The sequence below is a fragment of the Nycticebus coucang genome, chromosome 6, assembly GCF_027406575.1.
Source record: "Nycticebus coucang isolate mNycCou1 chromosome 6, mNycCou1.pri, whole genome shotgun sequence".
NCBI classification, from domain to species: domain Eukaryota; kingdom Metazoa; phylum Chordata; class Mammalia; order Primates; family Lorisidae; genus Nycticebus; species Nycticebus coucang.
Window position 1 is genome coordinate 127,058,157 of NC_069785.1, and position 256,806 is coordinate 127,314,962.

The 256,806-nt window shown below is 44.2% G+C and overlaps 2 protein-coding genes across 3 annotated transcripts; both read left to right on the plus strand.

The window, feature by feature from the left end:
- The first annotated feature begins 44,445 nt into the window (after positions 1–44,445).
- On the plus strand, positions 44,446–186,575 carry UBASH3B (ubiquitin associated and SH3 domain containing B). Of its 2 annotated transcripts, none has more exons than XM_053594708.1 (14): positions 44,446–44,927; positions 157,676–157,729; positions 158,493–158,679; positions 160,424–160,622; positions 164,077–164,246; positions 169,038–169,246; positions 174,498–174,630; positions 176,013–176,133; positions 176,736–176,858; positions 178,471–178,563; positions 179,503–179,647; positions 183,232–183,338; positions 185,039–185,148; positions 186,424–186,575. In XM_053594708.1, exons 1-14 carry the CDS (start codon positions 44,767–44,769, stop codon positions 186,559–186,561), a joined length of 1,950 nt encoding a protein of 649 aa, XP_053450683.1. In that variant the 5' UTR covers positions 44,446–44,766; the 3' UTR covers positions 186,562–186,575. The 2 variants fall into 2 exon arrangements, with proteins under 2 accessions (XP_053450683.1, XP_053450684.1); XM_053594709.1 differs by having other exon boundaries at positions 44,876–44,927; positions 157,676–157,733.
- Positions 186,576–209,579: 23,004 nt separating this feature from the next.
- Positions 209,580–243,592, plus strand: CRTAM (cytotoxic and regulatory T cell molecule). Its single transcript, XM_053594710.1, has 10 exons — positions 209,580–209,644; positions 225,980–226,126; positions 228,244–228,396; positions 229,544–229,684; positions 230,630–230,791; positions 235,665–235,745; positions 237,711–237,785; positions 239,601–239,747; positions 241,623–241,709; positions 243,347–243,592. The coding sequence occupies exons 1-10, from the start codon at positions 209,599–209,601 to the stop codon at positions 243,475–243,477; spliced, it is 1,170 nt and encodes a 389-aa protein (XP_053450685.1). The 5' UTR covers positions 209,580–209,598; the 3' UTR covers positions 243,478–243,592.
- The last annotated feature ends 13,214 nt before the right edge of the window (positions 243,593–256,806 follow it).

The window sequence follows — 256,806 nt, forward strand, 5'->3', positions numbered from 1 at the left end:
AGGATTTGTTTGCAGGCCGATGAGTAGAAATTTCCAGAACTTGTTTCTTGCCCCAACCTAAATAATTGTCTGTTCCTAATGGTTATGAGTTAACTGTTAAGTATTCAAATAGGTGAATATCCATCAGAAATGTCATAGACCTTGTCCTTTAAGATCCTCGCATTCCTTTACAACTCCTGTGATCTTATGACTATGAATTTTAATAGCAATAATGAGCCATGAGAACGCGACACCCTCGTCTACCAGGTGAAGTTCATCATTCCCCCTCCCTCCACATGCACATTAGTAACACTTAAGTTATCAAATGTTAATAAAGAATAAGCTACTGCCCTTAAGTAGAGTTCCAGGTAACTGGAGTTCCATCTGGGGTGAAGATGTATTTATCTTTAAGCACCCTTTGCTTTTTCAAACTCAACCATAAAAAATTATTTGTAAAGCCAAAAGGGCATAGCTGCTATCAAAAGCAAGATTAATTTGGTGTATTCATTCATTAAATATCTATTTAGCATTACCATGTGCAAGAGGCTGAAGCCACAGGCCTCTGACTCCTGGTCCAGAAATGGGAGAGGTGGCTGTGAGTCCTCACTGGTGTACAAAAGCAAGAGAGGGGGCCAAACCCAGGCTCAGCAGGAAAGGGGGAGCTAGAAAAGCTCTGCCTGCAACCTAAGGCTCCAGTTTATGTAAAGGGCACCTGTGGTCAGGCCAGAGGAAAAAGCAGAGAGGCTGAGAGAGAGGCACACATGCATCCCAGGCAAGGCATCGCTGGGTCCAAGATACTAACAAATCATCACCAGTGGGGAGAAGCCCTCAGCTGAGAAGATAGGACCCAACAGCTAAACCAGAGATTCCAGGGCCAGGCACAGCAGTTCACACCTGTAATCCTAGGACTCTGAGAAGCCGAGGCAGGTGGATTGCTTGAGCTCATGAGTTCAAGACCAGCCTGAGCAAGAGCAAGACCTCATCTCTAAAACTAGCCAGGCATTGTGGCAGGCAGCTGTAGTCCCAGCTACTCAGGAGATGGAGGCAAGAGGATCACTTGAGCCCAAGAATTTGGAGTTGCCATGAGCTATGATGCCACAGGACTCAACCCAGGGTGACAGAATGAGAGTCTCAAAAACAAACCAAAAAACACGCACAAAATATGGGCGGCGCCTGTGGCTCAGTGAGTAGGATGCCGGCCTCATATACTGAAGGCGGTGAGTTCAAACCCATCCCGGCCAAACTGCAACAAAAAAATAGCCAGGCGCTGTGGCAGACACCTGTAGTCCCAGCTACTTGGGAGGCTGAGACAAGAGAATCAGCTAAGCCCAAGAGCTGGAGGTTGCTGTGAGCTGTGACGCCATAGCACTCTACTGAGGGTGACAAAGTGAGACTCCATCTCTAAAAAGAAAAAAAAAACCACACACACACAAAAAAAATAAAAATGAAAACAACAAACCAGAGGTTCCAAGGTACCAGTTGGAGCTCAACACAAAACTACCAGGTGGGGACAAATGACAGCACAAAGATGAATCAAACTTTCCCTCGGAAACCTGCATTTCAAATCGCTCTAAGACGGCGCTGTTACATGCACTTGGTAGAAAGTGAATTCAGGTTCCACGTATTGATTTTGGGGGACTGTTTTTCAAAGCACATGAGGAAAATTAACAGGAAGAAGAAAGGGCCAAGAAAATCAATCCTAATAAAATTCAAAAGATAGAACAATCCCAACGTGATTTTCAAGCAAGTATACTTAAAGCTTCAAAAAGACAATAGAAAGAATAATATTACTTCCAAAGGAAAAACAAGAAATTATGAAACAAAACCAGAAATGAAGTTTGTCCCTTTGTAGTAGAGGGAGGAAGAGATACAGCTTGTGTGTTTTTCCTGGGTGTTTGCTCCCCTTACTGAGGTCTGGGCTCAGTTCAGTGTATTTCTATCTTTTTAGAAGGATCTTACCCAGCAGATCCATTAGCTATTATAATGCCAAGTAGGAGAAAGTAAATAAAGGAGGTGAGAAGAATGAGATTCAGGTAGGGCCAAAGCGGGGGGGTAGAAGAAGAAAGGGTTGGGAGCCTGTCTAAGGTCAACTGTGAGGAGTTAGAGGACATTTCCCTACAATCCCCATAGTTATTCTCATGTAAGATAAAATGCTTTGATTATTTTAAAACGATTTTACTTGCCTCAGTGTATCTTTCAATCACACAGCTTCCCTGATAACTAGACCACAAAGATTATGGCATCACAGGCATACACATGTATAACTTAGTTATTTTTAAAATCATTCGGTGGAAATCTTTTTTAAATGGATTACATATGTTTCTATTTTCTTAAACTAAATAAGCAATAATTTAGGCCATGCACAGTGGCTTACACCTATGATCCTCCCACTCTGGGAGGCCCAGGTGGCAGGATCCCTTCAGCTCAGGAGTTCGAGACTGGTGTGAGCAAGAGCGAGATCCCATCTCTGCTAAAATACAGAAAAATTAGGCAGGCATGATAGTAAAAGCCTGCAGTCCCAGATACTTGGGAGGCTGAGGAAGGAGGATCACTTGAACCTGGGAGTTTGAGGTTGTTGTGAGGTAGACTGAGGCCATGGCACTCTAGCCTAAGCAACTGTCCCAAAAAATAAAGAAGGAAGGAAGGGAGGGAGGGAAGGGAGAGAGGGAGGGAAGGAGAGAGGGAGAGGGAAAGAGAGAGAGAAAGGAGGGAAGGAGGGAGGGAGGGAGAGAGAGAGAGAGAGAGAGGGAGGGAAGGATTGATTTAACTTCTCTTTGTGATTAGGATTACATCAGAAGGGTTTGCCCATAAACAAAAGAATCCCTCTTACTGTTGGGGATTTCACCATTGCTCCTGTCCCTTCAGAGGGTGCGGCTGAGAACACCTCAGGCCCTCCCCACGGGCAGTCTTCTCTGCAGGGCACCAGACCACCCAGGTGATTCACTTAGGTTTCAAATGAAATGTTGGGATCAACAGGCCTAAAGTTGGTTCCATACTCTGCTGAAGGAGAAAGGAAAAGATAGAATCTTTGTGTAATCTATCTTCTGGCTCTTTTCCAGGGCTTCCTTCTGCATTCACAGCTTTGCTACAAATACTTGAGAATGCTGGAAGTCAAAATTGGAGGAGGGAGACCTTCCTGTGGACCTGAGCATGATGTCGTGGAACCATGGAGTCAAGGAGAACAAACAGCAGGACTCTGCCCTGCCCCCACCTTCTTTTATCTTATCTCCCTCACAAAACTTCAATTTATTGACACTTACTATGTGCTCGTCATTTGAAAAACAAACAAACCAAAAAGACCTTTCTCTCAAGGTGCCCTCGGTTGAGTGGGGGAAGACAGAGAAATAAGCAGACAACTAAAGAATAAGGCAGGCGAAAGCACCAGCAGAGAGAAACGACTAATGTTTACAGAGGCCCCGAAGAGGAGTCTCACAGAGGACACTGCATTGGAGCTTGATCCTGAGACAGGAGAAAGGTTTTGATTCCGAGTAAAGGGAATGGCAGGAGCAGAAGCCCAGGGGTGTGACCCCGAGGGCATTTGTGATAGTCATCTGTGGGCTGCAATCTGGGGTGGACTGTGGCACGGCACACTCCTGAGGAGCCTGGATTTGGACCTGAGGAATTTGGAATGACTCTGCAGACAACAGTATGCACGGCCAGCCTTGATGGAGGAGAGATGTATGCTCGGTTACAGGGGCCAAGACTGGGGTTGTCTGGGGTTATCTGAGAGCCCTACCGTGTGGACTGCACTCACCGGAGGGCAGGGGCTGGAGTTGTGTGCATACATACAAGGAGATCGGTTCAGAGACCCTCACAAGAGGAAATGTATAAAATACCCCAAACTTCCCTCTACCTTTCTGGCAAAAAAAAAAAAAAAACCGCTCTTGAAAGCGCCATCCCCCTGAATAGAAAGGATAAGCTGTGGTCTTGGCAAAGACCGACCCAGGTCCACTTGCCCGTGTTAGACTTTGTTCTGTTAATCCCAGGCCCCTCACTATCCAGAAAGGAGTTTGTCCCTCTCCGCCTTGACCGACTCTCTTGACCTCTGCTGATCATCTCCCTGTATGGCCAGCATTCAGAACAGCGTCTGACCCCTAACCAGTGCAACATAAAGAAATGTTGTGTCTGGCCGTGCTCTGGGTCTGCTGTCCCACCTGTTAGAGCTGTGTGTGAGAGTCGGTCCTCGGCTGCAGGCCCCAACATTCCAGCAAACTCCCAGCCTAAGCCAACCAGACTCCATTCTGGGCCAAGAGTTCCAACCTGACTAGCTGATTTAGGCTCCAGAGCCCCCAGTGGCTGGTGTTTCTCATATTAAAATAGGTTTTCAGGCCAGGCACGGTGGCTCATGCCTGTAATCCTAGCACTCTGGGAGGCCAAGGTGGGGAGATCACTTAAGCTCATGAGTTCAAGATCAGCCTGAACAAGAGTGAGACCCCCATCTCTAAAAATAGTCTGGCTTTGTGGCAGGTGCCTGTAGTCCCAGCTACTTGGGAATCTGAGGCAAGAGGATCTCCTGAGCCCAAGAGTTTAAGGTTGCTGTGAACTATCATGCCATGGCACCCTCCCAAGGGTGACAAAGTGAGACTCCGTTTAAAAAAAAATAAATAAAACTAAAACTAAAATAAAATAAGTTTTCAGTGACCCATAGATACAGCCACTCTGAGGGCAGCTCTGCAGTACATAAAGGATTGTCAAGTCAGAAAGAGCCGACAGGTTACCCGAGTCATTTCTAGAGCCTCTTGGCTCAAGAGCTCAGCATTTTTCCCCACTTGACCAGGTCTCTCTGTCTTCATTTGCCACCTAGAGTGGTTTTTTAAAGTACAGATGCCTCCATGATTTCTGTATTAGCTATAATTTTTGTGTTATAAACAACCTAAGAACAGAAGATAATAATAACCTATTATTGTTATTTCTTAGGGAGCTGGAGTTTGGCTGGGATCAGCCGGGCAGTTCTTCTGCAGGGTCTCACCGTGGGTGCAGTCAGACAGGACATGAGGCTGGGGTTACCTGACGCCTCCCCCACATCCATGACTGGGACCCAGACTCAAACAGCGGGAGCTCCTCAGGCAGCTCTCTCTTTAAGTGCCCCCTACTCACGCCCCTCCTGCATGGCAGCTTTGAGGCAGCCAGACTTCTTACAGAGTGGCTCAGAGCTCCCAAGGGAAGAGACAGCCCCAGTAGACAGCTAGTTGGAAGGTATATTGCCTTTTCTAGCCTGGCCTCAAAAGTCCTTTAATGTCATTTCCACCACTGTCATAGAAGTGAGTCACTAAATCCAGCCCATATTCAAGTGGAAGAGAATTATCCTTCACCTTTTGCAAGACAGTATTTCATAGACTTGGCAGATACCTTTCAAAACCATGACACCATCCCTTTGCCAAACATCCTTCTATTGTATCCTTTGCCTTCAGGATGAAATTCAGGCCCCTCTGTGGGCTTTCAAAGTCCTTTCTGATCAGGGCTCAGCCTGGCCATCTGGATATCAGGCTTGTCCATCAGCCCACACCCCTCCTCCTTGACACCTCGTATCTAAGCCTCAGTCACATCAAGGGTCTCCAAAACTTCTGCCATGGCACCTAGAATTCAGGCTTACAACTGTATGTTCATCCCTATATATGGAAAAATCTTTCTGGAAGCTGCTTAGACACCTTAATATGTCTATAGTAGTAGTGAGACTGGGTTCCCTGGAAAATAGAGCCTGGTACTTTATTTGTAAGGTGTAAATCTAGGGTAGAAAAATGAAAAGAGAGGAAAATGAGACAAAGATTTAGGGCAATGTGTTACTATTCTGGCTGTAGCTCAAGATCAGTTGTCAAGGGCTGCAGCCGATCTCTGCAGGCGCATCTGTTTCAGACATAGAAGAGCTTCAGAAGCCCCCAGAGAGAAGAGGGCAAGGGAGTGGGTCTGCCCTATTCCCTCCCACTGTCTGCTTCCCACTGGGGGAAGTTCACTTCTCGGGGAGCTAATGCCCCCCTCACTTTTAAGTTGCATCCTATAATCCTGTGGTAGCCATCAGGTTACCCAACCCTGTCCCCTGTGGTGTGGTATTTCTTTCAAGTCCAGAAGTGCAGAGAAGAGGTGGACATTCTGGCCAAAAAGGGTGGAGTAGGTGTCGGGGGACAGCGTCCCAAGGAAGAATCTGAATGGCCTCCAGTCATCACACCCAGAGGGCGGGCAGGACAGAATGGGAATCAGGAGGTGGTAAAGGAATCAGGAAAGATGCCCAAAGTGCATGTCCTGTGCATTTACAGGGTAAAACAAATTGTGCCATCAAACAGCATTCCTCAAACTGGAGAAAGGGCCGATTTAAAAATTTCTTTCCAGTCTATCACACTGATACTTTTGTAACATACAATAAAAATGAATTATTTGAAAAATGAAATTTTTGAAAACTGACAAAATGCGTTCTGAGTAACACAACTACAGAACATATGAGTCACTCTTGGTGGGGGCGGGCGGATGTTTTATGGCCAAATGAATTTGAAAAACAGTAACCTCCTCTCCAAGAGTCTCTGTCTGCCCTAGGTTCTGAGATATTCTTCAGTGAAGAAATCCGTTCCCTTGTTTAAGTCAGAGTTCACAAAACATATTTAATCATAGAACACAGTTCTGACCAAACAAAAATTCCATTAAATGTACAGGTTTCAGGCTCAACACCCTGGTAAAATAGAGATACTTATTTGTCAGGTACAATTAAGGAGTCAGTTCAATCAACATACACGTCGGGTACATGGTGCCCCATACTGCTAACCACGGTGGTCACTACAGTCTAATTAGAGAAATAAGAGAATTACCTATGCAACATTTTAACTAGTACAAGATGACATGGAGCCAAGGACTAAGGCAAATAGCACAGGGCTTAGTGCCTTAAAGGGATTTAAAAGACAATAGGAAAAACTGAAAATTATATCAAAGATCTTGTCTAAAAAGCACAGTGTTGGTGAGGTCAGTGGAAAAACTAAACTCTGTAAAATATTTTATCGAGGTTCGTTCTGCACCAATGTGAGTGATGATGACCCAAGAAAAACACGACCCTGAGAAGCCTTGAGCAAACGATCACTAAGTGGTCAGATTATAGTTTGGTTTTATACATTGTAGGGAAGCAGGAGGTATAGGCGATATCATAGACCCACACATGGACAGCATATATTGGTTTGCCCTAGATATCTTGAAGTAGGGACTTACATGTCATAGGTGCATTCAAAGATTCCTTTTTTTTTTTGAGACAGAGTCTTACTTTGTTGCCCTTGGTAGAGTGCCATGGTTTCATAGCTCACAGCAACCTTGAACTCCTGGGCTCAAGCAATTCTCCTTCCTCCGCCTCCCAAGTAGCTAGGACTACCAGGGCTCACCATAACACCTGGCTATTTTTATTTTTATTTTTGAGACAGAGTCTCACTTGTCATCCTCAATAGAGTTCCGTGGCGTCACAGCTCACATCACAGCCTGCCCCACCAAGAGTGACTTATATGTTCTGTAGTTGTGTTACTCAGAATGTATTTTGTCAGTTTTCAAAATTGCTTAAGTGATTTTCTTGCCTCAGCTTCCCAAGTAGCTGGGACTACAGGTGCCCACCACAATGCCTGGCTATTTTTAGAGATGAGGTCTCGCTCTGGCTCAGGCTAGTCTCAAACCTGTGAGCTCAAGCAATCCACCTGCCTTGGCCTCCCAGAGTGCTGGGATTACAGGTGTGAGCCACTGCACCCAAATATTTTGGTAATTATAAATAAACTGCCTATATTTTACCAAAATCCAATGTCAAACTTAGTGGTGAAGTGCTGTAAACAGTTTAATTACATTCAGAAACCAGACGGGTGTTTTTGTTTTTTTTTAATTATCATTACTTTGACTTAACATATTTCTGGAGGTACTGACAAAATAAATACATACATTGGTAAGGAAGAAGGAAAATTATTTTTTGCAAGTAAAATGATTATGGAGGCAACTAGGAAACTATTAGAAGCAATAAGAGAATTTGGTGAAAAGAGTATGTAACAAAATGTAGACTTTTTAATCATAATAAATGGCTTAAAATAGACTCTTTATATAACAAGAATAGCTTCATTATACATCAATGACGTATTTTTGCCTACTAAATAAAAATAATATTTTGCCTACACAACTAAAAATTTGCTCTGCCACATTTTCATGGATGCTGGCAGAAGACTTGAGACTCCCGAGTTCCAGACAAAGGACGCACAACAGTAATCGCAGTAATCTGACCATTAGCATCTCCTTATGACAGTTCCCGGAGCTCTAATTTCCACAGGGCAAAAGTCGGCCAAGAAACACCTGCATGTACTGTAGGTGGCATTACTGGAAAAAAAACCTGAGTTTAGGGAATCTGAATATTTTATACTAGACATTAAGCATACGTGCCCTTGACACCAGAGGAAGACACTGTCTCTGTCTTTTGAGACAGTTTGCTATACAAACATACTTGAAAAAATTATGCAGAAGAGGCTGGGTTCAGTGGTTCATACCTGTAATCTCAGCACTCTGGAGGCCCAGGTGAGAGCATCCCTTGAATTCAGGTGTTGGAGACCAGGCTAAGCAAGAGTAAGACCCTGTTGCTACCAATAATAGAACAATTAGTCAGGCATGACGAATAGAAAGATGAGTCAGCTGGTGTAGTCCCAGCTACTCAGGAGGCTGAGGCAGAAGCATGACTTGAACCCAGGAGTTTGAGGTTGCTGTGAGCTGGGCTGAGGCCACTGAACTCTAGCCTCAGGCAACAAAATAAGACTCTCTCAAATAAAAAAAAAAATGTCTAGAAAAGAAGCAGAAGCACAAGATAAACAGAAACGTGAGTGATCCCTGGAAACTTGGCTCCCCAAACTACTTGTAGAAAACTTCACATTCTACTTAGGGATATAAACAAAAATTACATAAATTGAAAGATCTACCCTCTTCTTGGATAATTCCACTAAAAATAATGAAAAGTCAAATTGGGCTTGGTGCCCGTAGCATAGTAGTTATGGTGCCAGCCACATACACTGAGGCTGGTGGGTTTGAACCCTGCCCGGGCCAGCTAAAACGACAATGACAAATTGCAACAAAAAATAGCCGGGTGTTGCGGTGGGCGCCTGTAGTCCCAGCTACTTGGGAGGCTGAGGCAAGAGAATCGCTTAAGCTCAAGAGTTGGAGGTTGCTGTGAGCTGTGACACCATGGCACTCTACCGAAGGTGACATAGTGAGACTCTGTCTCAAAAAAAAAAAAAAAAAAGGAAAGAAACGTCAAATTACCCTTAATCTGTAAATTTAATGGTCTCCCAATTAGAACACCAACAGTGGAGCAACAGACACTCTTTCCTTCATTGCTGGTAGAAATAGAAAATGGTACAGCTACTTTGGAAATAAGTTTGGCAGTTTCTTAGAAACCTAAACATAGTTTTACCATATGATCCAATAAGCATGCTCCTAGGTATTTACCCAAATGAGCTGAAAACGTATGTTCACACAAAAGCCTGAGCACAAATATTTATAGGCACTTTATTTATAATTGCCAAAAATTGGAAGCAACAAAGATGTTCTTCAGTGGATGAATGGAGACGTATACTGTGGTACATTCATTTAATGGAATATTATTCAGCAATAAAAAGAAATGAGCTGTCAAGCCACAAAAAAGACAGAAAACTTGAGTATGAATTGCCAAGTGAAGCAAGTCAGTATGAAAAGGCTATGTACTGTGTGATTCCAACTCTACAGCGTTCTAGAAAAGGCAAAACTATATAGTAATAAGATCAGCCGTTGCCAGGGGTTCAGTGAATGGCCAGGGAGAGGTAGATAAACAGGGGAAGCATACGGAATTTGGGGTCAGGGAAACTATGCATTCTGTACGCCATTGTCATGGTGCGCACGTGACCTTATGCACTTGTCAAAACACATAGCCCGGGCCGGGTGTGGTGGCTTGTTCCTGTAATCCTAGGATGAGGCAGGAGGATTACTTGAGCCCAGGAGTTCAAGACCAGCCTGAGCAAAAGTGAAACCCTGTCTCTACTAAAAACAAAAATTCGGCTCAATGCTTATAGCTCAGTGAGTAGGGAGCTGGCCATATACACCAAGGTTGGCAGGTCCGAGCCCAGCCCGGGCCAGCTAAACAACGACAACTGCAACCAAAAAACAGCTGGGCGTTGTGGTGGGTGCCTGTAGTCCCAGTTACTTGGGAGGCTGAGGCAAGAAAATCGCTTAAGCCCAAGAATTGGAGGTTGCTGTGAGCTGTGAAGCCACAGCACTCTACCAAGGGAGACATAATAAGACTCTGTCTCAAAAATAAAAAATAAATAAATAAAAATAGAAAAATTAGCCAGGCATGGTGGCACATGCCTGTAATCCTAGCTACTCAGGAGGCTGAGGCAGGAAAACTGCCTGAGCCCAGGAGTTTGAGGTTACTATGAGCTAAGCTGAGGCCATGGTACTCCAGCCTGAGGCATAAAGGGAAACTCTTTCTTTTTAAAAAAAAAAAAAAAAAAAGATTTTTCAAAAGGACAGGATGAGAGGATGTTTTCAGGCAGGCAGCCTGCTGAGCCTCTGCAAGCTAGTCCTATAATACCTAGCTCTCTCCAGGAAAATGATCATGGAGGGCCTATCTTCCTGCTTAGAACAAAGAAAGTAAAATTACTACCTCAATATATAATCCTGCCACACCCACAAGGGGCACACCCTAAATTGGTGGAGAATTATCCTCTCCCTAGAACAGAGGCCCTGGGTTCACAGAGATAAACAGAGATCAGGGTCTTCTCTCTTAGAATCATAGCTGGCCCTGAGCTAGGGATCTCAAATCTAAATAGTCCAAGTTGGTTCAGGTCTTCTAAGAAGTAGATGCCAAGACAGGATTGAACGTGCAGAGAGTTTTTTTGTTTTCTTTAGGGGAAATACTTGTGAATATTATGAGGAGGGAGCTGGAGAAGGCTGAGAGCAATGCCAGACCATGATTTAAGAAAGACAGAGGGATTAAAGGTTGGGTAGAAACATCCTCGGCTGCCAAGCAGTTAATGGAAGCTTCAGCAAGACCATCTGGAGACCTTGAGCTAATCGGCAGATAAAAGAACCGCAGGTTCTTAGGACCAGATCCGCCTTAGTTAACACTCACAGTCAGTGTGGGAGCAGCCCCAACAGATATGGTGATGGAATGTCAAGGGCAGCCCTGCAGCCTTGGGTCCCTTACACTGCTCTCTGGGGTGGGGTCTCTAGGTACCTACCTGTGCCCACCCAGACTACACATGAGCGCAGGACAGAGCAGAGGGGAGAGACGGCTTTCTCTCTCTATGTGTCTCATTAAATAGGAAAATAAAAATGATATGGGTTTTAAGGGTTATTTTAAAAGGCAGTTTAGGGTGATGGAAAGATCACTGATTGGGCAATTGACAGAAGCTTCTGGGACGGGACTTGACAATGCCATGCTAAACTGAGAAATGTCCTTTCATCAAGACCCAGGGTTCCAAGACCCTTATGATAAACTGTTCTTTCCATGTTGCCTCCCCTGAGGTCTTGTCTTCCCAGCCCATCCTCTCCTGGAATATGAATTCAAGGGGTAGAGTGGAGACAGTGGGAGTGGCAGCCTTCCTCTCTGTCTGCCTGCCACCTTCCCCCTCAGAAGTGAAGCTTTCTCAGCCTGTCATGCAAACCAGCCACATGTCAGAATGCTAGGCCAGCTGCACGTGGGTCGACTAAGTGCCTTCCGCTAATTCCCTCCACCAATATCCCAATCTCTTCCAAAGCTGTCTCCTCTGCTTAAGAAACCTTTCATCTGGCTCGTTGCCTGTGGCTCAAGTGGCTAAGGCGCCAGCCACATACACCTGAGCTGGCGGGTTCGAATCCAGCCCAGGCCTGCCAAGCAATAATGATGGCTGCAATCAAAAAATAGCCAGGTGTTGTGGCGGGCACCTGTAGTCCCAGCTACTTGGGAGGCGGAGGCAGAAGAATTGCTTGAGCCTAGGAGTTGGAGGTTGCTGTGAGCTGTGATGCTACGGCACTCTACCCAGGGCAACAGCTTGAGGCTCTGTCTCAAAAAAAGAAACCGTTCATCTAAAGTAAGAGATGGAAGTTGGGCAAGGTGACTCACACCTGTAATCCCAGCAGTATTATAGGGAGGCCAAGGTGGATGGATTGCCTGAGCTCAGGAAGTCGAGACCAGCCTGAGCAAGAGCCCCCGTCTCTAAAAATAGCCAGGCATAATGGTGGGTCCCTGTAGTCCCAGCCACTGGGGAGGCTGAGGCAAGAGGATTGCTCGAGCCCAAGAGTTTGAGGTTGCTGTGACCTATAATGCCATGGCACTCTACTGAGGGTGACAAAGTGAGACTCTGTCAATAAATAAATAAATAACTAGATAGATGGGCAGTCTTACCCAGAGTCCTCTGTGTCAATTCAGCGGACCCTGACCACAGGAGTGCTAACTCCCACATGCTGTAGAGTGCTGAGTGGAAACTGTGGCTCCTTCCCCCAGCACCCTAGTGCGGCAGCACACAGTAATCTTGATAAAGATCATGTTCCTTTTCTTTTCTTTCTTTTTTTTTTTTTGAGACAGTCTCACCCTGTTGCCCAGGCTAGCGGGCTATGGCCTCAGCCTAACTCACTGCAACCTCAGACTCCTGAGCTCAAGCAATACTCCTGCCTGAGCCTCCCAAGTAGGTGGGACTACAGGCGCCCACCAACATGCCCAGCTAATTTTTCTATTTTTAGTAGAGACAGGGTCTTGCTCATGCTCAGAAAGGACTCCCTGAGCTCAAAGGATCCTCCTGCCTCCACCTTCTATAGCGCTAAGATTATAGGAATGAGGACACAATTACAAGAGGGACTTTATCTAACAAATGCAATCAGTGTAACCTAACTCTTTGTACCCTCAATGAGTCCCAAACAATAAAAAAAAAAATTTTTTTAAAGATTATAGCATGAGCCACAGTGCCCAGGTGATAAAAGGTCATTTTTCTGAGTTCTACCCATTTCCACCTCAAGCATGAAAGTGCTTCTGTTGGTCTCTTCCTGACTCTGGAGAACTTCCTAGTTGACTCTGTGGCCTGAAGGCTGATATCTGATTGGCTGATAGCTGAAGGCTGATAGTTGATAGGCTGGTAATCTGCAGGTAGTTTGGCTCAAGATCAATAGTTGGAGCCTTCTACTCTTGCCAAGTAGGCAGGCTTCTCATCAGATTCCAGCACTAGCTAGGGCCCTCCTCGGTGGGAAGATTGGAAGTCAGTTGGGCCCCAACATACACTGCCAGTCATCACACCCAATTTCCTCCTCTTCCTAGAACGAGCAGTGTTGGGCAGACTCAAGTTCACTGTCCATCTGTCCTAAGCCCAGAGTAGCACAGAGATTGCAGGACTCAGGAAGAAGCCAAGGAGTTAACCCTCCTTCCTCTAGAATGAAGTGAACTTTCCCTAATGGATCTTAGGACAGTGGCTTTTAAAGTCCTGTATATATCAACTGGTTCTAATCCTGGGCACAAGGACAGAACACAGTGCCAGGATTCATACAGAACCCAAACATAATACCAATATTTGTTTTCTAAATTCAGTAAGGGGCCAGCCAGGAAAACCAGGGCCCAGTAAAATATCTCTAACTTTTCTGCATTGCCTAACACAGTCCTTTGAATAAAATAGGTAGGCACTAAACATTTGCTATGCATTTAAGCTAAATAGCTTCCACTGTCACTGAGCATTAATTTATCTGGTTCTATCCTTAGATTTCTCAATTAAAAGTGCTAAAAAAAAAAAACCTGTTTGAAAACGTAAACATTATTAAAAATTCATCCTTTTCAACTCCTTGAGGTCAACAGTGCCAGTATTTTTCATCTTCTGCTCAAGTACAAATTAGCTCTTAGATCAGAAGGCTGTTGGAGCCTTGTGCTCTTCTTTTCCTAAATAATCATTTCACTGTGATTGGAATCAGCACAGCGGCTGTGGGAAGGGGAGGGAGGCAGGGAAAGCTGTGAGAAGGCTCTGTGGGTTGGCAGATGCTATGGTTTTCCCCTCTGTGCAGCAGTTGTGTTGAGCTATATGTTTTGCAGAGACACATTCCTTTGGCAAACGGACTGTTCTTTTTGATTTACACTTTCAACAGACTGGGAGCATTATGTGTAGGCAGGGAGAGGTGTGTTTCTCCAAGGCTGACTGTTCTCATCAGAGCCAGCCCCTAGGGATGCAGGCCCCAGGGGAAACCACAAAGGGTCACTTCTAAGGGCAGGCAAAATCTGGTTTAAGAGACAAAAGTACCATGGACAGTGTGTGGGCTAGAGAGCAGCTAGGGATCGTGGCTGGAGTTGCAAAAAGGAGAGACTACTTGTAAACTGACTAAGCCACTTCAGCCTCGCACAACTCCTTGGTCCCTTCTAAAGCTTAACGAAGCTGAAACTTAGCTGCTCCCTGGCAACTTTGCTACCAGATCAAAATAAGAATAAGCCTCAAGTCAACTACACACAAAGGACCCAGTATGGTGGTTCATGCCTGTTGCAGTCTCAGCACTTTGGGAGGCTGAGGCAGAAGGATTGCTTAAGGCCAGAAGTTCAAGACCAGCCTGGGCAATATGGCAGGAACCCATCTCTACAAAAAATAAATAGAATTAGCTGGGCATGGTGGTGTGTGTCTGTATTTCCAGCTACTCAGAGGCCTAAGGCAGGAGTATTACTTAAGCCTAAGAGTTCAAGGCTGCAGGGAGCTATGATCATACCACTACACACCATCCTAGTGTAACTACACCAGGCTAAAAAAAAAAAAAATAATACCACTACACACCAGCCTGGGTGGGTGACAGAGCAAGACCCTACCTCTAAAAAATACATAAATAAATACATGTAACTAATACATGCAAAAAGTTCCTAAGCAGTTACATGTATTAGTGAACTGGCAGAGAATAGTTCCTGTCACTTGTTCTGTAACTACAATGAACTCCAAGATCTCCAAATATTCTGCAAGGGAGGCAGGCACAACATTCCAAGGGAAGGGTTCTTATCATCCTATCAGTCAAGATTAGGTAACCAGACATCTTCCTAGACCAATGGCTGCACACAGGTCCACAAAACTGTCTTGGACCTTCTAGCTTAGCTGAGCTTCCCCAACACACAAGGAGCAGACACAGCCAACCCGTCCTAGCCCTGCCCACATTTCAGAATTGGGAGCAAATAAATCATTATTGTTTCCACCTACTTCATTTAGGGGTGGTTTATGACATAGCCATAGATAACTGAACATATCCCTTTCCAGCTGCCACAGCACAAAGGCAGTCATATATATAGGATTAGCACAACGATGGCCTAAGGTCAGATATCACCTCTTCCAAGAAGCCTCTCTTAATCTCTCCAGATTGTGATACCCCTTCCTTATAATAAGCTAATGTCCTATATTTTGCTATATTCTGACTCTTCCAACATTGTATTAGAACAGCATGATACATGTACTGTGTGCCTGCGTATCCCCCATCCATTGGTCTTAAGGGCAGGAAGCCTGCTACATGCATGTTTGTATCCCAATACCTTAACTGTTTACCAAAGGAGTAATTGAGTAAATAAATGGAAAGCAAGATATAGGTCAGAGTGAAGATGCCCCTGATAGAACAATCTCACATAACTTTAACCTTGTAAACCAACAACATCATCACGAACCATTAAAGTCCAGAGGCAATCCAAGCCAATGATATCATTCCCCATTCCCTAATCAAGGGATATTTGAGTTTCTGTCTGCTCTCTCAGGGTCCCTCTGGAGAGGCAGCTAAAAAGCTGGAAAAGGCCAAGATGCAACTGTCAAGGAAGAAGTGACCCAGGGCATGAACTGTGCAAACGTGGGGCAGCCAACAGCCAGGAGCTGTCACCCATGCAGACAGAAGTGATAACAGGGTCACAGTTGAGACTAGTGGGAATCACCACTGTTTGGTGGCCCAGATGATGTCACTAGAACACACCTCTCTGAGGGACTGGCAGTGGGAAAGGTTTCCAGATCACTTCCTGGTGTGAGCCAGCCACCAGGAGAAGGACATTGCTCTAAATCCTTTTTTCGCATCCCTACTCCCACCCTGTGAGTGTGCGTGCACACTCACACACATACACATACACACACTCCCTGGGCACGTTCAATGACCTCAATCCCCAGGCCTCCCTAAGATGATGGTTTCCACTGGTTGGGACCTGGAGCAAAGGGAAAGGCTGCAAGGCCAGGCCAGGAGTCCAGCACTTTGCACCTGGCTCCATGATGCTGAATCTGTCATCTTTCATTTGTTTATGTGCTATACACTCAAACTGAGGGCTTGCTCATTTGTTTATTTATGAGCTAGTCAGACAATTGGGAATCCGATGGTATCCCTTAGATGTCCTAATACCCAATTGTCACCCAGTAAAAGAGAAGGCCATTGTATCTACTCTGGAATATTTGGAAATAGTTCATTATTGAGGGCATCCGAAGCACCTGGAACTTGCCAGGTTGACATAATCAACTCCAGGTGATTCTTCAGATACTGTGCTGGTTTGATGCTATGTCAACTTAGCTAAGCTTTAACTATGTTTCCCAGAACCCTCTTCCCTGTAAGGTTCTGAGGTAGGGTTGGGCTCCAGGGAAATGAGCATGGGATCTGGCAGGTAGAAGGAAAGCCGGAGTGGTTACTGGGTGTGAGACTTCAGGCCAGGCACCGGCTGGCAGGCGTTCTGCTCCCTCAGCTGCTGGCTTCATCATCAGGGCAGTGGCAGGACAGTGAGAAGGCTGGAGTTCCCCCAAGTCCTTCTGTATCACCCCCTCAGGCCTTCGAGTCCTGTGCTAGGCATGTCCGCAATTCCACGGTGAAGGGCACCAGACTCTTCCCACACTATTAGGATTAGATGTTGTAGGAGGGGGTGTGGTTACACTTGTCTCTACGAATAGGTTCCAATTTGTCCTCATGGGCTCCAGTTTATTTCCGTGGGTTCCTGTTAGTCCTTACTTTGCACCACCCAGCTTTTCTTTTCTACTGTCTGCCCAGCTCACTTGTGCCCACCACAGAGGCAGGGCCTTCCTAGGCATCTTCGCCTATGGTGCAAGGGCCAACCCATACTATAAATTCCTACTCCAGGTCACTCACAGTAGTTTTGCTTACCTGGTGGAACCCCAACTATTAATACTTATGTCAGTATTTTTCTGCCTCAAAAATGTGGTCTTAGAAGGGAATGAATAAATAAATGTGGTATATCCATTCAATGGAACATTATTCAGTCTTTAAAAGAGAAAAAAATGGCCAGATGTGGCGGCACACCCCGGTAATCCTAGCACTCTGTGAGGCCAAGGTAGGAGGATTGCTTGAGTCCAGGAATTCAAGACCAGCCTGAGCAAAAGCAAGACCCTGTCTCTAGAAAATACCCAGGTGTTATGATACACACCTATGGTCCCAACTACTTAGGGGGCTGAGGCAAGAGGATTGCTTGAGCCCAAGAGTTTGAGGTTGCTGTGAGTTATGACGCCATGGCACTTTACCCAGGGCAACAGAGTGAGACTCTGTCTAAAACAATAATAATAAATAAAAGGAAAAAAAATTTTGACACATGGATGAACCTAGAAGAGATTATGCTAAGTCAAGTGAGCCACACACACAAATAAAGATTTATTTCACTTATCTGAGATACCTAGAAAAGTGCAATTCTTAAAGACAGACAACAGAATGGTGGTTGACTGGGGGTAGGGAAGTGGGGAGTTAGTCTTTAATGTTAATGTATACAGAGGTTCAATGAGGGAAAATGAAAAAGTCCTAGAGATGAATGGTATTGATGGTCACATAACAACGTGAATATAAGGCTGGCCTTGGTGGCTCACACCTGTAATCCTAGCACTCTGGGAGGCCGAGGAGGGTGGATTTCCAGAGCTCACGAGTTTGAGATCAGACTGAGCCAGAGTGAGACCCCTGTCTCTAAAAATAGCCAGACATTATGGTGGGTGCCTGTAATCTCAGCTACTTGGGAGGCTGAGGCAAGAGGATCGCTTGAAGTTGCTGTGAGCTGTGATGCCACAACACCCAACCAGGGACAACAAAGTGAGACTCTGACTCTGTCTCAATAAAAAAAGAAAAGAAAACCAACGTGAATGTGCTTAATGCCACAGAACTGTACATTCAAAAATGACCAAAACAGAAAATTTCACGTTATTTATATTTTAATCACAATTTAAGATGTGGCACTTATTTGATAGATGAGAAAATGCCCCCTCTCCTTTCTCCTATTATCCTACACCTCATCTCAACTTCTGTGTTAAATTTGAACATTTGCCACATATATGGCACCTGGAACACTAGATGTAGGTCAAAGATGTCACTATTTAAAAAGCAAGAAAGAGAAAAGCTGACTGCCCCACAGTGTTTTCAAGGTAGAATCCCAGGGACAAATTTTCTAGACACTATACTTCCCAGTAGAGAAATCACGGAGGTCAGAAGGACGCTGGCACATAGCACACTGTCCCTGCCAAGTGAATGGTTGGGTTTAAAACTTTAAGTATTTGAGCAGGTATTTCAGAACAGCTGTAGAAGGGGGAGAAAAATCTATAACTAAAAATAGGTCAAAAATAAAAATTAAAAAAGCACTGGTCCCCCTACTTCTATTTGGACTTTTCTGGTGCCTTTAGACCATCAGATTGATTCTAAGCCTCCACCTCTGCCCTAAATATATTTTATCTTCATTCCCAGGCTCTTTCCCGGACTTCTCACTATGACCATTGTATACCCCAATGCCAATCTTACTGAATTTGGACGTTAGGTCTTGTTTTCTCACCTCCCCACTGGATAATCACACTGGCATCACATGTGTGGCTTTGGTGTGGCTTTGGTTTGGGTTGGGTTTTGCCTTGTTAACCACAACTTGGCCACTATGGCCTGGGCTTTGCTTTTCTAGCTAGGACCCCCATAGCCCAGTGGATTCCCCCAGCCCTGCAGACACTTGGCTTATTTCTTTGGCCATAACAATTCTTGCCATATTCCCCCCTCCTTACACGAAGGCTTAATCAAGTGGTGGGTGTTAGGGATGTGAAATGAACAAGGTATGACCTTATGAAGCTTACATCCCAGTCAGAGAGAAAGAAGGACTATAGATACCTGATGACACTTAAGGTAGAGACGGTGGGGTAGGGGGAAGTCCTGCACCATGGATGGGAAGGATCCTGGTAACATCTATTTTTATATCAACAGAATCAAAAATCAAGAAGACCCCTCCAAAAAGGTGATATTTGAGCGGAGGCTTGAAAAGGAAGAACCTGCTTTGACAAGATCTAAGCAAAGAGTATTCTAGGCGGAGTGAAAAATAAATACATCTCCAGGCAGGAGCTAGCTGGTCGTGTGAGGAATATTAAGAACATATCAGGGACTTTATATCTTTTGTATTAACCTGGGTGAAAGTGGCACACATTATTCTTAGCAAAGCATCACAAGAATGGAGAAGCAAGAATCCTATGTATTCAGTTCCGATATGAGACAATTAACGGCCTAGTACACAGTGTGGGGAGGATGGGGAGAGCAGAGAGAGGGAAGGAGGGAGGGGTGGGGGGTCACAGGGGTGGTGGTGGTACACCTTCTGGGGGTGGAACACTATTATGGGAGGGTCTTTATCTGACACAAGCAATCAATGTAACCTGGTTCTTTGTACCCTCAATGAATCCCCAACAATAAATAAAAAAAGAAAAACATACATATATATGGGAGAGGAGATAAGTTTAGGGACAGAAAAGGTCGTGTCAAGGACCCTGTGTTCTAGGAGGCCATTGGCAGGTTGTGAATGGGGAAGGACACCTGGATTAACCTTTCTGAAGGATCCCTCTGGTGACTGTAAAGAAAATAGAACGGGAGCGGGAGAGCAGAATGAAGGCAGAGAGATTTATTAACAGGCTAATGCCGACGACCAGGTAAAAGATAACCGTGACCTGGCCTGTGAGAGAAAAGCTGAGAATGAAGGAAATGACAACAACTGGTCAGATCAGGGGCTTGTTTCAAAGAAAGAGATGACAGGACCTGCTGATAAACTGAGACCAGGAGGCTGAGAACAGAAGGAAATGAAGAATCCTAAGACAGTTTGGCCTGAGCAACTGGTAATCAGTGGCTGGGTGGGGAGGTCTGGAGGAGGAGCAGGTGTGGGCAGAAAAATTAAAAACTCTGCTGTGGGCATGCAAAGTTTATGAAGCGCAGGAGGCATCTCGGTAGGAAGGTGAGGCCGACAGTTGGATATGAGTCTGGGGATGAGGAGAGAAGTCCGAATCAATGGTGTAAATGCAGGAGTCACAGACAGAGAGGAAGCAGGTAAAGCCAGGAGATGGCACAGATCACCTGAGCGCAGATGACAAGGACAGAAAAGGCAGCCGGAAGGAATCTGGAAGACTGATGGGGTGGCGGGAAGGACACCAAGGGGGCGGGCTGTCCTTGAGGCCAAGTAACGGAAAAGGACAAATTAGAGCCCCAAGTGGAGGAAATTGTAACCCCCTCCTCCCACTCACAGCCTCTATTTATGAAGCAGATAGGAAGTTTTGCCAGAGTTTTCAGTCTCCAAACCACCTGTGAATTTACCAGAACACCTCAGATATGAGAACAGCAAGTCTCAAGAAAAAGAAGACTTCCCACACAAATCACTGGTGTTCATATGATCTCAGATCCAGAAATCGAAATGCAAACTGTGTCAAATTCACCAGTATAAAGCCATTGTCCCATCACTTTGGGGTCAGCCTTTCTAGGAATTTCAGAGTAGTTACTTTAAAGTATAGAACCAACATAATCTACAGATAACAAATAGTTCATGAGCAAAGCAGCAAAGTATTCTTTGCTTTTCTTTTTTTTAAAACAAGTCATATAATTTGCCTGGGTATGTAGAAGAATATATATTTTTATCTTTTATTATTTTTTATTTGTTTCTTTATTTTCTTTTATTTTTTGTCCCTCGTAGGAGAATTTTTTGTTTGGGGAATGAAAGTCCATACTCCAACAAAAAAATCGTTTTCTTTTATATCTAATATTCTTTAAATTTTAATTTAGATCCCTTAAAGCAATCGTTCTCAACCTTCCTAAGGCCGCAACTCTTTGATAGAGTTCCTATGGGTCTAGACCCACAGGTTGAGAACCGCTGCCTTAAAGACATTTTGCCTAAGGTTTCAATCTGGGTCCTGCATGCAGTGACTTTTAAGAGGAGGCCCTGGAGCCAGGGGGCAGCTCAGGAGCAGAAGATACCTATGTCCTATTTCCTTCTGTTCTTATCTCCAGATACTGAGGGCATCTTCAGCCTGCCAAGGTCACTGGCCATGGTCAAAAAAAAGAGAAAGTCTTGGAAAGTAGATTTATTTCTAAAACTTAAAGCTGTATGATTGCCTTAAGTATAAGAGAACTTGTTAAAATACAACTTGCCCAAAGGTTTGATTTGGGGGAGGAAAACATTCTACAGCAGCAAATAAAATTTTCAATGGAGTCTAAGGAGAATATTTCGGAGAACACAGTCTATTTCCTGTGTTGCCAAGGTGACTGGAATATCACCCCACCAGTCTTAAGTACACACCTGTGGAACAAAAACAGGACACTTTGCCCACAGACATGTTTCCTATCAGGTGCGCCAAGGGGCAGTGACTGTAACAGGTGAGGTGTGTCTGGAAGTGACTTTGACAAATTAGACATTCATCATGCAATGCTGAAAACAGACTTTTTTTTTAAGCTAAAGAACACAGAGGAAATGGCCTTAGACCATAAGAAATAAGATGAATGTCTAGAAGGGATAAAACTTAGTCTATATAAGGAGGTGAGCAGACTTCTTTAACTACAAATGAGGGAGGGGAGATGGAAATTGGGAAAGACGGGCAAAAAGAATCCAGTCCATAAGACAAACCAACTTACGAAACACATTCTTCTTAGTAAAGCATCACAAGAAGGGAGAAGCAAGAATCCAATGTACTCAATTCTGATACGAGGACAACTGATGTTAGTACATGAGGGATGGGGGAGGGAGAAGTGAAAGAGGGAGGGAATGAGGGGTCACCGTGTGTGACTGGGGGGGACACAGTTATAAGAAGGACTTTACCAGGCGGCGCCTGTGGCTCAGTGAGCAGGGCGCCGGCCACATATACCGAGGGTGGCGGGTTCAAACCCAGCCCCGGCCAAACTGCAACAAAAAAATAGCCGGGCATTGTGGCAGGCGCCTGTAGTCCCAGCTACTCGGGAGGCTGAGGCAGGAGAATTGCCTAAGCCCAGGAGTTGGAAGTTGCTGTGAGCTGTGTGACACCACAGCACTCTACCAAGGGCAATAAAGTGAAACTCTGTCTCTACAAAAAAAAAAAAAAGAAGGACTTTACCTAACAAATGCAAGCAATGTAACCTGGTTCTTTGTACCCTCAATGAGTCTCCAACAATAAAAAACAGAGAGAGAGACGAACCAACTCAGATCTGAGTAAATGAGATAATTTAACTTAGGTAGGCAGCATAGTACAGTGTGTATGGGCCTGGATGGACCTGGGAATCAGACGCTGTTGGATTCCAAACCCAGCTCTGCTGTTCACTGTTTAGGCAAGTTGTCAATCTTCACTAACACTCAGTTTGCTCACCTGTGGTGATAACACCCACTTCACCATGTGTTTGAGAGAGAATTGCTATGGACACAGCAAATTCTCAACCAATGAAAATAATCAAATAATCATAATTATAGCTAGTCTCAAGTGCGTCACCAAGCAAAAACTCAGTAAAAAAGGCCTACAAGGGCAGCCCTGTGGCTCAGTGGGTAAGTCACCTGCTCCATATGGGTGGTGGGTTTGAACCCAGCCCTAGCCAAACTGCAACAAAAAATAGCTGGGCATTGTGGTGGGCACCTGTAGTCCCAGCTACTCGGGAGGCTGAGGCAAGAGAATCATCTAAGCCCAAGAGTTGGAGGTTGCTGTGAGCTGTGACGCCAAGGCACTCTACCTAGGGCAACAAAGTGAGACTTTATCTCTAAAAAAAAAAAAAAAAAGAAAGAAAGAAAGACCTAGAAGATAAAGTGATTAAAATTATATCATATAATGAACCAAAGCTTTTTTCATGGAAAAATAAAAGATTCAAGAACTATCTTTTTAAAAAAAAAATACAGGAGGCCAGGTGCGCGGTGGCTTGCACCTATAATCCTAGCACTCTGGGAGGCCAAGGCAATTGGATTGCTTGAGTTCAGGAGTTCTCTATCAACCTGACCCAGAGTGAGACCCCGTCTCTAAAACTAGCCGGGCCTTGTGGCAGGCACCTGTAGTCCTAGCTACTTGGGAGGCTGAGGCAAGAAAATCGCTGAGTCCAAGAGCTGAAGATTGCTGTGAGCTATGACACCATAGCGCTCTACCGAGGGTGACAAAGTGAGACTTTATCTCAAAAAAAAGAAAAAAGTACAGGGTCTAGCCTGATTGCAAAGGCTGGCATGCAGTGGCCATTCACAGGTGCAATCATGGATCACAGCAGCCTCAAGCTCCTGGGCTCAAGGGATCCTCCTGCCTCAGCCTCCTGAGTAGCTGGGATGACTGCAGGAAACCACAAAACCCAGCTCTAAAGCTACCTTGTAACTCTGATAGGCTTGAATCTGCTGTCACATGGAAAGCAAGTTTCAAACTGTTTTGTATTCCTCCAGCAGACAGACTTTAGATCAAAGGTGAAATCTAACAAGAGAGAAATTGCAGCCCTATACAAGGAAGATTTTCTGTCTGAAACGGCTGCCTTGATAAGCACCCCATTCCCCAGGTCCACAGTTGCTCTGGCTGAGGGGGAATGACCTTTTCCAAGGTTGTTGTCAGGGATTTCAGGCCAGAGCTGGATCCTTGCAAAGCTTCCTTGCAGTGTTAAAATCTGGTCGGCTTTGTTCTATTGCTTACTGTGAATATTATCAAATCTTTATTGATCATCTCCTCAGCATGAGGGAGGGGTCAGAAGAGAGAAAAGGGGAGACAGAGAAGCAGAGAACAAAGTCCTGTTCTTTAAAATGTTTCCAGTACTCTTACGCAACCAAGCTGCTCAGTTCAGCTTAATTCAATAAATATTTATTAAAGCCGACTTTATGGTAAAGCCTCAGCTTGTGGGTAGGAATTCAAAGAGGATATATATATTTCCTTAGAGAATTGTTCCCCCATGTCCCCTATGCACATTCAGCCCTTTTGCCCTGAGACAGACAAAGAAAAAAGGAAAGGGTTCTAAGATTCGGAATCAAAATCCCTAGCGCTTATGAGCTATAAATCAATCTGTTAGGCCTCACAAACTGAAATCTATAGAATGGGAATAATAGGAGTGGGTTACATTCTGGAAGGGCCAAGTGGAATCACAGATGTCAAGTGACTCTATAAACTGCAAAGCCTTTGTTCAAGTGCTCAGGAAGTCGTCATTATTCCTTCCTTTCCTCTTCTCTCTGTTTGCATAGCCCAAGCGCAAGGGAAAGGACAAGAGTTAAAGAAAAGAAAGCACTGGGAGTCCTGGGGCAATTTGTGTTGAGACAATGTGTCTGGGAAAGGTGTTTGAGTGAGCAGAGCAGAGGCTGAAGTCAGGCCACGTGGGAAGAAAACCAGCTCTTGGCCTTTGACCCTTCTTTTCTCCCTCCCAACTTCCTTTCTCCCTCCCTCCTGTTTAGCCTCTCCTGAAGAAAGATATCAAAAGACTGAGGATCGCTTGGCTCTTCCTCCCAGCTTTCAGGTGACAGAGGACAGAAGAGGGACAACCTAGTGGAGACCCTGGTGTCCACTAAGTTGGAAGTGACTGAAAAGTGCAAGGGGACTGCAGGGGACAGGGACAGTGTGGTGGACCTGTTGGGTGTGCTATCCCACCATAGAGTCCCTTCTAGGAAATTCCAAGAATAGCTTTTGTGTGAGCACACTGCAGGTGACAAGGCATGTCACTTATTTTCAATAGCTTTATGCTCTAAGTAGTATCTTTGTTTTAAAGGTGAAGAAGCTGGGGCCCAGTGATTAAGTCATGTGCACAAAAAATACAAACAAACCCAATCACTAAACCAAGTGATCGCAACAGGTCGCTAAACCTTAAACACTGATCTGAAATCCTTGGACTTGCAAAGGAGGAAGCTGGCCTGATGGGAGGAGAAGATAGTCGTATTTATTCTACCACTCCCTCAGCTCTTTCTCCCCATCCTCCTGTCCCCTGCTAGTTCTCTTGGAAGTATCCATCCACCCACACCACCCCCACCAGCTGCACTTCTTCTTATGACCACAAAACACTTCCCAATTCCCGTCTTTCCACAGACCTACAAGTGCAAGAGCCCCCACCACAACAGGAAGCAGTTAAGGAGCCCATCCCTCTCTCCTCTCCTCTCCTCTCTCCCCCTTCCCCTCCACAACCCCTCCTCAGCCCTGGCCTTTGACCACAGGGAGCCTTTATTTTTTCCCTTTCTGATTATTTTTATTGAAAAATCGTCTCCAGAAAATGGGAGAAATATAAAACGCAAGGAAAATGCAAGAGAGAGAAAACAGGCACTATACAGGTTAAAAATAAGTATGGTACATGTACGGGCAAGCCTTTCGAACCTCTTCAGACTCACAGCAAGGACAACTACTAGGGGGCTTCTTGAACGGCTCCTCTTCCCTCTGCGGCCCAGGAGATTTGCAGCTGCCAGGCAGTTCAAGATATTTCCTTATTTTCATTCCTTACAGATCATTTCTGCAAAACCAGCTTCAGCTTCTCATTTTGTAGTTGTTACCCCAGGGAGATTAGTAATAGGCAAAGAGCCATCCTCCCCAGGTTTTAATGAGTAGAAGCAGGAAAACTCCGGAATCTGGAGGTGGATGAGCCTGAACTCTGTTTTAACCCTGATCTGTTTTGTTTCCCTGTTTCCTGTCCTTCCTAATCCCAGTATTATGGACAGTCAGCAAGTGAGCTAGACCCAAGCCCATTGTGAAGGCTGCCACGTGCTCATTAGCGTCTGACCTTAAATATCGTGTCCTATTGTCAGGTCATGTGAGCTGACGCCAGGTTCAGAAAATACAGTCACCTCCTTTGTAGATGGTCACGGTACCTTCCCCAGGGGCGGAGCAAGGTCTGTTTCCTACCAGGTATTTCCTTTTTTCTTTTTTTTTTTTTTTAATTAAATCATAGCTGTGTACGTTAATTCAATCGTGGGATACAATGTGCTGGTTTTATATACAATTTGAAATATTTGCATCAAACTGGTTAACATAGACTTCCTGGCATTTTCTTAGTTATTGTGTTAAGACATTTATATTCTACACCTAGTAAGTTTCACATGTACCCTTGTAAGATGCACGGTAGGTGTGGTCCCACCAATTGTCCTCCCTCCACCCAGCCTCCACCCTCCCCTCCCTCTCCCCTTTTCCCTTCTTCTTGGGCTATAATTGGGTTATAGCTTTTGTTAAGAAAGCTATAAATTAGTTTCATAGTAGGGCTGAGTACATTGGATACTTTTTCTTCCATTCTTGAGATACTTTGCTAAGAAGAATATGTTCTAGCTCCATCCATGTAAACATGAAAGAGGTAAAGTCTCCATCTTTCTTTAAGGTTGCATAATATTCCATGGTGTACATATACCACAATTTATTAATCCATTCGTGGGTCGATGGGCACTTGGGCTTCTTCCATGACTTAGCAATTATGAATTGGGCTGCAATAAACATTCTGGTACAGACATCTGTGTTATAATGTGATTTTTGGTCTTCTGGATATAAGACCTACCAGGTATTTCTTGAGGAGGAAAGCCAGCTTGGCTGTGTCCATCTTTGTCTTCAGTTTTGTCCTGGGTACCTAGACCCCCTGCGAGTTTATAGGAACTTTACTGATGAGGACTGGCTGAGAAGAAAAACCCCTAAGCAAACATCCACAGTCAGCACCTTACTGAGGATATTCTTGCCCTCAAGGTGTTTTCACCTGGCAGTGGAGACAGGCAATGACCTTGAATGTAGATGTTGTCATTTTCAGCACAGCCATTAAAGGTAATTCCCAATTTCCTCATCTATAAAATGGCAACAGTCCTGCCACCCTCCCAGGACTATGATAAGTCAGTTAATGTGATAACGAGGAAGCCCCCCACACACAACTGAGAGTTATTCCAGGTCATCAACGCTGCGTAACCAATGAGGAAATAAAGAGATGTGTGCATGAGCGAATGGAAAAATGAAAGCAACCGTTTATTTTCAGTATGAATGAAGGATTTTATGGTCTGAAAGGTACTTTTATATACTACCTCATTTTAATGCTCACATCCCTTTACTTAACGTATTTTTAATTTTTTTATTAAATCATAGCTGTGTACATTAATGCAATCATGGGGTACAATATGCTGGTTTTATATACAATTTGAAATATTTTCATCAAACTGGTTAACATAGCCTTCATGGCATTTTCTTAGTTATTGTGTTAAAACATTTATATTCTATGTTTAGTAAATTTCACATGTGCCCTTGTAAGATGCACCATAGGTTTGGTCCCACCAATTACCCTCTCTCCACCCATCCTCACCCCTCCCCTCCCCTCTCTTTCCCCCTATTCTTGGGCTATAATTGGGTTATAGCTTTCATATGAAAGCTATAAATTAGTTTCATAGTAGGGCTGAGTACATTGGATACTTTTTCTTCCATTCTTGAGATACTTTGCTAAGAAGAATATGTTCCAGCTCCATCCATGTAAACATGAAAGAGGTAAAGTCTCCATCTTTCTTTAAGGCTGCATAATATTCCATGGTGTACATGTACCACAATTTATTAATCCATTCGTGGATTGATTGGCACTTGGGCTTCTTCCATGACTTAGCAATTCCTTTACCTAACATTTTTAATCTTTTTGTGACCAGGAATATGAGATGCAGAATTGCTTGAAGTGAACCAGGTCAGAAGTAGCAGAATTGGAAGATGAACTCAGGTCTTCTCCAGCTAAGCCCGACACCACCATCATTTCCACCTGGCGTGCCCACCTCTTGCTAAACATTCAGGCTGAAACCTCACCTCCTTGCTGCCAGCTTTTCCTGTCCACTTTAGCTGACTAAAGTGCTTTCTTTCTTTCACCATCTTTCCTATTCATCTGTTTTATCTTCTTCACCTCACTTATTGCTACCACGATTTGACATCATCTTACTTGTATTTAAGTCTGTAAGCTATTCCATGTGCCAAGCTCTGTGCTGAATTTGACCTCCAATCGGCCTTATAAAGATAGCATCATTCTTTTCTCTATTTTTATCTAGATAGAAACTCAAGTTCGTGGAGTTTTAGTTACCCTCCAGGGTTAAACAGCAGTAGCAGAGTTACTCTAAGCAGAACAGTTCAGATACTTCACTGCAGTGGCCACATTTTAAAATACTGTGCTGGAGGGCAGAGCCTGTGGCTCAAAGGAGTAGGGCACCGGCTCTGTATGCCGGAGGTGGAGGGTTCAAACCCAGCCCTGGCCAAAAAAAAAAGAATACTGTGCTGGTCTCCTGAAGTGCTGGATGATTACTTTTCAGGTTAGGGACTATTTTATTTTATTTTATTTTTTCAGAATTAATGTATATGTCTGGGGGTGGTGGCTCATGCCTGTAATTCTAGCAGTCTGGAAGACCGAGGCAAGTGGATTGCTTAAGCTCACAAGTTTGAGACCAGCCTGAGCAAAAGCGAGACCCCCATCTCTACTCAAAATAGAATACCTGAGGGAAGAGGATCGCTTGAGCCCGAGTTGGAGCTTGCTGTGAGCCCGAGTTGGAGCTTGCTGTGAGCTCTACCCAGGGTGACAGCTTGAGACTTTGTCTCAAAAAAAAAAAAAAGAATTAATGTACAACATTTACAGCATCTCTTTGGAAAATTAGCAGCATCCTGGTACCTACCAATTTTAGGACTGAGAACTACTGAAATCAATGATATATTTGATGGGTACAATGAAGGAATGATTCAGGTTTATTTTTCAGACTAATGCAGATGAACAATGGTATGGGCCTCATTAATATCTGGCTCAAAAATGTGTGTTCTTAACTCTTCCCAACAGATTTTATGGAAAACCATTTTGCCAAGAGTATCTGCTACCTGGTCAGGAAGAGATAGCCCAGATGTGTATTTGGAGATGACAAGAAATTCACGACTTAAAGCAGCTAGTGGTCACCTGTAGAGATAGGTATTGACTATAATTTACTGGTGACAGGCCAGCATGGTGGCTCACACCTGTAATGCTAGCACTCTGGGATGCCGGGGCAGGTGGATTGCCTGATCTCACAGGTTCAAGACCAGCCAGAGCCAGAGTGAGACCTCATCTCTAAAAATAGCCAGGTGTTGTGGCAGGTGCCTGTCGTCCCAGCTACTTGGGAGACTGAGGCAAGAGAATTGCTTAAGCCCAACAGTTTGAGCTTGCTGTGAGCTGTGACTCCACAGCATTCTACCAAGGGTGACAAAATGAAACTTGGTCTCATTAAAAAAAAAAAGAAAAATTAAATAAATAAATAAATTACTGGTATAGGAGACAATTGTGGAAAGGTCACTGATTTCAGCTTCTGGTACTTACTAACAGTGTGTTTGGGATAAGTCTGGACTCCTTGAGCCTTGCTTTTGTTATCCGTAAAATGAGGAAAATAAAACCTTATTTCCATGGATGTCATAGGATGAAATGAAGCAATTCATGTGAACTACCCACTGTGTAGTTGGTCATTAATTGACTTCCGTCTCTTTCACTATGTCTTGTTCATACTGTCCCTAGATGAGATGTGATTATGAAATGAATGAGATTGATATCATAAATAAACATACTAAAATACGTGCCACCCCCAGCACAGCATACCTCCTGGGAAGCTACCCACTTGCCTTAACTCCACCGTGTTTGCCGAAAACATTCTTGGAATGCTTCTACCTACCAGTCAGACCCCCATGCAGAAGGCATTTGCAGGAAATGAAATCAAGGATTTGTTATTCATTCGCCACAGACTGTTACTCATCCTGAACAACTGAATGAGTGATTATTTTCAAAACCAACAGATGAGAGCAGGCCACACACCAGCACTACTTTAAACAGTGGCCATTCATCCCTTAGCTTCTTGAGTGTCCCTTGACTTCTAGAACTTTCCCAGATATGCTCAGAGAAGCACTTGTGGGCAACTTCGCCAGGAATCCCTTTCTAAATGGGGAAGTGGCTTGGCTAGGAGGAACATAGTGGATTAGTCACAAGAGACACGAGTGATGGTGACATTCCTGAAAACGGAGGGGACCAGAAATAGAATGACAAACATCTAGGGCACTCTTTTCTCTAGAAAAAAGTTTGAAAATACTAGCTCTAAGGAGGGGTGGAGAAGCGGGTGATATGTAACAAAGCTAATGTGGGAGAGAGATAAACGCGTTTCAGCAAAAAAGTGCTGCCCTGGAGATAATCTCAAGAGGCTTTATTTACAGAAAAAATTTCTTTGACCGTGAGTATCCTTAAGAAGATCCACTTTACTTAGATTTCAAAGGCCACCTGTGCTGGTGCTCTTAACTTGTCAGTGCTTGCTGGCTCTGTGGGTTTACGAGTAGCCTGTGTGATGATATGAAAGAGGAAAAGCACAAGAACCAGAAGCCAAGCAGCGTGGAAGGTTCTGGGGCATTGAGACTCCGCGGCCTGTGTGACGGACTCTCTCCTAGAAATAAGACCATCCCCTCTTCAAGTCTGGCAACTTTGCTGCAAATGCATCCCCACTACTGGAGAGAAACACAAGGTCCTTTGTAACTTGAAAGGCCTAACTGCAATTTCTTAATTTAAAAAAATGTTTTAAAATATTTTTAAACCCACAGAAAAATTGAAACAAGTTCTTGTTCTATACCCACCTTACTTTACTCTCCCTCTATTTACAGACACTTCTCTCTCACGTTTTTTTAAAGACAGTCTTACTATGTCACCCTCGGTAGAGTGCTGTGGCATCACAGCTCACAGCAACCTCCAACTCTTGGGCTTAAATGATTCTTTTGCCTCAGCCTCCCAAGTAGCTGGGACTACAGATGCCTGCCACAGTGCCCAGCTATTTTTTCTTTGTAGTTGTCATTGTTGTTTAGCTGGCCCGGGCAGGGTTTGAACCCATCAGCCCTGTGTATGTGGCTGGTACCCTAACCACTGAGCTATGGGCACCGAGCCTACACACACTTCTCTTAAACTAAACAATCCAAAAGTAGGCTTCCCTACTTTTACTTATCTATTAATTACAAAGGGGAAAGTACATCCTTACGATGGAGAACTCTGATGATCTCCACCTTAATTTTGAGCTCAAACTTGGCATTGCCAATTGTGGGTTGGCTTGTAATGTTACCCCTGAGATGAGACACAGGAGAAGGCCCACGTCATGGCCTATGTGGGGACATGACATTTCACCCTAAACACTTGAGCCTGCATCTCCCAAGGACAAAAACATTCATAATCTCAGCACCATTACCACATATAAGGAAATCAAAATTAGTACAGTAACAGCATTCAACACCAAGTGCATATTCAAACTTCCCAAACTGTCCCCCAAATGTCCCACTCGCAGCTGATTTTTTCGGATCCAAGATCCAGTCAAGGTTTAAGCCAAGTAGCTGCTTGGCTTTGGCTATTGTCTGTCTGAGTTTTCCCCAGTATAGAACACTCCACCATCTCTTTCTGATATTCATGACATTGAGCCCTTTAGGGACTCACAGCTAGTCATCCTGCAGCTTGTCCCACATTCTGGATAAATGACTATGTCCTCAGAGTTAGATGCAAGTAACATTTCTTTTTTTACTTTTTTTTTTTTTTCCTTTTGAGACAGAGTCTTGTTCTGTTGCCCAAGATGGAGTGCAGTGGCATCATCATAGCTCACAGAAATCCCTAACTCCTGGGCTCAATCAATTCTCCTGCCTTCGCCTCTTGAGTAGCTGGGATTACAGGTACCTGCTACAATGCCCAGCTAACTTTTTTATTTTTGGTAGAGACCGCGTCTCACTTTACGCAGGCAGGTCTTGAACTCCTGACCTCAAGTGATCCTCTTGCCTTGGCCTCCCAGAGTGATAGGATTGCAGACTTGAGCCACCTCACCTGGCCCAGATAACATTTCTGACAAGAACACCACATAGCCCATGATGTGGACCTTCTCCTTTGTCTCATCTCAGGGGTCACATTACAAGCCAACCCACAATTGGCAATGCCAAGTTTGAGCTCAAAATTAAGGTGGAGATCATCAGAGCTCTCCGTTGTGAAGACATATTTTCCCCTCTGTAATTAATAGATAATATGTGGGGTAATACTTTGGAACAATGTAAATATCCTATTCCCCAGCTGTCCTCTCATCTACAGGCTTTAATATCTACTTGTGATTTTTAACTGAACACTGAATCTGTTATGTTGATGGCTACAAAATGATGACTTTCTTAATTCTATCGGTTTCTATGCTTATTTGTTTGTACTCTTTTGTAAAACCAGTTTTCCCTTTTCTTTACTCCTTTTATCCTCTTTTTATTTTATCTTTTTTTTTGAGACAAGGTCTTGATCTGTCACCCAGGCTTGAGTACCATGGCATCATCATAACTCACTACAGCTTCCAACTCCTGACAAAGTGATTCTCTTGCCTTAGCCTCCCCAGTAGCTGGGACTATGGGTATGCACCACCATGCCAAGCTAATTTTTAAAAATTTTTGTAGAGATGGGTTCTTAATATGTTGCCCAGGCTGGTCTTGAACTCCTGGCCTCAAGTGATCCTCCAGTCTCAGCCTCCTAAAGTGCTAGGATTACAGGCATATGTCACCACATCCAACTTCCTCTTTTTATCTTTTAAATTTGTCACTATGGATTTATGGATATTTTATTTCATTTAATCCATTATAACCCAATAAAATCATTTGGCCACAGGGCAGTTGTCAGGAAGGACTGTTCAAATTGGATTTGGCTATGGGAACTCCTTCAAGCTAGCTCTCATGACCTTTTGATATAATACCACTAGTCTTCGGGCAATTGTCTACTTTCTGGCCCAACAAGATATTCTAAGCCAATCTTGTGCTTTACCTGCCTCTGACCTGGAATCGGCAGCTCTCCACAGAATCCAACCCTTCCCTTCCTTCACCTTCCCTTTCTCTCTCTCTCTCTCTCTCTCTCTCTCTCTCTCTCTCTGAAGATAAGGCAAGGAACATTCCTTTTAGTAGGAAATGATACTTCAAAACCAAATTCTAGGTGCTAAATATGTTCTCACTGCAATTTTTTTATTTAGACAGAGTCTCAAGCTGTCGCCCTGAATAGAGTGCTGTGGCGTCACAGCTCACAGCAACTTCCAACTCTTGGGCTTAAGTGATTCTCTTGCCTCAGCCTCCCAAGTAGCTGGGACTACAGACACCTGACACAACGCCCGGCTATTTTTTGGTTATAGTCGTCATTGTTGTTTGGCAGGCCTGGGACTGGATTCAAACCTGCCAGCTCTAGGGTATATGGCTGGCACCTTAGCCGCTTGAGTTATAGGTGCCGAACTCTCACTGCAATTTTTAAATGTGCTTTTTTTTGTTTTTGAAACAATGTCTAACTCTGTTGCCAAGATTAGAGTGCCATGGCATCAGCCTAGCTCACAGCGACCTTGGACTCCTGTGTTCAAGCGATCCTTCTGCCTCAGCCTTCCTGAGTACCTGAGACTACAGGTGCCCATCACAAACCCCAGCTAATTTTTTTCTATTTTTAATAGTAATGAGACCTTGCCTTTGCTCAGAATGGTCGCAAACTTCTGAGCTCAAGGGACCCTTCCACCCTGGCCTCCAGAGTGCTGAGATTACAGGTGTGAGCCATCTCTCCAAGCCTAAATGCAACTTTAAATCAATACATTTCTAGGTCTCTGTCTCTCGTCCCTCCATTACTGAGCCGTGACGAGGGTTACTAGCAATATCACACAACTCCAGAGCACAGGTAAACCTTGGTTCTGAGAGGGTCCCCACTTTAGATGTCTTTCAGAAGCTGAGGGACTGAGCCAAGCCTTTACTTGCCCTCCCCCGAGAGACTTCTCTACCCTGTTTTAAGGAACTTGCCCTACCCTCATAAAAAATATGAAGTTAGGCAGCACCTGTGGCTCAAAGGAGTAGGGCGCTGGCCCATATGCTGGAGGTGGTGGTTCACACCCAGCCCCGGCCAAAAACTGCTTTGAGTCAACTCAACAGAAATTTATTAAGCCCCTACCAGGGCACAGCTACAGATCAGGTATGTAGAGCTTACAGAGCTCCTGCTTTACCCTGGAAATGAGCATTTAAGTAAATGAAACCCCTCTCATTGTGCTTGGTGCTGTGACAAGGGAGGCACAGAAGACAAGAGGGGTGTAGATTCCATCCATGCAACGTGGGGAAAGAAGGGTGGCAAGGTCAGGCAAGGCCTCTTAAAGGAGGCCCGGGGAGGGCGGCGCCTGTGGCTCAGTGAGCAGGGCGCCGGCCCCATATGCCGAGGGTGGCGGGTTCAAACCCAGCCCCTGCCAAACTGCAACAAAAAATAGCCGGGTGTCGTGGCGAGCGCCTGTAGTCCCAGCTGCTCGGGAGGCTGAGGCAGGAGAATCGCTTCAGCCCAGGAGCTGGAGGTTGCTGTGAGCTGTGTGAGGCCACGGCACTCTACCAAGGGCCATAAAGTGAGACTCTGTCTCTACAAAAAAAACAAAAAGGAGGCCTGGGGAAGGACGAGTTCCGGGCAGAAGAAGAAGCACAGATTGAGGAGAGTGGCATTTTCTGAAAGGGCTGAAAAGTATGATTTACTTACTCACTTCTTCCCCGTACTGTCTCCTCCTCTGAACCTTGAAGTCCATCCATCCTCCAAATTAACTGCTCTAGAGAATATTAGCATAGTAGGCCAAATAATGGCCAGCTGGAGATAGCAAGTCTTAAACTCTGGGACTTGTGTTACCTTACAAGGAAAATAGGGTTTCTGATGACATAATGAAATTTAAGATACTGAGATGGAGAGAGTATTCTGGACAATCTGCCTGAGCCTTAAATGTAATCACAAGTGTCCTTATAAGGAAGAGACAAGGCCAGGTGAAGTGGCTCATGCCTGTAATCCCAGCATTCTGAGAGCCCGAGGTGGGTGGATTGCTTGAGCTCAAGAGTTCAAGACCAGCCTGAGCAAAAGCGAGACCCCCTCCCCTACTAAAAACAGAAAAACTGAGGCAAGAGGATCGCTGGAGCCTGAGTTGGAGGTTAGTTTGCTGTGAGCTATGATGCCATGGCACTCTACCCAGGGGGGGACTCTGTCCCCCCACCAAAAAAAAAAAAAGAAATAAGGAAGGGACAAAAGGAGATTTCAGAGAGATACATACAGAAAACAAGTGATGTGAAGACAGTGCAGATAAAGGCTTGAAGATGCTACTTTAAAGATTGGAGGGATGTGGCAACAACCAAGGAATTCCAGAACCTGAAAGAGGCAAGGAATAGATTCCCCGTCAGAGCCTCCAGAAGCAGCTCAGCCCTGTTTACACCTGATTTCAACCTAGTGATACGGATTTAGGGCCTCTGGCCTCCAGAACTGCGAAAGAGTAAGTTTTTGTTACAGCAGCTATAGGAAACTAATACAATCGGAGTCCTCCAGAGAGCAAGCATCTCTTTTTCCCAGCGGTCTTTTGGAAGGAGGGAGAGGAGAGAGAAAGAGGATGATCTGTTAACTTGCATATTAATTTTGCTTTGATTTTTTGGTGATAGTCCCTCAATAGTGGGGATACAGGCCAACGCTGTGAGTCTCTACTCCAGAGAGTCACACTGTGTAAAGACTTGTCCTGGGTTTCTGAACACAGGTAGGTTGACTTTGTCATCTCCTTTTCTGGGCTTTTACACACTATTTCCACGAAGAACACACATTTTTAAGTAAACTTATTAATGCATTACTGACAAGCTGGGGCTGATAATCCATTCAGTACTCTTTCCATCACTGACAAATGTTTTAGGGACTCACATGGGAGGTAAAAATAATATAAGGGTAGTGCATTGATTCCCACTTACAAAAAATTTAGAATTAACTTGTCTAGGCCAGACCATTGATCTTCAATTTTACTAAAGAAGGATGGAAGAAAACGTGTTAAAATATTACCATTCATCACCTTTATTTGAAGCAATTATTTTTCCTTCTTTCTTTTTGGACATTAACTTTGTGATAAAAATACTTTCTGTATTTTTACTGTATTCTCTAATTACATCTATAATTGAAAGCCATTTAAAATTTTAAGAAGAGATAATGAAAATGTAAAGGGAAAATACAAGGCAGTATATTCGATGAGATTTTATAATTTAAAAAGTGCTCTCAGAGCTCTTAGTAGCTGGGGTTCTGGGAAGGCCGCCTCGGAAATTCAGGCCGTTTTTAGACCTTGACGAATGAGCAGCATCTTGAGATGCAACTCTGATTTGCTATCGTATCTAAAGTGGTTTGGGATCGCTGACCCAATTTTGGGGTAGTGATGCATTTCTCAGTAATAAGGCAAAGCTGGGAAATATTACCAGTGAAGAAGCTGGTTCTACGGTAACCCAAATTCCGCAGCACTGTGTCAGTTGCCCATATTCAGCTCTTCTCCATTCCCCAAGCTCTCATGGTTCGGCCATGTGAGTCTTCGGAGGTGACTCTGCTGCTCCAATGTCTGGCCTTTGCATGTTTCCCCTGCCTGGAGGGGGAATCCTTTCTTTCTTCCCTTCTCCTTCTACTCAGTCTTGCCCTCTCCCTACTATCCCATTCCTCATCTAATTAATTTCTACTCATCTTGCCGGGTGTAGCTGAGACATCACCCTCTCTAGAGAAGCTTTTCCAGCTGTCCTTCCACCATTCTGCCCCTGTGGCAAGTTAGGCAAATGTCTGTGTCTCTGGGTCATCTTGTTCTATCATGGTCTGGTCATTTCCATCTCCTGCTAGACTTTGGTTCTATTTATTTGTTTGTTTATTTATTTATTTTAGAGACAGAGTCTCACTTTGTCGCCCTCAGTAGAGTGCCATGGCATCACAGCTCACAGCAACCTCCAGCTAGTGGGCTAGGGCAATTCTCTTGCCTCAGCCTCCCTAGTTGCTGGGACTACAGGCGCCCACCACAATGCCCAGTTATGTTTATTTATTTATTTATTTTTTATTATTTCATTTTTATGTTTTTGAGACAGAGTCTTACTTTGTCGCCCTCTGCCATAGAGCGCTGTGGTGTCACAGCTCGCAGCAACCTCAAACTCTTGGGCTTAAAGCGAGTCTCTTGCCTCAGCCTCCCAAGTAGCTGGGACTATGGGTGCCCACTATAACAGCTGATTATTTTTAGAGACGAAGTCTCTCTCTGGCTCAGGCTGGTTTGGAACTCATGAGCTCAGGCGATCCACTATCCTCTGCCTCCCAGAGTGCTAGGATTACAGGTGTGAGCCACCAGGCCTGGCCTATTTTTGTTAATTTTTTTAGAGACAAGTTCTTGCTACGTTGCCCAGGCTGCAGTGGAATGGCTATTCATAGGTGCAATCATAGCATAGTACAACCTCAAACTCCTGGGCTCAAGCAATCCTCACACCTCAGCCTCCTGAGTAGCTGAGACTGCAGGTTCACGTCCCTGCCTGGCTTCCTGCTAGACTTGGACTCTTTGACATCATCCCTATCTTTGAGCCCAATACCCAGGTACAGTAGGTATCCAGTTGCTGAAAAAGGAAAGAGAGAGGAATGAGCAATTTTATCTGTTATTTACTTGTTATACCTGGAGGACTTAATTTATTTTTTAATTAAAAAAAATTTTTTTTTAGAGACAGCATCTCACTTTGTTGCCCAGACAGGTCTCACTCCTGGCCTCAAGTGATCCTCCCACCTTCCGCCTCCCAAATTGCTGGGATTATAGGCATGAGTCCCCAGACCTAGTGGTGATGGGTCTAAAAGGGTTACTTTGGCTGGGAGCATTTGCTCACACCTGTAATCTTAGTACTCTGAGAGGCCAAGGCAGGAGGATAACTTCGGTTCAGGAGTTTGAGACCAACCTAAGCAAAAGTGAGACCCTGTCTCCACTAAAAAATATAAACAGTAATTAAAAAATTAGCCAGATATTGCAGCAGGCACCTATAGTCCCAGCTACTTGGGAGGCTGAGACAGGAGGATCTCTTGAGCCCAGGAGTTTGAGGTTGCTGTGAGCTAGGCTCCTGCCATGCCACTCAAAAACAAACAAACAAACAAATATAAATAGGTTACTTCAATGCCTGATTTGCTGTAATCTCCCTCTTTCACTCACGTATCTTCACAAAACAGTCTTGCCCTGTGGGTTCAAGCAGCTCTATAGTTCATTTAATAGCACTTTTAAACACATCATTTGCTGAAATGAGTTGCTATTAAAATATTTTAATTGATATTAATTAATTAAAGTTAATTATAACATGCCCTGAACTTGATTCAGATATTTTAGTTTTCAATGCCAATTCCACTGAGTAGCAGCTGAGTGGCCTCAGGCAAGTTTACACCACCTCTCTGTGTGAACCGCAGGTCTGTCAACTGTTCATATAGCTATCTGCCTGACAGTGTTGCTGAGGGCGGGAATAATTGTATGTGCAAGTCCTCGTGTGTAGTGGCCACACAACATATTCTTTTTTCTCCCAGGATCACTACGAACAGATTGTTGTCGGGTAGGAAAGCTATGGGAGGAATATGAAAACAGGAGCAGGGATCACCCTTTAATCACTGAGCAGTTATCCTGTGTGCTGTGCCTTTCGGGTGGACACCAACTCCAAATTCTTTCAGCAGCTCTTTGGTGTTAGATGCTGAGAGATTAAGTAATTCTGTCTCACTTTCTTCTACGTGTGTTCAGAGGTGTGCGCCCCCGTTGCCATCTCCTCTTGCAACTCTCCAGGCCAGAAAGAAGCCCTAGGGAAGCGTTGGCTGGTGTCCACGATGTAAATATTCCTACCATAACTAATTTCAAGCGGGTATTCCTGGAAAATTTAACAATGGGCTCTCTCACCAACTTTTTGAACTGGCTCTAGACATCCACCCACTGCCTGTCTTAATTCTCCTTCACTCAGGGTGCTTCAGCTTCACTCTTTTGTTCTTTTTTTTTCTTTTGAAACAGAGTCTCATCTTGTCACTCTCGGTGGAGTGTTGTGGCATCACAGCTCACAGCAACCTCAAACTCTTGGGCTTAAGCAATTCTCTCTTGCCTCAGCCTCCCAGTAGCTGGGACTACGGGCACCCACCACAACACGCAGCTATTTTGTTGTTGTTGTTGTTTGGCAGGCCTTGGTGGCTTCGAACCCACCAGCCCTGGTGTATGTGGCCAGTGCCCTAACCACTGAGCAACGGGCACGGAGCCAACTCTTTTGTTCTTTTGAACATTGTCATCTTAGAATCTTTGCATTTTCTGCACCCTCTACCTAAAATTCTCTCCTGCATATCTTCATTTGGCTTTATATTGTCCAGATCTTAGCTGTCGTATGTAATATTACTTAGGGACCTCCCCTATCTTATTTAGCTAAAGTAGCTTTCCACCCTCATCAGCCTGTTTTCCTTTCTTTGTAGCACTTACTGTATGAAATTCATATTTACTCATTTATAGTCTATCTCTCCTTACTAGAATGTAGGGGCCTTAAGAGCAAGGACTTTATCTTATTTATTTCTGTGTTCCCAGCATGTGGTGTATAATCATTGAATAATCATTGAGTGAATGGATGAGCTTGTTCAAGTTCATTCCCATTCTTTTGTTCTAGAGGTGAAGAGTTTGTTAATACTTATTGTATTATTCAAAATGAACTGAATAAATAACTTGTGAAATAACTAAAGTGAGCCATGTACAATGAACCTAATTCTGTGGCCCCAAGGTCTAATTTAACAAAGAAACTTGCACCAATGTTAGGAGAATGGGAAGGTGAGTGGTGCATAGAGAAAAAAACAAACATCATAGGCAGAGTGTGATGGTTCACTCCCATAATCCTAGGGCTTTGCGAGACTGATGCAAGGGGGATTGCTTGAGCTCAGGAGTTCAAGACCAGCCTGAGCAAGAGTGAGACTCCCATTTCTACTAAAAAAACAAGTAGAAATATTAGCCAGGCATGGTGGGGCATGCTTGTAGTCCCAGCTACTCAGGAGGCTGAGGCAAGAGGATCACTTAATCCCAAGAGTTTGAGGTTGCTGTGAGCTATAATGATCCCATGGCACTGTACTCAAGGTGACAGTTTGAGACTGTCACACACACAAAAACAATTTAATTAAAAAAAAAAAAAAGATGGGTGGCACCTATGGCTCAAAGGAGTAGGGTGTCGGCCCCATATGCCGAAGGTGGCAGGTTCAAACTCAGCCCCTGCCAAAAGCTGCAAAAAAAAAAAAAAAAAAAAGATGGGTGGCGCCTATGGCTCAAGGAGTAGGGCACCGGCTCCATATGCCAGAGGTGGTGGGTTCAAACCCAGCCCCGGCCAAAAACCACAAAAAAAAAAAAAAAAAAGATGAGGAAATTGAGGTAAATTATTTTGCTTACTTTTGTAAACCTATAACCCATTCCCATAATTATAAAGGAATACCAAACACTCTTTAGGGGTTTGGGGGGTTGGGGGTAGGAATGGAACAGACAGTGGTGAGGGATATGGGGTAATTGACACTTTTAATTTCTTAATTTACAGGATGAAGATGGAAGAAATACCACTACTAGAGTACTTGAAAATTCTGCCTGTGGCTTGGCAAAAAGGAATTCTTCCAACTTGTACTTTCATAGATCTTAAGTTATTTATGTTTACATCATGTACATGCATGAATAAGAAAACTGTATCTAACAATGATACCTACAATTCCATTGAGGTTCATTAAAATGCATTTTATAGACTTTTAAAGTAAACTTATGTTTAGATTTTGTAACCCCTGATACCGCTTTAAATTTTAAAATAGTAAAAAATTATTTTATAATTATCTCAGTCAAGGACTATTATTTTGAGTGTTTGTTTTTTCTTTTTTAATTAATTAATTAATTAATGTGACAAAGTTTTGCTCTGTTGTCCTGGCTAGAGTATAGTCATCAGAGCTCACAGGAGCCTCAAACTCCTGGGCTCAAGGAGTCCTCCTGCCTCTGCCTCCTGAGTAGCTGGGGCTACAGGCATGCGCCACCACGCCCAGTTAATTTTTCTATTTCCTAAGTAGAGACAGGGTCTCCATCTTGCTTAGGCTGGTCTCGAACTCCTGAGCTCAAGTGATCCTCCTTCCTCAACCTCCCAGAGGGCTAGGATCACAGGCCTAAATCACCACACACAGCTTGTTTCGAGTTTTTTTTTAATTAAGAGTTTTTTTTTTCTTGTTGCATACCTAGTTTATTATGCTGCCTGTACATTTCCTTTTGTATGCAACAAGAAAAGAAAAAAATCCTTTCTTCTTATAGTTTGTACTGTTTATTTCACAACAAGTCTACTGTTACGTAGCAAATCAGAGACTTAGACCCTGAGGCACTGGGGATGAGGCCTTTACAGGGAGGAAGTCAGGACAATGGAGTGTGTCCTAGGAGCTTTCCAGAATAGACAAACTGGGATGTTTTGGCAGAGATAGGCAAAAAGCAATCAAAGTAGCCTATTCCTCTCTCTTTTCTTTGTTTTCAATATGTGAGAAAAATATAAGCTTCTGTTGGTCAGAGGGATGTCCCAAGCTCCTTTCAGCCTTGGCCTTCCCTACTTTGTAACTTGGCTTCACAGAATAAATAACCAATCAACAACCATTGCTCCTGCAATATGCCCAGCCCTGTGCTGAGTCCCAGGGTCAAATTTAAGACTATGAATAGTCCCCAGTTTTCAGTTCCTTAGATCTGGGATAGTTGTGCTTGGGGACAGTGGTCCGAAGATAAATGAGTGCTGATGCTACACTCAAAAAAGGTGGAGAAGACAAGTTGGGGCTTCAGTAACAGTGCCCCAGACAAAATAGTTCACACTAAAGTGATAGTGCTTTATCCAGGCTACTTAAAACTATTTTTCTTTTCTTTCTTTATTTTATTATTTTTTTTTGAGACAGAGTCTCAGTTTGTCACCCTTGGTAGAGTGCTGTAGCGTCATAGCTCACAGCAACCTCAGACTCCTGGGATTAAGCGATTCTCTTGCCTCAGCCTCCTAAGTAGCTGGGACTACAGGTGCCCACCACAACACCGGGCTATTTTTAGAGACAAGATCTCGCTCTGGCTCAGGCTAGTCTGTGAGCTCGGCAGTCCACCTGCCTCAGTCTCCCAAGTGCTGGGATTACAGGTGTGAGCCATCGCACCCGGCCAAAAATGATTTTTTGGAGACAGGGTCACCCTGGCTAGCGTCTAGTGGCATCATCATAGCTCACTGCAACCTCAAACTGCTGGGCTCTAGCTGTCTCAGCCTCTCAAGTAGCCAGGACTACAGGTGCCCACCACAAGGCCCAGATAGTTTTTCTATTTTCAGTAAATGGGGTCCCGCTCTTGCTCGGCAGGTCTCGAACTCCTGAGCCCAAGAGATCCTCTTGACTCAGCCTTCCAGAGTGGTAGGATTACTGACATAAGCCACGATGCCCTGCCATCCTAAAACTATTTTTATATCCATCATTTCCTCTGTATCACTATTTGCCTAGAGGCAGGGAAAAGACAATTCATTCCATTTTTATTTGGAAACAGACATCCAACAATTCTATGTCAAGGAGCAGAGGCAGAGTCAAAATGCTATCTTAAAGGCTAGCAAGCTTTTATCATCAGAACAATGAAGGTAAGTGGTGGTCATTTGGCCAATCCCAGCTCTGCCACCCTGGACAGATACTTGACCTCTGGCTGCATCACCATCTTTATTTGTCAAGTGGCTGATAATATGGTAGTACCTACTTGATAGCCGTGTCAAGGAATTAAATGAGTTACATGTGTTAGAAGCTAAGAATAGCACCAGCATATAGTAAGTACTCAATAAATGTGAGTTTTTATTTGTGTAGTGCTTGGTGGTTTATGAAGCACAGACATGATTACCTCTTGGCTAGGATCCAAACCACTTGACTCTCAGCCCAGGCATTTGGAAAATAGTCAGAATACTGGGTAAGGTACAGAATGCTTTACTGAACACGCCCAAGAGGCTAGTCTACTGGGGAATGGTGTTTCCGGGCCATTTTTGTTCCATGCCCTGGAAAAGCATTCTGCAAGGTCTCCAGGACACCCCTCTCTGCTCCCACCTAGCAGGCATAAGCTTTCTTTCATCCTTCACAGGGCAGGAGGCAGAATCATGCTCAGTGGTGCTTAAGCTGGAGCTGTCTTATCTCCTTACTTCCAAACACCACTGGATATTCTTTAGAAAGGCAATTTTGGGCTTAGGGAATTACGCTGTATCATTTCCCCTGATTAAATCTTTAGATGTCTTATAAAGCAACATTAAAAGCTACCCTGTGGGTGCTGGTCACCACCCTCCCCCACCACTCACAGCAGAGAAAGGGTAGGGGCCGACATTTCGGAAGTGCCCAGCGTGTATAAGGCTAGGTTACCAGGATCAGACCCCCCACAAACGAGGAAATGGGGCTGTAGAGGGAAGGAGTAACTTCTCCAAGACACAGGGGCAGATAAAAGCTCCCGCTATGAATTTACCAGCTTGTAATCTTCCTCAACTTCTCTGAGATGAGTTTTCTCATTTATAAAACTAGGATAATGATCGTACACATCCCACAGAGTTATTGTAAAAACTCAGTGAGTTCATTCATTCATTGTACTTAGCGCAATGACTGGTAAGTACAATAGCTCAATACATGCAAGGTTTTATCACTATCTCCCCAAAGACAGGAACAGCTAGGGTCCACCCTGTGCCTCCTCCATTAGGCCACGTGGGGCCCTGGTCTCTCACGGAGGACAATGACTTTGTGTGCAAATGAGACAGAGCTTTAACGTCCTCCAGCCTCACAGTGTGGGGCATAGATAGGACTTCCACCTTCTCTGCAGGGGGAGTTGTTTTGTCCAACTTAGGATGCAATTCATTTATCATTACTGTGCAGTGGTGAGTCAGTCTTTCTTTGAATCCTTTTATTGAGAGGATCCTCACTCCCTCATGAAAAATCAACCTATTGCATTTCAAACACCTCTTACAATCAGTCAGGAAGCGTTCTTTCTCTGCTCCTCTCCTCTCCTAGCCCTGCCTTCCTTCTCTGCTCCTTCCTCCTTTCTTTTCCCCTTCCCTCTTCTCCTTCCCTCTGTCTGGTCCTTCTCCCTCCGGCCCCTCCCCTCCCAGTTCCTGGCCATTCCGAGAACCTGAGGTCTTGCCTTTTCCCCTAGGGACACTGTCCAGTGGCCCACCAGGCAAGAGACCTTGGTAGAGCGTCAGCGTGTCACCTGGCGGGCTGCTGGGAACTCAGCTCCCAGTGGTCCTAACAACACTCTAGAAGCAAAACCTTTTACCTGGGCCCTACGGTTTGGCCTTCTGGTCCATTATTGCCATTCACTTGATTTCCATTATTAACTCCATGTTCAACCACATGAAACTTGAACTGAGCTGATCTGGCGTCCTGAGCCCCAGCTGGGGTGACATGCAAGCTAAGGAGAGGGCTGGGGCACTGGAGAAGCCGAAGCACACAGGCTGCCATCCCCGATCGAGATCCTTAGCCCAAAGCAGCCCGACTGCCCCTCGCGCCCGGCCGCGAGCAGCCCGGGGCAGCACTGCCTCTTTAAGAGAGGGGCGGGGCCCGGGAGCTGGCAAGGCAGGGCCAGCCCACAAGGCTCCTTTTCCTTTTTGATCCATTCAAAAATTACTCATTGCAAATTCCCCGACCGCTAGAAGCGGAGAAGGAGGGGGGCGGAGGAGTGAGGGCTACCGCGGGCGCAGTGCTGGGGACACCCGGGGCCTGCGTGGCTGACCGCCCGTCCCGCAGGAGCTGCTCGCCGGCGCGGTGGCTCCGGTGGCCTCACCAGGAAGCGTCAGTCTCGGCACTGGGGAAGCTCGCAGCGCCGCCTCCGCCGCCGCCTCCCGCCCGGCGCTCGGTCCCCGGGCCCCCTCCCCTGCCCCCGTCCGACTCCCTCCTCCTCGGGCGCCTTCCTCAGCGATGGCTGGCCGCTGAGCCATGGCTCAGTACGGCAACCCCAGCCCGCTCAGCATGGCTGCGAGAGAGGAGCTGTACAGCAAAGTCACCCCCCGGAGGAACCGCCAGCAGCGCCCCGGCACCATCAAGCATGGATCGGCCCTGGACGTGCTTCTCTCCATGGGGTTCCCCAGAGCCCGCGCGTAAGTGTCCGGGCTTGCAGCCGCGGCGACCCCTCCCGCCCTGCGCCGCCGGCCCTCGGCTTCGCTCCGGCTCGCCTCCGGGCGCCTGCCTCCCGGGCGGCGCGCTCCCCGCTGTCCACGACCAACAGGGGGCGGGATGGGCGCGTTGGCAGCCCGGGACTCGTCTCGGGGTGTGCAGGAGAAGACACGGCGCGGGAGCGTTGGCCTGGGGCTTTGCCTCGGGATGCCTAAAGCTGGGGGCGAGAGCACTAGATTCGAGTCCCGGGTACCGTGCGCGGCTCCAGGCTCCGGCGGGTGGAGCTAAGCTGTTCCCTCGCGCGCTCCGCCAGGGCTCCCGCGCCGAGCCCCTGGGGAGGCGGGGCCGCACAGAGGACTCCGGAACCCTCTCCATCCCGAACGCAGGACTGGCTTGGGATCATCTAGGGGTTGGGAAACGGCAAGGGACTGCAGGGCAGGGAGGCCGGCGCCCAGTGCAGCTGCTTCCAGCTCCGGAGGTCTCTCTCTGGACTAGGAGGAGCGCGGGCGTGGGTGTTGCTGCGTGTTCACTGATAGGGAGATGGAACCAGAAGGGGGAACGATCCTTCCAGGGGACCTGGGTTCTCATCAGTGGTGACGGCAGCGCAGAAATCTGTGGGTGCCCGGGAGTACGGAGGAGGAGCTGTCCTCCATCCTTCCTCTCGGAGAGTGGGATAGGGAAGGGCAGAGAGAGCACAGGTGGCTGCCCCTGCAGCCTGCCCGGGAGAGGCCTGGTTGCCAGCATGGGCAACAGCGGTAGGAGTCTCCTTAAGCTGATCAACTCAAGTCTAAGGGGCTGGAACTGTGCCTAAGGGAAGTCAAGGCCAGTGGCCAGGCCTCCCTCCCTGGTTAATCTCTGGCTGCAGATTTCTTAGGTGGGGACACCAGGCCTGGGAGCTTTTGGGGCACAGCTTCTTTCCCCCTTTGAATTACATCACCTGAATAGGAGAAGTGGGCAAACTTTATCTGGAAGGGCCAAGTACATAAAAGTTCTTTTATTTCCTCCCCAATTTTCCAGGTGATAACTTTAGGTCTCCCTTCTCCTGTCCCAGGGCAAACCTTGGGTGTTCTTCACTAACTTGGTTGTAACCTCTTAATCAAAGCAGACTTTGAATGTATCCTTATCCTGCTGAGACAGGAAACGACCTTGGAAAGCTGCAAAAAGGTCTGAGGTTTGTGCCTCCTGGTGACTTGGGAAGACTAGGGCTCCAGGTCCTGATATCAGAGTTTCAGGGAGGCGTCCTTAGCTCCTCAAAGGTGTATGAGGTGTGGATGCTGCAGGTTAGGGCCTTGTGTGGATGATCAGTATGCAATGCTCTCCTTAAACACTGGAGGTGGGAGCCAGGAAGTCCACTGGGAAATGATGAAGAATTAGCATTGTCCCAGGAATGAGGCCAACGGGAAAGACCTAAATTGCTGAATTAAGGGAAGAAATACTTAACTCCTCAGACTATCAAATTCGCTGCTCAAACTGGCTTTAAGGGGACATCTTTCCTCCTGCACTGAGTCTTGGAGGTCTCATCTGGGTCCTGACAGATTAGTATGTCAGTCTAATTTTGGCTAAACCCTGACATCTCATATTAGCTAGCATGGATTGAGTGCTATGTACATAGCACTCAATGTTCTTCTTTTAAAGACAGATAATTAGAACATAAACTGTATTGTTCTAAGTACCTTACCTCTATTACCTATTTTATCCTCCCAGTAATTCAATGAAGAAGGTACTACAGGCCCATTTTATAAACTGGAAAACTGAGGTTTAGAAAGGTTACATAATTTGCTTAAAGTCACAACAGTAAGCTGAGATTCTGACTGAGGCATTGTGTCTGTATAGCCCAGGCCTCCCATCACCTAGGGCCAGGATGGAAAGGATTTAATGTGGGTAAAATGCTTAGAACAGTTGCTGGCACATAGCTGGCACATAGTAGCTAAAACTTAATGATGTGGGAAATCATTTAAGTTTTAGCTACTATATTACTTTCCTGTGGCTGCTGTGACAAATGACCACAAACTGGATGGCTTAAAAGACAGAAATTTATGCTTACAACTCTAGAGACCAGAAGTCCCAAATCAGCATCACCGGGCCTGGAATCAAGGTGGTAACAGGCCACTGCTCCCCTCTATATGCTTTTGGGAAGAATCTGTTCACTGCCTCTTCCAGCTTCTGGTGGGGGCCAGGATTCTTTGACTTGTGATTGTATTATTTTCTTCTCTGCCTGGTCATGTTGTCTTTCCCTCTCTGTGTCAAATGTCCAGCCACACGTCTCTTGTAAGGATACATATGATCATATACACGTGTGTTGGGGAGAATGTAACATTATCTCCCCAGCTCAAGGCTCCTAATTTAATCATATCTGCAAAGTCTTTTTTTTTTTTCTAGCTAAGGTAGCATTTATAGGTTCTAGAGATAAGGACATGGATATTCCTTGGGGAATCATTATTTAGCTTATCACAGGTATTATTAGTAGTAGTAGTAGTACAACCTCTCTTTACCAAGTTGGTAACAAAGAGTAGGCCTGGAGGGAGGGAGGTTGGGTGTGCTGCTCTGCCTTTTTTAAACTCTCTGCCTTGAAGGGGGCAGAGGCCTTCTGGTTGTCTGATCTAGTTGTAATCCCTGGCCTGCTGTGCTTCCTTCGCCCACCTCAACCCAGACAGGCTGCTGTGCTTGGCCTTTCCCTTAATACAGGCCAGTAGAAGAGGGGCCATCAGAGATTTGAGAGAGCAGGATTTTAACTTCATCTTGGAGAGCTGAGAAGAAAGAGAGCCAGGGCATCAGGCTTAGTTTATGAGAAGCCTCTTTTCTTGAGCCTTAGCCTGGAGGGCGGAGCATAATAAAAATCCAAAGCAGGAAAGAGCAATCATGGTCTCTTGGGTTCAGGAAGACTTAGATGTGGTGCCTCAAGAGGGAATGCGACAGTTGTTTCAAATGTGGCCCTTTCAAAGAGTGACAGTAGCTAGGGCTGTCAGCTCTGACTTCCCTGGTGGGTTTAACTGGATCTGTGTTACTCAGCAGCAAGAAGGGACCCTCCGGAGGAAACGCTGGGTAGGCCAGTAGAGTGGGCCAAGGCCAGCGAGACAGGTCCCATTCCAACCCCTGCTGTGCTGTGCTCTGGTCTCAGAAGTCACTTACCCTCTACAGGGCCTTGCTGCTCCCTCTGGGGAAACATCATTAATAACTGCATTTTTGTTAGGTAACAGAGCTAAGAGGAGACAGGGCTGCAGGAATGGCTCAAGAAGGGTGCTCTCAGGGTGTGCTCCCTCCAGCTCCTTTCTCCCCCCAGGCTAGGCTGGGTTTTTTCCATCCCACTATATGAACTTTGGTCCACCTTAGACACTGCCGTAGGAGAACCTGCCACATGGGTGGAGAAGTGGTGATTTCAATGTTTGTGTGTGTGCACGTGCAAATATAAGGAAAAAGAGGTGTTAGGAAGGCATCAGGAAGGAAACTTTCAAGGGGCCAAAATGGCCTATCCCCTCCTTTTCTTTCTATGTCTACTTACACTTCTTTGTTCCAACAGTTCTGAAAATAAAGGTCCAACTTCTTCTAGGCACGTTAGGTCGGCTAGAGGGAAAATGAAGAGTGTGTGTCAAGCAAAGGCCTGGGGAAGAAGAGGCCTCAGAGGTGGGGGGAGGCCGAGCTTAACACTGTAGAAGGCAGGCCAGGCCTCTGATAAGAGCTGTCACTTTGCACAACCTGATTTGCACACTGCGGTCTCTGGGGAGAGAGCCTCTCATCTTTTCTGCAACTTGGGGCCAACTCTGGGGCTTGGAGCAAGCTTATGAATAATTGAATCTGAGGAGTCCTTGTTGATACAACCCTGACGCCCCCCCCCCACATTTTTTTTTTTTTTAATTTTTAAATTCAAAAGCTACCCGTGGCTAGAACTTTCTTTGTCTACAGCAAATGGCTTTCAATGTTTCCTAACAGTTGAGAGAGGACAATCTTGGGAAGGATGCTGCATCAGTGGTCAGAGGTCCTGAGCTCTGGGCCAGCTTCTGACTAATAGATGAAGCTTTCGCGTCTTTCATTTAACTCTTTCTCCTCAATATTCTGATCAGCTTCTGTATATGGCAGTATCTGTTATGAGTCATGGGGCTTTGTGAAGATAAAATGAGATGATGGACAGGGAAGGACTTGGGAAAGTTAAAAATAGAATCTGGAGGGTGGCGCCTGTGGCTCAAAGGAATAGGGCGCCAGCCACATATGGCAGAGGTAGTGGGTTCAAACCCAGCCCCGGCCAGAAACTGCAAAAAAAAAAAAAAAGAAATAGAATCTGGACACAAGATGGTGTCATGGCATTGTTGGGTTGGGTTGGAAGAACAGAGAGGAGGGGAGATGGTGGTTGAGGTGTCTGGCAAGCAATTACATGTACTGTTGAAATACATGTACTTTGTTTCTACTGAGAATATTTGAACACTACCTAGTTAAAGATCAGGACAGTGGCAGAAGAAAAGAGCTGAAAGGAATGCCTTCCACTTGGCTTTAGACAGTCAGCTGTATTAGCTGTGCCTCACTGCCCAAAGACAAAAGCAGCTCAAAGTTGGCTGCACCAGGAGTTGAGAAGCATCATTTGGAGCCCATGAATTAAAGGATCTGGTTTCTCTGCCTTTCTTCAGCTTACCTGTTACTTGACATTGGATCTTCTTTTTTTTTTTTTTTTTTTTGTGGTTTTTTTTTTTTTTTTGGCCGGGGCTGGGTTTGAACCCGCCACCTCCGGCATATGGGACTGGCGCCCTACTCACTGAGCCACAAGTGCCACCCTAAAGTTTTTTTTTTTTTGTAGAGACAGAGTCTCACTGTACCACCCTCGGGTAGAGTGCCGTGGCGTCACACGGCTCACAGCAACCTCTAACTCTTGGGCTTACGCGATTCTCCTGCCTCAGCCTCCCGAGCAGCTGGGACTACAGGCTCCCGCCACAACGCCCGGCTATTTTTTTGTTGCAGTTTGGCTGGGGCTGGGTTTGAACCCAACACCCTCGGCATATGGGGCGGGCGCCCTACTCACTGAGCCACAGGCGCCGCCCTGACATTGGATCTTCTGAAAGCACTTGGCCAACTCAGCCTCTCTGAAATGTAACTGACTCCAGGGCGGGGGCTGTGGGGCCTACCTTGCAGCTAATGGGCTCTTATATGTGGGCAGGACAAGGAAGTCTCTATTCTACCTGCCGTGACCACACACCCACGCAACGTTCCTGTACATTTGCGTGTTATTGCACAGTTTAAAATTGCTGTCACATGCATTAAATACCCCACACTAGGCCCCACAATGTGTGTCTCCCTTTGAAGATGAGGAAACTTGAGGCTCAGGGAGCTCAGGGACCTGCTGAAGGTTAGTCACACAGTGGGTGCATGGGGGTTCTGTTGCCATAACAGCCTCAGGCCAAGACTGCATGTCTAGTGAACTTTCTAGGCTACATAGATGTCCTGATCAAAATAAGAAAGCCTTGACATGTTTTATGTTTGAACTTTGTTGAAGTATAAGTTATGACAATAAACTAAACCAATTTAAAGGCTGATGCATTTTGATAGATGAATGTACCTGTGTACCTGTAGTTAGTCCTTCCTCTAGCCCTAGCCCTGGGTGACCACCAGTCTGCTTTCTGTTACTACACTCTAGCCTTTTGTAGACTTGCTTGCAAGTGGAATCGTGTGAGGCATGCTAGGTACCTGGCTTCTTTCCTTCAGAATAATACTTCTGAGACCCAAACTACATGTAGTTTTTCTCTTTTTATTGCTGAGTAGACCTGGAGGCATTTGGATAGCAGGGTAAGTATAACCCTTTGCACACTGCTTCTATGAACATTCCCTCTTAGGCCCTAATTTCTAATAATACTGTGGGTTTTTAGACATTTTAGAGCTTACAAAGCGATTCATATAGTAATCACTAGCAAGTCTCAGGCCCTGATAAGATGATAAGAAACTCGAGATTCAGAAGATTAAATGGCGCAGAGATTGAAAAGCATCCTGCCTTATGGCTCTACCCTGTGGTTTTTGTCACTACCCTGCCTTCCGCCACTTCAAACTCCAGCTGCCTTTCAGTGAGGGACAGTAATTCTCAGAGGTACAGGCTTTGTTTTTCAGAGACACAGCAAAACTAGGGAATCATGTCTCCCCCTAACTTTGCAAAATCCAGCTGATGATGTGGCGGTGGTGCCATCAATACCGCCCTGCTCCCAGCAGGATCCATGTGTGTTCAGGGGGCGTCCCGTTACTTGGCAGCCAGAAACTGGAGAGATCCCATTTTATCTGCCCCATCCCTCCTGCCTTGATAGACAGAAGTCTGAATGGGCGGCAGCTGTTCAGACAGCCTGGGTTTGAATCCCATCTCTGCCCCTTACCAGCTGGGTCACCTTGGCTTAGCTGAACACACTAAGCCTCGGTTTTCCTGTCCGTAAAATGCTAACAGTGACAATCCTTACCTTGAAAGACCATTGTGAGGGTTAAAGGTGCCAATGCAGGCAAACGGCTGGACAGAGTCTGGCATTCGCAGGTGGGCATTATTGCCGCTCAAGTGGTGATGTTATTCCACACGGCTCCCTCTGTTGTCGGGTTCCTTGGGTGCCCTCCACTTTCACGTTTCTCACTGAGCTGTGGCCATCAAGTAGTGAGTGGGTTAGAGGCCGGCTGATGCTTTCTGTCGCCATCCCACATTCTGTTCCTGGGCTTCTCATTTGCTCGAGTGTCTGCAGGGGTGCCAGGCCTACGTGGCAGCAAACCCAGAGCAGAGCTAGTGCTGCCCAACTGCTGACTGTAATAAATGGCAAGGGCTCAAGATTTGAAGGGGTGCCATATGGTTGCCTTCTGACTCCTCTCAAATGGAATCAGACTTGAGCCCCGGGGAGAGAGAGAGAAAGAGAAATGCTCAAGAACAGATCCTGTCTGCGCTGGGATGGGCACAGCCCCAAGCAGGATGCAGAGTCAAGGCCAGGAGAATGAGAAGCCTGCAGTCCTCATCAGACTGAACACTCTGGTCTTCTTCATCGGAGGATTCTCCCACGGTGCACTGGATGTCTACCCAAAGGCTTATGGGGAGAATCTCTGGCTTTTCTCTAGAAAATAAGTGGGGCGCTCTGGACCCTTGCCAGCATCTCAGGGTATGTGATAGGCAATCTCTTTCTTGTTCCACCTCGCTCACATCCCCATTGTCCTGACTCTTGGCCGTCATGCTCTTTGCCACCTACTGATGTTGAAGTCGATGATGTCTAAGGTGAGGTGTCTAGGTGAACTTGAAGAAATGGAGTTCTCGTCATGGGTACAGCATCCTCCTACATTCTGTGCAGTCCTGGGGAGGAAAAACAAAAGTCAGGTTTTACCACCTGGCTCTCTGAATTAGCCAGTCTCTTAAGCTGGCCGCATATCGTGCATAGGGACCCTCGGAGTAGCAAGTCTGTCTTTTCTAGGCCTGGCCGAACACAGCCTTACAGATGTTCCAAGGGCTCTGGATTCAGCGCCCAGCCCTCAGGTGATACGACACCACAAAAGCAAACTAGGTCTACCTTTCTTTCAAATCCTGGCTTTGTGCTCTCACTTCCCTCTCACCTATTAGCTACTCAGCCTCACAATTCATCCCTTTCCTTCTCAGGCCTCAGTGGTCTCAGCTGTAAAAGGGGTTGAAGTCGACCACCTCTTTGGTCCCTTGCAATTCTGGTGACTTCAGGGTGACATGGACAAGGCTTTTCAAACAGCACAAGGGAACTCTCACTGCCTTGTGTGTGCTTCTCTGTTCCCCAACATTTGGCCTTCCTGTTTCTGTTTTCGTTTTGTTTTTCCCAGTGCTTTATTGTCAAATTCTTCTTCTCTCCCTTTAAAGACAACTGTTCAGGATCGTTGATATCCGCATTCGCTGGCACTCTCTAGATTCTACTCTCTAGAATAGAATAGAATCTAGAGAGTAAATAAACAGAAAGGAAGAAAGATAGGAGGCACTTACCACGGTGGGGAGTCATTTAACTAGTGTGTATTAGTATAATTTTCAAATTGGTACATAATGTGCTTTCTTGCAAAATACAACCAAAGTGCTAGTTAAATAAGAAAGGCGGTTAGTATCTTGGCACCTGGAGTAAACGTGGACACTTCATGAATGTGCTTATCATCTGGGGTAAATAAACTGCTCACGGGCATCTTTTTAATTAAAGGGACATCTTCCCTTCTGCACAGTCACCAGCTGTTTGTGTGACACCTCCAATTGTGTTCCCTTGCCCCCGAGGAAGCATAAACATTCTTGTACATAAAAGCTACTGTGGTAGTGAACTCCACCAGGCCCAGGGCTGCTCCCACACAGAGTGGGAAGCTCAGTGGCAGCTCGCTGTGGTCCGGAAAATGCCAAAGGGAAGCTGACAGCACAGATGGCCAGAGGCAGCCAAATGTTTCCAATTTCTTTCAGGTTTGTTTTTTTTTGGGGGGGGGGATGATCCTTCTCTGTGTTATTAGGTAGCAGGATTGTTTACAATCCTAGTTCCATGTTGACTGTGCCCCATTCAAAAATATTTACTGAAAGTACTCATCCTCTAAATGTTTATTCTTTTAAGTTGGGTAGAAAGCACTTAGAGAGTAGGAAAGGAATCTGCCTGAGTGGCTGCTGTTGTGTACAGTCAGTTCAAACACACACAAACGCGCGTGCAGTGTTGCTGGGGCTCTCAGCCAGAGGCCTCTACACTGTCATTTCTGAATCCATCTCTCCTTTTTTTTTTTTTTGAGACAGAGTCTTACTTTGTTGCCCTCAGTATAGTGCCATGGTGTCACAGCTCACAGCATCCTCAAACACTTGGGCTCAAGTGATTCTCTCTTTTTTTTTGAGACAGAGCCTCAAGCTGCCGCCATGGGTAGAGTGCTGTGGCATCACAGCTCACAGCAACCTCCAACTCCTGGGCTCAAGCGATTCTCTTGCCTCTACCTCCCAAGTAGGTGGGACTACAGGTGCCCGCCACAATGCCCGGCTATTTTTTGGTTGCAGCTGTCATTGTTGTTTGGCTGGATTCGAACCCGCCAGTTCAGGTGTATGTGGCTGGCACTTCAGTGGCTTGAGCCCCTTAGCCCCTTGAGCCCCAGGCACCGAGCCTCAAGTGATTCTCTTGTCTCAGCCTCCCAAGTAGCTGGGACTACAGGTACTGGCCACAGCGCCCAGCTATTTTTAGAGACAAGGTCTCCCTCTTGCTTAGAGACAAGGTCTCACTCTTGCTCAGGCTGGTCTTGAACTCCTGAGCTCAGGCAATGCACCGGCCTCGGCCTCCCAGAGTGCTAGGATTACAGGTGTGAGCCACTGCACCCGGCTGAATCCACCTCTCCTTAAACCGCCTGTCCATCCCTTCCCCTCTTTTTGCCTAATCAGTCTTTACTTGTCCTGGAGAACTAGCGCAACCTTGACCCATCTGGCTTCCCTTCCTTCCCTGTCTTCTCCTTTTCTCTTCTCTTCTCCTCTCCTTTAAGACATATGAAGCTTTACCCTGTGACACAAACAAAGCATAGGAGATTATTTCCAAATGACCTGGGAAGAGACAAAGTGATCTTCCCAAGATCCTCAACCACGCTCACCAGTTCCCTGTGTAATGCTGTCTTTTTTTTCTTTAATGTACTGTGTAGACACTTCAGCCTGCATTTATGGCAACTATTATATCCTATCATAATTGGAGTCCAAGTACAAAAATAATGAGGTCAAAAATAATTAGCTATAATCTCCACCCTCAAGGAACCAGCAATCCCATGTAGAAGATAGAAAATGACGATAAAGTGTGGTAAACGCGGTGGGAGAGACGGGGAGGCATCCGCAGGAGAGGAGGAATGTAACGTCGCCAGACAGGGAGCGCTGGATTCAATGCCAAGCACAACTGAAACGAGAACAAAACTTGCCTTCAGTCTGGGAGGGAGGGATTGGGGATGGCCAGGAGGTAGTGCAAATCATTTCATATTATGTCCCAATAATTTCATATTATGCCCTGTTTGGAAAAAACCTCCAGAGGTTGACTCTCAGAAATAGACAGCTGGAATTGCTATGTAGAACTTGTCTCTTCCAATACTCACTTTTGATTTTTTTTTTTTTTTGCAGTTTTTTTTTTTTTGGCCAAGGCTGGGTTTGAACCCACCACCTCTGGCATATGGGGCTAGCGCCCTACTCCTTTGAGCTACAGGCACCACCCAATACAGTATAGTGGTGAGCATAGATGCCTTCCAATACTCATTTTTGTATGACTTTTTTATTTTTTTATTTTATTTATTTATTATTTTTTATTTTTTTGAAATTTCTGGCCAGGGCTGGGTTTGAACCCACCACCTCCGGCATATGGGACCGGTGCCCTACTCCTTTGAACCATAGGCACCGCCCTATTTTTTTATTTTTTTTTTTGAGACAGAGCCTCAAGCTGTCACCCCGGGTAGACTCTGCTGGCATCATAGCTCACAGCAATCTCAAACTCTTGGGCTCAAGCAATCCTCTTGCCTCAGTTTTTCTATTTTTAGTAGAGATGTGTCTCACTTTTGCTCAGGCTGGTCTTGAACTCCTGAGCTTAAGAAATCCACCCACCTTGGCCTCCCAGAGTTCTAGGAGGAGCGTGAACCACCGCGCCTGGCCTGCATGACTGTTCTAAGATCCACCAGCTGGTCTGTGACAGAAGCAGGGCTCGAGTCGGCTGACCCCAGTCTGGACCACGATTTCTTTTTTCCACATTAAGCTATTTCCCTGACTTCAGGCTCGAGGGAAACAGCTTTCGCACAAAGTTTTGACTCTGGGCTTTTTTTTCCCTGAGACAGTGTGTCATTGTCACCCTGGATAGAGGGCCCTGGCGTCATCATAGTTTACAGCAACCTCAAACTCCTGGGCTTGAGGATCCTCCTGCCTCAGCCTCCTGAGTAGCTGAGACTATAGGCACCCAATACTACACCTGGCTAGTTTTTTTTTTTTTCTATTTTTAGTAAAGACAGGGTCTTGCTCTTGCTTAGGCTGGTCTCAAACTCCTGAGCTCAAAGTGATCCTCCCGCCTCAGCCTCCCAGAGTGCTGGGATTATAGGCAAAACTGCTGCCCAGTTTTGACTCTTGTCTGCAGGAACGGGCTGACCGCTTGTTCGCATTAACCCTTTCATATTGTGTGTCTTGTCTTTTCCTCTCACTCCTCTCTGATTGTTCACCAGCTGTTTGCATCTCAGCTGATAGAAAATGAAGCTAAGTCACCTCTGAGGAGGAGGGTGGGATGGTTGGTGAGAAAGGGCCACTCACACCAGGCAGAGATGCTGGGAGGGATCCGTGGTTGTCTCACTCACCACCCAGGAAGGTAAGGATAAGCTAGCTAGATCTTGCAGAAGGAACATTAGTTCTAGAGACAAAAGACTGGGTTCAAGTTCTGGATCTTTCACTCTCTGAGGATGTGGTTTTGAACAAGTTATTTCTATAGGTTGGTTGAAATCAGAATGAGGCGATGGATATAAAAATAATGAAAACCACAAAAACTCATGCAGATGTAAAAACGATACTATTATCTGTTATCAACCGTTGGGCCCTGGTACTTTGAGGCTCTCCCAGAAAGTCCATGAACTGTTGATTTTGCGTGGTGTGTGGCAGGCTGTTCTAGTCCTCCCCCCTCGCCAAGTTCCGTTGTTTCAGAGAGGAATACGAGGGGCCACTGGAGAAACCACTTCCACCCCAGTGAACACTTCCTTCTGGGAGCTTAAATTTACACTTCATCTCTTTTGGAAGGTAGGGACATGAGTCATAATGAGTTAGCAAGTGGCTTTTGTGAAATACAAGAGGGTTTGTGAAACACAGTAAATATAGCCAAAGGCATGTATAGTAGCTTTCTATTTTGCTATAAAAAAAATTTACTATAAACGCAGTGGCTTAAAAAAAACACAAGTTCAGTCCCTTGCAGTTCGGAGGTCACAAGTCTGAGATGAGTACTGGAGGGTAAGATCAAAGGCCATGGGGCTGTGTTCTTTCTGGAGGCTCCAGGAAGGAATCTGTGCCCTTGACTTGTCTTCTGGGGTCTGTCTGCATCCCTTGGCTAGCAGCCCTTCCCTCTCTATTCAAAGTTCATTGCTCCAATCTCTGCTTCTCTTATCACATCGCTATCTCTGACTCTCCTGCCTCACTCTTTCCTTATGATTGCATCTCCCCAACTCAAGATCCTTAGCTGAGTCCCATCTGTACAGTCCCTTTTGCCACGTGAAGTCACATATTTATAGGTTCTGGGGATGAGAACGTGGACAGCTTTCAGAGCTGCTCTTCTGTCAACCACAGCTTGCGAGTGTAGAAGCACCTGGTCTGCCTTTCTCCTTAGTTCATGACCTTTCTCACAGTTGCTAACTCCTTAATTGTCTCTTTGCCCTACCTGCTATGTGGCAGACAATATTTTAAACACTTACATGTGTGTTATTTCTGTTTATTTCTTGTAACAACTCCATGAGAGGCTAGGTGCGGTGGCTCATGCCTGTAATCCTAGCACTCAGGGAGGCCGAGGCAGGTGGATCACTTGAGTTCACAGGTTTGAGACCAGCTTGAACAAGAGTGAGACCTTGTAGCTGGGCGTTGTGGCGGGCGCCTGTAGTCCCAGCTACTCGGGAGGCTGAGGCAAGAGAATCGCTTAAGCCCAGGAGTTGGAGGTTGCTGTGAGCTGTGTGAGGCCACGGCACTCTACCGAGGGCCATAAAGTGAGACTCTGTCTCTACAAAAAAAAAAAAGTGAGACTTTGGGCGGCGCCTGTGGCTCAGTGCGTAGGGCACCAGCCCCATATGCCAAGGGTGGCAGGTTCAAACCCAGCCCTGGCCAAACTGCAACAAAAAGAAAAAATAGCTGGATATTGTGGCCGGCGCCTGTAGTCCCAACTGCTCGGGAGGCTGAGGCAAGAGAATCACGTAAGCCCAAGAGTTAGAGGTTGCTGTGAGCGGTGTGACGCCACAGCACTCTACCCGAGGGTGGTACAGTGAGACTCTGTCTCTACAAAAAAAAAAAAAAAGAAAGAGTGAGACCTTGTCTCTACTAAAAATGAAAAACTGAGGCAAGAGTTGGAAGTTGCTGTGAGCTATGATGAGCCCAAGAGTTGGAAGTTGCTGTGAGCTATGATGCCATAGCACTCTACCAAGGGCGACAAAGTGAGACTGTCTCAAAAAAAAAAAAAACAACTTCATGACATGGGAACTATTATTATACCCATTTACAGATGGGAAAACTGAAGCACAGAGATTTGAACTTGCCCAACATCCCATAGCTGGTAAATGGTAGAACCAGGATGCAAACCCCAGGCTGTCTGACTCCCGAGTCAGAGTCCTTAGCCACCACCCACAGTACTGATCTATAACTGGTATTTGGTAAAGTTTGATAAATAGCAAAAGGAAGGAAACTTGAGGTCCACATTAGTGATGTGATGTTCCTAGATTACACAGAACCGGGGTCAAGAGAGCAACCTGAATTGCCCATTGGTTTGGTCTGTTACTGGGCCCCAGCTAATTGCAGTGTGGTTAGCTGTCTGGTGATGTGATCTGGAGTTGCAATGATGTTATTACCCTTTCTGGAAGTTTGTGTGTGCGTGTGTGTGAGTATCTGCATTTCAGTGTGTATGTGTACAGGCAGTTGTCAAGTTACAAACATCTGACTTATGTACATCTCGCATTTATGAACAGAGGCTATTAGAGATAATAGGTTAATGTACCCGTTCCAACTTACATACAAATTCAACTTAAGAACAAACCTGCAAGTCAGGTGTGGTGGCCAAGGCAGTAGACTGTCTGAGCTCAGGAGTTTGAGACTAACCTGAGCAAGAGCCAGAATCCATCTCTACTAAAAATAGAAAGAAAAAAAAAAACTAACTGTGAATAGTGGCAGGCGCCTGTAGTCTCAGTTACTTGGAAGACTGAGACAAGAGGATCGCTTGAGCCCAAGAGTTTGAGGTTGCTGTGAGCTATAATGCCACAGCGCTTTACTGAGGGCAACCAAGTGAGACTCTGTCTCAAAAAAAAAAAAAAAAAAGAAGCACCTACAGACCCTGTCTCATTCATACCCCAGGGACCACCTGTATGTGTACACTACCCATCTCAGCTCCCAGCTATGAAAAGCTGGGCACAGGGTTGTACTAAGGAGGCACAGGACTCCAAGTCCCTGCCAACCACCTATTCCGGCCTCCTACTGCTGTAAACGAACCTCCATGGTAGAAATCGGAAGTTTATTCCTATTCCTATGACCTCAGCAGGAGCTCCTCAGGCAGAGCTCATAGTGGTTTGTCTGGTCCTTGAGTTTGCGGTGAAACTAACATACCTTCAAATTCCTACTCCACTTTCATCAAGTTACTAAACCCCTCTAAGCCTCAGTGTTGTCATCTGTGAAGGAAGCTGAGAATATCTGCCTCAAGTCACTGTCATGATGATTAAATGAGATGATACATACAAAAGTGGCCAGTGCTGAGCCTGACCCTCAAGTGCATGATAAACGATGGGCCTGGTGGTTAAGGTCACTATCTTTAGAATCACAGCGTTGAGTGGGTTGCATCTAAGTTAATAAGCCATTCTAAGGTTTCTAATTTCTCTCCCCAACCTCTTCAAGACCTCCCAGCTAGTTTTTTTCTATTTTTAGTAGAGATGGGGTCTCGCTCTTGCTCAGGTTGGTCTCAAACTCCTGAGCTCAGACAATCTACTGCCTTTGCCTTCCAAAGTGGTCAGCCACCACACCTGACCTGCAGGTTTGTTCTTCAGTCTTGTCTGGAAGAGATTGGGGAGGGAAATTAGAAATTAGGCCTAGGGATAATTTTAATAGTGTTCAGTGGGTCTGCTCTAGGGAGGGGCAAAGAGGTGGGGGAGCTGGTCTAGGAGCGTGGATGGCTCTGTTCCTCAATGCACAAAGGGAGGCATACCCCTCCGGCCTTCTGCCTGGCCTCACAAGTGGACAGAGCTGCTGTCGTCCTTGTCAGAGGAATCCATGACACACCAGCAGTGTGGTGATAATGGAGCCCTGTGGGAGCCAGCTTCTAAGTAGGTCTTGAAAATCGATTGAAATGAGCCTCCTGGGGACCTCAGGGCTCAGGGCTCAGGCCTGCAGCAACTTTTCTGCATCAGGAGGGAGGAGAATGCCTGAAGTTCTTACCTTCCTCTGAATGTATGAGCACAGGCTTGCCAATGGAATACTGAACAGTCAGCCCTGCCCCCTTGCTGTCTGGCCACCCCAGGCACCGCAGATCTCCCGGTATCACCTCATCCATTGGGCCTCTGCAGGGAGGTGGTGCATAGGGCTGTCCTGTGGAGGAAAGGGAGCTGGACACCAGGAAAACCTCCTCAGTGAGGTAGCATGTGCCCTGGGTGACTAGTGAAGCTTTCCAAATGGGCTGACCCTGGGGAACCTTGAGTAAACAGAAGGTTGCTGTCTGCCAGGCAGCTGGCTCTGAAGCTTGTGGATGATGGAACGTCAGCATTTAAAGGTTTTTGCGTTGTTTTGTTTGGGGTTGCTTAGTTTTTGTAATTTCCCCTTTCCATCTTCTGCAGGCTGAGGCCCCAGCACTGCCTTTCTGAGTTGTCCTGGGAAACAGGTCGTGTGGGGCCTCAGACGTTTAGTCTGGAGGAGACACCAGGAGACAGGGAAGATGTTGAGGCTGGGCAGAAAGAGTGTCCCCTGAATTCAACAAGTTTACTGAGTAGTGACTTTATGCCAGGGGAGTTGTCTAAGTTCTGGAGGAGCAAATATGAAGAAGACCCAGTCCCTGACCGTGGGAGTGCCTGACCTTGGGGAAGATAGACTCAGGCAGATGACTTTGATATAATGTGATATGACAGGGAGGGAGGGAGGCTGTCATTCGAAAAGGGGATGCTTATTTTGTGAACTTTAATGGGTGGTTATAATGGCTGGGGAAAGGATCAGATTTCAGTTCACAAGATAAAAAGCAACTTCTGGAACCCAGCGGCCCCACTACAGATGCTTTGCCTCTCGCTGGTTCAATCCAGTGCAGCTGTGCTTCCTGATCAGCCTCCTTGGAAGGACCTAAGGATTCTGTGTTGGAGTTGGGAACATCTCTGAGGTCCCTGACGCACCAGGCGGGGCTGGACTGGGGTCTGGACTGTGGGGTGGGGGACAGGGCAGCTGAGGGTGTCCTATACAGATCAGCTTCTGGGTCACTGCTTTCACGTGCAGGATTCCCAGGATTGGTCAGGAATGGACTATCCACACTCGAGGGCTGAGCGATATGTAGTGCCGAACTGATGGGGCTTGAGCAAGGGCCTCCGAAGAGGCAAACCTCAAGCTTGCGCTTGTTGGGCAAGCACTCACCTTGTTTTCTAGGCATTGACTGGTCTCAGGGCACTTCACAGTGAGCTAGGACCAGTGTTTGGGGGAGGGGGTAGTGCTCAGGCTGCAGCAAAGGAGGTGGCAAGCAAGATCAGTGTAACCAAGCCAGGGCAGAACAGAACTGGAGGAGGAAGAAAGGAGCTAGTAAGTTGCAGAGGGCGGGAATGCAGGCACTTGAGACTCCTGGGGGATGGCTTTGAACTTGTGACAGACAGAATGCTGAAATTGTCATCAGGAAGAGGAATAGAATAGCCCTAGGGCAGCCTTGAACTCCTTATGGTAGAAAACTGCAGAAGGGCTGGTATTCTTTTTTTTTTTTTTTTTGGCAGGGGCTGGGTTTGAACCCACCACCTCCAGCATATGGGACCGGCGCCCTACTCCTTGAGCCACAGGCGTCGCCCAGAAGGGCTGGTATTCTTTCTGCCGTCACTACCATTTCTCATGAGGGAGAGAAGGCATAGTGCAGGGAGTGCTCTTTGCGCTAAAGCATCCCAGGCTATTTCCTTGTTTGGTTCTCTTTGCGCTGCAATTACTGTTTCTACAGAGTGAGTTTTCAGCTTTAAAAAAGAAAATAAAGATGATGGTGAAGAAGGAAGTATTCTCATGTTTCTTCAGCCTCTCTCAGCTTACTGCTGGGCTCCTGCCAAAATACAGACTAGGGTGTCATTTTATTTTATTTTATTTATAATTTTTAGAGACAGGGTCTTGCTTTGTCCTCCAGGCTGGAGTGTGGTAGCCTATTGACAGCTCACTGCAACCTGTAACTCCTGGGTTCCAGCCATCCTCCAACCTCAGCCTCCCACTTAGCTGGGACTACAGGCATGTGCCACCACGCCCTGCTAAGTTTTAAATTTTTTGCAAAGCTGAGGTCTCACTGTGTTACCTTGGCTGGTCTTGAACACCTGGCCTTAAGCTATCCTCCCACTTTGGCTTCCCAAAGTGCTGAAATTACAGACATGAGCTACCGTACCTGGCCAGAGTATCATTTTAGATATTCAAGAGTTCGAGATGCCTCTTTTTTTTCCCTTCACTAATTTCTTATTCATAAGGCTTTTTTGGTTTTTGTTTTTTTAAACACATGTTTATTAAGTCTGTCCTGTGCCAGGATCAAAAGAAACAACTGTGACTAAAGAATGGTCTCTGCTACCTTGGAGCTTTGAGTCTAGTGGGGAAAACAAAAAAAAAAAAATTAAAGCTGGGCCAGGGCATAAGGTCCAGACCAGGAAAAGCGTTCCAAACAGAATGTGAAGTTCACCAAGAAGCCAACAGGAGCCAGAAGGTCAGCACCGCATTTTGGTGCTGGGAAGTTGTTTTCTGGCACTGCAGAAGAACTGAAGGAAGGAAGAGACTGTCTACGTGCACAGCTGATGTCAGCATTTACACAGGAGGGCCCAGGCTGGAGGTCAGCTTCAGGGACTATTGCTACGGACACGGGGAGGCTCTGTTTGCAGCAGTGACAGAGGCCACTGGTTGGGAACCCAGGCAACTTTTTTGGAGTTCTAGTAATGATCCCAAGGTAGAGGCCAAATATGACATCTCATATCATATGCGTAGTTCATAAGAACACACCAGATTTTCTCTCAAAGCATGTGGGTCTAAGCCTGTTGTAATTCTGCCAACAAAATGGACAGTTAAATGAGATGAGGAAATTTGCAAATGAGGAGCCAAAAAGGATTCAAAGTGGCCCTTGGTATTAACCAAGAAAAGTGAACTGAAGAATTTGGGTCACTATTCATGTGATTCACATAATAAATTCATTTTGTCTGTCTTGAAAAAAAAAATTAAAATTAAATTAAAGTTAAAAAAATAGAGGAGTGAATAAATAAGTATTTAGCATTCTTCTAAATGCTCAGAAATGGAGATGTAAATGGTGCTATGGAATCTCACAGAAGCTAGTAAATTATTCCTCTTGGGGGTCCTTAGTTCCTCCAAAGAGCTGGATGTTGTCATGCGAATTTGTATTAGGTCTTTAAAGGTGTTAGAGGTAAACATCGTTCAAACACCTTTTATGTGCCAGTCACTGCCCTCAGTACCTTCCTCTTCGTGCAAACCTACGCAAATAGTATTAATAAACCCATTTTACAGAACAGGAAATTGAGGCTCAAAAAGGTTATTAAACATGCATCTGGTCAAGGGACAGAGCTGGGTGCCTAACCCAAGTTTTCTAAACTCCAAAGGACTTCCGTTAGACTCATGTTTACAGTGTCTCGTTTATGCTTTGCTGGCTTATTTTGTTCCCGGATCACAGCTTTACACTCACACGCGGTGCTTTTCGCACCCTGACTGGGGAACAGGCAGCACCGGCATCGCAGCCAGCTGCCGTTTCCTGTGTTTGGAGACCACACTGTAGGAAAGTGTTTTCAGAGTTGTTCTGAGCATCGATTCTGCTCCTCGTGTGAAAGTGTAGCTGATGCTTCTAAGAAAGAGGAACGCGACAGTGGGTGCTCAGTGTTCCGGGGCAGTTTCCATGTGGTGGGGATTTGGAGAGGAACTCGTGTTGCTGGATGAGATCGGAGTCTTTGTTTGGTCTGAGACCACATGGCTCCTGAAATCAATGGACTGTGAGGTCAAAATTCTAGAACTGGCCCTGCCGCTGGGTCGTCCCTGTGTGTTTGGCAGAGAGATGGTTTATGTCTGCCTTGTTCATCAGCACCATTTAGCTCTCCAAAGTTGCAGGAAGCACCTGGGATGAGCCAAGCACTGTGTAGGCCATGGGCCCTGGGGATAAATGAATCCCTGAGACTGGGAAGAAGACAGACCTGTAGATAGCAGATAATCACCCAACAAGGAGGAATATGCTGAATCCCTGAGACTGGGAAGAGGACAGACCTGTAGATAGCAGATAATCACCCAACAAGGAGGAATATGCTGAAAGGGGGGCCGGTTTTCTTCCAGTTTGCAAAGGCCCATTTAAAACTTTAGGGTATTAGCAATGTCTTAATTCAATAGAGACAGTGACAGCTTCCATTTGTCACGGACCTGCTAAGTGTTATTTCACTCTTTTCTGAATCCCCAGGGAAGTAGTAAGTGGTATTTACATTTTACAATGACAAAACGAGGCAGGTAATTAAAGAATTCATCCCACCTGAAAACATCCACATCCTGGGAGGTGGCTGGCTTTAAGGCCCTCAGCGTGGCCACCTCAGCCACTCAGCCCTTTGAAGATTTCATTTTAGTTTGAAAGTATCTCCTTCTAATGGTCCTTTACCCCCATTTCCTTCACCTTGGCACCCATCTGGGTTTCCGGGTGTCACTGTGAATCAGTTGATCACAGTTTGGCTGCCACTTGCCCTTCTGGCCCCTTCTTCCTCACCTTCCACTACTCAATTCCTTCCATTTTCAACACCTCTGCGTGTTGCTCAGCTTTTTAAATAAATTTATACATGCCTTCTTCCTCAGTGCATTTTTCTCTGAGGTGAAATCTGATTCATGTCTGTGGGTTTCACATCTGTGGATCCAACCATTGGAATATATTTTCAAAAATATTTGGAAAAACATTGCTTCTGTATTGAATATGTAAAGACCTTTTTTCCTTATTATTATTTCCTAAACAATACAGCACAATTATTTACATAGCATTTACATTGTATTAGGTAACGTAAGTAATCTAGCGATGATTTTAAAGTATATACAGCTGGGCGCAATGGCGCCTGCCTGTAATCCTAGCACTCTGGGAGGCCGAGGCAGGTGGATGGCCTGAGCTCAGGTGTTGGAGACCAGCCTGAGCAAGAGCAAGACCCCTTCTCTAAAAATAGCTGGGCATTGTGGCAGGCGCCTGTAGTCTCAGCTACTCGGGAAGCCGGGGCAAGAGGATCACTTGAGCCCAAGAGTTTGAGGCTGCTGTGAGTTATGACACCTACTGAGGGAAACAAAGTGAGACTCTGTCTCCCAAAAAAAAAAAAAAGTATATAAGAGCATGTACATAGGTAAAATACTACATCATTTTATGTCAGGGACTTGAGCATTTGTGGATTTTGCAATCTGAGAAGGGTTCTAGAACCAAATCCTCCATGGTAATGGAGGAACGACTATACCTCAATTTCAAATACTCTCTCCTTTGAGAAAGTGTCTCAGGTACATTGCCCATTTCCAACTCCTAGCCACCTCTCTCCATTCCCATCTGGAGGCCCAATGTGTGTATGGGCACATGTGCCCCACCACAAGGTAAGGGCCACGTCCCAGGCCTCTAGTGCATCATTCTTCAGTAGCACCTTTTTTTCTTTTTTTTTTGGAGACAGAATCTCACTCAGTTTCCCTGGGGTTGAGTGCCATGGTGTCACAGATCACAGCAACCTCAAACTCTTGGGCTCACATGATTCTCTTGCCTCAGACTCCCACATAGCTGGGAGTACAGGTGCCTGCCACAACACCAGGCTATTTTTTAGAGACAGGATCTCACTCTGGCTCAGGCTGGTCTGAACTCCTGAGCTCACGCAATCTGCCCACCTCGGCCTTCCAGAGTGCTGGGATTACAGCTGTAAGCCACCACGCCCAGCCCATAGTGTCTCATATAATTTTGAGAGAACACAGTGCAGTTAACTCCATAGCAAACCTCCATGACATTCTGCGGGGGTGGGGGTCGGGGGGGATACCTTATGTGAATTTGTTGGTAGGAATCTGGAGCCAGGTGGGAGAGGAAGATGCTTTATAGAAGGAGGGGGCACATTTGGGGGCAGGATGTGGCTTCCTCCATACTCACCCCCATCCAGCCCATTCCTTATATCCTACCCTAGCCCTCTCAACTAGCTGGGGGGATAATGCGACCATACTCTCTGCCCCTCCTTCCACTGTGGCTGCTGCACTCACCATAGATCTGAATGGCTGACCACAGTGCTCCACATGACCAAGGAGGAAACAGAAACCACAAGAAGTGAGAAGGGAAATGCCTGCAGCCTGTAGGAGCTAAGGTGGGAAAGGCTAAATCTCTTTCCCAGGCCTTCTCCCGGACCAGCTTTCCACACTCTCCTCCGACACTCCCATATGACTCACTGGGGTGGGTGACAGTTCTGTTGGCCCTGATGCCTTCAGCTCCCAGGTCCTGCTGCCTGGAGGCCGAAAGGTGTGTTTTCTGAAGCTGAGTCCTCACCTCAGGAGTTCCCTGTGCTCCACAGAGCAGCCAACCAGGGGGCGGAGCTTGCTACTTCCAAACTCTCTGACAGTTTCAGCTGAATCCTCATCTGTTTGAAACACCGTGGAGCTAAGTCCTCCATCAGGACAGAGAGGCATGGCTTAGGGAGAAGAAACTACACACCAGAATTCAGAAAGTGTGGGTTCTAGTCCCAGCTTTTACTGGATTTGCTGCGTGATTCCGGGTACTTCATTTGTTCCGTTCCAAATAGCACATGTTATACTCCCATGATGGACCAAAACTGCCCACTTAGTGAGAATGTGGGAACAAGTGAGGCCACCCGTGCCTTTGGGAGTGTCATAACCACGTGATTCAGGCTGTAAAGAGGTACTTGAGAGCTCACTCAACACTGCTCAGCCCAGACTTGGGGAATCCAGGGAGGATCCTTTCAAAGGTGATGCCACTAGAACTGGCTTTGGAAGGATAAGAATTTGGACAGTTAGACGTGTTGAGGCTGAGGGGGAAGGAGGAGGAGCAGATATTCTAGGCAGAGATGGGCGTCTGCAGGGCACGCCAGGTGAGAAATCCTGGTACTTCAGGGGACTGTGTTTTGGGGTGTGCGCATGAGGTGCATGGGGGCCAGTGAAACTGGAGAAACTGTACTTGGGAATCCGAGTTTATTCTGAAGGCTCTACGAGGTGCTGAGCAAGTTCATGGCGTAACCAGATTTATCTGAGAGAACCTAGTCTTACCACTCAAAATGTGTTCCTCAGACTGGGTGTTTGGGTACTACCTAAGAGCTTATTAGAAATGCAAAATCTGGGGCAGTGCCTGTGGCTCAGAGGGGTAGGGCACTGGCCCCATATGCCAGAGGTGATGGGTTCAAACCCACCCCCGGCCAAAAACTGCCAAAAAGAAAAGAAAAGAAATGCAAAATCTGGCCAGGTGTGGAGACTCATATTTGTAATCACAGCTCTTTGGGAGGCAAAGGTGGGAGGATCACTGGAGGTCAAGTGTTCAAGACCAGCCTGGACAACATATCAGACCCCATCTCTACAATTAAAAAATAGAAAGAAATAAAAAAGAAAGAAGGAAAAGAAAAAAAGTGCATAATCTCAGCTCCAACCCAAACCTACTGTACTAGAATCTATAGTTTAAGATGATCCCTCTGTGATTAAGGTCTGAGACACCTTCGTATATAGTAAGTACCCACCAACTTTGTAAAGAACCAGAGAGTAAATATTTTAGGCTTAATGGACCATATGGTCTCCGTGGTGACTATTCAGTTTTGCCATTTTATAGTGAAAAGCAGACATGGATGATGTGTAAACCAGCGAGCATGGCTGTGCTCCAAGTTTATTTATGGACACTCCAACTTGAATTTCATATAATTTCCATGTGTCACAAAATGTTATTCTTCGTTTCATTTTTCTTAAAAGATGTTTGATACAGAATCTTACTCTATCACTCTGGGTACAGTGCCATGGCGTCATAGCTCACAGCAACCTCAGACTCATGGGCTCATCCTTCTGCCTCAGCCTCCTGAGTAACTGGGACTACAGGCGTCCACCACAAGGCCTGGCTAATTTTTCTGTTTTTAGTAGTGATGGGGTCTCATTTTTGCTCAGGCTGGTCTGGAACTCCTGAGCTCAAGCAATCCAGCTGCCTCGGCCTCCCAGAGTGTTAGGATTATAAGCATGAGCCACTACCCTGGGCCTTGTTTTTTTTTTTTTTAACCATTTAAAAATGTAAAAACTAGGCTCAGCGCCCATAGCACAGTGGTTACGGCACAACTGAAACAGAATAAAGAATGCTGAAGGCCAGACACAGTGGCTTACACCTGTAATCCTGACACTCTGGGAGGCTATAGCCAGAGGATCACTTGAAGTCAGGAGTTTGAGAGCAGCCTGAGCAAGAACAAGACCACATGTCTCCTAAAAATAAAAAAATTAGCCAGACTGGACGGCGCCTGTGGCTCAGTAGGTAAGGCGCCGGCCCCATATACCGAGGGTGGCGGGTTCAAACCCGGCCCCGGCCAAACTGCAACAACAATAAAAAAAAAAATTAGCCAGACATGTGGCAGGCACGTGTAGTCCCAGCTACTCAGGAGGGTGAAGCAGGAGGATCACTTGAGCCCAGGAACTGGAGGTTGCTGTGAGTGAGGCTGAGGCCATGGCCCTCCAGCTCTGGTGGCAGAGTGAGACTCTGTCTCAAAAAATAAAATAAAATAAATAAAGAATGCTGCAAAGGCACATTAACCTTCCTTCTGATATGATACGAATGGTTAGCTAAGGGCTTTTTCCTGTCAGAGCTGCTGTGTCAAAGCCTCTTGTAAGCAGCATCAGCCTGTCCTGGCAAAAACGTACTGTGTAGAGTAAGACCCAAGACATTACGATGCTTTTAGCAGAGCTCTCTTTTTACTTAGCAAGATGAAATGTAGATTATGTGCTATTCCATCACAATGGAAGTATGGCAAGAAATTATTTAATTTGTACTTATTTGTTTTTGTTTAAACCTTGCTCATTCACAGTAATGAGTGACTTATTCATAGTGTTATAATAATTATTTAAAAAGCATAATGGAATGAATCAAATGTTCCCTTTGTTTTCTTATCCAAAACTGTAGTGTGTTCTATTGATTCTTCTTATAGCAAATTCAGGGCATTGTAGATTTAAAAAACAATATCTGGGGAGTGGAGGAAGGAGGGTGGTGGATGGGCGGAGTCATGGGTGTGACACACCTCTTGGAGGCGGGACACAATTGTTAAGAGGGACTTTACCTAACAAATGCAATCAGTGCAACCTGGTTCTCTGTACCCCCAATAAATCTCCAACAACAAAAACAACAAAAATTTTAAAAATAAATAAAAGACAAAATCTACCCAAAATTTTACATCCTCCCTAACTATAAATCCCCAGCTCAGGCCCTTTTCTGTTGTGCCAGCCCAATCCCTCAGTCAAACAAAAACAGTTGCTCACAGAGAAAATGGAGCTTTGCCTTCTTTTACCTCTTCTGCTCTGCTTTGGGACGCAGAAGTCAAGGATGAGATTCAGTATGCAGGTTCTCAGTAAGTCGGTTCTCAAAAGTGAATAATCCACTCTGAAATCACGAAATCTGAAAGCTGATTCCTGGGAAGTAGGTGCCTGGTCACTCATGGTTTGCGTGTCCTGTTTTTTGTTCTTCGACTATGACCATGGGGAGGCACGCCGCCTGCTGGATGGTAGGTGCAAATTCATATGCGCCCTACACACACACACACACACACACACACACACACACACACACACACGCACCTGCATGCACCTGTGTGCACGTGCATACAAACAGCCATGCATACCCCTCTTGCTTGAGCCCTTCAGAATTAGGGGAAAAAAAATGTGCTTCTACTTGAAGGCTGGGAGAAGCCTGTGAGGGTACTGAGTGCCTTTGGGGAGGGACACAAAGAGACAGGTCTGCTGTTGCCATCACACAAATGCTTGGTATGGGTATCTTTGATCCATGATGCTCTGCCTAAGCTTGGGAAGCCTTGTGTGCTGGGGCTGGCAGGAGCAAGCCAGGCTGACTCATCACTGCCACCCGGGGTGGCCCAGCTGTCAGAAAGAGATTGGCCCATCTCCTCCTCTTCCATCTCCCTGCCTTGTCCAAAAAGCGACTGGTTGTGAATCATCCTCCCCTATCGAGCACTCAGGAAGGCTCAGAGGGTGAGTAGAGGGGACAGCCAAGTGCCAATTCTCCTCCTGTGTAGCACCCTGCTGACTCACTTTGAGGCCTTGAACAAATTGCTTTTTCTTAAATAATTAATTATAATAGTTTTCATTTATTTAGTAGTTGACTGTGTGGATGGTATAATGGAGCCACTGTTCAGAGACAAGCTGGACCCACAGCACAGCCTGCCTCTCCCTTTCCCATATGCGATCTCATCCACATGGCAGCTCTCTGATATAGATGGTCATGTTCCCATTTCATAGATGAGAACACTGAGGCTCCGAGAAGTTCACTTGTTCTATCCAAACTTCTGACTCCAAATCCCACATACCTTTCAGTATGCCTTTCTGAGCTTTTATTTTTCCATCTGACGAGTTGAAAAATACTTCTTTCTTCTTCCTTTGGTTCCCTGAGCCTAAGATAACACATCTTTTTCTAACCAAGAACTTCTTTGAGAAAGATGTTAATTAGGACACCAGAGACCAGCTCTCCTTTTGTTCTCTTCTGGCAGAACAAGAGGAATAGCCCTGCTCTGTAACCTGCTCTCCCCTCCAAGACACCTGCACCAAGCCCAGCACTGTCACGGATGAGCCTGTTTTATGGAATTTGTCACTTACCCTACAGGGATCAGAAATGTAATAAACAACTGATTAAAAAAATTTAATGGAGCCAGGCACTGTGGCCCACTTCTTGGGACTACAATGCCTGTAGTCCCAGCTATTTGGGAATCTGAGGAAGGAGGATGGCTTGAGCTCAGGACTTTAAGGCTGTAGTGTGCTGTGATCGGGCCTGTGAATAGCCACAGCACTCTAGCCTGGGCAACATAGCAAGACCCTCATATAAAAAAAAAGTTAATGGAAAATTTTAAACTTACGCTAAGGTAGTAAGAACAATATAATGAAGCAAATGTATTAAGGAGTTCATCCCTGATTTTATTCCCTCTATACAAGCTGCTTCCCCCCACTATCTTCCAGGTTATTTTGAGTTAAGCCTTAGACATCTTATCATTTAGTCTGTAAATATTTCAGTATGGATCACTAAAAGATTATAACCCTTTTTGTAAATTTCATATTACTATGAGGGTGCAAACGGTTAGGTTACCCCGTGACGTTTGTTAGGTGACATCTCTGTTGCAGTTGTGTCCCATCCCACACCCAGGAGGTGTGCCACACACCCTTACATTGTGCCCATTAGCTGAGAGCACAGATTATGCTCTAGAGTGTCATGGCATCGTTGCAGCTCACGGCAACTTCAAATTGTTGGGCTCGAGCAATCCTCTTGCCTCAGCCTCCTGAGAAGCTGGGACTATAGGTGCCCACCACCACGCCTGGCTGTTTTTTCTATTTTTAGTAGAGATGGGATCTCGCTCTTGCTCAGGCTGGTCTTGAACTCCTGAGCTCAAGCAACCCACTCGCCTTGGCCTCCCAAAGTGCTAGGTGTTAGCCACTGCACCTAGCCCTATAATCCTTTTTAAAATATAAATATAAAAGCATTATCACACCTAAAAAAATAATAGTTAATATCATCAAATATCTAGTCAGTGACCATACAGCCTCATTTGCCTTATAATAAAAAAAAAAAATTGTGGGTGTGTGTTTTGAGTAAGATCAACCCTTGAGATTGAGGGTTGTGTGTGTCTCTTACTGTTGTTACCCTCCCTGTCAACCCTTCGCTGATTTTTGATTTATAACTTTCCTGTGAGTGACCAGGTCACATGTCTATAGTTTCCCATAGTCTGGATTATGTTGATTTTAGCTCTGGAACATCTATTTCTTTTACTTCTTTTGAGTTCATAGTTATATCAACAGGAATTTATCAATGTTTGATATGGATTTCATTTGGCTCAAAACCTCACTGGAGTACAACCTCTTGGTAAGACATCAGGTGCAGGCCGGGCACGGTGGCTCACGTCTGTGATCCCAGCACTCTGGAAGGCTGAGGCAGGTAGGTTGCTTGAGCTCAGGAGTTGGAGACCAGCCTGAGCAAGAGTGAGACCCTGTCTCTAAAAATAGCCGGGCGTTGTAGAAGGCGCCTGTAGTCCCAGCTACTTGGGAGGCTGAGGCAAGAGGATCGCTTAAGCCCAGGAGTTTGAGGTTGCGGTGAGCTGTGATGCCAGATCAGGTGCCCCACACATCCTTATAGGAGAAATGGGAAACTCACTGACCAATAGGCTGAGATGGGGCATTTGTCTTATGATACCAATTTCCAAGGTGTGTCCTAGAGTCTGTGTTCATGATCGATCCATCTACCAACCCATGCCAAGTCTCAAAGCCAGATTGACCAGCGAGGAGTGACGTAGTGAATGGGAATTTACTGCATGTCTTCTGTGTGCCTACCATGATACCAGGTGGGGGGGATTCAAAATCAAATAGGGTCTGAAGAGGTGAAAGTCCCCTGTGCCTGTGGTACAAGAACAACTTCCCCTGTTCTTATTCATTGTTTATTTGCTTGTCCTCTGTCCCCTGTCTCTGCATGTAACTTCCTGAGAGTAAGGACCTTGACTGTCTCCTTCTTATCTGTGACTCTACTACTTGGAAGACTGTTTGCCACATAACTAGGGCTCAAGACCTACTGCAGGGTTAATTACCTTATTCATCTCCATCCACTTCCTAACCTTCCCACCTGGGTTGGGGATTCCCTCTGAAAGTTTCCCCAGGAGTACTGCAGTTCCTAGGCACAGATGTGCTTTTTCAAATGCAAAGTGCTGGGGTCAGACACATCCCCCTGATAGGACGGCAGTGATAAGGCAGCTCCTCTCACTTTTATAGCTCATGGCTATAAAAGCAAAGCATTTCCATCTCCTGGTCTTACTTAAGCTTCACAGCAGCCCCATTACCATGAAGGCTGAACAGATAATACCACACTGTTTATTGAGGAGGAACTGAGGTTCTGAGGGGCTTGTGAGTTGCACGAGGCCACACAGCCAGGGAGGACCAAGGCAGGCCCTAAAGCCGGGCCTGCCTGGCGCTCTGGTACAACACTCTGCAAGACCACTAGGCCCTTCTTTCTCTGCTCACGGAACATAAAGACAAACAGGGAGTAGGTGTCTTCTCCTCAAGTCACTTGGAAAGCTCTCTGGGGAAGTCCAGTCCCAGCCATGGCCTTAAGTGGTTTGGAGTCCTTTGGAGAACAAGATCGTTGGGGCTGCTTAAGAGCTTAGCAAACAGGCTGCCAGACAGAAAGGAAGAGACAAACACCCATGAAGGAATAATGTGGAAATAGACTGGTCAGCATGCGGCTGAGTCGGGACACAGCAGACTCACGTCCAGCTCTTCTACTTAAAATCACAGGGCCCTGCCTGACCCCAGGGTGTGGAGTGCAGAGTAACAACCACTTCTCCCTGCTGAGGCAAATGGATGGTGTGAACAGTGCAGGGGTGGATTTATAGTGACAGCTGAAATAGTGCTGAGATGGCCTTAAATGTTAAGAAAACAACTATAAAATGTGGTTGGGGGCTGGATCTGTGCAGGATGAGTTAGACTCTTGGCTGTGATGTGCAGGGAGAGAACATGGCCTTGAAGGAAAGGCCGTCTGGGTTCATGAAGTCAGTTCAAGGTTGAGGGGGTTGGGGGGAACACAGAGATGAGGGTGTCCTGACTCTCTCCCCGTCCTGCCACACACACCTCATGGAAATAACTAGCCTGGGTGTTGACTTACTCCTTTCCCTTCTTCCCCAACTCCACTCCCACATGCCCACTGACTAATCTCAGACACATCAGCCCATTTCTTTGAGCCCTGTCTTTTCCTAAGTAAAATCAAGCTATGTGTAATTTCCTATACATCTAGTAAGATGAGATACACCAAATAGGAAAAGTTGAAAGCCTAACGTAAACAACACGAATGGCAGGTGGTTTGGATATTATTACCGTCAACACTTTAGTTGCATGTAATAATAAATATGATAAGGTCATGGCATTTTCAGGTATGCAGAAGATGGCAATTTGCCATCTGCTCCAGAGCCTGCCTGATTCTCGTTTAACAGCAATGACTAATGAAATGACTTGTCACGTCGATTCAAACCTTCCGCTTGAAATCATCCCTCTCAATGCTGGCCTTCCAATAGGAGGTTTTATGTCATTGTCCTGCAAAGGGGAAGACTGTAGGACCCCAGGAGGATAGACAACAAATGTGCTGTGTTGGGGGAAGATAAGGAAGAGGGTTTGGAAGAAAGATATTAAGCACCTGCTAGGTGTTCTATTATGTCATCTTTAATTTGAGACAGCGTCTCAAGCTGCTGCCCTGGGTAGAGTGCCATTTGTCATAGCTCACAGCAACCTCCAACTCTTGGGCTCAAGTGATCCTCTTGCCTCAGTTTTTCTATTTTTAGTAGAGACAGGGTCTCGCTTTTGCTCAGGCTGGTCTTGAACTTGTGAGCTCAAGTTATCCACTTGTCTCAGCCTTCCAGAGTGCTAGGATTACAGGTGTGAGCCACCGCACCTGGCTATTATGCCATTTAAATTTTTTTTTTTTTTTTGGTGGTTTTTGGCCAGGGCTGGGTTTGAACCCACCACCTCTGGCATATGGGACCAGTGCCCTACTCCTTGAGCCACAGGCGCCGGCCCTAAAATTTGTTTTAAGTGACAGGGTCTTGCTTTGGTCAGGCTGCTGTGCAGTGGCCCGATCATAGCTCACTGTAGCCTTACACTCCTGGGCTCGAATGATCTTCCTACCTCAGCCTTCTGAGTAGCTGGAACTAACAGGCATGTGCCACCACACCCAGCTAATTGTTTTTTAATTTTTTGAAGGGATGGAGGTCTCACTATGTTGCTCAGGCTGGTGTTGAACTCCTGACCTCAGGCGATCCTCCCACCTGGGCTTCCCAGGGTGCTGTGAACCACTGCGCCTGGCCTGCTATGTGTTTTATATGCATTTTATTTCTTTCAGCAGCCTCTTTAAACTCATTTTACATATGAGATAGTTAAGAATTTGCACAGCATCACTTAAGTTAGTAAACAGGATCAGCACTGCAACCCCATGTCTGCCTGCAGCCAGCCTGTGTTCTCTCCCCACACTCACCACCTGGCCACTCGCCATGGTCATCTCCTTCATGGGGCTCCATCTTCTCCAAGCGGAGAGAACTCTTTGCCAAGTCATGAAGCCAGTTCTGTACTGTCTCATTCCCCTATCCTGATACAAGTGCCTTGTTTAAATACCTGACAATAATAATGTAATAAAAACAATAAGAATAGTTGAGCATTCATAGCTTGCTAATAAATCTCATTTCATTTTATTATTTTGGATTCTCTGCCTGAATTCTTTAGGGCATAGATGACTGGGCCTATAACCTTGGAGAGAGAACCGTTTGTCTGCCTTGAATTTTCACCCAACCCCTCACTCATTCACTGCATGTCTCTGGAATAAGGAAACTGAGGGGACCTCTTGGTTCTGAGAATCTGAACCTGTGAGAGTATCTCCTCCAGGATCCAGACACCAAGAGGGGTGGGGTAATCCATGTTATTTCCAAAGGGCCTTTAAATAACACCACAATTTAAAAAGGGACATATGTGTATTGTGTATATTTTGGAGACTATAGGAAAACACAAAGAACAAGCAAATTGGTTGGGATTATTATTCAGCAATTTGTTATGAACATTTTTCTGTCACTGATTATTTGCCTAACATGGTTTCTCATGCTTTTCTAGTATGCCATTAAATGATATACCAGTTAATCAGTTACCACCTATTTTTGGAAATCTGGATCTTTTTGTTGAGATGAATATTCTTACACATAAATTTTTATGTCCTGATTAGAAGAATAGGAATGAAAGCTTGAGTTTTGGGCAGTTTGCTGTGGCTCATGCCTGTAATCCTAGCACTCTGGGAAACCGAGGTGGGTGGATTGCATGAGCTTCAGGAGTTCGAGATCAGCCTGAGCAAGCAAGTCCCTGTCTCTAAAACCTAGCCTGGCATTGTGGTGGGTGCCTGTACTTGGGAGGCTGAGGCAAGAGGATTGCTTGAGCCCAAGAGTTTGAAATCACCGTGAACTATGATGCCCCAGCACTTTCCTGAGGTCAACCACATAAGACTCTATCTCAAAGAAAAAAAAAAAAAGGAAGTTTTTTAGAGTTTTCTCTTTTGTAAATGGAGCTATAATACCCATTTGAAAGCACTGTCATGAGGATTATACTACATAATAAAACCTGTATAGTCCTTAGCACAGTGCTTTACTCATACTTAGCTCTCCATAATGGTAGCTTGTTGTTTTTTTTGTTTTGTTTTTTTTTTGTAGAGACAGAGTCTCACTTTATGGCCCTCGGTGGAGTGCCATGGCATCACACAGCTCACAGCAACCTCCAACTCCTGGGCTTAAGCGATTCTCTTGCCTCAGCCTCCCGAGTAGCTGGGACTATAGGCGCCCGCCACAACGCTCAGCTATTTTTTGGTTGCAGTTCAGCCGGGGCTGGGTTTGAACCCGCCACCGCGCCTTACCAACTGAGCCACAGGCACCGCCCCTTTTGTTATGGGCTAACTTTACATCTGATTTTTTATTTTCTGCAGTGAAATGCTGAGTTGTCCTGGTTTCGGAAGGGTGTGTGGTTCAGCTAGGCTAGCCCCGCTGAAGGTCAGGTGCATCTGGAAGCCACTGAGATACATTGCTTAAGCCAGTGAGGTAAGGCAGCACCCACCCAGACGTGGGGTCAGGGCAGTTGGGCTGCGGCTGTTCCTGAGTGTCCCTGACCAAGACCTTCGGAACTCTGAATCCGTTATCACCAGCCACACAGCTGCTAAAGTTTAGATACATATTCACGAGAGCCAGCCAGAGACACATAAAGCCCTGCCTCCCTCTGAAATTCATCCTTACCCACTTATTTCACATCTTCATGCCTGTATTGTAGAAATGTTGGCTGAGGGTGGTGTGCTGAAAGAGGGTTTGCCATAAGGGTGTGTCACCTGGAAGGGTGAGTCAGAAAGGTCATCTTGCTCTCCATAATGCCCAACTAATATCAAAGGATTTCAGCATGGTCCTGAGGACTGATCCTCTCGCTTCCGTGCAAGGCTGAAACCCAGAGCATTTAAATGATTTGCCCAAGGCCATAAAACAAATAATTGACACAATCAGAACCAAACGCTAGGTCTTCCACATCCTTCCTCTATCCAGGATTTTTCTCCCGAGGCTCTGCTCATTTCCAGCAAATGAAAGGTCGTGGTTAACTTATTGGTCAGATACATTTGCCTCTCTCTCCAAAACAGAATGTTTCTCCTGAGAAGTTCATCACTGGAAAAATGAAACCACATGGCTGTGTGTTCCGGCCTCTGCTGGGCCTTTACTGCAGACAATTCTGGTAACATCATCAAGAAGCAGGAAGGAACTTTTATAAGGTGGCTCTTATTTCTTTTCTCCCCCTCTGAAATTTTATTCAAATACTGAAGCTGGGTTTTGTAGAATAAAGTCTCTCTTCTCTGGATGAAAATTTCTGCAGCCAAGTAGCATTTCTCTCATTTGCTTGGGTGCAAACTAGGGGAACCAGCCTTTCTTATCTCAGATGCTGTCAACACAGGACCGGGGGTGAAGAAAGAGCAGCTGTAACACCTTTCACTTGTGCCGAGAACACAGTTGTAAAACCCCAGCCAAAGTGGGCAGTGCCTGTGGCTCAGTGGATAGGACGCTGGCCCCATGTACCAAGAGTGGCAGATTCGAACCCGGCCCCGGCCAGACTGCAGCAAGGAAATGGCTGGGCGTTGTGGTGGGCGCCTGTGGTCCCAGCTACTCTGGAGGCTGAGGCAGGAGAGTTGCTTAAGCCCAGGAGTTGGAGGTTGCTGTGAGCTGTGATGTCACCGCACTCTACCAAGGGCAATAAAGTGAAACTCTGTCTCTAAAGAAAAAAAAAAAAAGGGCGGTGCCTGTGGCTCAAAGGAGTAGGGCGCCGGCCCCATATACTGCAGGTGGTAGGTTCAAACCCAGCCCAGACCAAAAACTGCAAAAAAAAAAAAATCAGCCAAAGTTCTTTCTCCCTTGGGGGTGCTGCCGGACTCTTGCTTTGCTGTTCAGTCAATTTAAGGCTGAAAATCTTTATTTAAAAGTGTTTTCATTCAGCTTTCAAAAACACCAGTTCATCTGTTATTGATGGAGCCACCCACTACTTGCATGCAGGAAAATCCCAAAATGTCAAATTGTGGGGTTTTTACAAGAGAAAAAGAGACATTTTTGGAATCAATGGAAAGCCTGCCTTGATTGGCCTTCTGCTGGGCGAATGTGGAACAGGTGATTTTGCTGAGTCCTGTTGCTTAAGCAAAGGGTGGTGGTGGCCGTCTGTGGTGGGGTCTTGTTCTTTATCCAGGATTTGCTTGGTGACTTATTTGTCCTCTCAAAGGGCACAATTAGTGCTATCCCCTGGCAGGCCCAGGTCCATCCACCCAGGCTTGGGCTTCTGATCATGAAGGAGGGTGGTAAGTCAGACAGAATAAGGTCGCAGAGCAGGCCAGAGTGGTGGTCAGGAACACTGGGGCTATTCAGGCATGGCTGGGTCCACGTCCTGGTTCTGCCTCTTTCATCCAACACATGTTTGTGGTGTATCAGCTAATCCCAGCTGCTGATGACAGAGAGAAAAGACACATTTCCTCCCTTCAAGGAGTTTAGGGCCTTGTTGAGAGAGAGAGGATGAGCAAATTCATGATTATTATGTGCTAAGTGCTGTAATCAAGGTGCAGGCATGCTAAGAAGGATTGCTGTTCTCAATCCAGAGAGGTAAGGAGAAATTATCAAGGGAAGAGGACCTAATAAGACTGAAGGTTTTAGAGTTACCCAGCTGGAGGAAAGCAGATGGGAAAGAAGAAAAACACTCCATGAGGGGGACGGGGTAGACGGGATATGGAGGGATAAGCGGATGTGGATCACTGGCGGAAAAATAAGTCTGTTGAGTGTGGTTGGAAAAAAGAATGGCAAGGTTCAGCTACGCATCCATCCATTCATTCCCACAATTGTGCTGCATGCCTGGAGTTTTCCCAGGTGGCTTTTCTAGGCTCTGGGGATGCAGTGATGGATACCCAGGCATGGGGTGGGCTAGGGAGCACAGATGGTGTTAGGGGGACCATGGGTTTGGATCATATATGGACATGACATTAGGACAATGATGAATCATTTAGTGAACAATTATTCTTTTTACAGATCTAATTACAAGGGGGAATCTTAATTCAGAGCTAATTGATCTTTAATAATTCTGTACTACTTGTGAAACTCTCTCTTTTTTTTTTTTCTTTTCTGAGATAGAGTCTCACTCTGTTACCCAGGCTGGAGTGCCATGGCATCAAGCTAGCTCACAGCAACCTCAGACTCCTGGGTTCTAGTGATCCTCCTGTGTACCTGGGACTAACAGGTGTGCACCAACATGCACTGGCTAATTTTTCTATTTGTAGTAGAGAAAGTGGGGTCTCACTTTTGCTCCTGCTGGTCCTGAGCTGAAGGGATCCTCCTGCCTCAGCCTCCCAGAGTGCTAGGATTATAGGCACGAGCCATAGTGCCCCACCAAACTCTCTCTTTTTTAAATCAGAGCTATCAGCTTTAGGTTTAGAACACTCACAGCAAAAGGATGTAACTAGAATGTATCGAGATTCCTTTGTTTCCTGTTTGGTCTTGTTTTTATGGTGAGTGGTGCTGGTTTTCCATTTATGTTAGTCATAAAATTTTCTTTAAAAGGTATTTGAGTAAATGACTTATTTTACTGAAAAATACGTAGCACAGGCACAATGACACACGCGTGTAGTCCCAGCTACGTGAGAGGCTGAGACAGGAGGATCGCTAAGCCCAGGAACTCAAGGCTGTAATAGCCACTGCACTCCAGCATGGGCAACATAGTGAGACCTGGTCTCTAAAATAAAAACAAAAAAAGGAAGAAAGAAAAATACTTAAATACGGTAGAATACAAAGGTGGATATAGCAAAACTAGCAACTCGATATGGAAGTTGCTGAAATCCAGGAAGCATGACCATGGATGATTTGAAGCCAGTGGAGTGAGGATTTAAGCACAGACAAGAAGAACCCAAGGTCATGTCTGTAACCGAGACTTGTTGGACCGAACCCCTTGGGTGTCACCTTGACTTTGAGAGCCCTAGCTCCTCGCATAGCGCTCGGTACTTAGCATGTGCTTCATTTGGGGTATCCCAGGGCATGCCATTCACAGCTAATCTGCTTTAAAATCCAAAACCTTGCATTTATTCCTTCTACCTCTTCCTGTCATCACTCAGTCGCAGGGGTGCTTGGAAGGAGCTAGAAGCTCCAGCATTATCTGGCTGGAGCCCTCCGATGGGAAGCAGTTTCCGGTATTGGGCCAGTGGGCCAAGGAGCTTCTGGATTTTCCTCTGCAAACATGTTGAGTCCTCCTGACTTTTTGTTTTTGTTTTGTTGTTTCTTTATTTATTGAGAAAGGGGCTCACTCTGTCACCAAGGCTGATGTGCAGTGGTGTGACCATAGCTCAATGTAACCTCAAACTCCTGGGCTCAAGTAATTCTCCCACCTCAGTCTCCCAGGTAGCTAGGATGACAAGGCACATGTCACCATACCCTGCTAATTTTTAATTTTTTTTTTTTTCTAGAGATGGGTTTTCACTGTGTTTTCCAGGCTGGTCCTGAACTCCTGGCCTCAAGCATTCCTCTTGTCTTGGCTTCCCAATGTACTGGGATTATAGGTGTAAGCCACCATGGCTGGCCAACTTTGTGTTTTGATCCTCCTGGGAATGTCTTCCTGGAGCCGATGGTAGTCACTCTGTCATTCTCAGAGAGAGAAAAATCAGAGGTGTGGTGAATGCTAATATGCCTGTGACACTGTCTTCCTTTTAGTAAGTAGCTCTTAGGAGACCTTGTGGTTTCTTTCTCTTCTTTATATATATATATTTTTTTTACTTTCCCCCCACTATTCGTAAGTATTTGTGCATGTCACGTTTATTGCATTATGATTTTCTCAGCACCTTGGATATGTTCTTTGGACCCTCATTACACTGTTACTAACTGCCTTGCAGAATTTTGACATTAGCACATCCGTTCCTACATCCCAGCCATGCCAGAAGTGGTTTAACAAATGAAGTTTTCATTCAGCGGTATCTATAGGCTGGGTGTGGTGGCTCACACCTGTAATCCTAGCACTCTGGGAGGCCAAGGCGGGTGGATTGCTTGAGCTCAGGAGTTTGAGACCAGCCTGAGCAAGAGCAAGACCCTGTCTCTACTAAAAATAGAAAGAAAGAGCCAAGAGGCTCTCTTGAGCCCAGGATTTGGAGGTTGCTATGAGCTATGATGCCACAGCACTCTACCCAGGGCCACAGCTTGAGATTCTGCCTCAAAAATAAATAAATAAAATAAAATAGAGGTATCTATAGTATAAAGCTGTTGGGAAGTTACTAAATAGATGCATTAAGCTTATAACTTCACTCAGCCTGACCCAGTAAGAAATTATTTATTTTGTTTTATCTTCTTATTTTATTTTTAGTGGTAAGATAGGATTTTATTAAGACAGAAAGGAACACAGGAGGAGTAAAAAGCATCAGAGCTTCTGACAAAGGGGAAGACTCAAGTCGGAAGTCTCCCTAACAAATAATTTTAACCCCTCAGTTCTAAGGCAGCAGAATTTAAACCATAATGGTGATTTCTACAGGGCGCTAAGTCACTAAGTATATATTTTAAAAAGACTTTAGTTAAAGACTAGAAAATGTTACATATGTGTCCCAGCGGCTGCCCACCCTGCCCTGGGCATGTTTGGGACCGTGGCTCTATCAGAGCAGCATAACAGGTGGTTCTGTGGCCTCTGCCTTCCCGTCTGTGCAGGGTGCACAGAAAGCAGCCCCACTCGATGGGAGGCCTGGCTCTGTTGACTGACATTTCTCCTTATCTTGTTTTCACATCGGTTGCAGCATGATTCTGTTCAGAGCAAGCGTGGGTGGGGGTTCCTCCTGCCCTGCCCTGTGCTAGCTGTTAAAATAAGAGGGTGGTTGATTATTTTGTTTTTTAAGTAAAGATCAGGTCACTAGGAGTAAGTGACTCCCTGGGTCCCTGGAGGGATTTGTTTATGGCAAAGAAAAACCACCCCTGCCTTTTCGGGGGTATGTTCCCAACAATCCCTGGGACAGCCGTTTGATTTTGAAGATTAGGGTCCGGGGGCAGTTAGTAGTTTTGTTTGGCTGCTAAGGGGAATTAGATAGCTCTCAAAACATTTGAACTACATTTTCAAACCCAAATGACTGGACTTTTCCAGGCAAACACCAGGAATGGCGGCATGCAACTGACCACTAGCGTGTCAATTTCACCTTCCAACCCACAGAGAACTTTTATATATGTGATTATCCCCATATTACAAATGAGAAAACTGAAGCTCAGAAATAGAAAATTGTGATCAAAGTCATGTGTTTTATGCCAGTGGCTGAGGAGCTAGAAATCAAACCCAGGTCCACTGCCTTCCGGTTCTGGGCCTCACACTTTTTTCCATCTTCTTGTCCAAGTTGAATCTATTGATGCTTCAGTCAAGGCTTTGATAGTCAAGGCTTAGTGAGGCCAGGGTAGCCACGTAAAATAATTAGGGACTGAGTCATTGCATTGCAGCACAGATTCAAAGATTTTTGGCAACATAGAGACAGAAAAAAGGAAAAAGACAAGTGTTTACTGAGCAAGCAGCTTCTGTACTGGGAACTATATGGACTTGACCCTGTGCAAAGCGGTAGATACTTACAAAGCTCCTCATTTAACCCTCAAACAGCTTCTGGAAATATGTTTTCTCGTTCCCACCTGGTAGATAAGAGCACTGGAGCTTGGAGATGGAAGGAAACTTGCCCAAAGTTGCATAACAAGTGGTGGAGCCTGAATTTGAACCTAGGTTTGTCTGATTCCAAAGGCAGCGCAGTCCAACCCCCACATTCTATTGACGAGGAAACCAGAATACCTGTGCTGGTCTCTCAGCATGTCCTGGGCACAGCTGGTCTCAGTAGTGTAACCTCAGTGTCCCTTGCAGACAGATCTTATCTCTTAGAGTTGAGATTCTGTCAGAGGAGAGCTGTCAGCTTACAGATAACCACCTCTCCCCTCACCCATTCTCCTGTAAATTACACCAACTTTATGTTGCAATTTGCACTGGGCTTTGATTGCTACCTTCTCACTGCTCCACACCTTCCAGAATCCTCCATGCTGCTCATCTTGGCTCTGTAAGAGGTGTTCCTAAATCACCCCATTTGACCATTTGATTTTTACATTTTCTCTTTACTTTGCCACAAGGTAGCAGAGGGTGCCTTTTGAGACTTCGAAGACTTAGGATAGCATGAAGCTAAAGCGGAGACAGAAGGTGGATGTGTCCCTTAATGGAAACTGCACCCGTGACCTGGGAGAGCCTGGGGTAACCTTAGGTAAGGCAGGCACCAGCTGCAAAGATCCTAGACACCAGGCTTTGGTGCAGCCCGGGTGGCTCCCCACGTTGCCACAACAAGCAGAACCTGAAACTGGTCCCCCAACACTCGCCGTGTCCCAGCCTCCACACTCCACCCTCCTCACACCCAGCACTCCCACCCTTGTGGGAATCTGTTTGCATCAGTACTGCCACTGATGTGCATTTCAACCTGAGGCTGCACGTATAAATGTGCGGTTTGCTCATCCCATACACTGGGATTGGTTCTCAATCTCTTGGCCCCCAGTGGAGCCTCATGGGTCGGGGAGACAGAGAGGCACGGGACAGTGGGAGCACATGTCTCTTAGGTGACTGCTATACCTAGGTTATTTTATTTAATCCTCCTGGCAGTTCTATGAGGTGGGTGTTGGTCCCATTTTACAGAGATGAAGACTGAGAGGCTCCCAGGGGGTAGGTAGTTTGTTCAAGGATGTGCAGCAAGCGAGCGACAGAGCCGAGATGGGAACGTGGCATTCTTTCCAGAGCCCCTTCTCTTTCCTCTTCACCATGCACCAGAGGTAACAGAGTGCCTGCCTTCAACGCCTTAGAAAGGGTGGAAAAATAGGACCCCTGATCCCAAAGATCTCATGACTCTGGAGACTGTGGAACATGGAGCCACAGAATTGGGGTTGATCCCGGCTCAGGAAGCGGCTGTGTGTTCTTGGCACTTCCGTCAACCTTTGTACTATCTCGTCTGAATTATCTGTACACAGCATTCTCTGCCTTCCAGAACTATTGTGAGAAAAGTATCAGATGAGAAACTTTGCAATAGTTTGTGATAAAGCCCTATGTAAGTGTTAATACATAACTTGGAAATCGATCAAGGCACTGACAATGGTACCCACAACCAAGCAGTGAAGCAGATGCAGCCTGTTGTCGGTGCTGACGGGGGTTTCATTCACTCAGGCAGGGGTGCAGCATGAGACATCAGCTGTGGGTACTGGAGGAGGCCCTGCTGCTCATCTGGGGCAGCCGGGGAAACCGAGGCAGCCATCGTCCCTATGGAGCGGCTCTGCTGTGGGAGTGAGCAAGAGGCCAGTCCTGGCCATTATGTGGAGACCTCAGACTTATTCTTTCCACACTTGCTTCGAGATCCCATTCTTCAAGGCTTATAACTCGAGCAAAGTCCCTAGAGCTTGGTGGAATGGTTTAAGATGGAGAGCTGAGCCTCTTCCTTGGTTTGGACTGTGACCAGAGTTACAAACAATGGGTCCATTTTTTTCAAATCATTTCCCAAGTTTCGGATTCCATTAAGCTTTAGGGTTTAGTGGATAAACTTAACATTTATAAACCTCATTATAGCTTAAACGTTTTCATCTTATTTTTTTCGATTTGAACATTCATGCGTTCGTCTTACTCTCGTAGTTTATTTCTGACCTTGATGTTGACAGTGTGGGATGTAACTTGATGCAGGGAGGCTTCACCTGGTGTAAACACCAGACTGCCCCAGACAGTAATCTGCAACGTGGGTGTGAGCCCTGGAGGCCTGTAGGTGTCCAGAACTTCAGAAGACACTCTGCTCCACATTTAACCAGATCATCATGTTTCATTACGAAAGGAACATGAGTGCTATGGTTATATTTTCTGTTTTGTATTAAAAATTCCCAGCCCCCATACTCTAATCCTGACAAGCCTGTGGGCCGGCACTAACTTGCATAGTTGTGTGATGCTGCTCCAGCTGCTTTGAATTTTCTTGCCTTCTTTGTCCGAAGGCATTAACAGGTCTAGTTGTTTCTTGGGAGGGTCTTAGGACGTTATTGATTGGTTCTGAATTGCCAAGAAACAAAAAGACAGTGGGAAATGTTCTAATTGGGTCTTTTTATTGTGCAATGTAGCCTGAAGTTCCCCAGGGTAATTAATGTGAAGTGCAAAAAGTTTAATGTTCCAGTCTAAAAGGCAGTGGGAGAAATTACATAGCATGGAAATAATAAAATGAACTCTTATTACCGAGAACGAGGCTCTTGAAGTGGCAAATGCTGCTGGTCACCCAAGGGGAGCGGTAGCCTTTCAAGCTGGTTTTTTTTGGGGATAATGCTCACAGTTTCCGACATCTGCGGGCTTTTAAAAATGAGTTTGTTCTTCCTTCTGACGCTCATCTCAACACTCCATGATGACGCAGAGATCTGCTCAAGGTCATGGGGCCTTGGCTTGCATCTCCATATGGTCCTGTAGTATCCGCTCACCAGCCCACTGTTTCCGAGAGGAACTAAGTGTACTTAGGGTGAAAAGGATGGAGGGCTGAGAATAGGACCAATTCTTTTCTTTTGACTCTTCCCTCAAGATGTCCCTGCCTTGCTCTGAAAACCCCTCCTAACAACGTTTGCCCACAGCAAACCATCCCTTCCTCTGAACTGCGAGGCACATTGGCCTTCTCCCTGTGAGCCCTCATACAGCCAGGTTTCAATCTTGGCTCCCAGTTTCCTTGAGGGCAGATGTTGTGTCCTTTGCCTCCTTATGTCTCCCTCACTCCTGACATGTGGATTGTCAGTACTAGAGTACTCACAATTTTTTTTTTTTTTTTGAGACAGAGTTTCACTATGTGGCCCTTAGTAGAGTGCCGTGGCATCACAGCTCACAGCAATCTCCAACTCTTGGACTTAAGCGATTCTCTTGCCTCAGCCTCCCAAGTAGCTGGGACTACAGGTGCCCACCACAATGCCTGGCTATTTTTTGTTGCAGTTGTTATTGTTGTTTAGCAGGCTCGGGCCAGGCTTGAACCTGCCAGCCTCAGTGTATGTGGCTGGCACCCTACTCACTGAGCTACGGGTGCCCAGCCTAGAGTATATTTTCAGCAAATATCTTATAAGGAAAAGTAACATTTGTTCCTCGAAAATGGAATTGTTAGCTTTAGCAATGAACCCAAGTCCAACATACTTATGTGCAAGGAAACATTGCATCCAAAATACTAATGATGTCAGCATGGAGAGAGTTGTATGAGTCTCACATAAAGATCGTTTGAAAGTACTTAAAGGAGGGCAGAGGATACTATCACATAAAGCAGAATAGAAAACCCTATCCCTAAGAGGCAGGACCATCCTTTGCCATCATCATTCAAGATCAAATTGGAGTGAACCCCAGATTGCAAGAAATTCTAGAAACCAAAAATGTATTTGAGGTTTTGAGGAACAGATAAAACATTAAGCAGAGGCCAGGTGTGGTGGTTCATACCTGTAATCCCAGCACTCTGGGAGTCTGAGGCAGGCAGATCACCTGAGCTCACAAGTTCAAGACCAGCCTGAGCTAGAGTGAGACCCTGCCTCTAAAAATAGTTGAGCGTTGTGGTGGGCACCTGTAGTCCCAGCTACTTAGGAAGCTGAGGCAAGAGAATTGCTTGAGCCCAAGAGTCTGAGGTTGCTGTGAGATATGACACCATGGCACCCTCCCAAGGGTGACAAAGTGAGACTCTGTCTCAAAAAAAAAAAAAAATTAATTGCATTCATTTGTTCCTTTATTCACTTATTCTTTTTTTTTTTTTATCTGACTTGCTCTGGTTGTCAAATAACCATTCATTCTTTAAACAAATCACGTGTTCCCTGAAGATGGGTGCTGTGTCTGTGTCGTTTCCGTAATGGTCTCTTCCCTTTTTCCCCAAGCCTTGCCTACAGCGCAGGTACATAGTCGATGTGTATTTATTTATTTATTTATTTTTTATTGATCTGGGTTGGTTGCAGCCATTCCATATACTTATTTGATTCTTTTTTTCACTTTTTGAAAAAAAATACCAGTCAAATAATGCTTATGCCCTTGGAAAATGTGGTAAAAATCCGCCTGACCAAGAGTCATAAGTGAGGTTTAGAAACTTGGGTGGTTTATCAATTTCAAAAAGAGGTTTAGATCGTGTCTGAATAAAACTTTTAGACATGGTGAATAAGTGGGGTCATCTGAGACTCGGGGATTTAACACAGAGTTCTTGGCATAAATAGAATGTGTTGTTTTATTTTGCTTTTGAGCCCCTTGTTTGTGAGATAAGAGTCCAACCTCCTGTGACACAGGAAATGCCCACCTGAGGTGTGAAAAGAGAACATGGTCACGTGGTGTTTATTGGGTTAGTGGTTGGCAGAAAAGCATGTTTTCCTAGGATAGAAGAGAGATTAGCAATGGCATAAGCCCTGGGAAAATGCCTGATAGGGACCTGGCAATTTTGGCATGTACTCTACAAGCTTTGGAGAGGTGGTCTGTCCCTGTCTTGGTGGATAAGAGGATCTGTTGGCTTGGGGCCACTGTCTCCTACATGACATCAGTCATAGCCTAGAAAAATGACTCACTTGGACTCGGAAACCAACCTGACTTGCTCAAATTGCCCATGGCTATAAGGTCTCATAATAGACCAAAGCAAAGTTTTGCCAACAGCACCAAGTGCTTTGACGTCTGCATAAGAACTTAGAGGAACCAAAGCTGTTGACCTTTTATTGATGAGCTGAGTCTTTGGCTTGAAGCCTACCCATTGAACCATCTAACGGGATGTCTTACAGGGTGTCTGAATCACAACCTCCCAGTCTTCCTCTGAGTTCACATTTCTCAGCTTTGGAAACCCTTTCTGCTCTTTAGTTCAGTTGAAGACAGCCTTGTGAAAGGTTGCAGTGGTCAGCCGTAGGTATGAGAATATTTCCAGGGGGACCTGAGCTCAGGGGCCTGAAGGACCTTCAGTTGCAACAGATAATAAGAGAATTCCCTGGGTCTCAAGCCAGTGGGATATTAGAGAGACCACTTTCCCCAGAGACTATGAACAGATGTCTCTGGAAAGGATTGTTTATTTTGTTTTTTAACAGAGAATTTTATTCTGGGTTTTTTGAAGGGTTGAACTTCCTAGAAGTGGCAGTGGGTGGAAATAGGCAACCTTCTTGTTGCTTTATTTGGGGGGGGGGGGTTAGAAAAAAAGAAAAAAAAAAGTCACCCAGATAAAAGATCTATGGTTAAAGAAAGATTTTTTTTTTCAGGCTCCAAGTCTGGTTACTTCAGCTATGGAAGGGAACAGAGACTAACCTGGCCAAAATTATATTTTGGGGTCAGATCCCAAGCCCCTGGCCCTGCATGGAAACTGTCCATGGACACAGGCTGGCCTCCAAGCTGCCAGCTGGACTCTGAGTCTCAGAGAGAAGTAGCTTTGGAGTTGTAACTGGCTCACTCTAACATCCTTCCCATTGTGAAGAATCAACCCAAGGCCTATAGTCAGTGGGCCAGGTTCCCTTTGAACATCATGGCAGTGTCTCACAGAAACTGCCAAAGCAAGATAGGTCTGCTGTCGAACCCTTAAGAGGAGGAGTTACCAGTGTAAGCATGCTTGTGACTCCTGGGCTTCTTTCCCTGGAACCTTTTTTTTTTGAGACACAGTCTCACTCTGTCACCCTGGGTGGAGTGCCATGGTGTCATAGCTCACAGCAACCTCAAACTCTTGTGCTCAAGGGATCCTCCTGCCTCAGCCTCCTGAGTCGCTGGGACTAAAGGCGCCTGCCATGATGCCCAGATAGTTTTTCTATTTTAGTAGAGATGGGGGTTTTGCTCTTGCTCAGGCTGGTCTGCAACTCCTGAGCTCAAGCAATCCACTCAACTTAGCTTCTGGAGTGCTAAGATTACAGCTCCATAAGTAGTTATGGAGGTAGAGGGGGATTGGGAAGCCTTGTGAGTAGATTAATAGGGAAAGAAAGTGACTGCAAGTGGATTCTTTCTGACCTTCCATCTCCACCATCTAATTTTATTTTATCACACTTTGTTCCACCCTTGCTCTGCCTAACTAAATTCTCAGGGGTACATCTTTCTTTTGTGAGAAAAAAACAGTTGACCAGCCTGGAATCCTGTGATCCCAGGTGTGACGTCAACTTCTACAAGTCTCACCAAGGCAGCGAGACACACATCTGATGGCTAACTGGGTCTAGATTTCAAGCTACCTCGTACCCTCAAATTGTTTTTCAACCTTTTTTATCTCATAGAACACTTGAGCCTGTAGTTAAATGTCCACGGCACACTTAAATTATGTTGATCCAAAAAAAAAAGAGTAAAAGAAAAAAAAAGAATATCCTTATTGTGCTTTGAACTTCTTTTGAAAATAATTTAACTAATGATCTTGAAAAAGTTTCATAGCGCACCTAACATCCTCTCATAGCACGCCAGTGTGCCACGACTCACCAGTTGGAAATCACTGCTAGTGGCTATTCCTAAGGGGTCAAAATATTAATCATAGAGAGAGAAAGAAGTTAGGAGAATTTCTTCCTTAGTTGCCAAAACTCTAGTTCTGGACTCAGACCTAAAGTGTGGGTTATTTAGAAGCTAAAGATTATTATTTTTTTCCATTCTTTTTTTTAAATTAAATCATAGTCGTCTACATTAATGCAATCATGGGGCATCATACACTGGTTTTATAGACCATTTGACATATTTTCATCACACTGGTTAACATAGCCTTCCTGGCATTTTCTTAATTATTGTGTTAAGACATTTATATTCTACATTTAGTAAGTTTCACATACACCCTTGTAAGATGCACCGTAGGTGTGGTCCCACCAATCACCCTCCCTCCACCCATCCTCCCCCAGTTTGTGGAAGATCAGACTAATTTTTGTGCTTATCTTATTATTAAGAACTTTTTTTACCCATTTATGTTTCTTAAAATAGGAATAAGTATATAGTTGAATATATAATAAATGTGCATAAAATACTAACAAGGAAAGAAAATTTTAAAGGAGAATCACTGGGGAGGATAAGAGGATAAGACTTTACCTATTGGTTACTGTGAACACTATTTGGGTGACAGGTACACTAAAAGCCCTGAAGCATTATAAAAGGTCTCCGTGTAACAAAAACATTTGTATCATCTTAGTATTATGAAGTATTAATAAAAATATTTCCAAGTTAAAAAGTGTGGGTTATTTGGGAGACTCCATCTCTTTCTAAATAGGGTTTTAAAAAATAGATTTCTGGGGTGGCACCTGTGGCTCAGTGAGTGGGGCGCCAGCCCCATATACCAAGGGTGGTGGGTTCAAACCCAGCCCCGGCTGAACTGCAACCAAAAAATAGCCGGGCGTTGTGGCGGGCGCCTGTAGTCCCAGCTGCTCGAGAGGCTGAGGCAGGAGACTCGCTGAAGCCCAAGAGCTAGAGGTTGCTGTGAGTCCTGTGACATCACGGCACTCTACTGAAGGCTGTAAAGTGAGACTCTGTCTCTACAAAAAAAAAAAAATAGATTTCTGAGCTTGCCCCTTAGCCCCACAGTTTCGGTAGCTTCTATATAATCTGAACAGTAAAAGGCACTCAGAGGTCTTGTTTGTGCATCTGGCCGGCTACAGGAAAGTTCTTCTCATAAAAAGGGCTGGAGAAATGGCTTTGTTGCTAACAACTTGTGTTGCTAAGCTTCAGAGTATACATTCCACATTTTACTCCAGGACCCTGGATACAAGATTCCCTTAGAGAATTATTGATCCTCATGATGAGTGTGTGGGAGGGTGGGGTGGGGGTTCAAGGTTGGCCTTTAGATTAATGAGTTTGAGATTTGTTGCTCTCTTAATGCTGGAATCTACGAAGGAGTAGAAGGCTTTTAGAGGAACCATGTAGATGGACAGGTCTGGAAACCCTTGGCTAGGAGTAGGAAGAAATTACATGTATGTGTGCAAAAATAATAACTTGCAGCTTAGGTCTTACACAGAAGAGGAAATACAAAGTGGCAAATTTCACACATTCTTATAGATTATCTCACATATACAGAAGGTGCCCCCCAAAATGTATATACAGTTTTTTTGTTGTTGTTTTTTATTTTTTTGAGATAGAGTCTCACTTTATCACCCTGGGTAGAGTGCCATCGTGTCACAGCTCACAGCAACCTCAAACTCTTGGGTTTAAGTGATTCTCTTGCCTCAGCTTCCCACATAGCTGGGACTCCAGGCATCTGCCACAAAGCCCAGCTATTTTTTTAGAGATGAGGTCTCGCTCTGGCTCAGGCTGGTCTTGAACTCCTGAGCTCAGGCTATCGACCTGCCTCAGCCTCCTAGAGTGCTAGGATTACAGGCACGAGCCACCGCATCCCGCCTAATGTAGACATTTTAAGAAAGGAAAAATAAGTATTAAAATTGTAATACTTGGGCGGCGCAAAGGAGTGGGGCGCCGGCCCCATATACCGGAGGTGGTGGGTTCAAAACCAGCCCCGGACAAAAACTGCAAAAAAAAAAAAAAATAATAAAATTAATACAAAAAATAAAACTGTAATACTCAAGTCACGTTTGACTCATGCAATTCCAAGAGGTGTTCACCATGATTTGTATTCACCTTTTGTTATCAGCATATATTGAGTATTATAATTTTAATACAGTTTTTCCCTTTCTTAAAACGTGCATACTAGTTTTTTGGCATTCTCTGTATATATCAAGTGAAAGATTGTACCATTTCAGGTAAAAGGAAATGGTTTGTCCCCATCTAAATCTACCTGGGCTGACGTGCAGTATTCTTAAGCCATGATTTAGATGCTAAATTCTATTAATACTGGTATTAGTCCATGAATAAAGTAAGAAGGACGCTGGTGGAAAGTCGTTAGATGATCTTCCTTGGGAGGAAGTGCCCTGCATTCTGAGATTGTACCCTTCTGGCTTTTTTCTTTTTTTTGTATCAAAACCTCCTTTCTTTTATGAACTGATAGTGACAACCGATAATGAGGATGTGATATTTAGATTCATACTGGAGAAAAGTAAAAGTTAACAAATCCACATGGTCCACCCTCACCCACCCCACTGGCCCCGTTTTCAGAGGGTACTTGGTCTGTGAACTTCAAATGTCTGGAACCACCTGGTCCACACATCCTGTAAGCCATTGGCAGATGATACCTTCCTCTTCCCTATCCCAAAACGACAACCCTCCTCTGCATGTTTCTCCTGTATCTTCCAGCTTCCCCTGGTGGCGATTGGTACCCTTGTCCAGCCTGTGTCACCTGCCTGCTGCCCTTGCTCTTGTCTCTTGTCAGTGAATCCTTCCGGATAACACTCGCAAGAGAACTCACTTGCTTCTTCCTCCTCTGAGCTGTCCAAGCATCTTGTTTATACTTTGTTTTACCACTTGCCATAATAAAAAAAGAATTATTGGAATGATCCTCTTTCTTGGTAAGCTGTGAGGTTCCTGGCAGCTTATATTTTAATCTTTTTTTTTGTCATTACTGAGCACAATGCCTAATAAATATATATTTGTTGAATAAATAAGTATCTTAAATCTCAAGTTGTAGTCAAAGCCTATTGTCTCCTTTCCCTCCCACCCCCCCACCCCCGCAGGAGCAGTAAACAGCTAATCTCATGCATAGTTTATGAAGCGTGGATGCTACCGTGGAGCTCCACTTTATAGCAGTAAGCCAGAAATTTGAAAACTGGGCTCTAATTCTGATGCTGTAGTGCCACTTACTACTTAGAAACGCAGTTTTCTATCTCTAATGAAAAGAGGTTGAAGGAGAGTATCTCAAGGGTCCTCACCATTTTCTGCATCCTCTACAGGAGAGGGCAGGGAGGAGGGGTCTTCAGAGGACAGATGCTGACTGTTTTCCAGGGATTTTCATGAAATCAGTTTGAATTTTATTTTTGTTCAGTTTTTGGTAACCTATTTGTTCATTTCATCGTTCCAACAGATTCACTGCCAAATAGACAGGCATCGTTCATTTGTATCTCTCAAGGACTACACAAATTTTGGAGGCCAGCATCTCTCAGTTTAATGCAGCCGTTCTCACCCTGTGAGTCGCGACCCATACCAACTGTATTAAAGGGCCGCAGCATTAGGAAGGTTGAGGACCACTAGTTTAATGTTAGTATCTTGGCTCTTCTAGAAGCCAGGTAATAAGGAGCAAGTCTTCATTCTGGGCTTTAATTTTTCTCACCAGCTGAGTGTATATAATAATTCTTCTGGCTGGGAGCAGTGGCTCACACCCATAATCCTAACACTCCAGGAGGCCAAGGCAGGTGGATTGCTTGAGCTCAGGAGGTCAAGACCAGCTTAAGCAAAAATGAGACCCTGTCTCAAAAAATAGCCAAGCATTGTGATAGTCCCAACTACTTGGGAGGCTGAAGCAAGAGGATCACTTGAGCCCAAGAGTTTGAAGTTGCTGTGAGCTATGACACCACAGCACTCTACCAAGGGAAACAAAGTGAGACTCTGTCTCACAAAGAATAATAATAATAATCCTTCTGTCATAGTTATTGAGAGAATGAAATGGGAAAATGTGTGTAATACATCTAGACTGATGCCTGGCACACGGTAACTGTTCAACACTTGGTCATTTCCTATCACCTCTTAATGCAGGGAGCGTTTTCATGACTACCCAAACAACTTAACCATGATAAGCTCATTCATACTATGGTAGGGAATGACTTCGAACTCTTCACCTTCCCTTCCCTGGATCCACCTTTATGTCTACTTAGTAAAAGAGGCTGCAGAGAGGGAGCAATGCCAATATCTGTTCTGCAGGAAGAATTTGGTAATGATGGAATTTCAGAAGCAAAGGTTTTAGGGGAAGAACTGGATCGCTTACAAGTCAGCTCCTATAGAAGGCAGACAAGTATATTGCCTGGTAAACGAATTTTAACCTGACTAAATCAGAAGGGGATGGGGAACATGCATGGGTGGGGTGCTGGGGTGATTAGAGATTCAGTGAGTGTGTGTGTCCTGCTGCTTTGATTCCCTTATTAAAGAGAATGAAAATAAACTCAGCAGCTGCTGCTTAACTCTCTTCAGCTGGAGGACCACAATCAGCAGAAATGTTTCAAGTCATCAAGAACGCCTGACATCCTTGGTGAAATTATCTCATGTGAGGCTTCTGCAGGTGGGAAACTGTAGTTCCCACCTACCCCTTTCTCCTAGAAATCTGAAACAAATTACCACACTGTTTTAGAAACTAGGCCTCTAAGATGATTTTAGTTGTGTGTTCGTTCATTTGCTGGGATCAAAAGAGCATTCTTCATCATGGATTTAAGATAATGGATAATAGGGCGGTGCCTGTGGCTCAGCGGGTAGGGCGCCGGTCCCATATGCCAGAGGTGGCGGGTTCAAACCCAGTCCCGGCCAAAAACACACACACACACACACACAAAAAGATAATGGATAATAAATGACATAGCTTGGCTTCTAGGACCCCACAAGACAGAAGGAAGATTACATCAACAGAAGGAAAACTAGTGGATACATGTAGATGCAATTTAGGAAATTCCTTCAGGAGGAGAAAGAGGAGTCCCAGAGTGTGCTGGTAGTTGGGGAGATGGGGGGAGCACTGGGTTCCACAGGCTTATTGCTGGCCCTGCACTGTGTTGTCCTTTGTACGTATTATCTCACTCTGCATCACAGCCATCTTGCAAGGCAGGTCCAATCTCCTCCCATTTTTGCAGGAGTAGGCTCAGGGACATTAAAAACCATACCCGATGTCCCCCATCTGAAAAGTGGTACAGCCAGTAGTCAAACCATCTTCCATTTGGTCACAGTATCCCTAGCCTCTGCCTCCAGTAGCATGTGGTCTTGAGCTGCACTTAAGTGAAAACCAATCCTGATATAGCAAAGAAAATGGGAAAAGAAAGGAAGTGAGGGTGGGGGTGGAAGGTGCCCTGCTTGGGGGGATCAGAGGCATGGAATTATGAGGCTATGGGAGCACAGACAGCTCGTGCTGTGCACCACTGGCCTAGAGCTTTTGGTCTCATTCCATGAGGATAAGAAGCCCAGGTGTGTGAGATTTGCCCTGGGATGGTGGTGGGGGTGGAGCAGTCATGGGAACATACATGGGCATACATGGTGGACTTCCTGGTATAATCTTAATATTCAAATCATTAACTGCATTGAAAGCCCCTTGACAACACCTTGATCTTGCCTCCTGTTTCTGAAATTAAGATCACTATTAAAGTCATGGAGTTCGGCACCTGTGGTTCAGTGAGTAGGGCGCTGGCCCCAAATACCGAAGGTGGCGGGTTCAAACCCAGCCCCAGCCAAAATGCAACAAAAAAATACTGGGCATTATGGTGGGTGCTTGTAGTCCCAGCTACTCGGGAGGCTGAGGCAAGAGAATCGCCTAAGCCCAGGAGTTGGAGGTTGCTGTGAGCTGTAACGCCATGGCACCCTACTGAGGGTGATAAAGTGAAACTCTGTCTCTAAAAAATAAATAAATAAATAAATAATAAAGTCATGGGGTTCAACAGTGTGGGAGTCTGTTGCCTGAGGACTGTAGGAAGGGAGACTGCTGTGCTCTCCTCACCTCGCCAATGTCCAGGCAGGACCTCCTCAGCCAAGTCCCCACAAGGAAGGCCCCCGTCACTCTTCAAATTCTCTGCAAGGAAGTTTCCCAGCCTTGCAGTCCTAGGCTCCCAAAATTAAAGAAGCAGATGTTTTTTGGGGGGTGGGGGAAGACCAGGGCATTATTTGTGTAAAACCTGGGATTCTTAGTCATTTTAGCACAGAGAGAAAAAAGAGTAGAAGCAATTAAACCCCACTCAAGAACCCATCTCCTTGGCTCAGCGCCTGTAGCCCAAGCAGCTAGGGTGCCAGCCACATCCACCAGAGCTGGCGGTTGGAGCCGAGCCTGGGCCCGCCAAACAATAAAGACAGCTACAACCAAAAAACAGCCAAGTGTTGTGGCGGGCACCTGTAGTCCCAGCTACTTGGGAGGCTGGAGGCAAGAGAATTGCTTAAGCCCAAGAGTTTGCTGTGGTTGCTTAAGCCCAAGGCATTGCTGTGAGCTATACGTCACTGCACTCTACAGAGGGTGACATAGTGAGACTGTCTCAAAAAAGAAAAAGAACTCATCTCCTTCCTCTTCTCCTTGGCTCACTCTCCAGCCAGATGAATCCCCTCAATGACCCCTGAGTTCTAGATGGGCTCAGAAGACCCAAAGTGGAGTCAAGCACAGGGTTGTAGTGGTAAGAAGGTCTGAATGAAGGTAAGGAAGACTGGGCATTGGCAACCTGTCAGTGCCTCGGAAGACACAAGGCAGGAATACGTCTGCCTGTAAGTCTCCTGAGCACACTCTCCAAGGACTTCAGCCTGGCCATGGCCTAGTAACTACCTCCTTCTGTGCAGTGTCCACGTGTGCATGTGGGACAGGAATCCAGGTTTCCCTTCGATTTTTTGTGCTTCAGTTAGGGCAAAATCATTTGCTCTCCTTGGGCCTTCATTTTTCCATCTCTAAAATGGGAATACTAATCTTGCCTTCGATGTCTCCTTGGACACACACATCCCTCACAAGGATACTGTGAAGACAAGTGAATAAAAGCAAAGAATCTTCAGGCTAAAAAGAACCCTAGGGTTCATTCTGTCCATCCCTGTACCTCCAGCCAAGTTCTCTACACAACAATACCCACACCAGACAAAGGAATGTGCCAGGGCATAAAGACCACCTAGGAAGGGGAACCCACAGCTTCCTCTTGGTGTGAAGCCAAGTTGGAAGTTGTCATGCCAGTTTTTTTTGTTGCATTGCTGCTCATCATCAAGTAATTCAGGTCATTGGGGAAAAAAAAAAAATAAAAACTTCTCTGAAAATGAGGGAGTGATTTGCAGCATCTGTTACTTCCTTTTTAATTGAATCTGTGCTTCTCAGATACCAGGAGCAAGTGCCAAAGTCAGCAGTAGAATTCAGCTGTGTACATTTTGAAAGAGCTGGAAGATGAGTTTATGTGCACTATACGGATGCAGTTTGTACAGAAGCCAGATGGCCAAATTGTCCTCAAGTCCTCTGGAGGGTGGTGGCTGATATGAAGCTCCAGGGTGAGGAGGTGGGAGGTCAGTTAACATTCTTGGCTGAGGCAGATCCACAGGGTGGCTCTTCTTGGGGGCAGGAGGAAGGGAAGGGAGTCTCTGCAACCCAAAAGTACCTGGAGGCTCTGTGCTTCCTTCCATCCTGACCCTGAAAGATAGTTTGGCAACTGGGTCTGAATGGTCCTAACTCCTTTTACTTTCGGCAACCAGGAGAGCTCCTGAGGGAGCCTACAGAACTTCCTACCCTGGAAAGTACAGACAGCCCTGGCTAGCTGGGAGGCAAGAGGAAGACTGAATGGGCTTCAGAAGTGTTAAAACAAAAACAAACAACCCCTCACCCTGAAGCATACAGAACTCTGCTATATAAACTTGGAGAGGGGGGTTTATAGAGGTTTATAGGGTTTAAGAGGATCCTGGGGAGCTCCTTTTTAAAAGAAGGAGAGTTTTGGCTGGGCGTGGTGGCTCATGCCTATCTATAATCCTAGCTCCGCTTGAGTTGAAGAGTTAAGAAACCAGCGAGACCCCCCCTCCCCGCCCCCGACTCTACTAATAATAGAAAAACTAGCCGGGCATTGTGATAGGCACCTGTAGTCCCAGCTACTTGGGAGGCTGAGGCAAGAGGACTGCTTGAGCCCAAGTTGCTGTGAGCTGTGATGATGGCACTCTAGCCTGGGGCCCCAGAGTCAGACTGTGATTAGGGAAAAAAAAGAGAGTTCTCAGAAGTGGGGGTTTCACTCCAGCGTGAATGAGCAACGGGGGCTCAGGGATGTGCACTTGAGCTGAGGTACAGAAAGTTGACCGGATGTTCATCTTCCTTCTCTGAGATACCTGTTTTTTATAACTGATTTGGGGACTGATGTGCCGACTTCTCAGCCTTTATATGTCCTTCTTGTGCCCTGAGACTAGGCAAAGTAGCTCGGTATCCATGTTCCTCATTTTCAGGCAGGGAAGTTGGGGGTCATTTGGGGATAAGGCTTTCCTCAGGGCACACAGAAGGTGCAAGATAGACCTTGAGAGCAGCATGTGGAGGAAGGAGAGGCCTTGGCTGGGAAGTAAAAAGCCACGGCACAGGCCGACTGTGGCATGAGCCGAATGTGCATGAAAACGGGGATCTCACCGGGTGAGGAAGGTGGGCCTCTGGTAGTAGCTCTATAGTTGCAAAAGCCCTTGGAAAGGAATATCCTGTGCAGGCAGAAGGAATATCATAGCTTTAGCCTCTGTGTTCGGAATGTGTGATTTGTCCGAGGGGATAAACCTTTTGTAAGCAACTGTTTAGAAACTATAGACATCTTGCATTTTTCTGAGCTCCACGCTTGAATTGCTGCTGAGAGTTGTTCAGAGAGTCATAGTATTTTATTTGATGTGAAAGCTTATTTATATTCTGGTCACTCCCAAAGCTGGCTATATGTCACAATCATCTGAGGAGTTTTTAAGAAATACAGGTGTTGGGGCGGCGCCTATGGCTCAGTGAGTAGGGCGCCGGCCCCATATGCCGAGGTGGTGGGTTCAAACCCAGCCCTGGCCAAACTGCAACAAAAAAATAGCCGGGCGTTGTGGCGGGCGCCTGTAGTCCCAGCTGCTTGGGAGCCTGAGGCAAGAGAATCACGTGAGCCCAAGAGTTAGAGGTTGCTGTGAGCCGTGTGACGCCATGGCACTCTACCAAGGGTGGTACAGTGAGACTCTGTCTCTACAAAAAAAAAAAAAAAAAGACATACAGGTGTCCAGGGTGCGCTGCTGAAGATTCTGATCCAGGAGGCCTTAGGGAACCTGGGAAGCTAGATTGATACTGAGCTCCACTGCTAATCTGCATATGCACCTTGCTTGGGCACCTAATCTAGCCCAGCCTCTGTTGCATGCTTATGTCCCACAGCAGAAATCACATCTGGCTAACTTAAGCAGAAAAATTTTAGGTAGCCCCCAGAACTGATAGGAACCTGGATGACCAGGTTCTAGAAATAGGCAGGAACCAAGAATACTGCTGCCAGACGCTGGCCACAGCTCTACACTTCAGCTCACTCCCTTAAGGGTCCAAATTTTTAATGGGAGCAGCTGGTTGGCTAAGTCTAGATCATAAGCCTGGGTGTTACCTGCTGGAAAGCTATGAGAGAGAACACCTGTCCCAACAGCTTCCTTAGTGGGGCGCCCCCTCACTCACATCAGGATTCCCCCTAAATAAGAAGAGTACTCAGATACTGAACAGCCAGAACAATAGCTGCTCTGTACAGTGTTACCACGGTCATCAAGTCTGTGCTTGAACTCCTCTCTCCCTGGGGAGCTCACCACCTTATAAGGCATTCTCTTCTCTGCACATATTTGATGACTAGAGAATTCTTTGCATGAACCTAAATCTGCCTTCCTGAAAGTGCTACCCATTGGCCCTTAGATTCAAGCCTTTTTCCCAGATTTTATATTGATGGGACACAGAAGAAGAAAATCTTCTGAGCTTTCTTTTCTGCCTTTACTTTAGAATCAGCAGCAATTAAGGGGGTAGACCCCTTCTTCAAAGGCAGCGTGATAAACTGGAGAGCACAAGATTGAACTCAGTCCTGGCTCTGAAGCCTGGCTACACTGCGATTTTGGACAGATTGCTTAACAACTTTTGATCCCGAGTTTCCTAATCAGTAACACTGCAGATACTAATGAAGGTGGGAATTAATCTTACTCCCTTTACAAGTGCGCTTCCTCCAGCCGATCCTGCTCACGTGAAGCCAGCCCCGCTATGACGGGAAGGCAGGGTGGGACTGTGACTAGCAGTCACAGTCCTGATGGGCCCCACTCACTGTCTGCATCACCCTGTACAAATTAGTTGCCTTCTTCTCTGCTCATCCATAAAATCAGCACTATAATACACGTAGAACCTTCATCATTGAGTTGTTCCAAACAACAAACGAGATGAACACTAAATGATTACATAGTGCTCAGCACACAGAAAACATTCAAGGAATGTTACTTGCTTGGCAGTTGGGCGTGTGACTCCACCCTCACGGGGAGGGCCCTTTCTGCAGAACAGGTGCAGCGCTGGGTGTCTGTTAAGAATGAGGCAGTGCACGTGTTGCGTCACAGAGACCGTGCAGAATGCTTCGGCGTCAATAAAACCTCTGTCACTGGTGTATTGTCAGCAGAGCTCTTATCTCTCGGGGCCATTTACTGAAGAGACACAGCAGAAATTGCTAGAAAAACATTGATCGCAAAATCCGTAGTAATGCCTGCTACCCTCCTCTTTCTATCCTCTCCGCCCATCTGTTCCCCCACTTCTTTCAAAAGACACATAGATATACACACCCCTTTTGCCTCTCTCAAGACAGGGAATAATTAAAAAACCCAAATCCAAACATCCAGCAGAAGTTTATGCACCAATCTCAGAATACAACATATGGCTTCCCAGCCATTGTCAGGTTCCACAAACCACAGAGATAGCGAGGTCTTCAGCCTCCACCACGGCCCTCTGGCTTCAGCTCTGTTTGCTGACAGAAGCAGGACCCCTCCCCCAGAGACGAGAGGGTCATGGAGTTCAATGCTTTGAATTTTAGTCAAAATCGCATTTTTTCTCTCTTTCTTAAAGTTTCAGGAAATAGAGGTGATTCAAATGCTTCCTTCCCTTCCTTCTCTTCAGCCTCCCAGCACTTTCCTTTCAGCACTGGAGTTAGAGACAGTGGGGACTGTCCAGACAGGACGCGGAGGTGGAATTTTCTGATCATGATTTACTGTCTGTCTGTGGGCAGGAAAGCTGTGTGCTGGTTGGTAGCAGCAAGCGGGGGCTGGTGAGAACCCCAAGAGGAGGGAGCACCTTGGCACCAGAGGAGGGCTGTGGGACCCACGTGGGGGATCGCCACTCAGAGCTCTCCACTGCTCTGCTCTCTCTGAGATTTGGGTTATAGACCCGGACTCTGAGTAGATAACACAAACTCAGTATTGCCCTTTCAGATAAAATTCCTGTCTGAGGAGTCTAGTTCAGTTATCCAAATCTTGAACATCAGACCAGGCTGAAGAGGAGAGCCCCAGAAGGATTTGCTGGAAGGAAGAGAGAAGGAAAATCCCCCCTTTGCTCCCAGAGGAGACTCTGGGCATGGCTTTGCCTCATGATTTGTAGATTATACACGTAGGTGGACAGAACCATGTCGCTTATAAACTCATGCTCCCTTCCCCCTCTCATCCAAGTATTGACACACGTTGGTGTCTAAATTTCCCATAGCACAGCTGAGGCCAAAGTGTAACAAGATGAGCCAGACATGACCTCATGCTCATGGGGTTCCCTCAAGGCTACACCTCTTGGCCTGGGCCTGGCTGCCTATATTCAGAGACCTCTGCCCCTTGGAGTCAGGGTAAAAGACTGAGGCCTGGAGACATGGAGATTCTCTCTTCCTGTCCCACCTGAGGCCTCCCTTCCAAATCCTTGTTGTTTGCCCAAGAACTGCCATATCCCGGACTGACTGATGACTGGAGGGCCAGGTCCCTTCTGCCCCTAGGGAAGTGCTGTTACCCTACAGTCCCCCGAGATGATCATGTCAGAAGATAAGGATGTGTGTCAGTATAAGAAATTTCTTGGCCGCAGCTGAGATGAGGCCGGGAGGAGGATGTCCTTGCCACACCCAGGCCACCCAGGTCCTAAGGCCTCTGCCACAGGCATCAGGCGTGGTTGTGGCTACAGATAGAGAGAGGGAAAAGCACCACGAATAGCAAAGACACTTGTAAATGTCAGCTGCCCGCAGTGGGGGTTGGAGAGCTGTGACTATAATTAGTGGAGACACTAGAGATAGCACCCTGTGTGCTGCAAGGGGGGAAATGGCCCCCCAGAGAGCGACACCCCATGATGTCACCACAGGTGTCTTCTGGTTGACCCCAAGCTTCTTGTTCTCTCCAGCAACTGCTGTGACTGTTGGTGGCAGTTCTGCAGCTCCGACAAGTCACAGAGGGCCTGGTCAACCACTAGCGAATGACTTCCTGTTCCCTTCCCCTACCGTCCCCTCCCCCACAGCCCAGCCCCATGACGCGCGGCCAGCCCTTGCCCGGTGAGAAAAAATTCAACTGCACGTGGGTTTCTCATCACATCCAAGAAAGCAAATGTGCGCACACCTGGTCTAATGTCGAAAATACAATTCACATAGTGTTTCCTATTCCAAAACCACCTGACACAAAGCCCTACACCGCTGTACAGGCGTGGGAAACCCGTGGCCTTCTGATTTCAAGATTTGTTCCTTTTTAAGCACAAAAGGAGGCAAGAAAAGTTTCATCTTTTCTCTGCTTCACCCCCTTTGAGTAAAAGGATTTGTTCTGTCAAATTTGTATTCAATCAAAAGGCCAAAGTCAAGGACTTGGAAAGGCCACATGAGGACTGAAGGCCACAGGCTCCCCACCCCAGGGAGGTTCTGGGCAACCCCCTGAGATGGCAGAGTCTGGCACCAGGCACTCGTGTTTAGGGCTGGGCAGACTTGGGGAAGGCTGTGGTGTCTGACAGACTTGGATTTGAATCCAGGCTCAGTCACCTCCAGCCGTTTGATCTTGGGTGAGTTATTTAACTTTTGAGGACCAGCTTCCTGGCCCATAAAATGGGACAGTGAACTTGCCTGATAGGGACATGTGAAGATTCAGTATGAAGAACTATGTACAAGCAAATTAACAGAGTGCCCAGCAGGGCCTCAATAATAGTACTTTTTATGTTAATAGTAATAGTATGGGATATTGAACGTCTTTTGGATTAGAGCCATAAAAGGGCAATGGGGGGAGGGGGCAAAGTTGAAAAGCGTGTGTATTTTATGGCAGGAAGGATAAGGTAGAATCATCCTCTTCCTACATGAATCTGAGACCATTCCTCTATGTGACTCGGGCAATGGAAATAAAAAATAACACAGAATTTTTTTTCCCATGTGCCAGGTACTGTTCTGAGACTCTTAAGAATGGTTGTTGTAATTCTCTTTGCAACTCAAGGTGGTGGGTATCATGACAACTGCTTGTTTTACAGAGGAATTAACCAAAACACTGAGGTTAAAAGTATTAACTTGCCCAAGACCACATAGCTGATCGCTGGGAGAACCAGGAAGTCAAGTCCCCTCTCTGGGCTTCACTGTTCTCACCAGGGAGTTGGTTTAGATATTCAGTAATGTCCATTCATGCCTAGAGTTCTACGTCTATGCTACATGTACCTGGAAACTGTGTGCAGTCTGCGGGGCTTCGGGAGTTATGATAGTGATGTTTGTGATAGAAAAGAAATGGTTTAGGAAAGTTAAACTGAAATTCTTCAAATACCTTACGTTTTCTCTTGCCACCTTTCTTCACTACTCTCTCCTCTGTTTCTCTGTCTTCCTCCTTATTTTAAGTCTCCAGGAGGGAAAGCCCGAGTAGGCATCATGAGCTCGTCAGAAGCAGGCACCTAACCATCCCATCACAGGTCAAGAAGCCTCCCAGCAAAGGCTGTAACAGTTGGGCTTAGTAGTTGGAAAGAATCATCCCATCTGTTCCTCTTCTTACAAAATGAAAAGGGTTAAAACAGATCATTTAACAGTAAAACTTCCCAAGGAGTTAGCTGTCTCTATTAGCTATTTCCACCCCTTATCTTCTTTTTCTCTTTTGAACATATTTCAATCAAGCCTTTGTCTCACCCCCCTCCAAAGCTGCTTTTGTCAAGATCACCAATGGCCATAGTATCAACATATCCACTGGGCAACATCACCCTTCGTCGGCAATGTTTGATGTAGGCAATCCGTCTTCTCTTGACGCTTCTTTGAAGACACTTGGTCTCCAGGAGTCTGTCCCATCTTGGTCCTCCTACCTCTGAGGCTGGTTCTGCTTGGGCTCCCTTGTGGGGTCCTCATTATCTCACCTCTAGATATTAGGGGGACCCAGGCGGAAACCACAGACCCCCATTCCTCCCTGGCTTAACTAACTCCTGTGGTGATCCATGCAGACTCCCAGCTTTAAGTAGAGTCCATATGCTGAATTACTCCTGAATGTACAACCCCCAGCCTAGTTTCTCTCCCGCTTTCCAGACTCCACATTCAATACCTCCTTATGCATGTTAAACAGGCATCTCAAACACCCTCTCCTCCAGTCTCGCTGTCCCCAAGTAGGACAACTCCCCTGCAGATGTTCAAGCCTCACCCCATGGCGTCATCATCACCTCACTTTTTCTCATGTATGTCCATCAGCAAATCTATTAGCTTCACCACTTCCACGGGCCGGAATCCCTGGTGTTCACTCTTGTTTATAATATTGCAGTTGCCTCTAACTTGATCTCCCTGTTTTTGCTTTTGCTTTCCTCAAGTCTATCTTTGGCAAAATATCCAAATATCCTTTCAAAACATAAGGCAGATCAAAGCCCTCTGGGTGCTCAAAATGCCCCAGAGTTTTCCCCATCACACAGTAAAATCTGAACCCTCGGAGTCTCCTACCCAGTATTTTCCCTTGCCACCTCTCTGAATCTTAACTTCCTATCCCCTCCCTGCTTGCTCATTCAGTCAAAGCCACAAAGCCACATGGTCTACTCTTTGTTCCTTGAATTTGCTAAACACGTGATTGCCTCAGACCTTTCTACTTGCTCTGCGAGGAATGCTCCTCATATAGACATGTACCGGACTGCTTCCATCTTGACCATTACTTTATCAAGTCTTGCCAAGTAAAATGGGAATTCTTTCCCAACCTTTCCTGCTTTATTCTTTTCCAAAACACTTATTCCAAGGTGCTTCTACTTATTTATTGTCTGTCCCTCCCCTAGAGTATAAATGGCGTAAGGTCAAAGACATGTGTATGTTTTATTCATGGCTATATCCCCAAAGGCTAGGGAAAATGTCTGGCTATGGTAGATGTTCAATTCATGTGTGTCGAAAGAATGAATAACTCTAGGTCAGTTTCTACAACAGATCACAAAGGACCAGCCAAGCTCTTTATGGAATTCTGTTCACTCAGAATCTTGCACAACACTATCCGTCATGGGAATGGAAACATGGGTGCTGGGAGGAGCTCTAGAACTTTTTTTGCTATAAATGGCTTTTCCATAGGATGGTATTTACCAAACCAGGATTTCAGCTCTGGCTCTAAGCTTGCCTATTTGTCAGTGAAAGAGCCTAAGAGTTCAAAAATTCTCAAGAATGGTTTCCCTGAAAGGATTCTTGTTTGAACACCATCGCTTTAAAAGTCCTTAATCCAGAGTGCTGTTCTGCAGACATTCTCAGACGCATTATTTAAAGTTATTTCCAGTGGTATGTGGGTGGGAGGTGGGAGCTACATTTGTTACTTAGTGGTTTTGAAAAGCCTTCCAGGATCTCTTTCCTTTTTACCCTAGTGAGTTTGCTCACTTTTAACCCTTCTTTTCTCAGTCACCTAATATAACCTCTTAGACCTGGAAGCTTATCAGCAAATCTCTAAGTGCACTTTGTCTGCTGTGGAGAGAAATCTAGATAGATGTCACTCCCTTCCCTGTCTCTTAGGAGAGGGAGGCTTCTTTTCCTTGAGGAATCAAAAGAGTGACTTTGGTAGAGAATCCTGCTTATTGGATGAAGCAGTGGCACAGACATTTGCATTCATCATCATACTTTTGAAGAATAAAAACTCTGCATTATATTTGCATGGACTTTCCCCGTGCCCTGCCACCCTTCACATCTGTTATTTCACTTGTCACTTGCAATGCTTCCTGCAGTAGACAAGTTGTATCACATTTTACAGATGTAGACTGAGGCCTCAGGAGGGTAGCGACCAGCTGAGGGCTGCTCTTGGTCGACAGCCCAGTTGCATACAGAGCTCAGGCCACCTGCTCTCTCACTTCCTGGCCTTGCGGGAGTTTTATTTCAGCGTTTTTCCTCCCACCCCGCCATTGATAGGTGTCCCTCTCCAGTTGTCCCCTGTGCTCCAGGACCCCAAGTACTGGTCTCAAACACTCGATGATTGCCTTTTGCTGCCGGAGTCCATTTCTAACTTGCAACGTCTTCTTCTGGTTCTCCTGACTCTATCAGCTGCTGAGAGACACGGGAAATGTCTGTGTACCTCCGTGCATTCGGGACTCTTCTCTCTCTAGGAGAATGCTTGGTAGCAGAAGGAGCCATCTATTACATGCATGGAGAGCTGCTGTCTTTGAGTTCATGGGTATCTAAGCTCCAACTTGGTGGAGAGCTGGGCTTCTCCTCTGGACATCCATAGTGAAGTTGCATCCCTTAGAAATTCGCCACTTGCAGGTCAGGCAGCTGTAGGGGTTATCTTTTAACACATTGACTATACACTAGAAACACAATATTTTTCCTTGGGGCTATGGCGTTTCATTAGGTGAAGAGACATGTGAGTTATATATGCTTCATGAGACCCCAGGCTTAAAACCAGCATGAGTTAAACACAACTCACATGACACTTAATGTGTTAAGTACATTACTCAGACCTGGAATTTCTTTCACTGCAGAGTTATAATAAAGCCAATTTTGACACAATGCTTTAGAATTGTGGCTGTGCTTGAGAAGCACCCAGAAAGTTTCTGAAAATAGAGATTCCTGGACCCCTCCCCTGGAGATTTTAATGCAGTAGTCTTAAGAAGGATCTGGGAGTCTGTGATTAAAAAAGGAAAAAAATTTCCTTGGCAATTCTGACAATTAAGCAGGCTTGGAAACCACTGTTAAGATTACAAAGCCCTTTTGTATATATTTCATCTGTTCTTCACAACACATGAGGAAACCGTTAACCTCCTTTGCAGATGTGACTCAAATATGGTAAATAACTTATTCTAAGTCTCTAAATTAACGAATGGCACAGCCAAGTCTTCAGCAGAAGGCCTCTGTCTCCAAACCTGACCCTCTTTCCACTGCAGTCTCCCTTGGAGACTCGATCTCTCATCTCTCTGTTGCCCTGGGTGGGTGGCTTGAGGGGGCGGTGTCAGTTTCCTCTCACTCTCTAATTGCTCACCAGAAAAAGGCCACGATCTATTGCTCTTCCCTGAGAACAACTCTGAGCAGGATTGGAGAAGACAGTGGAAAGACAGGATCTTGTCATTTAGGTGGACCTGCAGGTGGGCTCTAGGCTGGAGGAGCCACCACAGCTCCGGGCCAGCGGAGCAGGGGCTGCACCCAGCCTGCATGCCTGTGTGGGTGTTTCAGACCGGTTCCAAGAAAGAGTTCTGAAGAATGTAGAGCAGAAACCACTCACCACTGGCATGGAGAGTTAGTGGTAAATCTTTCCTTTTCCCATATGCATTGTGTTTTATTTGCTAGATCGCCCTAAAGAAACCTCAAAAATCTCAAGTTTCAATGTGATAGGAAGGAAACCGGGTGGCCCTGGGATGGCTGTGGGAAACTCTGAGTGGATTTTCTAGGGCTCCTGGATGAGCCCATGTCAGCATGTCAAAGTAATTAAAGAGCAGGGCTCTTTTTTGCCCTAGTGTCTCATGCCATTGGGAGATCTGGGGTTGAAATGCTTATGATGACTTGGGTGGGTGCCCCCCGCTCAGCCCAGATTCCCAGCATGGCTGCTATTCTTGGGATTTTAGAAACGGAAACCTGGAGGACTTTTGCTGTATGAACAGGAGTTTAATTTCTACTGATTTCATTCTTTTATTTATTTGGAGCATTGGTTCTCAACCTGTGGGTCGTGACCCACAGAAACTATATTAAAGGGCTGCGGCATTAGGAAGTTTGAGAACCACTGATTTGGAGGCATCATTACAAAGGGATTAAAAGCCTGAGCTCTGGAGACAGATTTCCAGGATTCAAAATCAGGCTCTGTCATTTACTGCCTTTGTGATTTATGTCACTCTGCCTCGGGGTACGCATCTTTAACACTGTACTAACCCTAGTACTTTCCTCTTCGGGTTTTGGTGAGAATTAGATAAATTATGTGTAGAGTGACAGGAATAGGGCAGGCACGTGGAAGGGGCTGCAGGAGTGATAGCTGTCACCACTGCTCGGGGTGCTCTGGCTCCACTGCTGTGGGGTACAGGCAGCAACCAGGGTCCCCACCTTGTAGGAGTTCATAGTTTATGGTGCCTTGTGACATGGGGAGTGCTGTGACAGAGGAACACTCAGTGCTGTGGGGGCACAGACAGCAGGCCCAGTGCCACCGACAGGCTGGGTGGGGCCTGAGCTGTCTTCTGAGAAGACCCACTAGCCTTTGACCTTAAAGTGTCAGTAGGAATTCCTCAGATGGAGAAAAAGAAAGACGTTCTGAGGAGAGGTAACAGCACACACAGGACCACAGAGCCTTGAGAGCTCCAGCATGTGCAGAAACAGAGTGGAGTGGAGAATGGAATGAGCAGAAAAAGGAGATGGGGAGGTCAACTAGCACCGTTGTAAGAACCATGGATGCACAGGCCTTGGACTTTACCTGAAGGAGGGGCACTTGGGACTTGACAGGGGCCCTGGAGAAGCATGCTTGAGGTATATTTTAATAAAATCACTCTGGTTGCTGTGAGGAGCATGGCCCAGACTCAGGATTTGAGTCTGTCACCCTCAGTAAATGTGAACATAGATTGTCTACCAGTTCTAAGAGGACTGCACATCAACTGTGGCTAGAAGGCAAGGCTGTGGAGGATTGATTGCAATTCTACCAAGACATTCAGCATGACCTTGACAAGGCCCCTTCAGGTGTCAGGACTCCCAGTTCTGTAGGTGCTATGGGGATATTGAGCTGTCTCTCTATACCCCATCTTTAGATAATGTAAGAGCAGTGTATTGTGTATTCTGTTTCCCCCCAAATCTAGCCTGCTCACAAGGGAAAAGTGGGGCTCCATAGTTTGTTTTATTTTTCTATAGGATATATGTGCATTTAATTTTATCACTGAATGTGTAACATCTTAAGGTTCAAAAAGCAAAATAATAGAAAAAGTTACCCTTTAACCGAAGTTTGCTCCCACCCTGTGCTCATCTGCCCTGCAGTCCGCAGCCCTGCCACAAGAAACCACACTTTTCAATGTCAAGGGTACCCTTGTAGCATTGCATTAGTAGCAAGTACAAATAGAGGCATTTACTGTACTCATGTGTAAGTGTAGGCACTTTTGGAATATGTATCAAGCGTATCAACAAGGTCTTTGAAAAAGGAAATCAAACTGTTAAGAGATTTTTAATTAGTTCAGTTATTCCTTCTAGAGTGGAAAAAAAAAAAACAAACAGAAGCTATGCTGTGCCTCTGTTTCCCTGCTCGTAAAACAGGGGCAATATTCTGTCCACCCCAACTCCTGAGTGGGAAAGCCGGAAGTCATTTCACATGCATCAACCTCCTTGAGTTTTCTGCCGGAAGGGATTCTCAGAGTGTTTCCGTTTCCAGGATTTGTCAGAGAAATACTTCCCACTTGGCCCCTTGTCCTGGGACCTATTTTTAAAAAAAAGAATTCAGACTGCTAATTGTTAACAAGTTGTTGGGTTTTCTTTCCTCCCCTCCAGCTCTTCCTCTCAAAACTTCTGAGCCTTAATTGGCAGCCGCAGCCTCTGCCAGGGCCATGTGTGTCTGATCTGAAGCCGCATCCTGCCGGAGATGCCTGCTGCACACATGTGGCTGCGAGGGCTTTGCCTGGTATCTGCTACAAGGTTCTTTATTTCCTTTTCCCACCATATGTGCGGAGCCACACAGAAGCTTTAAGACTCCACATCACAGTGCAGCAGCCGGCCAGGGCTGCCTGTAATTAGCTAGAATCGTAGACTCCTCCTGGTCATGAAGACCTTGGTTCTTTGCTTACTAGGGAGAATTTCCTTCATTCTCTAAAGGTCACTGGAGAGGCTCAGAGGAAGGAAGCTGTCTATGGAGTGGAGGAAGGGCTAGCCTAGAGGATCTCCAAGATGCCTTTGGTTCTAAAATTACACTTTAATGACATCTTCAGGGCCCGACGTGGGGAGTTGACCATTACCACAATGAGCTTGGCTCTCGGAGGAGCCACCAGGAGAAAAGGACAGGGAGGCTACTGTCTGGAAACCACAGAACCCCATTAGTGTTTTGGAAAGGATTTGGAGTTTGTTTTACTGAGAAGCTTCCTGGAAGTCTTTCCTGGAGGCAGTGTGTTTAATCTAATTGTGTAGGTAAAGCATAAGGCAAATTATCTTAGATGTGGGCTTTACAGTAAGGAGCATAGTTCTGGGGCCATGATTTAAAACCTTGCTAGCTTTGTGAACTCAAGAAATCCTTGTCCTACCCAAGGACCCAAAGAGATTTTCAACAGTCTTTTCACACTCTCAGCACAGCCAGGCAGGACAGTTCTCCATGCCATATTCCCCATTCTGAAGGCTCACAGCTCTTACCTAGAGGAAATCCACCTCACGGAGAACCCTTTCTTGGCCTGAGGTTTTGCCCACTTTGAGGCAGAACTATGCTGTTGTCCTGGGTGGATCTTCAGGAGGGTATAGAATCATTGAGTTCATGTCAAGAACATTTAGCAGGGCTGTGAAACTCCTGGGCTCAAGTGATCCCTCTGCCTCAGCCTCCCAAGTAACTGGGATTACAGGCACCTGCCACCACACTCAGCTAATTAAAAAGAAATATATATATATATATATATATTTTTTTTTTTTTTTAGTACAGACAGAGTTTTGCTATGTTACCAGGCTGTTTTTAAACTCCTGGCCTTAAGCAATCCTTCCGTTTTGACCTTTCAAAGTGCCAGGATTATAGGTGTGAGCCACTGTGCCTAGCCCCAACTCACTATTTAAATGTTACCCTCTCCAGGGAGAGGTGTGTGTGTGTGTGTGTGTGTGTTCGTAGCCTAGAACAGCATCTGGCACTTTGTGGATGCTCAAGAACTGTTGTTGGATCAGATTCTCCATTCAGCAACCATTTCTTGAGTGCTTACTGTGTGCTCTGTAATGTGCTAGATTCTGGTGACTATGAAATAAGACAGGACCCCTCCCCATAAAGGGTTTATAATCTAGGAGAAGATGTGTCTGTGTACTTGTAACATCTACCGTGGTGGCAGAAACATAGACACTGGCGGCTTTTGAGCTTAGAATCATGAAATGTCAGAACTGGAGGGTCTTAGAGATTGTTGAGTCCCTGGCTGTCACTTCAGAAATGGAGAAGCTGATTTGTGAGAGGCTTGCTTAAGGCCACCCCATCAGACAGGGACAGAGAGAGTGCTCAGCCCACAGTCTGTTTCAGCTCATTCTGTCACCCCACACAGCTTGGTTTTGGCCTTTAACTAGAAAGATCACACTGTTAAAAGCAGAGGCAGAAGTGGAGCGAGCAGGGGCCCACTTTCATTTCAGGTCTACTGTGTTTGGGTGACCTAAATCATGTAAGGACTGGGGAGCTCTGGATTGTGCTGTCAGACTTAAAATGCAGAGATCTACTCAAAGGCAGCAGGGGCCCAGCTGCCTGCCGTTCCCACTGAGACATCATTCTCAAGAGGCCAGAATGCCCACAAGCCAAAGGCTCACCACTTTTGACTGTGTGGCCCTGTTCAGCTGAGGTGCCAAATGGTTCTTGTTGAGGGTAGATTTATGGGAGAAGTCCTGGCACTTGAACCACCAATGAGGGCTTTTCGCCTGCTAAAATCAGGCCAGGACTTTGTCAGACCCTGATTCATACAAACTACCAATAAAAAGACATTTTTGAGAAAATCGGGAAAATGAATGCAGACTTGATGTTCAATGACTTGAAGGAATTATTGTAAATTGTAGACATAGTAATGGAAAGTGATGGTGTTAAAGAGAAAACAGTCCCTATCAGCAGAGATGCCTAGTGATGGCTAGATTGTTTGAAAATACTCTAAGAAAAAGCCCATGCTTGGTGGCTTATGCCTATAATCCCAGCGCTTGCTTGCTTGAGGCCAAGAGTTTGAGACCAGCCTAGACAACATTGTAAGATCTCATCTCTACAAAAAAATAAGAAATTAGCTGGGCATAGTGGTGTGTGCCTATAGTCACAGTTATTTAGAGGGATGAGGCAGGAGGATCAGCTTGAGTCTAGGAGTTTAAGGCTACAATGAGCTATGTATCCTGACACTTCCCTCCAGCCTGGGCAGCAAAGCAAGAACCTTCTTCCGCCAATCAATCAATAAGTAAATACACACATGCCAACTCAGCGTGGGGAACAAAGAAATTGTTTTCTTTTGGTAGAGACAGGGTCTTGAAATGTTGCTTAGGCTGGTTTAGAACTCCTGACCTCAAGTCATCCTCCCACCTCAGCCTCCCAGAGTATCAGGATTATAGATGTGAACCACCACACCCAACCAAAAGAGATCTTTATACAAAGTCTGACAATTAAGTTTGCAAGCTTATCCTAAAAAAGGTGCTACCTACCTCATTGCTGAATACCACTTACAGTTACCTTCGAAGTACTCCCTTTGGGAAGCTATCCACCAATACCAGGGCCTAGCCCACCCTTGGAAGCAATTTTGGAACTCTTTTTCTGAAATGACCATCAGAGCTATTGTTGTAAGGCACACAGAAGCATGCAGCATCAATAATGAACACCACTCAGCAAGACACTGCCACACATCAACATGAACACAGCTGTGAGACCCTGATATACCAAGGTTAAGAAACCTCTTTGAGTTGTTTGTACAGCGTTGCCGATGTAAGTGCACAGTGGCAAATTCTTAAGTGGTAAACTTCACTGTCAGACCACATATGAAGACAGCTCTGATGGCTACTCCAGAAAAAGAGTTCCAAAACTGCTTGAAGGGTGGACTAGGTGCTCCCATCTGTGCACAGCTTCCCAAGGGAAGTACTTTGAAGGTGACCACAGTGACATTCAGTAATGAGGCATGTAGCACTTTTTCCTAGGATGAGTTTGTGGGCTTGTCATTCGTAAATGTTTTAGTGTGAGATGATAGATCTGGAATTTGCTTTAAAATATGACTAAAAAAAAGTTGGGAAATTTTAGGTGAACTAATTTGGCAAAACATTCATAATTGTGGAAAGTGGGTGATGGGTACAATGGAGGTTGTTATACTACACTCCCTGCTTTTGTATATGTTTAGAAAATTCCATAATCAAAAGCTAAAAATGAGAGGTCCTCGATCTCTCCCTTGCCTTCCATGCCCACCAGGGAACACTTCCAGAATGGTGGAGACTTGTACTGCAATGGCAGACCAGCTGAAGATGAGACAGCTGAGACCTTGAAGGAACCAGCTCGTCTCTGGCTATCTCAGAGGACACACGGAAGGGCAGGGACACTCCCTGTGAGTGTGACTGTTCAGGGGCCCGTGTGATATCACCCAAGGCCTGGTCGTGTCTGTGGCCCACTGGCCACTTCCTCTTCCATGGATTCATCCCTGTTTCCAGGCAGTCTCCTCAGACTCTCCTGGAGAAACCTACCCAAAGCCGAATCTCGCAGAGCTATTACATGATTCAAGGCCAACAACACACACTACCATGCAGTGTGATACAAATACCCAGATCCTTAGTCAGACTCTGTCCGTGTATGTCACTGTTTCTTTTCCTACTTGACACTGCGTCTACCTCCTTAATGGTTCTTCAGGATCTGAGTAACCTAGCCTCTAAAATCTAAAAATAGATTTTACTATTACCCGGGTCCCTCCTTATCCTCACAGGTTACTTCCAAGACCCCCTCAGTGGGTCCTGTCTGAAACTGCAGATCAGATAGGACCTGATTGTGCAACCAGATCTCATTTCTTTTTTTTTTTTTGTAGAGACAGAGTCTCACTCCATGGCCCTCGGTAGAGTGCCGTGGCCTCACACAGCTCACAGCAACCTCCAACTCCTGGGCTTAAGCGATTCTCTTGCCTCAGCCTCCCGAGTAGCTGGGACTACAGGCGCCCGCCACAACGCCCGGCTATTTTTTGGTTGCAGTTTGGCCGGGGCCGGGCTTGAACCCGCCACCCTCGGTATATGGGGCCGGGGCCTTACCGACTGAGCCACAGGCACCACCCCAGATCTCATTTCTGTTCATGTCTTCTACCCATAAATTTAAAGCCTTTTCCAACTTAACTAAGCACTTATCACTCACTGTGGCTGAAACCTTTGCAGTTTGAGGTGTGACAGCAAAACTAGCACCAGCTTCTTCCTCACAATTTCACGGGTAGAAGACTCATTTTTACCATACATCTTGGCAACTTCACAGTACAATTTTTTTTTCTGTTTTCTTATTAAATTAAGAACTTTTATCTTTTTACTTAAAGGAAGCATTTTCCAGCTTCCTTTTGGCATAGTTGAACTGCCAGCACACCTGCTCTTGTACTTTGGAGCCATTATTAAATCAAACAAGGTTACTTGGATACAAGCTGTGCAGTACCATGACAGTCGATCTGATAACCAAGACAGCTACTGAGTGATGAACAGGGGGCCAGCACAGACACTGTGAATACACTGACAAAGGGAGGATTCATGTGCTGGGTGGGACGGAGCAAGGTGGTGTGAGATTACAGGTGTGGTGGCTCACACCTGTAATCCTAGTGCTCTGGGAGGCTGAGGCAGGTAGATTGCTCGAGCACAGGAGTTCAAAACCAGCCTGAGCAAGACTATGACCCCATCTCTACTAAAAATGGAAAAACTAGCCAGGCATTGTAGCAGGAGCCCATAGTCCCAGCTACTTGGGAGGCTAAGGCAGGAGGATCACTTGAACCCAAGCTTTAAGGTTGCTGTGAGCTATGATGATACCATGGCACTCAACTGAGGGTAACAAAGTAAGACTCTATCTCAAAAAAAAAAGAAAGAAAGAAAGAAACCAAAACACTTGGGAGTAATTTATTTCTGAAATCTTTCATTTAATATTTTCAGCTATAGTGGAAAGTGAAACCATGGATAAGGAGGAACTACTGTACTAATTCATTTCTCTTTTTTACTCTCTCATCACACTCATTGATGAGGCTTTTCTGTCCAGCCCTGCCCTAGTTCTGGTCTTCCTATGGCCATGCCCTTGAAGAATTCTTAGGTCCAATGAGACACACACTGGACATTAGGAACCTGAATGACTAGGAGCCTGACTCCTGGATCTCTCCCCCATCACAGCCTCCCCCACGGACACCCCTAGACCAAGAACAACCTAGGAGCAGCTGTTTGTAGCGTGTGGACGAAACTTCGAGCTACTCCTGGGGGATCCGTGCGCAGGCATGTGAAGCTCTTCCTGGTCCCCAGAGGAGCAAGGATGGCAATAAAGCAGGTGGGACAGATCACAGGCAGAGAGGTCAGGGGCCACCAGCTGCTAGCTCTGCCCAGGCTGCCACCTTCTAGCCTGAGGAGCCTGCACCTCTAGCTGGGGTGTTATAGACGTATGTTGGTTAAGGTGGTTGAGGTAGGAAGCAAGGATGCATTTTATTTACTGGTTACTTTGCTTGTTTTGTTACTTTTAAACACTTAGACATTGCTTATGTGAGCCTCTCTTTATATTCTTGCCCAGGTCTTGAATGTTTTAGGTATCTATTTCCTAATGGAGATGCAGGAATTTTGCTGTCCCCTTAAGGAGGGCTTGTGTTCTCTGGCGGTATTTCATAATCTTAAGGTGTTGATTTGTGACAGTCAACAACTTTGTCTAAAAGACTCCCCCTGAAATTTCCTAGGCTCGCTCAAAAGTTAGCCATAAGATCCAAAAAGTTAAGCTATTTTTAAAATTATAGTTTCCCCAAATAGGTCCCCCCATTCAAATGGTGGCAGAATCCCATCTACCCTCCTTCCCCACCAGTGAAATGTTTCCAGGTCTCTCAGTGAGTTACACTGACCATTACTCTACCTACATGGTATCAAACAGAAAGGTTTCGAAGGCATTTTGAGGTATCAGACCGAAGGTCTCCACCAATACTGGTTATATAATTGGCTTTTTACTCTTCAAAGACCCAAAGTCCTTGCACTAAATAGAAAATGCAAAAGAACTTTGAAAGTGTGGAGTTGAGTGTGGGGGGGGTAGAACAAATAGGTGGTTTCATACATAATAGAATATGTGCCCCTCCCTTGCTCTAGAAGACTAACCTTAACAGCTTCCCACTCCCACCATCTCAAACCCCAATTAAACTTTAATCCTGATCATCACGAATGCAAAGTGCTTTCTTGAAGCTGATTATTTCTGGGGCTCCCTGGTGCCCAGTTAAATAAATGCTTCAGGGAAAGATGTCTGGCAGTGCCTGGATGAGGGTATTGACTTTGGAAAGGGGAGTCTTAACATCAACAAATACTTCGATGCTAATTCCCTAGAAACAAATCCCAGCTATCCAGTTTGCTTGTTTATGTGGCTTGAACACCTTGCACCAGAGCTTGGCCCAAATCCCAAGTTTCACATTGGCAACTCCTGCCATTCAACATGTTTGGCTTCTGTTTCTTAATGGGTGTTGACAGACAAAGCCTACATCCCACAATCCTCCTCCATTCGCAACTGCATTCATTGACACATTAGTTCCATAAACATGTGTTGAGTAGTCCTGGAGTCCTTGCCTTACACGCACCCTCGGGTATGTCAACAGATTATTATAATAATGGTGGGGATTGTGTGATTACAGATTATGTATAGCATTGTGTGAACTCAGAAGTAGTGTCTTGCAGCCTAGAAGAACTGGATGAAATATCTTAGAGAAGGTGACAGTTGACTTAGAACTCAATCACGTACAAGAGAAGGTACAGCTGATTTGGGCAGTTGAAATTTAATGTCTTTTTTCTTGAAATTTATGCTTGAAAAGCTTTTGATTTTCATGGACACAGAAAGAAGCCTAGTGGCCTGGTGATCAACGAGGGGTTTTTGGAAAGTACAGTAAAGAAAAACAAAGCTTAAAAGAACTTGGTATGGCTGAGCCAGAGGAAAGGACTCTGCCTGGGCAGATGGGAATGGCCCAGGGGTGAAGGGAGAGCTCAAAGGCTCTCCCACTATGCTCTGACCCCACCATTTTGCTTGGGCAGCATTCATAGATTTACTAGTCAGTGGTGGCTTCCAGTGTGCTACCAGGGTGAGAACTGGCTGTCCAGGAAGACCAGTGGGAACAGTTGTCAGCACTCTGTTCGTCTGACTCCATTCAATACCGTGAAGATGAGGCGTGCTTCACATACAGACCTCACTGCAACTGCTGCCTTGATTCACATCTTGAAATGAGTCCTCATCACTGGATGAGTATTTTAAGATGCAGCTTTCATCAAGAAGTTTCCATTAAGGCAATTCCAGTAGAACGAATAATCATTTACTCCTCCTCATCAGACAAGCTTATCTTATAGAATTATGATGAGTTCAAGCCTCAATTTTTTAGTCCTATCTTAAAAAAAAAAAGAGATCAAGAAATGATCCTTCATCTGTTTCAAAAATTCTCTGCATTTCGCAATCAGTGTAACCTGGCTTATTGTACCCTCAATGAATCTCCAACAATAAAAAAAAAAAAAGAAAAAAAAAATTCTCTGCATTTCAAATCCATCTTTTCACCCTTGCTCTTTATAGCTTTCCTTATCACAGTTTTTTCTAACTTCCTATTTCCTCACAAACTTTTTTTTTTTTTTGTAGAGACAGAGTCTCACTTTATCACCCTCAGTAGAGTGCTGTGTTGTCACACAGCTCACAGCAACCTCCAACTCCCGGGCCTAGGCCATTCTCCTGCCTCAGCCTCCCGAGTAGCTGGGACTACAGGCGCCCGCCACAAAGTCCAGCTATTTTTTGGTTGCAGTTTGGCCGGGGCTGGGTTTGAACCTGCCACCCTCGGTATATGAGGCCGGTGCCCTAGCCACTAAGCCACAGGCACCGCCCTCCTCACAAACTTTTTATAAATTCACTTTGGTTTTTGTTAAGCCATTCAAGAGTGAACTTTTCCTTTTCCTGGAGGCCAGTACCTTTTCTGTACTTCCTTATTCATTGTACACATGAAGGTCACAGCTATTTCAAATGTTTTGACAACCTTCAGTTACTTGCTCTTTAGGGGTTGAGTAAAGAAGAGGAACTGCACAAATTTACCAGCAAAATGGCATTAGAACAAGCCAATGGATACTACCCCATAGCATATATCCCTCACTGGTTATTTGCCCTTGGAATATACTTAAAATATTATTTTTATCACATTAAATGCCCTCATTTGTAATTCTTATTCATATACTAGATATGCAAAAGAAAAAAGATACATGGATAACTCACCAATATGTGGGTATCAAAAGACAGGCTAAATGCACATTCTCTTAGTTAAGGAAAGAAACGCAAAGCTAGACAGGCAGGAAGGCCTATTCCTCCAGCCTGACTCACATAGACCAAGACTTTATTCAACATGTATTGAACACTTTATATATAATAGGTGCTGGAGAGGAAAAGAAGAAAAAGACATTGCCTTGTCTTCTTTGGATTCAGTAAAGGAAAACACAGTTTGACAAATGCCGAAATAGATTTGTGAGTCCCTAGTAGGAACAACTAATTCCATTATATTTCACAGGGAAATATTTTATCTGAATACAGAGGAGTATGTAGAAGATATCCATGTGTTCCAGGCAAAAAGCTCAGCATGGGCAAAGGCAAGGAAGGAGGCCATGTATCGAGGGAGGGAAGAGTTCAGGATTGTGAGACACAGCGGGCATGGGAGGGGAATGGCAGGGTTGAGCCTGGAGAGATGGGTTTGGGCACCACCATGGAGCACCTGGGATGCCATATGAAAAAGGATTTGATCCTGTAGGTAACAGGGAGAACCTGAAGGTTTAAGTAGAGGTAATATGGTTAAATCTAAGTGCTGTCATAATAAGTATGACAGCAATGTGGGTGGTGTATAAGGCAGGAGAAAATTCGGGAAACCAGAGCAAACCATCCAGGTAAGAGACAAAGAGGCAGGGGAGATGCAGATGGGGCAAAGGAGGTGCAGTTCAGCCCCATTTAGGTGCTTTTGGTACCTGACAGAGGAACCAGCGGGCAAAAGATGGGCAAGTCAGGAATGCTCCCTCTTTTCTAGTTACTTCAATGTTGTGGCCCATTTTTCAAGTACACAGATAAAAATGTCTATTGTAGGGTGGCGCCTGTGACTCAGTCGGTAAGGCACTGGCCCCATATGCCGAGGGTGATGGGTTCAAACCCGGCCCCAGCCAAACTGCAACCAAAAAATAGCTGGGCATTGTGGCGGGTGCCTGTAGTCCCAGCTACTCGGGAGGCTGAGGCAAGAGAATCGCTTGAGCCCAGGAGCTGGAGGTTGCTGTGAGCTGTGTGAGGCCACGGCACTCTACCGAGGGCCATAAAGTGAGACTCTGTCTCTACAAAAAAAAAAAAAAAAAGTCTATTGTGAAACCTACTCCAGCTGCCTCTCCATGTTCTTCCATCTCCTTTCAGAAATGTGTAACTCGTCCCTAGAGTTTGTTTGGGACACGCCTCATTCTGCATTCTCATGCTTTTAGATCTGAGATCTTCGGCTTCTTCCTCTTTAATTTTTAATAAACACCATTGGCATCCTGCTGGAAGATAAGGCAGGTGGAATAAAGACCTGGTCTTTTTCTCCAAGAAGCTCATAAGCTTATGGAGGAAATAGTAACCCAGGCAGAATTGAAAACAAAAGTATGAGAGAACCGTAGCGAGGAGGCTGGGGGAATTTGGGAGAATTTCACATAGAAGATGGTACTTAAGTGAGGCTGTTCATTTTTATCGAGTGTTCACCATGTACCCTTTACTATACTTGACATTGAGAATAACAGTATGACATATGCACATGATAAGAAGGAAGACACATATTAAATAATTATCTAATCACAAGTGGAGTGAATGCTTAGAGAAATGCAGGGATGCCATAAGAATGTGTAACTGGGGTCGGGAAGCCAGGTGTGGTGGTGGGCAGCTGCAGCCTAGCTACTTGGGAAGTCGAGGCAGAAGAAGCACTTGAGCCCAGGAATTCAAGTCCAGCCTAGACAACGTAACAAGTCTCCATCTCTAAAAAAATATAATGATGACAATAATAATAATAAAGAACTGAGGAAACTCACCTATAATAGAAGATTAAAGCTGAGATGTGAAAGATGGTGTAAGAGAGGGGAAGAGTGTTTCTGGAGTGAGAACTACATGCTTACTTCCTCAGTGTGAGAAAATGTGGCACGTTCAAGGAACTTACAGAAATGTAATGTGGCTGGAGCATTTAGAGAAGGGTGGAGTGGCCTGACGTACAGCAAGGAGGGTCCGGAAAATAGAGGCAGATTAGCCACGGTAACGTTCTAGAACTTTGTCCTAGAGGAAATAGGAAGCTACTGAGATGTTTCAAGCAGAAGAATGTGCAAGGACTACATATGTAGAGAATAAATTGGAAAGGGCAAAATAGGAACCAGGGGATCTGTGAGGTTGCTGTTGGAAAAGTCAAAGTGAGAGGTGATGATGGCTCAGCCTAAAGAGAAGACAGGCTAAAAGAGAAGCGAAGTAGGAAATCTGGGAGGCAGACCTGGACAGGACTTTATTACTTAGATATGAGAGGTGAGAGAAAGGAAGAAGTCAAGGAGAGAACTTGGGTCTCCAGCTTGGGAAACTGGATGGATGGTATGTCATGAACCAAGAGAATCTGGAGAGAAGCAGGAGTGAAGGGAGGGAAGGTGAGCTCATTTTTGGAACACTTGAGGTTTTGTGCAAGAAAGAGGTTCAAGTGGAGATTCCCAGTAAGGAACAGATTATAGAAGCCCAAAGTTTGAAGAGAGAGAAGTTGGTGGGATCTAGAGATTAGGGCCTTGTCAGGAGACAGAGGTGAGAGCAGAGTGATGGGAACAGCTAAGATCTAGAGAAAGTGAAAAAAACATGAAGAGAAAGACTAGCCAGATTCCCGAGGACTATCAGCAATTAAAGTACCCAGACAGGAACCTGAGTTTACAAAGGAGGCTGAGAAAATAGCAGAAGAAAACCCCAAAGAGTGAAGCATCAGGAAAGTAAGAGTAGAGAGCCAAGGGAAGGTTCATAATGAGAAACGCAGTGCCAAGGTCAAGTGGGAATGGCGTTCACAAAGCACATTAGTCTGACGATTAGAATTTGTGCTGCTGCTTACCGAGTGACCTTAAATGGGTTATTAATTTTACACTGAGACTTGTCTCTATATTTGAATGATTGTACAGCATGATGTCAGCATCTAAATTAGAACAGCATTTTTCCATTATTTTATCCATTATTATTCAGTGACACGAATAACTTGAGGAACTTGAGGGGAAGCAGTGTTGGTGGGGAGGTGCTGAATTAGAGTGCCTTTTAGTATGAGGGAAAAGTGACTTTGAGGATTTGGGAGAGATTGTTTAAATGCAAAGAAGGAAGAGATAGAAGATTCAAGACAAGGATGGGTTGGCTTTCGATGGGACTAGAGTAAAACAACACTGAAGGACAGACGCGAACCATGGAACATGAGGTCACCATACTGCAAGACAAGGGGACACGGTCACGTGTGACAGTCAAAGTCTAGGCATGGTGGCTCAAGCCTGTGATTCCAGCACTTTGAGAGGCTGAGGCTAGACGATCACTTTGAGCCTGGAAGTTTGAGATCAGCCTGGGCAACATAGCAACAGCGTAGCCTGTAGTCTTAACTACTGGGCAGGTAGGGGCTGAGGCAGGAGGATCGCTTGAGGCTGGAGGATTGCTTGAGGCCAGGGCTGTGAGGCTGTAATGAGCTGTGACTTCTCTCCAGCTTGGGTGACATGGTGAGACCCTGTTTGAAATTTAGAAAAAAGTATGATGGATGTTTAAGAAAATGCAGGAAGAGGTAAGGCTGGGAGTTGAGTCTATAAAGAATTTTAATTAATTAGCTTGAACATTTGGATTTATTTGAATTTTACTCTGTGAGTTGAAAGGAGCCATTGACAGTTTTAAAGGAGTGGAAAGTTTAGCTCATTTGTTTGGGCAAACTCCTCTAACAGTAGAGAGAAGGATAAATTATAGGGAAGAAGATTTAGGTAAGAGTCATCCACAGTGTGGTTGCTAGTAGAGAAGAATTGCAGCGTAGAACAAAAAATCACTTTTAAGTGTCCTTGGCTAGGTCAATTAACTACATCAAGACTCAGTTTTTCCACCAATAAAATGGAGGATAACAACATTGATCTCTGAGATTTGGGGGTTGGGGGGGTATCGTATTTTACATCAAGTACCTAGGATGGTGTTTGGTATTTAGTAAGCAATATTCTTCCCATTCCTTATATCTTCCAAAAACTTTCCTTCTAAGCGGAGGGCTAAATTTTTGACTCTGCTCACTCCCTGATTTGGCGAATTGACATAATTTATTTGCTGTGTACCAAATTCTCTTGAAGCAAGAGTTGTGTGTTTGAGGCTAGGCAGTGACTTAAAAGTATCACTTTCCCACTAAGCTTTTAAGGCATTTACCTAACTCATCCTTCCAGGATAGATGGCAAACTCCTGAAACTATTCCCTAATTTCTTTGCCAATATTCTCCTTTTATCCTGTCTTCCATGAAAGCTGCTTTGTCATTTCTACTTGGAAATAACAAGTTTCTGAAAAAGCTATCATATGAGTTGTATTACTATAAACCCATATGTTCCGTACATCCTCACATCCGTATACATGCCATTTGGTTCCATTTTGGTTTATTCATTCAATATATATTTATTGATGCTGGGCACAAGGGCTCCCACCTGTAATCCTAGCACTCAGGGAGGCCAAGACAAGTAGATTTCCTGATCTCACGAGTTCAAGACCAGCCTGAGCCAGAGTGAGACCTAAAAAAAAAAAGAAAGCAAATAGCCAGGCATTGTGGCGGGCAGCTGTAGTCCCAGCTACTCAGGAGGCTGAGGGAAGAGAATCGCTTAAGCCCAAAGAGTTTGACGTTGCTGTGAGTTGTGACAGTACGGCACTCTACCGAGGGTGACAAAGTGAGACTCTGTCTCAAAAAAAAAAAAAAAGTATTTATTTAATGTCTGCTTGGTGCCTGGCATCTCCAGTGCAAAGAAGAATAATTCAGTTCAGCACTTTGAATGATCCCTTATTTTGTGAGGAAGCAAGATCTACAGACATCATTTCCATAGACTGTGGCAAGGTTAAGTCTGAGCTACCAACTGGCTTTCAAGTGGGTGGGGATTAGGAGACCACAGGAAAAGGTTTCAGCAGAGCTGGCGTTTGAACCACATCTCAAAGGTGAGCTGGATTTTTCCTGGGTGGAAAAAAAAGGGAATGGGTTTTTCTGCTGAAACAGCACGTACTTGAAAGAGAATGGCTGGTGGCTCTGTGACGGTGAACTATGTGTTGTCCTGGGAGTAGGGTGCCCGCAGCTATTTGCTGAGAGGCACTGTGTGCCCTGAACGGTGCTAAGTGCTTCTCATTTTATTTAACTTGATGCACAGAACAACACTAGGAGGTAGGCCTTATTATTACTCTGATCCTTACAGAGATTGAATAACTTGCCTGGTTTGAACATAAGCCATCCTGTACCACGGATCCTGTATGTTCAAGCCACCCCAGTATACCAGATGTGCAGACCATGATGGTGCAAAGCCTGAGCGGTGAGGGGTGCAAGCTAAAGGCGGAAAGATTAACTGAGGCCAGCCTTGAGGTACTGAATAGTGACATAAGGGTTGTTGTACACAAACATCATTGCCTGCTTTTTTTTTGGCGGTTTTTGGCCAGGGCTGGGTTTGAACCTGCCACCTCCGGCATATGAGGCCAGCACCCTACTCCTTTGAGCCACAGGCGCCGCCCAATGCCTGCTTATTTTTTATAAAGATATAATTGTATTACTTTTAAAGTGAAATCAAACCCATTATTTGGACTAACTTTTAGCAGAAGTCCTGCTTTAGTAGGAGATAATTGTGTAAATAAAATGAGAAGATTGAGATTAGTAATCTTACTTAAAAACAAATCATTCTTTGAGATTTTGACGTATGCTTACTTGAAAATGTATGCTGATATCTAAATGGGTTTTCAGCCATCCTAGTAAACCTCAATAATATAAAAGTACAAGTTATTAGCTTTTTCACCTTAAAAATGATAGAATGTATTTATTTTTTTTTATTATTTTTTTTTTTTTTGAGGAGAAAGAAAGAGTAGAGGCTACTGTCTAAATGCCAGTATTCTGTACATAAGCAGAAATACAGAGCTTATAAAAGGAGGGCTTTTTTTTTGTTTGTTTAGAGACAGAGTCTCACTTTGTTGCCTTCTGTAGAGTGCTATGGCATCACAGCTCACAGTAACCTCTAGCTCTTGGGCTTAGGTGATTCTCTTGCCTCAGTCTCCCGAAAAAGGAGGGCCTTAAGTTCAAGGTCATTGTTGTTCACCCACTGTTAGTGACTCTAATAGTCTTATTTCTACCAGAAACAACTATTTATAGCCATAGCACCCTGAACATGCTGGATATCATCTAAAATTTATTTCTATCAAGAAAAAATAAAGATTTCAGGATTTAACCTCTCATGTAACTTAAGAACTAAAGTGATATGATTCAGATTTTATAGAAACTTGGACAGAATAAAGTACCTATTCAATTTACTTTTAGCTCTTAGATCATTTTCATGTTCTGGTCTCCCCCACCCCCCAACAGCAAATTTCTAAATTTCCATTACACATATATCTATGAAGTGTTTCAAACAGCAAAAACAAACCCAAACCAACAAAAATATAAAGCAACAAAAATAGCCCTCATGTTGGCTATTTACTCATAAATGAGTATTCGGGCTCCTGTTAGATTGCTGCAAATAAGCTTTAGTGGAGACTGGGCTTGCTTTATCTCAAACCCTTCACTTTCAGATCTAAGTCAGTTCGAATAGCAGTCATTCAACCTCCCACTCCACACCAACTGCATAAATGATCAAATCCTCCAAATCTCAAATCTTTGCAGGTCTGTGGTATGAAAGTCGACCCCTTTGAGTGATGAGGCCCAACGGTGCTCGGCTTGGAAGAGCACAGACTCGTAAGCAAGGAGTCCAGCTGCTCCTCTTCCCCTCCCATGAGGCCCTCACGACTTCCAATCCCCAAGAACATGAACTTTCTGAACTTGGCTGACCAAGTTCAGGCTGCTGGATTTAGCAACCCTGTTTTGCTTTTCTCCCCTCCCTCCTACGGGTTCTGCTTCCTGGACCCTTTTGCTGACCAAGGAAACCGGCCTTGAGCAATTCTTTGGTATTTCACCCAACCCAAGCAGCCCAACTCCCTGAGGAAGACTCCCCTCAGCTTTTGCCAGATCTCTTCGGGAACCCGGCCCCTCTCATAAGCTGAGATTTAGCCTCTCTAGTATGAACATGGAGCACAGTCCTGAGAACCCCTCCCAATCTCCCCCAAAAGTAGTTCAGCAGCAGTAGACTCTGCTGTTGGGTGAGATCCAAGGTCGTCTCAGGCATCTGCTTCCTCTAGCAAGTGATCTGGTGTTGGACGAGGTCCAAGGTCATCTCAAGCATCTGCTTCCTCTGGGCAAATTCTTCCTCACTTGTCAGTCATAGAGTTGGTCACAGTCTCTGACCTCAGGGAGCACTCAAGCCGGGAAGGGTCAGGAGAAGCTTTTAAGAAAAGGGTGGGTCTTGGAGAAAGATTCGGATATACTCCAGACAGGAGAAGCGAAGTGAGCCAAGAAGAGTACGAAATCCTCCCAAGTGGAGGAGTCTCTCATTTCAGTCCTGAAGATCTCCAGGAAAGGAAATTCCAGGGCTTCCCCTGAGTCTAACCCATCCTTTTTCCTATGACCTCTGATGTTCTATTTTATAGGTCCCAGCTGTTAAGTATGTAAAACCTAAAAGGAAGGGCCAGGATGAAGGAGGTCGTGGTCTGCAGTGGAAGTGCGAGCCTGCTGGGAAAAGCCTGTCCGGGCTCAGTTTGCGTCTGCTCTTGACTTTCCAGACACATGCATGATATCACGAGCTCCTACTTTCTGGGGCTGGTTTCGGAGGGTGGCCCACCAACGCCCCCCGTATCTTCCAGAAACTACTTTGGCTTCCGCCAGAACACAGCACAGAGGGCTTCACCGCATTGAGGCTCATTCCCTTTGCAAAGTCACTGCTGTGGGAAAATGTTTTTTAATTACTTTTCTCAGAGACAGGGGAAAATAATGAAGTTCCACAAAGGTCATTCACCCCCAGAAATGTCATCGTACTATGACTTCCTTTCTATCTTTCTCTGTTATACATTCTCAATTTTCCCAATTATGAAAATTGCCTTTGGCAATTAAAGTACATAAACGGACTGACCCCACCTGCTGAACTCCTGGACACGCCCTGAACTTGAGCCGGGCCAGCAAGGGTTTAGGCAAGTGTGTGTATGCACACGTGCACATGTGTGTCTGCGGTCCAGCTTGGTGTTGCCTGAGCTGGGGTCAAGTGCATGCCTCCACAGCCCACAGGGGCTTCGCTGTGCCCCGCCTATATTAGCTCTTCATTCCTTGTCTCTTTAGTCTTCTGCCCTAGCTCCTTCTTGCATCAACTTTTGTTCTTCTGTACCTGGCCACCTTGGGTATACCCTGTGTTCAGAGCTGGGATGGGAGGGTGAGTTGCAACAGTCTTTTTTTTTTTTTTTTTTTTTGAGACAGAGTCTCACTCTGTCCCCCTGGATAGAGTGCCATGGCGTCATGGCTCACAGCAACTTCATATTTGGATTCAAGAGATCCTCTTGCCTCAGCCTCCCAAGTAGTTGAGACTCCAGGTGTCCACCACAACACCGGGCTAGTTTTTCTATTTTTAGTAGAGACGGGGTTGCACTCTTACTCAGGCTGGTCTCGAACTTCTGAGTTTAAGCAGTCCACATACCTGGGCCTCCCAGTGTGTTAGGATTACAGGTGGGAGCCACCTTGCCCAGCCAGTTGTGACAGTCTTGAATATGGAGAGCGGGGATTATGAAGCCCTCATCTGGGACTCTAGAACAGGTGACTTAATTCCTTTGCTCTTCCTGATCTGTAAAAGGGATATATTATTAATGAACCTCATGGAGCTGCTTTAAGAGTTGAAGGAAATGCTGTTTATAAAAAAAAAAAAGAACTTTGTAAAACACAAAGTGCTGTAAGATTTGATTAGCAAGCAGGTTCCTGACCTCATTCATTGTGGAGTGGAGTGGTGGCAAGGCACGAAGCAGATACTGTGTTTCCACTGCAAAGGAGCAAGTATGTAGCGGAGCCCAGGGCCTGAGGGCATGCACAGGTTAGTCCAGAAGGGCTCTGGGGAGAAGTGATTTCCAAAGGAAGGAGGGCCATATTGGCAGACAGGAAGGTATAGGTCACTTGCTTCTTCCTACATGCTGGCTGAGGAAGAGAAGCAGTAGGTATGGAGTGCTGCACCAGATGTGACATTTCAAGCCTTTCCATCCAGGACTGATACTGCCCAGGAGCTGGGCCAAGTCAGAGCCTTTCGAAGCCCAGCTTTTCTGCCTGCAGAGGAGACTGGCACCAGGGAGCTGTCCCCTTTGAATCCAGCTTCTACACCTGGGCCCCTTTAGGGCAGTTCTCACTTCACTAGCACCTCCCCTCCCCACACAGGCTTCCTGTTTTGAAACCACCAATAGATGGAAAATGTGACTGCCACTTGAACAGCTCCAGCTGTGTGTCTGGGTGAGTGTGTGAGCATATGTAAACGTGTTACACGAGTGTAATCATGTGCGACTGTGTGAGCGCGTGTGACTGGGTGTGTGACCAGGTATAAGTGTGTGTTGAATGTGATCACGAGTATGACTATGCGTGAGAGAGAGAGAGAGACAGACTGGGGGTGAGTGTGAGTTGTCGCACGGCCTGGTGAAGGGCTGCTGAGGCAGAGGGTTTGTCCTTCCAGGGGACAGGTCTAGCGTGGGGAGGGCCTCTCGGGGAGCCCCTGCGCTCCCAGGAAACCTGTCACCAGAGTGGCAGGAGGGAGGAGCAAGGTAAAATTAGCATCTACAAGAATGTCCAGGAGGGCTGCCTGAAATCTTTCCCACGAACACTAAAAAACTCACCTCTCTAGCTGGGCACTGTGGCGGCTGCCTAGTCCCAGCAACTCAGGAGGCTGAGGCAAGAGAATCACTGAGCCCAAGGGTTGGAGGTTGCTGTGAGTTATGACATCATGGCAGTCTACCCAGGGCATCAAAGTGAAATTCTGTTTAAAAAAAAAAAAAAATCACCTCTCAGCTTGTACTATGGTCTTTTTTTCCCCCTCAAACTTTAAAGCAGGTGATTATTTACCAATCCACGAATGGTTTCCTGAGAAACCAGACTCTCATCCCTCCTGGCTTGAAGGGCAGGCAGCACTTTCAGTCCCTGTCTTTATCCCCAGTGCCTCGCACAGTTCCTGGCAGCTAGCAAGGGCCCAGTGAATTTGTTCAGCAAGTATTTATGGGGTGCTGACCATCCAACAAGGGTGGCTCCGGGTTCTTGGGATTCAACACAGATCATAACAAAGTCTCTGATCTTGGGGAGCATGTGGCCTTGTGAGAGACAATCACGGTCCTGAATGCAGATAAATATGTCAGGTGCTGCAAATGCTGGACAAGAGGGTAGACCCCTCTTCAGGATCTTTCCACAGCTTTAGCGAAGAGGCCCTGGCTTTTTCTGGCCATCAGCAGGGGGAAGGCCATAATTGATAGGCCTTTCTTCATTTACAAAGATATTATTATTGACTCACGGGCTTTTGAAAATAAAAGTTTTCCCTAGTGAGAAAATACCAGTGGGCAAGCCTACTCTGCTCTTCCCCCCTCAGCCACGTGGAAGCCTCAAAACTCCTTGAACTCTGCCTCCCTCCTCTCCTTTCTCGTCCAGATGGCAAAATTCTATTTATCCGTCAAGGCCCAGCTCAAATCTGGTCCCTGCTGTGGACAGAGTCAATCTCTCCCTCTTGGTCCTCCACCTGCATGCTCAGGGGAGCGTGTGTCAGAAGCATTGTGATCATCTGCTCGATGCATGGCTCAGCTGAGCTCCTGGAGGCCAGGGGCTGTTTCTTGTCCATCAACGACATTCCCAGAGCCTGGCACAAGGCCGCCTCCTTCTTAGATGTGCAACACATGTGGGACGGAAGACTAGATGGGTGGATGGGAGTATGGATGGCTAGAGGAGGGCTTCATTGATGAAAGATGCACACCACAGCAATGGCGGCCTACGCTGAGGGCTGTGGGCCAACGTCCAGGGACCATGCAAGGGATGGAGTTTAATAGTGGTAGATGCTGACTCTGGGCTGCGTTTTTACAGATCATCTGGAAAAGGACATTCAGAGTGAAGCCCACACATCTGTGGGTGACATAGCTCTTTCGGTAGTGAGATTCCACCTCAGTAGAGTAGACCGGGGTAGGGCCTCCTGAGATGTGAGTGGGTGGATAAATGGAAGGTGGCTTTAGTGCGAGCAAACTCAGAGGCAGAGGTTATCGGAGGAACGAGACTCTGGGAGATTAACCTTGGTGAGAGGGGATGATGGCCTGCGAGTCACTTCATCCTATCAGTGATTTAAATACCTACTGTGCGCTGGGCTTTGTCTCAAGTCTATACTCCCTTGTCTTGCAAAAACCTCAGAGTCTCATGGAAAAGGATGCTCCTAATATGGTGGGAATAATAGACACAGAAGGAAACAATTAGAGAGAAGATGGGCAAGTGCTCGCAGAGGGATACTATAAAGCGCTTTGAGACCTCTCTGCTATCTGGGATTGGGAAGGGGGGTGGGGGGAGGAGTCATTCATTCTATACTTATTTCCCTAGTACTTCAGGGCATTTACTGCCCATTTCTGAAGGCACTAAGTTAAACAGATCCTCATCTCCAAAGAGGTCCCGGTCTGCAGGGAGAGCTAGATTAGTGTGTGAGAGGGGCCATAAGGGGTGATTTGGGGTTCAGAAAGGAAGTTCTCTGAGGATTTCACTGGGGAAGGGAAGTCTTGGCTTAGTCATCCTTGAAGTTCATTAGGCAGAAAAGAGAAGGTGTGGACAATCCTAGCAGAAAAATCAAGTGGGCAAAGGGTCCCCAGAGAGCACACCAGCATGTGTGTAGGCAACTGCAGAGGCTCCTGGCTGAAAGAGAGGCTGTGAGGGAGGGGTTGGCCACAGGGGAAGCAGTGGGCTGGTGGGAGCCAGCACGGGCTTGACCAGCAGTCTGGGGAGCCTCTGAAGGATTTCAAGTAAGGCAGTAGAATGATCCAGGTTAGTAGTTTAGAAAGATTAGCTAGGTACAGTGGAGTGTGCCTATAATCCTAGCAATTTAGGAGGCTGAGGCAGGAGGATTGCTTGAGCCCAGGAGTTTGATGCCCGCCTGGGCAAAATAGTGAGATGCTAGGAAGGAAGGAAGGGAAAGGGAGGGAGGGAAGGAAAAAGAAATGAAGGAAGGGAGGAAAGAAAGGAAGGAAGGGAGGGAGGGAAAGAAAGAAAGAAAAATAGAGGCCAGGTGCAGTGGCTCACGCCGGTAATCCTAGCATTCTGGGAGGCCGAGGCAGGTGGATTGTCCAAGCTCACAGATTCGAGACCAGCCTGAGCAAGTGTAAGATCCTGTCTCAAAAAAATAGCCGGGCTTTGTGGTGGGCACCTGTAGTCCCACCTACTCAGGAGGCTAAGGTAAGGAATCTATTGAGGTTGAAGAAAGAAAGGAATGAAAGAAGGAAAGAAAGAAAGAAAGAAAGTCTAGTCTTGGTGGAGAAGGGGAGTGGAAGTGAACTCTGAAGCCAACAGAACTTCTAAAATCATCCATGCAAGAGCTTATACCTTGGGAATAAAATGAGCAAATACAGCCAGAACAAGCAGAGTGGAATTGTCTTGTGACATCAGCCACCCACCTCTGGGAAATGTTATTCTCTCTCTGGACATTCAGGGACAATGCTGAGCTCAGGACCTAGATGCTAACATTAGGCAGGAGAAGAAAAACTGACTGAAGTCAGGGGTGTGGGCCGTGTCTCTGTGACCCTGGACAGTTATCCGACCTGCCCAAGCCTCTGCTGGGATGGCTGTGAGAATAAACTGAGATAATATATTTTTAAAAGTTCTTTATAAACAACAGGGTCACTGGCTGGAGTTGACGTTGGGTGGCTTGGGTTCCTGCACATTAAAAGATTAAAAACCACAGCTGGAGAAAGTCCAGCGAAGGGCCCTGAGGTGATTAAGAGGGTGGAAAGGTTTCTTTGTAGAGACACGATGAAAATATTAGAGTATTCAATCTGGAAAGAACAAGGAGAGGGTCCCAAGGTTTAGGCTTCATAGCACAGGAGTAGAGAAGGACTCTGCCTGTGTTCAAATCCCCACTCTACAACCTAAGAGCCATATCTTGCCTGGGGATAGAACGCTGCTCTGAGTGTTGTGAGGATCAGCCGGCATAACCAGGACCTAACGATTGTGAGGATTAAATGACCCGACGCAGGTAAAGAGCAAAGTGCACTGGCTGCCACGGGATGTGCATTGACATCACTAGCAGCTGTGACGTCATTAACTGGGAAGAATGTCTGTGTACTTCTTCGTCCCAGATCCTGCAGAAGGAGACCAAGGACACCTCCCTGTGCTCCAAGATATACAATGTGGCAAATAAAAAAAGATACAGCAACTTGGCTCAGGGGCTCAAAACTGATGAAATCTATCATTCCCCCTCCCCTACCCCCAAAATGGTATGGACACATCCAGACTGTTGTCCTGCCCATCGGGGTAGACTGAAGTTGGGTAGCAGCTGTCTCCTTTCTTTCATTGTTTTAACTTTTTATTGTGAAAATTATTGAGCATTCACAAAAGTAGGAAGAATAGTAGAATGAGCCCTAAGTATCGTCATCCACCTTTATTAACTATCAGAGGGCCAATCTGCTGTCATCCCAGCTGACCCAGGTCCCTGGGCAGCAGCCTGATTCTCCATCTTGCTTGCTCTTCCCGGGGGGAAAATGGAAAATGGCCTGCTAGCCATCATTTAATCTCAGTTTAACTTCATTTACATTGGGCTGAATCATTTAAATTTATGCAATGTATTATCACAATGTATGTCTTGACATTTTTTCTTCTTGATTCTCCTCTGAATAGTTTCATTTCCTCCTTTCCGACAATAGATTTTGAATACAGAACAAAACACTAGAGCCTTGGGAGAGTCAGTACAAGGGTCACTGTGACGTGAGGCTCGTTGCAAGACTCACTTCCCACCCAACTCAGAGCTCCTAGCAGCTCTAAACCACATCACAGTCCTTGAGTCCCTGGCCCTCACTAAATACTGATTTGCTGTTTAACAAGAATCGTGGATGTCAGTGAGGGAGTATGTGGAAGGATGAAGAAAGGAGAGCCTTCATGAAGAACATTTTCACAGCCAGGACAGCCGAGGACAGCTGTGCATCTACTAATCCCAGAATGGTCCCCGCAAGCTGTGTGCCCCAGACTATATGTGGCGATATGCGTCTCTGTGAAGAAGAGCTGTCTGCTGACACATCGAAAGTACTTAGATCAGATCCCTTGTGGCTTTGGCTGTCATCAGGAACCCTCCCCTGAGATACAGCTGAATCATATACTGCATATCTTTAGTTGGAGTCTAATTTGTGGGGCCGGCAGCCTGGAATGTAGTGATTGCAAATGATACTAATTCTCTGAGCTGAATTCCAGAGTGAAACTGCTTCTAAGAACTCCATAATTAAGTGTAGCAGAGACTTATTATGCATTTACTATATGCAAAGCACTTCATGGCTTGGCGACACTTGCCAAAGCCTGGAAAATAATCACAATTGTTTGCATTTTCATTGCACTTTGCGGGCGACATCTGTAATATTAACAGAGAAGGTTTACTTGGAGCCCGCTGTGCACCAGGCACTATGTCAATAAAAACCTCCAGGCCATACTCCATGCACTATTATCATTCTCTATTGTCAGACGAGAAACTGACAGTTAGCTGTCCTTAGCCAATTTCCCCAGGGTCCCATGACTAGTGAGAAGTGGTGCAAGATTCAAATCCAGGGCTGTCCATCTCTTGGATCAATGGGTTTGACAACTAAACTACACAGTCTTGTGGCTCTAACAAAGTCATCATTATTTGTGAGATAATCATTATTATTCCATTTTTGTAGATGAGATACCAATACCTGAAGATATTTCCCCACATTGAAGCTAGAAAAGTAGCAGAGCCAAGGCTCAAAGTCAGATCCTCCAACCCCACGGTCAGTGTGTTGGTGAGTGTGGTCTCTGTCAGAGGCAGCCTAGGCCATAGGAAAAGGCTCATCAGCACTGGCTGCCCAGTGTTGAGCTGACCCAAGGGCAAGGACCCAACCTTTCTATACTCAGGCTGGTTGGGAGGGGCCAGGTACAGTGTACCCTCAATTACTTCCACAGAATACCCTTGTTGTACCTTTGACCTAAACCCCCAGAGCTACAAAGGCCATCACTCAGCCAATACTATGTGTGCTAAGGGCACTTGACTATTTCACCCACCACGAGGTAAAGAGCCAAATCCTACCTATCATTTTATCATTTTATAGTAAAATGATAGAGATAGTAGAGAAAGAGACAAAGCATTCTTCCTGCAGGAGCCTAATGGCGGGAGGTGCTGAGAATCCAGACTTTACGTAACTCCAATCCACTTAAGGGTTGTTAATTTCAGTTCTGCTTTTCCAGAGTGTTCATTTTCAGCAAAGCATTGAAGGCCAACCTAGCAGGCTCAGGACAGACAAGCCTGATTGCCTGCATTTTAAGATCCTACTCCAAGCACTTCCTCTGTCAAGGAGCTAGTTAAGTCACTTGAACATAAAGGCATCACTCTCTACCAATAAGATTCAAGCCCTTACCCTTCTCGTCAACCTCTTAGGAAGGCTGGAGAGATGGACGGTGTTGTGATGCTTTGAGATCCTAGGAGGAAATGTGCCGAAATCCATTTTATCATCAGTATCACTAGATACTGATACTGAAAGGAACATCGAGCACTGGCAGTGAGACGATTGAGGTAGAGTTGAGTAAACATCTGTAATTCAGTGCCTGATGAGAGGGACCAACACCTGCACGGAGACAGGAAAACTGTACTGCAAGCCTGGATTTTGGGCCATGCTGACCACAAAGTGTCCCGCCTCTCACTTTTTGGGAAAGTGTATAATCTATTGCAGTGCTTGACCCAGAGCAAAGAGGTTTTAAGTTTCACCTGGAAGCATTTATCTCTTAAAAATACTATGAATAAGGGGTTATTCTGCTCTATAGATGAGGCGACTGGGTGCCTCCAAAGTAAAATCCCATTTCATATACTAAGGAGACTCTTACTCTGGAATGCTTCCCAGGAAGCTGCTCTCTGCAGCCCCAGGAGCTAAGCAACAGTGAGGTGTGTCCTTCTCTGCCCCACCTCTATCCCAGAGCCTGTCTGTCCATATGAGGCTCATTCTAGTCTGAAATGAGTTGTGGCTGGTCAGAGAGATGCTGGCAGGCTGGCCGGCAGCTGGTTTCAGGGCCACCAACAAAGGCTACCTCCTGGCTCCAGCCTGCCCTATAATTAGGTGTTTTAATTGGGCATTCTGTTTATACTTGGCCAGAAGTGTTATGCCAGCCCAGGCCTGGTTGCAGCCCTGCCCCCCAGGAAGATGAGTTTATTATGAAGAGGACAGAGTCTGGGACCGCAGGCCTTCTGCAATAAATTGGGAGCCTGGGCTCCTTTTCCAGGAGAATCATGGCCAATCACAATGTTCCACTTTTCCCTAGAATGCTGGGGGGGGGTGGGGGTGGGGTTGTTTGGTTGTTTTTTGTTGTTTTGTTTTGTTTTTAGACAGAGTCTCACTCTGTTTCCTGAACTAAAGTGTTGTGCCCTTAGCCTAGCTTATAGGAACTTCAAACTGTGGACTCAAGCAATACTCCTGCTTCAGCCTCCCAAGTAGCTGAGACTATAGGTGCCCACCACAACCACAACGCCTGGCTAGTTTTTTCTATTTTTAGTAGAGATGGGGTCTCGCTCTTGCTCAGGCTGGTCTCAAACTTCTGAGCTCAAGGGATCCTCTGGCCTCGGCCGCCCAGAGTGCTATGATTACAGGCGTGAGCCACCTCTCCTGGCCTAGAATGCTAATTTTAAGAAACTAGGCACATCACACCTGGCAGGCCTCACCATAGCCCCATCAGTCTTCTCCAGTGAGAGAAGCCTCTAAATGAATATTAGAGTCCTAGAGGTTTGATCCGGGGTGAGACCAATTGCTGCAATTAGGGAGTTGGACCTCCAAAGGAAAGCTGCCAGTAACTAAAACTGTTCCTCTGATGGGTTGGAATTCTGCCAACCTAAAATATTTTTTTTTTTTAAAAGGAGGAATTAATTCATCATCATCACTTCCTAAACATAAGTATTTGAAATGTTTGTACTAAAACAGGGAATGCATTGAAGGAAAAGCGTAGTCTACCTGTTCAAAGCTAGTTAAACTGTCTTTTCAAACTGAATTTTCTTCCCGGCTTCTCTCTCCTGCTGTCTGTCTATCTGGCCCCATCTAAACCCAGGCCTACAGGCTTAATCATCCTGCCTCTTCACGAGGTACCCCTGAGGTGCTGAGCACTGCCTTAGCACAATTACTCTCTTTTGAGTGTTGTGTGGTATTGCTGAGGAGATAAAACACAAAAAACAGAACAATCTCATGTGGGAGAACATCTGACAATGTGCAAAGCAAGGCGGGCATTAAGAATGACCAAGTTGTTGAGGGCTGGAGTTAAGGACAAGATGAAGTCAAAGGAACAGGTGCAATTTGCAGAGCTAGAAGAAGGAAAGGCATGGGGGTGGGGCATAGGGCACATTTATAGCAGGAATCAGGCTTCTTACCTCAAGGTTCTATCTCAGCGGTTCTCAACCTGTGGGTCACGACCCCTTTTTAACAATGAAAATACATTGCAGCATTAGGAAGGTTGAGAACCACTGTTCTACCTGATCATGACATTGCAGCTTCTGAAGTAAATGGGGGGTATATGTTAGCACCAAATGCTAGAAGGAGTTTGATCCTATAGGCAGGAAGGAGCCGTATTGGTCTTAACCCATAGGGGCCTGATCATAGTGGTATTTTAGTGGAATTACTTCCTTGTTTGTGTGCGTGATGGATTAAAATAACGTTCCTTAAGGCAGGGAGGACAGTTGAAGGAGGCAGCAAAGTATTCTCAAGGATTATGGCTCTGGGACTCAAAAGCAGCTTGAGGACAAGGTCAATAACACAAATGACGATCTCTTTATAGTTTCTAGAATGCTTTCTATTACATTCTTTCACATGATTTATTCAAACACTCCTTTGAGGATAATATTGTTTGTCTCATTTTACAGCTAAAGAGATTAAGACTGAAAGGGGTGGGTGGCGCCTGTGGCTCAAAGGAGTAGGGCACCAGCCCCATATACCGGAGGTGGCAGGTTCAAACCCAGTCTCCGCCAAAAAAATACTGCAAAAGAAAAAAAAAAAAAAAGAAGACTCAAAGGGGCTGTCTCACCCCTACCTGTTCTTCTGATTGGTACCTGGACTAGAATCTGGATCTTTTCTTTCCTAATCCTCTGTTCCTTCCAATACAGTTAACCACCTCTTCTCTTACTGTTACTTTTCATAAACATCTTAGCACACAGACTAGGGAAATACCAATGGGTGCTCAAAAACGTCTTCAAGAATGAACACTGCTTAAAAAAAAAAAAACCCTAAGTTTCTTAGAAGAAACCTGTGATGTAATTTTGAATGATTTACTTGCCTATACTGATGCTGTAGCATTCTCCACCCTGTCTCACCTGCCTGTCCATAAGTCAATAAATGCATTCAATAAATCAAGTGCCAATTATGTGCCAGGCACTTCACTAAGTACTTGAGATCTAGAAATGAGTAGGGCAAAGCCCCTGTGCTCTTGTGGAACTCCCATTCTAGTGCAGTGATGTCTAGGACTTTCTGTGCTAGAGGGTAGTTCCATACCTTAACTGTCCAGCATGGTAGCCACCAGCATCTGCAATGTGGCCAGTGTTATGAGGAACTGAATATTTGGTTTTATTTAGCATATGGCTACTAGTTAATGTTTTGACCAGCAGAGCTCGAATGGCTTAATGGAATGATTTTACAGACAATAGTGAGGGGAACTCAGAAGGCTGCTTAGACAACTATAGGGGGAAATGAGTCTTTTGTAAGAGTAATGGAGACTTTCATTCTGATTATTGTTGCCACTCTAGAAATGAAGATGGGCCTTTCAGCCTTCTCTCTTCTGCTGCTCAAAGCAATTGTCTTTCTGATAAGCTCAAACTGGAACCTCCATTTTCGTGAAGGATTATTCTCTTTCAGTCTTCGTTACGGGACATAAGAGTGATTGGGGGAGCCAACCTGTGTTGCATCTGGGGGAAGAGCTGGAGGGGGTCAGGCTGTGCACTCATGGCTTAGAGAGAGAGTATTGGGTGCCTTCAAGTTTTGGATGAAGCAGATTGAGGCTTGAGGCTGCCACCCAAAGAAGGGGGCTAGAGTACAAAATGGTCGCTTTGTGCTGCGTTGGGTGTTGTAAGCAGGATTCCTACTTTGGTAGCTGGCATCAGTTCCCATGACCTCTTCCTCCCTGCTGCAGGCTGCTCGTTGTGATTAGCTCATATGTTTGTCCACTCAGTGTTATCTGGGGTTAAGGAGCCAGCCCAACTTCCTCCCGGTGGTGGGTGGAAGGAGAAGAGGACCCACAGTGCACAGGAACTCACAGCCCAGTAGAACAGGAGGGGCCTTTGAGATCTATGTAGGATGAAAGGTTGGGGGAACCTTCCCAAGGCCATACAGTTAGTGACAGAGCCAGGAATAGTAGCCTCACTGTACCACCAGCCTGGTCTTTCCCACAGTCAGTCAAAAGAGGTGGAAAGATTGGAGGGGTGGAATAGGCATCTGACAGGGCCGGGGGTTCTGAGCCCTGCACCTCAGGTGACCTTAAAGGAGTCCCTTTTTCTTCTTGAAGTCTCAGTTCCCTGTACCATGTGATGGAGAAGTCAGACCACATGATTCTCCCCCCTCCACATTCAGTGCTGAGTGTCTCTGCTTGGGCTCCAGTGAAGCTGCAGAGCTCTGAAGCATGTTTAATGAGAGATAATCCCCGCTGCCAGTCTCAGACTGCACGTCACCATGGATTCAGGCTAATGCATAAGCACGGGACTGCATAGCTCCACTCCCCTCTCTCAGTGTCTCAGTTTCCCACCTTGTCCCACAGGAGACTTAGGTGACTCACGTAGCAGTTGGCCTCTTGGCTTGTTGTCTTCTATGGAAAGGACCTCAACATTTCATATTTTTTTCTTTAAAGGAAAGTGAGGGTCAAGTTATGGGTTTGAAGAGAAAAGGGAACAACAATGTGTGGTGGCTCATACCTATAATCCTAGCACTTGAGAGGCTGAGGCAGGTGGATTGCTTGAGATCAGAAGTTCGAGACCAGCCTAAGCAAGAGTGAGACCTCCATCTCTATCAAGAATAAAAAAACTAGCCAGGAGCCATGGTGGGTGCTTGTAGTCCCAGCTGGTTCGGAGGCTGAAGCAAGAAGATCTCTTGAACCCAAGAGTTTGAGGTTGCTGTGAGCTATGATAATGCTATGTCATTCTACCCAGGGCAACAGAGTAAGACTATCTCAAAAGGAAGGGAAGGGGAAGTGGAAGGGAAGGGAAAGAAGGAAAGAAAATGTCCCAAACATGACTGAAAATGAAGGCACGCCCTCTGCCCCCATATCATACCAAAGTGGTTCTTAGCCCTGAGAGGATTATCTCCCCTTCCTACCCAAGGCAGGCCTTATCTCCCAAGGAGGAAGCAAGGCAGGGGAGAAGTAACTCATTTAGGATCCTCCTCTGAACTGGGGATAGAAGTCAACATTGGCTTTGTCAACTCAGGCTCAAGGTCCTATAATTCTAAGACTGGATTTATATTTAGAAAAGGAAAAAGAGGGCGGCGCCTGTGGCTCAAGGAGTAGGATGCCAGTCCCACATGCCAGAGGTGGCGGGTTCAAACCCAGCCCTGGCCAAAAATAAATAAATAAATAAAATAAAGAAATGTGCCTAACTCCAAACTGCAATGTGCTAAAAGTGTAAAATACACAGCAGATTTAGAAAAGGAAAAAGAACAAACTAAGAAGTGCTTTTGTAAATCTCATGGCTAAAAACAAACCTGTTACAAACATAGGTAATTCTTATAATCAGCTTTGCTTTTCATTGCTTTGGTTAATTTGATTGCCTGTTTCCGGGGACTGGAGCCGATTACAGCAGTCTTTTGTGTCCACACATTGCAGTGTCACTCTCCCCATTCCCAGAGAGGCGCTGGACACAGGTGTTCCTGGGCAGTTCATGAGCTGGTTATGGAAGAGGGACATGAATTAAAATGGAAGGAATCAAGCCCACTTTAGACATAAGCACTGCCATGTGTTGGCCTAACAGGAACCAAGGCCGACCACCTTCAGGGGTATCATCTGAATGTGGCAATAAGAAAGAACTGTGCGGAGAATTCTCAAAAGTATTTGGCCTTGAAAGCCATGCAGAGCTACCCAGAGCTGAGTCAGGTCCTCCCTGTACTCCAGAAATGTGGAACTGTGACTTGATAATTAGAGCCAGTGATTGGATTGGATTCTTAAACTTGCACATTTGGAAGTTGAAGCCCAATACTACTCCCCTCCCTCTAAGCCTGTCCCATCTTTACCATTTGCCTCCAAGACCAGCCCTGAGGTTGAAATAAGATACTGTTACATGAGCAAATGCGGCTAGAGCAGACTTTACTGCAAAGTCCTTCTCATGGATCCTTCTTTTCCTGCCTCCTCCCCTCGTCACCCCATTTATCTTCAGTGTCTAGTTCCTAAATCCCAAAGAAAGGGCCATGGGGCTATGTGCAGACTCACCCTCTTGCATCTAACTGTCAGTTGCAGCTGTTGCCAAAGGCTGTGGCGCCCCGGTGTGGAGGGCTGTGAAGGGCTGTGAAGAACTGTGATAGGCCCTGGGGGCAGCCAGCCTAGAGGAAGTCGAGGGAGGAAGCTGGATCCCCTAGGGCAAAGCTAAGCCCTGAGGGAGGAATCCTCTATCCACCCTGCCAGGACCATGCTGTAGGGCCAAGGGCAGGCCACAGCATCATCTCTCGAGCCACCCTCTATGGAAGGGACGCAGCCCAAGGCCTCTCAAATTTGCACTGGCCCAGGAGCTCAGGAGGTTGTCCTGGAAAAAAATCAATCTAAGCAAAAAAGACAGAAACACCCCTCTGTAATGTGCAGAGAGCACAGTCTGGGAAGTTAAGAGAACAGGCTTCCTGTCCTGGACAATCACTTACCTCTGTAGGTCTTAGTTCCTCATCTGTAATGGGAGAGGATTAAACTAAGTGACCTTGGTCTCCAAGGCCTGAGATTCTGTAAGCACAATGTCCTAAGTATCTAAGTATCATATCTTAATGTATATACCATTACTAGGTCCTAAGTGTTTTTGCTACACACATACACACCCCCACACACAGCTTGCCTGATGCAATACGGAATGTGTTATAGTAGATGTTATGATTGAATGTTTGAGTTCCCCCCAAATTCATTATTGGAAGTTTTACTTCCAAGGTAATGTTTGAAAGGTATAAATGAAGGTGGCCAGAGAGGCCTCAGTGGAGATGTTCAGCCGAAGGTGTTCATGTGAGATTTATTGAAAGGGGAAAGTGACCTGTCTGGGCAGTGCAAAGGTGACATCTGTGCTTGGGGGCAGTTAGAGACCCTTTTGTATGGAGCTATGGAGGTGGGTACATTCCACAGCTTGTTTGGAAACTTAAAGAGTTTTCTGGCTGGAACTTCTCAGGGGGTGGGCCAGCCAGATCCTTTGTGTCTGTCTTAGGAGAAGAGGAAGAAGAGAAAGGGTTTGTGTGTGGCTGCATTTATGCCCCCCCAACAATGGTATTGGGGGGAGGCCTTCAAGAGTTCATGAAGATAGAGCCCTCCTGAGTGGGATTGATTCCCTTATGAAAAGAATCCCAGAGGGTTCTCTCACCCTCATTACACCAGGTGAGGATACAAGGATCTGAACGAGGGTCCTCCTATGACCCTGACCCTGCTGGCACTCTTATCTGTGGCTTCCAGTCTCTGGAACCCTAAGAAATACGTTTCTGGGGCGGCGCCTGTGGCTCAGTGAGTAGGGCGCCGGCCCCATATGCCGAGGGTGGCGGGTTCAAACCCAGCCCCGGCCAAACTGCAACAACAACAAAAAAAAAAAAATAGCCGGGCGTTGTGGCGGGCACCTGTAGTCCCAGCTGCTCCGGAGGCTGAGGCAAGAGACTCGCTTAAGCCCAGGAGTTAAGAGGTTGCTGTGAGCTGTGTGACGCCACGGCACTCTACCAGAGGGCGGTACAGTGAGACTCTGTCTCTACAAAAAAAAGAAAAAAAGAAATACGTTTCTGTTGTTAAAAGACACATAGTCTATGGTACTCTGTTATAGAAATGCAAGTGAACTAAGATCACACCCACATTTCAGGCTATGAGTCATTAGATAATTGGGCTATATTTTCTCAATCCATAATGTAAAATTAATAATTACCTTTTGGTCTCTGTTTTCTTCCCTACTAAGGTAGGGCTCTGACGGTTCTAAGTGTTCAGGGAGAAGACAAGACCCTATTTAAAAATGTGGCCAATCCTTTGAGTCAAGGCTTCCTTGGGGCCCCTAGTCTGGCAAAGGCTTCAGTGTGTTCACAGCATGTCAAAGATCAAGTTTCCTGAGCTCTGGGAGCTGAGGCACTGAAGGAAGGAGACATGGCAGGAGGGACAGGCTGGGGGACTGTAGTTGGACCAGCAGACTAATGGCTGCCTAGAGGGGATCAGACCCCTCTCACTTCCTGGCGTGTTTGGTAAAGTCCCATTTATAATCTATAACATACCCCCATAAAACGGGAAGCAGTAAATCATTTCAGGAAATTGAGCCTGGCCTGTCTCAGCAGCTTAGCAGTTAGAACAGGCAGGGTAGAATTTCCCGAAATTTCAGCTGCAGAGCAAATCTCCAAAACATCAGCCAAGACTGTTTTACCAAAGGATTCCATCCAAGAGAATCCCAGAGCATGCTTAACCGTACAGTTGGGGAAAGTTGGGGTGGGCAGTCAGTGGTGGGGACTAAGGGGAAACCCAGCAGCTGGAGAACACAGACCCTGTGCTGGGCTCTGAGCTGGCTACCTCTTTAAGGGCATGGCATAAGAAATTAAAGTGATTGGCCTTAGTTCACAAAGGCAGGGACTGAGAAGTTATATGTGTCTGATTCTGAAACTGTCTTCCTGGCACTCTGCTCTAGTCCCCCCACCCCCCCGCCCTTTTTAAAGACAGAGTCTCAAGGTGTCACCCTGGGAAGAGTGCTCTGGTGTCATAGCTCACAGCAACCTCCAACTCTTGGGCTCAAGCCATCCTTTTGCCTCAGTTTTTCTATTTTTAGTAGAGAAGGGGTCTTGAATGTGTAAGCTTAAGCAATCCACCCACCTCGGCCTCCTAGAATTCTAGGATTATAGGTGTGAGTCACCGCATCCGGCCTCTACTCCCTTTTCTTAAGACACCAAGGCTTAACTCTTGGCCTAGAATGGCCCAAATCAAGTTTTAACTCGTGGCAGGAATGACATGCAATGTGCTCATGATGGAGTCCCATCAGCAGCTTCCACTGGGCCTGGGATTGGGGCCCTCCCTCCCCTGCATGAAATGCCTTCGGCCCTTCAGTGCTGAGCTTAGTCACACCTGTTCATTTCATCTAATGTACATGCCATGTTCCTTTCCTGCCTGTGTCCCCCTTCCTAAAAACCTAGGTATACTTATTTTTTTATTACTCAATCCTAAAAACACACACTTTTTTTTTTTTTTGAGACAGAGCCTCAAGCTGTCACCCTGGGTAGAGTGCCGTGGCATCACAGCTCACAGTAACCTCCAACTCCTGGGCTCGAGCAATTCTCCTGCCTCCACCTACCAAGTAGCTGGGACTACAGGTGCCCACCACAATGCCCGGCTATTTTTTGGTTGCAGCTGTCATTGTTGTTTGGCGGGCCTGGGCTGCATTCGAACCCGCCAGCTCAGGTGTATGTGGCTGGTACCTTAGCCACTTGAACCACAGGCACCGAGCCACACACACATTTATTATTTCCCAGATTATTCATGTATTATTATTTCTGTAGGCCAGGAGTCCAGGCATGGCTTAACTGGGTTCTCTGCTCAGAGTCTCACAAAGTTGCAATCACAGTATTGGCTGGGCTGAGTCTCGCCTGGAAGCTTGACTAGGGTCCCTTTCTGAGCCCATTCAGAATGATAGAATTGATTTCCTCTTGGCTGTGTGGCAAAGGGCCCTAGCTTTTTGCTGGGTGTTGAGCAGAAGCCGATCTTTGGTGCTAAAGAAGCTGCCCACAGCTCCCTGCCATGTGGCACTCTCCACAGGCAGTTCACAACATACCGCTTCTTTCAGCAGGAGATTAAGTCCTGTAGAGTCATGTCACCACCTCTGCTATATTCTGTTGGACGTGCTGGAATTTGAGTCATGGCACTCACCTATACTCAAGGGCAGTGGGTTATACAAAGGAGTGAAAACCAGAAGGCAGGATTACTAGGGAGTCACCTGAGGGTCTGTCTGCCACATGATAGACATCTTCATAAAGTTCACATTTTTTTAATTTAACATCTACTATGTGCCAAATACTGTGCCTGCTATTTGAGCTACAAATAAAACAAGAAATAGCCTCTGCTCTAAGCAGCTCACAGTTGATAGCAGAAGACAGATCATTTTAATAGAATCGGAAGGTGCTATGATACAACCCCCTAGCTGCTGTGGGTGCCCAGACCAGGCAGAGACAGCTTCTTGGAGGAGATAAAAACCAAGTGGAGTGTTAGGTTCAGGCAGAAGCTAGCCAGGTAACAGAGGGTGCAAGTGAAAGAAAAAGAACTTGTAGGAGAAAGGTTTGAATGTGAGAGAAAGGCCACGGGGCAGGATGTTGGAGAATGAAGCTGAGGCACTAGACAGGAATGAGGCCATGGACGGTGCCGTGCGCCACTGTGAGGACTTTACACCTGCTTTTGGAGATGAAGATCATTCAAGACAGGTTAAGATGCTTTACGCTGTTGAATTTAAGATGACAGGAGGTGTCTATCCAAGACACTCTACTCCAGCCTGAGTACCTGTAAACCTCACTCCTCTTTATGCTCTATCACATCCCACATGACCATCCTAGTAGACCTTCAAGACTGTTCAGTTCCTTTTTGCAGCCTGGGTTTTGGTCTCCATGCATCTCTTTCTCTCTCTCTCTTTTGGAGACAGAATCTCACTCAGTTGCCCTGGGGTCGAGTGTCATGGCAGCACAGCTCACAGCGATCTCAAACTCTTGGGCTCAAGCAATTCTCTTGCCTCACCCTCTTGAGTAGCTGGGACTACAGGAACCCACCACAACACCCAGCTAACTTTTCTATTTTTAGTAGAGACAGGGGTCTCACTCTTGCTCAGGCTGGCTCAAACTCCTGAGCTCAACCAATATACCCGCCTCGGACTCCCAGAGTACTAGGATTACGTGCATGAGCCACTGTGCCTAGGCTCCATGAATGGCTCTTGAAATAAGTGACCAACTTATTAAGGGCTATAAACTGCAGTTGTTTTTGCCACGACAGCATTTCCTCTTGACCTATACTTTCATTTGGAAGAGTTTCAGGTCTTTCCTGAGTATCAGTCAGCAGGACAGATGCCACAGAGGGTGATTTCTCCTCAGCAGCATCTCTCTCTCTCCTCTCCTTTGAAGGCCGCCCAAGAATCCCATGACAGCAACTCATTTTCCCAGTAAAGAACCCTCAGCTTAATTCTCCATTTCCAGGACTTATATTTGCTCCCATGCTTCTGACTGAAATTGACCTCAGTCATTCAGTGGTGGGGAGGTGGTCCCAGGTGACTGGGCAGACAAGAGCATGGGTTTGAAATCAGATTTGAGTTTCATCCCAGCTCTGTCTCTGACTGAGGAGCCCTGAATAATGTTCACCCTCCGTTTTTGTCATGTGTAAAGTGGGCCTACCCCACTAAATTGGCTTAAGGATAAATGAGATGATAATTATGAATTGCACAGCCTATAATAGGTATATCATTAATGTTAGCTTCCTTTCTTTTCCCTGATCTGTTTGGTGAAGTGGTAATATGATGACTTTCCTTAAGGCCAGGACCCACATTTCCCTATCTTTATATTTATAGCCCTTAAGGCCATTTCTGACAATAGAGCTTAACTCAATACATGCTTGTCAAAGGGGTATTTAATTGAATGAATAAATGAATGAACTGTTTGATCAAGAAAGCAGTGCCACCACATTTTGTAGCAAGTACATGTGGAAGATGATCACTCCACTTCACGTTATGGTGGTCCAGGAGCACAGTGGCTACTGCTGGTGCTGACATCTGTCTGCTCCCCTCGTGGCTCCAGGGAGGATATGGGGCCCAGTGGCTGGGCACACACCAGGGTGCCACATCCTGCCTCTTGAGTTATGTGACCTGTGCCAAGCTACACAGCCTCTCCAAGGCTCACTTTCCTCACCCCTGCAAGGAGGGAAACAATGGCAGCTGCCTCAAAGGATTGAGGCATATTTAAAATGCTTAGCCCCATTCCTGGCTGGTGGTAAACATTCAGTAAATGCCAACTAACAAATTACTTATCAGCACAAGCCTAGAAGGGCAATTCATTTATTCATTCAATTAAATACCCCTTTGACAAGCCTAGATGGCTTTCTCTGATCTGTGTACATTTTCTCTGACCTCACCAAGTCTGTGAGTCAGACAGAGCCTCTGATGTAGCTTTGGACTGAAACCATTTGAGAGAGACTAAAAATCATCTGTGTTTAAATATTTTTAGCTAATTCTAGTGGTTTAGAGAGAGAGGGAGGGTAGAAATGGGAGGAGAAAAAAATTAGTCTCTTGTCATCTGCAGACTGAAAGGGCTCCTCACTTGCATCGCTTCTCCCAGATTTTTTTTTTTGGCAGGTGGAGTAGGGGCTGTACCCTCTCTCTGCTGTAAATCCCACCTTCCCAGTCATTGCAGTGGAGGTTAACGACACTGACTCTCACTGCTCCTTTGCTCTCTGAGATCCAGCCATACCTTAGAGCTCACTGTTGGGAAGATGTGGGGCCCAATGGGCAAGAGAGAGCAGGGTCCTCATCACACCTCTGCCCTACGTGAATGAGTGACGCTGAACAATTCTTTCAACCTCTCTGTTGCCTCCTTTTACTTATCTATTAAATGAGAATTACAATGATGTCCTACCCACTTAGGAGCTGTCATGATGATCCACAAGAGTGATGATGTAAAGTCTTAAGAACAGCTTTAGTGCTGCCGTGGGCTGGTACTGCCCACTGTTTTCCTAAGTGAGCTCCATCCTTCCCCCCCAGGGGCAGCCATTGTATTCTCAGTTTTCATTATCTTCTCCCAGAACCTTTTCTGTCATTTGACACACCACAGAGCACATCCTCATCTGGCTGCCGCTTTAAAAGACATCTGGGCCAATTCATAATTGCTAAGTCATGGAAAAAGCCCAAGTGCCCATCAATCCACAAATGGATTAATAAATTGTGGTATATGTACACCATGGAATATTATGCAGCCTTAAAGAAAGATGGAGACTTTACCTCTTTCATGTTTACATGGATGGAGCTGGAACATATTCTTCTTAGTAAAGTATCTCAAGAATGGAAGAAAAAGTATCCAATGTACTCAGCTCTACTATGAAACTAATTTATAGCTTTCATATGAAAGCTATAACCCAACTATAACCTAAGAATATGGGGATAGTGGAAAGGGAGGGGAGGGGAGGGGGGAGGATGGGTGGAGGAAGAGTAATTGGTGGGACCACATCTACCGTGCATCTTATAAGGGTACATGTGAAACTTACTAAATGTAGAATATAAATGTCTTAACAGAATAACTAAGAAAGAGCCAGGATGGCTATGTTAACCAGTGTGATGAAAATTTGTCAAATGGTATATAAAACCATTTGTATGGTGAAAAATAAAATAAAATAAAAAAAGAAAGACATCTGGGGACTCCCTGCAGCTCTGCATGAGCTTTCCGCACTGCCCAGCGCCCCCTGGACACAAAGCCTTTCCACTCACTGGACATCTTTGCCCCAGACCTGATGGGCCTTCCCCTGTGGGGACACAGACACCACACAACTGACCCTGTTCCTCCAGGGATGCCTGATATCCACAGGACTCTGTAGAACCTGTAACCAACCTAGAGACGGAATCTCCCGAACTGACAGAGAATCAGAGGCTGACACCTTAAATGTGAAATGAAACCCACAGGCCAGTTAAGAAGACTGACCCACATTCCACACTCAGATACTGCTCGGGAAAAGTATACAAAGGCCTATGGAAATGGAAAAGTCCTAGTGAGGATCTAGTCCTAAAAATACACATCACGGCCATATTAATGAACACCTATTGTGAGTAGGGAACTGTGCTAAATGTTTACCTCCGTGATCTCATCCTGGGATCACTGTTCCCCGGCTGGCTGTTATCCTTGATTAAGACAGAGGCAGCTTCTGATCCTCTGTTTCTCAAGAAATAATAATAGTTCAATATGGACATGTTCAATGGATTGAACTTTTGAAACGCATCTTCTTCCCTTGGGTGGTAGTCAGGCTGGCAGTGATGTTACTACATGGCAGAATGGGAATAAAGACTCTGCAGGGAGTGCTAGTAACAGGATCTGAGGATCCAGGGAAAAGGCAACTCTGGCCAACTGATGGCTGTAGGCACCCAGCTCCAGGCTGTCACACGTCTCTTTGGAAAGTGCAGACTGAGCAGAAATTCACACCCTCCATCAGCAGCCTGAATGACAACAGACCGTGGTGAAAATGTTGCTTTTGTTTTTCATTCCCCCTGCTCAGAGCTCTCAGTGACTCCCCACCTTCTTCCTGGCTGAATCTAAACTCCCCTGCCTAGTTCCCAACAATCTGTGGGGTCTATCTTGTCTCCAGTCCTCTGCAATCGTCACCCAGTGCTGGCTGGCTCCCCCTCTGTGCCTTTCCTAGAGTTATTGCCTTATCTGAGAAGTTTGTCTCACCCCCTAAATCCCATGCACTGCTCAAGACCTTCCCAGATGGCTGTAGATTATTTTAACAGAGAAAGGATCTGGGTCTGCTGGTGCCCAGTCTTGAAATATTCCTATTAGCAGGGAATGTACAGACATTTATTCTAGGGAAATTGCAAAGATTGATTCAATAATATGCATAGGCGTATGTGCAAATGTTATTTCTGTTAAGTGCCTAATATATGCCAGACACTGTGCTGAGCTCTTCAAGTACATTATCTGATATTAATCATTATTCTGCCCTGCAAGGTAGATATTGTTATCTTCATTTAAGAGACTGGGAAAATGAGTCTCAGGATAATTAACTTGTCCACAGTCCCACAGCTAGCGAGAGTCTGGCTCCTGAAAATGTGCTCTTTTTACACTGCCAACATTCCCACCTGTGCCTCTGTGCGGAAAAAAAACCTATTGATCTTGAGGGGAGGAAAGGCATTGTCTAGATCTTAGAGGGACTTATAACAGAGACAAAGAGAAATGGGGTTTATTATGTCACCACCCATGGTCTAATGGCTGGTTTCCCAATTTCAAACGGCTGCCTCCCTATAACAGAGGCTACAGCTACAGCCCCTTTTAGTGAGAACAAAACTTGGCCTCCTGTATGGGCTGCTGGGCACTGCCACATAAAAACATCAGGAAATGTAAACAGCATTTTCCCTGCTAGCTACCCGCAAGGAGAGCTGCCTAAAAGGCTCTTTATGGATTAGAAAATAGAGTCTTCTTGATAGGAGAGAAAGATGCATTGCCATAGGTTGGAGTCAGTCTTTCAGGTAGAAGGCCTGCTTAAGGCCCCAAATAGCTCAGTAATTTGCCCTCCTTCTCTGATTAGTTTTATTAAAAAGCCCAGGGTGGCGCCTGTGGCTCAGTGAGTAGGGCGCCGGCCCCATATGCCGAGGGTGGCGGGTTCAAACCCAGCCCCGGCCAAACTGCAACAAAAAAATAGCCTCCCAGTAGCCGGGCGTTGTGGCGGGTGCCTGTAGTCCCAGCTACTTGGGAGGCTGAGGCAAGAGAATCGCGTAAGCCCAAGAGTTAGAGGTTGCTATGAGCCGTGTCACGCCATGGCACTCTACCTGAGGGCAGTACAGTGAGACTCTGTCTCTACCAAAAAAAAAAAGCCCAGAGCCTTTTCCTTCCAGTTGGCTGGGGGTAGGGGTGGGAGTGGTGGCAGCAGGCGTGCAATCATTGATTGTTAGATGTGTGGCTCACAACAGCTGAAAGCAGAGGCCATTAACCCCAGCTAACTGAGACTGACCCTGATACTGGGTCTTTATGATCAATAGATCTTTCTCCATTAGTTTCATTTCCGCGGAAGGAAATGGGCAGGGCCATTGCGGTTGATGTTATTGGCAGGCCTATCTCCACCCTCCCATGGGGGCAGCACTTGGGGATGAGGTCCTTGAACTGAACTGCCCCCAAGCTCTTTGCAAGCCTGTTAGACTGGCCTTGGTGACCAAAAACTAGCTGGAATTCCTTGTGTGAAAGAGATAGAATAAATGATTTTATCATACAGGAAAGAATGACCAGCTCCACCAGCTACAGAAAAGGGTGGTGTTGAGTGTGAGCACAGTTGGAAGGAGTGTGTCTGATCTAAGTACGGTCTTGCCTGGCTGTAAGGAGGAATGGACAGGTTGGTATCGAGAGTTTTTGCAGAAGAATTACCGTTAATCACTTTCGGCTGCTTCTGAGGACCTCAGGACACTGTATAGATTCTGTGTCTTTCTTTCTCACACTCCCTATAGGCTTCTCATCACTTTTTTGTTTTTGTTTTTTGCAGTTTTTGGCCGGGGCTGGGTTTGAACCCACCACCTCTGGCATATGGCACCTTTCAAGACAGAGTTTTGCTCTATTTCCTTAGCCTCCATTGTGGTGGCATCATCATAAGTCACTACAACTTCAAACTCCTGGGTCCAAGCCATCCTCCTAGCCTCAGCCTCCCAAGTCCTTGGGACTATAGGCATGTGCCACTGCACCTGGCTAATTTTTCTATTTTTAGAAGAGATGGGCTCACTCTTGCTCAGGCTGGTCTTGAACTCCTGAGCTCAAACAATCCTCCAGCCTCAGCCTCCCAGAGTGCTGGGATTACAGGTGTGAGCCACCACGCCTTACCATCACCTTGTTTTTTAAGATGAAAATATTAAAGCGCTGAAGTGAGAAATGCCTTTTCTGGGGGGAAGGGGATCTGAAAGCCAATGCCCGTGTTCTAGCTCCTACAGGAACCTGCCAGGGCAGTAGTACAAAGCCAGTCCCTGGTTTACTTTAGCTGGGAAGGCTTGGCTTAGTCACTGCTGCCCCTCCTTGGCTTATGCAGCTGTTAGGTGCTCCCCCAAAGTTTCCCCATGCTGTTTGACCTGTGAGCGTCAGTTAAATGTGGGGCTGAATTTGCATGGATCTCATTGGCCATTGGTAGCACAGAGGGTGACCGTAGCTGAACTGAAGCCTCCACGTTGCACTGGCAGTGGAAGATTAGAGGGGCTGTAGGGTGTGAACTCAGGGGACTCAAGTGCATTCACTGCTTGGCCAGCATCTCTCACTCTGGCCACTGGCACGCCTGGCTCTGCTGGCTCCGTGCTGTGTGTCTGCACCACCCACATATCCAATAGCTCTGCACATAAGGGAGAACCATGTCTGTAACCAACCTGAGCCAACAGGACAGAAAAAGGATGCGTGCTGACTACAGTGTGGGGTGGAGCTGAATCTCTTCCAAAGGAAAGAGGTGGCATCCAAAAGGAATACCCATTCCTCAGCAAAAGCCCAAGAAGCAAGTTAATTCTGATACATAGAAAAAAAGGTAGCGGAAACTTCTCCTTTTTAGATGAGCAGGATTTTTTGTTGTTTAGTCATAAAAGCTTTTTTTTTTTTTCATGTCTAGACTTGCACCTACAGAGACTGGGTTTGATTTTACTTACTTTTTTTTGGAAGATAAAGAAAACCACTGGTGATTTTACTAAGGTAAATATCAGGGGCACAGGCCCTCAGACAGACAGACGGACACTGAAATTCTCAATGTCCCCAGCATCCTCTGCTGTCAAGAAGTCCCATTCCAATGTGGAAGACTCCTCAGGAATCTGGAGTGGATCTCCATGGTCACTCCTGAGCAGGAGGTAATTGTCCATCTCTCCCCAGGTTCTAGGAAAGAGCGATCCAGGAGGCAATCCTCTGAAATGCTTCCCAGGGCTCTTGCTTTTACCTGAGACTTGGGGATCCCAGCCATTTAGAGGGTGAAGGAGAGAAGAAAGTTGGTCAGACTGCTTGCACAGACCCCTAGATTACAGGATTCAGGAGGTACTGCAGAAGAGGAATGACCTTTTTCACAGGGGTGAGTTTCACCTCAGAGAAGACGTTTAGCCGACTAGTTTAAGTAGTTGATAATTTTTTAACAGCCTCATTTTGTTGCCCTTGGTAGAATGCTATGGCATCATACCTCACAGTAACCTCAAACTCTTGAACTCAAGTGATCCTCTTGCCTGGGTTTTTCATTTTTAGTAGAGACAAAGTCTCATTCTTACTCAGCCTGGTCTCGAACTCATAAGTTTAAGCAATCTACAGGTTTGAGACTAGCCTAGGCCAGAGCAAGACCTTGTCTCTAAAAATAGCCGGGCACTGTGGTGGGCGCCTGTAATCCCAACTACTTGGGAGGCTGAGGCAAGAGAATCACTTTAAGCCCAAGAGTTTGAGGTTGCTGTGAGCTGTGATGCCATAGCACTCTACGGAGGATGACAAAATGAGAAAAAAATAATAATCTGAGGTCTCAAGACTCCTGACTGTTGCACTGTGAGGACGGGCTGGCCTTTTACTAAGCCACAAAGCTTAGTCATTTCCAGCGGTGAAAGGGAGAAGTGAAAACAGAGGATGGTAGAGCTGCCGTGATATCCCAGGTCCTTTTCAGAGTGGAGTGGATAGAGAAGCCTCCTAGAGGTTGAGAACAAGTTTTCAAATCTTAGAATTTAGTATTAAATGTTTCCAGAATTTGAGATTGTCTTAGCCACATGAAGGAAAGATACAGTTTAATTTGGGCTGCAGAGAGTTTCATCCACGTGGAGGATTACATCGTCGACCCTGTGTCTTATCTTTTCCTATACAAACGGGCCCTGGCTCGCAGAGAACCTCTGTAGAATGCGAGTACTCGAGGCTGTGAAAGTGTCTCTATCAGCCACCCAAAGCCAAGGGCAATATAACTCTGAGTAACTGGAAAAGTGCAACAAATTAGTTTCCTACTTAATTGGATCGAGGTGTTACTATTCTGAGGGAATATATTTCCATTTCCATTGGCATATATATTGCCTCTTATTTGTTACTGCAGGAGTCAGCTATTTGAGTTGTGTCAAATGCTAACAAAATAGGGAAACTCCCTTTTGAAGACTTGTGATGAGCTACTGTACAGAGCCTGGGGCCTGGGCTAAACTATCCACCTGAATCTGGGAGGTCTTGAATATTTAAGGTCCTCAGTATTAAACAAGTTGGGCTGAAGTATTCCTTTAGACAGGAAATAGGGACTCAATGGTAGCCCCGAAGAAATGTCTGGATTATAAAACAGAAAGAGACAAGGACGCAAAATCAAGCTAAGAAAAATCACAGTACCTAACAACACAGCCTGTTGTGTCTGCTAATGATACTGGTTCTAGCCATTAGCCTGAAGCAATGACTAAATTCATTATGTCCACCATCGCATGCCCCCCCAGTTTGTTTCTCCTTCTGCCTTCTTCTTGGGGAGATGTCTCCACCATCCACACAGACGTTCAAACTACAGTACCGGGTCAGTCCCAGCTTTATTCAGTCAACAACCTAAACACTATTGCTGACATTCCCACTGTCACTGCTTTGGTTCGACTTTTCACTGTGCCCTTCTGATCTACTGTCAAGGCCTTCTGAATAGTCTTCCAGCATATAGCTTTATTTCCTTTATTCTGTCCCACAGTCCAGGTCTGATCACGCTCCTCCGGCTTAATGCTACGTCAGGTCCATGCTCTCTAGAACGGTGCATAAAGCCTGTGTGAGTTCTCCTGCCTGCCTTTTCGGCTTCATCTTTACCCTTTTCAATTTTGGCTCTAGCATCACCAAGCTGTAACTGCCCTGCAGGTGCAAAGCTGTCTCTTCCATTTATGTATTTGCTCAGGCCATTCTCTCTACTTCAAATGGCCTCTCCCCTACCCCTCTTTCTCTAGCCAGCTCTTACTCAGCGTTTAAGGGCCAAATCAAGCATCATTTCTTCGAAGACAGCTTCCTAAACTTTCTCAGTTCACAGCACCTTTAGATAATTTTTAGATAATATTTGATAATACAGCACCTCTCAATAATCTTTATTATCTAGAGCCTGTTGGCCAACACAAATACGTAACAGTTCTGTTTATTTTATAGTTAGATCCAAACACTTAAAGAAGTATTTATGTCCTGACAACTTAGGAGCCATGTGGAAAAAAAAATACACATAAATTTAAAGAAAAATAATTTTTTTGTTTTACTCTTTAATAACCACAGTTGCTTGCTCATAGGATGTGTGCTGGGCACGGCCCATCTGCTCAAACCTTAGAGTCACACTGGACATGTTGCTCCCATTTTCTGTTCCACATTGATTTTTGTTGGGTAGTTGGTTTTTACTACAACAGTTGCCCGAACCCCAGCATCACACAGATGTAATATTAAGAGAAGTACATCACAACCTAGCAACTGTCACTGTAACAACCTTAAACTAGAAGCTTATGTGGTGTCCCACAGATGATAAGTATTGCTTTGTTTCTCTATTAAAATTTAAAATACCCTATGGCACCTCTCTAGTTTGCTGTGGTTTACTGACCTGGAGTAGCTTGGTGTACAATTTGGGACCCTCAGGCTTAGAAAATTCTCCCCTGCTGAGGTAGACCCTCTATTCTAACTCCCTTGGCACAGTGCACATCTTCACCATGGCCCTTAGCACCTGCATTCTAAGAAGCTGCTTGTGACTTTGTTTCTTTCTCTAAGGCTGTGAACTCCCTATGGGCAAGGATGATGCTTTCCTCCTCAGTGATAATACAGGGCCTAAGTGGTGCCTGAATGGGAGAAAATTAAATAACAGATGGGTCAGAGACACAGTCAAACCCTAGAGAACCTGGATGCCAGTCAAGTTCAACTGTGTGGTTCTAAGAGGGAATGAGAATCTCTACTGGACCTGGAAGTGGAACAGCCTGCCCAGTCAGGCCTCAGTCAGCAAAGGCAACCAGAGGTGCCAACAGAAAGCTACACTCGATAAACTCTTGGTTTTGTTTTTGGTTTTCATTTGGTTTCCTAGTAAGTTTTTTTGTTTTTTTTATTTTTTATTTTGAGACAAAGTCTCACTTAGTAGCCTTGGGGTAGAATGCCATGGGGTTATAGCTCACAGCAACCTCAAACTCTTGGACTCAAGTGATCCTCTTGCCTCAGCCTCCCAAGTAGCTGGGACAACAGATGCCCAACACAATGCCTGTATTTTTAGAAATGGGGGTCTTGCTCTTGCTCAGGCTGGTCTCGAACCCGTGAGCTCAAGCAATCCACCCGCCTCAGCTCCCAGAGTGCTGGGATTACAGGTGTGCACTACTGCGCCTGGCCCTGGTAAGTGTTTTATAGGAGGAAAAGAAAAAAAATAGAATGAAAGGAAAGAAGGGAGGGAGGGAAGGAGGATAGGACATGGGAAAGAAGTGAAGACGGGAAGGAAGAAAGAAGAAATGCTGCTTTGTCTCAGGCAAACTACCAGGAAAGGGACTTTTCCTTTCCAAATCTCCTTCAAAGGAATGAGGGTATCTGTGACCCTGGGGCCAGAGCAGCCTTGAATCCAGAATTCGGTGGAGATTTCTGCATGTGGGAGGAACCCCAGACAGCAGTGTGGAAGGAGGCCATCAGTGGGCTCTGCTTCTTCCTCCCCTTTTGGCTAATTTCCTCACAGCTGTGGCCTGATTTTTTGATTACCTATTGTGTTTATCTTATTGGTGCTTTTCTTCCCCATCTTTAGTAGGCATGAGAGTTTGCAACTTTTTTTTTTTCATCTTCTGCTGCAAATGAACCTTAGACATAACTGGGAAGGTTGGGACCAGAATCAGAAGTCAAATTTATGTTCACACATGATAGAACTTCAATAATTCAAATGTTCCACTGATTCTAACCAGGAAGCTTCCATGTAAATCATTAATTGCTATTATTTGTTGCTATAATTCAATAGTTGGGCCACTGGCATTTCAGTTTAAAGGGATATTCCTCTTTTATCTGCTCAGGGTCTGAGTCACCATGGGGGTGGCAAACGTTCAGCCTCAGTCTGGGGTTTAGGGTCCACCCCACACACTCCCACTTGCCCTTGGCACTGGCGCCACTGGATGGACCAGGGAGGTGGTGCTCTATGGCAACAGGCTTTCTTCAGCAGGGTGGAGAGGGGGAGACTTGTTCCACTGTACCCATGTTCAGTCTGTTCTGTGGGAAAAGTTCTGGAAACAAACTCAACCCAAATCAGTGCAGCCTGGCAGGGGCGAAAGGATAGCAGGGTCTTCCCATGACTCGTGACGCTAAGGAAGACGCGACCTTTCTCCTGCTACCTCCTGCCTAGGGAATTGCACACCCCTATTCCATGTAACTAACCAGTTCCTAGAAACTGTCAAAAAAAAACCTTGAAGTACAATACTGGAAGATAGTTCTTCCTGGTAGCTAACTTGAGCCCTGTATGCCATAGCCAAAATTTGTTTTATTTTGGCTAACCCTTGCCGAAGAAGGTGTTTCAGGTTTAATAATATTCCACAAAATTGAGGACCTCTTCAATTAGTCTTCAGCAAAATGAAGAACTTGAATTTCCTTAACCTGTGTCATTGTCTTATCACCCAAACCTTTAATTATCTTTTTTCATTTTTTTTTCTTTGAACCCTTTCCAAAATTTGTCTTTTGCATTATGGAGACTATAACTTAATTAGATCTTTCATTTCCAGAGGATACTCCTAGTGCTTTAGAAGAAATAAATTAAATTGCAGTTGGATATTTTTCACTGAAGGAAAGAGATAGAAAAAAGAGAGAGAAATGGGATCCTTTATATAAATAGCACATTGTCTGGTACCATAAATGAGTTTTCCTTTTCCCCATTGTTTTTGAAACAATGGGTTCCCTTTTAGTGAATTTACTCCCTCAGAGATTCTAACCTCTGAAACATCATGACTTGCAAGTTCTCTTGTGGGTACATGATTTCTGTATGGAAGAAAGCGAGAGGAGGGGGCCTCTGATGGCCTAGGAAGCTGTGAGCAAGTTCAGTGGTGGCAGCTCAGTTTCTTGTCAGGGGGCAGGAACTTGCACTTCTAGACTGTTCTGTACCAGCTCCTATTCCAAGGGGATCAAAGAGGTCTGTCTTGCTTTTCCACAACTTCATCTTCCCTTAAGATGTCTCTTACAGTGCTGTTCTTGTTAGCTGTGTACACTTTTTAATCCTGATCATTTGACATTCCGTACTCATGTTTTCGTGGAGGAAAAAGAGGGTCTTTAACTTAGCTTTCTGCTGCATTGCAGAGGATACAGCATGGGCTTGGACTGGTACCTGGATTCTGGCCTGGGCTCATCACCTTAGCCAGGCTGCTTTGAGCATATTTCTTTGCTTCTTTCCACGTTGAGTTTTCTCTTGCGCGAAATGAAGAAGTTGTGCGCACAGAGGATTTCTAGGTCCCTTCCAAACTGACCCTGAGGTCCTTACAGCATTGATCATTCTAATTACTCCACAGGGGAGCAGGACAGGGAAGGAGAAGATGATCTCAGCAGCCAATTGGGAAAAGAATGCTCAAAAGGATTGTCAGCCTAAGTCGGATTCTCTCTCATTTCTTGTGCCTCCCAAGGACTCTGAATCGATTTAGTAAAGGGACAAGAATGATAACTTGCTGATCACCTACAAGGCGTCAGGTTCCATCCACGGCTCCTCCTGTTCACGAGCTCATTTAATCTTCACACCCCTCCACAGAGAGCTGTACTAGGTGACTTCCACCTCTCCAGCCACCCCCAGCCAGATGTGTCCACATCCTTTAGGTCTCTCATGAAATGTCCCATCCTCAGTGCAGCCTTCCCTTACCCTGAGGCCAGGTCAGGCCTCCCTGCCTATGTATGTTCTCACGGTTCCCTGCACTTTCCCTCCATTGCAGACTAACACTGACATAATGAAATGCTTATTTGTACAGTTAATATTTTCATGCTTACTTGACTGAAAACGCCTTCTGGGCAGGAACCATATTTGTCTTTGTTCCTATGCTTGTATTCCTAGAGCCTAGTGCAGTGCTGACAAAATAGTCTAGCTTCAGTTTTTACTAAATATAAGTGTGAATGAATGAAAGAGTGAAAGGATGGATGGTTTGATGACTAGCAAAGCTGGGCGCCAAGCCGGCGCTGACCTGGCTGTAATTTCAGAAGACCTCTCCTTGTGCACTTCTGCAGAGAGGGCTGCTGCTGGAACCATCCTGTGGATATCCACTGGCTACTAGTAGGGCTTTGAGTTGTTTCTCCAGAAGTGGGAATACAGTTTTACTGCTCTGGTCTTTCTCTTTTACCGGGTGCCACTTGTCCCCAAAGGTGTCTATAAAGTAGTTGGGATGATGGATCCAGCCTGCGGCTATTGGTGTTGGTTAGAAGTGGGTGGAGGGAGGCAATGAATAGCACCAAACCAATTGTCCCTGTGGGCATTCAGTCCCACGTCCTAATAACCATCAGCGCCACGTCTAACCAATTCTGCCAAGGGGCTGCAGCAACAATGTGCTCTGTCTGGGATCTGGGTCAGTAAGAATGAGTGGGTGAAGAGGAAGGAGGAAAAACCAAGACATGACAACCTTTTAGAGAACCAAAAATAAAACACTAATGTGGAAACAGCTGAAAATAGACTGCTGAGGCTGTCAGGCTGCATGCAAATCTGATGCTAATTGCATGGAAATTAATTACAAGTCCTAACTTCCATATGCCTTGATGTGACCCTGGGGGAAAACCTGCTGCAGGTGTCTCCCCCAGGCCACAGAGGAGTGAGGGCAACACAGGCTTTAATGTTGCCTCCCTCACACTCACCTCTGTGCTGCAGCCAGGAAAGCTGAGAGGAGGCTAAAAATACTAACAATAGAAATGTGATTTTTTTTTTTCTTCCAGACAAAAAGCCTTGGCGTCCACAGGAGGAAGAAGTGTTCAGGCAGCATGTGACTGGTTGGTATGAAATAAATAAATTGAGAAAATAGCATGTAATTAACTCTGGGCATATGTGGATGAGTGGGCCTGTGCAGTCTGTCTCTAATGGACCCTTCCAGGGGGAGATGAGCCAGAAGATAGGGTGACAAGCCCATTTATCAACTCAATGACCTCCTCTGCCCTGGACCCAGGGTGTGCACTGTTTAGAAAAATTCAAAGTATATCCAAGATAGAGCCCCTCTCACCATATCTGCCCCCTCCAGATTCACTTCACAGGGGTGGGTGCTGGGCAAATCCATTTAAAAAAAGGTCCTACTTAGGGGCCAGATCCCACAAGGCAACCTTCCCGAGGGCTTTCCTTATCTTTGGAGCTACACGTTAAACAAGGACGGGCTGGGATGGAACTGCACCATGGGCTTGGGAAAGGGTTTGGAGTTCATCTGAGAATGCTTCCTGGAGAGCAGTTTTAGGATTTTTTTTTTTTTTTTTATTGTTGGGGATTCATTGAGGGTACAATAAGCCAGGTCAGTTTTAGGATTTTTTTTTTAGGGAGTTGTGGGATGAGGAGGTTGTGGAACCAGCAGGAGAACAGAAGTTGATGCATCTGAGAATTGGTGATCATTGTGAGCTTCAGGGAGTAGGTTTCCAGAGTATGAATGGAAACCCTTCCCCATGCAGCACTGGGTGCGAGGCTCACGGAGGGCGGGTCTGCGTCTCTCAGCTCTTCCGTCCTTCCCCTTGTTCTCACGCGAAGCCCCCTTGGCTCCCTCCTCTCTCACAGGTTGTTCTCCCACGTCGGTGACCCCTTTCTGGACGACCCCCTGCCCCGGGAGTATGTCCTCTACCTCCGCCCCACCGGCCCCTTAGCACAGAAGCTTTCTGACTTTTGGCAGCAGTCGAAGCAGATCTGTGGGAAGAACAAGGCGCACAACATCTTCCCCCACATCACCCTCTGCCAGTTCTTCATGGTGAGCTGCACCCCCCACCCAGGGGAGCCTGGCTCTCAGGGCCGCTCCAGCCCCTTGGGACCTGGAGCAAAAGCAGAGTCACTTGGGAAAATGCAGAAAGAGTCGTGGGCTCCTAGAGCCGGGTGCACCTTCAGGGGATCAGTGTGGTCCATGGTGAGGGGCTCACCCCAAGTCTTTCCTCTACATATCTGCTGAGGCCCAGAGGCACCCCAGGTCTGATGTGGCATCGTGGTGACCAAATGCTTCTGTGGGCCCCTCTGTGAGTGACACACTGGTCTGGAAGCCGGAACAGAGTCACTGATTTGGCTTCATCCTCATCCATTCTCGTCCCTCTCCCCTCTAATGTCAGGGAAAGAGCAGAGACTGAGACCAGGGAACTAGAAGTGTGGACTAAAGACAGAGAAAGGTATTTCAGTGTTGTGGACACAATCCATTTTTTTTTTTTTTCAAAGCAAAAATATATTTTACCTGCCATCGTTAGCTAGTCTATAATCCTGGCTGTCAGAAGGCTTAATGACCAAATGAAATCCCCCTCACTATAGTAAATGTAAATGTATTTCATCTGCTTTCATGGAGAAGAGTTGATTTATCTCCATCTATATCCAAGACAGAGCAGAATGGTAGCATTTTAAGACAATTCTCTAAAAAAACATTTTACTTTAGTTTCTGTAGATATATATTATCCCTACCTCACCCCCTTAGGTAAAAATATGTTCCTAACACCTTCCCTTTTACCATTCACTCTGGAAATTAAAGTGATTATCATTTCCTCTTAGTCATCCCAGGATCTTTCTCTGAAGCCTTCAGGGTTTTAGAGACATTCATTCTTTCTTCCAATGCTCTCAGGAAGGTAGGAGGATGATGTCACGGCTCCATGAGACTCATTCCTCCCAACTATCCTGAGGGTGGAGGCACCATCAACTTGTGCTTATCCAAGAGGACTGGAAAAGGCCCAGATGATGCAAAACGCTACAAAACAAACAATTCATCCTGGGAGGCTGGACTCCGTCTTGTCACATTCTTCCTTTGTCAATTTTTTTTTTTTCATGAGCAAGAACATTTTTTCAATCAAGAAATAAATATTATATATACAGAGTGGCCATAAAAGTCGGGTGCAATTTAATATATTTAACATTAAAAATTTTTTTTTAATATTTAAATTGCACACAAACTTTATGGCCACCCTGTAAACACGATTGTTTAATAGAAGTATACACTGGGGACCCAGTGGCTAAATCTACCTGGATTAGTTGCCTTTGCATTGCCTCACATACTTATCATTTATTCGAGGTGAGAACACCTAAAATCTACTCTTCCAGTAATTCTCAAGCATGCATTGTTGTGAACCATAATCACCCTGTTGTACAGTAGTCCCCTTGAACTAATTCCTTCCAGCTGAAATTTTGTGTTCTTTGACCACCATCTCCCAGGTCTTAGCCATTTTGCTTTCTACTAGGCAGGTCCTACTACATTTTGGCTATGTTCACTACTTAAGAGCAAGGAAATGAGGGACGGAGAGGGCTTCCGTTCCCCAATTTCATTTACCAGCTGAACAGTCTGTGTCCCAATAATTGGGAGTCTGCAGTTCTCTCTCCCCACAGACGGGAGTGATAGCTCAGTAATTGTGTTATTAGATGGAGGGACTACATCTCCAGTCTGTGGGGACAGGGCTCCAGTGTGGAGTAGCAGCAGACTCCCACGTCTCCCGGGCTCTGAGGGAAGCCTGCTGCTTTTTCCCGGCCAGTGTGAAGACAGCAAGGTGGATGCCCTGGGGGAGGCCCTGCAGACCACTGTCAGCCGCTGGAAATGCAAGTTCTCAGCCCCATTGCCCCTTGAGCTCTATACCTCTTCCAACTTCATCGGCCTCTTCGTGAAGGAAGACAGTGCCGAGGTCCTCAAGAAGTTTGCTGCTGACTTTGCTGCGGAGGCTGCGTCCAAAACCGGTGAGTGAACACAGCTGCCACACCAGCCACATGAGTCAAAAAGAGTTGGGAAGGAAATGGATGGGAAATGTTTGTAGAGGAGCAGGATGGAGTCAAGAGGTGGCGGGGCTGCAGGAATGGGCGCATGTGACAAAGGACACTGCAGCACTCACCTCTAAGCTCCCTGGTAAAAATATTCAACTGTGGTTCTGCCACCTCTGGAGAGACTATCTGAGGCGCATTCCTTCTGTTAGCTCGCTCCCTGTGCATCCAAACTGCAGGGCGCAGGGGACTGTCCACTCAGAACTGGAGCATGTTCCTGGGCAGCAGCTCCACCTCCTCCTCCCGGTTTAGAATTAGGAAGCCTTCCTGGCTTCCCCTGTGAGTCCCACCCCTGCAGGTTTTTATCTGGGTCTCACCGTTCACACTGTGAGGATCCCGAGCTTTTCTCGAAAGGGAAGCATAGGAGAGAGAAGAGGGGCTACTTCACACTAAATTATCATAAAATCTACGGAGCGAATGCCCTTGGACTTTCTGAAGCCTCAAAAGTCCTGTCTCAAAATGTAACTCCTTCAAGATGTCCTTTTCATGGAGCTCTTAGTTCAAACCAACTGAGATTGCCCATCAGAGAGATTAGCTTAAAGGGGTGCTTGAGGCAGGAGGCACAGGAAGGGGCAAGAGGGAGCAGTTTGCGAACTGTCCCATCTGACTACAGGGACAAACAACTCAATGAGACCCTTACACAGAAGGACAAACAGATGACCCGGCAGAGAGCGGGGTCTGTGGCTCCCTCCAGAATGAAATTGCAGTCAGCGGGTACTTACTGGGCACCCACTTTGTGTTTATCCCCGAGAAATGCAGCAGAAAAGAGAACAACGAGTGGTTTCTCCTGACCAGAGGCGCAGTTGGGAAGCCAGCTCAGGCCCCATGCAGTAGCTGTGGGAAGAGGGAACACCCCTCCGGGGCACTGGATTGAGGCTCACAGAGGAAAGACCTGCACGGGAAGGTGTTGATCAGGAAACACTGGACGCAGGGCCTTCCCAGGCTGGGGGTTGCAGCACAGGCAGGACTGTGAGGCTGTGAGCGGCCGACGGTGGGGAGGCTGCCCTGACGGGGCACTGAGTGCCGAATGTTAACCTGGAGGAGCCCCAGAGTTTGCCCACCGCATATATTATGGCAGGGCAGACGGGGGAAGATGAGCAAAGCCACACAATTTGCTCCTCAGCCTCCTGGCCCTTGACCTACACCTCACCTGCCATTGTTTCCGCTGCTGTTCTCATCCCTAACTCAGGCTCTTTCCTCATCATTCCTGTTTGCCAGAAAAGTCCCAAGTAGGGCTTCAGACCCAGGAAGAGCGTAATCAGGGCTCAGCATCTGCAGGATCAAATTGAGCTCTCCACTCTCAGAAGGAACCCTGGGTCTGTAAGACACCTTCTGCCCTGGGGAGGGGCCTCCTTATGCTCCCCCAGGCCTAGTCTCAGGTGGGGCCAGACATTCCACAGGAGCTTAATATTTCAATGAAATAGCACAACAGAGAGGCAAATTACTTGCTGTTCTTATCCCTCAGTCTCAAGGCAATGGCTTTTTTCATCCCACAGTAGTTATTGTCAGAACCACTAAATCCGCACAAGAACCAAAAGTAATGCTGTAGCCACAAAACCCAAATCCCCTGCAGATGAGGACGGTGGGTCTCAGATGCCCCAGATTTTGAGAGTGCTTACGGAACGACAAGTTGAGGCCCCGGTTTCCCACAAGGGAAAGAGGTAGGACCAGCCCCTTGCCAAAATTCTGCTGTCACTAAGACTTGGCTGACTTCCTTTCTCTGCCCTTGGGTGGCCCCCTGGTGGTGATCTGGAGAACCAGTGACCCTGCCCAGCATGGCTGGCCCAGCTCTGTATTTATTACCTAGCATGGAAGGCAGGCGATCACATTTTTGCCCATGGGCCTAGGATTTATGCCTTGGTATTCTAGATGTTGGAGCATTCAGATACCTTCATCAAGTAGATTTAGTGTCTCCCTCCATCCTAGGAGATTTAAGGAGATTCACCCACGTGTCTTCACTCATTTAACCAATACTGAAGGCCAGGCGCAGTGACTCACACCTGTAATCCTAGCACTCTGGGAGGCTGAGGCAGGAGGATCCCTTGAGCTCAGGAATTCAAAACCAGCCTGAGTAAAGAGCAAGACCCCATTTCTACTAAAAATAGAAAAATTAGCCAGACATTGCTGCAGGCGTCTGTAGTCACAGTTACTCAGGAGGCTGAGGCAGGAGGATCACTTGGATCTAGGTGTTTGAGGTTGCTATGACCTAGGCTGAGCAAGAGAGTGAGACCCTATCAAAAATAAATAAATAAATGAATAAAAAGAAAGAAAAGAAACAAATACTGCAAACCTACATAATATGCTGGGTAGGGGGCGGGGGGCATGAATATGGTGTGAATAAGAAACAAACATCTCATGGAGCTTACACCAAAGAAATGCACTGGAATATAACAGAAAAAAGGACTTCAAACCAAAAGGTCCAACTTCTAGTTCTATCTTGGCCACTAATTGCTTTATGACTTGCCCAAGCCCCTTTATTTTTCAAGATTTCTTCTAGTTGCATCTTCTCATTGTTCTAGTTTAGGCAGATGACAATTCCTCCTCATTGTAAGTACAAAAGAGAAATAAAAGTCATTCCCTGAGGCAGCTGAGGGGTTTTTCTTGGTCTTGTTTTGTTTCCCGGGGTATTGCAGTGTAATAGTCTATATACTTTAAACCAGTGCTTGTCAACCAAGAGTGATTTTACTTCCTGAGGACATTTGGCAACATGTGAAATCATTTTCATAACTTGGAGGGTGCTGCTGGCACCTAGGGAGTAGAGGCCAGGAATGCCACAGAACCCCCTGCAATACTCACGAGAGCTCCCACCCTCCCCAACAAATAATTCTTCAACCCAAAATGCTGTTGAGAAACCCTGCTTTCAACTTTGCAAATATCCATTTTTCCTCTTTCATTTTTCCATTAGACTCACCCAGAAGCTATGAGACTTGATTGCAAAATGAAGGCAGTATAATCTTGAGAGTCAAAAAATTACAAAATATACTTCATATTTCTACATTAATTATTTTGTCCCTTTAGATTGCAGGTTCCTCATCTGAATGGGGGCTGCCGATAATCAACTGGAGGGGATGAGAAGGAATCAACCAAAAGTAACACCCTGGGCAGACCTAGAGCTCCTACAAAGAGCCCTCTCCATGCGTGGTGGCTCTTTGTCCCTTGAATAGTGGGCTGATTCAGAATTTCATCCCCCTGCCACTTTATTCTGCTGCTGGGAAGGAGAGAAACAGAGTTTCTCTAGCCAGGGGACTACTTCTTTGCTGTGTGGGAAGCAAAATTGATGAGGGCTCCTGTTCGCGTTCTTCCTTAAGTCTCCACCATTGCTATGATTACCACCTTCCAATAACTGACTTTTTTCTTCTTTTTTTTTGTACAGAAGTACATGTGGAACCTCATAAGAAGCAGCTGCACGTGACCCTGGCTTACCACTTCCAAGCTAGCCACTTACCCACCCTAGAGAAACTCGCCCAGAACATTGATGTCAAACTAGGGTGTGACTGGGTGGCGACTATATTTTCTCGGGATATCCGATTTGCTAACCACGAGGTAATATCTCACTGCACTTCCGGATGCTACCAGGTGTGGGGATGTGACCACAATCAGCAGCTTGCTGCTGCAGGGAAATGGGTGCTAACAGGAACAAATGGAACAAGGAACTGAATCGGTTGGCCCAGGGTTTTGTCCAGGCTGTACCCAACATATGGGGAAGCTTTCAGCATGCATCATTCTCTGAGCCCCAAGTAACATCCCCGTGATTTTATCGGCCCTGCCAACCTTACTGGGATGATATACAAATGAAATGGGAGAACAGATAGAAAATATGTTGGAAATTTTTTTAATATTATATGAATTCATGGTGTTGGTAGAAGACATCATCCTGACCTTAACTGGGGTAAAGAACATATAAATACAAAGAGAAAAAAAACCTACAAAGACATAATCAACAGATATTTCCTGAGTATCTGTACCATGCAAGGTATCATGGAACATACTAGAATTTTAAAATGTGGTGCTGTCCTCAAGGAGCTTTGAGTCCAGCAGAGAGGAAAGAGGACGGACACACTTGGAAAGGAAGCTCTGGCCAACCGTTCTAAGAGTATGTTTTGCAGTGGGAAAATGTGAGACAAATGGACCCCATTGCAGGAAGAAAGACTGTCACGATGATCTACCATCTTTCTTTTGAGGGCATCAACATCACTTTCTAGACGAGCATTGTGCTGTCTCAGAAGGGTACTGTTGTCCTTGTCCTGAAGGAGAAGCTGAGACACAAAGAAATCAAGGGGCTGGTCCAAAGCTAAATGGCAATTTGAGACCAGAGCTGAAGCCAGAGCCCAGGTATTTTGATAAATAAAGATGGGCAATGCATCTAAAAAAAAGACCACATGATTTGGGCTAGCACAGTGGCTCATGCCTGTAATCCTAGCACTCTGGGAGACTGAGGTAGATAGCTTGAGCTCAGGAGTTCAAGATCAGCCCAAGCAAGGGCGAGACCCTGTCTCTACTAAAAATAGATAAACTAGCTGGGCATGGTGGTACGTACCTGTAGTCCCAGTTACTTGGGGGGCTGATGAAAGAGGACTGCTCAAGCACAAGAGTTTGAGGTTGCTGTGAGCTATAACACCACAGCACTCTAGCCAGGGTGACAAAGTGAGACTCAGTCTCAAAATAAATTAACAAAAAAAATCCACAATTTGATAAAAAAAAAAAAAAATTGTCTTCAGATTTAACTATACTTATTAAGCAATTATTTACATTTGTTTTTTTAAACAGAGAAAGAACTGATGTTTTGTTAGTTTAAATAGCTTCTTAGCATTTCTTTTAGGCTTTTTTTAGACATGAAAAATAGAACCTCAGGGTTAAGACCCAGCAGCCTCACCATTATCTTCGAAATGTTAAGAAGAGCCAATAACCAGTAAATCAACGTTCAGGACTAAGCACTGTACCCTGTGAGTGTCAAGGGCATGCAGCCTTGTCTGACTCTGCTGATGGGACTGCCCCGTCCTTCTGCATATGCATTAAGCAGTGTGGGCCTGCTCTTACTTAAGAAGTCTGACATCTCCTGGAATCACTTAGGATGAGCCCTAAAGATAACAAAGTAGGTGTGGCTGGTTCAACTCCTTCTGATGGCAGAGAGAAAAAGAAAGTCAGGGTTGCATACAGATGGCCTCTGAGAAGTCACTTTCCTAAGAGAAGGAAGGTGGCGATGGAATTTTACAAGGAATCTCCTCTCATCAACAGTGCCCTCCAGTTAACTCAAAGGGTAATTGCTTTTCTGCCTGACCCACATTCTGCTCAATTGGCATGGAAGGAAAGAGGCAGCAAGCGCCCACATGAATTATTTTCTAAAAATAACTTGGCCTCTTTTATCTCTTATTTGCAAAAGCTCCTTTATTACTGCTCCTTCTGACAAAACTCTCCTTGGCCCCTTTGGACGAGACCTCTCCCCCTGAGGTCTTTTGGTCCTAACCTGAGCCTCTCTGCATATGTAAACTTCTTCGTGCCTGCCTTATTCACTGTGTCCCCAGGAAGCAGTCTTTAGTGATTGTTCCACTGAGGGAACAGATGTCCAGAGAAGGAAAGTGGTTTTAGGCAAGGACACTCAGCAAGGCACAGTGATGTAGGGGAAACTCCCAGGTCTCCACCTCTGCTATTTAGAGTCTCACTTGAAGGCCAGGCACGGTGGCTCACACCTGTAATCCTAGCACTCTGGGAGGCCAAGGAGGGTGGACTGCCTGAGCTCACAGGTTCAAGACCAGCCTGAGCCAGAGCAAGACCTAATCTCTAAAAATGAGCCAGGCATTGTGGCAGGCGCCTGTAGTCCCAGCTACTCGGGGAGCCTGAGGCAAGAGACTTGCTTAAGCCCAAGAGTTTGAGGTTGCTGTGAGCTATGATACCACAGCACACTACCGAGGGCAAAAAAGTGAGACCTTGTCTCAAAAAAAACATAACAGTAGATTCTCACTTGCTCTGGACTTACAGATGCCTACTTGTACTTCACATTGATTCTTCCATGTTAGGGATTACATTGGGCCACACCAGTTGCACACGCCCAGCAAAAGAAATCTGGAGGAAGGGGACAGAGTTATAAAAAGAAAAAAAAAAAGCTTGAATTCTGGACTCTAGCACACTCAGCTTCAAGTTCTGGCTCCATCATTTTAGGGGAGGTTAGATTCACTTTGACAACTTGTGTAATTCTCCAGCTAGTCTTTAGTTTTCTCATCTGTAAAATAGGACAATGTTGTGGTAGACCGTTGTGAGGACTACACAAGAGGATGTACGAAAAGGCTTTAACTCACGACAAAGCAGATGCAACAAAAAAATTGCTGTAGCTATTATTATCCCTAAGAACACAAAGGGCTTTAAAGGCAATGAAGTTCATACAGGGCTGAGACTGTCCTTAAATGCGTTGAACTTTAAGTTCACAACCAGCATAGGAAGGGAGCAAACACACACCTGAGATGGGCACAAAAAGAATTCTTGAAAGTAGATAACAAATATAAAAGAAAAGAATGGATATAATAAGGTCATGTAAGCTAGGCATGGGTCTACCTCTCAAACTTAAGCTAACTTTTTTCGTCTGCTTTTGGTAAGAAATGAGAAGTGGGGACATGGTTCCCAGTTATAATTTCAAATGTGCTACAATTCCTGAATCCTTTCATTGTTCATTCAATAAATCAAAGCCACTAGGCCAGGCGTGGTGGTTCACACCTGTAATCCTAGCACTCTGGGAGGCCGAGGCAGGTAGATCACCTGAGCTCAGGAGTTTGAGCCCAACCTGAGTAAGAGTGAGACCTGGTATGTACTAAAAATAGAAAAACTAGCCAGGTGTTGTGGCAGGCCCTGTACTCCCAGCTACTCAGGAGGCGGAGGCAAGGGAATCACTTGAGCCCAAGAGTGCTATGATGCCCTGGCACTGTACCCAGGGCACAGGAGGAGACTCTGTCTTTTTTTTTTTTTTTGCAGTTTTAGCCAGGGTTGGGGTCGAACCCGCCACCACCCTTATATGGGGCCGGTGTCCTACTCCCTGAGCCATAGGCTCTGCCCTAAGACTCTGTCTCAAAAAATATATATATTTTTTTTAAAGCCACTTATTACCCAACTATTCTCTGCCTAAGACATAGTGTCTCCAACCTTTTGGGTCTCGATTTCCCTGGGAATATTCTGAGATGGAATAGCCCCCTCCCTTCAGGAGTTCTCTGAAGTTATGTTGAGTTTCTCAAGAGAAAGGCGCCACTGGGCCAAAGGCATGATGGGCCAGCACCATGCTTGGCTTGAGTGTCCGAAGGAAGCAGGTTCAGGGTTGTTTCCCACAATTCAGTGTCTTTCTCCACCTTGTTCCTGGAAAAAGAATGTTCCTTTTCATGGGACATCACACCCCCATCTTTGAGATTTATGAGATTTCATGCGAATGTTTTTTTTTTCCTTTAAGCTGTTTTAATGATCCTTTCTAGAAAACTTTCCTCGCTTGTTTGGAAAGGTGGTTTGAGTGTGTATGAGGTAGAGGGACAAGAGGAGTGAGGAGGTGATCAGGGAACAGAAAGATCTAGAAGTGAAAGATGCTGGAGTTGGAACTAGGGAAAGGTGCCCTACTTTGTAAAAGGAAGCCCGAAATCCAGCGGTACAGACAAGTTGCGTACCTTAGCAATTTCATCCTCTGAGAAGGATCACACTTCTCCTGGCTCCTTTCATTAAAGATTTCTAGAAGAAAATTTTCTCTTCCCAACATGTGTTGTGTCAACTCAACACCAGTGAGCTGATTAGCTCACAGGCTTACCCAACACAGTGTGCAGGGGTCAGGGCCGACTGGACAGAAGGACATCACACGGGGGATCAGGTGCCATGATGGTTCAGTGGAAATAATTATGCCTCTTCTGTATACACAGCTCTGTCCTAAGGTATTTGCTCAGATTGTCTCATTTAACTTTTATACTCTAGGTATTTTGTTACAGATGAGAAAACTGAGGCCAAACAAAGTTAAAAATCTGAAAAGGTTTAATTCTAGGTCTAAGTCCACTGGCATCATAGTCATCCAGAGAGCCCACAGTCTTTCCACTGAATTTCTAAGCACTGTATCTGAGTCCCAGTGGGAAATGACATCATGCCTGAAGCCAAGTCTAGAAACATCCATAGCATCAGGTGCACAGCCACAACACCCTAGACTGAGATGAGCTCTCCCATCAGAATCCAAGTCTACTCAGAGCCTGTGGACCTCAGAGCCTCCTGCAGGTGGCGCCCTCTGGCCGTGTGCAGCATTGATGCCCAGCACACAGTCCCCCTTCTGGGGACTCAGAAGAACAGTCAGGCATAGGGCTCACTCCTCCTCTCTTCCTTTTTCAGACATTACAGGTGATCTACCCCTACACCCCACAGAATGACGACGAGCTGGAGCTGGTCCCTGGGGACTTCATCTTCATGTCCCCAATGGAGCAGACCAGCACCAGCGAGGGCTGGATCTATGGCACGTCCTTAACCACGGGCTGCTCTGGACTCCTGCCCGAGAACTACATCACCAAGGCCGATGAGTGCAGCACCTGGATATTTCACGGGTAAGCACACTGCCCAGCAGATGCCCGCTGCTTTTTGAAGAGCGCTGCCAAGGGAGGCTTTGAGGAGGTGGCAGAAATGGATTTGGTCCTAGACAGCAATGACAGGAAGTGGAGTCCAGGAGAAGAAGGCTCTAAGAATTCCAGACTTCCTGGAAAGGAGATGTGAGTGCATGGGAAAGAGGCGAAATGAACTGCTCTGCCTGCCCCTGCCTTCCCCACGTGAGACAGCCCCTGCCTGAGTTCCTGCTGGGAGACTCCACCGAGGCTGCTCGGGGTCCATCTCTTCTGGCTGAAGGGTCGTATCACCCCAGTGCTGTGTCTTTACTGCTTTGGGTCGTTACTTGGGGTGGTCTGACCCTCCCTCCCCGAGCAGCCGGGCAGCTTCCCACTTCGCAGGCCAAACCAATAGTGGATGGTCAGAAGTCCTCACTGTGCCTCTCCAGGGGACCCTGGGCAAGTCCTCAGAGGCAGCACCTGCCTGCCTGACAACAGAGATCGTGCCTACGGGAGCAGGCAACTGCCAGGGCCCACAAGGGGACATTGCTGCCCCAGCCTTCCCTAGTGCAGTAACTTCCCGCCCACCCTCATTACTGTTTTGCCCCCATCCCTTACTGGTCCCATGTTCAGAATGGCCTGTGTCATCTGGCCAATTTTGTCCCCATAAGAAAATGGGAGGGGAAGGCACCTTGTCTCCCTCAATTCAAGCAGCTTCAAGCCAGTGCTTCCCTGCCACACTCGAGGGTCTAGCCAGGGTCTGGGTGCCACTTTTTTTTTTCCTCCCTCGTTTTCACCATGTGGCAACATGGCTGAGGGACAGAATCCCTGGGCACCAGCTGCTTGGTGGCTGACGTCATTATTCCACCACAAAAGAGGAGAGACGGGTGATTTCAGCAAGTGTTTTGCCTGGAGGGAGAAAAGAAAAGAGGGTCCCGTACCCTGGTGAGCAACAAGCAGACAAACCACAGACCCCAAGATGGGGAAGAATATTTGCTTCCTTAATAACCCCCACTGGCAGTCCCTTCTGCTCCCTTCCATTCCCCACCTCCCCGCCTGCTCGTGAACATGCAGCATCTGATGGCACAAAATTAAAGTGTCAAAGCTGCCTCATATTCCCCAAACATTTGCCTTTTCAGAAATGTTTCTGAAGATCAAAATGCCCAAGCTGGATTTCCAAAGTCACTATTTTATCTTTATAAAAACAAGTAAAGCAAAATATGCATAAATAAACTAAGAACTAAAAGATTATTTGCCTAATAAAGCACAGCTCACAGATCTCAATCATTTTTTTATTTATTATTATTATTATTTTTGTAGACAGATTCTCACTCTGTTTGCCCGAGGTAGAGTGCTGTAATGTCGTCATAGCTCACAGCAATCTCAGAGTCTTGGGCTCAAGGGATCTTCTTGCCTCAGGCTCCCAAGTAGCTGGGACTACAGGCGCCCACCACAATGTCTAGCTAGTTTTTCTATTTTTAATAGAGAGGGGACTTGCTCTTGCTCAGGCTGGTCTCCCACTCCTGAGTTCAAGCCATCCACCTGCCTTGGCCTCCCAGAGTGCTAGGATTACAGGTGTGAGCCGCTGCGCCCGGCCTACATCTCTTTCCGTGTACGAGAAGCGTGTAGATGAGACGCCCTGCTGACATGCTTAAGGTCACGTCATTCAAACCCACTCTGTCCTGAGTCAGAGCTCAGACTGAGGCACGGGCCAACCTAAGTGGCTTCAGTCTGTGTGTCATTTTCTTTTGAGAAATTACTAGTGATGTTATTTCCCTTGGTATCAGGTCTGGAATTAAACTATCAGCTTCCACAGCCAGCCATGCTGAGAGCAGGGAAATGCTAACCTTAGGCATTAGGATACTGTAATTAAGACTTTAAGTTTTGCTGAGCGACGTGGCTCACACATGTAATCCCAGCACTCTGGGAGGTCGACACGGGCAGATTGCCTGAGCTCACAAGTTCAAGACCAGCCTGACCAAGAGCAAGTCCCCATCTCTAAAAATAGCCAGGCATTGAGGTGGGCACCTGTAGTCCCAGCTACTCTGGAGGCTAAGGCAAGAGAATTGCTTGAGCCTAAGAGTTTGAGGTTGCTGTGAGCTAGGACACTATGGCATTCTCCAAGGATGGCAAAGTGAACCTTTATCTCAAAAAAAAAAAAAAAAAAGACTAAGTTTTGTTAGCCAGGCATGGTGGTGGGTGACTATAGTCCCAGCTTGAGCTCAGGAATTTGAGTTTGCTGTGAGCTATACTGAGGCTACTGCACTTCAGCCCCCAGAGCGGGACACTGTCTCAAAAAAAGGAAAATTAAGTTCTGATTTCAGTAGTCTTGGATTCAGATCTCTCCCACTTAGCAGCTGTGTCACCTGGCCCAGCTGTATCACCTCTCTGCACTTGTTTGCTTATCTGGAAAGTAAAGCTAATAACTGCACTTACTTCATCAGGCCTCGCTTCACGTGGCTCAGTCAGGTATATAACAGCACTGCATGTACAATGATATTTTTTTCTGTCTCTTGTTTACCAGTCCTTGCTTTTGTGTTCATCGAAGCAAATATCTCTTCCACAAAAGCGATCCTAACAAGGGCCCTGCACTTTCCTATTTAACCTCAGAGGCAGAATTAAGCCAAGTAGGTAGAGCCCAGCTTCACCCTATGACAGACCTCGGCTCAGTCCTTCCCAGAGACAGACTTGAGCAGGTAGAGCCGCGGGGGGAGCTCAGGCAGGACCCCATTCACTGGCTTGATGGGCGGCTGGCTTGATGCGGACTAGGGGTTGGCGACCTTCTTCACCCCTCCCTGCCTCAGTTCTCTGAGTCCTTCCTAGGGAAACACCTTCTTACCGCCTGCACTGGAGTGTCTTGCCTGGTTCTGAGGATCCCTGTGTATCTGTCAGTGAAGAAGCTCCATTGTGTCCTCAGAGACAGAGTGAGCTGCCGGGGCCCTCTGGGCTAACCACAGACCTGTGGGTCCCAAGGAGGGGCCCTCTGTGCTTGGGAAAATGTTCTAGGTGTCAAGCCCGGCCTCCTCCCCTCTCGGATCTCAGCATAAACTATCTGACTATTGTCTTACTGGGACTGACAGCCCCATGCTGTCTCAGAGTGAGCCAGCTCCTTTGTTTGCAGTGACTGGTAAGCAGGGAAGGAGGCTGGCTTTTTCCTTGCCATGTGACCTCAAGGAGGGAGAGAGAGGGATCCTATCTGTGTCTTCACAGAAAGAAATAAAGAGACACGCACAAGCAAGAAGTCAGCACGACTCCAGATCTTCAGACACATTAGTCCCTGGGGCTGTGATGACTCAGACAGTAAAACTGAATTTTCTTTAACTGTGTGATGTTCGGGAAGGTCTCAGTTTAAAATAATGGAGAACAGCTTGTCTATTAGACTGTGTAAATGGCATCAGATTTCCTTGGGCTACAGTTACTTAAATTTTACCATAGTAGGTTTCACTGGCTCCGCGCCAGATGTCCTGATGCAGCTTTGTTAAACTGTAGGTTCCTGGGCCCTGCCCAGACCTGCTGAATCACGGTCTGTGAGGAGTGGGGCCCAGGCATGAGTATTTTTTTAAAGGCCCCCTGGTGATTCTGATATATACAAGGGCTGAAAGTTACTTTTTCAAAATAAAGACTTTTGAGGCCATTGTTTGTAAGTGGAATGAGTCTTATCATTTATTTATAGTCAAAAAGGGCCACTCCTGAGAGTGAAAGGGCTGCTAAAATATTAAAATTATATCATTTTTGGAAAAAAATTACTAACAGCCATAATATTGTTGAATATAAAAAGTTCTTTTTAAAAAAAATTTCTTGGCTGGTGCAGTGACTCAGGCCTGTAATCCTAGCACTCTGGGAGGCTGAGGTGGGAGGATTGCCCGAGCTCAGGAATTCAAGACCAGCCTGAGCAAGAGCAAGATCTCTACTAAAAGTAGAAAAACTAGGAGGGCATCATGGCAGGCACCTGTAGTCCCAGCTACTCTGGAGGCTGAGGTAAGAGGATCGCTTGAGGCCAAGAGTTGCTATGAGCTGTGATGTCACAGCACTCTACCCAGGGTGACAGAATGAGACTGCCCCCCCCCAAAAAAAAAGATAAATAAAATAAAATTCTTTGTTTAAGTCATCAGAACATTCTGAGCTCAGATTTTCTTAACCATACGAGGGTGGTAATAATTCTTGTCCTATCTACTCTGTGAGGTTATTGTGAAAATCAAAAGTAGACATGTATACGAAAGCGCTTTCCAATCTCTGTAGATAAGCTCTGTTAACTGACTTGTTCCTCATAGCCTCACCAACTACAACTGTGCTGGCATGTGATAGATACTCGATAAATATTTATTGAATAAAAAAAAGAAAGATAGTTATAATAATAACACTGTATTTAACATGAATGATCCAGAACAGGGGCTGAACTGAACAAGTTTCTGGGGAAACAGACACAAACCAGGACTGTGCTGGGCAAATTAGGACACATGGGACCCAGACTGCAAAGAAACAAGACGTCTACAACTTATGCTCCCCCTTGCCTCTCTCTAGTAACACAGAACAAGATGTTTGTTGGATTTGCCTAATAACTATATGTAAATGGAAATGTTTATTAGATGAAGCTTTTTGGGGTCTCACTATTCACAATAATTTAAACTTGGCACGTTTTGCCTGACTTCCTTGCAGTGAGACCTCTTTTGGGCTTCTGTAGTTACACTCAGTAATGAAAGTTGTTGGCTCACAGCCCTAAACATCTGGTGAGAACAGTCTCCTCTGAAATTTTCTGTCTTTAATCATCTTGTTGGGGGTGGGACCGAGGTGGGTATGGGGTTGGAGGCTGAAGAGGATGGAACAGAGGATAGAGTTTCCTTGAGCGTAAGGAGTTATGGGCAAAGTGGTGGAGAGGCTGAGAATCGCCGCTCCTTCTTCACTTCAGATGGAAATTACCATAGAAAATATTAAAGATATCAGGGATTATTTATTTCTTTTGAACAAGAAAAATAGCTACAAAGAGTGGTACATAATTGATACCTCATTATTCTTTAACATGCCTCTGCTGCCAACGTCTGTGGCATCCTAATAAGCATAAAATCACTGGGCCCCATCCTTGCCCAGAGGGATGAATGCATCTGCCCATCTTATTAATTGCAAGAATTCAGCAGAAAACAAGATGTTCTTCCCCAGGAATAGCCCATTTTGTTCAGCCTTCCTAGCCATTGCACTACCAGGATGAGTGCTGATGACTCCCTGCCAAAGCAGTGAGCATCTTCCCTATCTTCCTTTGCAGTTCGTACTCCATCTTAAATACGTCGTCGTCCAACCCTCTCTCTTTTGGGGATAGAGTCTTGGAGAGGCAGCATTATGAGGAGCAGGGACTGGGGGAGCCAACACCCCTGACTATCATCTGCCAGCCCATGCAGGTAAGGTGATCACCAGAGCCATATCCTCCACTCTAATCAGGACTCACCAAGAACCTATTTATTAACCATGAGGCATCTCCCTTGCTGCCCCCAAAGGTCCCCAACCTCTTGGAGAGAAAGTACACAAGATTTTAAAAGATGTACTGTAATTCAAAGCTAGGAAGGGTCAGCTATGTGGGACCGACAGCCACCACCAGCATTTGAGTCTACGCTAATAGGGAAGGTTGTTGCACAGAAAGAGGAGGGGATATTTTATCTCTATAAAGTAGGAATAATGCCCTTAGTTGTAGCTATTTGGTAAATTATTGTGAATATTAAAGAAAATAATAAAATAAGGCTCTTCACACAGCAACCGGCATATCATGAGTGCTCAGTGTATGTTAGCTTCTCCAAGAAAGGCTGAGATGGGAGGTGTGGTGCAGTAGTTACTGAATAGTGCAGACAAAAGTAACTTGAAAGTTTAAGCAAGTTGAGGGTCCAAAGAGTACCCTCCTTTGGCTGGAGCCCAGGTTTTGAATTAGGCAACAATAGGAAAAGAAATGGAAAAGACCACCGTCCCACGTATTAGGCATATCAGGGCAACCAGAAGTGTCCAGTGCCAGCCAGCCTGGACCTGGTACACTGAAGAAACTGGAAACAGCTGACCATCTCAGAAAGAAGGAAAGTAGAAACTTCTAAAGGCCCCACCCAGCAGTTATAGAAACCATATGAAGATAACTTTTTATTGGCCTCTTAATAAAGTGATATTCAGGTAAAAATAATAAAGAAAGAAAGAAACCAAGGTCATCTGGACATGCCTCACTAGACTCTTCTGTTTCACCACCCAGGGGCAAGGGTTGCCCTCTCTGAGCATGGATGTGGTCAGACACAGCCCCTACCTAGGCAAACAGGCTGCACTGCTGGAGCAGACCTTGAGAACCATGTGAGCTGAGAGCCACTCTCTGAGATGAGGCAGAAGACATAAGTGTGATAATAAAAGTCCTCACCTCCTGAACAAGCTGATGAGGTGTCCCTTTTGGGGAGGAAGCTGTCCCACTAGACAGCTATCTGTACATTAGTGGCTGGTTTTTACCATTGAGTTGTAACTTAAACTGGCCATCCTGTTTTAGTAATGCCAAATGCTATTCCTAACAACTGTGGCTGTTGCATTTTCATAACCCTTCTTATTTTACAAAGAATGTGGTTTATCTCATGTGAGCCTCAAAATACCTTGTGAGGCCTGTAGGATGAGCCTTAGTAACTCATTTTGCATAAAGGCCAAGCTAAATCCAAGGCATGCCTCCGTGGGACTCGCACTGGAGCTCAGCCCTCTTGGCACCCGGCCCCAGGGCATGTCTACTTTGCTAGGCACTTCCCCACTAACAGCCTTTCTCTCTCCACAGCCTCTGAGAGTCAACAGCCAGCCTGGCCCTCAAAAGCGATGCCTGTTTGTGTGTCGGCATGGAGAGAGGATGGATGTTGTGTTTGGGAAGTACTGGCTGTCCCAGTGCTTTGATGCCAAAGGTGAGTTGTTGGCAGGTCGGCTCAGCACCGGCATGCCCATCATGGCCTCTAGGGGGCGCTGCTAAGCTACATTTATCCAGATGGTGTCCCTGATGGTTTGTGTATTACAGAAAATGCCTGTTGACTGTAAGTCCTTAGTCATTGTCTTTGAGTTTTAGGGAGGACATAATTTCTTGACACCCTTCTATATGGAAGCACCAGGGACCAAAGACGGCAGATATCTTGTCCAAGGTCAGAGAGAACATACCCTGAGTTCCTTCCATTAAATCACCCTGGCTCATTGGGTTCCACTTTCATCTGAGTGGCATTTTAAGTAGAGAGGCTTGCCTAATCAGAGAATCCCACCTGCTTTAGAGCGTCTGGTTGTTACTTTCACTTGGAAATGATCTCTTGTCATTTTTGTTGGCAGCGAGGAACAGTGAGGTCGGAGTCACTTCACTGGGGAAGTGTCAGCCTTGATATTTTCTGTCATCTTCTGCAAGTTCATTTTGGTCTCTTTGTTGAGGAAGGAATGAGGGTTGAGAGCGTGTCAGGATCAGCAAGGGAAGTCCCAAGGAAACAAGAAACTCACGCAGGAGTTACCTGACCATTTCTTTCTCTAGGCCGCTACATACGCACCAACCTGAACATGCCTCACAGCTTACCTCCGCGGAGCGGTGGTTTCCGGGACTATGAGAAAGACGCACCCATCACGGTCTTTGGATGTATGCAAGCAAGACTCGTGGGTGAGTGTCCTGAGTGCTGCTTCAGAAGACTGGTACCAAGAGGTACTCAGGACACCTTGGGTGGGTTTCCATAACTTTCCTACATGCAATATATTTCCTCCATTCCAAAGGGATTTATTATCCAACCCTTAGGTTTGAGACACTGTGCTCAGCCCCGGATTAGTTTACCAAATTAAACGAGGGGTGACCCTACTAGGGAGCACATGATACAGTGACGCGGGAGGTCAGGCTTGGGTGGTCAGCTTCTAGTTCAAGACAGCAGCCTCCGCCACATAGCTGTAAGAGCAGGGCAAGAGTTCAGGAGCAAAGAGCCCTGGAGTGGCTGAATTTACACAAGCCAGGTGGTACTTCAAAGATGCCCAGGTCTTTGCAGATTCATTCCATGCCTGCCATGCGGAGACACTATCCTGTCCTGTTCAGTCATTTAACAGATATTTATTGATTACTTAATTTGTGCAAGTTACCCAGCTGGGTGTTGGAGACCCAGGTATGAGTCCCCACCATCAAGGAAACAAATTTATGCCTGGACAGATATCATATGATACAGTGTGGACATAAAGTCCATGTGTAATTTAAACTTGTTTACTATTTAAATTGCCCATGAACTTTATGTCCACCCTGTATGTTAAATGCAAAAGCAAAGCCATGCACAGAATGTTATGGGAGGGCCAAAAAAAAAAAAAATCTAAAAGGGTAGAAGAGGGAACTGGAAGCTGGGAGCTGAAGTAGAAGTTACTGTTAAAGATGGAGCAAAAGGAAAGAAAGGGTGTTCTCGGTGGGAAATGCCACAAAGTTGTAGAAGTAAGAAACAGTATCAAAAGTGTGCAGAGAGACAGGCAGTCTCCGTTCTAGAGTATAAATCAGGGGTGTCCAACCTTTTTTTTTCTCTGCCAAACACTGAAAGAGTAAGGGTTGTCTCATGTCACACATTAAATACACAAACACTAATGCAAACTGATCAGCCAAAAAAAGGTCTGTGCACACATTCATGATTTCCAAGATCACAGATAAGCAGAAAAAGTGCTCACAAAATCAGCATGGGATGCAGGTTAGACCCCCCTGGCATAAATTAAGGCAGGACAAGAGATTAGGCTGATGAGGAAATATGGAGAAAGATAAGTTCATGGAAGACCTTGACCACCACATTGAGGTGCTGGGACTTTATCCAGTGGAGAGAAGTGGATTCCATGAAGGAAGGGTTAAATGATCAGGTGTTGGGATTTATTTCTGATGTCCAAGAATATGACAAGTTGAGGTTTTGGTTAGCACAGAATAAAATTAAAACAAGGCCTAATTTTTGCAATGTCAACTTTCTCACCTCTACCACAAACTTGAAGTCAGAGCATTGTCCTGTGCCCCTAGGTCTCTCCTAGATGGATGTTTTACCACTTGTTAGCACCAGGGAGAAGGAAAGAACATGACAAGAAGGGACCTGTTACTTGACCTCTTCCATATGGACACTGATAAAGGGGGAAACAAGGCTGAAACCATTGGCTCTACGTGAGCCCCCCTGGGAAAGAGGGGCCCACAGAGTCTGGTGACACCCTTCACATTGAGTGTCGAGCTGAACTAGGTAAATCTATCACTGATTCTTCTTTGGTTTTCCTTGCAGGTGAAGCCTTATTAGAGAGTAACACGGTTATTGACCATGTCTATTGCTCCCCGTCCCTACGCTGCGTTCAGACTGCCCACAATATTTTAAAAGGTATAAGATTCTTGGGTTGACAAAGGTCAATTAGTCCATTCCTCTGTCTCTAGGCTGTTCTGCACCTAAATTATCTGAGAGTCATGGGACATTAGCCAACTGAAAGGTTTGAATCTGGAATTTTTAGCAAGGATTCTTGTGCTTCTCAACCTTCCTAATGCCGCGAGCCTTTAACACAGTTCCTGTGGTTGTGACCCACAGGTTGAGAACTGCTGCTTTAGACCATGATCTTGCAGAAGTCATAAAACCATACTCTGTCAGCCTAAGCCAAATAAAATAAATTGTACTCATATTGTACTAATAATGTTTTTCTTGAGAATTCAAAGCTCTCTTGGATGAACTGTAGGCTTTGCAAAAATATTTAGAGCTTATGGAGTATGATCCTTTCTCTGCACTTAAAACAGTCAAATAATTTCCCCCTGTTTTGATTTGTTGTCTCTTGTTTACAGGAGTAATGGTGTCCTTAACAACCTCAAATCCTTTTATTTTTAATTAATTATTTTTAGAGACAGAATCTCACTCTGTCCCCCAGGTTGGAGTGCAGTGGTGCATTCATACCTCACTGCAGCCTCAAACTTCTAGGCTCAAGTGATCCTCCTGCCTCAGCCTCCCAGGAGCTAGAACTATAGGCTCAGACTATTACTCAGTCACAGAATGGAATAAATTATGTGAATAATAACTTCTAAGGTTTTTCCCCTTAAATCAGATACCGCCTAAAGTCAGCAGATAGCCTAGGGGTATGGCAAGAATACTAAACTCATGTGTTTGTAACACACAAAAATTAAAAACCCTCCAAACCCACATGCTTCCAGGTTAGCATTCAGTAAAAAAGAGAACAGCCGATTTACCAGCATTTTTGCAACAATTTGGCTGATAATTTATTTTTCCACTGAGAACATAGCTACACTTCCTTCATCTTCATTCTATTTTACCTCTAAGGTTTACAACAAGAAAATCACTTGAAGATCCGTGTAGAGCCTGGCTTATTTGAGTGGACAAAATGGGTTGCTGGGAACTCATTACCTGTGTGGATACCTCCTTCGGAGTTAGCTGCAGCCAACCTGAGTGTTGATACAACCTACAGGTAACCCCCCCGGAAACCGCTAGGTCCTGAGGCCAACGTGGAAATACTTTCCACTCTATGACCAGGCCAAGTTCATGAGAGAGAGATGAAGGGACAGACATCACCTCCAGGCAGTTGTTCCTATTGGTGGAGAAGTCAAGTCTATGATTTGGGAAAACAAAACTGGAGAAAAGCCAGCATGGCCATGTACTTGGCATTAGTGTGATTTAGATTCCCAGCCCTCAACCCCTTGTATTGGATTTTCCTGCCTTTTATTCTATCTAGTTTGGTGTAATAATAAAACCATTTGTATTCCAAGAATAAACTCCTGCTAATGATGACGCAGTTGAGAACCTTGTTGGGAGATGAGATGACAATGTCTTGCTTTGGATTTTCACTTTTAACTGTTGAAGTATTGTTAATTCTCTTTACTATCTTTATTTATTATTGCTATAATCCCAGAATGTAGGCAAGCCATTTTTCTTTTCTTTTTTTTTTTTTTGAGACAGAGTCTCAAGCTGTTGCCCTGGGTACAGTGCTGTGGCGTCACAGCTCACAGCATCCTCAAACTCTTAGTTGTAAGCGATTCTCTTACCTCAGCCTCCCAAGTAGCTGGGACTACAGGCACCCGCCATAATGAGAACATAGCTACACACTTCTGGTTCTAAATTCACAGCTATTTTTTGTTGCAGCTGTCATTGTTGTTTAGCAGGCCTGGGCCAGGTTCAAACCTGTCAGCCTGGGTGTATGTGATCAACGCCCTGGTGTACCTTCCGCACCTCAGCCTGCTTTGGTCCAGCTCAGACCTCTGCCCTGAGATCCATACCAAAGTCTGAATCATTATCCTTCTAGTACTCCAGATTATATACAAAAGAGTTTATAGAGTTTATATACAAAAGAGTTCACGTGGCTTGCCCAAAGTTATATATACACTGTGTATACCACACACCACCACCATCACCATGACAGTCGTCATCATCATCATTGCTAACTTTTATCCGTCATGTCTGTATGTCAAGCACCATGTAATGTGCTGTCCAGTGATCTCATTCCTACTCCTTTGCTTTTTCGATTAGACCTGACCATGCTGGGATTTTAAAAAGTGGTTGTATTAACAGACTGCTCACAGGTGAATAATTCACATGTACACAATTAAGAATTATCCAATAATAATATAATTATACTAATTATCAAAACTCCAGTCTGGCATTTGTAAAATCTCTTTGAGGAGAAACAGTCACAACAATTATAGTGGGAAATTAAGTTCATATTTCTTAGGGAAGAATTTAGAACCAGTGGCCACTGTAAGCAGAATTAATTTTCTTGTGATACCACTGACCTTTAATTTCAAATATCCACCCAAGCCCCATATAAAGCAGCATACATTTCTGGCTAAGGTAGGAGAGAACGTCTTTTTTTCCACACACTCATTTTTCTGCTCTGCAAATAAGACCTCAGACAACCCTCCTAATTAATTGTGTGTTACTTTTTCTTTTCTTAAAGGAATTAGCATTCCTCAAAAATGAATTTAAATGAATCAGTAAGATCCCTTACTATAATACTTTACATGTTGTTCTATCCCCACTCTAGCCACTATTTTTCTGTTCTTTGTGGGGAAATAGCAATAAATTGCAGTCCCCAAGCCAACAGACATCATCCCTCTGGCCTGGATACAGGGGAAATTGCTGCTAATATTGATGATGGGACTTTCATCACCAGCCCCACCCAGGCCAACCTGGGCCAACAATGTCTTCAGTGTTCTCATTGGGTGCCTTTTCCAAGCTTCCCACGCTACTGGGAAGTGTCCAGACTTCTTCCAGTTAAGTGTCCAGACTCCTTCCAGTTAAGCCCTTCAGTGCACACAGACACCCATGTCCCCCCAGCAATGCAAGCAAAGGGTGAATGTGGAAACCTGGAGAGCAGGACACAGGCCTTATTCCAGATTAACTTTTCCTCTCCAGCAAATCAAAATTCAATTCAACCATTTTCTATGTGGTAAGGGAGGTAGGGGAGGAGATGAAGCCTCAAATTGTATGGATTAGTTGAAAAAGGCAACGTTATAGCATGAGAGAGAGACGCCTGCCAGAGAACGTCAGAGAAGGGCGGTTCTCCTTCAAATGAAATGGACAACAAGCCCACATGCACCGAATGGCAGCCTTAAGGAGGACACTGGCAGAAGTTGTCCAGGGTGGAGGAGAAGCTTACAGGCAGATCTCAAAGACGCAGATTCGATTCTGGGCAGGAAGAGCTGCTGATGGTGTGAGTGTAGGCCAGTGAGCTGCAGCCTGTCTAAGCTTCCATTTGTTGTTTACAAAAGGCTGCTGGAAGGATTATACTGAAAGAATATACACTCACCCACAGCCTGACACATGGGAACCTCTTGGTAAATACTGTCAGTACCAGCAGTGGTGACACTAATGTATTCTGCTTAAGATGCCATGTGAGTTTTCTGTAAGATCCCACCGCCACCTCTCCATGCACTAAACACCCAGCAATGAAAAGACAAAATAAGAAAACAGAAAGGGAAATGACACTCCCAAAACAAGATGAACTCATCTCACGGACCAGAAAACACACAGAACTAAGTGGAGGGAACAGAGATGGGCTGGCCCCCATGGGCATCAGTGACTGGCTTTAAAGATGTGCAGGGTCACCAGGATGGGAGGCATTACTTCCAACTGCCCACTGAAAACCTGTAGATCATGCTGATAGTTTGCTCAGTCACACAGACAGCTCCTCAAGCACAGAGATTGGGTTCTCTTGATCTTTATGGCCCCTGGGATTTTCCTAGTGCCAGGTTTATGGTCTGTGTTCAAAAGAAGAGAGAAAGAAAAGGAAAAGACAGGTGAAATTGTGTAGCCTCACAAATCAGAGGGACTTAACGTCTGATTTTCCTATCTTTGTTGTGTGTAAGGCTCCTGAAGAGAGGCCTGGGAAATCCCTGCTGACCTGAGTAGGTAGAGAGGTCTAATGTCTACTTTGCATGTTTCTTTTTGTTTGTTGTTGTTGTTATTGTTGTTGTTTGTTTCTTTTTAGGCAGGATATCACTCTGTCATCTCGGTTAGAGTACAGTGGCCTCATCACAGCTCACTGCAACCAAAACTCCTAGCGTTAAGTAATCCTCTTGCCTCAGCCTCCTAGGAAGCTGGGACTACAGGTGTACACCACCACCACACCTGGCTAATTTTTCTATTTTTGTAGAGATGGCATCTCACTTATGCTTAAACTGGTCTTGAACTCTGAGTGTCAAGCAATCCTGCCTCGGCCTCGCACAGCACTGGGATTACAGGCATAAGCCACCTCACCCACCCCTGCTTGCTTTCTATTAGCTATGTAGGATACCAATACACAGCTCGTGTGGGTGAAAAACACGCTGAATGCCTCATTTTTCATCTAGACACTGTAACACCACATGTACAGTCTTTGTTTCTATACACTTCAGTGCATAGGAAATACTCTTCCCTATTACTCCCTTTTTTCTAGGGAAATGGATTAACAGAAATATTAGAACTTTAGAAAAGTCTTGAAATAAATGTTTATAGAGTGATGTCCTTTGTCTCTATATCAAAATGTTTTCATTTCCTTTGTTCATTTTTCTATTCCAGACCTCACCTTCCAGTCAGCAAGTTAGTGGTTTCAGAATCCTATGACACTTACATCAGTAGAAGTTTCCAAGTAACAAAAGAAATAATAAGTGAATGTAAAAGTAAAGGTAAGTGGCATTATTTTGGACTCCATGTTTAAATATGTGATAGTTTTTTCATCATGCTTAATAGGTTATTCAAAATGTTTCAATTTGCTTTGGCAAACTGGCTTAATAGGAAAGAAAAACAATGGTATTTCCAGATTTTCTTCTAGATATTTTCACATTGAATTTGTAATATGCTCGAGCACCTAAAATGGTAGGTATTTCAGAGGAACACATAAGCTTAGTCACTGTATCTAATGACAGAGATTATGCATGACAGCTACTCACCTTACATTTTATAAAGGAGATTGTCTTTTGTAATTTCCAAAAGCTCTCTAGCATACCACTGTTTTTCTCATAACTGATCTAGGAGCACTGACACCCACACACAAACACAACTACACAAATAATACACTTCCTGCTGCTACCAACCAAGACCTGTGTTCCATAAGCTCAAGGCTTCTTGCTACCGAATTTCCTGAACATCAAGCTCCATTATTTAATGACAAGAAAGATTGACTGTTCCCAATACTTCTAGTGGAAAAGGAAGATTGCAGAATAGTGTGCACAATCCCAATATCCTTTTATGTTAAAATACTTGTACTTGTAGAGCAAAGACTGGAATTATATATGCATACATGAACATGTTGACGGCAGGTAGCCCTGGGCGATATAATTATAGATAATCCCCACCTCCCAGTTTATCACTACTAAGCCATTCATGACCATCGAGGTACACAACATGTGCTGCCAGCCAGAAAGTCTCAAATACTCACAATTCTATAGTGGCAACATTTAAAACCATGTAAGTAGGGATGGTATAAAGAGTCTGTATCTCAATTGTGGGTGGTGTTTACACAAAGCTGCACATGTAATATATTAGCAGAGAAGTGTGTACGCACATACACACCAAGGAGTAACTGTAGGCCTGGGGAAATCTGAATCAGCTATGTGGATTATAATAGTGTCCACTCCCTGGGTTTAATAGTATACCACACTTTATACTAGTCACTCTGTCCCCCAGGCTAGAGTGGTATTATAGCTCACAGCAACCTCAAACTCAAGTGATCCTCTTGCCTCAGCCCCACAAGCAGCTAGGACTACAGCCACCTGGCTACTTTTTTTCTATTTTTAGTAAAGATGGGGTCTCACTTTTGCTCAGGCTCGTGGCAAACTCCTAAACACAAGGGATCCTTCTGCCTCAGCCTTCCAGAGTACTAGGATTATAGCTGTGAGCCACCGTGCCTGCCTTGATAGTATACCGCACTTTCGTAAGATGTTACCATTGGGGGAGTCTGGGTGAAGGGTACAACCTGCTGGTGTATGTATGTGTTTAACCTCCTATAAATTTATAATTACTTTAAGATAAAAAGCTTCTTAAGAAAACATTGGGCTTCCTTAACAATAATAAAACATTTTCAAAATATTACTTTGGCAAGCCAATTATCATAGGGCACTTATAGTCCCAGCTACTCAGGAGGCTGAGGCAGGAGGATTGCTCAAGCCCAAGAGTTTGAGGTTGCTGTGAGCTATGATGCCACAGCACTCCACCCAGGGCAAGAGAGTGAGACTCTAACTCAAAAAAGAAAAAATAATTGCTTGGGCAAATTATCTTCTTGTATATGTTTGCCCCTCTGTAGAGCACTTGGCTTCCAGTATTTGTTACATATGTCTTTAAAGAAATGACCTTCCCATTCCTTGCTTCTCTCCCCCACCCCCTCCAGGAAATAACATTCTGATTGTGGCTCACGCATCATCCCTTGAAGCATGTACCTGCCAGCTGCAGGGTCTGTCACCTCAGAACTCCAAGGACTTTGTACAAATGGTCCGAAAGGTAATTCCTTCTTGCATGTCTGGGGCCCATGGTGTCTAGTAGTTTTATGACAGTTCAATGACTAGCTGAGAGCTCAGTTCTTTGAAGCACATGTTTATGCTGAACGGGGAAGATCCATTTATTGATTCACTCAACTAAGATGTATTGAGTGGTACTCTGTGTAAGGCACTTTATTAGGCTTTGTATAATAGACAAAATGTTTCAGAGCTCATTCCAGCTTCTAAGAGCTAAAATTTAAGAAGCAGCTAAAAATTATAAGCAAATCACCTGAATTTCCCTGAGGCACTTGGATTGGATAAGCAAAGCTGGCTCCAGAACATACAGCATCTCAAGCTTAGCTTAAGGATGCCAAGGATCCTTAGCTTAGCTTAAGGATGCCAGGTAGGCCAAGGATTGCAGCAATTTAAAATGACCGGTCTGAAAGGCAAACCACGAACAAGGCAGCAAGACAGAAAACCCATGAGGCTGACCCACACATCTGGAGTCCTCATTTTCATGACTGTGGGAGAGGTTTTCTGGTCTGCTACCGCCCACACACTTCCTTCAGGCAATTTAGGTACTTCCTTTCTCTGCACCAGAGAACCTGGTTCAAACTCAATGGCATTTTTTGTTCTCATTTTTAAAAAGCTTATTTATGCATCTGTCCCTCCCATTCGTCTGGAAGCTTCTGGAGGGCAGAGATTTTTTTTTTGGGGGGGGGGCGGGGTCTTGTTTATGAATGCAGGTCTGGACACACATGCATGCACAAATAAATTTTGAAATTGCCATGACTACTGAAGTTAGGGAGCCCACAGCTTCTGCTTTGAATGTTAACAGATCTGCATTAAAAAAAAAGTTAAAACAAATTTTTAAAACTTGAATAATCTTTCCCATTGTGTCCAAGTATAATTTCAGAAATGTTTGAGCTGCCTTTTTAACTTGACTTGCAATTAAGAATTAACTCTTGGCACCCGAGCAATATGTTTGTTTGGTTTTCATTTTCTCCTACTTTATTAAGCAGTAGTCTATAAACAATTATTTAATTGCACTAGGAGAGTTCCTCACATAATGGGTCCTTCTGATGAATCCTCTTGCAATGTAAATACCCTTCCCTCTAATTTATCAGTTTTACCCATTTCATTTTCTGTATTGATTGTTGAATGGAATGCAGTTCTACAAATCCCCTGTTCATTTCTGACAATAATTTTTCAGGGCCACCGAAATATCTTTGTGTCTGGGTGAGAGTTGACACATTAAGCCTCATCTTCTCTTTCCCCTTTCTTTGCTGCTCTTCAGATCCCATACCTGGGATTTTGTTCCTGTGAAGAATTAGGAGAGACTGGAATATGGCAGCTGACAGACCCACCCATCCTTCCTCTGACCCATGGACCAACTGGGGGCTTCAACTGGAGAGAAACCTTGCTCCAAGAATGAACCACAGGGGTGAATGAGAAGAAAAGGCCTTTGGAAGACGTGTCTTTTTGTTGTGTTTAGTAACAGTGTTGAACAGCTCGGAATACTTTAGCATATTTCCTTTCACGCTTAATCTCATGACGGGAGTGTGTAAATGAGAAAAAGATTTGATTCAGAGGGGAAAAAAGTGTTCTCTCTAGACTCTTGCCTAGCTAACAAGGCTTTCGAGAATTGTCTTCCTAAATTGGGGCACCTGCTGCAGCTGAAGACATCTTCTCCCTTCCACCTATGCATAGCTAAGAAGCCTCACTCCTCCCAAAGGGAGCTACTGGCCTACCATAAGGGCTGCAAGAAGAAAGATTATGCTCAGAATCCAGCTGGGGGAGCACTGAGCTGCCAGTTTGAGAATGGAATTTTCTTCTGAACTCCATTTTCCAGTTAGGCAAAGCCAAGCTGAGGAATCCTTGTAACGTTATTAGAAAATATGCTCTGAAGAGAATTGTTCTTAGGTTAAACATCAAATGCTACCCTCCGTAGAGCCCCTACACAGTGTCACTGGCTCAAGACACCTGCTTGAGGATGCTAACCTTTGCCCTGGTCTCACCACATTTTCTCTAACGTAGCTGGCCCTTCTTGCTACAGCCTGTCCCCTTTGCTTCTGTCTGTGAAATGGGGAGACAGAGCACTTTTGGAATTCAGGAGGAGGATAAATGTTTGAAGAATCTATCATAGGCACAGAGAACTTGAAAAAGAGAAAATGACATGGAGTGACCCATATTGTAGCCTACCGAGCCACCACACTTCTGAATCACCATGATTTGCTTGTCTTTGCCCCCTAGATTCTATGTTAACTAGTTAAGGACTTGGACCTTGTGAAGGGATGTATGTTAGATATGTAGTTGAGTTAGCAAGAAGCTTGTTCTGTGCAATATGGTCAGTCATCTTTACAAACCACGTCCAGGGTCAGGTGGTTGTACATTGACAGTACATGGCAACCATAACAGAATACCCACAGACGCATAATTATACCAGGGATATCTGATGAAGTCAGGGAACTAATTTAATTGATGACGGACATGACTGCTCTGCTACTCGTGCTATCATTTTTTGCTTGTTTTTCTACTATAATTTAAAATATATAGGTAGGGCTATCTGAGGAAATTTGGACAGCCACATCCTGTGGTTTCCGAGTACATCTACTTCCTGCATTTAGAGGGAGTTTATTTAAAGAAAAATAAATGACAATCAAACCAAAACATCAGTTATCAATGTCTATTTAACTGTGTGACTTGTAGCCTGTTGATGGCCACAGACAATGGTCTGGAATGATATAGCTCACTTTATAGAACATGTGTGCCAAGGGAAATCCCAGCCACTAGAACATTAGTTTATGTAAGACAGATCTATACATATTGTAGCAATATGGAAAACATTTCAGAACCCAGAGGCATAAAACATGTATGCTTAAAAAAACTGGAATTTGATGACCCCTGGAAAGAAGAGGAAGTGAAAGGATGGTGGCCACATATGTTAATCAGAAAAAGGAGGATGGCTGTATTTTTTTAAGCCACTTACAGAAATATGTCATGAATTTTACATTTTAAAAAACAGATCGTGGTTTCTTTAGCATTGCACAAACAGCAATCCACTTTCTGGGTATGGAAATAATCCTGCTCTGACCTGTTAAGATAAATGTTTTAAGCTTGAGATGTTGGGTGGGGGGTGGGCATTGCTAATGTAATGTGACTACCATTCATTCTTCTGGTATTTGAAATGAAGTAACGCCACTGTTTAATTAGCTCTATAATCTATATTAGATACATTGCAAATTTTTGCGGGCTTTCAGTGCTGGGAATGATGCTTGAACACCTCACATCAGACCCACATAGCCAGGTGTTCTGGGAAGTATCAGTACTTGTAGAAAACAGAGCCCAGGCAGGGTAAGCGATCTGCTCTGCCTCTCCCAGTCATCTCAGTCTTGGGCCCATCTGGTAAATTGGTCTGACTATGCTACAATTCATAGTCCTTAGTCCAATATGGACACAACATGTGAGCAAAAGGAGGCAGAGATCCGAAATAATTTTCTGAGTAATTTATGGAAAACTCTTGAGTGCAAGAGTTTATTCCTCTACTTTAATTATCCAAAATGCTTATTTGAAATGGCCCAGATGATTGGGATTCCCATTAAATTCTCATGGCATGTTTACCTGTAAGAAAAACCAATCCTGGACTACAACTGAGAATCTTTTTTGGAAATGATGTTGAATCTATGCATCATAAAAGAGACAGACAACAGTATTACACGATTCCGCACCATCCACATGTACTCGGTTGATATTACAACCTGAAGTTGAGGCTGGTTCTTTTTGATCTAAGCTGATGCCAAATAGAATAAATGATGTGTGGTGAGTGGAGGGGGAAAGGAAGACAAGAAAAGAAGGAAAAGCCAGGTTAGAACCAAATGGTTTCTCGTATAGAGAAAATTTTTTTTAATGTGGAAAACTGTCTGCAGTAAAGTAGGTGTCTATGAAACAGTTTCCTACTTCCAAAGTATGCCCCATCAATCTGCTAAGTATTATTCATAGATAGGGCTTTGCTTTCCATGATTTGAAAATACCACATCCATTCTTCCTGTTCCTCTGTGGACTAGAATAATTGGCACATTTTAATGCATAAGCTGGGGATTTCAGTTTCCCAGGCTCTCTTCCCCAGTACTGCGCTGGTAGCTAGGAGCTGACTGCTTCACCCCAGTCCGGAGTTCCGATGACAGTGTTTCCCATTATATTTAGATTCCTAGAATCTAAATGGCTGGTTAAATGGCCATCTGGTGGCTGAAAGGGGGTATTTTTCACCCTGTATTGAAAGGCTTGGAGGAGTTTCTACTTTTTATTTTAATTATACTTTAACCAAAGAATTATTTTAAAGTAAGCTTATATTTGAAAGATGATTTTGCAAAAAAATAAAAACTCTATCTTTGAAGCGATGTCGGTTTGTGATTATCGTTGTTGATAATTTACTTGTCCACAGTATTTGGAGGGCATCTAGATTGTCTTCCCATTGTGCTCAGCATTACCATAAATGTATCTTTTCCACTCAGCTAGCTGTATTCGTATGAAAATGAAGTCTCTCATTTCAATTACTTAATGTCATTGGGAACTCACTGAACAGCTACAGTTAAGAGAAGTTCCTATCTTGTGGCCTTTGTGGAAAGGCTTGCCTGTGTGGTAAAAGGAAGGCATTTCTCCGTTACCTAGGCACTCTGCAATGCCAGCATTTAATTTAAAAGCAGTGATGAATTGCTCTTTTGAAACTACTCTAAGTAATGCATGTGTTAGAATACAGATGAACCTTCGTTTAATTTTCACAGGCTCCAGCACAGTCAACTGTACAGAATCTGCAGGAGCTTAGATAATGAGGTGTAGGGTTATTTGCATTTAAATTGTAATCCAGTACACGTGTGTGAGTAAAGAGAGGCGCTAGTCTAATAAGGCTGTCCTTGGGGAGAGAGGAGACTGGTGGAGGAGGAGAGTGGGGAAAAGAGTGAATTAACATCTATTTAGGTTAATGTTCACTTTACAAAGGTGACGAGGGGTATTTTGTTAGGTGATGGCAGATGCTTCTCATTTTTAAACATAGGATTAAAATCGGATTGGCTTCTCTTTAATACTTCAATGTATTGAATTTTCCTAGGAAAGTGACTGGCTCAAATGAAAATTCTAGGGATGGGAGGAAAAACATTATCTCTAAATGAAGAGGAAAACTTGATTTTTAAATACATATAGCATTAGGTTTGGTGTATGTAGGTTTAAAATTATAGTGATGAGTAGTCAAACTTAATATGCGATCAGTTCTTACCACTGAGCTGCTATTACACAAAAATTGGAATTTTGCAGCTGTTCAACAATTGGTGGACTCTGTACAGGACAGATATGGATAAGGGGAAATGTATCCTGCTTCTTTGCCACTCAAGATGGGAACACCATCACAAGGCTTTGGGGTTACGCATAGATCATTCTCCACATCTGCTATTTTGGAGAGAGATATAGGTTTCTTTTTCATTTATAAGGCTGTTGTATCATTTTATTCTTTGTGATTCAGATGTATTTATTTGAAAAAAAAAAGTTTGTAATTATGAGAAAGAAAACCATATCTGTGTTGCCAAACTCCTTGTAAACTATCTGTGGCTTGTGTGCTTTTCTGGCTGAGAGTTCCCTCCTCTTGATGCAGCTATGGCACCATTGTAATTAGTTCATTCCCTTCCAGCAGCATCTCCATTTAAATCATTCATAAATGATTTAATAAAGAGAAACTGTGTTCTTAGTTGATCCAGAGCAATCTCATATTAAATTCTGAGTGGTCTCTATTCCTATCATGTTTTCAGATGTTATTTTGGTCGTTATTATTTTGTAAATGTCCGTTCAGTGTGTGATTCTTCTTTCAGAGGGCACAAGGGCACTGGCTGCTCTAGAAGGGGGAGATGCTCTGGCAGCACTGTGGGTCTCTGGTTCCTCTAATCAGGCATCAAGACTCTGAAATGCTCAAACCTGGAAGGTGAAAACCCACCCAGAAGAGGAAAAGCAACCTCCAAAATGCCACCATGCCCTCTGCACCACCTGTAGATGGCACAAAATATTGTTACCAGAAGTTCAGTACTTGGCCCGAGGCCTAATCAGTGAGAAGGAAGAATGAGGACAGGTTGTTTGAGGAAAATAAAAGAGACACTTGGCGGCGCCTGTGGCTCAGTGAGCAGGGCGTCGGCCCCATATGCTGAGGGTGGCGGGTTCAAACCCAGCCCCAGCCACACTGCAACCAAAAAATAGCCGGGCGTTGTGGCGGGCGCCTGTAGTCCCAGCTACTCGGGAGGCTGAGGCAGGAGAATTGCCTAAGCCCAAGAGCTGGAGGTTGCTGTGAGCTGTGATGCCACAGCACTGTACTGAGGGCGACAAAGTGAGACTCTGTCTCTAAAAAAAAAAATACTTAGAACAGCTGTTGATACATAATAAGCACTATAGAAATGTGAGACACTTATTTTGCCAGCAAATAAGGAAAGTGTCAGACTAGCATCTCGAAAGACACCTTCCCACCTTCAAGCAGAAATATAGGGCTTTTTAAAGGGAGGTTTTCAGAGGTTGGGCTCAGGTCTAAGTGACCAGTGTCACATTTGTAGCCTTGGGCTACTGTTGTTTAACTGTAGTTGGTGGTTTTGGTCAACCTTAATCTGATGACCTCCAAGTTTGTTGAGCTATCTCCTGTGGTTTAAGATACTAGGAAACAAAGAATAAAGAACATTTTTTCTGCCCCTTTAATTAATGATCTCAGGCAGAAATGCAGGTTTTAGTTCCGTAAAAGTGTGGGTGGTTTAAAGAGACATCTCATATAACACATTCTGCCCTTTTTATTTATTTTTATTTTTTATTTTTTTGGCCAGGGTTGGGTTTGAACCCACCACCTCCAGTATATGGGGCCAGTGCCCTACTCACTGAGCCACAGGGGCTGCCCCAATTTTTTTGTTTTTTTTGAGACAGAATCTCAAGCTGTTGCCCTGAGTAGAGTACTGTGGCATCACAGCTTACAACAACCTCAAACTCTTGGGCTTAAGCAATTCTCTTGCCTCAGCCTTCCAAGTAGCTATGACTACAGGCGCCTGCCACAATGCCTGGCTATCTGCCCTTTTCCAGATCTTTACCTGTGTCACAATATCTTTCCTTCCACCTCTAAGACCCCTATAGCAAAAGACAGATTAACAAGAGAAAAGCATGCAATTTATTTAGGTTTTATACAACACAGGAACCTTCATAAGGAAATGAAGACTTGGAAAACCAAAGTTAAATGGTTTTAACCAAAGTTAAATCTGAGTATTTTTATACAAAATCTGATGAAGAATGGATAGTGTAGGGTTAGAGAGAAAATTTCTCCTGGGCTCCCAGAAGGTTCACTGAAAAACCAACTCATAAAAGGCGAATTTTACTTCTTCCGATGGTGACTTAATCCAACATGTCCTTTCACAGAAAGCCCAGGTATAATTTTCCAGGTTTAGAATAATTTTTAACCATGTAAGCAAGGGGTTTCCCGGAGAAGGTATAAAGGAGGCAGCCCCCATGATCCCCAAAGTAACATAGACCCTTGTTGCCACAGACAGTTCAGGATGGTCTTTATGCATGTGGTGTTTCCAGCATCCTGCAGCTTTGTGTGGGGCCACCAATCATGGACTCTTTAATCTGTGACACCCTTTAGGGATTGGACTTTCCCCAGGCTGATGAGGCAACAAGGTTTGAGACCACAAAAGCCCCACAGGGATGGGACCTTTTAAGGCTCTCCTGAAAACCTGACGCATACAGAATGAAGAGGGTACTGCTCCCACGTCCCTCAGACTGATCACCTGGCATGCCTCTAAAAAGCACCCACAGACCAAGAGAGAATGTTCCCACTTGGTCACAAATCAAGCTCTCAAGGACATAAAACAAGATAAGAGAGACTCTCATCAGGTTTTGGGGACCCACAGCAAATAGACACTGGTCTAGTCTGAACTGTAAAACTCCTACAGGGTAGACACAAACAGTGGGCTCCTGGGGCTTTCAGGCCCTTGTTCAACCCTGTGGTGCCCTTCTTCATCACAGAACAACAGAAAAAGGCACAGACAGACTCAGCACCCATAGTTCAGTGGGTAGGGCGCCAGCCACATATACCAAGGCGGGCGGGTTCAAACCTAGCCTGGGCCTGCTAAACAACAATGACAACTACAAAAAAAAAAAAAAATAGCCGGGTGTTGTGGTGGGCGCCTGTAGTCCCAGCTACTTGGGAGGCTGAGGCAAGAGAAGTGCTTAAGCCCAAGAGTTGGAGGTTGCCGTGAGCTGTGATACCACAGCACTCTACACAGGGCAACATAGTGAGACTCTGTCTCAAAAAAAAAAAAAAGACACAAAGAGAAACAACAAAAAAAGACTTCTGAAAGGAAAAGCATGGAACAACAAGAATATTCATACCTAAAACTATTCTAGAGTTGCTGCAAGCAGAACTAGTCACACAAATCTGGAACTACCCTGTTTCCCCGAAAATAAGACAGTGTCTTATTTTAAGGTGTGCTCCCAAAGATGCGCTAGGTCTTATTTTCAGGGGACATCTTATCTTTCCTGTAAGTAGGTCTAGTTTTCGGAGGATGTCTTATTTTTGGGGAAACAGGGTAGTCACACAAATTCTTTTCTCCCATGAACAAAGATTTGGGAGAAGAAAAAGAAATAATGATTATCCCTGTCTGCCTGACCAGATTCCTGGAGAGGGAAAGACTGGGAACCTGGCTGGTAAGAAATTCTTACCCTTCCTCTGGCTGGTTAGATCCTGGATTTCCTTGAGTGAAACTTCCAGAAGAGCAGGACAGCTTTGGGGATCCAGCTCTTAACCCCAAAACTGTAAGGTACAAGGGAGAGCTTCCCCTTTGTCCTCTGAAGTTTCACTGAAAAATCAGCTCATAAGAGGAAGATTAATTAGAGAAAAGGTATACAGAATATATTGGCATATATATGGGAGCATCAGAGTGATTACTCATTGCCTGATGGGATGCAGAAACTTCTGTAAACTAAAATAAAATCTTAAGGCTTTCCCCCAGCAGCTAACTGACTGTACCTCATCTAGGCCAAGGGCCTAAATCAGGGTTATGTTAGTAAATTAGGTTACACATGGAGAGCCAAGACAGTTATGGGAGGGAGAGGCTTGGCTAGCAAAGGTGGTCTCATTATGGTGAGGGAGGATACCAGGAAAAAGTAAGGTCTGAGAGAAGAGAGGTCTCTCAAAGCAGCCTGAGCCAGAACAAGACCCCATCTCTATAAAAAATAGACAAACTAGTTGGGTGTTGTGGTGGGTACCTGTGGTCCCAGCTACTGGGGAGGCTGAGGCAAGAAGATCTCTTGAGCCCAAGAGTTTGAGGTTGCTGTGAGCTATGATGCCACAGCACTCTACCCAGGTTGACAAAGTAAGACTGTAAAAGAGAGGAGAGGAGAGGAGGGGAAGGGAGGGGAGGGGAGGGGAGGGGAGGGGAGGAGAGGAAGAAAATGGTCGTAGGTTTCTTAACAGTGACGATGTTATCTACGGAAGCAATTAATGGAAGTTATGGGACCTTGTGCCAAAAGGCTATAGGCAACTCTCAAGTAGGAAAAAGCTATAAAAGAGTGGACTATGGGGCTATAGCTGATTAATGCTTAGCTGTGTTTTTCAAGACTATGTCCTTGTTAAAAATCTCAGCAACTTTATTTAAATTAATTTTATAAGTATGATTTTACCTTTGCTGGCTGACAGCCATCTCAAAATATTTCAAAATGTATTTGGGAGTAAAATATTTTTACCTCCTTCAACAGTCATGCAGAAATACAATAGGGCAAAGAGTAAGATCTGATGGTAATAAGCTGAGGAAAACTTAGCAGGCCTGTTTGTTCAGTTTCTTCTCCGTGTCCCTCTGTTACCAAAGAGGGTTTGGTCACCTGTTACTATTAGCTAATACACAGAGACAGGGAAAGGTCCACCAAACGTTGTCAGAAGGCCAGCAATTCTGAAGCATAGTGAGAGTAGTCTCTCCAAGACTGTTCTGTTCTTACATTTCCAAAGCTGCATTTTTATTTTTATTTTATTTTGTCACTCTCAGTAGAGTGCTATGGTATCATAGCTCACAGCAACCTCAAACTCTTGGGCTCAAGTGATTCTCTTGCTTCAGCCTCCCAAGTAGCTAGGACTGTGGGCACCTGCCACAACACCCAGCTATATTTAGAGACAGGGTCTCAATCTGGCTCAGGCTAGTCTCAAACTTGTGATCTCAGCCAATCCACTCGCCTCAGCCTCTCAAGGTGTTAGGATTACAGGTGTGAGCCCCTGCACCCAGCCCAATTTCCAAAGCCACACTTTCATACATAAAGGTTAAAAGCAAAAACCATGTTAACCCTTTATCTTAAAGAACAATCATTGGCATAACCCATGACCCATAATAAACAACAACCAGCATTACCCATGACCTACAAGAACATTTCTGATTCAAAAGTTCATCTTCTGAATCAACAGCCCTAAACTACTCAAGATATACACTTTTAGATTATAGATTTTAGAGTTAGATTATAGAATTACAAAACAACAAGAATGGGGAGATGTGAGGTGATGGTCACTTAGGACATAAACTGGCCAGACCATGTGGGTCATCTCAGCCCTAGACCAACTGACCGCATCTTATTCTCACTACATGGGCTCTCAGCTCTGTCTTCAGAGATAAGGATGTTCCTTTCCTCTGGGTGTAGGGAGGGCACCTCTCATGTGAGGATCTGATGACCTGCGTCTGGGGAAGGTCAGAAGATCCTTCTTAGGATTTATAAACTGCTTCAGAGGAGGGGGAGGAGGTCAGAGAGACCTTCCTGTTCCTATTGCTTTCTCAAATTCTCTCATCCTAAAATATTCCATTTTGGGGAGTGCCATATTTGGGAGTAGCGTTCCCTGAGCCCCATTGGAACATTCAACCATTACCACTACCAACCTCCAGGGGGCGCACTAGGAATGAAAGCTAGAGTGAGAGTTTGGGGAAATGCAGCTCAAATTAGGCACTATGCTATTAAAAGCCATAGAACCCACTTTTTAAGTGATTGTATGTTCAGCTAATAAGGTTTTAAAAATAAGTCTTGAATGCAAATTTGTACCGAGGACATGAATGCAGATTTTCATGGACACAACTGTCTACTACTCTGGAAGGCTTTACTTCCTGAGCGAACGTTAACAGCTAATGTTCATGTCTGACAAAAGACCAGGCTATGTTTAGCTGTCTGGCTGGTTCTCAGCTGTTCTCTGCTTGACACATTCCCAAGCTCATTTGCTTTATTTATTATTATTATTATTTGCCCTTTTGTGTTGTATGAAAGGCTATTTGCACATCCAGAGAGAATGAGTCAGAATACTTGGAATTTGTTTAAGCTTAAATCAGCAAAATGTCTATTTGGGGTTTTTTTTTTAAATGCTGTTCGAGGACCAAAAAAATAAATTTTTCTCCTGAAGAAACAGAACACTTCATTTTCCCAGAAATAAACATGTAAAACCCAGATGGCTTGCTCTTGCCATGAAAAGAGGTAGGGGCTTGGTGGGGAGTGATTAGGGATTAAAAGGTGCTACAGGAAAGTAGGAGAAAAGCCTGGCCTCCTAGATAAGAAAGTTAAAAAGGGCCCCAAAGCAACAATGAGTTTCAGGGACCTTGTGACTCAATAAATCGTGTGCTCCACAAAATGCAGTTTCCAGCTTGTGACACAAAAGGGGGTAATGGTGCACACAACCAATGTCAGAAACATCACAAGATGAATAGATGCCGCCCCTCCACTGCTGGGAAAATAGCAGGTAGCAATCAGGGCTAAAAAGAGAAGGAAAATGGACACATGTGGCAACAGAGGTAATCTGTGACCAAGGAGAAGTGGACAAGAATACCTAAAGACCTAGGGGGACCAAGTGAAAGCTTTATAGATAATTACAGGAAGAGCTGAGATTCTTACACCTGGATGCTGCCTTTGTGTGCTATTGCCTCTCACTCAAGAAGGGTCCCTTTCCCAACCTTTCTAGAAAAGTCTATGCTTATCTATGTTTCACTTTAAATAAACTATACTCTTTTTCTTTGCTTTAAATAAACTGGTGTTTTTTGTTGTTGTTGTTTTGAGACAGACTCTCACTCTGTGCCCTAGGTAGAATGTTATGGTGTCACAGCTCATAGCAACCTCAAACTCTTGGGCTTAAGTCATCCTCTTGCCTCAGCCTCCCGAGTAGCTGCGAATACAGGTACAAACCACAACGCCTGGCTAGTTTTTCTATTTTTAGTAGAGATAGGGTCTCACTCTTGCTCAGGCTGGTCTTGAACCCCTGAGGTCAAGCAATTCACCTGCCTCGGTCTCCCAGGATACCTAAAGACCTAGGGGAACCAAGTAAAAGCTTTATAGATAACGACAGGATTACAGGTGTGAGCCACTGTGCCCAGCCTCTTTTTATTTACTTTAAATAAACCTGGCTTCTTTTCTACTGCATTGGAGTCCCAGCTGTTTTAGTCCGACCTCCCCTGTACCTTGCTTTCAGTTTGACTCAATCAAACTTGCTAGTTCTGCTAAGTGTATCAAACCAGGTCTACTGAACAGCTAAAGGGTCTTGGAGACTCCTGACAGGAAGCATAGCAAGGGAACTGGGTGGAAGATGGACGGTGGCAAAAGGAAGGAAGGGCAGAATATGGTAATGGACAACTGGATCTTAGAGGAGCCAGTTGAGGAGTGTACCAAAAAGACCAATGAGGCTCAAGCTAGCAAAATCGAAGGGAGTTCAGTCAACCAAGAAGTTCTCATGGGCAAAATAAGATCCAAAAGAGTACAGAGAAGCTTTAAAAATACATAAAGGCTGAATATCAGTTTTTTATTAAGCTGACTTCTAACCCGAGAGTTCTTCTATTTTTTTTTTCATGGAGCTCTTTTTAAAAACTATTATCTTATTATCAAGTGTTAGCTGGATAAACAAGCAAACATTCTTGGTTTTTTTCGCTTTTCTTTCCCTGAAATTTGTAACTTTTTTTTAGACAGTCTCACTCTGTCACTCTGTGTAGAGTGCTGTAGCATCATAGCTCGAAGCAATCTCAAACTCTTGGGCTCAAGTGATCCTCTTGCCTCAGCTTCCCTAGTAGCCGAGACTATAGGCACCTGCTACATACTCAGCTAGTTTTTGTATTTTTAGTAGAGATGGGGTCTCACTCTTACTCAAGTGGGTCTCAAACTCCTGAGTTGAGACAATCCATCTGCCTTGGCCTCCAAGAGTGCTAGGATTACAGGGGTAAGCCACTGTGCCCAGCTGAAATTTGTGATTGAAAGGGATAGTTTCTCAGATAAGACTAGAGAGAGAGAGAGAATTTACTTTTCAAAGTACAGAGAAATAATGGAGGTTTTTGGAAGTCCAGGGTAACTAATAATCAAATTTCTCCTTTTCAGTGTTTCCTTTTAGCTCAAATAAGAAGGCAGACAGCAACAAAACAAAATTATTATTAACCAAAACTTTAAGCCAAAGTTATAGTTAACAAGTGACTCAAGACTGAACTAATAAGCCCTCTCCTGGCTTTAACGGAGGTAGCGCTTCAAAGATTCAGACCACTTCCACAGGACAATGAAAGAAAAGCTCAGCTAGCCACAAATGGAGTATAATCCACATTTTGCTCAGCCACATTCTTGGGCTCCCAGCATTTTTTGTGGCTGCATGAACATGAAGTTTGGATAACCTCTGTGCCCTTTATAGGTGGAAAATCAAAACAAAGAACAATCAGTAAGACAAAACAGAAAAGCAAAGTTGTTCATGGCAGAAAGGATAATTAAATAATGTCAAGAGTCAGATAAATAGTTTACAAGTCTTCAAGGTTTTTGTGACTCAAAACCAGTAAGACTTTTTATTGCTTGGCTCCAATAAGTGTAAGAGTTTTGTTCCTTAGAGGGTATATGCAGTCCCTCTTAAGATCCAAAATTTCTCAAAAAGATGGCCTAAGACAGCAAAGATGTTCATTGTTAACAAAGCAATGAAAGTCGAGACAATTAAGACAAATGTTCTTGAGAGCTGGCATATTTGGCAGACATTTTGGAATGGCTGGCCACCTGGCCTAAGTTTTTGGGCCGACAACAATTTATGCCTTCTAAGGTGGCAAAGAGCAGAGAACAAATTCACTGGTTATAAAGTCAAGTTTCTCACATCATAAAAACAACACAAAAGAGATTTTCCCCTTTATGACAAGCCTCATGAAAGATAAACAAGGAGAATAAAGACCCCCATCTAAAGAGAAATGACCAGTAAGTCCCTAAAACAAGTCCACAAGAGTCACAAATTCAAAAAATAATTTACATATATATTTTTTCTCCTGCTATTTTAAATTTGGAAAAGTGCGGTGACTCTAACCATCCATTCAACCATATTCCATAGGTCTTCCAGGGATTCCAGGATTCTCAGTGTAAGAATTTCTGAATCTTTTGCCGTCTTTGTCAGATCCTAGGTTTTCTCAAGGAGAAAGGAGCAGAATGGTTTTGGTACCCTGCCAGCTACATCACACTGTAGGAGCAAAGTCCTCCACCTTCTCAAAGTCCTAGACTCTGCTAAACACACTAATGATAGACTAACAGGAGAAAGGGCATACAAGTCTGTTTCCATGCACATGAACACAGGAATCCTACAAATATGAAACTCAAAGAAGGACCAGGTGGTTGAAGCTTAAAAACCCTCTTCAGAGGAGTGAGGGGAATGGGGGAAGTAGGAAATGTTGAGGGGTAGTAAATGATTTTAAGGGGAATTAAGTGAACACAAAGAGCAGAAAATAGTATATAAATGATGCTCTTTGGAAGTTAAATGGGACCAAATTATGGAAAGGGAAGGGTCAGAACTGAACCACCAACAAAGATCTCATTATGCAGAAAAACTGTTCTAGGTAATCTCTCAGAGTTCCCCTTAGGGTAACAGAAGATCTGTTTGGGCATGGTAGTAACAACTTTTAGTTTCTTCCCTTCTCTGGTGGTTAGTCTTTCTTGTAGTATTGAAGAAACTTGTAGGGAGAAAGTCTTAAGATAAGGGAACTTCCAGAGAAAGCCTCAGTCAGATAAGGGCACTTCCAGAGAAAGCCTTTCTCTGTGCTTGGGGGAGAGAAATAAGATAACGTTAGAAAGTTTTTTGCTTCAAGGCAGCTCCTAAGGCCTTCATATTTCCTTTAATTCAAAAGTGATCAGTAAACCAAAGCACCATACTTTGGGGTATCATTCTCTAAGCCCCAATAAGGAGTATGATAAAAATGAAAGTGTTAATTGAACTCTGTGGTTTGTCTAAGAAGTTGCCTTAATGACTTACCATTTTCCCTTTGTATAATGTTTTATGATGTGAAAAAACAAATTTCTCTCTTTTTGGTGGGGGGGAAAGAGTCCATTCTGCCACGTTGGGTAGGGAGCCATGGCATCATAGTTCATTGGCAATCTCAAACCCCTGGGCTCAAGCAATCCTCCTGCCTCGGCCTCCTGAGTAGCTGGAACTATAGGCACCTGCCACACATCCAGCTAATTTTTTTTATTTTTAGTAGAGATGGGGTCTTGCTCTTGCTCAGGCTGGTCTTGAACTCCTGAGCTCAAACAATCCTGCCTCGGCCTCCCAGAGTGCTAGAATTACAGATGTAAGCCACTGTACCCAAAAACTTTCTCTTTCAATCTTTATAACAATTTTATAAGGTAAGGATATCAGGGGATTTTGTTTTTTGTTTGTTTGTTTGTTTAATACAGAGTCTCACTCCATTGCCCACACTAGAGTGCCATGGAGTCAGCCTAGCTCACAGCATCCTCAAACTCTGAGTTCAAGTAATCCCCTTGGTTCAGCCTCCTGAGTAGCTAAGACTACAAGTGTCCAACACAATGCCTGGCCAGTTTGATGGGGTCTCACTCTTACTCAGGCTGGATTCAAACTCCTGACCTCAAATGATCCTCCCACTGTGGACTCCCGAGTGCTAGGATTACAGGCATGAGCCACCACAACCAGCCAAGATCAGGTATTATTAACTCATTAAATGAAAAAAACAAGATACCAAGACTGTGCACTTATTCATCATTCTACAATATCCAGGGTGGCAGGTCAGAGCTACAGTGGCCAGTAAGATAGCAAGGCCTCTGCTCTCATGGAACGGGGAGATGCTGTTTAGGAAATCAATTGGGTAATTGACAAGAAGCAACTTTAGCAGGAATATGGGACAGGGGTACTATCTAGGGTGTTAGGAAGGTTGCCCCTGAGCAGGTGGCATTTAAATTCTCACAGCTAAGCAGAAGCTGGTCATGGTGAAGAATTAAAGAGGAGGATGAGCAAAAGCCTCCAAGTGGGAAGGAACTAGCTGGGTTGGAGCAAAAGAGATCCAGTAGCTTAGTGAGCCTGGCAGAAAGTAAGGAAGACAAGGCTGGAGCAGTGGGCAGACCCAGAGACATGGGTATTAGAGACCACGGTCAACAAACTGGCACCCACAAGCAGACCTCACACACAGGCAGAATCTGTCTATAAAGCTGCAAGCTAAGAGTGTTTTTTATATTTCCAAATGGTGGAAAAAAGAAAACAAAAGGAGACTATTATTTTATGACACATGATAATTATAGAAATGCAAGTTCCAGTATCTATAAATAAAGTTTTATTGGCACATAGCCTTGTTCATTGATTTATATATTGCCTATAGCTGCTTCCAGGATCCAAGAGCAAAGTGGAAAAGTAGAAATATTTTGAATATTTACCACTTGGCTGTTTACAGAAAAAGTCTGTCAACCTCATTGCAGACAATGATGAAGTATTTGGATTTTATTCCAAGCCTACAGAGACTGGCACAAAAACTACAGGGTATCCCAAAAGTCACCCTACATAGGGAAAATGGGGAATCTTAGGTAAGTGTACCTTCACTTACAAAACATTTAGAAAACATTCTCTCCATGTTGGTCACCTCTTTCTACAGACACACACACATAAAGTCCTCTCTATCACTTGGACAACACATTCCAAGATTATCTGTTGTTATTTGAGCTTGTTAATTTGCCTGTGTATGGAGACTTGGGTGACACCCTGTATTTTACCTGGCATAGCAATGAATAGATTGTTGATATCCAGTGACTGGCAAAGTCACAGCCAACATTTATTAAGCACTTGTAGTTTTAGGGCACTTTTCTAAGTACTTTACTTGTGTAAACATCTTTCATCTTCTGGACAATCTTATTTAGCATTAAATACCATTATTCCCAATTCATAAAAAGGAACTGGGTCTTAGAAAGATTCAATAATTTGCATACAGTCACACAAGCAAGCAAGTGTTAAAGCTGAGATCTCAACACCTCAGCCTGGCTCCAGAGTCTGGAGGAGTAGTTTAAAATTTTTTTTAGAGACGTTTTCATGAAAATATTGCAGGAGACTGAGGCATTTGGGGGATGCTTAGGTTCTACAGAACATGGTTTGGTAAGTATAATAACTATAACTTTTGTCTAATGTTCCATTATGTGTATATCTTTACACATGAAGGCCCTAGAGGTGGTCACTTAGCCTGGACGAGCTCCATGAGCTGGAGCCTGAAGCTGCCCCTTGCTGTTCTGTGGTCTATTCCCACAAACCACAGTTTCCTTCTGAGATCACCTCTTACTTGGATTGTTTGCAGAATGATCTATTTGCTTCGATTAAATAACCCATGAAAGCCCAGATTCACAATGGTAGGATTTCTAAACAGAAGCCTTAAAAACAAAAGTTTAATGGTCCTTTTCCTCTTCCCAGGATGCCTGGCCTAGCGTGGTTCCTGTGGGACGAGAAGCAATCCAGCTACCTGAGGTCTGTGGATTTATGAAGGATCACTTTTTGTGCCATGGTGCTGGGTGCTCTGGGCACTACATTCAATTCGAATCTCCTAGTCACCTTAGGATATAATTATTCTCCCCATTTTATAAATAAAGGAATTAACTCCAGGAGACAAGTAATGTGCTTAAGGCCACACAGCTGCTAGTGACAGGGCTCCGTGACAGGCCCGGGTCTGTCTGCCCCCCACACCCATGTTTGTCCCACTAAGCTCTGCTGCTCCTTGCAAACTTTTCTCCAAATCAATAATAACTAATTGCAAAAGCTGCTGCGCTGGCATAGAAACTCCATGGTCACTTTGTGTTTTACCAGAGAATCCTGACACTGGGCGTGAATTAGCTGAGGCACCTGCTGGGAGATGCCTCTTACTCTGGCCTTGGGGAAGGCCGCAATTCTTTATGAGAGCCATTAAAGGTCAAGAAGAAAGTGTAGGCCCCTCTTGTAATTGCAACAAAAAAACCCAGTGGCATCTAACATGAGGAAATCCCCTAAGTTTTCTGGCCCTTCATACAGTCAATCTTTAGCCTTTGTAATAAATGTCTTCTTTTTCAGGTTTTTCCCCACTGTTATCTCAGGTTGACCAGGGTGATGAAAAATAGGATGTTTATTTCTCTAAAAATCTGTCCCTTGCACCCCCATCATCCCATCAAATGTTACTGTTACTCCCTATTAACATTGAAATATAACATGAGGATTTTATAAAACAAGGATCAAAATGACAAGTCAGGCCTTGGTTGTGAGACCTCCCACATACAAGATGGTCAACCCTGTAGACACTTTCCATTAGAAACTAGGCAGGTCTCTCTCTGACCCCTACACTCCAATCTCATTTTTTTTTTCTCTCCATCCATTGAGCAGCCACAGTCTGCTGCTCTTCCCTATTAAATGCCTTGTGGGCTGCAGGCTGATGTGGGAGTGTGAGGTAGGAGGGATTGTGTGAACCCCAAGTGTCGTCAGCCACACGCCCCCCCTTGCAGCATTTCTCCCACAGGCAGTTTTTGATCTCTGAGTCCAGTGGGCTATTGTGACATTTGTCAAGGTTTTCAATCAGTTGAATAGCACACCCGTAGGTAAATAAGATACCCTCACTACTGCCCAGAGTACAACTTAAACTCTTCTTTCATGCTCTAGAAAAATTATAAATCAAACATCTCTTTGGACTTCAGAGCAAGAAGAGCAGTGTTTACATCTCAGATGGAGAAACCATTCATTCTTTAATGCACTCACTTGATCACAACCTGTTCTGAGTTCTGTCCTGGGTCAGGTTCCCTGGGAAACCAAGGCTGAGACAGAAATGTGTGTGCCAAAGTTCATAGGTGAGTGTTCCCGGTGACAAGAAGGAAGAACAATGGGGTGGAAAAGGAGGAACTGGACAGAGATGCAGTCACAGCAAAGATCTCACCTGATCCTGGGCCTCTAGGGAGCCCGGGAGCTGGAGCATTTTCCTTCACAGTTGCTTTATCTTGAGGCAAGAAGACAGAGCCTTTAGACACCCTCATGGGTGCCCCATGGAGGAGGGGTGACCTTGGGTGATCTGGCCCTTTTCCAATAAGGCAGCCCTGAGATAGGGACACAGCTGACATGTCCTATCCTTCCAAATGCGGGGAGATGTAAGGCTTTGGTGCTAAAGAGGGAATCAGGTGGAATACCAAAAACACCCCACACCCCAAGTGCCGATGAAAGACCAACATTTAATTAACTCCCCCTGCTAACCTGAAACCTTCTCTTTGAATCAGATTATCACAACAAGCAATTGTGGGAACATACCAGGTTCCCTTCAAGTTATCCTACAACTGATTCAATTTAATAAGCAATTATTAAAAACTATACTGTGGGAAATAACCTATAAGCCCATCTTTAGGTGAATGGATAAACAAACTGTAGCATTTTCCTGTAACGAAATACTCCTCAGCAGGGCGGCGCCTGTGGCTCAGTGAGTAGGGCGCCAGCCCCATATGCCAAGAGTGGCGGGTTCAAACCCAGCCCCGGCCAAACTGCAACAAAAAAATAGCCGGGTGCTATGGTGGGCACCTGTAGTCCCAGCTACTCGGGAGGCTGAGGCAAGAGAATCACTTAAGCCCAGGAGCTGGAGGTTGCTGTGAGCTGTGTGATGCCACGGCACTCTACCAAGGGCCATAAAGTGAGACTCTGTCTCTAAAAAGAAATACTCCTCAGCAATAAAAAACAGTGAACTCTTGACACGCACTACATCATGGATGTAATTATGAATAATTATGCTGAGTGAAAGAAGGCAAACAAAAATACACATACTATATGATTCCATTCACATAAAAATGAAAGCTAACCTATAGTGACAGAAAGTAGATACTGCTGGAGAGGGGAAGTAAGGAGTGAGAGGGAGGACTACAACAGGCAGGTGAAAATTTGGGAGGTGATGGATATTGTCTTAGTATGTACATTCAGGCTTCTATAACAAAACACCTTAGATGGTGTCACTTACAAACAAAATAAATTATTGCTTCCAGTGCTGGAGTCTATGAAGTCCAAGATCCAGGCACCAGCAGATTTGACATCCAATGAGGACCTGTTTCTCATAGATGGCTTCTTCTCACCATGTCCTCACATGGTGGAAGGGTAGGGACTAACAAGCTCTCTCAGGCTATTTTTATAAAGGCACTAATCCTGTTCATGAGGATAGAACCCTCATGGCATAACATGTCTCAAAGACCCTACCTCTTAATACCATTGCATAGAGGATTAAGCTTCAACACATGAACCTGGGAAAGACACGAATATTCAGATCATAGCACATATGGTCACTATCTTCATTGTGATGATGATTTCATGGGTATATGCACATATAAAAATTCAACATATTGAACATGTTATTTATTTACTTATTGTTATTTATTTGAGACAGAATCTCACTCTGTACCCTAGGTAGAGTATCATGGCGTCATAACTCACTGCAACCTCAAACTCTTGGGCTTATGCAATCCCCCTGCCTCAGCCTCCCAAGAAGCTGGGACTACAGGCACCTACCACAATGTCCAGCTACTTTTTCCATTTTTAGTAGAGACAGAGTTCTCGCTTTTGCTCAGGCTGCTTTTAAACTCCTGAGCTCAAACAATCCACCTGCCTTGGTCTCCCAAAGTGCTAGGATTACAGGCATGAGCCACCACACCTGGCCCATTTATTTATTTTTTAGAAACAAGGACTCATTATGTTGGTCTTGAACTCTTCATTATGTTGGTCTTGAACTCTTGGCCTCAAGTGGTCCTTCCATCTCAGCATCCCAAAATGCTAAGATTACAGGTGTGAGCCACCATACATGGCCAATAAAGATATTTAAAATCAATTGTACAAAAAAAAAAAAAAGAAGAAGAAGAAGACAAAAAATAAAATCAACTGTTTTACTATATAAAAGTCTGTGCCAGGCTTTGGAAATAGTAGAGAAATATGAAACAAACTCTACTTCTAAAGAGCTCAGAATCTAGCAAGAGAAATAAATGGAGAGTCAACTAAATGTAACATAAATCAGAATAAAAACTAGGATAATAAAAGAAAGGAAATTATTATGGGAACAAAAAAAAGTAGGGAATGATTTTCCTGGGAGTGTAGAAGATAGTGACAGCTGAGGTCTTTGTAGTGCTTACTGTGAGCCAGACACTGAGTACATTAATTACTTTAGTTTTCACAACCCCCATGAGAATGGATGCTGTCATTATGCCCATTTCACAAGGGAGAAAACTAAGGCTTTGAATCCTGAGAGACTAGTTCTAGAGTCTGTGTTCTTAATCCCTAGTTACTTCTCTCTGAGAAGTGCTACATTTGATCTGGGCCTTGAGAGATGCACAGAATCTCTGGGGTGGGGGAAGGCCATTTTAGATAGAGAACAATGTGAACTACAATTATGAAACGTACTGTATGCTGGAGAAATGACAAGTGATTTTCTATGGGTGTATTTTGGGGAGTAGTGGACAAGAAGGTTGGAAATGCAGACTGGGGTCAAAGGTATGAATGCTCTTGAATGATTTGCTAAGGAGTTTGAACTATAATCTTCAGAGAAAAAAGGACCACTGAAAAATTTTGAGCTGAAAAATAACAGATTCGTGTTTTAGTGGGAGAATGGAAAGGAAAGGAACATTACACTCACTTTCCCTGGGTATTGTTAAGGGATTGGGGACAAGGTGTAAAAATAAAGCATCATTCCAAAGTAAGGACAAAATACTAGCAGGAAAATCAAATGCTTAAATATCCATGAAGCCTTAAACATGAAAATTAGAGAAGTCCTTAGAAGGAAACTCATGGGCAAAGAGGAAAAAAAAAATACAAACAGGGTGGCCATAAAGTTCATGTTCAACTTAAAATAGAATTGCACATGAACTTTATGGCCACCTTGTATTTTACATATATACATATGTGTATGTACTATGTAGAAAGTACATACATATATACTTTAAAATCTTGGGTTATATTCTGAGTTTTACCACTGAATCACAATGTCACTTGAGGCAAACTTTTTTTTTTACTATTTTATTTTATTATTATTATTATTTTTTTTTGTAGAAACAGAGTCTCACTTTATCGCCCTCAGTAGAGTGCCTTAGCGTCACACAGCTCACAGCAATCTCCAACTCCTGGGCTGTAGAGTGCCGTAGCGTCACACAGCTCACAGCAACCTCCACCTCCTGGGCTTAGGCGATTCTCTTGCCTCAACCTCCCAAGTAGCTGGGACTACAGGCACCCACCACACCACCCAGTTATTTTTTTGTTGCAGTTTGGCCAGGGCCAGGTTTGAACTCACCACCCTCGGTATATGGGGCCGGCACCCTACCCACTGAGCCACAGGTGCCGCCCCAAGGCAAACTTTTTAATTCTTCATTTGTAACTCTTCAAATGCAACTTACTCATTTTCTGCCTTATGATGCCTGAACAACTAGTTAAACATGCAGATGGCTCTCCCTCTGGAAAGAATTTGACTTAATCTACATGGGTGGACCCTAGTAATCTGTGTGTATTAGCTAATGGCCCAAGGCATTCACATCACCATACAATTTGGGAGATATTTTATTATACACTGCTAACTTTCTAAGAAAGTTATATTTTCTCTCCACTTCTTTTGTCATTCTCTTTCTACCTGTTAAACAGATAAAACATTCAAAAGATATTTCTTATGGGTAACATTTCCCATACCCTACCCAAACTATCAACAAATTTATAGAATACATAGTATTAAAACTAATTTCAATTAGAACCCATAAGTAGTATTTTCTTTACAATATTCCAAACATTGCAGACTGACCTCTGTTTTTAATCATAAGCCTAGTAATATTTTGCTGTGTGTCCCTGGAAAAATGAAATAAAATATATCTCAATTTGCCCAATAATGAAAATTAAACCAACATTATTCATTTGTATATTGCTTCCCCCAACAATCATATTCTTTTAAAACAAAGAATTTGAAAGATGTATAGAATCTCCCAGTGGGAATAAAAGGCCATTTACACAGAGAGCACTGTGAACTACAATTATGAAAATACACTGTATGCTTGAGAAATGGTGATCAATTTTCTATGGGTATATTTTGGGGAATAGTGGACAAGAAGTTTGGAAATGTAGATTGAGGTCAAGGGTAGGAATGATCTTTAATGATTAGCTAAAGATTTTGGACTATAATCTTTAGATTATAGAGCAGTACATAGTAGATGGTGGATAGGTGGAAAGAGATGAATGGATGGGTGGAAGGAAGGCTAGATGGATGGATGGATGGATGGATGACCATGTGGATGGATGGATGGATGGATAGATGGATGGATGGATGGATGGATGGATGGATGGATGGATGGATGGATGGATAGATGGATGGATGGACTGGATGGATGAATGACCATGTGGATGGATGGATGGATGGATGACCATGTGGATGGATGGATGGATGGATTGGATGGATGACCATGTGGATGGATGGATGGATGGATGGATAGATGGGCGGGTGGATGGATAGCCCTGTGGGTGGGTGCAAGTATGAATGGATAGGTAGAGAGAGACAGGAGAACCTCTGTAAGCTGACCACACAAGGAACTGTAACAAACAGATCAACATACAGAGGTGGCCAACATAAGGAACTAGACCTACTGTGCTGATACGTACATGTGGTGCATGTCCAGTCTATGAAAATTAGGTCAACGTGAGGAGGTGGTCAAAGTAGAGAGGTGGTCAACTATGGAGAGTCTACTGTATACAGATTTCAAAAATGAGAAAATATGTGAATGAGTGAATTCATTACCTGGTAACTTTAGAAATTATTGCCAGAGTTAGAAATATAAATTATTCACAAGAATTGAGAAAAATTATCTAATTATAATTATCTAGCAAACTGGAAAAGTAAAAATAAGGGTGACATCACTGCACAGGGACACTTTAGTTTGTCACCCTTCCCTTCCCCCAAAGCCTCGCAACTATTCACCTTACCAGTACTACCCACTTGTGGTAGAACAATTCTTGTCACCAACACATCACTCACACTTCTCCACAATCAAGATGACATATGTGGTCCCTGAAATGTTCCATCAGGAGGTGTTCTGGGGGCAGCTCTCTAATGGGGGGCTTCCAGACATGAGGGGGTTGTTACTCGTGAGGTCACAAAGCCACTGCCTCTCTCCCTTCAAAAGAAACTACTCAGCTCCATTTATTTCAGTATCTACAGGAAATCAACAAAGTACCACAGCACAGCACAAAATGTGGTGGAGAGTTATCAGTTTGCTGGCTTGGTTCCCCTTACAAGGTAAGGACTTGGAGTGAATGTGGTATTTCTGTTGCTCAGCTGACCCAATGTTTTGCCAAGTCTACCCATCGGTCAACTGTGTTCGCAGAGGACCCGCTGTAGAAGACAATCCAGGTAACTTTTCTAATGCCTTTCAAGCGACATTCAAATCACACATCTGAAGATTGTTGCTGCGTTTAATCTCTTGTTCAGTTTCTAAAGAGTGTAGAATGGATGGTACTTTTACAGTGCCTGTCTCTGTGGAATGCTATGTTATGACAAAATATAACAAGCTTACCACCAGCTTCTGTCTTCTAAGGGTATCCCAGTTGAAAGAGCATCCGTTTTGGATTTAAAAACTTCCTGGCTGTATAAATCTTAGCTAAATAATTTAATTTCTCTGGAGCTGTTTCTACATCTTGAAACCAAGATGATAAAAATTTTTGATCTATTGTACTCCCTAGATTGTAATAAGGATCAAATTTCAAATGTGAGGGTACAATGAAAATAGTAAAATACTACATGGGTTTAATTCAAAGTTCAAAGATAATAATGAGAGCAATGAAAATTCTGTGCTTATTTTAAAGAGTCTGTTATACTATATATTTTACTATAATTTTCAAATTTTGGTTTTGATGCTTAGTTTTAATGTACATTATGAAAATTATAGAAGGATGCAGTTGCCTTTTTAGTGCAAGTCAAATAGTTTCTACCCAAAAGTGGGGGCGGGAGTGTGAGAAATGGCTGCTGGGGTCTTTGAGTCTCAGATTGTAACTTGTATTGGATTCTTGCAAAGGAAATCACTCACAAACCTCTTGCTTTGCTTTTGTGTGTTAGTTTCCAAATATTGAATCTGTATTTCTGGTTCATGAAATTCACCTATCCTTCTAATTCTGCATACACTGTAGAACAGCAGCTGAAGGATGCTATTTTTAAAAATCTCAATTTCCTAGCAGGGCGTTGTGGTGGGCGCCTGTAGTCCCAGCTGCTCGGGAGGCTGAAGCAAGAGAATCGCGTAAGCCCAAGAGTTAAGAGGTTGCTGCGAGCCGTGTGACGCCACGGCACTCTACCTGAGGGCGGTACAGTGAGACTCTGTCTCTACAAACAAAAAGAAAAAAAAAAAAAATCTCAATTTCCCATTTTACGCAGTACTTCTGTTCCTCATTTTATACACTTCAATTAGTGCTTTCTTTTTTGGTCCTCGTACCCTGAGGCACTTAACAAAGATCCGATTTTGGTAATGAATAATATTAGTTTCTTCAATAAGTGGCTTAAAGAATATCTAATACATGCAGAAAGAGTACATTTAGACAGCTGAGATTACAATGATTTCAATTATTACAAAGTTTAAAGCCTTTAACAGACCTTGACTTGTTCAAGCTTCCAGTCACTGATTCCTAAAAGATCCCCTATAAAGATGAATTTCTAAATATGTAGGAAAAATCATGTCAGAAGGTAAATCTAAGACAAGTCTTCTAACATATAAATTATTTAAATACTATTTATATATAGAGAAAAAATATCGATTGTGCCATGCACCAGGCTGGGAACTCCATGTTAATTACCCCAGCAAAAATACTGAGGTAGTTGCGGGTATCTCCAATTTACCAATGAGAAAACTGAGTTTGAAAGAAGTTTTCACACAAGTAAAAGGCAACAGAAATATCAGCCTGAGAAGCACATACTAAAAATACTATCTGTGAAACTTACAATTAACCTGTGTATGCTTCTACGTTGGATAGAAACTGTGTTTTTTTGTGTGTGTCTTTTTTATTCGTTTATTCATTTTTATTTAATAGATTTGGGAGATGCAAGCAGTTTTTGTTACACAGTTTTTGTACATTGATGAAGTCAGGACTTTCAGTGTCCCCATCACCCAAATAGTGTACACTGTGCCTCCCCTCATCCTACCCACCCCCTTCCACAGCTCTGAAGTCCCTTATACCACTCTGTGCAGCCATGTATACCCATCATTCAGCTCCCACTTACCAATGACCACACGTGGTGTTTGTTTTTCTATTCCTGAGATACTTCACTTAGGATTATGGCTTCCAGTTCCATCCATGAAAGATGTTATTTTATTCTTTTCATAGCTGAGTAGTATTCCAGTATATTGGGGGGGGGGTGTGTGTGAACATTAAGTTCTTGAACTCATCCTAGAAAGTGCTACATACCATATTGCTGAATATCACTACAGTCACCAGATGGTCACTATGAAGGGGACCATAGTGATGTTCAGTAATGAAGCATGTAGCATTTTTTCTAGGATGAGTTATGTATACACACACACACACACAAAGTATTAAGTTCATGGTATATATACCCCACATGTATATATACCCAACATGTTTCTTTTTTTATTTTTTATTTTTTTATTAAATCATAGCTGTGTACATTAATGCGATCATGGGGCACCATACACTGGTTTTATAGACCGTTTGACACATTTTCATCACACTGGTTAACACAGCCTTCCTGGCATTTTCTTAGTTATTGTGTTAAGACATTTACATTCGACATTTACTAAGCTTCACATATACCCTTGTAAGATGCATCACAGGTGTAATCCCACCAATCTCCCTCCCTCTGCTCACCTCCCCCCTCTCTCCCCTCCCTTATCCCCTTCTCCACATTCTTAGGTTATAACTGGGTTATAGCTTTCATATGAAAGCCATAAATTAGTTTCATAGTAGGGCTGAGTACATTAGATACTTTTTCTTCCATTCTTGAGATACTTTGCTAAGAAGAATATGTTCCAGCTCCATCCATGTAAACATGAAAGAGGTAAAGTCTCCATCTTTCTTTAAGGCTGCAGAATACCACTGTTTATTAATCCATTCGTGGATCAATGGGCACTTGGGCTTTTCCCATGACTTAGCAATTATGAATTGAGCTACAATAAACATTCTGGTACAAATATCTTTGTTATGATGTGATTTTTGGTCTTCTGGGTATATGCCTAGTAGAGGAATTATAGGATTGAATGGAAGATCTATTTTTAGATCTCTAAGTGTTCTCCAAACATCTTTCAGAAAGGAATGTATTAATTTGCATTCCCACCAGCAGTGTAGAAGTGTTCTCTTTTCTCCACATCCACGCCAACATCTCTGGTCTTGGGATTTTGTGATATGGGCTAATTGTACTGAAGTTAGATGATATCTCAAAGTAGTTTGATTTGCATTTCTCTGATGACTAAAGATGATGAGCATTTTTTCATGTCTGTAGGCCATGCACCTGTCTTCTTCAGAGAAGTTTCTCTTCAAGTCCCTTGCCCAGCCTGTGATGGGATCATTTGTTCTTTTCTTGCTTATACATTTGAGTTCTCTGTGAATTCTGGTTAGTAAACCTTTCTCGGAGACATAACTTGCAAATATCTTCTCCCATTCTGAGGGCTGTCTGCTTGCTTTACTTACTGTGTTCTTGGCTGTGCAGAAGCTTTTTAGTTTGATCAAGTCCCAGTAGATTTTTGAAGCTGCTTCAATTGCCCAGGGGGTCTTCCTCATAAAATACTCGCCCAGACCGATTTCTTCAAGGGTTTTCCCTGCACTCTCTTCTAGTATTTTTATAGTTTCATGTCTTAAGTTTAAATCTTTAATCCAGTGAGAGTTTATCTTAGTTAATGGTGAAAGGTGTGGGTCCAGTTTCAGTCTTCTACAGGTTGCCTGCTAGTTCACCCAGCAGCATTTGTTAAATAGAGAATCTTTTCCCCACTGAATGGTTTTAATTGGCTTGTCAAAGATCAAATAATGGTAAGTAGCTGGATTCATCTCTTGGTTGTCTATTCTGTTCCAGACATCTACTTCTTTGTTTTTGTGCCAGTATCATGCCGTTTTGATCACTATCGATTTATAGTATAGTCTGAGGTCTAGTAGCATGATTCCTCCTGCTTTGTTTTTATTTCTGAGTAATGTCTTGGCTATTAGAGGTTTTTTCTGATTCCATATAAAACGAAGTATTATTTTTTCAAGATCTTTAAAGTATGACAGTGGAGCTTTAATAGGGATTGCATTAAAATTGTATATTGCTTTGGGTAGTATGGACATTTTAACAATGTTGATTCTTCCCAGCCATGAGCATGGTATGTTTTTCCATTTGTTCACATTTTCAGCTATTTCTTTTCTTAGAGTTTCATAGTTCTCTTTATAGAGATCTTTCACGTCCTTTCTTAGACAAACTCCCAAATATTTCATCTTCTTTGGCACTACTGTGAATGGAATAGAGTCCTTAACTGTTTTTTCAGCTTGACTATTGTTGGTATATATCAAGGCTACCAATTTATGAATGTTGATTTTTGTAACCTGAGATGCTGCTGTATTCCTTGATCACTTTTAAGAGTTTTGTAGTAGAATCCCTGGTGTTTTCCAGATATACAATCATATCATCTGCGAAGAGCGAAAGTTTGATCTCTTCTGACCCTATATGGATACCCTTGATGGCCTTTTCTTTCCTAATTGTAGTGGCTAAAACTTCCATTACAATGTTAAAGAGCAGTGGAGACAATGGGCAGCCTGTCTGGTTCCTGATCTGAGTGGAAATGATTTCAATTTAACTCCATTCAATATGATATTGGCTGTGGGTTTGCTGTAGAGGGCCTCTATCAGTTTAAGGAATGTCCCTTCTATACCAATTTTCTTAAGTGTTCTGATCATGAAGGGATGCTGGATATTATCAAAAGCTTTTTCTGCATCAATTGAGAGAATCATATGGTCTTTGTTTTTTAATTTGTTTATGTGCTGAATTATACTTATAGATTTACGTGTATTGAACCAGCCTTGAGACGTTGGGATAAAACTGACTTGGTCATGATGTATAATTTGTTAGATGTGTTGCTGGATTCTGTTTGTTAGGATCTTGTTGAATATTTTTGCATCATATTCATTAGTGATATTGGTCTATAATTTTCTTTTCTTGTTGGGTCTTTTCCTGGTTTGGGGATCAGGGTGCTGTTTGCTTCATAGAATGTGTTAGGTAGTCTTCCTTCTTTTTCTACATTTTGGAACAGGTTGAGTATTCCTCTTTAAAGGTTTGGTAGAATTCTGACGTGAAGCCATCTGGTCCTGGGCTTTTATTTTTAGGGAGGTTTTGTATGGTTGATGCTATTTCAGAAGTTGATATGGGCCTAGTCAGCATTCCCACTTGATTCTGACTAAATCTTGGAAGGTGACGTGCTTCCAAGTATTGGACAATTTCTTTCAGATTTTCATATTTCTGAGAATAAAGTTTCTTGTAATATTCATTAAGGATTTTTTGAATTTCTGAGGAGTCTGTTGTTATTTCGTCTTTGTCATTTCTGATTGAGGAGATTAGAGATTTTACTCTTTTTTTCCTGGTTAGGTTAGCCAAAGGTTTATCTATTTTATTGACCTTTTCAAAAAACCAACTCTTTGATTTATTGATCTGTTGTATAATTCTTTTGTTTTCAATTTCATTTAATTCTGCTCTAATTTTGGTTATTTCTTTTCTTCTACTGGGTTTGGGGTTGGAATGTTCTTCCTTTTCCAGTTGCTTGAGATGTCCCATTAAGTTAACTTCCTCTCTTTCTGTTCTCTTGAGGAAGGCTTGCAGTGCTATATATTTCCCTCTTAGGACTGCCTTTGCGGTATCCCAGAGGTTCTGATAATTTGTGTCTTCATTGTCTTTTTGTTCCAAAAATTTGGCAATTTCCTTCTTAATCTCATCTCTGACCCAGCTATCATTCAGCATAAGGTTATTTAACTTCCATGTTTTTGGATGAGTAAGCAGATTCCTGTTGTTACTGAGCTCAACTTTTATTCCATGGTGGTCCGAGAAGATGCAAGGAATAATTTCTATTCCTTTAAATTTACTGAGTTTAGACTTGTGAACTATGATGTGATCGATTTTGGAGTATGTTCCGTGGGCTGATGAGAAGTATATGTATTCAGTTTTTTGGGGATGAAATGTTCTGTAGATGTCTGCTAAATCCAAATGTTGGATGGTTAGGTTTAAATCTAAAATTTCTTTGCTCAGCTTCTTATTGGAGGATCAATCCAACACTGCCAAAGGAGTGTTGAAATCTCCGACTATTATGGAGCTGGAAGAAATCAAGTTGCTCGTGTCTGTTAGAGTTTCTCTTATAAATTGAGGTGCATTCTGGTTGGGTGCATAGATATTAATAATCGAAATCTCATCATATTGAGTATTACCCTTAACAAATATGAAGTGATCATTCTTATCCTTCCTTACTTTTGTTGGTTTAAAGCCTATTGTATCTGCAAATAAAATTGCAACACCTGCTTTTTTCTGATTACCATTTGCCTGAAACATGGACAACCATCCTTTCACCCTGAGTCTATATTTATCTTTTAAGGTAAGATGTGACTCTTGTATGCAGCAAATACCTGGCCTGAGTTTTGTATCCAGTCAGCTAACCTGTGCCTCTTTAGAGGACAGTTTAAACCATTCACATTAATGGAGAATATTGATAAGTCTGGTAAAATTTTGGGTATCAAGTTTTTTGAAAGTGTAGTTAGAGTTTGATCAAAAATTTCTGAGTGAGTTTACTTTTGTGGTAGAGGATTGGGCTGGTCATTATGGAGGATAGATCTAAGAATATCCTGAAGAACTGGTTTGGTTATGGCAAATTTCTTCAACATATGAATGTCATTAAAGTATTTAATTTCTCCATCATAAATGAAACTCAGTTTAGCTGGATACAGGATCCAGGGTTGAAAGTTATTTTGCTTTAGGAGATTAAAAGTTGATGACCACCCTCTTCTGGCTTGAAAAGTTTCAGCAGAGAGATCTGCAGTCATTCTAATATTCTTCCCTTTGTAGGTAATGGATTTCTTACGTCTGGCTGCTTTCAGAATTTTCTCCTTCATATTAACTTTAGTGAAGTTAATTATGATATGCCTGGGGGATGTCTTATTGGGATTGAGTCGTGCTGGGGTTCTGAAACTGTCTGCTATCTGAATTTCAGAATCTCTTGGCATGTCTCAAAAATTCTCTTTCATAATTTCATGGAGAAGGGCCTCTGTGCCTAGCGAGGTCACTTCATCAGCTTCAGGGATTCCAATGAAGCAGATATTAGCCTTCTTTGAATTATCCCAGAGCTCTCTGAGAAAATGATCCATTTCTGCTCTCCATTTCTCTTCCTCTTTGAGAGTTTGGGAGCATTCAAAGGCTTTGTCTTCAATGTCAGAAATCCTTTCTTCTGCTTGCTCCACTCTGTTACTGAGGGATTCTACTGTATTTTTCAGATCTTTGAGGGCTGCAAATTCTTGCTTCAGTGCGTCAAAATCTTTGGTGGTTTTGTCTTTAAATTCGTTAAATTCTTGAGACAACTTTTGACTTTCTCCTCGAATTTCTACTTCTGACTTTTGAATAGCTGTTCAAATTTCTAATTCCAAATTTTCCTCCATTTTATTAATCTTGTTTGCTATCCAAATTCTGAATTCGGTTTCTGACATCTTGGTCAGCTATTTATGAATGGGATCTTCAGTTACATCTGCCATATCTTTCCTTGGGGGGGGAGGGGGGATTGATCTATTCTGGTTATTCATGTTACCAGAGTTTTTCCACTGATTCAGCCCCATGATTGTTTTACACCGTTTGATTTTTCCCCTGGAGCTTTGTCAAGGACCCGTACAGTGCTATGGCCTAAGAAATTGGGGACCTGTTTGGTGTGGTGGGGTAAATGGTTCTGTCTTGTTTGCAGCTGGTCTCTGTTCAACCCTAGTGAAACAGTTACTCTAGGTTGAAGTCTCAGCTGTGGAGAAATACCAGCAATTACTTCACCCCGCCTCCCACAGGCAACAATTGGATAAGGAAAATCAAACCTTCCTACAACCACACACCCAGGGCATCACCTAAATAGTCCTCGGGCAATTGGCTCAGTTCAAAAGATCCAAATCAATTGTCTCAGTCAGCACCTGTCTCCGGTGGGAGAGTTTAAAAGGTCTCTGGCAACTGGATCACGGGGGTCTGGTGACTACTCAAATATGGCTTGCTCCAGTGCTCTGTGGAGTCAGGAGGACCCATCCAGCAAATAGATCAGTCTGGGAAGGTTGATGCCTCCTTCCCCACCTTGCACCTCTGTCACATCCAGTCACTGATAGTCCCGCAGGGCTTTGACTCAGTTGCCTGTAGTGAGTAGATACTCCCAGGATTTGAACCTGCCTGAATCACAATGAAATCTATTTCTGCTCAGCCAGGCCGCCGCGCTCTGCCTCTATCTAGCAGGGGGAGGTGAGGCCTAACAACCCCGGGCGCTTGATGGAGGCTGGGGGGGTGTTGACTCAGTTCCAGCCCCCCCCCCATTGATGTTACTGACAGAACAGAACAGAACAACTTTGCAGGAATTTGTTTCTGTCCCTGCTAAATTCCCCTGCAGAAGAGAAGCTGTTTTGAGTTCCCAGAGCCTGCGCCTCAGGCCCTGTCTTTGCTCCTGCAGGTTTGTATTCGGTTACCTGTCAGTTCTAGCCTTCTGTCTTCCTTTGTCTATAGGCTGATGATCCCCTGAGGGCTGGGTGCATCTTAGGCTCAGCAAAGCGGTCCTCGGGGTTAGCCCTGCCCCGACCTAAATTTGCTCAGGCCCATCAGAGATCCAGACAGGAAAAGAGCTGACCATGTTGCTTTCTTGTCAACAAAAAGGTAATACATCGTCAATTTTGACAAAACTACATATTGTGAGCTGATTTTAGTGAATTAAATTATGGAAAGATCACTATGACTAGTTCCACTGTGCAACTTCTATGGCTGTCAAAAAATTATAGACAAAAACATTACCACAATCTTTAAGACTGCCCTCTTTTCAAGGCTACTTCTGAAATAAATAGTTCCTAGGATGGGTAAAACACAATTAAGAATGATGAATTTTTCAAAATTCATCCCATTTATCTACCTCATAGACAACAGAAATGTCAAATCCACCAAATTTTAAACCCTCCATTTTGGTTATTTAGTGGAGGATACGACAAAGAAAACATCATGGGAAATGGCAAATTAAACATTTATGCTGATTTTCTTTTGAGCAGGAGAAACTCATGTGTTTGATGACATGTTGTCAAGATAGCTTATTTAAAGCTACACTAAAAACAATTTTATTTTGACAAGTCTGACTTATTTTTACAACTGTAATTTTCTCTATTTATGCTATCTAAAAATAATAAAATGTCTTTTTGTAATGATTTAAATTGAAACACATTTTTGCTTAATACCTCATAGCTGTCATTTTAATAGGGGTCTAGTATGAGAATTAACTGAATGTCTTTGGTTTTAATTTAGCTCTATTCTTTATCATTTAATATAACAATTAAAAGCAAAGTTACCATCCAATTAAAATACTTACTCTTGAATATATACATTTACTCATTTTTACCCATTAATGGATTATCCATTAAGCCAACCAATATCTAAAATCTTATGTCAAAATGAATGAATTGTAGACAATTTTTCCACAAGGAGTTTGTAATCTATCCACAGGGGCACATTTGTAATCAAATAATTATTAAATAGCATGCTAAGTGCTGTAATAGAAGCATATTCCAAGTCTTTGGAAATTTGGAGGAAGGAACGTAAGTCATAGAGGAGGAGGGATGCTAAGGCCTGGTGAGGAAGTTTTGACAAAAGTGGTTTAATTTGAGCTGAATGTAATTGAATCTTGAGTTGAGTCCCAAAAGAAATAAGGAAGGCATTCTAGGTCAAGATAACAGCATGGACAAAGGCAAAGTATCTCCCGGCGCCTGGAACTTTCTGGGAACAGCAAGTGACCGTGTGCACAGACTATCTGGAAGGCACAGCAGCAGATGACACTGGGGAGAACAGAGGAGCCAAGCCATCTGGAATTTTGGCCTGATTCTTACAGGCAATGGGAACAATAGCAAATATTTTAATGAAGGAAGAGACGTGATCACATTTATTTCTGTAAAATGTAATTCCAGAAGCACATGAAGATGAATTAAGTGTGAGAAAGACTAGAAGGAAGCTATTGTGATGGTCTGGGAAAGAAATGATGGCAGCCTCAACCAAGGCGGCAGGAGTAATGAAAAAGAGGAATAAATTGATTCAAGAGATGTTTTGCGGAGAGGAAAGTGTAGGGTACCCTCAAATGTCCAGTATGAGTGGCTGGTGATGACCTTAGTTAATATAAGGAACAAAGCAGGTGGTATGTCTGGGTTAGATACAGGGAGAGCACAGGGGCAGGAGACACGGTGAGTTCCCACAGCACATGTGGGCTCCCTGCAGGACAGACATGCTCTGCTTTGATTTTGCATTTATTATACACAAAAATCAGCTGTTAGGCAAGAAAAAGGGAGAATATTTTATTCTTTTCAGTCTACTATGATAAACCTCGGTAGAAGTAAGGATTTTACACAGCAACTTCCAAAGTCTTAGGAAAAAGCAGAGAACCTGAACTGCAGTGGTTTTATCTGCATGTACTTTGGTGGGTGCCTGCTGCTTGCACTTTTATTTGAGAGTCAGTCATAGGGGCGTTGGTATGAGGCTATCTGCTGAGAGGACAATTAGATCATGGGATTGGGAATAGCGATGACATTGAAGGTCACAGGCTCCACTGCCACAAGCCATAGCCCCAAGCTCAGCTAGCATTCTCATGACACACGGCCATGCTTGGATGAATGAATCCAGTCATGGAGATAATGACCAGATCCAGAAGTCAGTAATCCACTGGGTAAACATGACCTACCAGGAGGAAGTGGTGACCTCACACACCACAGCCATTCATTGTCACGTTCCTATGCTCAGCATGTATGAAGCCATGCAGGCCTAATTTACAGATACAGACTCTGAAGCCCAAACAGAGAGAACCAGGAAGTAGGCACATAGCACGTAGGGTCTAATGAGAAAGGGTAAAAGTGAGTGAGGACATGCGTGTCTTGAAAGCCTACAGCAGAGGAAGTGGTGAGCCCACCCCAACCCCTGACGACAAAGGTGAAAGTCTGACTCCACACTTGGGGGAAAGAAAATTCAAGACAAGTTCCAATTTAGTTTCCAGTGGCAATGAGATACTCATGAAGAACTTTTCCTTAGAAACTGTACTATCAAAACTTAGCTTACAGCATCTACCTCTTCCTCATTTTAAGACCTAGAGACACTAGGTCCAGAGACACTGAAAAATATTTTTAAGCACTACAGTCGAAACAGAGCTGGGTGGGTTTGTGGCTTCTCGCTGGGGCTATTCTTCCCTTCTACAATGATTTCCTGTTGCTAAGTCAAATATGGGGTCTACATGATAATACTGCAAGATAAGTAGGCCTATAAAGCCAAAAGCAAGGCTTACAGCAAAGAGTAGAGGCAACAACTAATATTTTATGCCTCAAACACAACCCTTTGTATGTGAAAATCAGGCACATATAATGTGGTCAGTCAGTCTGGTCTGCAGCCTGACACTGAATTCTCAACAGCAAGAGCAAACACTAATCTTAGGAAATATACAATGCTTTAGCCCATGATAATAAGCCATACTACCTTTCATCACCCTTTTTAAGATGTTGTGAGAGTTAAATGACTCTATTTAATTCATAAGCATGCATCCTATGAAAGAGACAAATGATATATACAACTTTAAAATAGGAGACATTTATTACTAAACAGACTGCAGATAAATCTCTCCATTCCCATCTTAGTACATACAGACTTTCTATTTAGACATTTTACCAAACACAAGAACATTGGCAAAACTTCTAGGTATCAACTTGTAACTCCAAAGGATGAAATTAGGACACACTTTTTAACACTAGTCTTTATTCCATTGTTGAGTGAGCATGTTAACTTTTTCCAGTAATCTCCCTCCTGTTTCTCAGTATTTTTATGAACAGCAGAACAAAGATACCTGGCCGTTGCCAGCAGTATAGTGCCATCATGAGAACTGGCATTAAACCCTTACTTTTCATGCTCACACTGTAATAGTTTCTGTAAGGAATGAATTTTAGAAAAATATAAAATGTTCATTGCCCCCTAGAAATTTAATTGTTTATGGAAAATAAGTGCATAAGAACTGGAAAGTAAAGCAAGAATCATTATAATGAAATAAAAGTTAGACAGTTTTAGATTCAAATCTTGACTCGGGAGCTACATAATTTCTGTGCTTTGATTTCCTCATCTTTAAAATGGGGATAATGATATCTTCTGTACAGAGTTACTGGTTTGGGGCTGAGTGACTGGGTTTATGACACAGTATTTGCTAAGATCGAGGAGAAGAACATGTTTGGGGGAGAAAAGCAGGAATTTTCTTGGTACTCGTCAGGGTGAAATGCCTTTTAGGCATCGAAGGAGAGTCATCAGTAAAGTCAGGAAGCCAGATTAGAGGACCTGTGAGGTGGGTAAAGACAGAAGACAGGCAGGATCTGACTGCAGATTAATTAGGAGAACCCAAGAATTCAGGAATGGAGGCTGAGAAGCAGAAACAGCCAGTGAGCCGGGAGAATGAAGAGAGAGACTGCCGTGTAGGTACCAAGTGAGGACACTGCTGGAAGGGCAGGGAGTGATCAGTGATGGTAAAGCACACAGGGGGCTGACCAGGAGAAGGTCTGAGAATGGACCACGGGTTTGAGCAACGCGAAGGTCTTTGTTCACCTCCACAAAGAGCAGCTTCAGCAAAGTAGTAGGATTGAAAACCTGACCAGGAAAGGAAGAGTGTAATGAGCAAGTGTGGATAACTCTTCAGAGGAGTTTTTCAATAGTAGAGAGGGAAGTAGGATAGTAGCTGGAAGGGAATATGATACCGATGTTTTGGGGGTTTTCCTGCTTTTTAATATGGAAGAAATAACACTCTATTTGTGTGCTGATGAGAACAACCCTGTTAAAGAGGGGAGAAATGATGGTGCAGAGGAGAGATGGGGCAATGCAGGGAGGAACTCCCTGGGTAAAGGAAATGGGATGGGATGTGCAGCCCGGGTGGAGGAATGTGGCCAGTCTCTCCAGAGTGAAGTAAGGAAGGCAGAGTCTGCACTGTCTAGAAAAGCAAGTAGACTTTATTCAGTGACTGGAGCAGACAGAGGTTCTTTTTGTTAAGAACACATTTTTTTAGAACAATATTGGCACACACACATGCTAATAAGTAATATTTCAATAGCAAATGATTTATGTGATAAAAGAAGGAAGTACTGCACAGGAATTTTATACTTTTATTATTCCACAGAGTTCTAACATCTCTCTCGCTCTCTCCTTTCTCTCCATCAAATAATGATAGTGTGCCGTGGACTGAGTGCTATGATTAATTCTACCCTTGGCACCCAAGTTCCAAAATAAAAAGAATTCATTATCACCAGCCAATCCTCAAAATCACAAATTCTTCTGAGCTGTTCCAATTACAATAAGTTTACCGTGGCTGTAAAACTGCATCTTCATTGAACGTGTACTGGAACCTGAGAAAGTTTAATACTGAATTGTCTTGTAACATTTGGCAATTGTCTTGTAACATTGCAAACTCTTCTAGTGAAGAGCTGCAGAGCTAAAGACTTTGTCTTTTGACATTGAGCCTTTCAATTTTTTTTTTTTTAAGCAAGAATCAGCTCAGCTGTTCACAATTATTGGGCACTGTTTACCAGGTAACAGTAGTATGTGACTGTCACCACACACTGAGAGCCTATTCCAAGTTCTTCAGGTTATTTAATCATCTTAACAACTCTACTCCGATGTGATGATTACTATTGTTTTTCCTGTTTTGTGGTGGGAAACCTGAAACACACAACTTGCCCAAGATCATGCTGTTGGTAGCAGAGGAGCCAGGATTCCAACTAGCAATTTGGCTTGAGTGTGGGGGTTAATCATCCTGTCACAGGCCAGGGTTAGAAATATGAAAATGAGTATAATACAGGTCCTCTCTGCAAACATTCAGATGGTACAAAGCCTTGGAGACTAATGACAGATAAGAGAATCAAGAGCCAAAATGTTCTCAGAAAGCTGAATCTTCAGTCCAAACCGATTGAATAAGACTGGCCTGGAAAGAATTGGTTCCAAAATGAAATGCATCGACACAGGATAAGGGAAAAGTGATGTGCCCACAAGTTCTCTGAAAAGGATCTGGGTGTTTCTGATGACTACCCGCCCAATATGAACCTCATGAGATGCTATAACTCAAGAATGAAACGTTGATCTTAATGGAAAAGGATATGAGGCTGATGAATGGCCCCAATGCTCTAGCCAGCTTTGATGACACCTGAGTCCCTTTACCACAGGAAAGCAGTCCTATTTTTAGAGGGAAATTGACAAGCTACAGTCTGTATAGATGTGACAAGTGGAAAGGGATGGGGGATATTGAAAGGGATAAAGAAACTAAAGGCATATCTTCTTTAATATTTATCTTCAGAGGACAGAAAGAACTAAGATCAAAAGGCAAAAGTAATGAAAAGACTTGGGGCTCCTTCTTGGCACCACCACCTATCCCACCCTGACCTGGGCCCTACCTTCAAGGCTAGATGACTTCACAATTAGGGTCTCTAATTACTCACTTTCCCTGACTGATAGAATACTCAGTTCAGCTAAGGGTTGGATACAGTGGAATGGTACAATGTCTTTCTCTGGAAGTCTTTCAAAATAAGATTGATACTTCTTCTGTTCCATGTGGTTCTTATAGAACCAGAGTGTTAGTCACACATATCTAAGGAACATCCAGGGGCTCTGGAATTTTAATTATTCATTGCACTGCAACTGTGTTCTTTGGGAATGGAATGATCTGAGCAGTTAGGCTTGGACTCAGAAAAATTGATGTGTGGGTCTCACCAGGAATTCTGATTTAACTAGTAGTGGGGGTAAACCTGGACCTCTGAGTTTCTAAGAGCTCCCCAGGTGATTCTAATGTACTGCCGGGGTTGAGGACCACTGGGTTCCATGACCTGCCTAATATGATGTCTAAGTAAGGATTAAATGGCTTCCCAAATCTTTACAATCAACAAAAGTCCCTCAGAAGAAATTCCATTATCATTCTCTATTGCTATTATTCTTATTACCCAATTATGGGCTAATTTTATTGATAAGAATACTTCCAAATGGCCAAACCTAAGCAGAATTCCAGGCTCACACCACAGTGCTTTTTTGAAAACACTAATCTCTTGTTATTGGCATCTTGTTCATTATTGTATGGACAGATGATACAGTTATTTTTCCATTAGAACTTAAGCATATTGTTTTCTATGAAAGTCAATATAAATACAATACAATAATTCTGGGTTATTACTATGAAATACCCGCCAAAATTAATTGAAATTAATGACCTAAAAATGAAACAAATACAAAAGTTGGGACCAATTAATTCCCAGAGCTCTCCAGCTCTCCAAAGCACTTTTCCTAATACTTGAAATTTATCACAAGAAAATAAACTCCCTTCTGGCTTTTTTTTAAAGGTTTAGAATGATGCAGTAAAACGTGTCTCATTTGCTAATTCATAATTTATAAGTCCATGGTATTCTTCTGTTTATAAAAGTGTTTTATACCTTCCTTGATAAGAATTGTCTTTTTCTTGGGAAAAAAAAATTTTTTTAATTTAAAAAGTGAAGAAATGATGAACGGCAATATGTGTGCTAAGTCAGCAGTAATGCCAGCTTATTTTTCCATTAATTTCTTTTGGCGGGGAGATAGATTTGCAGCTGCTTAAAACCAACTGTTTATCATTCTCTTGGGGTTGTGGTTCAGGGAAATTAGATTATCATGTTTGCCTGGAGAAAGTACTGATGTGGAATATTGAATTGGAAGAGATCTTACAACATCTTCCCTCTGGTGTAAAAGTCTGGAGAGTGGGGCTCAGCTACTCCCCTGAAGGGCAGCTCCACAATTCACCAGAGTATCACAAACTGTAACATTGTTTCTTAGAATCCTAGACACACAACTTGAAGGTACAAGGTGTCCATTTTATAAACTGGGGCCAGATAGGCTGAGTTTTCTGAGTCTCACGGGTTAGATAGGCCGATATAGTTATAGGCTTGGCCTTTGAAGTCCACAGCTCCAGGTGCAGAGCCCAGCTCCATGACCTTATTCCTCCGTCCATAAGGCATGATAATTCTTTCTTGATAGCATTAGTTTGAAAATTAAATTAAATACAGGTAAAGGACCTGGCATAGTTTCCAGAATCTGACAGAGCAAGCAGCCCATACCTGCTGGGCAGTTATTCAACTTCCCCTTTCTTCCTGTCAAAACCCTCCCCCCTTCTTCCCAGCTAGTTCCCACGTCCCCTTCCCTTCTTCACGAGGCATCTCTACTGCTCCTATACGTGGGGTTCACCTTTCTCTTCACATTTTTGGTATTTGTTTATGTTTTGATTTCTAGAAGAAATGTTTTTTACTAAATGATTGAATGGACAAGGCTGTGTTGAGACTAAATCTCTGCCGTGCTGCAGGTGTGGCGACCCATCTGACTGTCCTCAATTCTCTTCCTCCACAGAGGCCTTTCTGACTAACCACACGGAAACCATCACGGTGGAGGAAGGCCAGAATCTCACTCTGAAGTGTGTCACTACTCTGACCAAGGCGGCCTCCCTCCAGTGGCTGACTCCTTCTGGGTTCACTATTTTTTTAAATGAGCATCCTGGTAAGTGAAAGAAAGAAAAAAAGAAGTTGCCACCAGGCCTCAACCTGAGGGATATTCCATCCAGGGACAGAAAGCCTCCTGCATGAGTCACCCAAAGGGTAGGCTTAGCCTACTCACTGTTACATGCGAATCACACCTCTGAAGCCTTTTATTTCACACAAGGCTGTTTGGGGGGGCAGGAAGTCTGAAATGGAAACCCCACCACAATGGCTGTTTAAAGGGGACTCAAATTACAAAGCACATTTCCAGTCCCCACCCCCTCATCACTTTTTGATTCTCAGCAACCATGACACAACCACAGCAAAATGACAGGCAGCCGACTGACTTGGAGCTCTTTGTCCTTATGTGGCCAAGACCATTGCCTCACATCTGGAGCCAGCTGCTTCACTTTTTATCTGAACAATCCAAAGTCATGTTATGCTCCCTTCCTGGTATCTCTTCTTCTCCTTTGGTCTTAACATAAAATTAAGTTTTTTAAGCTATAGAAATTGACAGGTTGGGGCAGTGCCTGTGGCTCAAAGGAGTAGGGCACTGGACCCACATGCCAGAGGTGGTGGGTTCAAACCCAGCCCCGGACAAAAACTAAAAAAAAAAAAAAAAGAAAGAAATTGACAGGTTGTATGACCTTGGAAGTGAGGGAAGCCATTTCTCTCTTCACAAACACACATGAACTGAACATCAGATGGCTGAGATGGAAAATGACTCCTAAGTCTGTCTGGTTCATCTCTTTGACTGTGGGCCCAATTTTACTAAACTTTTCCTTTCATAATTTTATAATTACCTTTAATATTCCTAACTACTAAGTACTTGGGAAACTTTCTAAAACAGCAAGTTTTATTCTTATTTACAAAGCAGAACCTCTACAAAAATTGACATGCTTTGAAAACATCATTAAATACTGGTATGTTATATATAAAATAACCAATTACATTATTTCAGACTAAATCAGCTATAGTACTAGATGCCTATAGAATAATACTAATTGTTAAAAGTTCTGAGAGCAAATACTTTCAGTAGAGATAATTCTGTTAAAAAATGCTTTTTGTTGTTTTGCTGTGTTTTTGTTTTTGGTGAACTTAGAGAAGATGGACATTCTTGGATTTCTGCATCAGGGCAGCTTGATCTGGCTTGATGGCTCTCAACCTGAAGTGATCTTGCCTTCCAGGGAACACTGGACAATGTCTGGAGATAGTGAGATGGGGGACGCTGCTTCTGGCATCTAGTGGGTGGAGGACAGAGATACCACTAACATCCTACAATGCACAAGACAGCTCCCCACTACAAAGAATTATTGACTCAAATGTTAATAGAGCAGAGGTTGAGACCCCTAAATTCTAGTTCCTATAATACCAGAGCCACCAGACACACAACCATTGTTCCAGATGAGGAAGACCTTCCTTGGTCAACCATTCAAGATTTAACTATCTTCAGCTTATTCGTATTATAAATCCTAACAGTAAAAACCAAACCAAATAAACAAAAACACTCATTTCATAAGGCTCTGATTTGCTAAGGGAACTTTGATGGCAAATGGAAATGCCAGGTCAACACACCATCAAGAAGAACATTTGCTATTGGATGGAACTTTCTGGAACTTTCCAGAGCTTGCTCTTTTGCCACTGGCTAAACACCTTAAAGAACTAAGTCATAATCTGAGGGAAATTTCAAATAATAACAATCCTCATAAAATTAAAAATAAAAAGCCCCCCACTGGTGCATTTATCAGTGCATTTATCTCCCATTTTTCCCATTCATGGTGACCAGATGCCCTCAAGTGAACCAGATTTCAGAGGTAAGTCATAGTGAGGCATCTTTCATTAAAAAAAAAGTTAAAAATCTTCCTGTAACCTGAACCCTTTGCCAGCAAGGCATTCTTAATTTCCTACAAACACAAATAAAACAATTTGCTAATTTCACAGATCCTACTATCAAAATATTTCATTTTCTAAACTAACTGTGAGCGGCCTCAATTGGGAACACTAGAATTTGGAAGGCAGCTCACAGGCATGACACTTCTTTCCTTTAAAGTGTGAAAATCAAAAGCTATTCGTGTGAATGATCAATCTGGATGCATCTGAAACCTTTCCTCATGATAGCTCTATTTCCTTCTCGTACAGCTTTTAAAAATTCCAAATACCAGCTTCTTCATCACTCAGCCACTCAGCTCTCCATCGCGGTGCCTAATGTCACTGTGCAGGATGAAGGCGTGTACAAGTGCCTACGCTACAGCAGCTCCGTGAGCACAAAGGAAGTGAAAGTGATTGTGCTAGGTGGGTACTCGGGCAAGTAAACCCAGATGGGAGCTATACAAAGGGTGGCAAAAATTTGTGTACACATTTTAAGAAAGGAAAAAGCTGTATTAGAACTGTAATACTCAACAAAAACCAATAAGAAAAGATGAATACAAGTCACACGGAGCCTCTCTTGTGATTGCAGAAGTCAAATGTAACCTGAGTAGTAACATTCAATAGTTTTTCTTTCTTAAAATGTGTCTTTGTTGGCGCCCCCTGTAGTTATAAACACAATATACCATCTTTAAACTTAACATTTCACTTACAAAATGTTGACTGTAACAAGGCATTTCCTGGGGGCATCTCTGCCATCTTTTAGTGAAAGGAAACGGAAGAGAACAATTGGAGAATCGAGCCCTCGATTGAACTGTGAACTTGTGAAATTAGTCTTAGGCATCACCTAACTTTTCTCTCCAGGAAACTCAAAAGGAAAGAGGCTTAATATTTGAGGAGCTGTGACTTTGTGCCACCGACCAGGGAACCAAAGATGAGTTAGGCTCTCTCTCTGCCCGTAACAGGTTTGCACGCTAGTTTAGGGAGCAAAACATGTATGTAAGTGCCATGGAAACTCGTCACAGCACACCCTAAAATAGGGAATTCAAATGTAGCCGCGCTGTGTGATTTGCTCACATGCTGTGCTGAAATAATTCTCCTCTCCTGCTAGGGGGTGGTGTTGGGAGGTAACGATCTGAAGTGACAGCCTCCTAATCATCTAGGATTTAGTTCTGTAGATGGTCAGCTGTGTTCAGTGTATGCCTTAATATCTTTACATTTTTGCTTTTTGTAGCAGAACAGATAGACGTAAAACATTGCTTTTTATTGGACTCTAAGTAACATCAACCCTCATATCACACAAATGAGTTTCTTAAACTTCTCTTGTTGAATTACTGTAGTGTAGTGTCTCCCACAAAGTCAAGTCCAGTGGGCAAGTAGCTGAGAAGAAGGTTTTGAGAACCAACATGACTCAGTTCAGGGTTGCCCAGCCCCACAGGTCACTTCCAACACCATCCCGTGGTGAGTCAATTAGACTCTATCCAACAATGATCCCTAGACATTATTAGGCTCTGTGCTTCACTGAGATATGTAGATAAACTACTTAAGCTCAGAAAAATCCATTTTCTTCTAGCAACTCCTCTCAAGCCAATCCTGGAAGCTTCCACTGTCAGAAGCCAGAACAGGGAGCACGTTGTACTTAAATGCTCCACTGTGAGAAGCAAGCCCCCTCCTCAGATCACCTGGCTGCTGGGAGACGGCATGGAGCTCTCCAGTAAGTAGAGAGAGAAATGGTTATCTTTTCTCCTTTGTTTCCTTCCTACTTAAATTTCCATGGGATTTTAAAAATGTTTTGGCACCCTCTGGTGGCAGGAGAATTCATCAATTCTTTTCCAGACAAATTATCCTTACAACCAATCAATATTCTGCCTTAATCTTGAAAGGCGAATGACAGATAATAAAAATGCTTTGTTCAGGACAGGTAGAAACCTAAAGAGGAATATTTACAATGGCTTCTTAAAAATTGAAAAAGTTTCCAAAATAAGAGGAATAATATAGCTATTATCTCTGAGCACAAACTTTTTACAAACATAAAATTGAAAGTATATTTAAAATAATACAAGTAGTTGAAACAGATATGGTCTTCTCTATGTAGTGTAGTCCTGTACTATGTTATACTCACAAGGACAGATTAAAAACATTCTGGTGACAAAGATTTTAAACTTTGGGACTTTGAAACAAGCTAATTTTGGGAACTATTTATAGTTTGTTTACATTTCACTATTACCTTCAGTATCTATATAATCGCCATTTTTAGAGCTGCAAAGGGCCCTTAACAGTGGAGAAAACTGAGAGCCCAGCAGAGTTCTGGGGAGAAAAGACCGGAAACCCAGATGTGACTCCCAGTGTAGTGCCCATTCTACTTCAATATAAAACTCATCCTTTAATTCACCTAGTTTTACAACCTGAGCAAGCTCTGGGGTCTCTGTGTATAAGCTTTGATTTTTTTTTTTCCCCAACAGTGAAAGGTTCTAGAAACTTATCCATGCTTGCTCCCCTGCTCGCCTTTGCGGCCAGAGCTGAGCATACACAAAGCAGCTCACTCGGGTTAGAAATCTGTCTGCCACAAAGGCCAGGCCGTTGGTCTCCAATGAAACCCAACTCACCCAATAGAATCCAATAGGCACAACCTCATGTATCTCTTTAAATTGCTCCATAGGTGGAACCCACCATGAGTTTGAAACTGATGGGAAGAAATGTAACACTACCAGCACTCTCACGGTCCACACCTACAGCAGAAACTCAACTGTGAAGTGCGTCATCCGGCACAAAGGCCTGCTGGGGAAAAAACTGGTAGCACCCTTTCAGTTTGAAGATTTGGGTAAGAACAAATGATTGTGTTTAATCATTTTTAATTTAATATTGCACTATCAAACAAAATTAAATGGAGTGGGCGAAGTCCTTCAGAGTGAGACTACTGCCAGTAAAGCACTTCTTAGGAGAGAATGTTTGTAATGATAGAAATTTCTCTACCTGAGTACAGGGTGTCAACGATTCCAGTTCAGAAGAAGCCACTTGTGTCTGGACACAGTGGCTCATTCCTGTAATCCTAGCCCTCTGGGAGGCTGAGGTGGGTGTATTACTTGAGCTCAGGAGTTCAAGACCAGCCTGAGCAAGAGTGAGACCCCCATCTCGAAAAAAAAAATAGCCAGGCACTGTGGCAGGTACCTGTAGTCCTAGCTACTTGGGAAGCTGAGGCAAGAACATTGCTTGAGCCCAAGAGTTTGAGTTTGCTATGAGTTATGATGGCACAGGGCAAGAAAGTGAGACTCTGTCTCAAAGAAAAAAAAGAAGAAGAAGAAGACCATTTGTGCAAAAAGCCTAGTGAAGTGCCATATGCAAATAGTGTCATGGTTGCTTTTTAGAATAACAGCTAACATAATTCTAAATAGTTCTGCTGTTGTCATGTTTTTGGAGCAATCATATGAGTCATACTACATCTTTTGCTTAACCCAAAATGAGGTAATGTTAACTGAAATAAATTTAAACTTGTCAATATCATTTTGTTAATCTAACACATACACACAATTACATTAAGATGTAATTACTCTTTAAATTTATTTTATTTTGGATGTTTTAAAGATTTTAATTTAGCCATGTTAAATATTCCAAGTAGAACACCATTTAAAACATCAAATATTAAATATGACGAGAAGTTGCCTCCATTTTCAGAATCTCTGTTCTATGATTTCTTCCTCCAAAAGTCCAAGAAATAATTTTAAAACTATATACAACTCAGCCAGGCGAGGTGGGTCATGGCTGTAATCCCAGAACTCTGGGAGGCTAAGGCGGGTGGATTGCATGAGCTCACAGGTTCGAGACCAGCCTAAGCCAGAGCGAGACCCCACCTCTAAAAATAGCCAGGTGTTGTAGCAGGCCCTGTAGTCCCAGCTACTTGGGAGGCCGAGGCAAGAGGATCATTTAAGCCCAAGAGTTTGAGGTTGCTGTGAGCTATGACGCCATGAAACTCTACCGAGGGCAACAAAGTAAGACTCTGTCTCAAAAACAAACCCCCAAAAAACTACATACAACTCTTTGAGCCAAGAGGTACCCTATAAGATGGCATGAATCACAAGTCTGTAATTAGTAGGACTCAGAGCTTCATTGTTCTACAATGTGTAAAAAGAGATTCCTGAAAGAGAAATCTGTTGTATGATGATGCATTTATTGAAACAGCTCTTTTATCAAGTGGAATAAATAAATGATGAAGAAAGCAAGCTTGCTTAGGAGAATCTCGCTGTGGGAAAACTGCAATGCTGCCCTGTGGGGGATGCAGCTGTGGTTGACAGGTTCCCCCTGACTACCATGGGCTTTCCACGAGTCACTTTCTCACCAAACCCACATCAGTTATTACGGAAGCTGTGTTAGAAGCCTCGGGGCAGCACATCATCATGGTCCATTTCCCATCCTGCGCCTCCACTTCCCTCAGTGGAATCGAAGCCCAGGGGATGTAGGGGGTGAGAATATCAGCCTAAATGCTTCCCAAAGACATTCACATTCTAAAACAAGAGAGCAACAATGTCGAAAAAAGTAATTTTTACTTTTTAGCAATTATTCAAGCCTTCTACAAAAATTATTACTGAATGGGAAATGGCAATTTCTCCTCCTTTGTGGCTATAACTTAGAGCTGTAAGTGTTTCTAATAAGAGGTTAAGACTTGACTTTTATTTGTTTATCTAACACCTACTGCCGGATCCTCAAAGAGGCACGCCAGTGTCAGATGTCGGTGGTTTCCATGTTCATTACCAATTTTTCCTTTGGCAAGCTACTTCCTCAACATACAGATATTATAGACATTTTGTTCATGCAATGAATTAAAACAAATTACTAACTGAGGATGCTTTGAAACACGATTACAAGTAAAGGCTCTGACTCCTTTCATCTGCATGATCTCTGCACAGTAGGAGACGGGGAAAATGAGGATCATACCAGCACCATGTGGGGGGTCCTGAGGAAAGAAGTGCCTCCCTTTAAAATACCCAGAGTTCAATGCTTGGAGAAAAAGAACACAGCAACAGAAAGAGATTAGAATTTCTTCAGAATTATTTATTTCATCATTTTAGTAGTCCAAATGAAGAATCTTGTTTTTTTTATTACTTAATCTGGGATAGGATTTAAAAAAAAAAAAATGAGCAACAGTTTTAAAACATTGTTATTCAGTTTTAAAAATAATTGAATATTTTAAAGGGCATTTATTTCTGTGAATAATGTCTGTCAATCTTTACCTATTAGAAATTAACAGAGATTTTTAAAATATGTATTTATTATTTTTTAAATAAATTTACTACATAAAAATGAAATATTTTTATGAAAAAAACCCTATATTTTGTAACACCAAAAAGATTAGTGAGCAAAATGACATTGTTTTGCATTTTGAAAATCTCTTGAATGTCTGGTTTAATGCAAAACAATTAGGTTTTTGTACTTTTGCATTCAGTATCTTCCAAAGTATTGTTTTGCTTGAAATAAATATTTAAAAATTCATCCTTGCATTGTGTGGCACCTGTGGCTCAGTGGGTAGAGCGCCAGCCCCATACTGAAGGTGGCAGGTTCAAACTGGGCCCCTGCCAAATTGCAACAAAAAATAGCCAGGCGTTGTGGCAGGCACCTGTAGTCCCAGCTACTCAGGAGGTTGAGGCAAGAGAATCACCTAAGACCAGGAGTTGGAGGTTGCTGTGAGCTGTGACGCCATAGCACTCTACCAAGGGCAATAAAGTGAGGCTCTGTCTCTACAAAAAAAAAAAAAAAAAAATTCATCCTTGCAAAAATACTGAGTTGGAAAAGGAAAGAGATTTTATTTGCGGATATTCTTCTTTGACATTACACTAAAAATCAACAAGAGTTAGTTCCTTAAAGGTTTGTTGATATGTAGACCCTAGAGCCACATCAATGAACTTTTCATACTGTGTGACCTTTGAATGAAACATTTACCCAGGCATGATTTTTGCAACACCATGCCTTCATCATTTGGAAAATACTGATTCACTGAGTTATCCAGTTATCCACTGTTCTTTGACTAGTGAAACCTATGCTAAGTTGATGCTATCCAGATCTTTCAAATGTTGATGTATTTCAGTATCCAAATCACATTCATTAACATAATCATTGATCTCTTCAAAAGCATTTAAGTATTTGGAAGCTGTCAGAACTCACAGTGGTAGATACAAGTTGTCCAATACTCTAACTTGAAATGTGGCTAGTGCAACTGAGGAACTACATTTTTAATATTATTTTGTTTTGATTAGTTTAAATTTAAATAGTAATTGTAACTAGTGGATATTATATTGGATCATAGAGATCTACATCATTCTGACCAACTAGGGACTAAATCATTAGGTGCTAGTATTCACATTACGTGCTAGTCTAAATGCAATATTCACCAGCTCAGTCATTGAAATGACATAAACATAACTATCTGAATTCACACAGTACTGTATACACTATGTTAGATTTAGTTACCGTTGAAAAACGGTAACTATGTGTCCCCAACACTTCTCATGTATGTTCTTTGTGGGTTTTTTGGTTTTGGGGGGGTTTTTTGCAGTTTTTGGCAGGGGCTGGGTTTGAACCCTCCACCTCCGGCATATGGGGCTGGTGCCTTACTCCGTTGAGCCACAGGTGCTGCCCCTCATGTATGTTCTTATACCTTGTTTTCTATTTGATGAGCTTTTCAGCTTTTCCCTTTTTTCATTACCAGCAGCTCTCCTCTGTCTCTGATTTTCTCTGGCACCTTCATGATCAGAGATCTCATTGTAGCCTTATAATCTATACTACTGTTTTTCTCTAATATTTCCTCAGGAGCTCTGTTTTCTCTTTTCAGAGCCTTTATACACAATTCAGGTATTTTTATACTTTTCAAAAATGTTAAATGTTTGATTGATAAAATGAATTTCAAAACCAAAGAAACTTCTTTGATTAAATAAACACTGATAAACACTAATGAATTTCATAAAGACATTACCCCCTTGCCATGTCAGTATCAATATTTGTAAATCGACAAATATTGTCAGTTTTTATCTGCTCCCTGCATGCAGGCCTGTTCTTTGACTAGTGAAACCTATGCTAAGTTGAACCTCTGGAAACATGCCTGGGCATTTATTTTTAATATTATACATTAACATTGAGCACTGTGCTTAATAAGTAGGCAGGCATTGTAACACTAAACATGTAGTAGGAATGAATTTGTTAATTCTCACAGAACACTCCAAGAGGTAAATGCTGTCAGCATTTTCATTTTGCAAATAGGAAAAAAACTGACCATTAGAGAAACTAGGCATTTTGTCCAACTCACTCGGGAGCAAACAGACTCACTGGAACTCAACCCAGGCGGAGGCTGATTCCAAAGCCACCTAACTAACTAATAAATAGGTAAATAGATCTGTGGACGGGCAGATATGACAGAGGGATGGATGGATGGACACACGGAACCACAGTGACTACCTTTTGCCGACCACTGCCAGCACACAGAGGTCCAGCATGTTGCACTTTTAAGCCAGGCAGGTTAGCAGATGGGCAATCAGCGGGATATAGATTCCAGAACTAGAGCAAGAGCGACAGAGCACACAGCTCTGGGGTCTCTGCACAGCCTCTGCAGGCGGGCAGCAGTCAAATACTTCTCCAGTCTCCTTTACTGAGCACGATGTGGGTGAAATTGCTCTCTGTAGTTGCACAATTTTGTTTTTCCCCTTTCCTAGTTACTGATGAAGAGACAGTCTCGGATGCTCTCGAGAGAAGCTCACTATCCTCTCAAGACTCTCAGCAGCCCACTAGCACTGGTAAGTGTCAAAAACCATTAAACCTTTAAAACAGAATCATGTGTCTTTGGGAAGGTCACTTTCCTAAGTTTGGGGAATATTTTTAATTTTTAATAAGATCATACAGGCTCCCTTCAACCGGCTCCAGCTTTGTGGTGCCCTGCAGCAAAGCTACTTAGTGGGCTGGGTTCAGGATAATAGAAAGCCTTGCAAGTTCAGTGCCATTTTTCCTGAGGTATACACACACACACATATACATGAACGAATGTGACATTTGAATTTCCTCTTAGGTAAAGGACAAGGTTGAATTCATTTATGAGAAGCCTCATTTCTTTGTTTTCCTATCTAAAGCAGACCAATCACAAAAACACAGACTCCATATCAACAAAGAGCAAAGAAACAGAAGCTGGAGATTTGGTATTGTCGTTGAATAACAAAATCACCTTTGAAGGCACATGAATTACTTGGCTGTCAAGAATTCAGGTCACTTTTGTTAATGAGATTGAGCTATGAATGCAGAAGAAATTAGAAAGCCTAGATTATAAATGCAGTTTTCAGACAGTGAACCCAATAGATGGTTGGCTCAGGTCAATGATCACATATTTAATTTAACTTTGTATTTTACCTTGCTTAATCTCTGGCAATAACAGGTGCTCAGAAAATTCAGTACGAATGAATGAATGAATGAATGATTGACTCTGCTATGGTGCTTTTATGGTCAGTTAGCCTCATCCAGAAAGGCATAAATTGCTACATTTTCTCTTTCTATTTTCTCTCTATAACAATATCATTTGGTAGACTAAGTGCTTTCACATCATTACTATGTTTATAGCTCTGAGTATCAGATCACCATTTAAAAAAAACTATATCCTGAATAATATTTAAAAGTAAATGTTTGGAGGTTTTAAACACTAATAAATACAACATGTACCATACAGTTTTTTGAAGGACAATGGAAATTGAAAATATTATGAAATGGAACAGCCACGTCGCTTGCTTTAATAATCCAATTTCTGTAAACATATTTGGAATCTAGTTGTCTATAAATTGGCTTGCACCACTACTAAACAGGTCAATTTTCTGCTCTGCCTTTTCGTGTATAAGAGTTTTTAAAATGTGGTTTCTAAAATTCCTTTCAGCTTTCAATCTCTACGATTTGATTATTGCTAATAATAACCCATTTTCAGCAGAATGAAAGACTTCATTCCCCTCTGGGTCCACATAGTGGCGCTGTACAGTGGGCTAAAAACCAAGAGACTGCAGAGGGGAAAAAAAGAAAATAGGAAAGATAAACAATACCATCTGGAAAAGGAATCTCTGATCTTTATAATTTATCTTAACTAGCGAAAACGTTATGGCACATTCTACTTTTAAAGGAGAAACAAGCAGAAGTTTGAATGACAATTGAGGCTATATTTCAACATAAAAATCATTGCTGTGTGCTTGTCACACTGTGTGTTTTGTGTAAATACAGCTCTGAATACCATTCCTGAATGATCAGTTATCATCTTGAAGCTTCCTAAAGACCTTCTCCTTACTACGCCTGATTCAAGAAGGAAGTATGAAATAATGGTTTAAAATTGGGTCTCTAGAGTCAGAAAAAAACAAGTTTAAGCATTGGTTGTGCCACTTACTTGCTCCAGAACTTTAGGTAGTTTACTTAACCACCCTAAACCTCTGTTTTCTCAGAGGTATGTTGATAAATAACATATACCAACGCTTAGTTCAAGGCCTGGTGTGGAGTAAGTTTCCAGTAAAGGTTGGCCTTTAAAAAAAAAAAAAAAAAGGCAAGGTGAGTTTAGCCATTTGCAACTATTTTTGTAAGAAATCAGTGTTCAGAAATTATTGTTATTGTTTTTTAATAAGCATCATCTAATTTGACTTCCAAAGTTGCTGCTTTGGGAAGAACACACACACCGTTGTATTCTATGTACTCACATACATATGATGCGTGCATTTACCATGCCTTACTTTTTTTCACCTTAGTCTCAGTAGTGGTGGATTCTAGTAAATTAGAGACGGAGAAAGAACGAACCACTCCAGACCCTGATTTGCCCACCGGTGAGTATCACCCGTATCACCCACCATAATTGGAATAAACACTTAACATTTTAACCTCTTGATTGATAAATCCAGTGACCTCTTTCAGTCCTCCTTGATGGGCCTTTCTGCCCTTGACGACGTGATGGGATAGGTTCATCACGCCCTCATCTCTTCTTCAGTTGCTTCCTGGTTTCTTGACATACTTAGCCTGGTCCTGTTCTTTTCTGGCTAACCACTGCTTTTCTTCATCCATTGGCTTACTCTGCTTCCTCTTGACTGTGAATATACATCTGATTTTACTTCTTCATCTTTTATTTTTTCCTTAATTCTTAGAGAATTTACCCATTCCCCAAATTGTTCCTATTGCCACTAGGCAAGAGATTTCCATACCTGTATTTCCAGAACATTGTTCTGAACATTAGTCCTGGTTTCATTCCATATTCTATGTATCTCTAGCTGAATTTTATGCTATCTTTTCAAACTCAGACTCAACATCACCAAAAAACAAACAGCACCTTTTTCCACAAAAATAAGCTTCTCCGAAATATTACACAGGCCCAAAACCTCAGTAATATCTTTCACTCCTGTGTGTGTGTACAAATATATAATATACATACACTACGTGTGTGCATATATACAGATTCAGATGCACACGCATATACATAATTAGTTGTGTTTTGAGGATTTTTGAGTCTTTTACTTCAGGTATTCTGTCCATTTTCATTGCCACCCCCTCTTCTAGTCCACCCTCATCTTCTGCATAAAGTACTATCATTTCAGTTTCTCCTCTTCTGGTTCATTCTCAGCCTCTCCTGACAAAACATCCCTTAATACTGTGCACTACCTGTGTTCTGAAAACCTTTATGGCTTCCCAAAGTCTCCAACACAGAGCATGAGCCCCAAATTCCTCATGAGGTGCAGTCTACTACCCACCTTGCAGCCATGTATCTATAAAGTCTCTATAAGATAAATCTTTTTCTCCCCCTTTCAATTGCTCTGTTTATTCTAACTGCCTCCAGTGGAAAGAGAAACCTCACCACACCCATCCCCACTCCTCCTCCAAGGCCAATACCTTTACTAAACACTTTTCTGTCCAACTCAGCTCCCAGAGACCACTCTTGCCTTTGAATCTCTAAACACACTATGATATAATCACACATGGGTCTGGAATTTGACATACAGATAGCTTACTTTTGTGTGTCTTCATTAATTTGTTTACATGTGTAGAAAGCCACCCCCAAAGCATAGGGATTGTGTCTTCAGAAGCTCCACACATAGCTGGTACTCTTTAATTTTATTTTGATTGAGATAAGCAGACCAGGACTATTTAGCAAAACTAGAGATCACAGCATCAAAATTCTAGGTTTAGAAAGACTTTAAAGAGCTCGTCTAATTTAGCCCCAAATGCCTTCCGATAGGGCCACATTAACCAAGATAAACGATTTTCATTTTATTTATATGTAGTTTCCCAAATTTTTTAATAATCCTTCTTGCTACTTAACTACACTTTGCTAAAAATTCATTCCTCACAGCTAATTTGAAACCATTAACTATAATTTCAGTCGATTTTCTTGTATGCTTTCTCTAGCACGGAAAGAATAACCAGTGCAATATCTAGGTAACTCTTAAAAACGTTTTGAAAGTGTCCCATGGTATTGCCCTGTTTGTGTGCCTGTTTGCTTGTTTTTAGAGAATGGGCACGTGACCCTCTTTACCTTCAGGGCTAGGCTGTTCCTCACCTCTTCATCCGTGCTGCCTGTCCGCCTCCACTCCACGTCCCTCACTGACTAAGAGAAACCAAAGTATCTAAAGTCCTTTCATTTTCCCTTCTAGAAGCAAATCTTCAGTATCTGGGCGTGGCAAGGAGGAAAAGTGGCATCCTGCTGCTTACTCTGGTGTCCTTCCTCATTTTCATTCTCTTCATCGTAGTCCAGCTCTTCATAATGAAGCTGCGGAAAGCACATGTGACATGGAAAAGAGGTACGTGGGCAGAGAACCTGAGGGGAGCTGGAAGATGCCAAAGCAATTGGACAGAGAAAACTAAACTCCTTTTCCATTAAATCCTCCATGATCTACTTATTAAGTACGGTCACTCACAGAAGCAGTTGTCTGTTGCTATGTATCTCCAGGGACTACAGTGAAAATGTGTGTAGCTGGCTGACACAGGAGCGGGTCTGAGAATCGGCGTTAAATTATAGAAGCTTCTATTCACACTTGATCTTAGCCGAAAGGCTGAGAAGTGATAGAAGCTTCTATTCACAAAAGGATACAAAATGAAGAGCTAATTTATTCATTCATTTAATAAGCATTCAGTGCACCTATCTGCGTGTCAGGCACTGTTTCTGGCACTGGGGATGTATCTGTCAACAAGACAGCCAAGGTCCCTGCTCCAAAGGAGTTCATATTCTGCTAGTGGTGGCCAATCAGAGGTTGAATATAACAGACTATTTTGTACCCGTTCCTACTTTACAAGAATGTACTCAGCTTCACTCAGCCACAATAAATTAGTAAATGTTTTAAGCATTCTGATTAGTCCAGGCGCAATGGATACCTATAATCTAGCACTCTGGGAGGCTGAGGTGGGTGGATTGCTTAAGCTCAGGAGTTGGGGGCCAGCCTGAGCAAGAATGAGACATCTCCACCAAAAACAAATAGAAAAAACTACCTGGGCGTCATGGCTGGCACTTGCAGTCACGGCTACTCAGGAGGCTGAGGCAAGAGCATCACTTGAGCCCAAAAGTGTGAGGTTGCTGTGAGCTATAATAATGCTTCAGTACTCTCACTACCCAGGGTGACGGAGTGAGACTCTGTCTCAAAAACTAACTGAATAACTAGCTAACTAAATAAATAAATAAAGCATTCTGATTAAAAAGTTATCATTGTGTGCAAAAAAAATATTCTCTAACATAGAAGATGCCCATTAGAAGACATAGATTCAACATAGGCCAGAGCTGGAAGGGACCTAAGAAGTTATCCAGAATAACCATCTTCTCATTCATTCCATAAACACATTGCAGGATCAAATCCCCTCCTTAATCCTAAGTGATTATCTAGCTCTGTACTGTCCAATATAGCAACCACAAGATGGCTATTGAGAACTTGACAATACACATAAAATATATACCCTATTTTGGAGACTCTACACATACATACATGAAAGAATATAATACACCAAATAATAATATATTGAGTGTAGAAATTAAAATATATTGTTAAATTAACTTCACCTGCTTCTTTTTACTTTTTGCATGTACTAGGACATGTGCATATTTTAAATTACATATGAATGCTGCTGGGCACCACTAATCTAGCCACATCTGGCTCAAATACTTCCAGGAAGACAGAACTACTTATGCCCCAAAGCAATATATTACATCTTTGAATAGCTCCTACTCTCTTAAAAGTATTGCTTGTGCTAGTTTAATATCAGTCTCCCTAGATATTCAGAAGAGCTAATATCCTTGTTATACGTAAACCTAGAGACAGGGTCTGATTTTTCAGTTCTTGTGAATGATCAGCAAATGCCATGATATATAGCATTATTTCAAAATCTCTTCACTGATGCTTCACCCCAAGATACTTTTAGGAATACTGGAATTTGTTCCTTTCTGAAAGGCAATACTTGATTCTAATCTGTGGTCATTTGACTTCTGGGGCTCTCCTGGTGTCTAGCACAGTGCTCACAGGAATCACAGCAAAGACTGAAACATTGTGTGCTGAAATTAATGAGGACATGAGGCATGGGAGGGGCACAGTAAGTCTCCTATTGTGCAGTAACAGATGTATCACCTTGTTCAAACATACACTTCTACATGTCTGTGGCATGAGAAATCAACTTGATTTCTTTTCTTACAGAAAATGAAGTTTCAGAAAACACACTAGAAAGTTACAGATCAAGATCAAATAATGAAGAAACATCATCCCAGGAGAAAAATGGCCAAAGTAAGTCAACTTTGTGACCTGAGATCTGTAAACTGAGGTCCATTAATGTATTAGTTAAGTTTCTCCAGAGAGAAAGAATCAACAGGATATATATAGATATATTTATATGTATATGCATATGTCTGTGTGTGTGTAGACACACGAGCTCTGACAATTAAGTTTGTAGATTCATCCTAGAAAAAGTACTACGTACCTCATTATTGAATATCACTAGGGTCATCTTCAAAGTCCTCCCCTTGGGAATCTACGCACTCATACTAGCACCTAGTCCACCCTTCAAAGCAATTCTGGAACTCTTTTTCTGGAATCACCATCAGAGCTGTCATCATACCAGTTCTGATAATTAAGTGTGAAAACTCATCACTGTGCCTTACATTGGGAGCGCTGTGCAAACAACTTGATGACGTTTGAAAACCTTGTTTTATTAGTAGCTCACAGCTTTGTTCGTGTTGACCTGTGGCTGTGTTTTGCTTGAGTAGCCTTCATAATTGTTGTTGTACACGTGTGTGTGCTATACAATGACAGCTCTGATGGCCATTTCAGAAAAAGAGTTCCAGAATTGCTTTGTAGGGTAGACTAGGTGCTGGCATCAGTGTATAGCTTCCCAAGAGGAGAATTTAAAAGGTGACTGTCATGCTATCCAGTAATGAGGCATGTAGCCTTTTTAGGGTGAGCTCCCTAACTCGTCATGCCATATATATGTATGTGTGTATGTGTATATATATAAATACATATATGTGAATTATTAGGGGAATTGTCTCATGTGATTATGGAAGCTAAGAAGGGACTTGCTGGTGCTCAGAGGTTTCACTTCCTCCTGGGTTCAGAGCTCCCATTTTTATCCTCCTTGCCTCAGGACCCTCAAATCCAGCATTTTAACTGAAATGTTTTGCACATTTAAAACACATTCTTTGAACCCATCTCTCGTCTCTTTGTACAGAGTTGTACAGGCTTTGAGTGGTCTGCCCAAATATGTTTCCTATAAGCCCCAGATTTGGGGGATGTTCTTTTGTTTCTGTTTTGGGGGCTTTTTTTTTTTTTATTTCTGTGACGGACCCTTACTCTGTTGCCCCAGCCTAGAGGGCCATGGTGTCATCATAGCTCACAGCAACCTCAAACTCTTGGGCTCAAGCTATCTTCCTACCCCAGCCTCCAGAGTAGCTGGGACTAGAGGCGCCTGCCACAACACCTTCCTAACTTTTTCTAGTTTTTGCAGAGATGGGATCTTGGTCTTGCTCAGCCTGGTCTGGAATTCCTGAGCTCAAGGGATCCTTCGACCTCTGCCTCCCAGGGTGCTAGGATTACAGGTGCAGTGAGCTACCACACCTGGCCGGCTCTGTTATTGTTAGTGAGCAATTTGGTTAAAGCAATATGTTGTTTTCAGCAACATGTATGCTAGCAAAAATCTCTATATATTTTAGATAAGGGTTATTAGTATTTTGTCTAGATAGCAAGACTTTTTAAAAATTAGAGTATAAAAATACCTTTGGACCATTGATATGCATCAGTGAATTTTAGGTTTTTATAAGACATTAACATACAGACCTAAAAATACGATGTCCAACCAATATGCTTCAAATAAACAGGTGTGAAGTTATACAACATAAACATTCATCTTCGACCCAATTTCCTTTCAGCTTCCCACCCTAAGCGCTGCATGGACTACATCACGAAGCTCTACTCTGATGCAAAAACAAAGAGGAAGGCAAACACACAGCATTCAACGTTAAAAGCAAAGCACACTCAGATACCAGAGAGTATTGTGTAGTGCTCCCTGCGATTGAAAATGTGATTTCAGAGTAGCCATCGCGTCATCTCAGTGGAGCAGCCTGTGGAAAGGAGCACAATGACTGTGCCGTGGAAAACAAACTCAGGATTCGCAATTCAAGACGACAGCCTCAGCTGATAATCTGCCCCAAAGCCAAGGCGCCAACCTGAGGACCAAACCATGCACATAAAACTCATTCTTTGAAAAGAAAAAAAAAAAAAAAGAGAGAGAGGAAGAAGGAAGGAAGGACCGACCTATTTCTGACACTACTTCAGAGCAGGAAATTCTACTAAGCCTTGAGGATCAAGGTCAATGTGACCAGCTAACATCTTACCCCAAAGGGAACAGGATTTTTTAGATACTTGACTCTAGTGGAACTGCTTTAAAATTTTTTTTTTTTTTTTTTTTTTTTTTTTGTAGAGACAGAGTTTCACTTTATGGCCCTCGGTAGAGTGCGGTGGCATCACACAGCTTACAGCAACCTCCAACTCCTGGGCTTAGGCGATTCTCCTGCCTCAGCCTCCCGAGTAGCTGGGACTACAGGCGCCCGCCACAACACCCGGCTATTTTTTGTTTTTTTGTTTTAAATGTTTCCTCTGGTCACAAAATAAACCATTTTGAGGTGAACAGTACCTAAAGATCTCTGACCCCAGGAGGTCACTTTTATGCTATTGTTGTTCAATGTCAGCCTGTTACTTGTACAGGGTTCAAAACGACTCTGAGCCTTTATTAAACAAGATAGCCATGGAGTATGAGAGAAATAAGGCACATGGCATAGAGTTAGCCACAAGATTGCATTCACTGGTCGCTGTCCTGGAGATACTAGAAGGTGGAGGTGATCTCTGGGTCTGCAGTTCCTTAGTCATGTGCCTTGGGGCAACTCCTTAGTCTCCTTGAGCCTAGGAAGTTAGTTTCAAGTCAAGCTTAAAGAATATATAACCAGCACCTGCCACGTCAGGAGGAAGCAGTGCATAACAATGAATGAGTCAGATGGTCATGAAGGCTCCAGCATCATCCATGCCCCAAGACACAAGAAGTTAGCACAAAGTAGCCCCAAAGGTTAGAATTTCTCATATTCTCTTGTGAAAGCACAAAAGCTAACAAAGTTTTGACCTGGACGTTCCATTACAGAAACATGTACAAAGGAAAATGATGAGTTTAATTTACTGATTATTGACCTAATGGATGGTTTTTAAACATTGAAAAGCAGAATACAGATTTGTTATTCTAGCGGTTGTACTTCCTACTTTCGCATGTGAAAGTAGCATGTGGCATGTCTTTTTTTTTTTTTTTTTTTTTCTGAGACAGTGTCTCACTGTCACCCTCAGTAGACTGCTGTGGCGTCATAGGTCACAGCAACCTCAGATTCTTGGGCTTAAGGGATTCTCTTGCCTCAGCCTCCCAAGTAGCTGGGACTACAGGTGCCCGCCACAATACCTGACTATTTTTTTGTTGTAGTTGTCATTGTTTTTAGCAGGCCTGGGCCGGGTTTGAACCCACCAGCCCCGGTGTACGTGGCTAGTGCCCTAACCGCTGAGCTGTGAGCACCAAGCCAAGCGTGTCTTTTTTTTTAATTTAATTTTTTTTATAAAACAATGGTTCCTTTTTTTTGAGACAGACTTTCATTCTTTTGAGCTAGAAGGCAGTGGCATCATCATAGCTCACTGCAACCTCAAATGATCAAAAAATTACAGAAAAACGCCAAGGGAGCAGGAAGCTCTTTTCCCCCTGAACTGCTTTGCCCTCCAAGCAGTTCAGTGTGTATTTCCTGCAAACAAGGACACTCTCCTCTATAACCATAATACAACCATCAAAATCAGGAAATGAACACTGCTACATTTCTAATAACAGTCCTCACACTCCATTCAAGTTTTCCTAATGACACCAGTTGTCCACAGGGTCCAGTTCAGAATCACACTTCATTTTAGTCTCATTCAGTTTGGAATAGTTCCTGGCTTTTCTTTCATGACCTGGGTATTTTTGAAGATTATAGGCTAATTATTTCGTAGACTGTCCTTCAGCTTGGCTTTGTCTGATGTTTCCTTGTGATTAGATTTGAGTTATGCAACTTTCATCCTACTAGCATGCGACTGATGTTATGTCATTGCACTTTATTCATCCCATTATTGATGAAGTTCACTTTGAACACTTAGTGTCTGCCAGACTTTGTGAAGAGTTGCTTTAAGACTTCAGATATCCTGTTCCGCATCAAACTTTCATGTTATCCATTTATTTATTTATATCCATATGGTGTATATGTGTGTGTATATGCTCACACTCTCTCTCTCTCTTACTGTGTGGTTTCCTCTGCTATTCAATGGGTTAAAATCTATTAGGGCTGGGCACAGTGGCCCACATTTGTAATCCTAGCACTCTGGAGGCCAAGTCAGAAGTTGGAGACTAGACTGAGCAAGAACAAGACCTCGTCTTTACTAAAAATAGAAAAACCAGCTGGGTGTGGTGGTGTACACCTGTAATTTTAGCTACTCTGGAGGCTGAGGCAAGAGGATCTCTTGAGCCCAACAGTTTGAGGTTGCTGTGAGCTATGACACCACAACACTCTACCCTGGGGCAACAGAATAAGACTCTATCTCAAAAAAAAAATCTGTTACTATCAAACTAATCTCTTTTTTTTTTTTGCAGTTTTTTTGGCCATGGCCAGGTTTGAACCCACCACCTCCAGTTTATGGGGCCAGTGCCCTACTCCTTGAGCCACAGGCGCCACCCTCAAACTAATCTCTTGCTAGTTTGATGATCAAATTATTGAAGCTAGCTTCTGTGTCCTTTTGACACAGCACATGCTCTCTAATGTTGGAGCACTTTCTTACTTTCTTAAACACAATATTCCAGGCTCATCTTAAACTTTCCCTGTTCTAATCCTGGAATCAACCATTTTTTCAAGGATCCCTGGTCCCATTTAGTGCAAAATGGTATTTAGAAGCCCAAATCTAGGTAGTAGGTGTTCTCACTGCTTTTGTGATATCATCCTCCTCAAATCCCCTCAGTGGACAAAGCTAGGGAATATACGACAATGTGTATGTACATACATAGTGTGTGTGTGTGTTTAAATATAGCTGCTGAAAACCATGAGTTTATTGGAGATTTCTCCTTTTCTGTAACCCCTTTAACTGAGAAACACAGCTTTTATTATCCTCAATATATTTGCTTTCTTGATCAATCTTCTGGATATAACCTATCTCCCATCTTTGCTACCATACCGATCTCTCTGAAGATGTTCTCTTCCTGCCCAGGATCTGCCTGACTCCCCATTCTGTGCTCCCATCCTTGCTCCCACCATGTGGGTGATCTCCTCACCAAGCTTGGGCTCTGACACCCCACCCCACACCAGGTCATCCCACTATCCCTTAGCACACGTGTATGCGTTGAGTGCGTGCACACACGCTGTTCCGTGTAACTCTTCACAGCCACACCAAATGCTGGGCAGCCCTCTGAGGGGTTTGCCTCCTTTCCAGGCTCTGATTAACACCCTTCTCTGGGCCCCCACAGCTTTCCCACTCATGCCATGGTGGACACCTACTTTGCTACACCCCACCTAAAGACTTCAGGACTGAACTATTCAGGGGAAGGGAAGGCATTAGAAGGGGAATGAGTCAGATATTCTGCTCCCTAAGAGAGTTGTAATGTGCAAAGACATCAAGATTCGGCACGTCACTTACAATTTGGTAAGCAGTTCTGAGTCAGAAAACATTCACCAAGCCATTAGTATTCTGAAAACAATTCAGAGGGGAAAACACATTCACTTCAAATATGGTGCTTTTCATGGTTGATTACACCTTGCTGCTGTATGGGCTACTTTGAGTCTATGTTTGCATGTTCACCCTCCCAAAGGATGTTTATTAGGACTGCTTCCATTTCTCCAGTTGCTTTTTTTAAAAGGCCAAATGATCATGATCATGCCGGCATTTCAGTAATGTGCTAAGCTGAGATGAGCCAACTTAGCCAATTGTCAGAATCAGCTAAGAGAATTTCATAAAACAGATTCCTAGATTTGCTCTCAATGATTGGTCTCAGTAGACCTTTGGAATCTGTGTTTTCTAAAATCTCCCTGACTGATTCCAATAGGTTAAGGAACTCCGATGGAGCACAAACCAAAACTGTTCAAAGCATAGCTGAGTAGAGACATTATCTTTAAGGTGACCATAATCTCGGGCTGATCACTCTAAAGTGTTCACAGGTTCTTGGAGGCATAAGATCCTATGTGTCATCTAGTCCTACCTGGCATGGAATTATACCCCAGATGCTGGCCACTTCCTGTGGTCAGTGAACATCTAACTTGCATACTGTCTAACTAATACAGAAAAAAGAAAAATGATACTTGTAGAGCACAAACTATGAGTCAGACACTCTTTACGGGTATTCTTATTGAATCATCATAATAATTTTACAAGGTAGGTGTTATAATAAATGTTCAACACATAAGAGATGTTCTAAAGTCTACAAAACAGCTTATGAGACTACTAAGATTGTATAATCAGCTGAAGGTAGACACCAGAGGCTGATTAGGCTTTGTCTGAGTTCAATGTCGTGCTCCTTCGTTGCTATATTATGACTCCAGGGGAACATTTAAGACAACATGAGATGCTGGGTGGCTGTATCGATCCTTTTCATGTGTCCTTCCACACTCTCCATTCTTTTCTACAGTTGCTCGGTGCCCTGGTAGACTGACACCTGTGGGTACATCAGTGGGCTCCCACTGGGGATTGCACAGTTCCAGTAGGGGAGCAGAAAATACCACACGTTCAAGGTTCCAAGGGACTAACCATGTCTCCCGCCTGGGGATCACTACTCTGCTCAAGCAGAACCATCACCGAGTTCTAGAATCTACTTATTTCCTTCATCACATCAGGTTCAGAGGAACCCTGCACTATCTTTTGTGAACCTGCCTCCAAAGCTTTCATTTATAACATCTCCTACATTGCCCAATTTAAGGATATTATCTATCTTCTCCAGAGACAGTTATATTTATAGATTTCTTACATCTCAACAAACATGAATCTAATTTTATAGATAATTACAGAATATTATAATTTGGAGGGATTTTAGAGTTCATCTCAAGCACTTCCTGAAATGTATTTTGAGGAGTCTGGTATCCTAATAATGTTAATAGGTGTTCTGTGAAGAAATAAATAAATTTTCTGGAGTCAAATAGGTTTGTAAACATTAGCATAGTAAAGGCTCTCAAGAGTCATCTCATGGCTTGGCGCCCATAGTTCAGTGGTTGAGGCACTGGTCATATACACCGGGGCTGGCGGGTTTGAACCTGGCCCAGGCCAGCTAAACAACAATGACAACTACAACAAAAAAAAAAACAGCTGGGCATTGTGGCAGGAACTTATAGTCCCAGCTACTCAGGAGGCTGAGGCAAGAGAATCACTTAAGCCCAAGAGTTTGAGGTTGCTGTGAGCTATGATGCCACAGCACTCTACCGAGGGTGACATAGTGAGACTCTGTCTCAAAAAAAAAAAAAAAAAGTCATCTCTTAACAAAATCTGTTTAGCTTCGCTTAACCCAACACTGCTCAAACTGACTTATCCATACACAGCAATTCACAGTGGCTGCCCAACCAGTGGCCATTTGCCAATGTCTTCCTCTTTTCTAATGGACCTCTTTTCTAATTGTTCTAAGAAACACAACTTGGAAAACATTGATCTGGAGCAATTCTTTTGTTTTAGTAATGAAGAAACAGAGAGGTTTAAATGGCCAAAGACCACACAACTAATTAGTAAAATGATTGCAATTAGGCCCTTAGTCCTCTGGCTCCTAAAGAGACCCAAGCAGGACCCTGCTTCCTCCTTACATATAATGCAGACTGTTGAGAAGGCATTTAATGCTTACTTCTTCTTGCTCAGCACAAAATGGAGCCAAAGAGAAATCTGAGAAATCTTTATGTAATCATCTTTCTTAGTGTAACCTCCTGGGAACTAAGTCAAAAGGATACTTGTATTTCCTTCTCTCAAATTACTCAAAAAAAAAAAAAAAAATTTCTGCCTCCAAGCATCAACTGTACCATCTATCATGAGGTGAAAATAACAGAGGAAAAAGATTACAGTACCCAATAGACTGAGCTCTGTCAAGTCGTGAGTCTCCCTGTAGATGAAGAAGTGGTTTGAACTGCAGATCACTAATGAGTCCACTAATCTAACCCAACAACATAATCTCCTGTTACTATCCCTGGTTGAAGTCATGGTAATTTGCTTTATTTGTAATGGGGGTAGTTCTATTTTTACAATGCTGCAGGCCATTGTGTTTATTTCCTGAAAACACCCTGATAATCAGAATTTTAATTTCAAAACGGACAAGGCACAAGGGACAGCTATTAAAAACTTTACAGAAAAATTCAGCAGAATTGAAGACTTTTAATGACCTTTATTACCCCAGTAACAATAACAGGAATATGTTTCAATATTGATGGTCTAAAATAAAAATTAATATATAATAAAGGTGGCATCTCAAATCAATGGGAAAAGATCAACTTTTTCCTAATTGGATAACTATATATAAAAAGTTAAAATTTGATCTATTGCTCATATCATATACCAGAAATAAGATCCCAGTGGATGCAAGATTTAAATGTATAAACTGGAATCATAGAAATACTACAAGAAAACAGATTGCTAGCTTTATAACCTGACAGTGAGATAACCTCCCCAGAAAATGACTCAAAATTCAGAATCAAGAGGGAGGAGAAATGACTGATAACTTCGACCACATAAAAATAAATACCTTTTCATGGTCAAACAGAAAAGGCAAAAAGTAAAAAGCAAACTGGGAAAATACATTTGTAACTTACATCAAAAAGGATTAAATCTCTAAAGCTGTATAAACAACTTCCAGAAATCAAGAAAAAAAAAAAAATGACTATGATTCCACACCAGAAAATGGAAAAAATAAGGTTGATTGTTCTTAAAGATGTGAAAAGATACTCATAATAAAGGAAATGCAAAATTACAACTACTTTGAAATACTATTTCTTGCCTATCGTATTGGCAAAAATCTAATCATTTCACAACATGGTTTTTTAAGAAGTTTATTTGAAAACAAGCACTCTCATATGAGTGGACTTCAAAAAGTTAGTGGAAAAATGGAATTAAAAGGTAAAAATAAAAAATATAAACTTTATTTCTAACACAAGCCCCATCAAATTCAAAACACTTCTGTAAGCAATGATACCAGCCATTTAGTTCAACCTTAAAAAACTGAGGGTCCTGGAAATTTAATCACATAAATACAATCCCTTTTACATTATTAACCAAAGAAAAATAGATACCCTTTACAGATTATTTTAAGATTTGGAAACACTAAGAACTCAGAAGGAGCCAAATCAGAGTTGTAAGGTGGGTGCCTAATGATTTCCTATTGAAACTCCTGCAAAATTGCCTTTGATTAGAGGAATGAGCAGCAATATTATCATGGTGCAGTTTTCCTGGGTATTTTTGACCTAAAGCTTTGGGTAACTTTCTCCAAACACTCTCAGAATACACAGATGTCATTCTTTGCTCCTCCAGAAAGTCAACAAACAAATGCCTGGGGCATCAAAAAAACCTGTTGCCATGACCTTTAGTTTTGACTAGTTTGTTTTGCTTTGACTAGACACTCCTACCTCATGGTGGCCACTGCTTTGATTGGGTTCTGTCTTCAGGATCACAGTGGTAAAGACATGTTTCCTCTCCTGTTACAATTCTTCAGGGAAATGCTTCAGGATCTTGATCCCACTTGTTTACAATTCCCATTCAAAAGTCTGTTCTGGTCTGTAGCTGATGTGGGTACGAGGGTGTAGGCACCCATAAAATATGGAAAGTTTGCTCAACTTTAATAATTTTTCATTCAGAATTGTGGAAGCTGAACCAATTGAGATGGGTATGGTGTTGGTTATTATTTGTGCTATTAATCGTCAGTCTTCTTCAATTAAGGAACAAACAAGATGAATTTTTTTTTTTTGAGACAGAGTCTCACTCTGTTGCTCTGGGTAGAGTACCATAGCATCATCATAACTCATGGCAACCTCAGACTCTTACACTCAAGAGATCCTCTTGCCTCAGCCTCCAGAGTAGCACGGACTACAGGTGTGCACCACCATGTCCAGCTTGTTTTTTCTATTTTTAGTAGAGACCAGCTCTTGCTCAGGCTGGTCTCAAACTCCTGAGAGGCTGTCACCTCCCAGAGTGCTAGGAATACAGGCATGATCCACCACACCCCGCACAAGATGAATTTTGTCCTCGCAACATTATGTGGATGGTCTGCTGCTGTGGGCTTCCTCTTCGACATCATCTCATCCCTTCTTAAAATGAGTTATCCATGAGTGGTGCCTGTAGCTCAGTGGGTAGGGCGCCAGCCCCATATACCAAGGGTGGCGGGTTCGAACCCAGCCGTGGCCAAACTGTAACAACAAAAATAATAGCTGGGTGTGTGGCAGGCACCTGTAGTCCCAGCTACTTGAGAGGCTGAGGCAAAAGAATCACCTAAGCCCAGGAGTTGGAGGTTGCTGTGAGCTATGATGCCACAGCACTCTAGCAAAGGCAATAAAGTGAGACTCTCTAAGAAAAAAAAAGGTATCCATTTGTAAACTGCTGATTTCTTTGGGGCACTGTCCCTATAAACTTTTCATAAAGTCTCAGTGATTTCACCATGCTTTCATCCAAGTTTCACCTCAAATTTGATGTTTCCTGTTCTTGCTTCAGTTTTCACAGAATTCATGTTGCTCTGGGAGGAACTATTTTCAAACTGATATCTCATCCTTCTTAGCACCTCAAACTAGATCCTGCTTAGACATGTTACAGCAAGTTAGTGTGAGTTTATTTTGGCACCCAAATTTTTTGAAATCCACCCATAGTTTTTCATAAGAAGCATTTTCCACGAACTTTTTGAAGTCCCCTCGTATGTTTATGTTTTTGGTGGGAATGTCGATGTAAATGTAAATTCCCATGAAAGGGAACTTGTCACCATCTAGCAAAATTACATTTGCATTTACCCTTGACCCAGCAATTCCTAAATTACTTTTAGGAATCTATTCCAAAGGGAAACAGCTAAATTATAATTTGAAATATGCACGGGGCTATTCCAGTACCATCTACAACAACTCAAGTATCCATCAATAAGGGCCTGGCTGGCCACACTACAGAAATTTTATAGCAGTGAAAAGGAATGATGAGGAAGTCCATTTTATATGTTTGTAGAATGACCTCAGGATATATTACTGAGTGGGGGAAAAAAGCAAAGAGCAGAAGAAAGTGTATATTATCTTTCCTTTATCCTGAGAAAGGGGTGAGTTGAAAAGACATGTATGCTGAATTATATATTTTTAATGGAAAGCTAAATTAAAAACTAACTAAAAATCATTGCCTATATGAGCTGAGAGGGACTTGAGTGGAAGAGATAGGGATTGAAATTAGATTTCTCTAAATATATCTAGCTTTGAACCTTGTAAATTATTTCTATAATCGTTAAACAAAATTAAATTTAAATTAAAAATTCCTTTTAAAAATCCCAGCAACACAGAGAAGAATTCGTTCAAGCTATTTTTAAAAAGAATTGAATACAGGGCGGCGCCTGTGGCTCAGTTGGTAGGGCGCTGGCCCCATATACCGAGGGTGGCGGGTTCAAACCCGGCCCCGGCCAAAACTGCAACCAAACAATAGCCGGGCGTTGTGGCGGGTGCCTGTAGTCCCAGCTATTTGGGAGGCTGAGGCAAAAGAATCGCTCGGGCCTAGGAGTTGGAGGTTGCTGTGAGCTGTGTTGGGCCACAGCACTCTACTGAGGGCCATAAAGTGAGACTCTGCCTCTACCAAAAAAAAAAAAAAAAAAAGTATTGACTACATACACCAGCATGATATATCTTAATGATAAAAAAGAGGTGCAAGTGGATCTTACATTGCTTTCAAAGTCATATGGTTAGTCATAATATTGGTAAAGATATTTGAAAGTATAATAATACATGCTGTGTAGAATAAAGTATGTAAGTAATTATGTTAATATCATTGGGACCAAGATTTTCAGCATAAAGGAAATACAAATATAAAATCTAAATTAAGTAAAAACCTTGTACTCTTAAATTTGAATTGGAAATAAAAGCACACGCTCATATTTTTCCCTTGAAAAGAAAGAAAAAAGTATTTTCTAACTTTTTCCACTGAAAAGGCTTAGAGACAATCATCATACCAGTAGCAACAAGTGTCCTTAGGGCCCAGATTGTGGTCTCTAAGTATTATTCTGACTAAAATGACCCAAGCCTCCTTGGGGAAATGGTTATTCCAGGTTGGGAAAAGAAATATATAATATGAGCTTGGAACATTCTATACTAGAAAGCAGGGTCGGTGCCCATAGCACAGTGGTTATGGTGCCAGCCACATACACCGAAGGTGCCGGGTTCGAGCCAGGCCTGAGCCAGCTAACCAACAATGACAACTGCAACAAAAAATAGCCAGGCGTTGTGGTGGGCACCTGTGGTCTGAGGCAAGAGAATCGCTTGAGCCCAAGAGTTTGAGGTTGCTGTGAGCTGTGACACCATGGCACTCTACCAAAAGTGACAGGGTGAGACTCTGTCTCAAAAAATAAAAATAAAAAAAAAGATATATATAATCTATACCAGAAATCAAGGGAGCTATTGAAGTCTCTTCTGAGGCTTCATTAAAGGGCATGGAAGAGGATTTGTGTATAGCCATCAGGGACTTCTAGTGGCCAAAGTTGGAGCAATCTGAGCACATATTTATTATAATTTCAGTCTTCTAAAAAAATCTCAAGGTTGAATCATTCTAAATAAATAACATTTTTTTTTTGATCATTGAGGGTTTACCCCCTTTTTTAGAAAATTTTTTAGGTAGAGTCTCATTGTGTTGCCCCAGGCTAGAGTGCCATGCCCTAGTATCATCATAGCTCACTGTAACCTCAAACTCCTGGGTTCAAGCAATCCCCCCACCTCAGCCTCCCAAGTAGCTGGGACCGCAAGCCTGCACCACCACGCCCAGCTAACTTTTCTATTTTTAGTAGAGATGGGGATCTGGCTGTTTCTCAGGCTAATCTTGAACTCCTGAGCTCAAGTGATCCTTCCAGAGTGTTAGGATTACGGGAGTGAGCCACTGTGCCTGGTCTCAAGTCAGTATCTATAAATTGATTTATAAGAGTTTTAAAAATTAATCATTATGAAAATGAATCTTTGTGATTGCCGTAATGCTGACAGTCCCATACTGTAACACTGTGCTTGTTCCCTATGCCATGGGTCCTGGTTGCTTTGTCTGAACGTCTCTTCTTTCTGTGATGTTTCTGTTCCTTTCGGTAGTATCCTTTCTCTCTGCCCTGAGTCTCCTCCCCATCCCATTTATAATTTGCTGCTTCTAGTTTACTATAAGTATGAAGGAACCAGACAATATATACATTCTATATACTACAGTTATATGTAGAATGACCATACTTCCCACCCAGGACAATCTCAGCTACACCTACTTTAGTTTATAACTACTGTCCTGGTCTCCTTGATACACAGCATCTGTTTTAAAATTCTTGGAAATGTCCTGGATTTTCATAATAAATCATCTGATCATCCTGGGTAAACGTCAAATAAGGGTATATCCTTATTAAAGGTCTTGGTGGGCCACTCTCACCAGTTCTGTTAAAAGGCCTGATGGGCTACCCTTATCTACTTCCCACTCAAGTGCAATAGTGTAAAGGTATCGTGGCTTTCTTTAAAATTTATTGTGTGTCTGCAGGTGTCATACACATACCAGTCCTTGTTCACTGGGAGATTATAGCATTATAAGGAAATAACAAAAACATAAAAAGGTCATTTCAACACAGTGCTGTAGAAAGATATGTATTAACCTAGAGGCATGCAGTTGGGGGCCATGGGACCATAGACCAAGGGCCTTTAACTGAGCACAGAGTTTACCAAAGTCGGCATTGTTGACATTTTGGACCAGATGATTTTTGTTGCTGTGAGGGCTATCCTCTGAATTGGGGGATGTCTAGCAGCATCCCTGCCTACCACCCACTACATGCCAGTAGTACTCCTTCAAGTCATGACAATGACAAATATCTCCAGACATTGTCAAATGCCTCCTAGAGGACAAAACTGCCCAAGGTTGAGAATTACCCTATTCCAAGAACCACAGTGTGGGGGATTGCTCAAAGATTCTTCCTGGAGGAGACAAGGCCGAGCTAGGTCTGGTGGGCTGAGGAGCTAGACCACAGAGAAGAGCCCAGTAGAGGAGAAGACACTGCAGACAGATCAGCACAGGAGGGTGAACAGGGAGGCGGGAGCTGCATGGAAGGATGGAGTTGGGTGGGAAAGGAGTAAACTCAGTTCAGTATCATGAATCTATATGTTCTATTATTTATCAACTTTTATCTACTTTTTCCCCATTCTCTGTGTTTGGGTTAGTCCAGCGTTGGGCTGAAGCTGAATTCTGAACAGACAGCACAGGCAAAAGCACTTTGCGAAGGCTGTGAAGCGCAATTCATCTGTAAATAATCAGTATTACTGTCATAACAGCAGAAAAACAATGTACTTTAAGACCGTATTTGGTTTGTATGCACTCTATTATCCTTAAGAATCCTGAAGAACAGAGTATGAGTGTGTTGCTTGTTAAAACATTGTTTCTCAGCTTCAAACACACTCACATTCTCTGGCTGCTATGCTGGGACCACCGGGCAAACCTCCTTTCTCCTTTCCAGCCTGCTCTTTGTCAGGACTGGCCAGGAGGGGGCAGGAGAGGGAAATCTCAAGGCTGGAGAAGAGAAAAGGAATTGTTCCTTTTGCTTCCTATTGCTCTTAGGGTCACCTTGAAGTTGTTTCTTCTCCTGGTCACCCCATTAGCTCAGTTAGTTTCAGTAGCAGGCACTGAGTCCAGTTTTCCCAACACTCCCAGAACCAGCTTCCCCATACCTTTTCAAAGACACCAGCACCCACCAGCTGGGGATCTCACCCTCCTCAGAGGCCTACATCCTACCCCAAAACCCCTCCTCTAAGCCTCTAAGTGTTATCATTCCAGCTTCATCCCTGTGTTCCCCCAACCATAGGGGTGGAAGCAGGATACCTATGTTCCTTTTCAACTTTTCAGTTAACAAATCTTCATATAAAATTATTTCCATTAAAGTAACTAACATGACTTCTATCTCCTGATGACTCTGACTTCCACTTAAGTTCATTATTTTCAGCCTTTTGTTTTTCTCTAAAAAAGAATTACCAGGACAGCCATTACAGAGGAGGCAAGAGTAAAATCAAGCTTGAAGTGTTGCCCATTCCACATGTGTCGCAGTTTCTGCAGGTAGGGGCTGGACTGACAGACTCCTGAATTGCATAGGGACCACTGATGCCTT

What these genes read in the sequence shown, in the direction of transcription:
- CRTAM (XM_053594710.1), top strand. Translation starts at nt 209,599, where the DNA reads ATGTGGTGGAGAGTTATCAGTTTGCTGGCTTGGTTCCCCTTACAAG. An exon ending in GGCTTGGTTCCCCTTACAAG is followed by an intron (nt 209,645 to 225,979) that starts GTAAGGACTTGG and finishes CTTCCTCCACAG; the next exon opens with AGGCCTTTCTGACTAACCAC. An exon ending in AGTGAAAGTGATTGTGCTAG is followed by an intron (nt 228,397 to 229,543) that starts GTGGGTACTCGG and finishes ATTTTCTTCTAG; the next exon opens with CAACTCCTCTCAAGCCAATC.
- UBASH3B (XM_053594708.1), top strand. Translation starts at nt 44,767, where the DNA reads ATGGCTCAGTACGGCAACCCCAGCCCGCTCAGCATGGCTGCGAGAGAG. An exon ending in TATGCAAGCAAGACTCGTGG is followed by an intron (nt 176,859 to 178,470) that starts GTGAGTGTCCTG and finishes TTTTCCTTGCAG; the next exon opens with GTGAAGCCTTATTAGAGAGT. An exon ending in TTGTACAAATGGTCCGAAAG is followed by an intron (nt 185,149 to 186,423) that starts GTAATTCCTTCT and finishes GCTGCTCTTCAG; the next exon opens with ATCCCATACCTGGGATTTTG.